Source organism: Bufo bufo, chromosome 2, assembly GCF_905171765.1.
Source record: "Bufo bufo chromosome 2, aBufBuf1.1, whole genome shotgun sequence".
Lineage (NCBI taxonomy): Eukaryota > Metazoa > Chordata > Amphibia > Anura > Bufonidae > Bufo > Bufo bufo.
This window is the reverse complement of record NC_053390.1, coordinates 788491484-788779841: the sequence shown is the minus strand read 5'-3', so window position 1 is coordinate 788779841 and position 288358 is coordinate 788491484. Positions and strand designations below refer to the sequence as shown.

The following is a 288358-nucleotide window of genomic DNA, read 5'->3' as shown; positions in this document are numbered from 1 at the left end:
TGTGATCCCTGGGACCCCTAGGCACCATTGCACGGGTGCAACTTTTACTTCTTTTCCCTTAGACCGGCCCATAAGACGCACCTAGGTTTTTGAGGAGGAAAATAAGAAAAAAAATATTTTTAACAAAAAGGTGTGGTTTTGGTGGGTTTGAACTAATGGCGGTCTGTGCATGACACTATTATTGGGGATCTGTGGATGATGCACTGTTATGGGGTGGGGGATTTGTGGATGGCACTGTTATGTGGGGGATCTGTGGATGGCACTGCTATGGGGGGGCTGTGGATGGCATTATGATGGGGGGGTCTGTGGATGGCATAATGATGGTGGGGGGATCTGTGGATGGCATTATGATGGTGGGGGGGATCTGTGGATGGCATTATGATGGTGGGGGGGATCTGTGGATGGCATTATGATGGTGGGGGATCTGTGGATGGCACTGTTATGGGGTAGTGGATCTGTGGATGACACTGCTATATGTGTAATCCACAGATCCCCCCATAACAGTCCCATCCACAGATCCCCCCATCATAATGCCATCCACAGATCCCCCCCACCATCATAATGCCATCCACAGATCATTATCCCATCCACAGATCCCTAAGGAGGGGCTGTAGTAGGCAGGGAGAGCGGCGGGGCAGTGCAGGCACTGTACTCTGGCCCCGCCGCTCAGTATTTACTGTATTATACGTAGTGTTAATCATCCTATCTAAACTGCGCTCCCCCTGCTTCCCATGTGTACCGTACTTACCGATACACATGTCACACTCTTGTAGTAAGCACTAGCAGCTAGCAGGCAGGCCGGGCGGCCATAACTCACTGAGGTCACGTGCCTGCTCCGCCTGCTTCATTCATAAAGTAGGCGGAGCAGGCACGTGACCTCCATGAGTTACGGCCTCCTGCAGCCCGGCCTGCCTGCTAGCTGCTAGTGCTTACTACAGGAGCGTGACATGTGTACCGGTAAGTACGGTACACATGGGGAGCAGGGGGAGCGCAGTTTAGATATGATGATTAACACTACGTATAATACAATACATACTGAGCGGCGGGGCCAGAGTACAGTGCCTGCACAGCCCCGCCGCTCTCCCCGCCGACTACAGTCCCTCCTCACTAATACATCGCAGACTGCGATGTAAATTGCCAGCATTCGCCCCATAAGACGCAGGGGCACTTTCCCCCCACTTTTGGCGGGGGGGAGTGCGTCTTATGGGGCGAAAAATACGTTATGTATCCAGCAACCCCCTGAGAAGCCAGTGTAGAGGATAGGAGTGGTATGTTATGGTGTACTCCTTCAGGCTATCGCTTTCTGGGGATTGGTGCATTGGAAATTTGGAACCGAGGAATGAGGCCAGGATCAAACGTAACAGTCTTTTTCACTAAATGCAAAGTATAACTTTAAATATATACAATAGCAGCAGGCTTAAAATGCAATTTATCTTGCACCAGTAAGGATATGGAGGCAGCTTAGTTGCTGGCATTCCAGCATTTAGGTGATACTGGCCTGGTAGTAGTCTGGTGCTGGGTGTCTTGGCTGTAATCCCTCACCTTGCAGCAGTGTCTTCGGTACTGGTGGTAGCAGTTCACTGTGCTGTCCAGAGTCTCTAGACTTTACTTGAGGAAAGTTGGAGTAGTTCTCTCTAGGGAAACTGTATCAGGAGCAGGAGCTCAGCAATGTCCTTCCTCTCCCTTCTGTCTCTGGAGGGGAACTCCCCCTTTCCTGGCAGGAAGCAGGACCAGCCCACTCTTGCTAAGAGGGGAGGAACAGCTCTGTTCCTTGCCAATCTTTGCCATCTATTCCTTGCTGGGAACCATGTCCAGGAGCAAACAAGAAAATAAATAACAATGCAAACTATAGTTTGATTCGGGTCTGGGGTACTACATGTACAGCACACAAAAACCCAACAAAAGCCATAATTCAGTCTGTTCAACCTCATATTGGTCCATGCAGCTATCATTATCATGTTTCCCTCTGCATATACAGGACCCCTGACTGTATCGTAGAGCAGCTGACAGTCACACTAGATTAGCCCTGGTCTCCTTCCAAATATAGGACTTCAGCACCTGCATAGTTATTAAAGTCCCTGAGCCAATAACTTATAAAAATAGTTAATTTATCTTTAAATGCACTCAGCCTTTATATTACTAGTGTAGCATGAAACTATTCACGATTATATTTTCCAGGATCCTTCCTTCTAGTCATAAGTGTTCAACTTGAGGAACATATGTAGTGCCCTGACACAAGGGGTACTTTGAAGTCTGGACATTTGCCCCTGTTTCTCCTATGCAAAGTCATCAACTCCCCACTTTATTTTACTTTAAAGCGTTAACTTTGCATCGACATACCATTTAATACTGTTAAACTGCATTTTATATTTTTGTTGTCTGCTGAGGCATGGCATCCCACTCCTCTTGAAGGGCGGCCCTCAGGTCATTGAGGTTCTGGGGTACAAAGTTATGAACCTCTACACGGCGACTCAGCTGATCCCATAGGTTTTCAATGGTATTTAGGTCTGGAGAAAGCGCAGGACACTCCGTTTGAGGCACCCCGGTCTCCAGCAGCCGTTCACTAATGTTGCGACCTCGATGAGATAGAGCATTGTCGTCCATGAAGATGAAATTAGGCCTGTGTTGTTCCTGCAGAGGCACAATGACTGGATTAATGATGTTATTCAAGTAGTATGGGCTTGTCACTGTACCATTCACAAAGTGTAGGGCAGTTCTGTATTGAACTAGACACACCTACCCACACTGTAACACCACCACAACCAAAGGCTCATCTGGTGACAACAGTGGCTGATGCATAGCACTTTCCTTGACATCCCCTACATCGTTGGCAGCCATCATTTCTGCTCAGCGTGAATCGACTTTAATCAGTGAAAAACACTAAGGCCCACTGGTCCCTCAACCAGCATAGATGCTACCTGGCCCATGCAAGACGATGATGCCTGTGCCTGGTGGAGTGGTCAGCTGCCCTTGCAGGTCATCTAGCACGCAGACCACACTGATATATACGGTTTTGAAAGGTCTGACCTGACAATTGGGTGCCTCTCACCTCCTTTAAATGTGCCTGGAGTTGTGTGGCATTCATCATCCGGTTCACCTGTAAAGGTTAGAGTTTATTTTAGGTTCATCCTAAAATTTCACCCACAAGCCAAATATCCCTATCTTTTTGTGATTAGCATATAGCCTGTTCTTTTGTTCTGATTTTGCACAGCACTGTGGAAAGGGTTAATAAATACTGAGAGACTTTTGGGACTTTCTAGCTAATTGTGAGAAGCTAGTAATTTTCCACAGCTACCATAAGGTTTAAAGAGCATGTTTTGGAGGGAAAAAGCCAGACATGTTTACCACTAAAACCAGACAGACTAAACTTTTGGATGTCTGGTTTAGCTATATAGCTATGTCTGGAAAAACTGCTGTGTCATTGCCATTGAGTATTATTGAATCTCTAATGCAAGTCTATAAGAGACCAGAATTGTAACATTGTATTTATTTGGGCTGAGATTCTCCACTCCACTCCTCCCACTAGAAGGTTCTAGTTCAGCAAGAAAGTGTATATAAGGAAAGCAGTGCTTAGACGAAGTGACCTTGCCAGACTGCATGAGTGATCAGAAGAAGACGCTGAGATGGGGATGCAGAGCCACAGACCATGGGTCATCAGCCTTTTGACCAAGGAGCCAGCCACACTACTGAGCCATAGACCATGGGCCTCAAGCCTTTGTCCAGGGTACCATCCTTGAGAAAGAGAGAGAGAGAGAGAGAGAGAGAGAGAGAGAGAGAGAGGGATAACTAGCTCAGGCCTTTTTCTCAGTATCAAGCCATTCTTCTGCCTGGGATGAGACTGAAGAAACCTGCCCAGTGCCTTGCCTGTATTGTTTTGCACCTAAATTACTCCAGTAGAAAAGCACACTGGTTTACTGCAGACCCTGACTCTCTGGACTTATTTACCATTGGGGTGCCCCACGCCTTACCATCCCTTCCAGAGAGCAGCAACACGTAGTGACTCCTAGATAGTGTCTGGGGGACCCATGGTAGCATTGAGGCCACCTCAAACCCAGCCACTGCACATATATCTATACACATACAACCGTGTTTGTATTTGGTGCCCGTTGACATGGGTAGGATAAGCTCTTCTGGCATCCAAGGTTGAACCCTCCTCCCTATGGTTAACCACAGTGCCTCAGAAGCTTGTAATAGGTCTCCCAGACATAGTCTGCCTGCCTTGTGCTGCCTTTTTTTAAGCCTTTTTTTTTTAGGTGTTTCTTAAAGGAAGTCTGTCACCTACATAACATGTTTTAAACTGATTATATAGCTCTGTGGGATGCAAATACATTACACTGATGGTACCTTTGTTTCGTTTTTCAGCGTTTGGCCAGCCCTGTATCCTTGTGGCATCATTCTCGTCTCCATTCATAAACCAGCGCCTGTGTGCTTCACTGCCGGGCCTGTGGGCAGAGGCATACTGATATGAAGTGTGCATGCACCGGTTAAGTAACCAGTAACCAGCACATGCGCACTGCATATCAGTATGCCTCTGCTCACAGTGGGCAATGTACCGCGCATGCCTGGGACCGGCGGTGAAGCGCTGGATTATGAATGGAGATAAGAATGACACCACAAAGATACAGGGCTGGCCGGACAACACAGGCGGGAGTAGTGAGGCGCAAGTAAGGCGGGAAAATGCCATACCCAGATCATGCTGCAATTTCATCAGAAATGCAATTGACCCAATAAAAAAACTAAAGTGCCAGAACCATGACAGTAAAAAAACACCCTAACAAAACCAAACACCTAAACAATGCATGAAAAAGACTGTGTGCAAGAAAGGTAGCTAAGCAGCAAGTGACAAAGCTGAAGTCTGTGTTCATTCACTTCAATGAGGCTGCAAAAAAAACAAACGGAAATGACTCTGTGTCCGTATGTCCGCAGGTCCGTTCCGCAAAAAGATATGTCTATTATTGTCCACGTTACAGATAAGGATAGGACTGTTCTATTATGGGCCGGACGTTCCGTTCTACAAGACAACAACGGTCGTGTGCATGAGCCCTTAATCTGTTGTTTTAACCCCCTCATTTCCAGAGCACAAAGCTTAACCCCTTCCCAACTGCCCACTGTAAATTTACTGCGAAAGTTGAGTATTTAAATATGGCGCCCGCTCGCGAGCACAGCTTGAGTCACAGCTGTCAGGTGCCTGCTGTTTTAAACAATGGATACCTGGTGCTAATGTATGCGATTGACGGTAACGTTATCGCCAATTGCACATGTTTAACCCCTCAGATAGCATGGTCAAATGTGACCACTGCATCTGGGAGCTCAAAAACCCCAGAGCACGTGCAACGGCTCCCCCTAGTTGAGATCGGGGGAGCCGAACAGTGTGTGTGGCAGCCTCTGTCCTCCTGAATGATCCAAGGCTGCTGCAGATAGGTTCCTATAGATACCCTGCCTGTGGCATGGCTCCATAGGAACATAGTGTAATGCATTAGCATTGGAGTCTATGAGAGATGCAATCTAATTATCGCATGTTCAAGTTCCCATGGGGTACTATATAAAAGTGTACAAGAAAGGAAAAAAGTTTTAAAAAAATATGAAAATACAAATCACCCCCACTTTCCCCCAAAATTGAAATAAAAATAATTTTTAAATTTTTAAAAAATAACATAATGGGCATCGCCACGTGCAAAAGTGCCCATACTATTAAAATACAAAAATATTTATCCCATATAATGAACAGTGATGGCCAGTTCGCATTGTTCGCCCGCAAACATATGTGGGCTGCCATCTTTTTTCACAAGTCCGGCGAGGCACAGGTAAGCCCTTACCTGTGCCTGTGCGCGAGCCGGTTTGAAAACAAGTGCGGTCAGCGGGAGCAGGCAGTTCCGAGAACAGCTACCGGGGGCCTTCATCGGGCTGTTCTCGGAACTGCCTGCTCCCGCTGACCGCACTTGTTTTCAGACCAGCTCGCACACAGGCACAGGTAAGGGCTTACCTGTGCCTCGCCGGACTTGTGAAAAAAGATGGCAGCCCGCATATGTTAACGGGCGAACAATGCGAACTGGCCATTACTGATAATGAATAGCATAATGGAAAAAACAAAATTGGATTATTGGAGATTTTTATGTCACTTCACCTCCCCAAATTTTTTTTATAAAAAGTGATTAAAAAGTCACACACCCTCCAAAAACTACAGTTCTTCTCAGAAAAAATAAGCTCTCATGCAGCTCTATAGACCTAAAAATAAAAAGTCATGGGGGTCACAATATGGCGAGGCGCGAGTGTGTGTCTCTTGTGGCACACAAGCCTCCCTTTTTAGCGCACCGGTCCGCTCTGAAAAGGGATATGCACATGCCAGAGGAGACACGCACACTCGTGCTTGACGTGCGCATGGCCAGTCAAGCGATAACGTCATGTGGAGGACTTGGAGATCCATAGCGCAGGCGCAACATAGAAATCAGAGTGCTCCTGCGCAAGAACAGGACGAGAGTCCAAGACGCAGCAGGATGACGTGGCCACAGGAGGTGGCATCTATAATGGCGCCGGAGATAGGAATAGGACGTGGCAGGAATGACTATAATGCAGCAAGCCGCAGCCCCCTTACAGAAAATCTACATCTGGCAAAAACAAAAGAAAAACATTATTAATTCTGAAACCAACGCTATGAAAAAAAAAAGAAACATACCATCGGGGACAACAAGCTTCTGGGCTTAAGGTAATTATGACCATTAAAAATCACAGAGTGACATGACAGGTTCCCTTTAAGAGGTAATTTTCTACAGAAAATCAAACTGATTTATGTTATGATTTACACCTGTTTTGTTACAGCGGTGGCTGCGAGCCGCCACCACACAGAAACTGCTCCAGTAGGTACCGGCCTGGTGGCTCCCCTGCAGTAAAGTCCAGATCCCTGTACTGGGGTTAAAGGGTGAATACCAGGGAACTGCCAGTATAAACACACTGAGGATTAGTCCAAAGTCAAATCTGTGGATTGACATAGTGGTTCCGCACCCACTGCCGTAACGTTTCTTGTAGAAATTATAATAAATCTGTCGGGTGGTGGGAGACCAGGCCCATCCCTCTAAACCTTGCCTACTTATTTTTCAAAAGGTGCAAAAAAAATTGACTTTTTACTCCAGGAAACTGGACAGCCTTCATGAATTCCACCATTGAGACCTTTTGGTACCTTACTATGGAGCCATAGGTTCTCTATCGATGTACTATTCCCTAACTGTAATATGTCATTTGATAGGACATGTAGGGCCTCATAGAGGTCTTTTGGTGACATTCTGTATAACGTAGGTTTATGGAACCATAATATGATACTACATGTGTGAACAAATTTTTGAGGAACACGTATGTATGGGAACATTATTATTACTGCTATATAGATAATGGCCCTCAAGTCTTGAAGGATCTTTGTGCTGTAGACTGTCTTAGAAGATACGGCAATAATACAGTAAAGATAAAACAACTGTCTCCTCAGATTTAATAAAATTGCTTTCAGGATCTTTGATCTTTCTTCCATCACTGAGCAGATTAATGCATTTGTAGAGTAATCTCATATGGTACGTTCTGTCGAGTGGTTTGGCCCAAGATAGCAGACACGTTAATGAGGATGTATTATCAAACAGACGCCCTTCTTCAGGTCCACACTCTTCTTTGACTGACGTCTTTGTCAGGCTTCCTGTCTTCCAATTTTCCGTATTGTAGACTCACAAGGAACCGTTAAATATTTTAAAGGTAACTCTGTCTTTGCGGGAGCCCCTTTTGGTGGCCCTCTCTACAGACAATGCATGAAGTCATCAGTGCACGAAGATGTTAATGGAATATTTTCAGCATCACAAGTTCCGTAGAATGAATAATCCATATTGTTATAATGAACCTTGACAGAATAAAGCATCTGACAATTTTCTCATTTTCTTCACCGGGTTTGAAAGTTCAATAGAAGTTTAGCAAGTTGGATGTCAGCCAGTGCGGCCTTTGTATCGTGGGGGAGGGGAGCATTTAATATTAAGGAGATAGATCTTACTTGGGTGCACAATCTTCTTTTTTTTTTATCTATCGCCTTTTTGGAAAGAGACAAAACAAAACTTTAATGGTTTATTGTAAGACTTCTATCTACAATCTCAGAATGGTGGCATTAATGAGGTAACGTATTATGGAGGGGATAAAGGGCTGGACGCTGGAATAAATAGTATTTTTCAATCTCCTAGAGGAGAGCCATAGTATAATGGAGCTGCTCTTTTAGGGGCAGAGGGGCCCTGAGGAAAATGGGGGGCCCCTCTAGCCACCAGAAGTGTTAAAGCAAGTACCCTTCTTTACCATTCCACTACTCCTGCTCTGACTTTCTTAGGTCTCTGATAGATTAAAAATGTAATCTCCATTGGTCAATCACAAAATTACTTCATTTCATTACCCTAAAAGGCATGGATGCTAGCATTAACTCATTCAATACCGTAGACCCCCAGAGATGTTAGTATTGACCACTTTACTACCCTTGTCTACCAGGGTTGTTAGCATTAACCCTTTAAGTACCCTAGATCACCAGGAATTTTAGCATGGAACCCCTTTGACCATCAATAACTCTCTTGATTTCCTCAGACCTCCAGGAATAGACTACTAACCTCTTCAGTGCCCTAGACCACCATGGATGATAGTACTAACCTCTTCAGTGTCCTAGAACCCGGTGATGATAATACTAACCTCTTCAGTGCCCCAGACCACCAGAGATGATAGCACCCTTATCTTCCTTAGACCACCAGGGATTTTAGCATGAACCACTTTAATACAAGGATGCTATATTTAACTCCTTTAATTATCTTAGCACTACCCTTTGCATTAACCCATTAAGTACCCTAGACCATCATGGACTTTAGCATGAACCCCTTTAATACAATAGATAACCATTGTTATTGTAGCTGTCTTGATTACCTTAGACCTCCAGGAATAGACTACTAACTCTTCAGTGCCCTAGACTACCATGGATAATACTACCAACCTCTTCAGTACCCTAGACCTCAGTGATGATAATAATAACCTCTTCATTGCCCTAGACGACAGTAATAATAATACTAACCTCTTCAGTGCCCTAGACCTCCACTGACGATAGTACTAACTTATTCAGTGCCATAGACCACTATGGATGATGGCATTGACCACTTATCTTCCCTAGACCACCAGGGATTTTTAATACAAGGTTGCTATCTTGAACTTCCTTGATTAACTTAGAACTCCAGGGATGATAGTATTAAAGGGGTTGTCCAAATGTTTCTGGAAAAGTCATAAGTATTGGATTCGTAGGGGTCTGATTCAGACATTCATTGGTCACATGGCCTAAGCGCAGCTCAGTCCCATTCAAGTGAATGAGGCTGATCTCCAATATCAAGCACAGTCACTATCCTATGGGCAGCGCTGTGCTTGGTAAGCTGTGAGCAGGCTGAGGTGGTCACCTGATCAGCAGGGGTTCCATGCGTCAGACACACATCGGTAAGATACTGTTGACCTATCCTGAGGATAGCTCATTAGTATTAAACACTCAGAAAACCTCTTTAACCTCTTCAGTGCCCTAAACCACCAGGAATGATAGCATTGACCTCTTCAGTGCCCTAGACCACCAGGGATGTTAGCATTTATCTTTTCACTTATTGAGACCACTGGAATATTAGCATTAATCCACAACAGACAACTTCATGGGCATTAGAAGATATTTCTACACAAAATGTATTTATACAAAGACATTAGGGAATAATGAGGTTTTGGACCTAGTTCTAGGCCATAAGTGAAAACTTCCTTATGAACACTGTGGTGAGTTTCTTTGCATTTTCCTGTTTCTATTTTGTATGTACTGACCTTGGATTGTCCCATTGACCCTGCCTTGTGATAGCAAATTTGGAGCTGATGTTGCCTGCCCACTGTTGAGCTAGTCTATGTTCCTAGCCCAGTTGGTTACCAGCTATCCTATTGGGAACTATCTAACTTGTAAAGTTAACATCTCTTTGGAGGGGTTGATGATGAAGAAAAGGAGAATATCTTAGGAGGTAAAGCTGTGCCAACCTAATAAGAGTCTCTTGGAATTACACTTGCTATCAATACCCTTAATTCCAACTTGGCTATACTTCATGCTGTGCAAACCAAAACTATGTTCATGTCTGAATACTGCTGTCTATATACATGCTGTCATTTGGTCACAAACTGGCATTCAGTTATACTCTTAGACTACAGTCTATAGAAATGATCATATTATGACCACCTGCAATTCTCTACTCAATCAGGAATTTGGGTTGGAAAAGAAGTGGACCATGGAATTGTGTTGTGTTCTCTTTTTTTTATTTTTTATTCTTATAAAATCTCCTGATATAATATAATTGATTTGATATACAAGCATAGACAGGGAGCTCCAAGGTGAATCCTAAGATGTGCATGTTGAATGGAACTATGGCCTGGCCTTCACCATACTCTATTGTTAAAGGGTTTGTGCCATAAACTACTTTTAGCTGTAAAGTTTATTTTCATCAATAATATTACAGTCTTTTTTTTTTACTCACCCCATTTGCAGTGTTCTCTTATCCCCCGTGCTTGAATCCTACTTCCTATTTTGTCATGTATCTGCTGTCCTATCAGTGTAATGTGTCCTAACATCAGTAGAACATGTGACAATTACTACACCCCTTGTTCTTACCAATGATGCTTCAGACATTACAAGGTTCTAATGCAGGACGTACCCTACCGCAACAGAATATCAGAACTGATTTGCCACAGGGCACAATGCTGGTCTAATATCTGTAGAATAAGTTGATATCTGTTGCGCGGGATACATTTATATTAACTTCCAGCAACATATAACCCTAAAATCTCATACACTTTATTAAATTCGATTAAAAATGGGGATCAGTATGCCAAGAACAAGGGCAGACATAGATCAATGAAGATCCAATCAATAAACACAGGAGGTAAGCACCTAAGTATGTATACCATAAGGGAGAAGGGAGATCTGTCCCTAATCTTTCCCTATTCTTCTCTTCAGCCCAGGGATGGCCCCTGATGGTTGGGACTCCCTGTCCTCGAACCTAGGCTGTAGTTACCCTCAAAAGACCCAAAGGGGTATATGACAAGAGGGTGAGTATATTAATAATACCCTTGAAGAAGAGAAAGTGGTTACCATTAGATACAAACAACAAAAAAATATACCCAAGTATACACAGTATACACAGGGGAGCTTCAAATGGGACATGGTCTCTAAAAACCAGACCAGCAAAATCTGCTTTCCAAAAACCATAAGGCGTTCCTTTTCTTCTGTGCCCTGCCGTGTGCCCTTACATCAGTTTACAATCACATATGGGGTGTTTCTGTAAACCGCAGAACTAGGGTACTAAATATTGAGTTTTGTTTGGCTGTTAACCCTCGATGTGTTAAAGAAAAAAATTCTTGTGGAACACCTAAAGGGTTAACAAAGTTTGTAAAATCAATTTTGAATAACTTGAGGGGTATAGTTTCTACAATGGGGTCATTTATGGAGGGTTTCTACTATGTAAGCCCCACAAAGTGACTTCAGAACTGAACTGGTCCTTAAAAACAGTGATGAGGGGCAATATTCTATTTCGCGATATTTCGCAAATATTTGGGCGACTATTCGTCATATATTCGCGAATTCGAGATCTCCAGTCATTATTTTCTTGATTGTAAAAATCGGCAGTCGGAAAATTCGCAATACAAAAATTTGCGATCAAAACTACTCCTAAAGTCAAAGATATTGCAGCCTTCTCATTGGCCCACAAGCAAGAAGCAGTGAGGGATCATGGGTACTGATGAAAAAAAAATCTTGAATATTCGCGATTATGAAGATATGGCACTATATTCTAGGTATTCGCGAATTCTCGAAGTGCCAATATTCGCGAAAAGAAATTTGCGATTCGAATATTCACGATCAACACTACTTAAAAAGTGGGTTTTTGAATTGCTTCTAAAATTCTAAGCCTTCTGACGTCCTAAAAAAATTAAATTACATTTACAAAATGATGCCAACATGAAGTAGACATATGGGGAATGTTAAGTATTAAATATTTTATGAGGTATCATTTTCTGTTTTAAAAGCAGATAAATTAAAATTTTGAATATTGCGAATTTTTCATTTTTTTTTGTAAATTTGGGATTTTTTCATAAATAAAGGGGAAATATATTGACTCAAATTTATGACTGTCATAAAGTACAATGAGTCACGAGAAAACAACCTCAGAATGGCTTGGATAAATAAAAGTGTTCCAAAGTTATTACCACATAAAGTGACACATGTCAGATTTGCAAAAAATGGCCTCGGCAGAAGGGCAAAAACTGGCCCGGGGTAGAAGGGGTTAAAGACATTACCAGCCCTTAGGAGATACGTAGAGTCTCCTGGCGCTACCGAATGGCCAAAAGGGCTTACTGAGCATAGATCAATAAACGGAGACCAGTTGGCATTTGGTGAGAACCTTAGCATCCACTAGTTAGGACATTTGAAATATTACCCTGATGTAAAAGAATCTGCCATGGTGATGTTTTTCCTACAAAAATTTGATATATGGTAAAACATGGTTTTCTTTGCCCCATCATAGAATCAGACACGTTCACGTTCTCCTTCCTGTAAGTTAAGCAGTAAAAGCTCAATAAAATCCATGTAAAAGGCAGATCAGGAAAACATCACAGGAAGCGGCTACGGACAGCTTGCTATAATGCGTTTCAAGTAGAAAAGATGTTGTAAAAGCCGCAGATTTCATCCAGAAATTACTAGTGATTTACGGTTGGCCATCCCTTCACCACACATCTGCAGGAGGCACATGGTGACAGACGTAAGGGGATAAATTCTCTCCTGTAACATGAAATTGGATAGCTAGAGTCGAGACTCCGAGCTAATTTTTCCAGCATTTTAGAAGAGTGTGAATCTTTTCTTCAGATTTATGCAAAAGAAATTCCATAGATCCGCAGAGTCATCCTGCAATTGTATAGTCACAGAATTAACCTGTGAGTAGATGTAATAACCTCAAACTTATGCTAGCCTTTTTTTAAATTTATTTATTTCTCACATTTTTTTCCTTTTTATTTGCTCATAATACATTGATATCTAATATATTGTCACGGATAGTGTTGCAGAAAGCTGGAACTTATAAATAAACATCCGACTGGCTTGATCCCAAACTAAGGAGCATATGGGTGAGCCCTATAAAACCCCTAGAGCTCTCCCTGACTGCTATGCCCATGCAAAGATCTTTATGGTAGACGATTGCATGCCCTCGTACCTTATGCTATGTGACACCTGAAAACCCTATAATAGTGAGGGGACACGACCACCGGCTCCCTGCACTTAATACGGACAGAGTCAGGGTCACCTACAATCAAGCCAGCAAGAAACACAAATAAAGGAAACAGACTTATCTGAGGAATCAGGAGAAGCAACCTCCAGCAGTGAACACAATCCAGGAAAAAGTATAAACCGCAAAGTGAGGCAGTATGGGAGGGAATATAAAGGGAGACAATCAGTGCAAATAGGTGACAGCTGGGAGATGGAAAAGAGATGAGAAAGTGAAACCAAAACAAAGAACATCATACAACAGGTAGAGAAGAACGTCTGCCAGATCTTCTCACAGAGCTGGCGGTGACATATATAAAGCTGTGTGTGTGTGTGTATGTATGTCCGCTAAAGGAATCCGAATCATCGCATTTACAATCACGAAATTTGGCACACAGGTACATCAGGTGTCCGGGAAGGTTTTAGTCTGGATCTCAGCTCTCTAGCACGTACCGTTCCTGAGATATTCCCAAAAAATGCATCAGCCAATATAAGCCTGGTCACATGACCCATATCAGCCAATAGAAGCTCGTTGGACCTTAGTCACCACATACACACAGTTTTACACCAGGTTTTAATAACAACCCAGCCAATTTTCTTCACTGCTGTAGGTCAGCTTTAAAGGGGCAGAGTGCTGTGGATGACACTGTTAAGGGAGCGGAATGCTGTGAAGGTCACAGTTAAGGGGGCAGGTAGGGTGGCCATTCAGACCACCATGAAAAGATGGACTTAAAAACCCCACCACCAGTTCCAGATAAGCCACGCCCACTTGATTTGGCCACACCCCCTCCCACTCTGCAGCCGACAGGGGTTGAAAAAATTAAGGTAAAAATCAACTTAGCGGCCACTGTTAAGGGGACAGAGTGTTGTGAAAATAACTGTTAAGGAGATGGGGTACTGTGGAAATCACTAATAAAGGGGCGGCCGCTGTGGAGGCCAATGTTAAATGGGCGGGCCGCTGTAAAGGTCACTGTTAAGGGGGTGGAATGCTGTGCAGTTAGCTAATAAAGGGGCGACCGCTGTGGAGGTCACTGTTAAAGGGGAGGGTGCTGTGGAGATCACTTTTAAAGGGGTGGGCACTGTGGAGGTCACTGTTAAGGGAGGAGGGGATTGTGAGGTCACTGTTAAGAGAACAGGGTACAGTGGAGGTCACTGTTAAGGGAGCGGGGTACTGTAGCAGTCACTGTTAAAGGGGCAGTCGCTGTGGAAGTCTGCTAAGGGGGACGGGAATGGTGGAGGTCAGTTAAAAGGAACCTGTCACCTGGATTTTGGGTATAGAGCTGAGGACATGGGCTGCTAGATGGCCGCTAGCACATCCGCAATATCCAGTCCCCATAGCTCTGTGTGCTTTTATTATGCAAAAAAAAAACGATTTGATACATATGCAAATTAACCAGAGATGAGTCAGAGCTTGAAAATATGACTCTTCTCTGGTCACACAAGTAAGATATGACTCTTTTATATTAATTTGCATAAAAGGCGGGAAGTACAAAAATGCATAATACTTATTGAATTCGTCTGCAAATGAAATTAAAAGTGTAATTTATATGTTTAGGGTAACACAATGAACATTTAGAAATGCTCAGTGAGGGTAGCATAGTAGAGGTGACAGGTTCCCTTTAAGGGAACTGTAACCTATGGTCAGTGTTAAGGGGCGGAAGCTGTAGAGCTCACTGTTTGGGCTCATGCACACCAACATATTTTCTTTCCGTGTCTGTTCCGTTTTTTAATCCGTGTGTATTCCGTTTCCGTATGTCCGTATTTCCATTCCGCAAAAAAAAAGAACATGTCCTATTATTGTCCACATTATGGAGAAGGATAGGACTGTTCTAGTGGGGGCCAGCTGTTCCGTTCCGCAAAATACGGAATGCACACGGACGTCATCCGTATTTTTTGCAAAATACATATGGTCGTGTGCATGAGCTCTTAAGGGGACGGGCCCCTGTGGAGGTCACAGTCAAGGAGGTGGGGTGCTGTGGAACTCACTGTTAAAGGGGCGGGCTGTTGTGAAAGTCAAAGTTAAGGGGGTGTGCTGCTGTTTAGGTCCCATTTTAAAGAGACGGGGCACTGTGGGGGGGGTCAGTGTTAAGGGGTGGGGGGCTTTGGAGGTCACTGTTAAGGGGGCGAGGTACTGTAGATGTCACTGTTATGGTGAATACTGTCGATATCTTTTAATGACACACACAAATATTAAATTAAAGGGCTTCTGTCACCCCACTAAACTCTTTTTTTTTTGTGTACTTATAACCCCTATCCTGCCATATTGCCATACATTATGTTATTAATAATTTTCGTTCAGTAGATTTAGCAAAAAAATTACTTTTATGATATGCTAATTACCTTTCTACCAGCAAGTAGGGCGTCTACTTGCTGGTAGCAGCCGCAGAAAACCGCCCCCTCCTTCTGTTGATTGACAGGGCCAGCCGCGATCTCCTCCTCCGGCCAGCCCTGTCAGCATTTCAAAAATCGCGCGCCTGTGTTGATTCGGCGCAGGCGCTCTGAGATAAGGAGGCTCGCCTCCTCAGCACTCCCTCAGTGCGCCTGCGCCGATGACGTCACCGAAAGAGAAGACGTCATTCGCCTGCGCCGAATCTATCTAAAATAGCAAAAAGGCAGCACTTCAAAATCAATAAAAATGAAAAAATATTTATTCACCCATGTGGATACGGGATGTTTCGGCTAAACCCTAGAGTTAGCGATTATCTGCCGAAAAATCGGCAGTGTAGTACAGGCTTAAGCATGGGTGTAACTACAGCCATAGCAGATACTATGGGGTCCAGGACAGAAGTGTAACTTGAAACTTCTAGGTCCCAATGCAAAAATCTGCAACAGGTCCCCACCTACCATGTGGCCATTATTATACTGGTGTCTTCTTATGTGGGAGAGGGACCTTTGGCTCCCCATAGGCACCCCCTATAGCCACATCCTTGACACACAAAAGTCTACGGGAGCCATAATGCAGTCCTTGCGCCTACTTACTGGTCTAATTGTCTACATCTACATGGACACAAATAACAAACTGCTATAAACTATTGACCACGAATCTACTCCATAATTAAGAGATAACGGAACATTTTAATACTTGATAGCATTGCCAATGCCACCGAATATCCCAGGTGGTCTTGCAGTTATTTATCAGTAAGGCTCAGCTGCCCAGCCTCAGTTTACTTGTAGCTTCTGACGGGAAACAGAATTTTAGGAAATCATTGAATTGTAGATTAAGGGTTTCTAAACTTTCATCCAAACAGTGAATCAATTGAAACGTTGCATTATTGGAAGCCAGAGAGGCCAGGTTTCACAAACATGGAAAACGCAAACAAGGTGGAAAGCTAAAGGCAAGTCAAACAAGCCTGTGATAAACACAGGATATCCTGAGTACAAGCGGGAGGGAGGCACAAAGTTTCCTATCAGGTCATAATGAGAGGCCTTTGCGGGTTCTCGTCTAATCTGGAAGTTTGTTTACAACGAGATTCCAGTAATCCAGTATACAGAATCTCATTGAGCAAGGTCCCCCAAGGACTAGCATGGACACCAGAGGTCCTCCAGGGCAAGAGGTGGCCCTGATTGCCAACGGGAACAACTACTAGACCATACTATATCTATTCAGCTAAAGTATCTCTGCCTCAAATTCTGTGTGAGACTTATGGTGTGAGAGGAGAAAAAGAGGGAGAAGTAGTTGCAGAAAAAGTCTCTCTTCCTCAGTTTGTGTGTCTGAAACTCATGCTGTGAGAGAGGAGGAGGGTGGAAGGGATGCAGCTAAAGTCACTATGCCTCAGTTTGTATATGAGACTCATGCTGTTAGAAAGGGGTAGGTAGAAGGGGTTGCTGCAAAAGTCTCTCTACCTCAGTTTGTGTGTGAGACTCATGCTGTGAGAGAGGGGGAGGGAGGAGGAGATTGTAGCTAAAGTCTGTCTGCCTCAGTTTGTGTATGAGAATCATGCTGTGAGAGAGAAGGAAGGGGTGAAGATAAAATATCTCTGCCTCAATTTCTGAGTGAGACTTATGCTTTAGGAGAAGAAGAGGGAGAAGAGGTTGCAGCTAAAATCTCTCTGCCTCAGTTTGTCTGTGAGACTCATGCTATAAGAGAGGGGGAGGGAGGAGTTGCAGTTATATTATCTCTGCCTCAATGTCTGTGTGAGACTCATGCTGTGAGAGAGACGGGAGGGGCGCAACTAAAGTGTCTCTGCCTGAGTTATTATTTTTTATGATAATTTTCCTTTAGGGATAATCCTGGAAGACAATTGTAACACCCCAGAGTTGTGTTACTACACTCCTCTACCCCGCTACTATCTTCTAAGAGCCTGTATATTGTCATCTGATGTATTTTGTATTATGTCTTCACAAATGTGCATATAAAACCATGTTAAATACAATTGTTCCTGTAATTTTCCAGGTTCACCAGCAGGTGGCAGCAACACTTTGGCAAGGTACTAGTCCTAGTTTAGTATATCTAGGCTGGAATGGATTATTCCAGCTTAGCTCCTCCTCTGTGAGCGAAGTGGGCTGTTCCCACATCCTGCAGCATGGGTGGAGAAGGAAGTTAGAGTTAGTGTGTAGCCTCCCCTCTGCTAGGGGAAGGCTGTGTGATAGCGTTCAGGAGATCCCCTGCATAGGGAACACAGCAAGGATCTTGTCTCGGCTGAGACTTGATCATATCCCCAATCTGAGCCCCTTCAGCCTCAGCTAGAAGAAGAAAGCAGAAACTACAACCTCCAGAGTTCCAGGAAGAAAGCATCCCCTGAGAAATCATCTGTAGTTAAGTCCAGAGACCTAGAAGAAGTCATTCCTCCTCAGCTAGTCTGTCCCCACAAAGCAGAAGTTATAGAAAAGTGCAGAAGATTAATTCCTGCCACAATTACAGAGCTACCAAGCAGACGACTTATCCTGCAAGCTCCAGATTTAAAGCAGAAGTATTTATTCCTGCCAATCATTGCTAAAACCTGCTGGGACCAGAGACCAAAGCTGTACACTGCTTGGATACAAGTTATCTTCAGTAAAGAAACGTTTGAACTTCATCTAAAGGTCCAGACATAATTTACTCTGCAAAATTCCTCTATTACTCTTACTATCACTACACTCAAATTTATTGCAAGTGAGCCAGGAGCGCAGCCATACCCAGGTAGGAGACCCCGTTGACACAATTATCACTACCAGAGACATTATAGGCCATTACACCACTCTGGCATGCCTAATCTGGGACGTGCATTATAACACCTTGGAAGGGCCCTCGGATAGTACCCTGCGCATGCTGCAATTGGCATCACGACAAATACAGAACTTTAAATACCTGTATCCTGGCCCATTGCACAATGATGGAGGTGGGAATCCACCATCAGTAGTTCTAATCAGGTATGTCCACAGAGAAAAAACCCACTTAGAATTGTGCAGCAAATCCATGGCAAATTTCACGATGAATTTATGACTTACAGACAGATTTGTCTTGATTTTGCTGCAGCTTTGCTGTGGATTTCGCCCTATGCATGCATTTTGCAGCGACCGGGACTGCAGGGGTGCAATGTGTGAGTGCGGTGGGCCGATGGGTGTAGTAGTTGTTACTCATGGTTAGCAGCTCCCTGGGCTGGCATGCAGTGATGGGAAGGATAGGACTGGGTTCCTTCGGGGCACACTCTGGTGTTGAGGGATCTCCTGCCAGATGGTGGCTGAGGGGCCCTGGGTGGTATGGTTTGAGGTGCAGGGAAGGCATGGTCCCTGGTGTTCGTGACACCAGCACCTTTGGGTGCAAAGGAGGTGTAGAAATGAAAAGGAGTCAGTTCTTATAAATAACTGGAACGTTTACTGGTAAATCAATTGCCTTGAGGTAGATGTACAGATCATTGGCATGGCAAAGGCAGTTATAATTAGGGATGAGCGAATCGACTTTGGATGAAACATAAAACTTAGTTTGAATACTGTACGGAGCAGGACCGCAGCACCCTGAACGCTTCCATCTGTATTGATGGAAGTGCTGATTGCTTCTGGCACCCCCCTGAGGGCCGACACCCAGGGCGGACCCCCTCTTAGTACGCCACTGCGTTTATCTTATAATGGGGCAATACAGTCCATAGCAAAGTCCTCTAAGGCATAGTCCATCCCTGATTTGGGGTAATATTGTAATCCAACACAGTTGGCTTTTTAAATCCAAGTCTTAATTCTTTATACTGTAAAACATGTGCTTTGCAAAAAGGTAAAACACAATAAATATCTTTCTAGACACATGACTTAAAAAACTTAGATAACCTGAGAAGGGGGAAAAAGGTATAAAAAAAACGCTAAACACTTGCAACTGGGACTTCGCAGAAATACTGGAGTCCATAAGGGAGTCCATCAGAAGGGCAGTAGGCTCTAAGGAGATCTGGGGAACTGCCACAAAAACAATAGGGAGTCTCTACTTGATTAATGGCTCCACAAAGTCATTCCCTTTTTATAAGGGACACAGTGTTGGCCAGCCGGCCTACTTACATGAGGGGTCATCTTCTGAGGGGACGTCCTCCTCCCAGGGTGCTCCCTGAATCGGATTCATCAGATGACGGCTCTGGATGGTACTGTGGCTTTGATGTTGACTTTGCAGACATGGGCTTCGGCCCACTGGGGAATCTTAAAGACTCAAGATGCTGTTGCACGGCTAACCTGCGCATCTGCTCCATGCAGGCAGCCTATTCATCAAAGGCCTGTGAGGTAGTTAGGCACTGTTTGCAGCTTCGGGTACTGGACCGCAGGAGTGGCAATGGCAGGTTGATAAAAGATATTAAGCCCGGAGAATTTGCCTGTTGGTTGACAGCCTACCCGTAGTGTAGATGATGGCTAATAATGGGCATCGGCCTTCACAGGTTGCTGTGGTGGAGCGGCAGCTCCTTTTTCCTCTGCGTCCTTAACTTTTTCCCAGACCTGAGTTGGCCTTGGATTCCTCCCACTTTTCCCGTGCGGGGGCCGCTCTCAAGACAGCGGTGGCATATCGGCCTCTGGCCCTCAGCTGGGGTAAACTCAACTATTTCGTCCACTTGGACGTTGAGGAGATGTTCTGGCAGATACGGACGTTTTACTGACCTTCGGTTAACAAAGTAGTCTTGCTTGATACTGTGATCTCTGATAAACCAGAACCCTTGTTCCTTGTCAAAGGAGAGGACGGTCCCCAGTCACCTCTCCAGTTGGGCCAGGCACTCCTCCGGGGTGTCCAATAATCTTTTACAGAGTTCCTTGAATTACACTTTGGTTCTATTAACTCGGGCAATGCAAGCCGCCCGCAGTTCAGTAAACAGGGCTTGCTGCAATGTGTCTTGTGGCCCTTGTGGCCCGAAGCCTGCCGGTCTTTCAGGTGGTTCTGGGTCTCTTCTGCGGGGTTGTCAATTATAATGGGCATCGTTAAAAGTTGGGTACTGGAGCCTGTTAATTCAGATGCGGTGGGGTTCAGACCAGCAAGGATTCCCACAGGTATAGAAGGGGAGGTCCGGGGCCAGTAGGAACCATGGTGGGAGACGCGATCTCTCCACATAGATGAGTACGGGTCATCTTGCTCCTCTAGCAGAGGGAAGGTAAGTTTCTGTGGTGGTTTAGCTTCTCACATATCATGGAGGTCACTGCTGCATTTCACCACCGCCTTTGGAGTGGTCCTGTCTCTCTCTTTACATCCGGGTCCATAGGCCTCAGGATGAGCTGGCATGTCGGCAGGTGATGGCTGTACTGTATCAGCAGCGGGTGGTAATACCGGTCCGGAGCTAGGCATAACCCGGTCCATAGCACTGTCTAGGGCAGCTACAACTCTCTATATCCACAGTTTACTCTGGTCTGTGCTAGGTAGCTTCTGATATTTTCACCAAACTCCCTCAGCTTGGCCAGAGCCAAGGGGCTAAATTGGCAGCTACATGGTGGACATCTCAGACTCTCCTCATCACACTTCACTAACCCTCTCCACTTCTGTCTCCTCCTAACTCACTTCCTGTGTCTGGCCTGTCCCTTATATATATGATGTACTAGCACCACCTAGTGGTGACTAAGGTGTAGTGTGGTTACCAGCCTGTGAATAGGAATTTGCAGCTTACATACACATAACGCATTATATGACATGCTTAAAGGGGTATTCCTATCACATACAATGGGGGCATATCGCTAGGATATGCCCCCATTGTCAGATAGGTGCAGGTCACACCTCTGGGACCCGCACCTACAACGAGAATGTAGCAGGGAGAGCTGTGGCTCTGTCCACCACCGGGGTCTGTTCACCACCAAGCGCTGCTCCCATATAAGTCAATGGGAGCGCACCGCGCACGTGCGGCCCCTGCTCCCATTCATTTCTATGGGGCAGATGGAAATAGCCGAGCTCGGCTATTTTAGGCAGCCCCATTAAAATGAATGGAGGGCGACTGCGCATGCGCAGTGCGCCCTCCACTCATTTCCTGGCTCCGTTCTCGTTGTAGGTGCGGGTCGCAGAAGTGGGACCCGTGCCTATCAGACAATGGGGGCATTTCCTAGCGATATGCCCCCATTGTATGTGATGGTAAAACCCCTTTACAGATACAGGGCCCCACTACTATCACGGAGTGGGACACTGCAATTCTCCGAAAAAGGTCTCCATATACACCATTGCGTCTCCATGAGAGAGATCCCAGTAAACGTATACAGTTGCAAAGGGTCAAATCAGGAGTTGAAATTTCCGTGCTGACTTTTGTTCCAGTGTGAGGATAAAATTTTGTAAACGCTCTTCCACTTTGCTGCATCACCTATAAACCCACAGCATACATGCTCTGTGTGAACATGCCCCCGTATGTTAGGTCTACCTGCTTGTAAATTGTACTTGAAAAGATATAAAAGTTTTTTAATATTTTTGAAAAATATACAGATCATTATACATATTGGGGGTTATTTATGTACACGTGGCCCAAGCCCCTAGCTGGCACAGTGTCACAGAAGAGAAGGGTGGCACCTACGAAATACAAAGACACCAGTAAGTAAGTGTAGGCAGAGCCAGCCTTAGATTGGATGGTGCACAGTGTGAGAGGTAATGTCAAAGGGTGAGCAAATAATTACACCAAACAGTCAACACAGGATGATGCCCAAATAATGGCTCAATATAGTTACTGTAGCTACAAAACACTTACGGTATACATAAAATAACAATGGTTATAGTGCCGCAACCACCATACACTGAAAAGTAACAGGCTGTACGGTGAGCAAATAGCAATGCCAGATAACGCCTTAGTAAATACCGCAATACAGTGACCAAATAACAGCCCCATACATAAAGTGATCTGATAACGGTGCTATACACTACACATGATTTGCTGTGGTTACAAGTCTCGGATCCCAGGCTGTATGTGGTTCTCCTTCATCTTGGGAGGCTGATGTGCTACACAGATCACATATCGCAAAGGCCAGCCCTGTAGGTGAGCCTATTGGGGTTCCCAAATAGAGGCGTAACACCGGGGCTCCAATGCAAAACCTGGAATAGGGCCCCCAGTGCCATGTATAATACTGACATAGGGACCCTTGGGACAACTCAGGCACCAGGACCATTGCTACCTTTATTGTAAGTTACCGTAATGCTGTGTTATTTTCAGGGCAGATTTTCCCGTGGTCTTCAGAGGTGGACCAGGACTGAGCCAACTAAAAATGCAACATTGCCCATACCAGCTGCTCTTTCCAATGATAACATATTGGTGCCAACAACTCCAAGACATTTGATACTTATATAACGGAAATCAACTTTCTTTAAAGGGGTTATCCCATGACTGATGCAAAAACTGAAAACCAGCCCTGTACCTCACATGGATCCAGAGATCTCCACATTCATTGTTCTGCTGGATTCTCTTCAGGGGCATGTCCCTTCTGCCACAGCTCAGACTGAGTGTCCTTTTGCTGCAGCACTCTCCCTATCACAGCTCAGGAGGTGTGTCCTTTCTGCAGCCCTCTCCCTATTATAGCGTGAGGCAGTGCCCTTTCTCAGGGAGGGTGCCCCTTCTACTGCAGTTCTCTTCCAATCACAGCTGAGGAGGTGTGTCCTTTCTGCAGCCCTCTCCCTATTACAGCATGAGGGAGTGTCCTTTCTCAGGGAGGGTGCCCCTTCTACTGCAGTTCTCTTCCAATCACAGCTCAGGAGGTGTGTCCTTTCTGCAGCCCTCTCCCTATTACAGCATGAGGGAGTGTCCTTTCTCAGGGAGGGTGCCCCTTCTACTGCAGTTCTCTTCCAATCACAGCTCAGGAGGTGTGTCCTTTCTGCTGCAACTCTCTCCTTGTAACTGTCACACAGTAGATATGACCGTCAGACCAAAGTCCCTTGGGTCCACCAGAGGAAATTATTCTGAGGGCCCACTCGCCATGCATATAGGACCTTAAGGGCTCTTTTTTTAATTAGGGGCCCATTATTGTCAGAGCTTGGGCCCACCGGAGGATCCCCTGGTACTCTGGTGGACCAATCCAACCCTGGATATGACTGGGGGCAGGTAAAGAATGAAACTGAGCATGTGCGACCTCTTCCGTAGGTGGACATGCACATTACAAATTACACACCAAAAGAAGTAAAGAAAATCTTTCACAACTGGAGCATTTCTGTAACAAAAAGAAAATTATGAAATGAACTCGTTTTTCATGCTGAATGATATTAAAATAACATTTAACGGCAGCGCCACCTCATTAAGTCGTCTGACTTTGACTTCTGTCCTTGTGTCTTGGAAGGTAATCTCCTCCCCCCTGAGTCGGCCTTTGAAGTGATGTATTAGGCCTTTGATGCGCTTCTGTTATGTTTTCATTTACTGCGGACGCCCTGGAATGTGCAGAGAAAATATCGGATACATTATAGAGGTGTTTTATATTATCGTACAGGGTCAGAAAGCTGCCACGAGCCCGACGTGAACAGTGGCCGTCTCTCACCTCGCTGTCACCGGCGCTTTATCTTTGGGTCTTGTCGCGTCTTGCCAGTTTGGTTGGATGACATTTTTTTACGTCTTCTTTTTTTTTTTCAGATTCATAGTTCTACAATGGGTCTGACGGGACGGGAAACGCTCGGTGTGAGTTTTATCAGCAAATCGGACCTGGGTGTAATTAACGCCTGCAGTATATTATACCGCTGGTATTTCTTCCTGGGAGAAGGGTGGCAGGGTTTGCGGATTAAGCCGTGGGGGATCAGTGTAATATGTCCCTAACAGACACCATTTTTTTTTTCTTAATTTGAAAAGGATTTTGGGAAACACATGTCTATACAAATGATATACTATACTTGTATATATTAGATAGAGATGTATTATATTTAAAGGGGTACTCCGGCCGAGGAGGTGACAACCCCAGTGATCAAAACCTTCACCCAATAAAAAAAATTAAAAAAACTATTCCCAGCCATTTTCGGTCCCCACCAGAACCAGAAGTGGTTGGTACCGTGACTGCTGCAGCCAATCGCTGGCCTCACAGGTCACATATGCTAGAACAGGAAGTCACTGCTAGTGATGCACCATTCTAACACCAGCGATTGGCTGCAGACGTCAAAGGATCACGCCACTGGCTAGGAATGGTGGGACTGTGGACAGGGGACTGGGTTTTTCTTTCAATTGTGCACAGGTTCCGACCATTGGGTTTGATGGCTCCCAGTCTGGACAACCTCTTTAAAGAAGATCATGAAAATCCTATCCCCCTCACTTTAACAGAACCTCATAGATTTACTACTGTAAGCTAAATGCGCCAATAGTCTGGCTCAATTTGCAGGAAAAAAGTAGTATGCATACTCAGCACCAAATTTATTAGGCATTTTTTGCATATCACTAGACAGTTTCAAAGGCGTCTAGGAAAGGGGAATGTGGCTTAGAAAAAAAAGAGACGATTGGAAAACATGGCTGTTTTATTCCTGAAACAGCACCACCTCTGTCCACAGGTTGTACGTGGTATTGCAGCTCAGCTCAATTCACTTCATTGGAGGTGAGCTGCAATACCAGACACCACCCATGGACTGGTGTGGCGCTATTTCTGAAGGAAGATGGCTATGTTCTATAACCCCTTTAAGCAATGTAACTCTAATAAAGATCGTATAAGGAACAACTGAAGTCAAAAGCCCAAGGTCACTCCAAGAAACGGCACGGCACTGACAAATAAAGACACACCACCAGGTATACACATAAGAATCTACACAATCTGACTCACATAACAAATAAGCTGACTGTACCGATACCTCCAGCAATCAGCAGTGAACGGCGGAGGAATCTGGAAACAAGTGTTTAATTCCCCTACAGCACCTCCGCAGGCAATCTGAAGTATTACACAATCCCCAATGAAATAAATAGGCTAACCATGTAATACACAGACATTCCGGGTCCTCCAGAGCAAGACACACTCTTCACAGATATTCTGGTTAATAAACTAAGGGATAAGGGTCCTGAACAGAAGTCACCCTCCTATTAACATACAATTCCCAAATACAGCCACAACTCCATTAATAACATTTTCCTGCCAAAAAGTGCTTGAAGACAACTCAACCCTTCCAAGTCTTACTTATTGAGTGTTTCCACTTTGACGGATCAGGTGGAGGTTTTGCCTGGTTTTGCACCCCAGCACACTTCCTGCAACGCCAAGAAGATTATCACTAGAGGGAGGGCTTGGTCCATATATTATGTTTGCATCTACTGTTTTAGTGCATTATTTTCTGTGATTTTATAAATGTAGCCATGCACGTCCGCATGTTTACTATCATATCATGCAGGATGTTTTGTATCTTATTTTTCCGTAATTTTTTTTTTGAAGGAGTGGCACCTTCAGGTGTGAATGCACTCCTACTCTGGGAGTAGCATTCATGTGCACTTTTGCCGCCACCTATCTAATAGGCGACCTTGATTAGGTGGTACATATAGCTGTGTGCGGGCTCCGCCTCTCATTGGTTGCTTGGTGCACACAGAGGTACCTAGGAGCAGCACACTATATGTGCAGGGTCTGCGCTCCTGAATAAAGATGCATAACGGCATAGGTAGGTTTAGAGTAGGACCTGCCTGACTGAGACCACCTTGGCGCTGGTAGACGGGCAAAGATGTGTTTGATCAAAATATATTGGCTGAGAGTCTCAGATTTATTTAGCATTAGAGTGAGGTCTTGGTCCATATATTATGTTTGCATCTACTGTTTTAGTGCATTATTTTCTCTGATTTTACATACTACTGACCTAATCCCAGAGAAGAACCCCAATTTGGGATGACTTGGAATATGGTCTCCCACCATGTTCGGCTTTCAGCTTGGATCAGATATTCTTTGCTGACAGAATAATGTTCCATTTGTTCCGCAGGTGAAATGCCTTGAATATCTTGGAGCCGGGAGAATCGGTGATTTCAGCACATACCAGAAAGTGCTTTGTACACTCTCCACACGTCCCGATGTGCTGCTCACAGCAGAAATAAGACCCCCACCATCTGCGATGAACATACATCACATATCTAATACATTGTTATCTTGTGCCTGGTCCAACTCCTGGGGCAGCCGTCCCGGCCATTCTGGGCTTCCCAGTAAATACACAAACTCTAATTGTACTGGTGTTATCATTGGCTGCAACGTGGCGCTTGTTACTAAATGCCCACATCCTGCGCCCACACCAAAAGCTTTATGTTCTCTGCCTTACTTCTTTTCTTCACCGCTTTCCTACCGATGGTCCAAGGAGCTGATAAGTTCAGCTTTCTTCTATTCTTCACACAAACCTCATTCAATAGGGTCTATTCATGGCCGGCCAATAAACTGCCAAGTGTTATGAGGACGATCTGTTTTCCATGATAAACATCAAACTATTTCCAAAAAGATTCTGGAAATTTCTAATCTCTCCACAAAATTTGGAAACTTATTTAAGGGCCATTTTTTAAAGGTGACAATTAACCTTAGGATTTTTTTGGATGTGGAAGAACATACATAAAGGGGTTTTCTGAGATTTTTATACTGATAACCTATCCTCAGGATAGGTCATCAGTATCTAATCGGAGGGGGTCCGACACCTGGGACCCCGCCAATCAGCTGTTTGAGAAGGTACCAGCACTTTGGTAAGTTCCATGGCCTCCTCGTGGCTTACCCTACCTTCATCAGTCATGTCACCTAGACCTGAGCTGCAATATCAAACCTAGCGACTATCCCAATGGACCAAGCTGCTGATCAGCGGGGGTCCAGGGTTTCGGGCCCCCACTTATCAGATACTGAGTGATGACCTATTCTAAGGATAGGTCATCAGTGTAAATCACTTGTAAAACCCCTTTAAAAAGTTTTTTTTTTTTTTTTAGGTAAAGTTTAATGTATAAATAAAAAGCTTCACAACACTTGATTTGTTTTGATTCTTCGCCATTTTCAAGATATGTGTTTGCTGTCAGTGAATGAGAACACTCAGAGGCAGTAAACTTGTACTTAGGGTACTTTCACACTAGCGTTATTCTTTTCCAGGATTTGAGTTCCGTCCTAGGGGCTCAATACCGGAAAAAAACGCTTCAGTTTTATCCCAATGCATTCTGAATGGAAAGCAATCCGTTCAGGATGCATCAGGATGTCTTCAGTTCAGTCACTCTTACGGTATTTGGCCGGAGAAAATACCGCATCATGCTGCAGTATTTTCTCCGTCAAAATTCCGAAACATTTGCCGGCATTATTTTCCATTGAAATGCATTAATGCCGGATCCGGCACCAAGTGTTCCGGCACAACGTATCCGGTTTTCCGGTCTGCACATGCGCAGACCTTTAAAAATGCAAAAAAAATAAAAAATACCGAATCCGTTTTTCCGGATGACACCGGAGAGACGGATCCAGTGTTTCAATGCATTTGTTAGACAGATCCGCATCCAGATCCGTCTACAAATGCTATCAGGTTGCACACGGAAGTGTGAAAGTACCCTTACCTAATCCTTCTCTCCATAACTGTATCCAGTCTAGACAGTGCTCTTCAAAAATAAACATCCTGGATTCCAAAGTGATACATTGTAGCAAAGCACCAGAGAGCTATTTGCAGCTGCTGCTGGTGCGTTGAGCTCACAGAACTAGGTCTAGACTGGATACAAATGGTTTTCACTAAAGTCTCTTGTTAAACGATGTGTGGCCCTCAAGACGGCTTCTTAGGGTGACAGCTGGGACTAAGGTACAGAACAACGCATCCAGGAGTGGGCTTCAAATTTTTAACAACAGGTTCCCTACTCAACGGCGGACACGCGGCATCACGACACATTTACATATACATACACCATATATACAGTATGCAACATACATACATAAATACACCATATATACACTACACACACACCACCCAACTTTTAAAAAGCCTAAGCAGCTATACTATGGAATGGAAGCGCTCATCTCCAGCTGCCACAGCCAGAGCAGCGGATCGGGATTCAGCCGGGAACAGCTGTATTCAGCTGTAATTTTAACAACCGGATCTGGAGAACCTGAGGGAACTGGCTGAATCCCATGCCTGAACATGTCCATCGTTTTCTGGTCAATCTCAAACTTGCATTTAGATTGTGTCAGGTAGATTAAGAAAAATTTGAAAAAAAGGCAGATTGGGTTAAAAAAATAAAATAAATAAGCAATATAAATACTCCCTGACTCCCCTCTCCTGCAGTTCTCATGCTTACTAGGTCCCTGCTGGTCTCTGTTCCTGGTGTCTCTCAACACACTGGGCATGCCTGCTCTGCCCGTCTCTGGTTCTATGATAGAAATGACATCCGTCTTTGTAGTGGGAAATTCTGCCACTCCCTGATTTTGGACAGCCTATTAAAGAGAATGTATAATCATAAAACTGTATATTATTTAAATCAGGTTTTTATTATAGACATTTTTTTCTGTGACTATCCATATAAACAAAAACAAAAAAAATCTTTAAAGGCTATGTACACCTTTAGTAGCAATTTTTTATTATTATTATTGCATTGTGCTCATTTTGAGCTAAAAATATATTTTTTTTCAATAGGTCTTTATTAGAAAAATATTGAGCCATTTTCCCTGCACTGCTTTGAGTTTATCTAATAGCTGGCTCTGAATTTTCTCTCTGATCCGTCAGACAGGGAGCTGACGGGAAACTTAACTGTGATCTCTGACCTTATAAATACTTATACAAGCTTAATCCTTATCTTACTGATAAGCTTGTTCCCTCCAATCAATCGCCTGCTAGCTGGAGGAGTAGACCGCTGCTAATTCATGTAGTGTATCTCATCCTTAGTATAGTAATGAGTGATAGCTAATTCATTGCTCGTCCCTATACTGTCTCTATTTCAAGGCGCGATCTGCCACTGGCAAACCAGGATTTTTTAACATTACTGGTAATCGGTGCCAGTATTACACTACAGGATGATTGCTAACGAGCGTTCATACGAATACTCGTTAGCGATCATCTTAACAATAATCTGCTTGTGTAATAGGGCCTTTAAATAAAGGTTTATGACATTTTAGTAATTTAGGGTTATTATATGACCGACACAAAATGAATCTGAATGTACCAGTCAAACAGCTAAGAAAAACAGTTAACCCTTGGTGACAGAATGGCTCAATATTTGTAAAAAAAAAAAGACCCCCAAAAAAAAAAATTAGCCCAAAATGAGTAAAGTGCAATCATTAAAAAATTTCCCCCGAAGGTGTACATAGCCTTTAATTATTGCAGTTTTCATACTGGCCATTAGAGAAGGCACAATTTGCTAACACTTCCTGTTGTTAGCTTTGTTGTGTAGACTGGGACAAGATGAGCAGAGTCCTTTCGTTATCATTAGAGGGAAGGGGGGGTGCAATATTGGCTGCTGTGACCAATGAACGTGCTGTCACATGTCCTAGGCAAAGCTGCTGGAAGGCAGAGGTGCTTACAGGAGCATCGGTGACTTCAAAAACAGCTGATAAGCAGGGGTCCTGCATGTTGGACCCCCACCTATCAAATACTGGTACATATGACCTATCCAGAGGATAGGGCATCAGATAAAACATCTCAGAAAACCTCTATACAATATATGCAGTGTCCCACTCACGTAACCGTGGGCCCCGCAAACATATCTTAATTATGTATTAACGTCATGTGATATGCCTGTATTTTGTATTTTATCTCCTGTCATATTCTCCATGTCACAATGTGATTTTACATGCAAATATCCTTTACACAGGCCTAGTTAGCGTGCACTACACTGGTTTCTCCACTAGATGGAGCAGTGTCAGTGTGTATATATAGCTTAGCTCAGACCTAAGTTAGGCTGTGCAGTTGTGTGCTGTTCTGTGCAGTTCAGTTCCTGGTTGAGGTGAATCCAGACCAGTGCAGATGAGCTCAGGTCAATCCAAGTGAGAGTTCAGCTGAATGCAGTTCTCTCATGAGCCTTCAGGAAAGCAACAGCCATGTAGCTGAATACCTGGAGGGAGGCATATTCACAGCCTCTCTGCTCTGTCCCTGTCGGTTCCACAGTCCAGGGTTAAGGCCTACAAGTATTCTACCTAGAGGTGAGCAATCCACTCCTATAGATCGCTCTTCCAGGGTGACCAATGTCTACACTGCATGCAGCCGAGTTTATAAGGAATTATCACGTTTATGCAAGACAAAGGATTAGCAAGATAGTCATTACCTGAGGACTTATAAGCACCTTTGTAGTAGGTGTAGGAGATAGCTTGAAGCATCTAAACCTCCAGTTCAAACTGAGGACAGTCAGGCCAACTGTCAGAACAACATTGGAGTAGAAGTTTCAGGATTCAGAGAAGCACCTTTCATCAAGGATTAGAATCAGGCCGGAGTTGTTACCAGTGTAAGACTTTCATATTATTACAAGCCTAGTCTGCGCAGTAGCTTCTTATGTATTACTAGAGCCTGCACTTCATTGAGGACTTGCATTTCCCTTTCCTCATATGTATGGGAGATTGTGCTTAATGCCGGACTGTATCAAGAGACTGTTTAAAGGGTTTCTACCACCAGAAGCGATGCGCCAATATCAGCACTACATAACACTATGTTTGTTACCTTTCTCCCTGCAGCCGTTTTTGTAAAATAGGCACTTTTCTAATACGCTAATGAGCCTCAAGGTGCTATGTGGGTGTAAAATCAGCACCTAGAGGCTCCGTCCACTCACCCTTTATCCCGCCCAGGTCCCCTGTTCTGCCCGCCCCGCACCTCTTGATTGATGCCACGGTCCACCGCATCATTGACGAAATCCCGCGCCTGCGCCGTTCACTTCTGTCTTCGGCGCAGGCGCAGTGAGTGAATGATGCGCTCCTGGTGCCGGATTCCTCGCTGCGCCTGCGCCGACTACGTCACAGTGAGGAAGCCGGCATCAGGAGAGCGGACTTCACTCACTGCGCCTGCGCCGAAGACAGAAGTGAACGGCGCAGGCGCGGGATTTTGTCAACGATGCGGTGGACCGTGGCATCAATCAAGAGGAGCGGGGCGGGCAGAACAGGGGACCTGGGCGGGATAAAGGGTGAGTGGATGGAGCCTCTAGGTGCTGATTTTACACCCACATAGCACCTAGAGGCTCATTAGCATATTGTAAAAGTGCTTATTTTACAAAAACGGCTGCAGGGAGAAATGTTAGAAACATACTGTTATGTAGTAGTGCTGACATTACCGCATCGCTTCTGGTGGTAGAAACCCTTTAATGCCTATGGATGTATTGTAATCTAGAGTCATCATCAGTAAAGTGCCATTTGGAGTTTCACCCTGTTTGCCTCAGACTCAGTTCCTCTATTAACACTCTAGTAAATGGTTGTACCTCCATACAAAAGGTACTGGCGTCACGACTACAAGGGACCTTGCCACTAGCACATTAATACGGACCACCAAGGGCACCTCGAACCACCACCTGGCCAATGTCCTTCCACCAGAGCGTGCCCCAGAGAATCCTTGTGCCGTTCTCTTCACTTATCCGAGCCTGCCCAGGGACGACATAACCGTGAGTAACCAGAACCGTATTTACCTCGGCCCACCTATAGCTCACGCCGTGACCTCACACATAATTCCCCTGCAAGGTCTGGCATACCGCACATACACATTGATAAGCCCCTTCGGTCTCGGGCAGGGTCTTTACGCAATAATTTCCTGTAGACCTCAATAATTATAAAAAAAAATTCTGTCACACCTTGCTGCCCTGTCCATACACACAATACAGGATGGAAGCGCGTGCCTCCAATATGGCCGCTCCGAGGGAAGTTTTTTTTAGATAAAAACTAGCTACAACTTTGTAATAAAAATATCTTATTTCTCTTCTACAGATGCACATTTCGTAAACTAAAATTACACAGAGGAGACATTCCCTTTAAGATGGCAGATGTAACAGAAAGCGAGAGAATATTAACAATTACACCCATTTTGTCATCAGATAAACATATGAAATTACTGAAACGTGAGAAAAATAACACTTCTGAACGTGTGCGAGTAGATCACCACATCACACATGTGGCGGACGCACGTGACGGCAAATGTTTAGAGCACTTGGGAAGTACCTCCAGTCAGCGGATGAAGGAAGAGACATTGGGGGAGATTTACCAAACTGGTGTAAAGTAGGACTGGCTTAGTTGCCTATAGCAACCAATCAGATTCCACCTTTCATTTTCCAAAGGAGCTGTGAAAAATGAAAGGTGGAATCTGATTGGTTGCTATGGGCAACGAAGCCAGTCCTACTTTTCACCAGTTTGATAAATCTCCCCCATTATACTTTCTGTGATTAGCAGTTCAGTCAGTGTACCGGACAGCAGATACATCTCTCAGGGACTCCTTTTGTACACACAGCAGCATGTAATGAAAGGTGGTCACCCAAACAGGAAGTCAAGTGATTGCTAAGTAACCTGTCCATGGGTTGTGTCTAATATTGGTAATTAGCTCCACTAAAGCGAATGGAACTGAGCTGTGGTACCATAGACAACGCGTGGACAGGTGTGGTGCTGTGTCTGGAAGAAAACAGCCATGTTTTTCCATCCCTTTAAGATGTTGAAAAACAAAAAGTGTTAGAAATGTTTAAAAAAAAAAAAAAAAGAATTTTGTGTAGATTTAAATTCCTGACCCCCGCATTGTTGTTTCAGCCTCCGTTTCTGGGCAAGTATTGATCCCCACATTAATGTGTCAGTAAAATACTACCTGTCAGCAAATGCTTCACCAATTATCACTGGGCACGATTACTTGTGAAGCTGGCAGCCGTGTCCATTCCTGTCCAGAACTACAGAGAAAAGTTTGTTTTTCAATGTTTTTCCCTCGTTCTGTTCTTTCACGTCAGTGTTTTAAAAGCCTGTCCTGTCTCCCTCCACCACGTCTGACAGTCCTCTCTTTACCCAGTAAGCCGATCCCAGGCACAAGTAGAAAGGAACATAAAACACGCTCTCTTGTTTCCTGCGGTGCTGATTTTCCTGGATCAGGTATCTCTTAAAGGGAACTTGTCAGGTTGAACGCGGTGCTTGAGCTGAACGCAGCGTGTTATAGAGCAGGAGGAGCTGAGCAGGGTCATATACATTAAAACGTAGAACTTATTTATATCCGTGCTCATTCTGGGCTTTGAAGTCAGGGGACGGTTTAGAAGAAAGCAGCCATGTTTTTCAGATCCTGGACAACCCCTTTAAAGGGCATCTGTCAGCAGTTTTGTACCTATGACACTGGCTGACCTGTTCCATGTGCGCTTGGCAGCTGAAGGCATCTGTGTTGGTCCCATGTTCATATGTGTCTGCATTACTGAGAAAAATGATGTTTTAATATATGCAAATGAGCCTCAAGGAGCAACGGGGGCGTTACTGTTGCACCTAAAGGTTCAGCTCTCTCTGCAACTGCCATTTCTTCTCTACTTTGACTGACAGGGCCAGGCGGTGTAAACATGATCACGCCTGGCCCTGTCAATCAAAGTGCAGAGGGTGCGGCAGTTGCAGAGAGAGTAGGTGTAACGGTAACGCCCCCGTTGCTCCTAGAGGCTCATTTGCATATATTAAAACATTATTTTTCTCAGCAATGCAGACACATATGAACATGGGACCAACACAGATGTCTTCAGCTGCCAAGCGCACATGTAACAGGTCAGCCAGTGTCATAGGTACAAAACTGCTGCCTTTAATTTGGTGAGATATGGAGAACTAAATAGATAGGAGATAGATAGATAATAGATAGATAGATAGATAGATAGATAGATAGATAGATAGATAGATAGATAGATAGATAATAGATAGATAGATAATAGATAGATAGATAGATAGATAGATAATAGATAGATAGATAATAGATAGATAGATAGATAGATAGATAGATAGATAGATAGATAATAGATAGATAGATAATAGATAGATAGATAGATAGATAGATAGATAATAGATAGATAGATAATAGATAGATAGATAGATAGATAGATAGATAATAGATAGATAGATAGATAGATAGATAATAGATAGATAGATAATAGATAGATAGATAGATAGATAGATAGATAATAGATAGATAGATAATAGATAGATAGATAGATAATAGATAGATAGATAATAGATAGATAGATAGATAGATAATAGATAGATAGATAGATAGATAGATAGATAGATAGATAGATAGATAGATAATAGATAGATAGATAGATAGATAGATAATAGATAGATAGATAGATAGATAGATAGATAGATAATAGATAGATAGATAGATAGATAGATAGATAGATAATAGATAGATAGATAGATAGATAGATAATAGATAGATAGATAGATAGATAGATAGATAGATAATAGATAGATAGATAGATAGATAGATAGATAGATAGATAGATAGATAGATAGATAATAGATAGATAATAGATAGATAGATAATAGATAGATAGATAGATAGATAATAGATAGATAGATAGATAGATAGATAGATAGATAGATAGATAGATAGATAATAGATAGATAGATAGATAGATAGATAATAGATAGATAGATAGATAGATAGATAGATAATAGATAGATAGATAGATAGATAGATAGATAGATAGATAGGGGACTGATGAATGAATCTGTCATTCATCCATTTCATGTTAGTCTATTTATCTATCTACCTATACACAAAAGTCCGTCAGCAGCACAGCAAACTAAATAGAATTTGGGTGCCAGCAGCTGTTGGAGCGATCCCAGCTCCAAAAACATATAAACCAAAAATATCCACGGCACTTCCGTCAGTACAAAGGTGTAGATTTATTCACCAATAGCAATGTTTCGGTTCTCAAGCAGTGAGAAAGGTTCCAGTGTGTGAACCGAAACGTTGCTATTGGTGAATAAATCTACACCTTTGTACTGACGGAAGTGCCGTGGATATTTTTGGTTTATCTATTCTATCTACAGTCAGGTCCATAAATATTAGGACACCGACACAATTCTAACATTTTTGGCTCTATACACCACCACAATGGATTTGAAATGAAACAAACACGATGGGCTTTAACTGCAGACTGTCATCTGTAATTTGAGGTTATCTACATCCAAATCAGGTGAACGTGTAGGAATTACAACAGTTTGCATATGTGCCTCCCACTTGTTAAGGGACCAAAAGTAATGGGACAGAATAATAATCATAAATCAAACTTTCACTTTTTAATACTTGGTTGCAAATCCTTTGCAGTCAATTACAGCCTGAAGTCTGGAACACATAGACATCACCAGACGCTGGGTTTCATCCCCTGGTGATGCTCTGCCAGGCCTCTACTGCAACTGTCTTCAGTTCCTGCTTGTTCTTGGCGCATTTTCCCTTCAGTTTTGTCTTCAGCAAGTGAAATGCTCAATCGGATTCAGGTCAGGTGATTGACTTGGCCATTGCATAACATTCCACTTCTTTCCCTTAAAAAACTCTTTGGTTGCTTTTGCAGTATGCTTTGGGTCATTGTCCATCTGCACTGTGAAGCGCTGTCCAGTGAGTTCTGAAGCATTTGGCTGAATATGAGCAGATAATATTGCCCGAAACACTTCAGAATTCATCCTGCTGCTTTTGTCAGCAGTCACATCATCAATAAATACAAGAGAACCAGTTTCATTGGCAGCCATACATGCCCACGTCATGACACTACCACCACCATGCTTCACTGATGAGGTGGTATGCTTAGGATCATGAGCAGTTCCTTTCCTTCTCCATACTCTTCTCTTCCCATCACTCTGGTACAAGTTGATCTTGGTCTCATCTGTCCATAGGATGTTGTTCCAGAACTGTGAAGGCTTTTTTAGATGTCGTTTGGCAAACTCTAATCTGGCCTTCCTGTTTTTGAGGCTCACCAATGGTTTACATCTTGTGGTGAACCCTCTGTATTCACTCTGGTGAAGTCTTCTCTTGATTCTTGACTTTGACACACATACACCTACCTCCTGGAGAGTGTTCTTGATCTGGACAACTGTTGTGAAGGGTGTTTTCTTCACCAGGGAAAGAATTCTTCGGTCATCCACCACAGTTGTTTTCCGTGGTCTTCCGGGTCTTTTGGTGTTGCTGAGCTCACCGCTGCGTTCCTTCTTTTAAAGAATGTTCCAAACAGTTGTTTTTGCGACGCCTAATGTTTTTGCTATCTCTCTGATGGGTTTGTTTAGTTTTTTCAGCCAAATGAAGGCTTGCTTCACTAATAGTGACAGCTCTTTGGATATCATCTTGAGAGTTGACAGCAACAGATTCCAAATGCAAATAGCAGACTGGAAATGACCTCTGGACCTTTTATCTGCTCATTGTAATTGGGATAATGAGGGAATAACACACACCTGGCCATGGAACAGCTGAGAAGCCAATTGTCCCATTACTTTTGGTCCCTTAACAAGTGGGAGGCACATATGCAAACTGCTGTAATTCCTGCACCGTTCACCTGATTTGGATGTAAATATCCTCAAATCAAAGCTGACAGTCTGCAGTTAAAGCACATCTTATTCATTTCATTTCAAATCCATTGTGGTGGTGTATAGAGCCAAAAATGTTAGAATTTGTGTCGATGTCCCAATATTTATGGACCTGACTGTATGTATCCAGGGGCATAGCTGTAGGGGAAGCAGCTGCTTTGGAGCCTGAACTCACAAGGGACCACCTTAGGAGGAGATTTTATTGTCAGGACCAGGGGCGTTGCTAGGGTCTGAAGCCATCGGGGGCACGAGCCCACGTAAAACCACACCCACATCCCATGAAGCCACGCCCTCATCGCCACAGGGGGGGCCTTCACAGTAGTTATTAACCGCTTTCAGCAGTCCCCCCTTCAGTGAATGGGGGACTGCTGAATGTGGTTAATAACTACAGTGAAGGGCCTGGCAGTCTGGGCAACCCCACAGATCATCCATAACAGTGCCATCCACAGATCCCCCTCCCCATAACAGTGTCATCCACAGATCCCCCTCCCCATAACAGTGCCATCCACAGATCCCCCTCCCCATAACAGTGTCATCCACAGATCCCCCTCCCCATAACAGTGCCATCCACAGATCCCCCTCCCCATAACAGTGCCATCCACAGATCCCCCTCCCCATAACAGTGCCATCCACAGATCCCCCTCCCCATAACAGTATCATCCACAGATCCCCCTCCCCATAACAGTGCCATCCACAGATCCCCCTCCCCATAACAGTGCCATCCACAGATCCCCCTCCCCATAACAGTGCCATCCACAGATCCCCCTCCCCATAACAGTGCCATCCACAGATCCCCCTTCCCATAACAGTGCCATCCACAGATGCCCCTCCCCATAACAGTGCCATCCACAGAACCCCTCCCCATAACAGTGCCATTCACAGATCCCCCTCCCCATAACAGTGCCATCCACAGATGCCCCTCCCCATAACAGTGCCATCCACAGAACCCCTCCCCATAACAGTGCCATCCACAGAACCCCTCCCCATAACAGTGCCATTCACAGATCCCCCTCCCCATAACAGTGCCATCCACCACAGATCCCCCTCCCCATAACAGTGCCATCCACAGATGCCCCTCCCCATAACAGTGCCATCCACAGAACCCCTCCCCATAACAGTGCCATTCACAGATCCCCCTTCCCATAACAGTGCCATCCACCACAGATCCCCCTCCCATAACAGTGCCATCCACAGACCCCCCCCCCCTCCCCATAACAGTGCCATCCACCACAGATCCCCCTCCCCATAACAGTGGCATCCACAGATCCCCCTCCCCTCCACTCACAGGAGTGTACAACTGTAATACTAGTAACTTTAACTTTTGCTCATAGTGACCTAGTCTTACTCAGAGTCTCTCTCTAGTCTCAGCTAGTCAATTCCAGGCAGTGCGGGCGGTGCTCACTCACTGACGTCACGCACCTGCGCCGCCTAGTGGGAGGAGCAGGCGCCTGACGTTAGTGAGCGAGCGCCGCCCGCTGTTTTTCAAGTTAAGTACCAAGTACTCTGCAGGAAGCGCAGGCTGATTACACATGAGCGGCGGGGCCGGTGTAGCGCAGCTGCGCAGGAGAGTCAGAGCGCTGACCGGCCCTGCCAGTGCCAGCAATACATTCGGGGCACTGGTCAAAACATCCGGGGTTCAAGCCCCGAATGTTTTGACCAAACGACGCCCCTGGTCAGGACCCCCTCAACAGTATTATACAATGACATTATGTACAGAGAGATTGTAGGAAACGGACGGAGCGGCTGCCGGGCCTGGTCTGAGAGAGCAATTTTGACTATCCACAGGAGTAGGCGTCCGTTCAAAAATTTGCTGTGGGGCCCAGTCAGATCTAGTTACGCCTCATCTATCTATCTATCTCTTATCATATCTACCTATCTCATATACCTGATTACCCTATGAACAATCAAAACATTAGATATCAACTGGAGATTGTTCCGCCATATGGGGCTGTTCAGTTCGGGTACATGCAGCCCCCTGTGTTATTGGCTTATTTAATGTAAGTATGATTTAGGAGGCAGCCCCTCTGCTGATGAGTGATATGGCGGTGTAATCTAAACAGGCCGACTATTAGCTAGTCAGGAGCCTCCACAGAACACAGGCTGGATTCATTCGCCCCGCCATACTGGGCCCCCTCTCATTCGCTGCTCAGCGCGGACGTCTATTGCAGTCATAACTTATAAATCACGTCTCTGTGTTACATTTGACCCCCAAGTGCTGAAATACCTCTCACTAGTAACAGGAGTCATAATTCAATGGCAGTCACGTGGCTTCGACAGGATATTTCACAAAAAAGACCATGTTAGTGTACGTCTCTGATGAAATGCCATCGCTTATGTAAAATATGTCAGGTGGCGAGTTTTGGGGGTTTCTTTTCTATAGAAATTGCAGCTAATGACCGTTTTATTAATCAGAAAAATGTTGGCAGCAGAAAATGAATGTTTTTAGGAGGAAATTATAAGCAGATTTTAGAAGTGATACAAAAAGAAAAAAAATTGTGATTTTGGATTTAAATAAATGATTTACAATTGTTTCTCCTTTTCATTTTATGTTTTTTTGCAATTGTTTATTTTTTTAAATATGTTTTATGTTTTTTAAAGGGTTTTTCCAGGATTTTACAAGTGATGGTCTATCCTCAGGACACTATCTGATTGGCGAGGGACAGCACAAAAACTAAACTGCACAGCCCCATCCTGTGGCCAGAGCTGGGTACTGCAGCACTGCTCCCATTCACTTCAATGGAAACAGCACTGCAGTAACTCACTCCATCCACCGGGCGGAGCTGTGTGATTCCGGCACAGACTTAGGCCCCTTTCACACCAGCGAGTTTTCCGCGCGGGTGCGATGTGTGAAGTAAATGCATAGCACCCGCACTGAATCCTGACCCATTCATTTCAATGGGTCTGTGTACATGAGCGTAGTTTTTTAACACGCATCAGTTCTGCGTTCTGTGAGAACCGCAGCATGTTCTATATTCTGCGTTTTTCACACATCGCTGACCCCATAGAAGTGAATGGGGCTTCCATGAAAAAGGCATTGTACTCCGGATGGAAAGCGTTTCTCACTGATGGTCGCTAGGAGATGTTTGTAATTCTTCAGGTTTTTTTTTCTCACACTCGTGAAAAGCTCATCAAAACGTATAGCATCTCTGTGAGAAAAAACGGAAACACTGAACGCAATTGGAGACAAAACTGACTGAACTTGGGCGCAAAACCACCAGTTTTTACCTGAACAGATCTAGAATCCGTGTCTCTCGTGTGAAATAGGCCTTAGGCCTCTTGCACATGACCATGTGCTGGCCGGGCCCGTGCTACGGACCGCAAATTGCGGTCCGCAATGCACGGGCACCGACTGCGGGGCAGCCGCATGCGGATCGCGGACCTATTCACTTGAATGGGGTTCGCGATCCGTCCATTCCGCAAAAAGATAGAACAAGTTCAATTTTTTTGAGGGAATGGAACCCCATGGAAGCACTCCTTAGTGCCTCTGTGGGGTCCCATTCCATGCTTCTGTTTCATTCCGCACCGCATCTCCGGATTTGCGGACCCATTCAAGTGAATGGGTCCACATCCGTGATGCGGAATGCACACGGCCGGTGCCCCGTGTATTGCGGACCCGCCGTATGCAGGCCGCAATACGGCCACGGGAGCACTACGGCCGTGTGAAATAGGCCTTACAGTGCTGCAGCTACTGAGGAACAGCTGATCAGCAGGGTGTTGGTCCCCGGCCGATCAGATAGTGACTGCCCATCACTTGTAGAATCCTGGACAACCCCTTTAACAATGGATGCAGGAGATGTATCCGTCATGATCGGGTGTTAGTCTCTGTCTCACGACATGGGCACTGCTCAATTTCCCCAAAAGATCGGGGCGGGCGTTCCGCTCTAATACACTGCTGGGTTCAAAGCTATCCCCTATCTCGGCAGTTTAACCCCTTCGATGCATGTAAGTGGTTGACAGAGGGGGTCAGAACACATCGGCACGGTCTTGGGGTACATATTCATTACCGTGGCAGCAGGTGCTTCTTCCAAAATAATATAAAAATGCCTAAATAAATTACATGTACCCCCAGTACAGTACCAATAAAACATGCAACCGCCCCCCGGAAAAAACCCTTATACAGTTACATCGATGGAAAATGTGTTTTTATTGAGCAAAATTAGTAAAAAAAAAAAAAAAATGTTATGGGTCTTGGAATGCGAGGATAGAAAAACAAAAACATTACTGGGGGCTGGTCATTAAATGGTTAAATATCTGAATTTTTTTGTAAACATATGATTTTTTTCCGTTTTGATATTTTTATACACTGCTCAAAAAAATAAAGGGAACACTTAAACAACACAATGTAACTCCAAGTCAATCACACTTCTGTGAAATCAAACTGTCCACTTAGGAAGCAACACTGAGTGACAATCAATTTCACATGCTGTTGTGCAAATGGGATAGACAACAGGTGGAAATTATAGGCAATTAGCAAGGAGTGGTTCTGCATGTGGTGACCACAGACCACTTCTCAGTTCCTATGCTTCCTGGCTGATGTTTTGGTCACTTTTGAATGCTGGCGGTGCTTTCACTCTAGTGGTAGCATGAGACGGAGTCTACAACCCACACAAGTGGCTCAGGTAGTGCAGCTTATCCAGGATGGCACATCAATGTGAGCTGTGGCAAGAAGGTTTGCTGTGTCTGTCAGCGTAGTGTCCAGAGCATGGAGGCGCTACCAGGAGACAGGCCAGTACATCAGGAAACGTGGAGGAGGCCGTAGGAGGGCAACAACCCAGCAGCAGGACCGCTATCTCCGCCTTTGTGCAAGGAGGAACAGGAGGAGCACTGCCAGAGCCCTGCAAAATGACCTCCAGCAGGCCACAAATGTGCATGTGTCTGCTCAAACGGTCAGAAACAGACTCCACGAGGGTGATATGAGGGCCCGACGTCCACAGGTGGGGGTTGTGCTTACAGCCCAACACCGTGCAGGACATTTGGCATTTTCCAGAGAACACCAAGATTGGCAAATTCGCCACTGGCGCCCTGTGCTCTTCACAGATGAAAGCAGGTTCACACTGAGCACGTGACAGACGTGACAGAGTCTGGAGACGCTGTGGAGAACGTTCTGCTGCCTGCAACATCCTCCAGCATGACCGGTTTGGCATTGGGTCAGTAATGGTGTGGGGTGGCATTTCTTTGGAGGGCCGCACAGCCCTCACTGTGCTCGCCAGAGGTAGCCTGACTGCCATTAGGTACCGAGATGAGATCCTCAGACCCCTTGTGAGACCATATGCTGGTGCGGTTGGCCCTGGGTTCCTCCTAATGCAAGACAATGCTAGACCTCATGTGGCTGGAGTGTGTCAGCAGTTCCTGCAAGACAAAGGCATTGATGCTATGGACTGGCCCGCCCGTTCCCCAGACCTGAATCCAATTGAGCACATCTAGGACATCATGTCTCGCTCTATCCACCAACGTCACGTTGCACCACAGACTGTCCAGGAGTTGGCAGATGCTTTAGTCCAGGTCTGGGAGGAGATCCCTCAGGAGACCGTCCGCCACCTCATCAGGAGCATGCACAGGCGTTGTAGGGAGGTCATAAAGGCACGTGGAGGCCACACACACTACTGAGCCTCATTTTGACTTGTTTTAAGGACATTACATCAAAGTTGGATCAGCCTGTAGTGTGTTTTTCCACTTTAATTTTGAGTGTGACTCCAAATCCAGACCTCCATGGGTTAAAAAATTTGATTTCCATTTTTAAATTTTTGTGTGATTTTGTTGTCAGCACATTCAACTATGTAAAGAACAAAGTATTTCAGAAGAATATTTAATTAATTCAGATCTAGGATGTGTTATTTTTGTGTTCCCTTTATTTTTTTGAGCAGTGTATATTTTTATGTTATTTTCTTCTATTTTGTATTTTGAAGACATTTTTTTCTACTGCATAGACAACCATAAGCCATTGCTGCAGGCCCTGAATGGAATACAAATACCCATGGTTATGTAGACTTGCATCCCTTTCCAAAATCCCCATCTTCTTTCCTACTTTTCTGCTTGTGTGTCAGTGTCTACTGCACTTCTGGTATTATATTCATACAAGAGGGAGTTGGTAACAAAGCTGTAGCGCTATATCGTAATGCATCTTATCTCCACATCTAGTTTCCTCTGTCTGCCCGTGTGTCAGTCTTCACTGTCATTCTTACTTTCTATTCATGCACCAGAAAGATCAGAATAGAACTACAAACGTTACTAAAATAACACAGATTAGAAGCAGCCCTGCAATACTCACTGTCTCCCCATCCAGCATTCCTCTCTCCTACTGCTCTTCCCTATGTGTCAGTCCTTACTGTAGTTTTTGCTTTCAATTCATGCACCAGACAGATCAGTATGGTACCATAGACATCACTAAGATAAAATAGATTGAAAGCAACGTTGCCATTTATTACTCATTGCCTCCCCATCCAGCTTCCCTTTTCTCTCTCCTACTAGTTTTCCCTACGTGTCTTTAGTTTTTAATTTTCTTTCTTGCACCAGGAAGAGCAGGATGCACAGCCCACAATGCATACAATTGAAAACTATACTGCACAGCAGGAGGAGAGATTCATAATTATCTTTGTGAGTCTTTTGCAGTCTATCTGACCAGTCTCCTCTCCCCTACTGTTCTTCCTGTGTCAGTCTTCACTGTATTTCTTGCTTTCTATTCATGTACCAGGAAGAACAGGATAGACAGCTATATAGCTTTTACAATTTTAAACCACCATGAAAAGCAAGGAATTCTAGGAGAGATTTATAAAAGAATATTTATGAGTCTTATACGGTCTATCCGTCCAGTCTCCTCTCCCCTACTGGTCTGCCTGTGTCAGTCTTCACTGTTTTTCTTGCTTTCCAGTCCAATCATCCCCATTTGTTACACAAGTCGTGCAGACAGAGAAAGCGGCTCATGAATCAACAAGTCGTGTGTCCGTCAGGAAAAATGACGACTTAAATGTAAACGTCATTATGTAAAATGGGCGGAAAGGCAGAATTTAAGGGGTTGTCCAGGATAGAAAATTACAGCATCTTTTTTCAAAATAATGTGCCAAAGGTTGGTGTCAGCCAAATGACCGGCCCTGACCTGTCTCACTGTTCAAGCTATTCAACAATACACAATATGGGTGAATCAGCAGCTACCTGACCCACGTAGTGCCGCTTATCTCCTGGCAAACAATAGCATTGATCAGGTAGAAATTTAACTGTACGGTTGCATTAGGTTATATGTGATATCCACAATTACTGAGCAGATAGCCTCCTAGTGCCGGAAAATCTCATATTCAGCCAAATGCTTCAGAACTCATTAGACGGCGCTTCACAGTGCAGATGGACAATGACCCAAAGCATACTGCAAAAGAAACCAAAGAGTTTTTTAAGGAAAAGAAGTGGAATGTTATGCAATGGCCAAGTCAATCACCTGACCTGAATCCGATTGAGCATGCATTTCACTCGCTGAAGACAAAACTGAAGGGAAAATGCCCCAAGAACAAGCAGGAACTGAAGACAGTTGCAGTAGAGGCCTGGCAGAGCATCACCAGGGATGAAACCCAGCGTCTAGTGATGTCTATGCGTTCCAGACTTCAGGCTGTAATTGACTGCAAAGGATTTGCAGCTAAGTATTAAAAAGTGAAAGTTTGATTTATGATTATTATTCTGTCCCATTACTTTTGGTCCCTTAACAAGTGGGAGGCACATATGCAAACTGTTGTAATTCCTGCACCGTTCACCTGATTTGGATGTAAATACCCTCAAATTAAAGCTGACAGTCTGCAGTTAAAGCAGATCTTGTTCATTTCAAATCCATTGTGGTGATGTATAGAGCCAAAAATGTTAGAATTGTGTCAATGTCCCAATATTTATGGACCTGACTGTAGATAGATAGATACAGTAAACGGTGAACACCATTAAAAAAAAAAAAAAAGAAAAACTATGATGGAATTGCAATTTTGCCCACTACACTTCCCAATTTTTTTTATAAAAAGTGATAAAAAAAAGTCATGTGTGTCTAAAATTAGCACCAATTAAATAGTTACCTCATCCCACAAAGAAAATTTGCCTCTACATAAGCCAATCGTCAAAAAAAATAAAAATAAAAATATGACTTTCAGAAAATGGACAAACATGCTTTTATTGAATAAAATACAGTTAAAAAAATGCACATATTAGATATTTTGATCACCTTACATGACAAAAAGTGTAATACCAAGCAATCAAAAAGTCATATGTGCCCCATGATGGTACCAATCAGTCACCTCATCCCGCAAAAAATGAGTTCCTACCTAAGACAATCACCCAAAAAATAAAAAAAAATATGGCTTTCAGAAAATGGAAACACAAAAACACGATTTTTTTTTCAAAAATGCTTTTATTGTGTAAAATAAAATAAAAAAATGCACATATTAGGCATCGCTGTGTCCGTAACAACCTTCTCTATAAAAATAATATGTGATCCAACCCGTTTGGTGAACGCCGTAAAAAAATAAAATAAAAAAATATGCCAAAAAAGCAATTTTTTTATCACCTTACATCACAAAAAGTATAATACCAAGCGATCAAAAATTCATATGTTCCCCAAAATGGTACCAATCAAACCATCATCTCTTTCAGCAAAAAATGAGACCCTACATAAGACAATCGCCCAAAAAATGAAAAAATATGGCTTTCAGCAAAAATATATATTTTATTGTGTAAATCCAAAATAAAATGAAAAAAATAGACATATTTGGTATCGCCGCATAGTTATGACCTGTTCTATAAAAATATCACATTATCTACTCTGTCAGGTGAACATTATAAAAAAACTAATAAAAACTGTGCCAGAACAGCATTTTTTTGGTTACCTTGCCTCATAAAAAGAGTAATATATATATATATATATATATATATATATATATATATATATACACTGCTCAAAAAAATAAAGGGAACACAAAAATAACACATCCTAGATCTGAATTAATTAAATATTCTTCTGAAATACTTTGTTCTTTACATAGTTGAATGTGCTGACAACAAAATCACACAAAAATAAAAAAATGGAAATCAAATTTTTCAACCCATGGAGGTCTGGATTTGAAGTCACCCTCAAAATTAAAGTGGAAAAACACACTACAGGCTGATCCAACTTTGATGTAATGTCCTTAAAACAAGTCAAAATGAGGCTCAGTAGTGTGTGTGGCCTCCACATGCCTGTATGACCTCCCTACCACGCCTGTGCATGCTCCTGATGAGGTGGCAGACGGTCTCCTGAGGGATCTCTTCCCGGACCTGGACTAAAGCATCTGCCAACTCCTGGACAGTCTGTGGTGCAACGTGACGTTGGTGGATAGAGCGAGACATGATGTCCCAGATGTGCTCAATTGGATTCAGGTCTGGGGAACGGGCGGGCCAGTCCATAGCATCAATGCCTTCGTCTTGCAGGAACTACTGACACACTCCAGCCACATGAGGTCTAGCATTGTCTTGCATTAGGAGGAATCCAGGGCCAACCGCACCAGCATATGGTCTCACAAGGGGTCTAAGGATCTCATCTCGGTACCTAATGGCAGTCAGGCTACCTCTGGCGAGCACATGGAGGGCTGTGCGGCCCTCCAAAGAAATGCCACCCCACACCATTACTGACCCAATGCCAAACCGGTCATGCTGGAGGATGTTTCAGGCAGCAGAACGTTCTCCACGGCGTCTCAAGACTCTGTCACGTCTGTCACATGTGCTCAGTGTGAACCTGCTTTCATCTGTGAAGAGCACAGGGCGCCAGTGGCGAGTTTGCCAATATTGGTGTTCTCTGGAAAATGCCAAACGTCGTGCACGGTGTTGGGCTGTAAGCACAACCCCCACTTGTGGACGTCGGGCCCTCATATCACCCTCATGGAGTCTGTTTCTGACCGTTTGAGCAGACACATGCACATTTGTGGCCTGCTGGAGGTCATTTTGCAGGGCTCTGGCAGTGCTCCTCCTGTTCCTCCTTGCACAAAGGCGGAGGTAGCGGTCCTGCTGCTGGGTTGTTGCCCTTCTACGGCCTCCTCCACATCTCCTGATGTACTGGCTTGTCTCCTGGTAGCGCCTCCATGCTCTGGACACTACGCTGACAGACACAGCAAACCTTCTTGCCACAGCTCGCATTGATGTGCCATCCTGGATAAGCTGCACTACCTAAGCCACTTGTGTGGGTTGTAGACTCCGTCTCATGCTACCACTAGAGTGAAAGCACCGCCAGCATTCAAAAGTGACCAAAACATCAGCCAGGAAGCATAGAAACTGAGAAGAGATCTGTGTTCACCACCTGCAGAACCACTCCTTTATTGGGGGTGTCTTGCTAATTGCCTATAATTTTCACCTGTTGTCTATCCCATTTGCACAGCAGCATGTGAAATTGATTGTCACTCAGTGTTGCTTCCTAAGTGGACAGTTTGATTTCACAGAAGTGTTATTGACTTGGAGTTACATTGTGTTGTTTAAGTGTTCCCTTTATTTTTTTGAGCAGTGTATATATATATATACACACACACAATGCACAACTACCTCTAGCAAAAGATTTCTATACTGCAGCAATAACCCTAATAATAACACGCCCCCTGCACCGCACACACCAGCGAGCCGACCAATCAGGACACGGCGCTCCACATGCCGCCTGCACCTCCCACACCTGCACGCCGGCAAGCAGTTTGGAGAACCACCATTTCTGTTTGTCAGTCACAGCACTATCAGCCATATGGAGAGGAGCCCCTGTCAGCAGTCTGACCCACCAGTCGCTACCAGCAGTCAGTGCCAGTCGTATAGCCACCAATCACAGTGCCAGCAGTGTCAGCAACCAGTCAGTGCCAGCAGTCTCAGCCACAGCCAGCAATTTCAGCCACAGCCACCAGTCAGTGCCAGCAGTCTCAGCCACCAGTCAGTGCCAGCATTCTCAGCCACAGCCAGCAGTCTCAGCCACAGCCACCAGTCAGTGTGGTCAAGTTCCCTTGCCATTTAATATACACTCACCTAAAGAATTATTAGGAACACCTGTTCTATTTCTCATTAATGCAATTATCTAGTCAACCAATCACATGGCAGTTGCTTCAATGCATTTAGGGGGGTGGTCCTGGTCAAGACAATCTCCTTAACTCCAAACTGAATGTCAGAATGGGAAAGAAAGGTGATTTAAGCAATTTTGAGCGTGACATGGTTGTTGGTGCCAGACGGGCCGGTCTGAGTATTTCACAATCTGCTCAGTTACTGGGATTTTCACGCACAACCATTTCTAGGGTTTACAAAGAATGGTGTGAAAAGGGAAAAACATCCAGTATGCGGCAGTCCTGTGGGCAAAAATGCCTTGTGGATGCTAGAGGTCAGAGGAGAATGGGCCGACTGATTCAAGCTGATAGAAGAGCAACGTTGACTGAAATAACCACTAGTTACAACCGAGGTATGCAGCAAAGCATTTGTGAAGCCACAACAAGCACAACCTTGAGGCGGATGGACTACAACAGCAGAAGACCCCATCGGGTACCACTCATCTCCTCTACAAATAGGAAAAAGAGGCTACAATTTGCACGAGCTCACCAAAATTGGACTGTTGAAGACTGGAAAAATGTTGCCTGGTCTGATGAGTCTCGATTTCTGTTGAGACATTCAAATGGTAGAGTCCGAATTTGGCGTAAACAGAATGAGAACATGTATCCATCCTCTGATGGCTACTTCCAGCAGGATAATGCACCATGTCACAAAGCTCGAATCATTTCACATTGGTTTCTTGAACATGACAATGAGTTCACTGTACTAAAATGGCCCCCACAGTCACCAGATCTCAACCCAATAGAGCATCTTTGGGATGTGGTGGAACGGGAGCTTCGTGCCCTGGATGTGCATCCCTCAAATCTCCATCAACTGCAAGATGCTATCCTGTCAATATGGGCCAACATTTCTAAAGAATGCTATCAGCACCTTGTTGAATCAATGCCATGTAGAATTAAGGCAGTTCTGAAGGCAAAAGGGGGTCCAACACCGTATTAGTATGGTGTTCCTAATAATTCTTTAGGTGAGTGTAGACTGTTCCTACTAATGTTTATGCACTACTGTTCTAGCGCCCGTTATTGTAACGGGCTTCATGTCTAGTAGTTATACAATGGACATGGACATAAAGTCCAGACTTTTAGCTTTCATTTGAGGGTATCCAGATAAAAATTAGATGAAGGGTTTAGGAGTTTCAGCTCCTTTACATGTGGCACCCAGTTTTTAAAGGACCAAAAGTAATTGGACAATTGACTCAAAGGCTGTTTCATGGGCAGGTTGGGGCAATTCCTTCATTATTTCATTCTCAATTAAGCACATAAAAGGCCTGGAGTTGAATTAAAGCTGAAAGTCTGAACTTCAACTGCATCTGAATTGTATTGTTCAAAATTCATTGTGGTAATGTACAGAACAAAAACATGTTGTCTGTCCAAATATATATGGACCTAACTGTAGATAGATAGATAGAAAATGTCCACATGCGATGGCCCTAGTTCATATACAGAGGCAGTGCTCTAGCTCAGGGACATATAAGAGATAAGATTTAAGGGGATTTCCTACCAGATGACAGTCATGACATATTGACTTGATATTAGCACCAGTTATACATAATATAACTGTGATAATTATAATTGTGTATAAAAAGGTGTCAGAACATACAGCAGTGCACGGATGCAATAAAGCACAACTATGTGCACAAGCTGCATATGGAGTTGTTTTAGTCTTAGAGCGCCATCTAGTGTTTGATATTAGCACTACAAGGAGTAAAAGAAAAAAAAATCACATGCACTAACAAGGATCATCAAGGCAACAAATGTGAGTGGTTGGCAGGGGAGGGCTGGCCATAGACCCTACAGAGAAATGTCCCGGTGGGCCGAAATCTAGGGGGCCACGCAAGCCCTCCTCATGGTTGCCGGCTGGGTACATAGCGATCTGATGCTCTGAGCATTAATCAATTTAGGAGATGCAGGTGCTTATGCACCTGACCGGCAGCACTGTGGTATTTGGTTCTGCTGGGGCAGGATTTTGAACTGTTCTATGGTCTTGCTGGCCCTACATACTTCTGATTGCCCGGCTTTCTGTCAATCTGGACCTGCCTACAACACTTAATTTTTTTTTTTTTCCAGAGCCGCTTTAAAGGGAGTCTGTCACCAACCTGACCGGTTTTAAACAGATCACATAGTTCAGTGGGACACAGAGACATGACACAGATGTTACCTTTGTTTCGTTTTTTAGATCATCCAAATCGCTCCCAAAAAGTAGTTTTTATGATATGCTAATGAGCCGTCGCAAGTGCTCAGGGGCGGAGAGTTTGCTGAAAGTGCCCAAGTTCCCCTGCCTCACTCGCGCCTAACTCCGCCCCTCAGTAAGCTAAGGCCAGCCCTGTGATGCCATATTTCAGCAAACTTTCCGCCCCTGAGCACTTGCGACAGCTCATTAGCATATCATAAAAACTACTTTGTGGGTGATTTGGATGTACAAGGGTGTAGGGTTAGATCAGTCTTCTCATACTGTCTGCTGTCTCACCAGGAGCAGGGCTATTTTAACACATTGGTGGGCCCAGTGCAAAAATTTAATGAGTAGGTCTCCTCACAGTAGTTATGTCTCCTTAGTGATGCCACACAGTACATATTTCCCTTTAATGCCCCCACACAGTAGATATGTCCCCTCACATCAGTTATGCCCCCTAAGTGCTTCCCTTAAAATATTGCTGCCCCAATAGTGCTGCCCCTGTAGTTTTAGTAAAATAAAAAAAAGCACTACTCACCTAGCCCCAATCCTCCGATGAATGATTGTATTCAACTGTATCTGCATCCTCAGGACAAAGATACAATCGAAAGCAGGACATGCTGCATCCTCCCAACCTGGGATAGTCGGGAAAGAGTCATTTCAGCTGGTGGGCCTGGTTCAGTTGCACTATTCACCCTATGGTTAATGTAACCCTGACAGAGAGGAACCTAAAACAGGCCTGTGAGAGGCATTTTATTATATAGCAAATCTGTGCATGTACATATGTCTTCTCCCAGATAGGAAGAACGATACGTGTAGGTGCCAGTACCATATCCTGTGACATGTTAAGCTGCATGTACGGCTGGGTTCACATCACATTTTTGCCCGATGTTTAAAATAAGCAGTGGGGATGGGAAGGGGGGGGGGGGGGGGGGGGGGCGAGAGATACAAAAGTACAGTGCACTATGCTTCTCCATCCTGCAGAGTCCAGCAAAATACGTTTTTTTTTTTACAATAGAACTCTAGGGTGATGGGTGCCACTGCATGACAGGAATTGGAGGCATTCATTTAATGCCTACATTTTTGTAAAACGTAAGACAAGGCAGCCTAATACTATGCACAGTATATACTATGGGCAGTACTGCAGTGGAGTTAAAGAGGACCTTTCACCAGAATAAAACATCTAAACTAACTACACAGACATGTAGAGCGGCGCCCAGGGATCCCCCTGCACTTACTGTTATCCCCGGGCGCCGCTCCGTTCTCCGGTTATAGCCTCCGGTATCTTCATAGTTAGGCTCCACCCAGAGGAACCTGCCGCGGTCTCTTTCTCCTATGCTGTAGCGCTGGCCAATCGCAGCGCTCAGCTCATAGCCTGAGAGTAATGAGCCGTCGCAAGTGCTCAGGGGCGTTGACACTAGATAAAGCTGTTAGCTCCTCCCCTGGCAGCTATACCCCCTCCAGCCTGGAGAGAGAGCTTCAGTTTGTGCACAAGCAGTAGGAGAAGCAAGCCAACCAAAGAAAAAACATGGAACACCAACCATGCCAAGGGACCCAACGGGGTTCAACCAGCAACCGCCACAACTGTGGTCGAACAACAATACTGGGTGGGTGCTGTCCCCCCCAATGAAGAGCGAGAAAGAGATTTTACTGGTAAGTTATACAAAAATCTCCTTTTCTCGCCCATATTCATTGGAGGGGGACACAGGAACCGTGGGACGTCCAAAAGCCGTCCACAGGGAGGGAAAAACCACAGACCCATGGAAGCAAGCGTCCCTGCAGGCATCTAAGAAACTGCCGTCTCAAGACCATGCAGCCTAAGGCAGTGTCCACCGATGCATAAGTATGCACGTGGCAAAATTATGTGAATGTGTGTAAGGAGGACCAAGTAGCCGCCTTACACAACTGTGCAGCCGAAGCGCGATTCCTAGAGCCCAAGATACGCCCACTGCTCTGGTGGAGTGAGCCGTGACACCTAAGGGTGGAACCCTGCCCTGGGCGCGGTATGCTTCGGCAATTGCAGACCGAATCCAACGTGCGATTGCCACCTTGGAAGCCGCCAATCCCTTGCGAGGACCCTCTAGAATGACAAAAAAGGGAGTCCGTATGGCGGAAGGGACTGGAGGCTGCTAAATACACTGCTCAAAAAAATAAAGGGAACACTTAAACAACACAATGTAACTCCAAGTCAATCACACTTCTGTGAAATCAAACTGTCCACTTAGGAAGCAACACTGAGTGACAATCAATTTCACATGCTGTTGTGCAAATGGGATAGACAACAGGTGGAAATTATAGGCAATTAGCAAGACACCCCCAATAAAGGAGTGGTTCTGCAGATGGTGACCACAGACCATTTCTCAGTTCCTATGCTTCCTGGCTGATGTTTTGGTCACTTTTGAATGCTGGCAGTGCTTTAACTCTAGTGGTAGCATGAGACGGAGTCTACAACCCACACAAGTGGCTCAGGTAGTGCAGCTTATCCAGGATGGCACATCAATGCGAGCTGTGCCAAGAAGGTTTGCTGTGTCTGTCAGCGTAGTGTCCAGAGCATGGAGGCGCTACCAGGAGACAGGCCAGTACATCAGGAGACGTGGAGGAGGCCAACAACCCAGCAGCAGGACAGCTACCTCCGTAATGGTGTGGGGTGGCATTTCTTTGGAGGGCCGCACAGCCCTCTATGTGCTCGCCAGAGGTAGCCTGACTGCCATTAGGTACCGAGATGAGATCCTCAGACCCCTTGTGAGACCATATGCTGGTGCGGTTGGCCCTGGGTTCCTCCTAATGCAAGACAATGCTAGACCTCATGTGGCTGGAGTGTGTCAGCAGTTCCTGCAAGACAAAGGCATTGATGCTATGGACTGGCCCGCCCGTTCCCCAGACCTGAATCCAATTGAGCACATCTGGGACATCATGTCTCGCTCTATCCACCAACGTCACGTCGCACCACAGACTGTCCAGGAGTTTGCAAATGCTTTAGTCCAGGTCTGGGAAGAGATCCCTCAGGAGACCGTCCGCCACCTCATCAGAAGCATGCACAGGCATTGTAGGGAGGTCATACAGGCACGTGGAGGCCACACACACTACTGAGCCTCATTTTGACTTGTTTTAAAGACATTACATCATAGTTGGATCAGCCTGTAGTGTGTTTTTCCACTTTAATTTTGAGGGTGACTCCAAATCCAGACCTCCATGGGTTTAAAAATTTGATTTCCATTTTTTAATTTTTGTGTGATTTTGTTGTCAGCACATTCAACTATGTAAAGAACAAAGTATTTCAGAAGAATATTTAATTAATTCAGATCTAGGATGTGTTATTTTTGTGTTCCCTTTATTTTTTTGAGCAGTGTAGATCTTCAGAGCTCTGACAACGTCCAAATGGTGTAACTCATTTTTCTTAGAGTGTGATGGAGAAGGACACATTGAGGGAAGGACAAATTCCTCGTTAATATGGAAGTCAGAGACCACCTTCGGAAGAAAAGAAGGGACAGGCCGGAGAACCACCTTGTCCCTATGAATAACCAGGAAGGGTTCACTGCAAGAGAGCGCCGCCAACTTGGACACCCGTCTTATGTAAGTGATAGCGACCATAAAAAACTTCCTTCCAGGACAGGAGTCTGAGCGAAATCTCCCACAAGGGCTCAAGGGGGAAGTCTGGAGCGCTGAGAGGACTAAATTCAGATCCCAAGGCGGTAAAGGAGGATGGTACGGAGGAACCGTATGTGCCGTTCCCTGAAGAAACGTCCTTACAGGTCCCAGGGGGGCCAGAGGGCTCTGGAAAAGGATAGAAAGCGCCGACACCTGACCCTTTAACGAACTAAGGGATAGACCAGGTCCAACCCTGACTGAAGAGAGGGCAAGATGGTAGGGAGAAAAAAAATAAACGAAGCGGCGGGGGGGGGGGATATAGCCACCTGCTGACCTGCATTCCCTGGACTTTGTGTGGCTGTCATGGCCCATAAACAGGTAGGAACTAGTGTTAGGGACCACTCAATAGGGGCGACCTTGACGTGGTGAGTGGCTTATTACGCTTTGGCCAAAATGTACACCAATGCCTCATCCAGCATGGAGGCAGGGCAGAATGCTGGATGCAGAGTGCTATCACATTTGTATTTTCCGTTTCTATAGTGCGGCTGACATCCGCCAAAAAACCTCTTTGCGTCAGAATGGCGGTTTTAAAGGTCACACCGTCAACGAAGAGACCTTAAATGCTGATGGAAGACCGATCCCTGTGAAAGAAGATCTTCTGAGAGGTAGTGACCAAGGGGTGTCTCCTAGAAGGAGAACGAGGTCGGCGTACCACGCACGACGGGCCAATCAGGATCGTAGGAATGCCCTCCATCCTGATTTTCCGTAGAACCCTGGGTAGGAGGGTGAAAAGATGAAAGGAGGGAGAACCCCTGCCAAGGGGAGATCAGGGCGTCCACGCTGCAAGCTTCTGGATTCCTGCTGGGGAGAGGAAGGGGGGAAGTTTACGATTGAGCCTTTTGGCCATCAAGTCCACGTCAAGGCGACCCCAACGCAGCCAGATTGCCTCGAACACCTCCGGGTGCAGGGACCACTCAGCCGGAACTATTGTCATCCTACTGAGGAAGTCCGCAGTCCAGTTCTCCACACCCGGGGTGTAGATTGCTGAAATTGCTGGTACACGGGTCTCCGCCCACCGTAAGATCTGGGCAGATTCTTGCATCACCGCAAGCTGCGCGTTCCTCCTTGGTGGTTGATGTCCAGAGTATGTAATGGCTACGCCAGGATCCTCGTACCGTAGGAGCTGGTATGCCCCGCCACGCAAAACTGAGGGGGAGGCTAGGGGACATCCAGTAGAAGCCATGATGCCATAATGCCCCAGGGAAGTAGAGGCTAATCTTGAACACTCCACCTGGTAAGGGCGTAGAACAGGAACAACCACCAAGCCAGCGTCAGGGTAGAACCCCTACTTGATGAGAGCTGCCCCACTGCAGCGACCGCAACGCTAGGACTAGCGTAATATCTGCACCTGCAGAGAACCCGCTGCTGTAGCTAAACCAGAGTGCCAGCATAACCACTTCCACATAAGGAATGGTGGACAGAGAATATATAGTCAGTGCAACACTCGACTCCTGGAACGTAATCACAATATTATGTGCCATGGGGTACGCACTACATATTATTGTGGACACATACTGGAACAGCAGATGACCATGGAGAGTCGGGACACTAGGACACATAAGTGTTGCTGGGTAACCCCCTGAGAGGAGAGAGGTTGTCATATTCATGACAGCAAACCAGCACCGAAGAAAAAGATACAACGTGGAAACAGCCAAAGTATCCACTGGTGGCACCCATATACCCAGGGCCGGCGCCACCCATAAGCAGAGTAGGCAACTGCGTAGAGCGCACTCTGCGCCCCGCCCCCTACTTGTCATCATCTCCTTCTGTTCCTGTACTTGCCGGCCGGATGCGCTCCGATGAGTGCGAGCATGAGTTTGTTCACTTCGGGCAGAGAGCGGCACGCAGCTGACACACAGCTGACACACAGCTACGAGACCCTGGTGTATTTAAATCTCATTTAGGCTTTCTTTCAGTAAAGTTTCTCCTGGGATTCGAACTCAGGACCTTTACACATCAAAGGCCAGGCATTTACCCTCACAGCTATGAAAGCTGCATTACCATTTGCTTAAAAAAAAAAACATAAGACTTCTACTGTAGGTAACTTTGATACCTAGTGTACATCCCTACACATGTCAGCTGCCCCAACACACCCAGCTCTGCTACATCCATACACAGTGTACTGGGGCAGCTGTATGTGTATGGATGTACACTAAGTATCAAAGTTATCTACAGGGGAAGTCATATATATATATATATATATATATATATTTTTTTTTTAAGTAACTGTCTATACAGCTGTCATAGCTGTGAGGGTAAATGCCTTGCCTTTGATGTGAAAGGTTGTGAGATCGAATGCCAGGAGAAACTTTTCTGAAAGCGTTTTTGTTTTTTTTAAAATACCAGACTGTTACTTTACTGCCGGGGGGGGGGGGGGGGGGGGGCTATTGGCGCCATGATACTGGCACATGGAGGGGGGAGGAGAGAGGCACTTAGTACTGGCAGATTAGGGGGCAGGGGGAGAGGATGGCACTATGATATTAGCACATGGGGGGGGGGGGGCAAGAAATGGACATGAATCATGAGGGGCAGAAATGTGAAATGATGGGGGGGGGCAAGAAATGGACATGAATCATGAGGGGCAGAAATGTGAAATGATTGGGGGGGGGGGGCAAAATGTAGATTTGCTTCTGTTGACAAAAATCCTTGCACCGGCCCTGACTTCGGGCAAGCAATCCCGTGAGACCAGTGACCTCCAGAGGTAGGTCTCGCGGGATCACGCGCCAAAGACACATGATCTTGGCAAGAGCCAAGGCAATGTGGACCTGGAGCACAGCGAGGATCAGAACCTGGTGAGCACCCCTGGCAACCGCACTCTGACAATCTGCACTAGGGTGTCAGAGGCTGCAGGACAGTGACTGGCAGCAGGGTGGCACACACTTGTGTACAGGGGTCAGGGCACACCTGCTGCTTAACTAGGGGCCATAGATTCTGTCTGGCACAGGGTGCCCAGCAGTGGCACATGGAGCCTAATAGGTGGCACAGACTGTCTAAAAGGCTATGAATGGTACAGGGTGCAGGACAGTGCCAGACTGGCAGAGGGCACAAGGCAGCATACTGTTTTATGTTGCCCTGGTGGCACAGGATTTCAGACAGTGGCTGAATGGCGCCTGGCAGTGAATAGGTGGCACTGCTCGTGTTTGGTGTGCCAACCTGCTGAACAGCGCAGAGTGATTGGCATCACTGGGATGGTACTAGGTGGCAGACAATGACTGGATATTATATATACATGACCATAGTCAGACTGGCACAGGGTACGCGACCATAGACTGGCACAGGGTACACGACCATAGTTAAATGTTGCATGCAATAGGTGGCTGAAAAAGGGGAGGGAAAAGGGGTGCGGTCAATGGGCGGAGTCAAGGGGGCGGCAAAATTCGCTTTTGCCTAGGGTGGCAAAAATCCTTGCACCAGCCCTGCATATACCACTAGATGAAGAGTATGGATACTCGCTACGCCCCACTTGAAGAAGAAGGTAAGGCATCTAGACCCGTGGCGTAGTTGAAGTGCAGCATCCAAGATGTGTACTCATTCCCCACGTTAGCGGATCACTAGTTGAATGGGGTAATGTAACCGGAAGCATAGTGATGGCCTTGCGACAGATGAAAAGGCACCCATTGGTAGGGCAATACTCCGCTGAAAGAAGGGGTAGCCCGACAGTCAGAACAGAGTCCAACGGTAGTGTAATTATCCCACCAATGGAAGGCAAGTACTGCACCCAGTGGTAGTGCAGTACTCCACCAAGAAGGATGGTAATGCATTAATGCCTACAACAGGAACTGAGTCCAATGGTAGAGAGAGTACGCCCCGTACGGAAGGGGTAGGGCAAATGGAGAGTCCTATACCTGGTGGGAGTGCCATTACTCCACCTACGTAAGGGGGTAATGCATACGGTAAACACTGAAACCGTAGATAATGCCATAACGGCACCTATGGAAGAGGCTAATGCATACGGTAAGTACTGTCCCCAGTGGAAAGCAATTCCGCTGGAGGGAGGTAATGTCAAATGGAAGTACTGCATCCAGTAGTAGTGCAAATACTCCACCTAAGGAAGGGGGGAATGCATACGACAAGCACTGCTGTCTACCTTGGACGCAACCTTGGAGGATCGCACCGGACGAGACCGAACCTCTCCCGGGAGGGAGGGTGCGTCTGAGCGTGATCCTAGGGAGGAAGGGTGGGGGTGCAGAGGTGACCGAGGAGGAAGTATCCTGCTCTGGCCCACTATGTGCAATTCTGCCTCTCAAGAACTCGCCCATTGCAGTTGGAGACCGCGCCGGTGGGATTTATCAACCAAACTACTTGGGGGTGGAATGGGAACTTCTAGAGATTCACTCACCGGATTGCGCAGGCGGTGCTACAACAACCAAACGACCCAGGAGGGTGGATTGGGAACTTTCAGAGGTCCTCCATTGGGTTGAACAGGCAGTGATTTATCAACCAAACGACCTCGGAGGGTGGATTGGGAAGGTCCGGAGATCCACCATTGGATTGCGCAGGCGGTGCTTATCAAACAAACGACCCAGGAGGGTGATTGGGAAGATCCACAGATCCACCATTAGATTGCGCAGGCAGCGGTTTATTAACCAAACCGACCCCGGAGGGTGATTGGGAAGGTCCAGATGTCCACCATTGGATTTTGACCAAACGACCCAGGAGGGTGGATTTGGAAAACTGAAGGGTCCTCCTCTGACCGTGATAGGACACGGGCCCAGTCTGACACAGACAGGGCGGTACTGCAGAGATGAGGACTGAGGGGGGAGGACCCGAATGGACTTTTTTTTAAAATTAAAAACTGGGATGCACACCTCAATTGGGCAAGAGGCAGAGGAGTTAAATTCCTCAACATTAAAGGCCCGCAGATAGAAACCCATATAATCCTGTGCCAGCCTCAAGAGATGGCTGACCAGGAAGGGTTAACTGCCTGAGGACCGAGGGCGGGGCTCTGTGAGCTACTGGGGGAGGGGAAGGCAAGGCGGGAAGAAATCGCGCCAGACCGCCCCCCTCCCCAGGGATGAAGTGCGGGCTAGTAGGCCGCAAGCCGGGGCCTAAAGTTATGGGACTCGGCTGACTGTACGGCCGGAGCACTGAGGGCTGCGGGGACAACGCTGCATGACCGCGGCCGACCGAGAGGGCAGCGCGCTCACCAGACACCAGCGCATCACTGTATGTGAATTCGCACCAGACCGCAGAGAAATGCACCCGCTTGCGCACACATGCCGGGGGAGAATGTCGCGCGGGCCGGAGTGAAGATGGCGCGCTCTTAGATGCCCGCTTCATGGGGTGGATTATCGCTGGGGAGCGGAAAGCAAGGGGAGATCAGGGCGTTAGTATCGCAAATACTCAATTGTGCAGGCACTCCTCCGCTCCCCTCCCTGCATCCGGACCAAAGCGGTGCGCACGGTCACCCGCTGTGTTCAATAGTGCCGGGGTAATTAAGCCCCTATGTGCCCGTGTACCATCGGCACAGGGGGGGGGGGGGAGGAAGGCTGTTAACTGCCTGAGGGAAGCTGGGCTAGTGATAAATGAAGCCAGTGTCTGGGCAAGGAGGGAGGGGGAAGAGGGAGCTGGTAATGAAGCCCATCTGCTTGGCCAAATAGGAAGGGAGAGGGTTAACATACTCACCTAGTCCCGTAATCACCTATCTTCCTCCTCTTCACCCTCCCTAAGTGGGCCTATAAGGTCACCTTCTCCAGCAGGGTTACCTCCTCAGCAGCTGGCACCAGAGTGGCAGGAGTCTGGCATGGCGGGAGGGTCTTTTCTATGTCGGACCTAGGTGACCCCTTGGCTGGGCTGCCCTGGTCCACCTTGTCTTCTGGTGGGGGACGAGGCAGCGTGGCAAACCAACGTTGGCGTGCTCCCCCAGGAGAACAGGGAGGCGAGGCGACCACTGTTTCCCACCTAAAAGAAGAGGGAAAAAAAATAAAACTAAAATTAAAAATCTTCAGGAGATCCCTGCAGAGCAGGGAGGTCTTGCCTCCTATTGACACTAGAAAAAACTGAAGCTCTCTCTCCAGGCTGGAGGGGGTATAGCTGCCGGGGGAGGAGCTAACAGCTTTTACTAGTTCCTGTGTCCCCCAATGAATATATGGACGAGAAACCGATACATATGGGGTATCGTTGTAATCGTACTGACCCAGAGAATGAAGGGCATGGGTCAGTTTTGCCGTAAACAAAACGCCGTGGGAACAAAACCTGTAAAATAGTGGTGGAATTGCTTTTTTTTTTCCAATTCCTCCCCGTTTGGAATTTTTTCCCCGCTTCCCACTATATTTTATGCCATAATTAATAGTGGCATTAGAAAGTGCAACTTGTCCCGCAAAAGATAAGCCCTCATACAGCTATGTGACTGGAAATATAAAAAAGTTATGGCTCACGGAAAATGGGGAAGAAAAACGAAAACACGAAAACGCAAAAACTAAAAAAAAGTAAAAAAAACTAAAAAAAACTATCCTAAGAGTTAGAGAACCAGAGATAGTAGACTACAGATTTATTTACCTGATTAAGGCTACTTTCACACTTGCGTTGTTGAAAGATCTCAATGCCAGATCTTAATATCGGAAAATAAACGTTTCTGTTTAAGCTAGGACTACACGACGACAATAAGTCGCTGGACACATAGTGCACAACTCAACTGCAACATGTGTCGCATAACAATTTTTATAATGATAGTCTATGGTGTCTAACTGCGACATGCTGCGATTGCGATGCGACAGTCGCAGAAAAATCTTTTTTTTTTGCTACTGTCGTGTCGCAGTGCGTCACCATAGACTATTATTATAAAAATTGTCGCGCGACACATGTCGTCATGTAGCCCTAGCCTTGACATGTATTCTGAATGGAAAGAGATCCATTCAGGATGTCTTCTGTTCCGGCAGCGTTCCGTTTCGTGAAAGGCAGGCTTCAGTTGTGTGTCCGGTCATAAAGACTGAAAAATACAATGCAAGTCAATGGTGACGGATCCGTTTTTATAGACCCTAAAACACCGGATTCGTCACCCATTAGTGACGGATCAGATTTTTTCAGTTTTGATTTCACACAATCGCATCCTAACGGAACGGATGCATCCTGATGTGCAAAATAAAAATGGATCAGTTTAATTCCGGTATGGAGATCCTCTGCCGGATATCAATACCGGAATTAACAACGCAAGTGTGAAAGTAGCCTGAGCTATACACTGATCAGGCCAGGTTCACACATCCATATTCCACGGATGTGTCACGGCCCGACTACAGGTTCAATTATGATGCTGTGAAAACCAGTCAGTGAAACCTGCAGTTGGGGAAAACCAATGTCAATAAAAATGACATAACTAAAAACGAACATAGAAGAAAATGTTTTTATTGAAAGTCAAGAATTTCGCAAAGATTAGTATTACATAGTAACACAGACTTATTTTACAGAACTTCCACTGTGACAGCATTCACTTTTTTATTACCTGGGAGATTACACTAGGGTTAAAGGGAGAGTCCGTTTTATTGCTGCAATGCATCTAAAATGAAAATGAAGCAACTTTGCAGTATGTTTTCATTAAAAGGGGGTTTTCCCATCTCAGACATCGGGGGCATATCACTAGGATATTGCCCCCATTGTCTGATAGCCGTGGGACCCGCATCTACAATGAGAACAGAGTCAGGAAATGAACGGAGGGCGCACTGCGCATGCGCAGCCGCCCTCCATTCATTTCTATGGGGCTGCCGAAAATAGCCGAGCACTGAATGGGAGCATGGGAAATGAATGGGAGCATAGGCCGCGCTTCACTTCTATGGAAGCAGCGCTTGGTGGTGGACGGACCCTGGGAAATCTGGGGTCCTCCAAGCCACAGCTCTGCCCGCTCCGTTCTAGTTGCGGGTCCCGGCGGTGGGACCCGCACCTATCAGACAATGGGGGCATATCCTAGCGATATGCCCCAATTGTCTGAGATGGGAATACCCCTTTAAAAGTATGCTGTTTTGCACTTACAGTTTCTATAGAGACCTGTGTGTATCCATGGTTACAGACTACAAAGTCTCTGTAGTCAGATCTTGCAGTCCTATTGCCTTCCATCTTATCGCCACTTTTTTTCTAACACGCCAAATGTAAATGAGTAAGACTTAGCGGACAGAAAGGGTGATGACTGCAGGGTCAGACTATACAGGGTTTGTTTTACTATGGAAACACAAGATACACATTTTCAACAGGCTCAGGTGAGGATGGTGGTCACCTTTAGGCTGCCATAATCTTGCAGAAACCATACTGTATTTGGCAAGGCTTCTTGTGTTGCTCCTCACAATTACATGTCTGTCGCTAAGGCAGCTGATGAGTAAAAGTGACTTTACTATAGAAAGGCCTTTGTAAAGACATTCACAAATTCTATATGTATCTGTAAACTCCACACCTTGACTAATATTAAAGGAACAGTAAGCCCAGTTTAAAAATATATATATATATATATATATTTCCGCCCATATAATGCCAACTCAATAAAAATATTCTAGTAGTGATATGGTCCAGTTATTAAACTATGTGGACTCACTGCCTGTCTACACTATATCTGTGAGTGCTGTGTGCAGAATCTACTATGTATTTCTAAGATTCAGCTTCACACTGCTCTCCAACACCTCCTACTTGATAGGGAGAAACCTATCACCAGCAGGAGACGGGGAAGACAGGCTGAAGCTCAAACAGACAAACTCTATGAATTATGAATTAGAGGACTGATCTTCTATGTTATGGATCTATCACTGGGTATCCTTAGTGTAATGAGACCACTATTTCTGTCTCTCCAAAGCCAAAGGCATAATGGGAAATGTAGCCCGTATTAGGGGAACCATACCTGAGACGAAGAACAAATCAAGATGGCAGATAAACCAAAAATGGCACATCAACTAAAACAAGTATACACAAGTCAATACATTATTCTTTTCTATATAGCCCCAAAAAAACAATTTTTTCTGGAGTGCTTCTTTAATAACAGTGCACTGAACTACGTCCCATAGTGTAACTCAATACCCTGGAAAATTGGGTGATTCATATGCCCCTAAGCAATTCAGCGCAGGCGTGAGGGGTCACAGCACTGATTCTTACAAGAGAGACCTAGGTTCATTTCATGGCCCATTTATTAGGTGCAGTTGTGCTCTCTGGATCTGCTATACATAGGGTCTTAACTTAAAAGGGTATCTTTACCCCAAAGGATAGGGGATAACTATTAGATCAGTGGTGGGGTCCTACTGCTGGGAGCCCCACTAATCACGGTAATGGGACCCTTCCAAAATGAACAGAGCAGCTGGTTGGGAATGCATGCAGCCGCTCTATTTATTTCTAGGCGAGTTCCGGAGAGAGAGCCAGAACTCCCATAGAAATGAATTGAAGTGCTGCACACATGCCCAACCGGCCACTCTATTAATTTCAGGGTGCTCCACAGATAACGGTATCCCTGATCATGTGATCAGTGGAGGTCCCAGCGGTAGGACCTCCATAATCTAATAGGTATTTTGGAGCTGGACCTCATTTATGATGCCATATACCATACCAGGGCAGGCCAAATGGGACAGTCACTTTAAACATGGCCCCAATGTCCAGACATAAGCCTATCACTAGGCAAGTGTCAGGAAATGTCTACCTAAGCACCCTTAGATTTAGTGGTCCGATGTAAATCACTCATTAAAAAAGGGGTGGTCCGGGTTCAGAGCTGATATGAGGATATGAGCATCGGAGCATTTCAAGGCATTTTTTGGAGATCCGGTGACGTACCGGGCTCTCCATAGGGACTGCTAGGTGGAGGCTTCCTCCTAGCAGTGAGCCCGGTGACATCACCAGCACTAATGGGAGGGCTCTAGCGCTGCCCTAGCCTGTAAAATGACTAGGGCAGCGCTAAAGCCCGCCCATCAGAGCCGGTGACCTCACCGGCATAAATGCTGGGCGGAAGCCTCCTCCTAGCGGTGTACCAAAGTAACTGCTCCAATGCTCATATCAGGTGGGCCGGAGGGGTGAAGATAGGGATATGTCCGGGTTCAGCTGTGAACCCGAACAACCCCGTTAATTCTGGGAAGTTCCATAAAATAAGAATATACACGGTGAACATTCTTATAGATATTTCTACAGACATTTGTTTTATTAGCAAAGCAGCAGTAAGAGAGGCAGGAAAAGCCGGAGAGCGGTCATCCACTTCTCCGACTCCACGCCTGCCGTATACATATCGCCATTTATTGTACTTACAGTCAGAACAGGAAGATTAAAGCAGATTCTCATCATTAGTATAAAAGTATTGGACACAATATCCACTATTGATTAAGTGAAGATCCGAGTGCTGCTGTATTAAAATGCATAGAAATGAAAAAAAAAAAAACACATTCCTGGCGTTGAACACAAAAAGCACCGCAGGACCGGGCCTGAAATAAATAGGAGGAATCTTCCTAGACTATGAATGAAGGCAATGAATAAAAAAACATCACAATAATACATTCTGTGCCTTGTGAACTTAAATTAAGATTCAAATATAAAAAAATAAAGGCCAATATACAACAAAACAGTCAAATCAGCAATACTTGGGGCATCTTCACTATGGCCGCCTGGTCACACAGCCAACACACACCCTTCCTTAGATGCTACCTATGCAGGTACCGAATAGGTATACCTCCCAACATCTGCGTCCACAATGGCGGGACGCTTTAAAAGCCCTGCCCACAAATGCCCATAAAACCTATAGGAAACGCCCATTTTGGGCATATTTGTACAAACCCCACCCACTCTGAGACCAGTGCAAAAACAAAAAAACGGGACTGTTGTGAGGTACGCCACATCACCTACAGCGGCCATAGTGAAGAGCACGGTTTTAGGATTTGGAGGGCGCACAGAGAAAGCAGCTTGTACTTAAAGGTTCTGCTGCACTCCCAAAAGCTAAACCAAAATGGAGGGATTAGTTAAAAAGAAATGCATCTTCCGAGCTGCTCTGTCCTTACGGCCGTAGTCAACAGCCTGGTGTCCGCTTGGATAGATCTTTCTACTTACATGGGACTGCCCTAGTGGTTTTGCTATAACCCCTATGAGTCCTGCACAAAAACCTCTACAGATACCCCGGGTCCACTGTATTCTTCTCAGCTCTCTATAGATACCTGTCTACTTATAGAAGACTGTACTGTCCTACTCTTCCCTATAGGAACTGCAAGTGTTAGGACCATACTGACAAAGAGGTCGTGCTATAATCCCTGCGGGCACAGGACCGTTTTACATAACCAATATAGGATTATAGGGGTGCAGATCTTTTGCTATATCCCCTATGGGTTCTGCACAGGTACCTCTGACTACACAGAACTATGCATAGGGTCTAATATACATTCCCTATGGTCATAGCACAGGTACCTATATAGAACTATAGGGATGCAGATGGTTTGCCCAGGTACCTCTAAGTCTAATATACATTCCCTATGGTCATAGCACAGGTACCTATATGGATCCATCATGAAGTAGATGGTCTTCTATATTCCTTATCGGTTCTGCACGGGTACCTCTAACTACACAGGACTATGCATAGGGTCTAATATGAATTCCTTATGGTCAAAGCACAGGTATCTATATGGCTCTATCATGATGCAGATATTTTGCTATATTCCCTATCTTTGCAATCTGCATAGGGACTATACTAAATCAAATATTTTACCATACACCTTATGGCTTCTATTATATAACTAAATATATATCATTCTATATTACTAATGGCTTTTACCTCCATAACCTCTATATGGGCTATAGAGACAGGTATACCTATATTCTCTATGAATTGTGCGCAGGTACCTCCCTACCTACATAGGGAATGCTCCATAAAATGGTCTATTTTTCTACAAAACTCTGCAAATTCCACCCCTTTAATTTTTTTTGGACCAGGGACAGTCGCATAAAACAACCGGAGTGTCGGGAGGCAGGGGGTAGGGATGTAGCAGTGCCGGGCACCTCCTAGAGAGACCGGCTGGTTTACTGTACCTCTGAGGGCAGAACGAGGCCGAAGGTCTAGAACAGAGAAGATGAATCTAATTGTGCAAAAAGAAAATAGTGAAAAAAAAATAATAATAATAATTGCACTGGATGTTAAGGTTAAAAAAAAAAAAAGTGGTAAAAATCCTGATGTTCCTGGAATGGCGGGAGATGTACATGAAGCCTTTATTTCACTCCATATAACAGTGCACGGGAATATGTCACCTGGCAATGAAATCACTTCAAAAGCAATAGAAACACGGTAGCAGCTGTATGAATAATGTGTACACGGGGTATGGATCGGGGCGGTCTAGTTCTGCACTTCGGCCACTTGCTCTTTCTCAGCTTTTTCTTTCGCTTTCTCCTTCTCGACCAGCTTTTCCTCCTTCTGCAGAAGTTCCATGATTTCGGCAACCTGGCTGGTGGAGATGTCAATGTCCTCCTTGTCAATCAGCTCCACGACCTGAGGATAAAAACCAAGGAATGTGGAATGGTCTTTGTATAAATGTGAATTTAATGGGGTTGTGCAGCACTGCCACCTCTCTATTCACCAGTATGGGACTGCCAGAAAAAGCTGAGCCAGTGCTCGGCTAGTCCTGGAACTCCCACAGCGGTGAATAGAGGGTAGCCGTCCGTACTCTGCTGATCTTCCTTCAGGAGATAGCAGAGGGTCCCAGAGATGGGACCCATACCTAACTGACATTAATACATATCCTAGTGATATGCCATTAATGTCCAAGATGGCAGCACCCCTTTAACCACCTAACAGTTCTGCCCAAGCGCAGCTCGTGCAGCAGGGGGAGGGCTGCTTTAGCTGCTCATATCTCTGGATTGGTAGCAGCTAGAGACATGGGTCTGGTCTTGTTTGAAAGCTTTCAGACAAGATCATAATTACAGCATAAGCACAACATCAGCAGGAGATATCACAGTTCGAAATAGAGTGGGGAATAAATGCGGTAAAAGCTGCATTTACTTTCACTTTCAGCTGCATTCACTGCATCACGATTTCTAACAGTGATATCTTCTGATACAGTGAAGATAATGATGCGATTCTAGTATTGTTTGAAAGCTTGGAATACCAGCTCTATATCTAGCTGTTACCAATCCAGAGATATGAGTAGCTAAAGCAGCCCTCCCCCTGCTGCCCAAGCACTAGGGCAGAACTGTTAGTGTAAGGTCATTTCACATGGGCCAATGGCTAGCCATAATGAGCTGACTGCCGATAAAACGTGGCGGTCTGTGCTTATTTAAAGGGCTAGTTACACCGCCCGAAGCAAACTATACGGAGACTGATGCGATTGTTCGATCCTTATACGGTCTGCATTTTCTGTAAACGGGAAGAAGTGCTGCCAACAATGATTTTTCGTCCCACATGAAAGATGAGACAAATGAGCCGATCACGAGCCTGTCGTGTCTACACAAGCCAATGATCAAGAACGCACCTTCGCCTGATTATCAGCCAATGTAAAGGTTTCTAATAAAAACCCGTACTACATCTTTCCAGTTTGGTCCAAATCAGGGAGCGGTTGGGACCACCTGAAAATAGTATGGATTTTTACTAAAACTTTTAAACTGTATTTTCTTGGTGGCAGTGACTGACAACTCCTGGTTTTCCAATTGCTCCCTGTGATTTTATCCTGGTTCCCTGCGGGAGTAGAGCAGCCACACGTTTGTCAATTCCCCTGTTGCACCTGTTCTTTTCACAACTATATCTGCCAAGTACACCAATTTAATCTTTAGTTGTGATACCCAATATTCTACACTATGGAGCACCTCTACTAAATTCTTTACCAAAAAGGGTCTGGTAGCCAAGGTTTTACAAGTTTCATCTGTGATCCATTGAAGGAATCAACTTTTTTATTTTTCGATTAAAGGGGTTGTCTGGGCTTTTAATATTGATGACCTATCCTCAGGATAGGTCATCAATATCAGATCGACGGGGGTCCGATACCCGCTAATCAGCTGTATGAAGGGAAGGCGCGCCCAGTGTGCACGTGCCATCTCCCTTCCTGCTCGATGCTGCAAGTAGGAAGAGAGACGGGAGGCGGCACATGTACACTGCGCGCCATCTCTCCATACAGCTGATCGACGGGGGTGCCGGACCCCCATTGATCTGATATTCCAGAGGATAGCTCATCAATATTAGAAGTCCCGAGAACACCTTTAACCTGCGGCCACTCAACCACCTGGTAATAGATGAGCATGTCCATGTCTTGTGGTTTATTTTCCATATATTCTCTCATTAGATTGGAGTCCTAGAGGTGTAACCAGACATTTATGATGTATATATACTATATGTTCTATGTCAGTTGGTATTATCCCTTTAAGTTTCATTGTTGGCCCTTGCGATTGATTCAGTCAGATAATGTGGTCCCCAACCAGAAAATTCCCCCCCCCCCCCTCCCCCCGGATGTAGATGTAGGTTCCATTTTTCAAAGTCACCATTGTATCTTATTGATTCATATATTAACTTTTTTGGGAAGGAGGGGGGGAATGAGACCATAATACTGCCACCTATCACTGTGCGGCATTAATAACATGTATATCTGGGTCAGTATGATTACAGCAATACCAAAAGTAAAGTTTTAAAAACTTTTATATTTTTTTACTTTTTTGGGGAAAATTTGCGATTATTTTTGTTATCAATTGACACAACCAAGATAAGGGTTTTGGTCAGACCGATGCTATTTAAGTAGGCTAAACCCTAAAGTCCAAAAGAATAATCACAAAATGGGTAGCTATATTAATACTTAACATTTATTTATTTAATAGTTAAAATAATAGGCCCTTGATGTATAGAAAAAATCTAAACTGAGTGCAATTGAGATATTGCATACAACTCTCTGTTGGCATGCCAACACAGAGAGAAAAGATGGACCAAAAAAGGAGGAAGGGACAGATATATTGATAGGTTGAGAAGAGAGGATGCGTAGTAAGAGGGACACACTGCTGAGTCTCAGCCCTAGATGTCCCTTATCCTAACTCCTCAACACACTAAAGATCTATCCCAACCCTAATTCGCCCTACCTAGACCTGGACTGCCCAGCTTTGTCCGAAAGATAGAATGTGGTCCCTATTTCTAGAGAATAGCATACCAGATCAGATAAAGGAGGGCAGTGTATAAAAGACTGACAAACAAAAATTATATATATATGTGTATATGAGAAAACCTATATACATTGCGATGAATGAGCTATATAGGTACAGTGCTCAGGGATCAATGGTCGGTCCTAAATTAATAAAGAGCGTCCCATAAATACATATATGACACAACCTATAAAATTTGTGATAAATAAACTCAATAGGTACAGTGCTCAGGGATCAATGGTAGGTCCCAAGTTAATAAAGAACGTCCCGACGCGTTTCCTTGAAGGTTAACAAATCTTCAGGGGACTACAACCTTTAAATGTATTGGTCACAAAATTTGACTGAATTGTATGTGTCACAAGTTCTGTCAAATATTTAAATTTCTGCAAGAGGTGGCTCTCAAGTATCCAGAGCAATAGCCACACTAATGATACACAGAAATATTGTCATTTGACCAGAAAGGACTCAAAAGACCCCCCCATGACCACCTGAATTCAGGGTCATAGACACAATGGTTACCAAGTAGCTGGGTCTAGAGTCATTTCGGTCAAAAGACATACAAACTAACACGTGACCACCTATTTGAGGGTCACTAGTTTGATTCATCAATCAGCAAAAAATAATAAAGTGACTATCAGTTCAAAAGTCAATCATAAGACATGGTATAACAGATAGACCACCAGTTTAAATAAAATCCAGGTCTATGACAATACAATATGACCTGAGTTGCACTCAGAGAAACTAAAGAGGCTGTCTCTCAAGCATTGAATCAGCTTTGCTGGTGTATTATCGCCCACCAGATGATGTTAAAAGACAGTTCAATGCTATGTGCCAGAAAGCGCTTGTACAGCGATAAGGTTTGAGCACATGCAGTCAGCAAGGTACTTATCTGTACAGTCGTGATACACCAACTGTTCACAGAGGGGTGCGGGTGTCACGCCTCGGCATTCCGCGTATGGCAGCTGCAGTGAGGGTGAGTTCGCGGCTCGTTTAAAAAGCCGTCCAGTTCCGCCCATTCTCCGCCCATTGACGTCATCTCGTCAGCTGATCGGGTCACGTGACAACAGCACATGATAGTTTCCCGATCAGGTGACCCGGCCGGGATGGGAGGCGCTCGGCGAGTCCTGCTGTCATAGCAACCGCAAACAGAACAGCCTTTATCACGGAGCAAAGACCTAGGCAGATCGGCTGTCAGTCCAGCGGCCGCAAAGGCCATAGCGCCGCCCCAAACCGCACAGGATTGACGTTACAACAGAGCGGATCTGTTTCAATGTGTCAGCGAAGTAGGTAGGCAAAACATCTCCACATGACACATTAAACAATATTTATATATTTAGAGATCAATGGTTCCTTGGTCTCCGAATAGTATGTTTATTTAGAGCTCATATATTTGGATTTCATAATGACTGTTGCGATTTAAACTAGAAAATATACTTCCACCACAGAAAGCAGCAGCAAATGCAAAAAACAAGAGGAAGAAAAGAGACAAGAAACAGGTAGGGATTGAAGAATGTACAGGTTTTAAGAGTACACGTAGATGAGTGGATCAATGGGCTTAAGGATCTATGTAACTGTTGAATGACAACTGTTCATTCAATCCCAAAGGAGCCACAGTCTGCCGGACCCCCATTGATCTGATATTCCAGAGGATAGCTCATCAATATTAGAAGTCCCGAGAACACCTTTAACCTGCGGCCACTCAACCACCTGGTAATAGATGAGCATGTCCATGTCTTGTGGTTTATTTTCCATATATTCTCTCATTAGATTGGAGTCCTAGAGGTGTAACCAGACATTTATGATGTATATATACTATATGTTCTATGTCAGTTGGTATTATCCCTTTAAGTTTCATTGTTGGCCCTTGCGATTGATTCAGTCAGATAATGTGGTCCCCAACCAGAAAATTCCCCCCCCCCCTCCCCCCGGATGTAGATGTAGGTTCCATTTTTCAAAGTCACCATTGTATCTTATTGATTCATATATTAACTTTTTTGGGAAGGAGGGGGGGAATGAGACCATAATACTGCCACCTATCACTGTGCGGCATTAATAACATGTATATCTGGGTCAGTATGATTACAGCAATACCAAAAGTAAAGTTTTAAAAACTTTTATATTTTTTTACTTTTTTGGGGAAAATTTGCGATTATTTTTGTTGCAGCGTTCCAATAGCTGTAACTATTTTATTTTTCCACCCGTGTAGCTGTATGTGCGTTTTTTTTTTGTTTTTTTTTATAGAACCATTTTATTGATATACTATTATTATTTTTACTTTAATTGGAAAAAAGCCAATAGGTCAGGGATACTGACAAATGAAACACATGGTAACACCCAGTTGTCAATTTATTCAACTATTTCCAGGTGGAATAACAGAGGACCAGCAAAACACAGTTCTCAAAAGAGAAAATGCTCCAAAACTGTTATTTCACGTGGAAAGTCAGAATTTACAGTCATGTCAGGAGAGGCGAAAGGTCCTCTTTAAGAGGTTCAAAATACATTAAACGTTCCCTTAAAGGGGTTGTTCAGGATTAGGAAAACAAGAGGCACAGACAGGCAATGGCATAAAATTAACAGAATAAGCACTACTTACCTGTTCTAACACCCACTACTCATAAGATGCTGCTTTGGTCCTCCCGCCAGTCTGCTTACAGGGCTGCAGCCAATCACTGCTCTCAAAGGTACCCTGCGGAAGCCAGCGATTGGCTGCAGCCCTGTAAACAAAGACAGGCGGGAAGGACAGAAATGGCTGCGCTGGAGCCGGGGGAGATTCAACATCCCTGCCTGTACCCCACTTTTTCCTAATCTTGGACCACCCCTATATTATAAACATAAGGGGCTCACAACGTACCTTAGCCACGTCATCCAGATCGATCTTTCCGTCCCTGTTCTCATCCAGAGCCTCGGCTATTCTCAGCAGCTTCTGCTCTGGGATCTTCTGGATGTGCCTCATGATGTTGATGAGCTCGTTAATGCTGACGAGATTCTCCCTAAAGGCGAAATACAATCTGTGTACAGCAAACAGTTAAAGGCATTAAAATAAGAGAAAAAGAGCAAGCAAAACAGTGGGGGGAGAGGGAAACGGGGCGGCAATTACGCCAGGGACCTCTGATGATTGCTGCTCACAAAAGATCTGAAAGTAACTGGATGATTGCAACAAGGCAAAACACACAAAATCAAGCAGTGGACATGAAGTGGGACACAAAGCACGAGGTGCAAACAGGAGGATAAAACAGGACAGACACATAAAAAAGGAAACAAGAATCATTCTCCTGCCAGGGTAAAACTGAATGCACTAAAGACGTATGGTCCAGCAGGGATGGGACATCATACAGAGGAGATTCCCACCTCAGCACATACATGCAGTTTCTATGTAAAATTTACAGATATTAAGTGCAGTACACACATGGGAGCAGCAGGGGGCAGCAGCAGTAGTAATAAAATCAAAGGTATTGACAAAGTTATGATACTAAATTAGGTTCAAAAGTGGCGTCGGCCTCCAAATACTTTGCCAGTAATGCCTCATGCACACGACCGTTCCGTTTTTTTTTGCGGTCCGCAAACCCGCAAAAAAACGGAAGCCATCCGCGTGCCTTCCGCAAATTTGCGGAATGGAACAGGCGGCCCATTGTAGACATGCCTATTCTTGTCCGCAAAACGGACAAGAATAGGACATGTTATATTTTTTTTCCGGGGCCACGGAACGGAGCAACGGATGCGGACAGCACACGGAGTGCTGTCCGCATCTTTTGCGGCCCCATTGAAGTGAATGGGTTCGCATCCGAGCCGCAAAAACTGCGGCCTAAATCTGTGAAATCAACAGAGTGTGAACATACTCTTAGGGCCCATTCATATGGCGGTTTACGGCGCCAGAATTTCAGGGACTACACTACGACTGGTCCAAAAAGGGACAAGTCCCTTCCTAGCATTGTGTCCAGACAGATGCCGCAGGTGTCTGCTTGCGGTTTAGCTCCATTCAATGGAGCCAAGTCGTAAGCAGGTCCGCTGCAAAGAGAACAACCGCGGCAGAAACCAGTAGAACCTGCCATGCGAGTTCTGTGAGTTCTCAAGAGGCCGCACAAAGACAAGGAAATGGCAGGGGAACTGCATACAGAGCCTTATCTGTATATTTACAGTGTTACTAGCTTGTCTTTTCTTTATTTTTTGTCACGGTGTGGTTATTTGACTGAAAAACCCTTAGGGTAAACGCACACGTTCAGAATTTATGTGCAATCCGCACTGAAATCCGCAGGTGTTTGCAGGGAAAGTGACTGGAGAAAATCCGGTCAGGAAAAATAAAATCAATTGACATCCTGCGGATTTTAAAATCTGCACGGAAAAAAAAAATCTGTATCGTGTGCATGAGAATTTCAAATTCTCATAGAATACAATGTACATGACCTACGGTGCAGATTTTCCGCAGGCAAATCCGCACGCAATCCTATTCATGTGCATTTACCCTTAGGGCTCTTTCACACGAGCGGATGCCGTGCGTGTCATCCGCTGCGTGAATGAGAGCCAAGCCGCGCTCTGGACAGCAGAGACACGGAGCACTAACATGATTGATAATGCTCCGTGCCTCTCTGTGATCTTCTTACTACAAAATCACAGAGAGATAAAGTTGTCACCGTGATTTTGTAGTAAAATGATCACAGAGAAGCAAAGAGCGTTATCAATCATGTTACTGCTCCGTGTCTCTGCTGTCCGGAGCGCGGCTTGGCTTTCATTCACGCAGCGGATGACACTTTCATTCTAGGCTATCGCAGCAAAAGAAGCAAGCTAAGCACAGGTCTAAAGAAAGAAACCCGCTGAGATCAGATCAGATGCTGTGGTCTACAAAAAAAAAAAAAATCTTAAAAAAAAGCATTTACCCAACAGGTGGAGATGTACCACTTCCTGCATCCAACACCTTGTCCTCGTTGTCCAGCTCCGATATGATTTTATCAATTGAACTGATCATATGGTTCACCCTCTTTGTCAGCCTCTTGCTCGCCTTTGACTCCTCCACCACCATCTCCTGTCCAGACTTTGAAAGTTCCTTCTTCATCTCCTCCAGATCCTGCAAAATGCATACAATTAACTATGTAGTCTGGCTCCAGGCGCTCTTTAAAGACACAGCCTTCTTCAGGGGTGGTGGAGGCGATCCCGTCTTCTCCACTCACTAAAGAAACTGATGGGACAGCACTACTGACCACCCCCAACACTCCTAATCTGTGACCTAAGGCTTATCAATTTTCCCCCATCCCAAACAAATGAAAATGTAACCGAGCTTCCAGTCGCAGTATGTCAAGGGCTGGGCTTTGTATAGGAATGGCAGGTTTTATTTATTTCATATGATGTTTTTTTTTTTCTCAGATAGACGTCAGCCTGCTGGTGGCAATTTTTTTGCGCACACAAAATTCAGAAATTTGTGACTTTAAACTTTTTTTTTTCTTTTACACTCCAGGCTCATCACAACTGTGCACGTTCTGCAGGGCTTAGCTGGAGGGGAATTCGCCTCCTGCAAACCCACTAAATTTAATGTAATTAATGCCAAAAACTGCTGTAAATTGTAACAAAAACATACACCAGCTCATAACTGCAGTGGTGACGTTGTGGTGCACGGCGTTGTGGTGCACGGAGGGCTGGCGAGGTGCGGAAAATTTATTAATACATTTCGTGCAACTCAATCCAGTGCAAAACTAGATCAATACTGGCATATGAAAGCCCGGCCTCGATACATTCCCCCTCCGCTTCTTACCTCACTGTATTCTTGCACGTCATCCTTCAGTTCAGACAACTCCCCCTTCTCCTTCGTCAGCAACTTCTTCTGCTCCTTCAGCTTCGTGCAAGCGTCACTTAGAATGTCAATTTCCTCCTTGGTTATTTCCTCGCCCTGAAGGTCAGAGACAGTTTCAGATCCGTCCCGTTCTCAGTCACAATTATATTTAGAATTGCAATGGCACAAACTGATCAAAGAGACCAAGGATCAGCGAGACATCTGCTCATATGCAGCATCGGCAAAGGAGCAGGAGCAGGGGACGCCATCCATCAGATTTACAGAGCGCCCCCTTTTAAATGCAGGATTGGATTGTCATCCTCCCCTTGATAGGATTGGGTCAGGTAGGAACATATGTAAACTGGCAGAAGCATCGAGGCATGATGCAAAAGGCACAATTATCACCCCCTACATCAACTAATGAATATTTTATACAAGGGATGCCCCACCTGCGACCCGCCAGCTGTTGCAAAACTACAACTCCCAGCATGCCCTGATATCAGTAGGCTGTCCAGGCATGCTGAGAGTTTTAGTTTTGCAATTACTGGGGTGGGGTCGCAGGTCCGGCATCCCTGGTTTACACTAATAATCTCTCATTTACAACTTCTACATAAAATACATTTTAAAGTGACATTTCCTCTAACTCATATCTGCATCTGTCGCTGAAATCTGCAACTGACGGCAGCAAACACAGTGTATGCAAGGTGGTCCACTGTCTGATGCTGGCATACGACACCCTTACCCGCTGATAACAAACAAGTAAGCAGAAAAACAGGAAAGTGGAATGGCCTGGGAGCACCACACATTCCTATTTTGCTACTTAATGGTTTGGATAGCGCACTGGGACCACTGCAGTTATCCCATCCAGGGATAAATGTAAGAGGACATAAAACACGGCACAAACCTTGATACCCTCCAGGACTGGCGCGGTGTCTATCAGAACCTCTGCTTGATCGGCTGCCTGTGCTGGAGCCACTTCTGGTCTCGCTGCCGAACTGCTCTTCACTTCAGCAGAAACGGGTTCTGGTTCCGGAGCTGCCTCCACCTAATGAAGTATAATGAGCGTCTCCATGAGCAATGCCTGTGTGGTGGACCCCTGACCTCCTCCTCTACACCTTAATGAAATCACTTAAAGCCACCCTCTGGGTTCAAGGAACAAAAAAAAAAAAAAAAAAGTTCACAATAACTGGGGAATGAACAGCACCCTGACCTTGTGTCCTCCTTCCCATCTTTTTAGTTGCAGATCCACATATTCCAAGGCTCCTCCAAGATGGCCGCACCGCTGTCTCAAAGTACCCTCATGCATACGATGCATTTGATAGTCCTAGACACTTGGCTAGCATTGCTCACGTCAACCATGGCAGCCAATCCAAGAGCAGGGCTGAATAAGCAGGAAGGGTCTGGGACTACCAATGTAGTGCGAACCAGATGGTCTGAGAAGTGGTGCTGCCATCATGGACGACAGAAGAGGAGCGTGGAATCTACAGATCTGCAGCTCAAAAAAGGAGGTCAACAAGTAAGTGTTCTGTTTCTGTGATTTTCTATTTTTTTTGTTGAACTGGAGAACCACATTAAAGGGATTGTGCTATGATTAAAAGCTTATACTTGTCCACAGGACACCCATTCTCATGACCCATGGGCTTCCTAGTGGTTGGTGGACCCCAACTGATCAGGAACTTATCCACTATCCTGTGGATAGATGGTAAAGTTTAAATCTTGGGACAATCCCTTTAAAGGGGTTTTCCTAGATTTTAATACTGATTACCTATTTCTACAGCCCTTTTTGAAGGTCCTTTCTCTGCAATCCTAGAAAGGGCTCCTGAAAATAAGCTGATGACAAGGTGGCCCATTTTTGTGTTCCCCAGCGATCAATTGTAATCTCTTGAAGAGGCCTGGTAGCAAGAATTAGATTCTCCTGCAGCGCCTCCACAGGGGATATGTAGCATTACACAGTTCTGATGAAGCTATGCGTTGTCTGTGCAAAGCACAGACGTGTCAAGTCCTCCAGAGTAAGAGCCTAATGGAGTCAGAGCAGCTGAATTTTCAAATACGCAAGCTCCAGTTCTAGCGAATCACATGCACCCATCGCGGGAAGGCACATAAATCACTGGCATTCTGGAGGGTTTGCGGACCTCACAAAGATTTTCTCAATCCAATAAAGAAGGAAACAGCTTTACCTTAGTCTGTAAGCTTTCCTTGGCAACCTCAGCCAACCTCGTCATCTCCTTCTCCTTCCTGATTGCCTCCTCCTCCTGAAGCGTGGCTTCAAGCTTGGTCTTGTTGTCCACCTTTTCACCCTCCACTGCGGCCACCTTAACCTGGGCTTCTTTACCCTGGAAAACAGAGGACAAGGTTAGATCTCCAACAATTCTCCAAGGTTTCTAGAGTTATAGAACCCACTCAGATTGCTGCTACTGTAAATCAAATGCAAGATGCCAAATAAAAGGCCAGTGAAATCAATGGTTCCTTCGTAAAGCAGTTGGTCCCTGCAAGCCCACCTTCTGAAAGTGGAGAACCAGAGGATGGAAACCTCTGCATTGCAACCAATGGTTGTCTATGTAATACTGCAACCGCCACTGATCCACTCGGGGATGCTTAGTGAGAGAGCGCCCCCTATGTATGACGTTCATAAGTTTAGGGGCTGTGTTGGGGTACTGCAAAGGAGCTCCTACTCAAGTGTATGGGACTGACTTGCAATACCAAGCACAGTCGCTCTAAAATGAACTGTGTCGCACTTGGCATACTGTGAAGGAGTCAGAGCCTACCGATCAGATACTGATAACCTATCTTGAGGATAGGTCTTCAATATCAACCCTTTTAAACCTTGAAAAGAGGTTTCATATTCATAACCTATTCTTAGGTTAGGTCATCAATACCTGAACAGTTGGGGGTCCAACACCTGGCAACCTCACCTCCTTACACCTTACCAAGGACAGCGCCGTCCATTGGCTAGTGCTGTGCTTGGTAATGCAGCTCAGCTTCATTTACTTGAATCAGACTGAGCTTCACAAAGGCCGTGTGACTGATGAACGTGACATCACTGACACGGACCGGCGGAGGGGGTGCCGGAGGTTAGACTCCCACCGATCATATACTGAGGATAGGTCATCGGTATTAAAAGGGTTTTACAGGATTTTTAGACTGATGACCTATCCTCTGAATAGGTCATCAGTATCTGATTGGTAGGGGTCCGACACCAGAGACCCCCACCCCCCACCAATCAGCTGTTCGAGAAGGCAGCGGCGCTCCTGTGTGAGCGGCGGCCTTCTCGCAGCTCATCAAGCACAGCGCTGTATATTGTATTTATTGTTTTTATATTGCTTGGTATCACAGCTCGGCCCCATTCACTTCTATGGGGCTGAGCTGCTCCTAGGCCACGTGACCAATAAACGCAATGTCACTCGGCCTAGGAAAAGCAGAGAGAAGCCCGCGGCGCTACTCCCTTATCACACAGCTGATTGGTGGTTGTCCTGGGTGTTGAACCCCCACCGATCAGATACTGACTACCTATCCTGAGGATAGGTCATTAGTAAAATAAAAAATTAATAAAAAATTAATAAATAGGAAAACCCCTTTAAACACTTGGATAACCCCTTTAAAAGGGACCTGTCATATTCACTCTGCCCTAACCACTGGCAGCATGAAATACTGACGGGCTTCCAGATTACAAAGCACTGTTTTAGTCCACACTGGCGTTTTGGTGTCCTTTTGCGAGATCCGTTCAGGGCGCTCACAAGCGTCCAAAACGGATCAGTTTGCATTCTGAATGGAAAAGGATCCGCTCAGTTTGCATCAGTTCAGTCTCCATACCGCTTTGGAGATGAAAACCAAAACGCTGCTTGGCGAGAGCCGTCTGATGAAACTGAGCCAAACGGATCCGTCCTGGCACACAATGTAAGTCAATGGGGACGGATCCGTTTTCACTGACACAATAGAAAATGGATCCGTCCTCCATTGACTTTCAATGTATGTATGCACACATTTTCCTTTTAAAGGTAGGACTTTTGGCACCAGGTAGACGTATCCTTTAAATGACGCTGCTGGACTTCATTCACGGCAGGAATGCACATCTGCTGAGCTGGGAGGCTGGTGTACATACCACGCTTTCGGGTAACGTCTGGAGGGTTGTTTTGAGCTGATCAGCTGGTGACAGTGTGTCAGGGAGATACAAAGCTCGGGACAATAGCAGCAGTGATGTGGGAATTTCCTGATTCAAGTGCAGCTCCAGCCACTGGAACAGAAAAGGCAGAGGGACACGTCCATTAGTTATGTAAAACCTTACATTCCCTCCATACCATAACAGATTAGAACAAATTAAAGAAGTTGTCTCCAAGGTCCAACAGGGTGACTACCAAACGTGGTCAGGGATTGTGGTCCAGGTTTCTTAACTTCCTGAATTGCAGATTGGCCTAGATGGATGGAGCTGCAAGACGTATCATCATATAGATTTACCATTCAGGAGTCTGGGAAAGCTGGATGGCAACCCACCTGGAACATTTATACTGGTGGTCTTATCTCACCTCAGACATTGGTGGCACATTGCCAAGATATGCCACCAGTGTCAGATAGGAGCAAGTCCCACGATTGAGACCTGCTCCTATGTCTAGAACGAGAACCCCCCCAAAGTGAACAGACGGCAGCCACGCATGCACGGCCACCCTCCATTTTGGAAAATAGCCAAGAGCTGGCTTAGCTATTTCCGGAAGTCTCTTAGAGGTGAAGGAGCAGTGGCCGCGCTGGCGTGGTGCGCTTTCCATTCAGTCCCATGGATAGATAATAAATGGAGAGCAGGCTATGCATGTGCATTATGCTCTCCTTCACAAGTCCTGGGTGGGATCTGCACCTTTCTGACATTGATGGCATATCCTAGCCATATGCCTCCAATGTCGGAGGTGATAAAACCCCTTTAAATATTAACAGAAGTTATGCTGAGTTTTCAGCTCCATTAGCAGATCAAAGGATGTCCAGGTCTAATGACAGAAGCAAAGTCTGGCAGGTTGCAGATCACGCATGTTGGCGAGATGTTTACCGGCGCTCTCTGACCTGTTTCAGCTGCTCTCGTAACCGTTCCTCGGTGACACCTAGCGCTCTCATTCCTCTGGCTCGGCACGCTGCCTGCAGTTCCTTTACATTCAGAATGTCCACACCTTCTTCGGCAATCAGCTGTCATCGGAAAGAACGCAAAGAAACGTTAACAGCGGCCATTTTATAGTGCAGGGACTGACAGACAACCGAGAGGAACCATCTGGTGGACACGGTTTACCTTGTCGTCCGCCTTAATAGACCTCAGCTTCATGGTCAGCTGGAAGCGCAGGAAGTTATTTGTCCCGATGGACTGCAGCTCCAGGAGCTTACACAGAGCCACCAGCTGAGGCCTGGTCAGGTTATCGAGGGTCAGCTCATCTTCAAACAGCTTGGAGAAGCGTACAATCTCTTCATTACTGGGCCTCTCGCCAGTGCTCCGGATCTGGAAGTAAAGCGAGACACTTCATTACACAACGTGGGCTCTCAGGGCTGCCAACCACTACAAGAAGGGGTTAAAGAAAAAAAAATATCTTTACACAGTGAATGGTTAATGGGATGCGGTTATGCAATGTGTTGCCTCAGGAGGCTGAACCTTCGGTCAGTTTCTGGTTCTCAAGAAATCATTTATAATCTTGAGGCCAAAAGGACGTTGTGGAGAGCGAAGGAGGCCGCAGTAAACAGCGCTTATCTCCCTCTGTGACCTCCGCTATACTCACCCTGCAACTGGGAGAGGACTGGAAAGTGTCATATTTTACCCAGGTTGTCATATGTTCTTACATCAAGGACTCCTAACCCCTTAAAAGTAATTTCACTCTTGAGGGACCCCTAATGAAGCTTGGTATATGGGCAGGTAATACAGCAACTCTTCTTCATGTTATCACCCCTCTTACTAATCGTTCAGTTGCTCTATACTAGGAATGCCCAACCTGCTTCCCTCCAGCTCTTGCAAAACTACAACTTCCATCATGCCCAGACAGCCTACAGTTATCAGGGCATGCTTGGAGTTGTAGTTTTGCAACAGCTGGAGGGGCACAGGTTGGGTATCCCTGCTCTATACAAACTCCAGAAATCCTGCTATGGGGGAAATAGAAGACTTTTCTTCACATCATCACCCCACTTGCCAATCACAGCCAGTTACAGTCATCTTCCCCCTGCCCTGCAAATCCTCAGTGATTCCCCAAGGAAGGAGGGGGAGATACAAGAACCTTTCTTCATATCATCACCCCACTTACCACTCACAGTCGGTTACCGTCATCTCCCCTCTCTTCTGCACATCCTCAGTGATTCCCCAGGGGATATAGGAGGCTTTCTTCATATCATCACCCCACTTACCAATCATAGACCGTTACGGTCATCTCCCCCGCACATCCTCAGTGATTCCCCAGGGATGGAGGGGATACAGGAACCTTTCTTCATATTATCCCCCCATTAACTGATCACAACCCATTACAGTCATCTCTGCCCCTGAACGGTGAGGTGACCCTGAGGTGGGGACATGGGACCTTTATCCTAAACATACTTTGTAATGTACTTTAGGGGTGCGGAGCAAGCGCCGGATGGAGATGGCTGCCTGAATCAGCCATAACGATCAACTATGGTCAAAATCGGAAATCCCAAGACAGAGGAACATACCGGCCACCCGAAGTCCGGGGCAAGTGGCGGAGACATGGAGAAATTCATAAAGAAAGCCGCTGCTACTTACGTCTCCAAGATGGCACCGGCAACTCCACGAGCGGCTAGCCAGAGACAGCCGGAAGATTTGGGAGCAGCTGGCGGAGGTGAGGTTGAATCAGATAACCTCCCGATATCCCACTCATCCTCTCTAACCTCTGCGTTGGAACCGCTGAGCACGGATCTGGCAGCCATAAAGCAGGATGTTCGCCAGATAGGAACAAGAGTTGAATCTTTAGAGGACTCCCAAACTCTAATCCTCCAACACCAGGCTGCAGTATCACAGCGCCTACAAGTGTTTCAGACCAACTTAAATACTATGTATAACGCAATTGAACACCAAGAATATCGGGGGGAGGGGGATACGCAATAATCTGCGATTCCGCGGAATTCCAGAGAAAGCAGGTGCAGGCGACATCCCTAACAAGATTGCTCAAATATGTTTGCAACTTCTGGGCCCAGACTCTGCCCATGAAATCATCCTAGAGAGGGCACATAGAGCCCTTCGCCCGAAAGCGCCTCCATCTGAGCCACCAAGGGACGTAAATTTGTACGTTTCTGAGTTTCCCAGTGAAAGAGGCTATTCTGTCAAGAGCAAGGGACACTAATACTATCGTGTGAGAGAGTCACAAAATGTAGGTCTTTCAAGACCTAGCACAATCCACGCTGAGGAAAAGAAGAGCACTCAAACCCTTGACTGACTGGCTAAGGTCACACAAAATCATCTACAGATGGTCCTTCCCTTTTGTCCTATCCTTCGCGCACGAGGGTCGCAGAATCCAGATATCCTCTTTCTGTGACAAACGCCGTTTATAAACTGTTACAGATTGATCCACTCGCCATTTCTAACTGGGACCCCGTCCAGGAACTAGGAACTTGCAGACCTTCCTGAACTACCAAGACAAGATCCAGGCAAAGACAACGTACTCCCAAATCCACAAGAGATAAAAGGGACAAAAGGAATACTACTCCCAGAAGACTTCCAATAGGAGACTGATCTATTTAAGCTTTATTTACCGGGTACAATCACCCCAATCTAAATGTTCTCTCAGATATTACACCTAGAGTAGGTTCAGGTCCCCCTCTTTACCGGCTCTGCCGACTATATCTATCCATCCCTCTCCTACTCCACCTGTCTAGCTTACCTGAGCTTTAGACCTGATCCTTACTTCTATCGAAGGGAGTTATAACACAATACAGTTTTAACTCCCCCCACCCTCTCTCTCTCTCTCTCTCTCTCTCTTTTCCCACTTCTACCATTTATTCTTCAATGATACAAGTCTTATTCAAAAGGCTATTTATGTTGAATTTAGCCTCATGGTTTATACCCTGTTTTTGGTTATTTTATTTTGATACTGTTTTTTGTTGCACGGAATGCTTCTTAACACGTGACTCTCCAGAAATGAAGCAGTGGGAATCTTGCGGAGGAACCCCTTCGCTTCACCTTGGGAGGCTGAGTATACAATTTCATGATCTACACGCCATATAGTAAGGGAGCACCATTCCTATGTACAACCAATTTAATATGGCTAATCTCAAAATAGCCTCTTACAATGTGAAGGGACTTCATCCCCCCTCCAAGAGGTGCCAGATCTTTTCACATTTGAAGAAAATGGGCTGCTCCGTCCTCCTCTTGCAGGAAACCCATTTTAGATTTAACCATTACCCAAACCTTTCTTACTCACGGTTCCCTATGTGGTTCCCATTGTGGATCAGACTCATCAGCCTCCAGGGGTGTAAGTGTGGGCTTCAGCAATATTGTAACCATATCCAAGATACCGAGGGCAGATAGATTCTAGTGAAGGGCAAATTAGCCAATCAGACATATACGTTTATTAAAAGGGGTTGTCCAAGTTATATTTATTGATGACCTAGCACCCCGCCGATCAGCTGTTTGAAGAGGAGGCGGGGTGCTAGGTCATCAATAAACATAACTTGGACAACCCCTTTAATATCTATGCCCCTAATGTAAATCAATTAGCCTGGTTCAAGTCTCTTTTCCCAATTATAGAATCCTTTAGTGAAGGTGCGGTCGTCCGGGGAGAGGAGAGTTAAATATTACTTTAGAACCTCAATTGGACTCATCCTCCCAAAGATCTGCCCTGTCACAGAGAGCCCTCAAAATCACACGCAGAAACCTCCATAACATTCACCTAGTTGATACCTGGAGATTGCTAAATCCCTCCAGCCGCCACTACACCTTCTTCTCCAATGTACATAGATCCTACCAAAGGCTAGGCCACGGGTGTCAAACACAAGGCCCGCGGGCCGAATCCGGCCCGCCAGACCTCGTCATGTGGCCCGCGCAGCCGCCGCCGATATGCGGCAGGCGAGCGAGCTGGCGGCGGCGGCTGGGCACAGGGAGATGAGCGCTTCCATTGTGGAAGCGCTCATCTCCAGTCATCTGTATCGCCGTCCTCAGGACAGCGATACAGATGCCTGCCTGTGCTGCGGTAGGGGAGGGAGAGGCGTGTCCCTTTCCCTTCCTCTGATAGGCTGCCGGCCTAGTGTCTGCAGCCTATCAGAGGCCGGCGCAGGCGGTGCGATGATGTCATCGCGCTGCCTGAGTTATACAGCGTGGGACACAGGCCAGAAGAGGCCTGCATCGCATCACTGACATGGAGGTAAGTATGTGTTTTTTTTTGTTATGTACAATACTTTTACTGGCGGGGGCTGTTTGTTATTACTGGCAAAGGGGGGGCTGTTTGTTATTACTGGCAAAGGGGGGGCTGTTATTACTGGCAAAGGGGGGGCTGTTTGTTATTACTGGCAAAGGGGGGGCTGTTTGTTATTACTGGCAAAGGGGGGGCTGTTTGTTATTACTGGCAAAGGGGGGGCTGTTTGTTATTACTGGCAAAGGGGGGGCTGTTTGTTATTACTGGCAAAGGGGGGGCTGTTTGTTATTACTGGCAAAGGGGGGGCTGTTTGTTATTACTGGCAAAGGGGGGGCTGTTTGTTATTACTGGCAAAGGGGGGGCTGTTTGTTATTACTGGCAAAGGGGGGGCTGTTTGTTATTACTGGCAAAGGGGGGGCTGTTTGTTATTACTGGCAAAGGGGGGGCTGTTATTACTGGCAAAGGGGGGGCTGTTATTACTGGCAAAGGGGGGCTGTTATTACTGGCAAAGGGGGGCTGTTATTACTGGCAAAGGGGGGCTGTTATTACTGGCAAAGGGGGGCTGTTATTACTGGCACAGAGGGGCTGTTATTACTGGGGGCTGTTATTACTGGCAAAGGGGGGGCTGTTATTACTGGCACAGAGGGGCTGTTATTACTGACACAGAGGGGCTGTTATTACTGACACAGAGGGGCTGTTATTACTGACACAGAGGGGCTGTTATTACTGGCACAGAGGGGCTGTTATTACTGGCACAGAGGGGCTGTTATTACTGGCACAGAGGGGCTGTTATTACTGGGGGCTGTTATTACTGACACAGAGGGGCTCTTATTACTGGGGGCTGTTATTACTGGCACAGAGGGGCTGTTATTACTGGCACAGAGGGGCTGTTATTACTGGGGGCTGTTATTACTGACACAGAGGGGCTCTTATTACTGGGGGCTGTTATTACTGGCACAGAGGGGCTCTTATTACTGGGGGCTGTTATTACTGACACAGAGGGGCTCTTATTACTGGGGGCTGTTATTACTGGCAAAGGGGGGGGCTGTTATTACTGGCAAAGGGGGGGCTGTTATTACTGGCAAAGGGGGGCTGTTATTACTGGCAAAGGGGGGGCTGTTATTACTGGCAAAGGGGGGGCTGTTATTACTGGCAAAGGGGGGGCTGTTATTACTGGCAAAGGGGGCTGTTATTACTGGCACAGAGGGGCTGTTATTACAGGGGGCTGTTATTACTGGGGGCTGCTATTACTGGGGGCTGCTATTATCTCCAAATACTTATTATGAAATCTTTCTCATTAGGATAAAACACCTCATCAGCTCCACCGAGCCCCCGGCCAAAGTGTGGAAGTGGCGTCCGAGATCCCCAAGGGCCAAGCCAAGTAACTGTAAGTTTTCCGGCCCTTTGAGGGTGACCAAACTGCTGATGCGGCCCCCGATGAATTTGAGTTTGACACCCCTGGGCTAGGCTATTTGTACATCTCAAAAGAACATTTACAATTGTGCCAGGATACTAAAATAGGATCTATTCATCTATCAGACCACTCACCTGTGTTCTTGAAGATCTCCACGCCAGAACGTGCCCCTAGAGCTTTTAAATGGCGGCTCAACGAACAACTGATATCCACCGATACCCAGAAGAGGCAGGTACAAAAATTGCTAGATGAAGATTTCCTATTGAACTCCCTCCCAGAAACCTCCCCCCCCATGTGCTGTGGGTTGCTCACATAGCCTTCAATTCATTAGCAGAGGAGCTAGACTCAAGAAAGAGAGCAGCGCGGGTAGATGCTCTATTAGTAAAGACACAGAAATTGGAACTTCTCCACAAACCATCCTTAATTGCCTCCCATCTAACCAAATTGACAGACCTTAGGTCAGAGCTTAAAGGGGTATTCCCATCTTCAGTTTTCATACTTACCTGTGTCCAGCGCGACGTTCACTTCCTGGATTCGGCTGGGCTTGATTTACGTCTTCTCCCGGGCCAGGCCGCGCTTGCGCAGAAGACTGAAGTTTTTCTCCCGGCCGGGCCTACGGAATGTCCTGAACGCGCACACCGTTGCGCATGCGTCATGGTGACTTATTCCTGGCCTGCATAGTACAGAGCCTGCGTGCGCATTCAGGACATTGAAGATTTTCTCCCTGCCGCGCAATGTCAGTATAGTACAGAGCCACGAACGCGCACGCCGGCTCTGTACTATGCAGGCCAGGAATAAGTCATCATGGCGCATGCGGGGCGGCGTGCGCGTTCAGGACATTGCGCGGCCCGGCAGGGAGAAAATCTTCAGTCTTCTGCACAAGCGCGGCCCGGCGAGATTCGACAGGAGAGGTGGCCGTAACCAGGGGAGACGAAAGACAACAATCAGGTAAGAGGGGACTTAATTTCTCAAAAAGGGTGGGAATTGGGTAATAAAATGTATTTACAAAAATGATCACTGTCAAATCATTAACAGATTTAACATTGTGATGGGAATACCCCTTTAAGAACCTTCTAAACACTGCCTCTGCCAAATAGGTTTTGCACTCCCAATACAAATACTTTGCCCGTGGGGATAAAGCGTCTAAGTTCATGATGAGGAAAGCCCACAATTACATTTGTAATGTACTTTAGGTTTTACTACATCACCAAGAAACTAAGAGCTCTGCCAACTGTGACTGAATGGGAACCTTTTTCTTGCAACCAGCAGCTGAAAACCTCTACGGATCTAATATAGCAAAGCACGTCCCTTTAAAGAGCAGCATCTTATTAGTGAAATATATTGCAGCACTGGATGGTTTAGGGGCAGATTGTCCAACCTTGGAAGAAAGCAGCAGAAGCCCGAGTCGTTACTCAAGTCATACCTTTTGGAAAAAGATGGAAAATTCGGCGGTGACGTTTCCTTTGGCTGCCTTATTCCTTAGTGCCATCTCCTCAATCGTGTCCTGCAAGAACTTGGCCAACTCCAGCTTCACCCTCAGCTCCTTCTTCAACCGCTCCTCCTGGAGTACAACGAAGAGCACAAATATTATAAAGGGTGCACAGCCTGTAATCTTTTGTATCCTACATCGGATTCTGGCTGCCTCATACAACACTGAACCATAAGGCTGGGACTACACGGCATCTTTAGCCTTGCAGCATCAAGCTGCCTACAAGTAGCATGACCAAAACAGTGTGTGCGAACCGTCCTGCTGTTCCGCTGGAGTCATGTGACTATTTTAGGGGACGATTTCACTGTGAGGCGCGCGCGATTTAGGATTTGCAACGCCCATTACACACACACAAAAAAAAACATGTTGAGTTGCCGCAAGCGAGTCACAGTCGCACCTGCTTTACACTGAGCTCTAGTAACATAAGTTTATAAGGCTGAAAAAAGACATCCAGTTCGGCCTGGATATACCAGGATATTTAAAGGGGTTGTGCCCCGAAAAATATTCTACGTTTTTCTAACCAGCACCTGGATCTGAATACTTTTGCAATGACATGTAATTAAAAGTCTAGTATAGTCGCCAAGGTATTCAATAAAATGCATCTGTCTAGCGCCACCTGCTGTTTGTTCTTACCCTTATTTCTCTATCCATCTCACTGAGGTGGTCATGCAGACTCAGATTAAGGGTCCATTCACACGTCCGTGTGTGTTTTGCAGATCCACAAAACAAAGGGCCCTGGCAATGTGTGTTCCGCATTTTGCAGACCACACATCGCCAGCACTTAATAGAAAATGCTTAATCTTGTCCGCGGACAAAAATAGGACATGTTCTATTTTTTTTTTTCGAGAATGGAATGGCGGACCCGGAAGTGCGGATCCGCAATTCCGGATCCGGGCAGCACATTGTGCAAACCCATAGAAATGAATGGGTCCGCAATTCCGTTCCTCAAAATGCGGAACAGAATTACGGACGTGCGAATTGACCCTAAATGGTGCAGAACTGCCAACTGACTCTCGGTAAGAAAAACCACCAGACTCCCCCCCCCCCCCCGTTAAAAGGATGCGATTGTGTACAGTGAATGCTCTGCAGCTTCCTGTAGCTTAGGGTTCCAATGGGAGACACAGCTGGTCAAGCCAACTGTGGTTTGGTGCACCCTCCGCCGCAGAAAGTCCTCCAGTTCTTGTTTTCACCTTCTTTGAAGTGGTCTCGAAGGTGGAAGGCAGCATATTTGGAAATAGCTTCAACACAACTGGGAGAAGGAACTCCATGAACGGGACAATGATGAAGACGAGGAAGGGGACCAGTCGGAAGAGGTCAGCGCATATCCTCAGGAACTGCAAGAGACAAGCATAGATAATGACTTGTATAATCGCTGACATGAAGCTGCAAACAATATACTTCCCTCTAGAATAGATGCTACAGTAATAGGGGTATTCCCATCACATACAATGGGGACATATCGCTAAGATATGCCCCCATTGTCTGATAAGTGCAGGTCCCACCTCTGTGACCCACACCTACAAGAAGAACGAAGCGGGAGAGCTGTAGCTGCACGCGCGGCCCCTGCTCCTATTCGTTTCTATGGGGCAGACGGAAATAGCCGAGCCAGTGCTCGGCTATTTTCGGCGGCCCCAGTGAAATGAATGGAGGGAGGCTGCGCATGTGCAGTGCGTCCTCCATTAATTTCCCCGCTCCGTTTTCGTTGTAGGTGCGAGTCCCAGAGGCGGGACCCGCACCTATCAGACAATGGGGGCATATCCTAGCGATATGCCCCCATTGTCTGTGATGGCAAAACCCCAATATGACTCCGATGCTGTAAATTCACAGGAAACTGTAACCCATATTAACTATTGAAGAGTTTCGCTTTCTTTAAGTAGGTATACCCACTTTAGATGTTTATGGTGTTCCCCATCTTCAGGACAAGGGTCCTCCTTCCATAGAAAGGACCAGAGAGAACTACGGACGGCCATGTGTTACACAGTGCAAGACCAAAGGCATGACCATGTCAGGCCCCCAGCCACGGCAGCCCACTGGCACCCTGCAATCATGTTGTGGGGTGCCAACTGGCTGACAGAAGGAGCCCCTTCCCTCTAGATGCTGCAGTAAAAGGCTATTGACCGAGGCATCTAAGGATTCCATCTGTAGTCCTGGCAGGAGCATGACTTTGTTACAGCTCTTCAGTACACCGAGCAGCACAAACAATCCCAGAGATGAATATATCAGATGCCAAGCGGAACTGAGTACCCGCCAGAGACTGATATATCTGTATAAGGTGTGACAGGGTCAGGATACTGATAGGTAGGGGTTTGACTCTTGGGACCTCCATTGATCAGCTGGTTGGAGGGTCCCCTGCGACAACAAGCAGCCTGCCCGTTTCTTCCACTTAGCAGTGGACTGCAGAATGGGACGAAGCTGCAATATCTCGCACCATAATCTCATACCCACAGACAATCAATGGAAAACCCCTCTAAGTTTCAATAAAGGTGGTCATGAAATTTTTGGTACTTTTACATCACTCACTAGCCTACCATTCGTTCTTCCTTAAAGGGAAAGTGTCTTCAGAAAATTACCCATGGCTTAAAAAAAATAATTAAGTTAAAAATACTTTATTTAGAATGTCCGGGTGCTTATTTTTATATGTCAGTATATATAAAAAAAAAATAATAATAATCTACATTTTGGCACTTTTCACACTGATTATTGAGCCTCACAATACTATTAATAAAAAAATGATAGCACTTCCTTTTCTGTGGAGATCACTTCTCAGCAGTCATCCCATAATCATCACAGGGAGGATTATAATGACAGGTAATTATAAATTACAATAGGCGATGGTCACAGTTCACCTCTTCTCCTTCCCTGCACAATGACATGTAAACATATCACAGAGCACGCCTACACAACGCTCTCCCATACAAGTCAATGAGTCCCCTCCGGTCCATTGTGTCTATGGTTCATGTTGCCGCTGTAAAGCATATGTCTAAAAGCTGGTAATGGCAGCTCACACAAGATGGCTGCCCCCATAATCACGTATAGGATATAGAATGTGCAGTACTAAAATGAAAAAAAAAAATGTAAAAGGAAATATGCATGGTGACATAATCCCTTTAAAGGCATCACTTTATATAAATTAATAGTACAGGCGCATATCAGAAAGTTTGTAATGTAACTTATCAGAGAAAAATGCCTCCTTCTCCAGTTATCAGCTGCCCCCTCTTTCCTAAACTAACTTTCTATCTATCTTCTGTAATAAATCCTTGTTAAAACCGAGACAAGCTACCTGTTTGCTGATAGAAGTCTATGGAGAGGGGAGGGAGGAGGAAGTAGAGAGAGATCAGATGCAACAGACATGATCCTGCAGATTCAGCAGCTTATAGCGAGTGTTATATCGCACCCCAAGTGCTTCATTCACATCTATACTGCTTATTTTTTTCCCGCTATAATGGACCTATATGATCTTCCAGGTGATTATGAATGAGTTAGAATAATCTAAACTAATAATAAACTAAGCAGGAGCTGCTATGGCAGCCAAACTAAAATTGTCACCCAGCTTTCCCACAAACAGATGGAATTAAAGAGGACCTGTTACTCTTCCTGACATCCTTGCTTTAATAGCTACATACATTCCCCATGTAACAACAACAATTCTGGAGCATCTATTCTTATGGCTCTATGTTGTGCCATTCCTTTATTATTCCTGCTAGAAGTTATGAATGAATTGCTAGCAGTCTGCAGTAAGGGCACAGAGGGGAGGTAACCACTAAGGGGTGTGTACCTGCCCAGACTCACTCTATCCAATCAGTGCTGTCATTGTCAGACTGTGCAAGGACCCCCCCTCCCCCCAAATAGTAACCACCCCTCTGTACCCTTACTGCAGACTGCTAGTAATTCATTCATAACTTCCAGCAGGAATAATAAAGGAACGGCACAACATAGAGCCATAAGAATAGATGCTCCAGAATTGTTATCACATGGGGAATGCATGAAGCTGTTGAAACAGACCTGTCAGGAGAGGGGACAGGTCCTCTTTAAGAAACAGCTGAACAACTTTAGTTTTTTTACACACACGGGGTACATTTTTAGCAGAAATGTCTGCAACTTAAAAAATCAGTTCTATACATCTGAACGGGGCTACTGATGCAGCATGCAAATAGAGTCCTGATGGTCTCATCCCTATAAGCGAGAGGCGCAGAAATATCGTCCCCCCAAAAAAAGAAAAAAATCTGCCGTGTATGAATATACCCTTACAGGACACTAAAGCTGCCACCTGCGCTTTATTTTTTTTTCTGTGAAACTTCTACCAACACATTCAGGTCCTGCTGACATCACTGCCATGCAGAAATCACATGTAGCCTGCCGCTCTGGAGGCCTCTCCATAGTGTAGGAGGCCCTGACGGGTGTGATCATGTACAGAGGTGGAGGGGGCTGTATACGTCCTCTGATATAGTCATAGTGGTCGCACATGGGGAAAATAGCAGGGGTCTGCAGTGCTGTCATGTGCACAAAGTTTATCAAATGTTACACAGCACTTGATGAATGTGCTGCATCTCTAAGTCTCCCTCTTCTGTCTCAAGAGGTTTTCCACTTTCTACACCAAATTTTGCGACTTTTGAAATCTCAAAGCGTTTTTCCCTATTTTGAGCCATTCTGAATCCAGAATTTTGGAGCACAGCTTGTGATAAATTCCGCTTTTTTTTTTGCATTTTTTTATGCAAAAACGCCAGCTCGATGGGGTTGTATAAATATGGGACAACCATGAGGGTTTTTTTTTTGTGACCTTTTCCTTTACTGTGTTTTCTGTGGGTCAACAGCAATTATTTTTTGTTTTTTTAAATCACAAGATGCGTTTTTTTTGCATTTATTCCCACAGGTATATAAGCTACCTGCACACGATGTGGATTACACGTGGATACTTGTGTGGAAAAACCGCAGGGCAAGGCCTCATGCACACGACCGTTCCATTTTTTGCGGTCCGCAAACCGCAGATCCGCGAAAAAAACGGAAGCCGCCCGTATGCCTTCCACACGGATCCGAAAAAAACGGAAGCCAGCCCATTGTAGAAATGCCTTTTCTTGTCCGCAAAACGGACGAGAATAGGACATGCTATATTTTTTTGCGGGGCCACGGAACGGAGCAACGGACGCGGACAGCACACTGAGTGCTGTCCGCATCTTTTGCGGCCCCATCGAAGTGAATGGGTCCGCACCCGAGCCGCAAAAACTGCGGCTCGGATGCGGACTTGAACTACGGTCGTGTGCATGAGGCCTAATACAGTACCAGCAAAGTGAACGAGACTTCACAAATCATATACGTTCTGCTTTTTTATTCCGTGCGGATATTGACCTGCTGTGCGGATTTCAAAATTCAGCGTGTCAATTCTTTCTGCAAAATTCACTCTTTTCAATGCAAGGCTGAGGTCTGCAGAAAAACCGCATCAAATCCGCAGCAAAAAGTAACAAATGTGGTTTTTAGGTGAGGAAACATACAGATATCCACACGGAAATTGGTGCAAAATTTCTGCAAGACATCCTGCACCAATGTGCAGGTAGCCGTACATAGGCTTTTTCAAGCAGGGCCAAAAAAGCCTGTGTGTCAGGACTCACGAACGTATTTTCTTTCTGTGTCCATTCCGTTTTTTTTTGGCGGACCGTATGCAGAACCATTCATTTCAATGGGTCCACAAATAAAAAGGAAGTTACTCGGGGGGCATTCCATTTCCGCAAGTCCGTATGTCCTATTATTATCCGCATTACGGACAAGAATAGGGCTGTTCTATCAGCAACTACCTGTTCCGTTCTGCAAACATTCCTATGGAAAAAAAAATGCCTTCAGGCAAGTCTTCAGTTTTTATGGCCGGAGATAAAACCGTAGCATGCTGCGGTTTTATCTTTTGCCGTATCAGTCAAAAAGACTGAACTGAAGACATCCTGATGCATCCTAGACGGAATGCTCTCCATTCAGAATGCATTAGGATAAAACTGATCAGTTCTTTTCTAGTATTGAGCCCCTAGGATGGAACTCAGCGCCAGAAAAGAATACTGCTAGTGTGAAAGTGCCCTAAAACCCACTATTAAAAAAAAAACAAACAAACACAAAGCAAGCGTTTTTAAATGCATTTTTTTTTTTCTTACATATAAAAAAAAAAAGGGCGACAGCAGCCTGTGTCCACCCTCCTTACCTGCTTTATCCATAGCATCCCTAACTATAATACAGTGCCTACTGAGCACAATCACTTAATACCAGGGCTGTGGAGTCGGTAGATAAATGTTCCGACTCCGACTCCTCAGTTTTATGTACTTCCGACTCCGACTCCTCTGTATTAATATGCAAATGAATTTTATACATTCCTTGAGGGAAAGAAACGCAACCTACCACAGGACTACTGGCTGGGAAGCCAACAAGTTTTTATAGCTAAATGACAGCAGTTTTTCCAATGGTTTACAGCTTCAGTCTTGAACTATTAGCCCTCCATTCCCTTCACTTATACAAGTGTCTCACTCTCTAGTCCTGCAAAAAACATATTTATTTAATCCCTTATCAGTGAGAGGCTAGGTTACACTTGGACGCTGCGTTCACTGTAAAAGCAGAACACAACACTATGGAAAGTATAAGTATTGCAGCTCCTAATTGTGCGTTGCGTGCCATATAGTGAAGCACATGAAAAGCGTGCTTCTTCACGGTCACTTAACGTGTTCGTTTTGCGGTTACGTGAGGCACTGCATGCATTGGTCTTTATTCTTACAGTAGAGAAGTCATTAATTATAACTTTTTGTGAATTGAGACATTTAAACTTGCTTTTTTTTTTTTTATTCCAATCTAAATTTAGTAGGAGTCGGAGTCGGTGCATTGTTTGCCGACTCCGACTCCAGGTACCCAAAATTTCCCCCGACTCCGACTCCACAGCCCTGCTTAATACACAGGACAGTAATGCACTACGCATTTTGGATCTAATATCGGGCTGCCTCACCTTGCCCCCAAACCACAGTATCAGGGAATTGCCATCCACATAGACATAGAGCATGGAAGGGTTAGGTCTGCCCGGGGCGGCTCTCCGCGCTGATAGGAGGGGTTCATGAGTAAGCTCCTTTACTGTAGAGACTAAACCAAGAATAATTCATTACTTAACAATGGCTCTTGAAAAGTTCTCCGAACCACTACGGCCGCTGGTAACACATCACCGCCTGGCACTACTTAATCAAGCATGGTGTGAGATAAGGAGCAGCCAACTATACGGATGAGCAGCTATTGGTATCCCAGGGAAGAGCCATTGTCAGCCCTATACCAGCAAGGCCTCCCTCCCCACAGCTTTGATCCAATCCAAGTATTAAAAGGGGTGGTCGTGTTGAATCTACACAAACCCAAGCCAATTTAGAGCGGACCAAACTTATTCCAGCGAGCTCCTTGCTCACTGGCCAGCCTGAAGGATCCTCTAATATTATAGTACTGCCTGAATCTGTGCCAAGGCTGCTGTAATCACAGGACTTCATTGGCTAGCAACCTCTCTACAGCTTGTAATCTCTCTAATAGAGGAAACTAATTTCCATGCAGAGCCCAGACTGAATTCTAAGTCAAATGCAAAGACCATCTGCATCCAATTCATGTGAATGGTTTTCCTGCAGCCTTGTTCACAGACATCAGATCCAGGTGGATTTTTATTGCCTCCATGGAATACATCTGCCATGCTGATTATTTCAAGCGGAAGCGCCTCAGATTAGCCCCAATGAATAACACGGGTGGTAATCCTCATGTGGATCTACTGCACACCAGCAGAGCAAATCTGTCTGTTAGCCTCCGATTTCTGCCACAGGATTTGTAGTATCTCTTCCACTCTAGCTATCCATCGGCAGGGAGAAAGTAAAGGGCTGCAGTAATTCAATTCTTTTCCTAATCTATGTGAATAAATTTACGTTAGTTTGTTTTTTCATTCTAGATTAGAAACTTGATTTTACACAAGGAGCTTGATATATTAGGCGGCTTTTAGATGCAAAACTGGATGTCTGCTTTAACACCAACTCCTTGTATTACTGCAATGCAAGCCCCGATTGGTAGTCTAGTAGCACCTATAGTACGATACTACATGATACTACAGGAGCTGCTGCTTGGGACACAAGGTGCGGGCGCCTGCATTACACATTACTAGTTGTAGCTCAATTTGCACCCAAAAAAATTGCCATATATGCCTTGCACCACACTTATGCGTTTTAGACATAGTTTGCACCAAACGAGACAAGAGGATGCTGCTCTGAAGAAAAGGGGGTGGCTTAAAGGGAATCAGTCAACAATTTTATGTCCTATCTGGGGGCAGCATAACGCTGTGACATAGACCCTAAGCAAAAAGTTGGGTTACTTACCTGGAGTGACCTAGATCAGTGTTCCTCAACTCCAGTCCTCAGGGCCCACCTACCAGTCATGATTCTAGAATATCCCACAGAATGCATACCTGTGGTATGTCCTGATGCACTGACACTAATTATTTCACCTGCTGAATGCTAAGGAAATCCTGAAAACATGACTGGCAGGTGGTCCCTGAGGACTGGAGCTGAGGAACGCTGACCTAGATGTTTTGCTTAAATAAGTACCGAGCCGATCTAGTGCATTCTGAGTGCCGGAGTCCAGCGCTCGAGCTCAGGAGTCCTCGTATTCATGAGCTCAGAGATCTGCCCTGCTGCTGACTGCTACAGGGAAAGAGCTGTCAATCAGGGCCAGAGGGACGATTAGAGCCAGAAGCTTGCGTTGACTCCAGCACTCGGCTTGCACTACAGCTGCTCAAAATAAGAAGGTGACCCAAGATTTGCACAGGGTCTCTGTAACCAGTTTATGAGACAGCGTGGGCCACAATTAGGCCAAACAATATATGGTGTAAAGTTAGACAAGAGCGTCTAGCAGCTCAGTGCACCAAATATATTTTCCGGCATGAGTCACGGTGATAAATTCGGTGCACTGTCCAGTCTAAATATAACCGGATTATCTGTCCCTGTGTGTACTGTACAGGACCCTGAAGACCCTCCAGTCCTCAACGCTGAAGGCCATTTACCGCTCCTTTATATGCAAGGACGTGCTTTATCATGTTAGTTAAAGGGGTTCTCCGAGTGTTTAATACTGATGAACTATCCTCAGAAAAGGTCACCAATATCTGATCGGTGGGGGTTCGACTCCCGGCAGCCTTGCTGATCGGCGATTTGAAGAGTCTGTGAGTGATGCGGTCTCTTCCTAAGACAGTGACGTCACGTTCATCGGTCACATGGCCTAGGCCAGCTCAGCCCTATTCAAGTAAATGGGGCTGAGCTGCGATACCAAGGAGAGGTCATCACTATTAAACACTTGGCCAGGGAATGTCCCATTACATGAACTTATCACCTATCCACGGGATAGGGGGTCTGACTGGCAGGGTGATGATCATTGGGGCCCCCACCAATCACGAAACATGCATATATACGGTATACATCTTTATAGGAGTGCCAGAGACAGCCGGGTACAAGCGCTCAGCTACTTCCAGCAGGTTCAATAGAAATGAATGGAGCAGCAGTCTGCAGGCTGGACCTGCCACTCCGCTCGTTTCAGGGGGTCCTGTAGAGCACAGGCCCCCGTTCTCATGATCAGCAGAGGACCCCTAAAGCTCTAATAATTATTCTCTATCCTGTAGATAGAGGATAACTTTATATTACCAGAATATCCTTTTAAAGGGGTTAGAAGAGTTATTTTTTTTTTATCTCATCTAGCCCCCCCGTGATGTGTAATGCAAGTATTGCCTTAGGGCTCATTCAGGCGGCCGTACGTTTTTTGGGGTCCGCAAAAATTGATTGCATTAAGACTTCAATAGGGTCACTGACAAGTATAGAACAGGTCTTATTTGTTTTGCGGGGCCGTAGAACGGCATAAAAGATGCAGACAGACATGCAGACATCTTTCGAGGCCCCATAGAAGTGAATGGATTCGCATCTTATCCACATAAGTGCGAATCAGATGCGGAAAGCAACATACGGCCGTCTGAATGAGCCCTTATAATGACTAATATTCATCTACCTGGACAGCGCTGCGGGCACTTCCATGCCCAATTTACGACAGGTGATCCACAGCCCGGTTTCCACCCACAAATTTTACGTGGATTGCGCCTGCGCAGTCAAGAAGCCTCAGGTGCTGTAAGCAGTCAGGCACAACCCGTGTACATTGTTCATCATCATAAGGCAGGGGTGCACAACTGAGGGCCGCATTGTCACATCGCTCTATTTCAAGGGGCCGCAAATTTAAAAAAAAATTTGATTGGCGCTCTTTGCATCGGCCTATTACACAGGCCAATGTAAAGTGATTGGGGAGGAATGATCACTACCACGGTCATTCCTCCTTCCTTTGGTTATATTGATTATCGGTAGCACATCCCTGATTACACAGAGATGTGCAGCACGATTATACCGGGCAGTTATCAGGAATGAGCGCTCTTATGAAGACTTGCTCCCAGTAATTGACCTGAATATCTCACAGTGTATTAGGGGCTTAAAGGGATTTCCCAGTGAAAATGAATGAATGTCTAACACGTTCATGCAGCATGGCCCCTGAAACCGAAGAGTTAAACTTACCTGCTCCCCGCCTATTCGGTTCTCCGCACTGCCCCCATCTTCCGGTCTCCGCGCTGTTTTCACCTAGCAGTGCATGACCATGGTCACATACACCTCTCCAGCCAATGACTGGCTTCAGCAGTGACATGCTGCTTGTGGCCACATCACTGCTGAAGCCAGTCATTGGCTGGAGAGGTGTATGTGACTATGGCCATGCACTGCCAGGTGAAAACAGCGCAGGAAATGGAAGATGGAGGCAGCGCAGAGGACCAGGGCGGCATGGAGCAGGTAAGTATGAATCTTCGGATTCAGGGGCCATGCTGCAGGAACTTGTTAAAAACGAGATTTTTGTATAACTTACCAGTAAAATCTCTTTCTCGCTCTTTCCTTGGGGGACACAGAAGACCTTGGGTATAGCTCATCTCCATAGGAGGCGTGACACTAAGTGAAGACTGTTAAGCCCCTCCTCCACAGCTATACCCTCAGCCTGGAGAGAGAGACTGCCAGTTGCGTGTCCAAGTAGTGAGAAAAGGCAAAGTCCAAAAAATTGGAACCAACAAGCCAACTACCCTAAGGGTAAAACAAACTCGGAAACAGTCAGAGAAGAACAAAGAATGGGTGGGTGCTGTGTCCCCCAAGGAAAGAGCGAAAAAAGAGATTTTACTGGTAAGTTATACAAAAATCTCGTTTTCTCGCCCAATTTCCTTGGGGGACACAGAAGACCTTGGGACGTTCAAAAGCAGTCCAAAGGGGGAGGGACCACAGCACCAAGGCGAAGCACCCGAAGGCATCAAAAAAAAAAACCGCCGCCTGCAGACCAGGCGGCCCAAGGCAGCATACGCCGAAGCCCGAGTATGCACCCTGTAGAACTCGGTAAGGTGTGCAAGGAAGACCAGTGACCGCCTTGCACAAATGGATGGCCGAAGCCTAAAGCCTCCGGCCCAGGAAAAAACCGACGGCCCTGGCCAAATGAATGGTGACACCAAAAGCAGGACCCTGCCCTTGGTGCGGCAACCACAACAAGAGCCCGGTAACTAGGCACACAGCTAGTACAGCCAGTGTGGAAAGCGGAAGAAAGCCACCCTGGAGGCCGTCAACCCTTTGCTCGGACCTCCTGGAAACATAAGAGACCGAACGTCGACAAGAGTCGGAGATCTCCAAGTAAAAACTGCAAGGCCCAAACAACGTCCAAATCGGTGAAGTGTCCGTTCCCGGGGGGGGGGGGGGGGGGGGGGGGGGGGACGACGACGACGACTGCCTCAATGAAATGAAGGACAAATACCACCTTCAGAAGGAAGGAAGAGACGGAATGGAGAACAGTCCTATCCTGGGGGAAGACAGAAGGCTCGGAACAAGAAGGGCCGCCACTCAGGCACCCGTCAGAGACACGATGGCTACAGAAACCCAACCGTACAGGACAGAAGGAGTAGAGAGAACTTCTGTAACGGCTCCAAGGAAAAATTGGAGCGCCAAGAGCCCAGTATGTAGTTCCCAGGACGGTACCGGAGGGCAGTACAAAGGAACCCAAGAGCCGCTCCATGGAAGAAGTTCCTGACAGGCCCAGAGGGACGGGAAACGCTGAAAGAGGAAGGACAGGAATGACACTTGATACTTCAAGCAACAGAGTCCCAGCCCCAGGTCCAGGCCGGACTGGAGAAAGACAGAACCATGGAGAAAGGCAGAGTGGGGGAACGCCCAGCTTCCCACAGAACCCCAGGTAAAGCCCTAAGTCCTACCACAGATCCTGGACGAAAACTCGGCTAGAAGCGAACACTAGCGAGCCCACTAGAGTCGCCTGGGCAAGCGGGTGAAAACCCAATGATCAGGCGCGGACCAGTAACACGGGTAGAACAGTCGGTAGAACTGGTCCCGTCGGCCCCCGAGCAAAGTTGTCCCGTATCCCCCCAGAGTGGGGAAGCAGAAGGACAAACGGACAGGAACCGAAGGGTCCGCCCAGCAACCGCCAGGACAAGACAGGCTAAAGCCGAAGCCAATGTAGCCACCACAGGAAGACAGACTACAGTTCCGATGTGGGAGATCAAAAGACAATCCTGACCAAATGGTAGTCCTCCCAAGTTACCGAGAAGGTGAATCCAAAGCCGAAACATTGCCTAGAATGGAAAAAACGCAATCTGCACCCAGCGGGAGGACAGAAAGCGGTAGACCCGGTAACTAGGCACACAGCTAGTACAGCCAGTGTGGACAAGGGAGACTGAAAAGGAACACCAAAACCATCCAAATGAACAAACATGCTCTCCCCAGAGGGAAGGGCAGTGAAGGAACAGCCTCTGAAGCGTGGCCGGAACAGACGCCACATCGGAATGATCTGTACCGAGTGGGAGTCAAACAGAGCCGGCGAGAAAAGGCAGGCGAGACAGAAGCCGGTATAACACCCTCCAACCAAAAAAGGGGGAGTGGGCAACAGAGAGGCCATAGGACAGCTCAAAAGCAGAACACCGCTACACAGAGACGCCCGGTTCACCGCCACGCAGAAGGCGAATACCCTGAAGAACCCAAGGTGGAGGTCCCCCGGACCTGTATAAGCGAGCACCCAAGAGAAGTTGGGTGACCTTCCCAAGAAGAGCGGCCCGAACCTGGTAGCAGATCAGACTGAAGCACCGAGGGCGCCAATCCGGAAAGAATCATACCACACTGCACCAGAATGATCTCCTTAGAGAATAGTGCAAGGCTTGCGGCAATCATCGTATCCCAAGAGAAAAAGAATGTCGCAGGAGGAAGGAGGCTACGTACGAGTAGCCCCATAAGCAGTGAGAAGGCCAACCCACCTACAGGACGAGAAGGCATACACGGCCCAAACAACGCACAAGAACGTCCGCTCACTGCAAAAATATAACACCGCGAAGAGGGCCAGCCACAGAATCTACGGGAGTGCAAACTGAAAGGAGTTATGCACAAGACTAATATGGAATGCGATGGAACGCAAAATGACCGCCCCGAAAGGGAGGAAATGTACCTGGCAAACTGCAGTGGGCAAGAATGCAAAGGCCTGCCCCAAAAAGGGGGAGATGCCCAAGGCCGTACCTACGTCAGAGAAGTAGGGCATACCATACTTCGCCCAGAAAGGCGCCATGCACATGGCCACACAGTATCCAGCGGAAACGCAGGAGGTCCACCTAGGGAAAAGGGGGACATGCATAGGGCTATCCTAGCATTAAGTGAGTGTGCAACAATTCACCCAACACCGAAATTTCGTGAGAGTGTAACTACTCCGCCAATGAAGGGGAACATGTGCAAGTCCAGTACAGCACATACAAGGACAGCCTTGAATCTTGTGAGCGTGCAAAATTCCACCCATGGAATGAGGGGTGGTCACGCACAAGGCCAGCACCGTATCCAAGGGGAGCGCAAGCGTTCCGCCCATGTTAGAGGCCATGCTCAAGGCCAGCAACGTATCTGATGAGCGTAGTATGCCGCCCAGAAAAGGAAGGGGGGGGGGGGAATCATGCACAAGGCCAGCATCGCATTCAGGGAGAATGCGAGCAGTCGGTGAGAATGTGTGTATGCCACCTGAAGGAGGCATGCCCATGGCCGGCAGCGAATCCAGTGAGAGTGCGTACACCGCCCACGGAAGGGGGGTCATGATGTGGCCGACGGTGGATCCAGAGAGAGTGCATGTATAGGGGTCATGCACATGGCCAACAATGTACAGGCGAGAGAACAACCACCGACCGAGGGAGTGTATGTATGCCGCCACCCGGGAAGGAGGCATGCCCAAGGCCGGTAGTGAATCCAATGAGAGTACATCATATCGCCTATGGAAGGTGGTCATGCACATGGCTGGCAGTGAATCCAGTGAGAGTGCCGAATTCCGTCCACAGAAGGGAGTCATGCCTATGGCAGGCAGCGAATCCAGAGAGAGTGCAGCGTTCCGCCTAAGGAAGGGGGTCGTGCACATGGCCAGCACCGTATCCGGTGAAAGTGCAGTATTCCGCCTAAAAAAGGGGGGTCACGCACATGATCGGCAACGAATCCAGTGAGAGTGCAGAGTTCCGCCTAAGGAAGGGGGTCGTGCACATGGCCAGCACCGTATCCGGTGAAAGTGCAGTATTCCGCCTAAAAAAGGGGGTCATGCACATGATCGGCAACGAATCCAGTGAGAGTGTAGCGTTCCGCCTATGGAAGGGGGGCACGCACATGGCCAGCAGCGAATCCAGTGAGAGTGCCGTGTTCCACCTATGTAAGGGGGTCGTGCACATGGCCAGCATTGTATCCGGAGAAACTGCAGTAGGCCGCCAAAGAAAGGGGGATCATGCACAAGGCCAACCCGCAGTTAGGGAGAGTGCAGTATCCCGCCCAGGAGGGGGGTCCTGCACATGGCAGGCACCATAACTGGAGAGGGTGACGAATGTTGCCTACAGAGAAGGCATGCACCTTGACCAGCGCCGTAGCGCGGAGAGGGCAAAAAAAACCCCAGAAGGGGAAAAAAGAACCTGGCAGCGCCGCAGCCGGGGAGCGCGACACCATGCCGCCTATGGAAGGGGGGCATGTATACAGGCAGCACTCTGAGATGAGGCTGCAGCGTCCTGCGCAGCCCACAAGTCATATATATAATAAATATATATATTTTTTTTTTTAACACACAGCCTCACTGAGGCAGATGCCACCTACAGGGCACAGATCCACCCATACAGGCCCATCCTCTGTGGGCGGGGGAACCTCCAGGCGGGAAAAATTCGCGCCTGGAGAAGTTCCAGCCCCCTCCAACAGAGGCCTGAATTTTTAGCGGCGCCCGGCGAACCGGGGCCGCACAGTATTTAAAGTAGCGGCCGGGCCTACGGAGCGGCACATACCGGCCGCGGGTGCCCACCCCGCGGGCCGGAAGAGCCGGGGCCTAAATTTTTAGCGGCGCCCGGCTGACCGGGGCCGCAAGTACTTAAAGTACCAGCCGGGCCTACGGAGCGGCACATACCGGCCGCGGGTGCCCACCCCGCGAGCCGGGGACCCGGATAGAGCGGGATCGTCTTGAAGTGGAACACAAGACTTCGGCGCCCGGCCGACCGGAAGGTTCCGACGGTCGGCCGGGGCTGTTGAAGCGCTCCTTTGCAGGCCGCGGTGCCCACCCAGGTGTCCGGAAGTCAGGACCCTGCACCCGGCAGCCATTTTACCCCTGGAGCGGGCCCCTGGCCTAGAACAGTGCTCCATATGATTTCACCCCTGCCGGCAGCTACAACCACCTTTCCCCTGGACCGGTGCCCGTGAGAGCAGGGAGGGTCAGTGGCAGCAAGGCGCGGGCCCTCTGGCCCTGAAGTAGTGGCCGGTAAGAGGGAGGGGGACCCTGAGACCGGGTCTGTGAGGGTGGGACGCCTGCATGACCCCTCCGTCAGGGGCAGCTAGGTGCGGACCTCCGCAGCTCCCTAGGCATTCCTCTTGTAGGAACAAGGGTGCCAATGTCCTGGAGGCCAGGAGAGAGGGAGCAGATGTCGCCCTGCGGCAGCCCAGGGCCAGCCTAGGTCTAGCAGGGACAGAAGGGTCCATAGGCCCAGTATAGGGTCAGGCACGCAGGAGACCGAGGGGGGGGGGGGGGGGGGCGTAGGGCTGGAGAAGCCAATCTCTCACCATAGCCGTCTTCACCCTCGGTCCGTTCCAGCAGGGTCGCCCCTTCAGCTACTGGCACCGTAGTGGCAGGACGCCGGGGGAGGGACTTGGCGTGCGGGCGACCCTTGCGCTGGCGGGATGCAGGGGAGCTGGGCTGCCCTGGTCCACCTTGCCTTCTGTGGGGGAGGCAGCAGTGCGGGTGACCGGCACTGGCGCAGCTCAACCCCGGGAGAACAGAGAGGACTAGTGCGTCTCTGTTATCCCTGATGATCTGGAACAAAAAGAAAATAAAAAAGTAAAAATCTAAAATTGAAACAAGGAGAAAGCAGCCCTGCAGAGCAGGGAGTGTCTTGCCTCCTTGGACACTGCCAGTTTTTTGCTTAGTCTCTCTCTCCAGGCTGAGGGTATAGCTGTGGAGGAGGGGCTTAACAGTCTTCACTTAGTGTCACGCCTCCTATGGAGATGAGCTATACCCAAGGTCTTCTGTGTCCCCAAGGAAACTGGGCGAGAAAAATATATTTTTACAGGAAAAACCCGGAAACGTGGCGACATTTCCTTCCATCCTGCCTCCTATTCATAAATCAGAGCTTTCCTTCACTGCAGAGGCTGGCGCTCATTGGTTATTACCTCCTCCTGCCCCCCAGTTACAGGCGCCATGTAATAACCAGTAAGCACTCAGTGGGGAAAGTGCTTATTGGTTAACACTTTAATAGCCAGGCCTGAAAAGACACTTTTTTTGTGATTTAGCGCACTTGGTGTTTCAAACGTTTGGAACTTTTTTATGTTTTATATGTTGGGACTAGAGTTGTTGCGATACCAAATTTTTGATTCGGTTTCGATACCATGAAAAAGTATTGCGATACTCGATACCATTCGATACCACGCGAAAAAAATAAACAAAAAAAGCCACGTGCATTCCTCATCTTTAAAAATGGCGAATCGCGCAGTTTTTATTTTTTCTGTTCCGGCATTCACCACCTAGATTTTTTTTTTATATTTTAATAGTTTGGACTTTTCTGACGTGGCGATGTAATATGTTTATTTATATATTTTATATGTGAAATTGGGAAAAGGGGGGTGATTTATACTTCATATTTTAGTGTTTTTTTTTTTCACTTTTTATTTAATAACTATTTCCCCCCTTAGGGGCTAGAACCTGGGATCTTTCATCCCTTTTCCTATTCACCCTGATAGATCTCTATCAGGGTGAATAGGACTCCACACTGTCCCTGCTGCTCTGTGCTTTGTGCACACAGCATCAGGGATGTTACCATGGCAACCAGGGCTTCTGTAGCGTCCTGGCTGCCATGGTAACCGATCGGAGCCCCAGGCTTACACAGCTGGGGCTCCGATCAGAAGCTGCCACTGCACCACCAATGAGGGGGAGTGGAGAGGTCCCTGTGGCCACTGCCACCAATGATTTTAATACTGGAGGGTTGAGAGGGGCCGGCGCACTGTGCCACCAATGATTTTAATGGGATGGGGGGATTGAGGGGGGGGGCACACTGCACCACCAATGATTTTACCCCTTTATACAGGAGGCGGGTACTAGCAGATCAGCGGCAGTTAACTGCCGCTGATCGCAGCTCCCTGTCAGGGGCAGGGTGCCGGCAATGCGATTCTGCTGCCGGCACCCGCCTCCTGTATGTGTTAAAGACTGACTACTGTATATGAGTCCAGACTTTCACTATTAGGCCACACAGAGCGGCGCCCAGCGATGTCTCAGCACTCACCATTTAGTCCTGGGCGCCGCTCCGTTCGCCCGCAGTGCCCCATTACTGTCTCCTCTCCTGCTCCACATGCTGCTGATTACTATCGGAGCGATGGGAGGAGACATCAGCTTCACTAGTGGGCGTTCCTTCTCCCTGGCTGTAGCGCTGTCCAATCGCAGCGCAGGGAAAAGGAACGCCCACTAGTGAAGCTGATGTCTCCTCCCATCGCTCCGATAGTAATCCTATCATTGGGGGCGCAGTGCGCCCGCCCCTCCTCCACCCCCTCTCTTCTCATTGCCGCCCCTCCTCCTAGGGTTGGACGATATCAAAAATATTCCCACGATAACGATATTAAGAAATTTATCGCGATAACGATATATATCGCGATAAATGCCCATTTAGAAGAAAAAACCACTTGGGGCCACAAGGAGACGTTATACTGTATGGGGGCAGCTACAAGGAGACGTTACACTGTATGGGGGCAGCCACAAGGAGACGTTATACTGTATGGGGGCAGCTACAAGGAGACGTTACACTGTATGGGGGCAGCTACAAGGAGACGTTATACTGTATGGGGGCAGCCACAAGGAAACGTTATACTGTATGGGGGCAGCTACAAGGAGACGTTACACTGTATGGGGGCAGCCACAAGGAGACGTTACACTGTATGGGGGCAGCTACAAGGAGACGTTACACTGTATGGGGGCAGCCACAAGGAAACGTTATACTGTATGGGGGCAGCTACAAGGAGACGTTACACTGTATGGGGGCAGCCACAAGGAGACGTTATACTGTATGGGGGCAGCCACAAGGAGACGTTATACTGTATGGGGGCAGCCACAAGGAGACGTTACACTGTATGGGGGCAGCTACAAGGAGACGTTATACTGTATGGGGGCAGCCACAAGGAAACGTTATACTGTATGGGGGGCAGCCACAAGGAGACGTTATACTGTATGGGGGCAGACGGGCAGTTCCCCAGCCTCTGATCAGCCCCCCCAGCCTCTCCCTCTTATCAGCCCCCTCTGGTAACCCCCCCCCCCCCCCCCCCCCTAGTATTAATCATTGGTGGCAGTGGCCACAGGGTCCCCCTCCCCATCATTGGTGGCAGTGGGCAGTGCACCCCCCCCAGTATTAATCATTGGTGGCAGTGGCCACAGGGTGCCCCTCCCATCATTGGTGGCAGTGGGCCCCCCCCCTCCCCAGTATTAATCATTGGAGGCCACAGGGTCTTCCCCCCGATCATCGGTGGCAGTCGGCCCCCCCTCCTCCCTCCCCAGAATTAATCATTGGAGGCCACAGGGTCGTCCCCCCATCATTGGTGGATGTGGGCAGTGCCCCCCTCCTCCCTCCCTCCCCAGTATTAATCATTGAGGCCACAGGGTCGTCCCCCCATCATTGGTGGCAGTGGGCCCCCCCTCCTCTCTCCCTCCCCAGTATTTATCATTGGAGGCCACAGGGTCGTCGTCCTCCTCCTCCCCCCATCATTGGTGGCAGTTTGCAGTTCCGATCGGAGTCCCAGCAGTGTAATGCTGGGGCTCCGATCGGTTACCATGGTAGCCAGGACACTACTGGAGCCCTGGCTGGCATGGTATGTTAGTGAGCAGCATTATACTCACGTGCGTCGTGGCCGCCGGGCGCTCCTTCTTCTCATAGGTCTGTGCGGCGCATTGCTAATGCTATAAGCCTTAGCAATGCGCCGCACAGACAGAAGAAGGAGCGACCGGCGGCCACGACGCACGTGAGTATAATGCTGCTCACTAACATACCATGGCAGCCAGGGCTTCAGTAGCGTCCTGGCTACCATGGTAACCGATCGGAGCCCCAGCATTACACTGCTGGGACTCCGATCGGAACTGCAAACTGCCACCAATGATGGGGGGAGGAGGAGGACGACGACCCTGTGGCCTCCAATGATTAATACTGGGGAGGGAGAGAGGAGGGGGGGCCCACTGCCACCAATGATGGGGGGACGACCCTGTGGCCTCAATGATTAATACTGGGGAGGGAGGGAGGAGGGGGGCACTGCCCACATTCCCGGCACCCGACCTCTGAGAGGACGCTGTGATCACCTGAGGGGTTAATTGCGCGGATCACAGCGTCCTCTCAGAGGTCGGGTGCCGGAAATGCGAGTGACAGAATTCCTTCCCTCCCCCACGCCGGCCGAACTGCTAAGAGCGCCGCAGCAAGCGGCCAGCAGGTATCGGGGACATTTGCACGAGTAGAAGTACTCTGCAAATGTCCCGTATCGGTTCATGCTAGGGCGGGCGGCCGCAGATTTAGAAGCGGTCAGCGTACATGACCGCTCCTATGACGTCACGAAATACCGCGGTATTTACAAAACGGCGATATCGCCATATCGCCGTTTTTTTAATACCGCGGTATATCGTGATACCGGTATATCGCTCAACCCTACCTCCTCCACCCCCTCTCTTCTCATTGCCGCCCCTCCTCCGCCCCTCTCTTCTCATTGCCGCCCCTCCTCCGCCCCTCTCTTCTCATTGGTGGCAGCGGCAGCAGCACAGGGGGAGGGAGGACAGCTTCCTTCTCCCCGTGCTGCTGAGAGAACATGAGCGCGCCGATAGCAGCGCGCTCATGTTCAGAGATACTAGACTGCGCAGAAGCGCAGCCCAGTATCGAAAAAACGGAAATCCCGGTATCGTATCGATACCGGGACAAAAGTATCGATTGGGTATCGAAATTTCGATACCCGCAACAACCCTAGTTGGGACTACCAAAATAAATTTTTACTTGAGACATAGGGCCTTATAATTTAGTTTTTAGTTTTATTTGGGCGAAAAACTGTACAAAACTTTTTTTCTAAGTATTTTTTTTTCAAACTACAGCTCCTTATTCTTTAAATATGCAAACTGACACCAAAATAAATTATTATAATTAGTTCCCCATTTTGTGTCAGTCATTTCGTTATATAATATGTATGGTTTTACGTGTATGGGGCGATAATGGTGACGGTTTTGGTTGGTGTTTTTTCTTTTATTTATTTTTTTAACTTAATTTTTTTGATATATTTCTGCTACAAAATACAGTAGAGACCAAACGTTTGGACACACCTCATTCAAAGAGTTTTCTTTATTTTCATAACTATGAAGGCATCAAAACTATGAATTAACACATGTGGAATTATATACATAACAAACAAGTGTGAAACAACTGAAAATATGTCATATTCTAGGTTCTTCAAAGTAGCCACCTTTTGCTTTGATTACTGCTTTGCACACTCTTGGCATTCTCTTGATGAGCTTCGAGAGGTAGTCCCCTGAAATGGTTTTCACTTCACAGGTGTGCCCTGTCAGGTTTAATAAGTGGGATTTCTTGCCTTATAAATGGGGTTGGGACCATCAGTGGCGTTGAGGAGAAGTCAGGTGGATACACAGCTGATAGTCCTACTGAATAGACTGTTAGAATTTGTATTATGGCAAGAAAAAAGCAGCTAAGTAAAGAAAAACGAGTGGCCATCATTACTTTAAGAAATGAAGGTCAGTCAGTCAGCCGAAAAATTGGGAAAACTTTGAAAGTAAGGGCTATTTGACCATGAAGGAGAGTGATGGGGTGCTGCGCCAGATGACCTGGCCTCCACAGTCACCGGACCTGAACCCAATCGAGATGGTTTGGGGTGAGCTGGACCGCAGAGTGAAGGCAAAAGGGCCAACAAGTGCTAAGCATCTCTGGGAACTCCTTCAAGACTGTTGGAAGACCATTTCAGGGGACTACCTCTTGAAGCTCATCAAGAGAATGCCAAGAGTGTGCAAAGCAGTAATCAAAGCAAAAGGTGGCTACTTTGAAGAACCTAGAATATGACATATTTTCAGTTGTTTCACACTTGTTTGTTATGTATATAATTCCACATGTGTTAATTCATAGTTTTGATGCCTTCATAGTCATGAAAATAAAGAAAACTCTTTGAATGAGAAGGTGTGTCCAAACTTTTGGTCTGTACTGTATATAATGAAAAAGAGGGCAGCACAGCCAAAAACTGTAATGGGTGCACGGCCCACTGGGAAAAGTCAATCCCACAACAATAGGTAGGAAAAAGGCAGCACTCCAAAAAATAAAATTAGAAAAATACTTTAGCCGATCGTTAGCTCCTCATACAGTTCTGCTTTCCAGTTACAATATTTTCAACTTACAACGGCCGTCCAGGTGCCGATTAACACTGTACCTGGAGGAAGCACTTGTATTAAGAGGAGTAAAGGCCTGACAGAGCAGTACGTGGGTGCACGGCCCATTAGGTAGCATTAATCTGATACGCCAGACAGCAGAACACTGTAGATTACTCTCAGACGTCAGAGTTGGCATGACGGTAGCCTGGCAGCCCGTCCTGCTAATTGCCGAGAACAATTAGTGAAATATGTCTGGGTGTGACTCGGCAGCCCATGTTCCGACATGTTAATGGAAAGAACAGCACATAGATACACCAACGGTACAGCAAACCTAGGAACTATACATCCTAAGGCCAGCCCAGACCTACACATCCCTTAAAGAGGTTATCCAAACTATAAAATATGCCCCCCAAATGTCCGGGCCCCTCATATAGATTATACTTACCCCGTTCCCCGGCACCTGCGTCACTCCTGACCCCCGCACAGCCGCCTCGGCATCTCCCTGTTGCTCGGATCTAAACATCCGGCGATGGTAGGAGCAGCCAATAGCAGGCCGCGACGGGGACGAGCCTCCCTAGAATTACCCGAGATCAAAGTGAGGTTAATTCTAGGGAGGCTCGTCCCCGTCGCGACCTGCTATTGGCTGATCCCCCTATCACTGCATGTTTTGATGCGAGCAACAGGGAGATGCAGCGGCGGCTGTGCGGGGATCAGGAGTGACGCAGGTGCCGGGGAACGGGTAAGTATAATCTATATGAGGGGCCCAGGCATTTGAGGACATGTTTTGTAGTTTGGAGAACCCCTTTAAAAGGGGTTTGCACTGACCGATTATCAGGGATGACAATCAATAATTGGCCTGTCTGAAGGTGCCACAGATCATGCGATGCATGCGTCAAAATTCTTTCATCAGGTGAAATGATTGTTGGTGCCGATATCTCAATCTGCTGCCCAGGAACAATGACTCTGTATGGGGACGGGCGACAGCAGTAGACATCTCTCATCCTCATACTGTGGAGGAGATCGCTGCAACCAAATTAGGGCTGCAGTAAACGATTATTTCAGTAATCGAGTATTCTATCGATTATTTTTTACGATAAATCGAGTAATCTAATAAGAAACAAATTAATTAATAGACTGTTCTCCTTTATAAAAACTCAGACCCCCTGCCATCAGTCCCCAACACCCTTCGTTCCCCCTTGTGCGATCAGCCCAAGTGCATCAGTTCCCCCAGTGCCATCAGCTGTCCCCCACCCCATTGCATTCAGCTGCACTGCCCCAGTGCCATCAGATCAGCCCCTCCATGCCATCCATTGCCATGTCCCCCACTCCCCCAGTGCCATCAGATCAGCCCCTCCATGTCCCCCAGTGCCATCAGATCAGCCCCTCCATGTCCCCCAGTGCCATCAGATCAGCCTCTCCATGTCCCCCAGTGCCATCAGCCCCTCCATGCCATCCATTGCCGACTGTCCCCCTTCAGTGCCATGTCCCCAGCGCCAGTGAAATAAAACACTTACCTTACCTGTAGCCGCGGCTCGACAGCGCTTTCCTCTTCTTCACCGCGTGCTGCACTGGATCCTGGATGGATGCTTACGTGCACTATGACCTGACCATGTGTCAGGATCCAGTGCAGCGCGGTACGGGCCAGCAGGTGACCACTGAGCGGTAAGTAATAGCAAGCGCTTCACTCCCGCTCCGTGGTCACATGACACAAACGAATCCGCCATGCAAAAAATTTGCATCGATGATTTTTTTTGTGTCAAATTACTCAATTCAATCAAGTAATCATTTCAGCCCTAATCCAAATGCAGATCTTCACCTCCACTGACAAGGGAACAGGTCCTTCCTGACAACTGTGTACTCGATTACTGCATGTAAATGAAGCAGTCCCCTAACGGCGGCCTCATACTGTGACAAATATCTCCCCCAAAAGTCTGCTGCCAGAGGAACAAGAAATAGGGATGGGGGATTTAAAGAGGACCCGTCACCTCTCCTTAAATCTGTTACTAAAGAACTGCATTCCCCATGAAATGACAATTCTGGAGCGTGGTTTCTTATATGGTGCATTGGGAAAGTCTTCGCACCCTCTCACCTTTTCAGTTTGTTATGTTGCGGCCTTATGCTAAAATATATATTTATTTATATCAATCTAAATCATGTTTCCCCATCAATTTTGCACTCCATCCCCCTTAAAAAAAAGAAAAAACACAATTTTAAAAATGTTTGCAAATTTATTAAAAAAGGTAAAACTAACATTTCCCATGGATTTAAAGGAGTATTCCGGTTGGTTAAAGTTGGGACCCCCACTGATCACAAGAACGGGGGCCCCGTACCCTCTGCAGCTCCCCTGAACAGTGAGCAGCTGCTCTATTCATTTCTATGGGAGTTCTGGAGCTAGCCGTGTACAGCGTTCACCTACCTCCGTTCCGACCAAGCACATGTGTGAATGACCGCCCAGTTCTTTTCAAGGGCGCTGCAGGGGGGGGGGGGGTGAGTTTCTTGTGATCGTCGACCCTTAGCACTGGGGACCTCCTACTTCTCTTCATCATCTTTGAGATGTTTCTACACCTTAAATGGAATTACCTGTGGGACATTCAGTTGATTGGACATGATTTGGAAAGATACAGCCCTGTCTATATAAGGTCTCCCAGCTGACAAGGCATATCAGAGGAGCAAAAACCAAGCTAAGAGGAGGAAATAACTGCCTGTAGAGCTCAGAGACAGGATTGTGTGGAGGCACAGATCTGGAGAAGGGGACAAGAAATTTCTGATGCACTGAAAGTTCCCAAGAGCACAGTGGCCTCCATCATTTTTAAATGGAAGAAGTTTGGAACAACCAGGACTCTTCCTAGAGCGGGTCACTCCAAACTAATCGGCAGAGAAGGGCTCTGGTAAGAGAGGTGACCAAGAACCCAATGGTCAGTCTAGCTGACCCTCAAAGATCCTGTGTGCAGATAAGGGAAACTTTCAGAAGGTCCACCATCTCTGTAGAACTCCACCAATCTGCCCTTTATGGCAGAGCGAACAAAAAAGAAGCCTCTCCTTATAAAAGTTTGCAAAAAATAAAATAAAATCACCTAAAGGATTCTCAGACTGTGAGAAACAAGATTCTCTGGTCTGAGGAAACCAAGATTTTACTTTTTGGCCTCGGTTCTAAGCAACATGTCTGAAGGAAACAAGAGACTGCTCATCACCTGCCCAGTACTATCCCTGCAGTGAAGCATGGTGGTGGCAGCATCGTACTGTGGGGTGTTTTTCAGCGGCTAGGACAGGCCGACTGGTGAGGGTTGAGGGAAAGCTGAATGGCACAAAAAGCAGACATATTTTTAATAAAAACCTGATCCAGAGCGCTCTGAACCTCAGACTGGGCCGAAGGTTCACCTTCCAACAAGACAATGACCCTAAGCACACAGCCAAGGCGGCTTAGGGACAACTCTGTGAATGTCCTTGAGGGGCCCAGACACAGCCCTGACTTGAATCCAATCAAACATCTCTGGAGAAACCTGAAAATGACTTTCCACCGAAGGTCCCCATATCCAACCTGACAGAGCTTGAGAGGATCTGCAGAGAACAACGGCAGAATGTCCCCAAATTTTTATTTTAGCACAAGAGGAAAAAAAAAAAAGGGAAAGGGTCTGAAGACTTCCGAAAGCACTGTAACTCTGTCATTCCTCCTGGCAATGTATAAGTAAATGGACACCAGTTGGGGTGTGTCCCTTTGCCATTGATCAGTCAGTGCTGACTGTGTACGGACAAGGCCCTGTACAATGGTAACACCCAGTGTCAATGTATTCATAAATAACCAGGAGGAATAACAGAGGGACGACATAATGCAGAGCACTAACAAAAGATGCTCCAGAACTGTTATTTCCTGGATGAAATTAAAGTATTTACTGAACCAGAGAGCGCGGACAAGTCCTCTTTAACTTGTCTAACGTATACGAGTGATCAGCGGCGCCTATTTCGGAGACGAACGATGGATAATGTGGAAACTGGGTGGAAATGCACTGGATGTAAAGAGCTTATAATCTGACCAGCGCAGGCTGGATAATTACGGTGTCATTGTAGCTGGACGCTTTGCAGCAACCTGCCACAAAGCAATGAAAAGAAAACATGGCGTAGAGCCACTATATAGTAATATAGAGAAGATACTGTATTTGCACCAGCGTCCCAGACTACTGAGCCTGTCCCACTTGTTGCAAATGCCCAGCACACAGAACTAAGGAGGGATGGAGCTGCACTGCAAATACGAACATTTACCAGATCCAATATGGCTGCCATTACCGCTCCCCGTTTTCTCATATCTGCCATTCAGAGCCTTGGGAAAGCAGGATGCAGAGTCCAGAACCTCCCGGCCCTTCCTTCTTACCTGTCTCCTCTCCCGTCTGGATAAAGGATTCCCATTGAGGATGGTCCACAACATTCTGGCTGCAATTTTGGTGTCGATCCAGAGAAGGCGGAAGCCATGATAATAGTGCTTTAGCTCATCTATAACCCACTGTCTTATGGACCTCTTGACGGTCGCCACCTCCGTGTTGGGACTGTACACGGGGCCGCCTTCTTCCAGCTTTTTATTTTTGTCCTTCAAAGACTTCAGTGATTTTTCGACCACAGAGTCGTCAAATAGGGGCCTTGAAGAGTGCAACCCGCGGACGGATGAGTAGTGGGGTCCCAGACTGCTGGCCGCTCCTCTCCATGCTGGCGCTGAATTGTGGACTCCAAAATAGGTTCTTTCAGGTCCATTAGTCCATGAGAACCCGCTATTCCCGTCTCTTAGTGAAATGTAAACTGGAGAGGCGGCAGTGCTGCTGCGAAAGTGCGAAGTCCTGGCGGCAAAAGAAAGATGGAGATGTAATGCAAGGTACAAATTTTATGGCATCACGTGGCATTCATAGTGTACAGGCAAAGAGCACGTCCACCTAATGAGCTGGCTGTTGGTGGACACGCATGCTCAGTCACTCCCCACAGCCATAGTGATCCTTTGCTCACTGCAGGGCAGCCGGACAGCTTTCTGCTAGTCAGAGAAGGACTGGAGCCTCTGCAGTAAAACAGAGGACTCCTGGAAGTAAGAAGGGTCTATACAGCTGCCAGAGGGAGAAGGAGACTAATACTGTCCAGAGCCCAGCTCCAGCATCTCCGAAGGGGAGCACACGCAAGTAAAACATTTATTATGCTGGCCACAGTGTAAAAATACTTTGATATCTTCTTACACATTTTTGCATGAAGATGATTCACAAGATAGCCCCTTTAATAGATGTATGGGCATGATGGGAGTACTACTCTGTGGAGGAAAGCAGGACATGAACTGCTGTTCACATTTCATTTTCAGTATATTAGAGTAGAAGACAGAGCTCAGAATCCCCTGTGCCCAAGTCATAGCTAAAGGTGTATTCCCGTCTGAGACAATGGGGACATATCGCTAGGTTATGCCCCCATTCTCTGATCGGTGTGGGTCCCACCTCAGTGACGCACACCTACACCGAAGCAGAGAAGACGGTGGCTGGAGGACCCTGGATTTTCAAGGGTCCGGTCACCACCAAGCGTTCTCCCCGTAGTAGTGAATGGGAGCGCACCTCGCTTGCGCAGCCACTGCTCCTATTCATTTCTATGGGGCCGATGGAAATAGCCGAGCCAGTGCTCTATTTTGGGGGCCCCATAGAAATTAATGTAGGGCGGCTGCGCATGCGCAGTATGTCCAACACAACTTTCGGGGTTGCGTACACAGTGTAGGTGCGGGTCCCAGAGGTGGGAGCATATCCTAAAGATAAACCCCCATCGTCTGAGATGGGAAAACCCCCTTTAAGGGAGTGTTTTAATCTCAGACATACACATCTGATCGGTAGAGGGTCCTTCCTTGGGGTCCCACATGTATGCGGAGAAGACGACCCCATTACGTTGGGTGATGCAGCCAGCAAGTTTTCATTCACAGACTTGAATGTAGACAATATTGCACCTCATTTAAGCATGCAGTGCTACTCACCCCCACCGGGATTTGCTGTCTGCATCCGTATGTCCGTTCCGCGGCCCCGCAAAAAAAAACAGAACCTGTCTTATTCTTGTGCGCTTTGCGGACTAGAATAGGCATTTCTAACGTAGGGCAGGACGCGCGGAAGGGGCAAACATGGGATGTACACGGCTGGTCGTGTGTATGAGGCCTAATAGGCGGCTTTGGCTGAGGTTTGTCAAATGTCTAATGACACATTTAGGGTACTTTCACACTAGCGTTTTTTGTTTTCCTGTATTCAGTTCCGTCACAGGGACTCAATACCGGAAAAAAACGGAGTTTTATCCTAATGCACTCTGAATGGAGAGCCATCCGTTCAGGATGCATCAGTTCAGTCCCTCTTACGTTTTTTGGACTGGGAAAATACCGCAGCATGCTTCAGTTTTCTCTCCGGCCAAAAATACTGAACACTTGCCAGAATGCCGGATCCGGCATTGATTTACATTGAAATGTATTAGTGCCAGATCCGGCATTAAGTGTTCCGGCAAAACGGATCCGAAAAAAATATATATATATATTAATACCGATGACACCGGAGAGACGGATCCGGTATTGCAATGCATTTGTCAGACAGATCCGCATCCGTCTGACAAATGCCATCAGTTTGCGTCCGGATTGCCGGATCCTCTGCCGCAAGTGTTAACGTACCCTAAAGTTCGTCACAAGACATTTAACCCTTTGTGACCAGGCCAGTTTTCATTTCTGCGCACTGCCTGTTAAGTCCTGCGTGCGTTTTTATCACGTTCACTTACTCGTGTTTTCTCAGATCTCAGTCACTGTGGTTGGGTGTCGGCTGTCCTACACAGTCGGCACCCGCCAAGTATGGAGCGAGCTCAGCTCCTGCACCTGGGACCCACAGTTACGTCCGGGGGCGCGAAGGAGTTTATATTTTTTTTACCTTGAGATAACCAGAACGGTAAATCTCTGGGAGAGTAGACAATATACTCTTACCTAACATTTATCAACCGTAACGAAGTGCAACCGAGACAACCCCGATCCGGGAAAAGACCTGTAAGAGAAAACAAGGCAATCAATGATCACTACAAATATGTCAGCAGCGGGGTTAAAAGGATTGTATGAGATTACAAAAAAATAAAAAATAAAAAAATATTATTTTCTTTTTTTAAATAGGAAAAGCGCCCCTCTTTTCCATGGGCTATGTCAGGTACTGCAGCTCAGCACAATTCTAGTGAATGCCACACTACCAAGCATACCACACATCAATGCATGCGACATAGTGAAGTAGGTCCCCAGCATCCCTGTAGAGGACGCGTCATAGGAAAACCGTGTATCGCTATAATCCATCTGGGCAGAAGCACCAAACACTAAAGTCACATGACAACCCGTAAGACCTAAACGAGGTGAAATGACTACTATATATATATATATAACGGCAGTAATGGGCAGACTGGAGCGACTTCAGGATAGGAGACGCCAGCCATCTCCAGTGCGTGCCAGAATCAATCAGATCTCCATCACTGCCAGCAATCTGTGCTGTAGTATCTGTTCTCTGGGGGGGGGGGGGGGGGGGGGGGGGGGAAATCACACCCAGCGGGCGAGCCTGCACTCTCCAGACGCATCAACGGGAGCCCATGACCCTTTCCCTCCGGTGACCACATCTGCGTGTTTGCCTGGGTTTCCTCCGGTTTCCTCCACATACTGATAGAGACCTTAGACCAGGGATGGCCAACCTGCGTCTCTCCAGCTGTTGTAAAACTACAACTCCCACCATGCCCTGCTGTTGGCTGATAGCAGTAGGCTGTCCAGGCATGCTGGGAGTTGTAGTTTTGCAACAGCTGGAGGGCCTCAGGTTGGCCATCCCTGCCTTTAGACTGTGAGCTCCACGGGGGACAGTCAGGGCTCCAAAATGGTCGCCAACGCGACTTAGAATTGCAAAATGGCGACAAGACTTTGTAGACCCTCCGCTGCTCAGACGCACGCTGCATGAAGATCTGCCCCTCACACTACCCGCCATAGCGGGTGGGCGTGGCTTGGGTTCCCGCGTGTTGTTTTTCTGTATGTTTTTATTTTCAAAGCCTCCGACCACCACATGCTTTTTCAGTCGCGGCCATCTTGCTACTCCAGGTCGAGTAAACATTGCGCTTCACACAACCATAGCAACAAAACCTCATCCTCCAATCAGGTGTCCGGTCACATGCAGGCGACAGACTTTGGATTCTGCTCACTGATTGGCTAATCTGGCACTCCTGCATTGCGATAGGCTGTCGCCGATGGGTGGGCGGGGTTTAGGGTGGCAGGCGTTTTGATGGACAGCGCTGATAGGCTGCAGTATCCAGGGGCTCTTGTGTGAAGATGAGGGAGCCCGGGGGGCCACAGTTTAGTGGCACATGTTCTGCCGCCGGGCGACTAGCGGGGGGTTTAGTCATGTGATTAGCTAGGCTTGTGCCAGGCTCTCTGGTACTTGTAGTACCACGGGTGCTGGGGGTATTTACTTCTTACAATGTTAGCGTTTTACTCTTAAAGGGACAAATCTTCACTTCATTCTCTTTTAAAGGTCATTTCAGAGAGAGGCAGAATCTAATAGGTCACTGCCAGCAAGTCAAAAAAATAAAAAATAAAAAAATAAAAAATAAAAAGACAACCACCAGCAAACAGAAAGGGGGCACGATTCAAAAGAAAATTGTAATTGCACTTTTTGCTGAAAATAGAAAAAGATAACATAAAAAAAAGTTAAAAAAAATAAAATAAAATACTAAAATAAAAATGGCGAAGCCCCATGTATCCCCAAAATCACAAGACACTAAAATTATTTAAATAACCGATCGAAGTAAAATAGTTATTGCTTTCAAAAAGGGTTTTCCAGGGGAAATATTTTTATTTAAAAAAATATATATATATAAAAAAAATTGGGGCAGAATGGGTTAAAATCTCATCTAGAGGTATATATACCCAAACAAACAACACTTCATTGTGAACACATGCTATCGGGATGTCTCGGGTCTCAGTGGTGCAGACTCAGGCTTCTGGCCTGTAACTTCCCATCAGCCTACAACTGGTTTTCCCGCTGGACTCTCTCATGGTTCTGGTATCTGACCTTACACCAGTCATCGCCATCTTCATCCAGTTACCAGAAGCATTACACAGATCATATAGAAGCCAACACTAACCAGTTCACAACCAGTTTCCACCAGCAAATAAAAGTAATTCCAGTATGCACTGGGACTGTGATGAGGTTATGCAAGCACAGGCCTCGTACATCCAATTCCATCCTGCAAAGGAGGACCATTGGTCTGTGCGGGAAAACTGCTCATGTGACCGGTCCCCACTGACTATAAAGGTGCACTCACACTGCGGACTGTGCTGGAGAGCACAGGGCCCGCGCGCAAAGACCGAGAGCACAGGGCCCGCGCGCAAAGACCGAGAGCACAGGGCCCGCGCGCAAAGACCGAGAGCACAGGGCCCGCGCGCAAAAACTGACAACTGGTCCAGACACAGAAGTCACAGCAAATCCTATATAGAGGACAATGTGCTCCTGTACGTGTCCTGCAGGCAACCGGAAGACTTCTGTGTATGTCTAGTGCAGACATACATCTACACGTGTGTATCTCATACAGGTAGATGTGTCATGTATGTCTGTGTATATTACATACATATACTTGTATGTATCATGTATGACAGTTTATATCACAGGTATATACAGCAGGCGTACAGTCTACGACGGTATATACAGCAGGCGTACAGTCTACGACGGTATATATACAGCAGGTGTACAGTGTACGACGGTATATACAGCAGGTGTACAGTGTATGACAGTATATACAGCAGTAGTGTATGACGGTATATACAGGAGGTGTACAGTGTATGACGGTATATACAGGTGTACAGTGTATGACAGAATATACAGGAGGTGTACAGTGTAATACAGTATATACAGGAGGTGTACAGTGTATGACGGTATATACAGGAGGTGTACAGTGTATGACAGTATATACAGCAGTAGTGTATGACAGTATATACAGGAGGTGTACAGTGTATGACAGTATATACAGCAGTAGTGTATGACAGTATATACAGGAGGTGTACAGTGCATGACAGTATATACAGGAGGTGTACAGTGTATGACAGTATATACAGGAGGTGTACAGTGTATGACAGTATATACAGGTGGTGTACAGTGTATGACAGTATATACAGGAGGTGTACAGTGTATGACAGTATATACAGGTGTACAGTGTATGACAGTATACAGCAGGTGTACAGTGTATGACAGTATATACAGGAGGTGTACAGTGTATGACAGTATATACAGGTGTACAGTGTATGACAGTATATACAGGTGTACAGTGTATGACAGTATATACAGGTGGTGTACAGTGTATGACAGTATATACAGGTGGTGTACAGTGTATGACAGTATATACAGGTGGTGTACAGTGTATGACAGTATATACAGGTGGTGTACAGTGTATGACAGTATATACAGGTGTACAGTGTATGACAGTATATACAGGTGTACAGTGTATGACAGTATATACAGGTGTACAGTGTATGACGGTATATACAGGTGTACAGTGTATGACGGTATATACAGGAGGTGTACAGTGTATGACAGTATATACAGGTGTACAGTGTATGACAGTATATACAGGTGTACAGTGTATGACGGTATATACAGGTGTACAGTGTATGACGGTATATACAGGAGGTGTACAGTATATACAGCAGGTGTACAGTACGTGTGACATATGACTGTATATTACGTACATATGGCTTCAGATGTGACATGACAGTATATACAGTACGTGTATGGAGGACAGTGTGTCCAGGTACAGCCAGGCCTGTGTGCGCTGACACTGAGGGCTCCCCGGCCTCCTCCTCACCTCTGGTGGCGGCTCCCCAGGAGGACCTCGGCCGGCAGCCTCTCACCAGCAGGGCAGCCATGTTGTCAGGACGGGCGGAGCGGCGGAGGATGGTGATAATTAGAGATCAGCCCTGGGTGAGTGTTGCCCCATGTCTCGCTGCCAGAACAATCCACGCCTCTAGCGCCTGCGCACAACCAACTGCCGGCAAAGAGGCGGAGCTGCGCCGCCTTGACGTCATAACACGTGACCGCCTCGCCGGAGCCTCCATTTTGGATTAATGGTCAAGAACACTGAAGGCAAGAGCACGTGATCACTCCCATTATCGGCAAAGGGTCGAATGAAGCGAACGCGCGCAATGAATGTGAGCGGCCATTTTGCTTAAGGGCAGAGCCAAAAGCGGTGACATTGCAGAGGATTTCTTCAGGTCATACGGCGCTGTTTTTACTCGTCTTTCCCCCCCCCTTTTATTTGAAATTTGATTTATTTTTTGGAATATAATTAAATGAATACGGAGTATGTTATAATTGGAAGTCAATGAATGAGATTCTCTGTCTATATTTTATGTGGGTGAGTTAGTGAATGTGTGAATCTGTGAAAATGGCGCAAATTGTGTCAGCGTGGCAGAAGCGTGTCAGGCTGTGTTCACATTTGTCGCAGATTCTGTCAAAAATGTAAAAAAAAAAAAAAAAGTAGTACAGCAGGCTACGCTATTTTTTCCAGTAAAATGCTGAGTTGATGGAAACCTGATGGACTCCATTATAGTAAATTGGTGGTTGTTCATGTCCGTCATGTGAGCCACTGGTTACATTAGTTGTGATCGCCGCCTATAACGGAAGAGAGCAACACAAATTAGAACGCCAATGTGAACGCAGCCGTACATACATTTCTTCTACGTACGGCTGCGCGTCCTTCTTTCCTCACTCCCGGTGTGAGAATAAGGTAAGTGAGCCCAAAAAAACCCAGCAACAAGCAAAAAATATCACGATCGTGTGTTCGCCTACCTCCAGCGCGCTCATAGGAAGTGAATGGCGCGCAGAGAGCATTCCCCCCTTCAGTGGGGGTCCCAATGGTCTGATACATTTGTATTGTGTGAAAAGTGCATTAAATGTGCTTACTGTGCCTTTAAGAGACTGCAACCATTAAGAGGATATGCCTTATACCTGTGTTAAAGGGGTTATCCAACCTTTAAAATGCCTCCCATATGGCCGGGCCCCTGACAGAGATTATACTTACCTGGCTCCCCAGCGCCCGCGTTGCTTCTAACGCTCCCATGGCCGCTGCACGGATGAAAACATTCGGGGGGGCAGCCAGAAAAGGGACTAGCCTCCCTTGTGTCACCTGCGATGCAGTGGCGGCCGTGCCGGTGTCAGAAGCGACGCGGGTGCCGGAGAGCCAGGTAAGTATAAACTCTGTCATTTGCCCGGCCGTATGGGGAGGCATTTTAGAGGTTGGATAACCCCTTTAACACAGGTATAAGGCATATCCTCATAATGGTTGCAGTCTCTTAAAGGCACAGTAAGCACATAGCTGTTTAAAGGGGTTGGCTCATCTCATATCACAAGTATAAGCCCCAAATATCTCATAGATGCGAGTCCCACCTCTGGCGGCCACCGCTGCATTCACTTATATGGGGCTGACGGAAATAGCCGAGTCGGCGCCGTCTCGGCTATTTTCGGCAGACCCATAGAATTGAAAAGAGGGTGGCCAACATGCGTGCTCCTCTCTGCTCTAGAGATAAGTGGGGGTCCCACCTCTGGGACATCCTAGCGATATGCGTTACATCCGAAACACGTTTTTCTGTGCACAATGTGTCTGGCATACCTGGATTTTATGACTGTTTTTCAATAAAGGATTACATTGTTTTATCCGGAGGCTGGAATAAACGTTTTCTTCTGTTTGCATCCTGGCGGTATGCCACCAATGTCTGAGATGGGCCTATACTATAAATCCATGTACACTGTTACTGGTCTCAGAGGGAACCTCCCAACTCCAGGGGCGATGTTCAAGCCCACAAGTGCCATAGCTCAGGGTCTCGTCACCTTTGTCCACGGTAGGTGATCCGGTGCTACCATGGACCAGGGCATTGGCTCTTCTTCAAGCGTGCCTACAAAAACGTTTGCATGATGGCCGTGCGTCTTTGTACAATCATAACTGTGAAGAAACAGGTGTTTATTGTGCTTCCCTACTGTCTATTTCAGCCATAGTATTTACTGTGTGAACTGCACAGCTAGATGTATTTCTCTCACAAGCAGAGAGAAATACCTGCCAGTAGTTTGCGGCTGAGATCTCACTTCCCTATATGTTTGTTTTCATGCTCAGGCGCTCACAGAACAGATAAGCAGTGATAAATCACACTTACAGAACGACAGTATGCTCTTTTGAAGTCAGACACAGTGTAGAAGCCTTTCTTTTATCAGACTCACAGTCTCAGCTAGCTCTGACCCCCCTCCCCCACTTCTTCTGAGTCTCCGATAACAGGCAGCGGACTGAAACTTAAAGGGGTCGTCTCACTTCAGCAAGTGGCATTTATCATGTAGAGAAAATGAATACAAGGCACTTACTAATGTATTGTGATTGTCCATATTGCTTCCTTTGCTGGCTGGATTCATTTTTCCATCACATTATAAACTGCTTGTTTCCATGGTTACACCTCTCCTGACATCTTTGGTTTAGTCACAACTTCCCCTTTTAGTAATTCAAGAACATATTTTCTTCTAACTGAATGCTGTGCCATTCCTCTATTATTATTACTACAGGTTTCTGAGTAAATTGACAACCGGGCGTTACCAGGGGGTGTCTACCACAGCCGCCACTGATTGGGCGGTGTCAGACTGCGGGGACGCGCCTTCAAATGGTAACAGGGGTTTTCCGAGATATTTTTTACTGATGACTTTTTTGGGAAAGTTTTTATTTATTTTTTCCCCAAGGAAAGGTCATTATACTTCTCCTTCCTGTTGCAGTAAATGAGGTTTTCCTTAGGATAGGCCACCTACATTCAATTCCTGAGGTTTGTCCCCTGGGACACCTTCCGATCGGCATTTCCGCAAGTGCATTGTATACGGCGCCATATATACCGCCATGGCCGTGCCTGGTACTGCAGATCAGTCCCACTGAAGTGAATGTCTCCTTAAAGGTTTTTTTTCAGAGTTGCACGGCGATCCTTTGCAGTGGCCACCGTACATTGGGCATGTGATCTTTGCCTGGCGTTAGAACCTGCGGCGCATGAGCGAGCTAGAGCCGTGATGAGAGATTCGGACTCACGCATGCACTGCAGTTTCTAACCACCGTCTAGGATCACGTACCAAATGTACAGCATGTGATCCCGGAAGTGGCCGCCAACCGGGGTCGCGTCACAACCCAGATAACCCCTCTAATTCTGCTGCTCCAGTGCTCTCTATAACTAAGCCAACCACAACGCCCCCTTAAAACTGGCTGCCACAGTACCCCCATAAGCATTCGAAGCTCGCTTCGCTCACCACTAGTTGGGGCTTTACGTTAACTGCATAGAACGGCAGATTTTTCCAAATTCAATGCAAACATATCGAAAAGCTTCACCAAGTACCTGTGTGGAGGGAGACCAGAAGGAACTTGTGCCTAAGGCCTCCTGCACACGACCGTATGGATTTTTCAGTATTTTGCAATCCGCAAAAAATACGGATGGCGCCCGTGTGCTTTCCGTTTTTTGCGGAACGGAACAGCTGGCCCCTGATAGAACAGTACTATCCTTGTCCATAATGCGGACAATAATAGGACATGTTCTATCCTTGAACAGAAATGGAAGGCATACGGAGTACCTTCCTTTTTTTGCAAATGAATGGTTCGGTATATGGAACGTAAACGGGAAAAAAAAACATTCGTTAGCAAGAGGCCTAAGCGAATTCTTCTCTGCAATGCATGGATGCTCCACTAGAGGGAGCACATTACCCATGTGGATAAATAGTTACATAGACGTCTGTATCATCACTGATATGAAAATATCTCTTTATTACAGGTGAAAATCTGGATTTGGTTCTTGGAAAATATGCTCCAAGATTGTTATTTCAATTCTTAATGGAGAATCCAAGTAGGAACTAAAGCAGACGTGTCTGGAAAGGCAACAGGTTCTCTTTAAAGGCTGTTGAGACCTTTGGGCAGAGATTTTTTTCTTAAAGGGGTTTTCCGTGTGTTCGATATTGATGACCTATGCTCAGGATAGGTCATCACTATCCCAGCACCCCCACGATCAGCTGTTTAAAAAGACCCCCGCATACTAGTGAGCATTGCGGCCTCCTCACGGCTTACCAATCACAGCGCCCTACATTGTATAGTGGCCGTACTTGGTATTGCAATCCAGGCCCATTCACTTGAACGAGACTGAGCTGCAAATAGGTCATGTGACCGATGAACATGAAGTTACTAGCCTACGAAGAGGCTGCAGAACAGCTGATCGGCGGGGGTCCTGGGAGTCAGACCCCCACCTATCTGATATTGATGACCTATCCTGGAATGCCCTTTGATATCCATGTGTTGTGGCTGAAAGGCATTTTTGCAAATTAAAAATGTTGCACCATTTGGCTTCTATGTATCACAGTATATACCAGGGATGCTCAACCTGCGGCCCTCCAGCTGTTGCGAAACTACAACTCCCAGCATACCCTAATAGTTGTAGGCTGTCGAAGGATGCTGGGAGTTGTAGTTTTGCAACAGCTGGAGGGACGCAGGTTGAGCATCCCTGTTCTATAGCGAGCTGTCCAGTCCCTCTCTCTCCTCTCCTGAGCTCATCTATAGCCGAATCATAGCTAAACACTAAGTTAGGCCTATTGCACACGACCGTATGGCTTTTTCAGTGTTTTGCGATCCGTTTTTCACAGATCCGTTGTACTGTTTTTTGTTTCCGTTGTGTTTCCGTTTCTGTTCCGTTTTTCCGTATGGCATATACAGTATACAGTAATTACATAGATAAAATTGGGCTGGACATAACATTTTCAATAGATGGTTCAGCAAAAAACGGAACGGAAACAGAAGACATACGGATGCATTTCCGTATGTGTTCCATTTTTTTTGCGGACCTATTGACTTGAATGGAGCCACGGAACGTGATTTGCGGGCAAAAATAGGACATGTTCTATGTTAGAACGGAACGGAAACGGAATGCATACGGAGTACATTCTGTTTTTATTGCGGAACCATTGAAATGAATGGTTCCGTATACGGAACGCAAAAAACGGCCAGTAAACGGGGAAAAAAACGGCCGTGTGCAGGGGGCCTTAGGCCGCATTCACACACATGGATTTTCACGGACCACGGTCCGTGAAAACCCGTCCTGCTGAGTGCACAAGCGCACGGTGTCTTACTGTACAGCGGCGGCACGAAGCGCACGGCGTCATAGCAACCAATGACGCCGTGCACTCAACAGGACGGGTTTTCACGTATGTGTGAATGCAGCCTTATAAGTTAAAAAAATGTTTCTATTTGGGGAGGGTGTCAAATTTTAGCACCATCTGGTCCCACTGGTGTTTCTTGGCTTATACATAGGCTGTGGCCAATTCCATGTGTGAATGGCCCTATATAAATGGCAGGGTAATCTGTTGTGTAGTCCCTTCCCCCACCTGACCATTCAGCCGGCCTTCTGATCCTGGTTCTTCAGTTCAATTCTTCTTAACTATAAAGCACGGTGGGAGGCCGTGGAGTCCAGACATAAGAGGTCACGAAGAAAGGCTTTCCTCCCCCTCACAAAGACATGGAAGGAGATGGCATGGGAGGCGTCAGATATTTGTCATGGATGGTTATCCCAGGAGGCCTGCAACTGCCCCAGGTGCCCATTCACTGAGGAAACCTCTTTGCGCCTGTTTTGGACGTGCCCTTCTGCGCTGCGTCTGGTGGATGCCCAGGAATGTGAAATCATAGGGGGAGATTTATAAAAAAATTCCCTGGCAACCAATCAGATTCCTCCTTTCATTTACCAAAGGAGCTCTGAAAAATGAAAGATGGAATCTGATTGGTTGCTATGGGCAACTCAGCCAGTTTTATTTTGCACCAGTTTTGATAAATCTCCCCCAAATCTCTTTTGCCCAGGAACAGCCTGGCACATACTTTGGTGCTATTTCCTGGTATTCACACTATTGGGACAATCCAGGAGGCCTGGTGCCTATGGCTTAGAGACTACTCCATCTTGGACAGACTGGACATCGGTGAAGAAGAAGCCTAACCTCCCTCTCCCCTTTTTGTATCTTTCGCCTTCTCACCCACTCCTCCCCCGCTCCCTCATTCCTCATCACTTGTTCTGTATTGCTTTGTTGCTGGATTATGTGTATTTAGTATTTATTTCTTGGCCTGCGCTGTGTCGCAGTACTGCGCATGTTTATATAAGTAACCCCAGGGTTCCTGCCAAGTCATTCAGTTGTGGCTCTGGTGTGTGGAGCCAGTGGGACACATCTTTTTATGCTGGTCTTAGTTTTCCCGTCTGCGCTGCCGTAAGAGCCCTCTAATTTATGATGAAGCAGGCGCCTTGTCATAAATTAGGCGCATCTGTGGCAGTTCTTGCGCCCCTGGCTGGTGTAGTTTTTATCTAACATCAGGGCCGATTCTAGCTCCTCCGCTGCCTGAGGCAAAAATATAAAGGACGCCCCCTCCCATAGAAAAAATTGTATGAAAGGCAAGTAGCCACCGAACTTCGAGACTATCCTGCCAGATCTGGGGCGGTACAAGTACAGATAATTGAAATGTCTGGATTGGGGGTCACTCAAATATTAGGCAAACACACGATATAAGTATCCACATAGATTTTATAGGTATGAAAATGACCACATACAATATTACACATAAAACATTTCCTAAAAAACAATTGATAAAACACAATATAGCACCGCACTTGAAGGTTAAACCTAAATTTCAACAGCACTAGAGGTCTCTGAAGACTGTGCAGAGATACTGGTGTATTTTCAAAATTTGTCACTATCAACTGTTAGTTGCGCATTCTATAATTCAGAGACAGTTATAGTTGGTAAATCGCAGGTTCTATAGTCCAGAGACAATTCTAATAGGTAACTCACAAAATGTCAATGAATCCACATTATGCTCGGTACTTTACCGCTCCTGTAGTTAGTCCGCTTGTGCGCCAAATCAGTGGGGAGCACCGCTTTGAGCTGTCAGGACCTGTGAGTCGGCTCTGTAATGAAGTTTCCCGGATGTTCGTTGTAGCGGTTCTGTTTGTATTACCGCTTTGACCTTCCAGGACCTGTGTGGCGTCCCACGTGGTTTGCTGGGCGGTCAGGTGTTCTGTGTTTCCAGGCGGGATTTTCAAACTTCTTAAGCATAAAAGGCTTATTCCGTACTCATGTGGATATGCGATTATGGATTCTTCTTAATGGTCCCTCACTGTTATTCACCAAACGCGTTTCGGGGTAAAGAGACCCCTTCCTCAGCCACTGTAATGCCCATTGTGCCCCCTTCACAGTAGCAATGCCCTCTGTGGCCCCTTTATAGTAGCAATGCCCTCTGTGACCCCTTTATAGTAGCAATGCCGTCTGTGGCCCCTTTATAGTAGCAATGCCGTCTGTGGCCCCTTTATAGTAGCAATGCCGTCTGTGGCCCCTTTATAGTAGCAATGCCGTCTGTGGCCCCTTTATAGTAGCAATGCCGTCTGTGGCCCCTTTATAGTAGCAATGCCCTCTATGGCCCCTTTATAGTAGCAATGCCCTCTATGGCCCCTTTATAGTAGCAATGCCCTCTTTGCCCCCTTTCTGTAGTAGTAATGCCCACTGTGACCCCTTTGTAGTATTAATGCCCTCTGCTCTGTGCCCCCTTTGTAGTATCAATGCCCGCTGTGTTAAAAAAAAAACAAAAAACAGTAACTACTCACCTTGTCCCGTTCCTGAAGCTCACAGTTCTCTCTCCCTTGCAGACACAGATTTGCGCTGCAGCACTGTGTGGGCGAAGTGTATGCAGATTTCTGGGCTGCAGGCTCCGCCCACACAGGCCAGCAGCGCGATCTGTGCCTGCAGGCTTAATGGTGGAGCGGGGAGAAGTCTTCCTGCTTCACAATTCAGAGCGCCGCCGGCCTGAAGGAGGGGAGGAGCGCGGGGAGCTGAGCGGTGAGTGACAAGACCGCAGCAAACTGCGCTCCACTTGGGGGAGGGGCGCTGCAATGCGCAGCCTAAACTGAACACTGGTGGCATCCACCAGCAGTGTTTAACTGCTGTATGGATGCCGCCCCCTCAAAAATATAGAACACTGCCGCCTGAGGCGAGATTCTCATCGCCTCATCGCAGAAATGACCCTGGCTAACATTAGTGCCTTTTTACAGGTAAATTTGCCGTCCCAGCACGCCCCCGCCCCTATAACGCCCAACTGGTGTACACAGTGCAAAACCGGCTGTGCGAAAATGGGCTTGCGAGACTTTTGATGTCTAAAAGTGTCGCAAGTCCCTTAGTGCAACGTGCCCCTGTACGTGTAGCAGCATGCTCTTTTATTCACCTGGAGGAGAGCTGTTGAGGGTACATGAAAAAGGCAATGGGGGAGATCTATCAAAATGTGTAAAGTAGAACTGGCTTAGTTGCCTATAGCAACCAATCAGATTCCACCTTTCATTTTCAAAAGAATCTTTGAAAAATGTAAGGTGGAATCTGATTGGTTGCTATGGGCAACTAATACATCATGTTGATAAATCTCCCCCATGGCCCCAATTTACTAATCTGTCTGCGCCAAAAATCTGGCAAAAAAGTGGCGCACTTTTTTCCAACAGGCTTCATGATGGACGGGGCTCAGCCTGAGCTGGCGTCTGAAAAGTTTAAGCGTAGTACCTCTCTCCGCCAGAGAAGCATTGTTCTATGCATGGCTGGACAGGGAGTGCGCAGAGTTTTCTCTGGTTACTACAGCCATCCGAGTTCCTGTGGCTTTACTTTGTTTTTCACCCAAGTAGTTCCGCTGAGCTGGACTAAGATCACCATAGGTTTCTCCTGGAAAAGCATGGCGAAAATGTGTGACCCAAAAATGTGGTTGTTAAAAAAAGCACGTAGTTTGTGGCATTATGTTTATAAGCCAAAGAAAGCCTAAGTGAGGTCTCATGCACACAAACGTTTCTGTGTCCGTTAATGTTTTTTTGGAACCGGGTGCATTCCGTTACGCATGTTCGCTCCGCAAAAAAAAAAAAAAGTCCTATTATTGTCTGCATTACAGACAAGTATAGGATAGGACTATTGGGGACCAGCCGTTCCGCAAAATCCAGAATGCACACAGACGTCATCCGTATTTTTGGCGGACCGCATGAGGCCTAAAATGTAGTCCTATTAGGCTAGGGCTCCAGTTACATGGAGTAGACCAGGGGTCAGGAACCCCCAGGCTCTCCAGCTGCTGTGTAACTACAACTCCTGGCATGCTTTATTCACTTCTATGGGAGTTGCATGCTGGGAGTTGTAGTTTCACAAAAGCTGGCGTGGCGGAGGTTGCCGTCCCCTGGAGTAGATTGTAATTCCTGATAAAATCTTTAATCCTCTGCAGTTTCAGTGTTTCCCTATAGGAATTTTTTATTTTTTTTTGCAAGGGTGCGCAGGTTGCAGTAATACTGCGGTTATAAAGGGAGTCCGTCAGCAAGGAATTCACTGTCAAGCCAGGCACAATGGCCCAGAGTTACTAATCTCTTTAAAAATTTGGGGCATCTAGGATTTCTACACTTTTTTCTGGAATGCTTGATGAAGGGCGGTGCTTAACAGAAAGGGGTGTGGCTTCATAAAGGGGTGGGGCCTTGGATGCCCAAAGTTGCGCCACAATTCAGGTGTACAAATCTGTCTCAAAGTAAGCCAACCAGGAGTTGGTACGGAGTCGGAGAAAAGGGTCTGTTCCTGCAGCACATGTGATAAATCTGGTGCAGGTCTACACGGCCCGTCTAAGGCTACTTTCACACTAGCGTTAGTATTTTCCGGTATTGAGATCCGTCATAGGGTCTCAATAACGGAAAAAAAAAGCGCTTCCGTTTTGTCCCCATTCATTGTCAATGGGGACAAAACGTAACGCATTCCGTTCCGTTCTCATACCGGAGAGCAAACCGCAGCATGCTTCAGTTTGCTTTCCGTCCTGGGATGCGGAGCAAGACGGCATGACCCACAATGCGAGTCAATGGGGACAGAACCGTTTTCTCTGCCACAATCGAAAACTGATCCGTCCCCCATTGATTTTCAATAGAGTTCATGGCGGATCTGTCTTGGCTATGTTTACAGATAATACAAATGGATCCGTTCATAACACGAACGTGTGCTGCCCGTTTCCGTATTCTGTTCCGTGCTTCCGCACCGCAAAAAGTTCTATCTTTTTGCGGTGCGGAACAGAAGGATCGCGGACCCATTCAAGTGAATGGGTCTGCGATCCCCAATGCGCCTGCCCCACGGACAGTGCCCGTGCATTGCGGACCTGCAATTTGCCGTCCACGGCACGGGCACGGCCTTCACACGTTTGTGTGAACGAGCCCTTAGCTGTCCATTGCGTCATTATGGGGAAAAAGTACTTTGAATCCATGTGCAAATGAGCAGTGAAGTGCACCGAGGGCGGGCCCAAGTCACTCTGTGCACCCTAGCTCCTCCTCCTTCCTCACCCAGCCCCTCTCTCTGCTTCCTGATGGACAGGCCCATTTGCTATAATTTACTCCAGAAAACTGGTTTCAGGCATTCAGGTTCTGGCGCATGGTCGTCACAAATGCGAGGCATACGCCTCCTAATAAATTTGGTTCCAGCTTACTCCCACGGGCTTCCTACTAATATTGGCATCTGAAATGCCTGTCTAGTAAATGAGCCCCATTGGGGGGAGATTTATCAAAACTGGTGTAAAGGAAAACTGGCTTAGTTGCCCATAGCAACCAATCAGATTCCGCCTTTCATTTTCCAAAGGAGCTGTGAAAAATGAAAGGATCAATCTGATTGGTTGCTAGGAGCAACTAAGCCAGTCCTCTTTTTACACCAGTTTGAGAAATCTCCCCCACTGTGTCTGTGCATAGTGAGTGGGTGGCGGGTTTTAAAAGGGGTGTGGTTCATGAAAGGGCGTGGCTAAGCCAGAGGTGGCACCATGCTGCGCAAGCTGCTCCCGAGCAAGTATTAAGAAAAGTATGTACATAATACCTAATAATATATGACATAATAATCCCTCCTGTAAGATAGTAAAAAGCTGTGACAACCCCTGTCAGAGCAGTAATAGCAGCACTACTGGTTGTCGAACAGCTTTCCTACAGACCAACGTCAAAAGAATTGACTCAATGACTTCTCAGCAACCTGACTCCATGATGAGATCCATGGCAAGATGGTCAGTGGTTCAACCGCGAACATGTCCGTTAAGGATCTGTGTCCGTTTTCTTGCCCTCCGTGTGTCTTCCATATTCCACGGACTCTGCTAGGCTGCAAATTAATTTCCAAAGCATCTCCTACCAATGGTCCATGAAAACCACAGAACAAACATGGATGCCATCCACATTGTGTCTGCGGTTTTCACGGACCCGCAGACTATAACGCACTTGAGGGATCCGTAATTGCAAACAAAATTAAGGCGTGCTTCCGAAAAAAACACTGATGTGCAACTATACATTAAAGTTAATGAGCGATTCATGGATACCACGGATGTACACGGCTGCAGTTCACCGACGTGTGAAAGAGGCCTTCAAAAGGTTACCCAGCAGCCTTCAAGGGGCATCTGTCAGAAGTTTTGTACCTATGAGACTGGCTAACCCGAGACATGTGCGCTTGGCAGCTGAAGACATCTGTGTTGGTCCCATGTTTATATGTGCCTGCATTGCTGAGAAAAAGGAAGTTTTATTATGTGTAAATGAGCCTCTAGGAGCAACGGGGGCGTTACCGTTACACCTAGATTCTCCACTTTCTGGTGGCCCTGGAAAAAAAACTAAAAGTGGCAGCATGTTGTAGGTGGATACAAATTGACAGAAGACGGGACAAAACAATACCCTAGTGCAGCACAGAATACCGCCCCAGCAGAACAAAATACTGCCGCCCCAACAACAGTATTCAACTGTATCACAGTTGAGTTCAGGAGGGCATCTGTGGCCGTTGAGCATCAGATCATTATGTACCTGGTCTGCGGCCATCAAGAGGAGTTGAGTGGCCCCCTGGGCATCGGCTAACCGGGAAAATTTCCCTGTAGGGTCTATGGCCAATAAGCCCCTGGGGATGCTCAACCTGCGGCCCTCCAGCTGTTTTAAAACTACAACTCCCACCATGCCCTGCTTGTAGGCTGTCCAGGCATGCTGGGAGTTGTAGTTTTGTACCAGCTGGAGGGCCGCAGGTTGGGCATCCCTGCTCTACTGTTTCATTTAGGCGCTAGTGTGAAAGTAGCCTAATAAAAAGAAAAAACACGATGCTCACCTGTTCACAGTAAAGTGTGTTCACTGACGTGGCTTGGTCCCGTGAACCGCTGCTGCCAATCAGTGGCCTCTGCGATTACATGTCCCTGCTGGTGCGGATATCCCCTTTGGGCCTCTTGCGCACGAACGTTGTGCATCCGTTCCGTGCATTGGGGACCACAATTTGCGGTCCCCAATGCACGGGCAACGTCCGTGCGGCGGCCGGGGGCGGATCGAGACCCATTCAACTTGAATGGGTCCGTGATCCGTCCGCACCACGCAAAAAAATACAAAAACGAGTTCTATTTTTTTGCAGTGCGGAGGCACGGACAGAAACACCATGGAAGCACTCCGTGGTACTTCCGATCCGTGCTTCCGTTCCGCATCCATTCAAGCGAATGGGTCCGCCTCCGTGATGCGGAGTGCACACGGGCCGGTGCCCGTGTATTGCGGACCTGCCGTATGCGGGCCGAAATATGGCCACGGGCACACAACGTTCGTGTGCAAGAGGCCTTAACCTGTAGAATACAATACTCAATAATAATGATCACTATGAGGACGCTCGGCCTCGTTGATACTATTATTACTACGAGGAGGAAGTGGTTTCACCACAAAACAATCTAAACTGATCATCTTAATCTAGGTATGGTAAGTGCTCAGGAAAAATCACCTACGCAGTCTGAAAGTACATGCAAATCTCCGCTGGTATGGTGCACAACCGGTGGAGCGTAGTTCGTCACAGCATCAAGTGACTCCATGAATGACGAGGACATCCTGGTCTGTGAGTAGTGAGGAAACCGTCCTAGACCCTCAGAAACTCAGCTTCTGAATGGTTCTCCAACGCTGGGATTTCCACTGTTCTGGGGGAATTCAGGTAACACCTAAATGGTAGATGTTCCCCTGGTGCCTGATCATGGAGCACAACGTTTTGAACAGGGAAGGACGGGGACACTAATGGCTACCTGCCCTTCAGAGGTCCCACTCATGTAAACATAGGTGCTAGAGCAGATGTTAGCCTTGGAAGGAGCATCATATATGGCCTTGCATCCAAAGCTTGTGCCCACTACAGATCAGTACTATACAGTATAGATAGTATACGGCACTGTCATTAGATTATTGTCACCGTATGTCGCTATGAGCACTGTATAGCGGCATTATATAGCATTCTTATTTCGACAATTGTATGGAAGTCTTATTTGGCCTACATGTGCTCCATGTAGTTAGACCATATAACTGTTATGGAGCCCAGGGGGAGGGGGGCTCCATGTAGTTAGACCATATAACTGTTATGGAGCCCAGGGGGAGGGGGGTCAGCGCTGAACTCTTTCTCTTCCTGACATGAAAACCCTGCATTTTCATGCAACAGCCACTAGAGGGAGCTCAGTGCAAAGATATGTTTACAGCATCTATTGCATTCAGTGGTAACTGTATAAATTCCGAGGCACTGAGCTCCCCCTAGTGGTGGCTACGGGCAGACAGTTTTGTGATATATTATGTGAAATGAAGCATGGATTTATCACTATTTATGCCGGTTGAGTAAAATGGTGTCCACGATAAGCGCCATATATATGAAGCACCTGTTCCACTTATTACCACACAGAAGTTGGATAAAGTGGGTGAGGCAGAAGGACGAAATTTTTTCATTGCATTCTTTTTTTTTATTATTAAAACTTGGGAGTATGAGAAGCACGCAAAACGGGAAACTGGGTAGGGTGGGGGCCCAATGAGATCTGTGAACGCCCCTGCATACTTTACAGCTATTTGGCCACCACACTGTATAGTTCTATACATTATTACACCATATGGGGACGGACTCCAACAAAAGGCACACTGCAGGGCATCATCCAAGACCAGGGCGAGGGTCTACACTGCTGCCGTACCCCTCCATTCATTCTGTCCCATAGAGAATGAATGGGGCCGCACAGCATATGCTTGACCAGCCGCTCCATTCACTTCAGGGTAAGGGCCCTCGTTCTTGTGATGTGTGGGGGTCCCAATGGTCAGACCACCACTGATTTAAACTTTAACTTGTTATAATTATATATTGTTTTTGTATCACTGGATTGAGAAAGCTATCATTTTTTTTAACTTATCCCATTTAGCTTTTTTTTTTTTGGGGGGGGGGAGCTATGCTTTTTCTTGGGGTACAAGGGATTATCTAGGATTTTGATAGGTCATCAGTATCTAATCGGTGGTGGTTCGACACCTGGGACTGCCACCAATCAGCTGTTGGAGAAGACACCAGAGCTCCTGTGAGCGCCGCAGCCTTAGCGCCGTACATTGTATAGCGGCTGTGCTTGGTATCGCGCTCAGCCTCATTCACCTCGATGGGGTTGAGCTGTGCCTAGGTCATGTGACCGATGAACGTGACATCACACGGCCTGAGAGAACCCAGCGCTGCTACTGCGAGCACCGGTGCCTTCCCAAACAGCTGATCAGCGGGGTCCCGGGTGTTGGACCCCCACCGATCACATACTGATGGCCTATCCATAGAATAGATCAGGTGTACTCAACTGGTGGACTGTGGTCTGAATCCGGACCGCGGTTGCCAGCTGTCTTGACCCCTGCATGCACCCGGGTGTCGGCTCTCAGGGGGCACCAGAGGCCAGAAGCCATGAGGGCTTCCATCAATACGGATGGAAGCGCTCATTGCTGGAGCGCAGGGATCTGCGGTCTTGTCACTCACCGCTCAGCTCCCTGCGCTCCTCCCCTCCTTCAGGCCGGCGGCGCTCTGAATGGTGAAGCAGGAAGACTTCTCCCAGCTCCACCATTCAGCCTGCAGGCACAGAGCGCGCTGCTGGCCTGTGTGGGCGGAGCCTGCAGTCCGGAAATCTGCATACACTCCACCCACACAGTGCTGCAGAGCGGTCTGTGTCTGCATGGGAGAGAGAACTGTGAGCTTCAGGAACGGGACAAGGTGAGTAGTTACTGTGTTTTTGTTTGTTTTTTAACACAGAGGGGGCACAATAGGCATTTCTACTCTGGAGGGGGCACAATGGCATTTCTACTCTTGGGCATTGCTAATGTGAAGGGGGACACAATGGGCATTTCTACTATGGAGGGGGCACAATGGTCATTACTACCATAAAGGGGGCACAGTGCACAGAGGGCATTATTACTGTGAAGGGGGCACAATGGGCATTACTAGCACAGAGGGCATTACTACTATAAGGGGGCACAATGGGGATTTCTACTATGGAGGGGGCACAGAGGGCATTATTACTGTGAAGGGGCACAATGGGCATTACTACTAAGGGGCACAATGGGCATTAATACTATTAAGGAGGGCATAATTACTTTAAAGTGGGTACAATGGGCATTACTACTATTAGGGCATTATTACTGTGAAGGAGGCACAATGGGGATATTACTATGAAGGGGGCACAATGGGGATTATTACTGTGAAGGGGCACAAAGAGGGCATTAGAACTGTGAAGGGGCGGCAGAGAGGACATAACTACTGTGAGGGGGCACTTACGGTACTCTACATACTCTGTGGGGAGGAACTAAGAAGGCATCACAATGTGTCAGGGGCACTAAGGAGCATTATAATGTGTGGGGGCACCAAGTGATCACCCTGCTGTGAGGGTGCACTTAGGGGTATCATACTCTGTGGAGCACTAAAGGGATATCATACTGTCTGAGGGGGCATTAAGGGGCATCATTATTGTTAGGGGGCACTGAAAGGACATTCTTACTATTTGGTCGGCAGAAAGGAGATTAGGTGGGCTTGGAGGTGTGGATTATTGTAAAAAAAATAATAATAATGCAGCGCTACACCCCAATGGTGTTGTATATTTTTTAGTTTTGCAGCTCGGACCTTCATCCTACAGCAGACTCAGGTTATGTGGACCTTTACAAAAAGTACTTGAGTACCCCTGGAATAGATCATCAATAATACAATTTTGGAAAAGCCCTTTAAAGAGGACCTTTCATGGGTCCGGACATTGTAAGATAACTATCTGGACATGTAGAGCGGCGCCCACGGATAATAGTAAATGCAGTGAGATCCCCGGGCGCCGCTCTCCATGTCCAGCTCTTACAATGTCCGGACCTCTTTAAAGGGCCGCGGCTGCAATACCAAGTACAGCCACTATGCAATGTACGGCGCTGTGCTTGGTTTGCTGTAAGGCGGCCCCCTCACTGATCGGCGGGGGCTCCCTCCCAGGTGTCGGACCCCCCTTCATTCAGATAATGCTGACCTCTCCGAGGACAGGACATCAATATCAAAATGTCAGACAACCCATTCACCTTAGTGGGAGGGGGTGGAGCTAATGGCAAAAAATGCCATTTTTTCCCCATTTTACATTCACATCATTCCTAGTGCAGCATCAACTACAGCAATACCAAATATGTAGTTTTTAATCTTTTTTTTTTTAATTTAAGAGCCATAATTTCTCAGTTGATGTCGCCCGATGTGGGATTGTTTCTTTTGCAGAACCAGTCATATTTTTTAATGGAGTCCTTTTGGGATTCATATAAATTCTTGATTAACCTTAAAGGGGTTCTCCTCCGGAGGAGGCCGGACGGACATGACCAATTGAATGCACTTTATTTAACACGTAACGCTGTGAAACAGCAAACGCGCTGCCGCCGTGGCTTGCTGATCCCTATTTGTGTCGGTGGCAGCTTAGAAATCCACATAATTCTCTATCCCTTTAATTTTAATAATTACAAATGGGTCAAATAAAGGGGTTCCCTTATATTTCATCATGCTGGAGAGGAGGAGGACTGAGGACAGGGTGAACTGGTAAGGGGGGGGGGGGGGGCGGAAGTCTCACCGACCAGCCCTGTCACCACAGAACGGCACTTGTTTTTATTCGCCGCCCTCGTCAGCGACAACTTATAAACACAGAGGCCACGCCCCCTAACGTTCCCGCCAAAATGCTCGCGGTTGAAGGTGAGCGTCCCTTCTCACGTGATATCGGCGTGACCACCGCGCTTTTATATCGGCGGGGTCTGCAGGTGCACCTGAGCCGGTAAGGCGCAGGAAGCTTGAACGGTGTGTTGTGTGTGTGCGCGCCGCGCCCCCCCCCCCGGCTCCGGTTACACGCTGCAGCCAATCACAAGCGGAGTTGAGCGCCGATGGGCGGGACTTCACCCAGTTGCGTTATGCGGTGACGTCAGGTGGGTCTGGCTCCCCCTAGCTGTCAGCGGGTGACATTGGCAATGACTGGTGAGGGCGGGTCACCTCTGCTCCAGCTGCTGGGTGTACTGGAGGGATACGGTCTATACAAGGGGGGTATATACATGTCCAGCTAGGGGGCAGTAACACAGCTGTCACACTGCATGTTGCAGAGGCCATACAAGCTATACTGTGGCTGACTGCTCCTTTTCCCTGCAGGGAAGCTGTCAGCAGTTTGCACCCTGGTAAACTGCTGACACCACTGCATAGCTCCTGAGGAATCAAGTGATGCTGACGATTATTCATCAAGGAAAACTGAGAAAAAGATTTAAAAAGTAGTAACTCGTGAACCATATGCAAATGAGCGGCCAAGTGTCCCTCTGCCTTCAGTCGCGCCGCCGTCATAGGAACGTCTCCTGCACGGGCGCCGTTTGTGCACTGGGCACAGGCTTCAATGATGTAACGCGCATGCGCCAGTCTCTGCTGCGCTGCGTGCCATAATACAAATCACATCATTCTGGGCATGCATAGGCCGTGCGTAGACGCCGGTTCCCCTCTGACCGGCGCATGCACAGGAGTTGGACAATGTCCCAGGACGCTGGAAACCAAAAGTGACGACTCTCAGACATTGATGGCCTAACAATAGGTGTGGGACCTGCTCCTATCTCCAGAACATTCCCCCCCCCCCAAGTATAGAATAGCGCACTGTGCAAGCGCGGCCAACCCTCCGTTCACCACTATGGGAACATGCTATTTTCGTTACTCCCATAGCATTGAATGGAGAGGACGCCGCTCATGCGCAGCTGATCTCTTCGGGGGGGCCCATTCTGAACATAGGGTGGGCCCCGCACCTGTCTGTCATTGACAGCCTATCTCCTTTAAGTGGGGAGATATTTGGCATAGGGCAGTGATGTCGAACCTTTTAGAGGCCGAGTGCCCAAACTGCAACCCAAAACCCCACTTATTTATCGTAAAATGCCAACACAGCGATTTAACCTGAATACTATAGTTCAATATAGTATATATTCCATGTACTTCATCATTTAGCTATTAAAGTCTGCCTACATTCAGTGCCCTGTCTGTGCTGTTCATAGTGCGCCCTGCGCTAATGAATTGGCAGGAAAAGTCTAAGGCATATTGGTACACCATAGACTTTTTTCACAGTGCGGGTGCCCACAGAGAGGGCTCTGAGTGCCGCCTCTGGCACCCGTGCCATAGGTTCGCCATCACTGGCATAGGGTATTCTTCATATATGATCTCGCTTCCTCAGGACATCTCCAGCTATGTCAGCAGTTCAGTGGGGTGAAAACTGCTGACAGATTCCCTGTAAGATCTCCTGCACACGACCATTGTGTGCGTCCATGGTTCCATTTTTTTTCGCGGACCATTGACTTTCAATGGGTCTGTGGAAAAATCGGAAAATGCACCGTTTGGCAGCCGCATCCGTGATCCGTGTTTCCTGGCCGTGAAAATAATATGACCTGTCCTATTTTTTTCACGGTCAACGGTTCGCGGACCCATTCAAGTCAATGGGTCATTGAAAAATCACGGATGCACACAAGATTGTCATCCGCGTCCGTGATCCGTTTTTGCAAACTTGACTTCGATTTTTTTTTTCATTTTTCATGTCCGTGAATCCTCCAAAAATCAAGGAAGTCCCACGGACGAAAAAAACGGTCACGGACCAACGGAACCCCGTTTTGCGGACCGTGAAAAAATACTGTCGTGTGCAGGAGGCCTAAATGCCAGCGCCCGAGCAAGGTGCTGCTTGTTAGAGGCTCTTCTTTGACTTTTAGGGAGAGGTCCTTAGTGGAGAAAGTTAATACAAGCCACTTACTAATGTATTCCGATTGTCCATATTGCTTCCTTTGCTGGCTGGATTCATTTTTCATGGTCACGACCACCCTGCAGTCCAGCAGTGGTGGTCGTGCTTGCACACTATAAGATAAAGTGCTGGCCCTCTCCGATGGACGGGACTGCACATAGGCTCGTGCATTTTCCTATAGTGTGCAAGCACGACCACCATCGCTGGATTGCAGGGTCGTCGTAACCATGGAAACGAATAGTGATGGAAAAATGAACACTCCTCTAGGTCTCTGGGAAACCTATTCAAGTTAGCTAAGGCTAGTTTTAGGCCTCTTTCACACTTGCGTTGTCCGAATCCGGCGTGTACTCCATTTGCCGGAGGTGCCCGCCGGATCCGTAACAACGCAAGTGAACTGAAAGCATTTGAAGACGGATCCGTCTTCAAATGCGTTCAGTGTTGCTATGGCACCCAGGACGCTATTAAAGTCCTAGTTGCCATAGTAGGAGCGGGGGAGCAGTATACTTACAGTCCGTGCGGCTCACGGGGCGCTCCAGAATGACGTCAGAGCGCCCCATGCGCATGGATCACATGATCCATGCGATCACGTCATCCATGCGCGTGGGGCGCCCTGACGTCACTCTGGAGCGCCTGGGGAGCCGCACGGACGGTAAGTATTCTGCTCCCCCACTACACTTACCATGGCTGCCAGGACTTTAGCGTCCTGGCAGCCATGGTAACCATTCAGAAAAGCTAAAACGCGGGTCCGGCAATGCGCCGAAACCGACGTTTAGCTTAAGGCCGGATCCGGATTAATGCCTTTCAATGGGCATAATTCCGGATCCGGCCTTGCGGCAAGTGTTCAGGATTTTTGGCCGGAGCAAAAAGCGCAGCATGCTGCGGTATTTTCTCCGGCCAAAAAACGTTCGTTCCGGAACTGAAGACATCCATATGCATCCTGAACGGATTTCTCTCCATTCAGAATGCATTAGGATAATCCTGATCCAGGATTCATCCGGCATAGAGCCCGACGACGGAACTCTATGCCGGAAGAAAAGAACGCAAGTGTGAAAGAGCCCTTACACTAGCGCTCAAGATCCGGCAGGCTATTCTGGGGGACGCTGCCTGAATGCCCCGTCCCCCCCCGCCGGCCCCTAATTAAATATAATAGGGACTGACGGAGATCTGGCCTGCAACCCGGCAAAATATGACGAGAATCAGCTGGACAAATACCGAGCATAGCCGTCCAATCACTGCTCAGCCTTTTTAAACAGGCTTCCTAGCAAAACTAGAATAGCAGCTACCAGCCTCATATCTGCAAAGATCAGAGCAAATCGGCTGAGAGGCCTTGGGGGGAGACCTCTAGGTGGGTACAATTTTTTATACGGAGACCAGCCCAATGTGACGACTACTATAGGCTAGGCAACATTTCTCCCAGTTTTGGGGAAAAATATATGCAAATTAGCATAGCTGAAATCAGAATGGATTATTTTTTTTTTTTTATACCTTTTGTCAGGAAGGCTAATTTAAAGGGGTTTTCCACAATTTTAAAAATTGACCTGTTATCAATAGCAGATCGGCGGGGATAGGGACTCCCGGGCCGATGGACTGGTGAGCACAGCAGCTTCTTCTTATACCAGTGATGGCTTATGTGAAGCTCAATCCTGTTCAAGTGATGGACCTCAGCTGCAATACCAAGCACAGCCACTATACAATGTAGGGCGCTGTGCCCCTTTGTGTGTGTGTGTGAGTGTAATATATATATATATACACACATACATACATACACACACAGAGACTTATAGAAAAGCACAAGTGAGCTGGTGGCAGTATCGGATTAGACAAGCCCCCCCCCCCCTTTCCAATAGGTGGGCCCATTGGCTACTCAGGTCTAAGGCTCTTAAGTGGGATAACCCATTGAACAGGTGGAAGTTGGGGGGGGGGGGCGGCTAATGGAACAAACCTTACAAAATATTCCGTAAAACGAAAACTACGTCATAAAAACCGTGAGGAAAAAAAAAAAAAAAAACTCCCTCCATTTTTATAGGACTATTGTCACTAAGAGGCTCCCGAAGGGGTTAAAGCCGCCTGCTTCTCTCACACACACGAGCTATTCAGTGTCGTAGTAAATGACGTGAGGAGGACGCAGGGCCCCCGCCATCCTCTCTCTCTCGCTCTCCCCGGCGGCGGACGCGCCAGCTCACTCTCTACGTCACCCACCAAACGTTACATTTGAAATCTCCGGTCGTGCCGCCGCTGCCTCACCGCCCCTTCAGCCAATCAGAGGACGGAGATTTTCCCGCGAGGCATGCAGCGAAGAGAGGGGCGTTGCCCTAAGATCTCTAGTGGGCGTCTCCCCGTGGACGAGGGGGAGGGGCTTATCGCCGCCGTGTGGCCTGTCTCTCTCCATTGATTGCCAGCCAGGAGCAGCGCTTACCTCAGCGAGCACATAAGGATGCCACAAACAGGTCACTTCTCCGTTTCTTCTCCCTCCCCCCCTCCTCCGTGTGTCCTCCCTGTACGTGTGTCTGTGTGCCCGGGGCCTCTCACCAGCCGCTCCGTGTGAGGCGGGGGGGTGGGGGGGTTGATGTGGGTGGCTGGGCCTGAAACTTGGCGGGATCGCCTTTCTGCGTCTGTTCCCTTCTGTGTGATGAGGGCCCTGCAGGAGATTCCCTTCTGTGTGGTCCAGGGCCCCCATTATATGGCTGTGTGTCCCCCCCACGAGCCTGTGGGTCCCAGGGGCCCCCATTATATGGCTGTGCCCCCCCCCCCCGCAGGGTTATATTGGGTTGGTTTTATACATGTATATAATATTTTACCTCACAATGCCCGGTTTATAGTTATTTTCCCCCCAAACGAATAAACATGTCGCCCGTTAAGTTGTGCTGCCATTTATTAGGGCGTCTTTCCGCGTACGTTGCCACTGAGCCGCCTGTGTTTTATGTAACCTACCGTGCAAAGATTGCGCGTCACAGTGATGTCATCCGCACTCGCGATGATGTCAGCGGAGGTACTGTTAGGACGCATTCACACTTGACAGTCACGTTTTTTTTGTATCGATGAGATCTGCCTAGGATTGGCCGTGACGTGTGTATACGTCCTGTCGTGGGCGTGCTCCAGGGGCGGCGGGCAGGAGACGGTGCCATTCGGCAGGTGTAGGCATCCTGTACCAGTGAAGGAAACATGGAGCGAGCAATCGCGTTCCACCGTATGTTTTTCAGAGGATGACAAAGCAGCAACCTGATTGGTTGCCATGAGGAACTACTCCATCTTTCCTTTGCAGCAGGTGGAGCGTCTATGGGAACTGTGTCTGGTACCTCTGTCTAGTGAAGGATTGTCCTTGCTGGTCAGAAGTCATTAGGGACCACGTCTGGACCAGTCTAGTGAAGGATTTTTCTTGTTGGTTAGAAGACCTATGGGCCACCACGTCTGGGCCAGTCAGGTGAGGTATTGTCCTTGCTGGTCAGTAGACCTGAGGGCCACCACGTATGGCTGTCTAGTAAGGGTTTGTCCTTGCTGGTCAGAAGGCCAGAGGGATGCCACATATGGACAAGTCTAATGAAGGATTTTTCTTGTTGGTTAGAAGACCTATGGGCCACCACATCTGAGACAGTCTACTGAGAGATTGTCCTCGCTGGTCAGGAGGTCTGAGGGCCACCACATCTGAGCCAGTCTACTGAGGGATTGTCCTTGCTGGTCAGTAGACCTGAGAGCCACCACGTATGGCCTAGTCTAGTAAGAGATTGTCCTTGCTGGTCAGAAGGCCTGAGGGACGTAACATCTGGACCAGTCGGTGAAGAATTGTTTTTGCTAGTCAATACTTCCACATTTGGGCTAGTCTAGTGAAGGATTGTCCTTGCTGTTCATAAGACCTGAGGGTCACCACATCTGGGCCAGTCTAGTGATGGATTGTTTTTGCAGATCAGAATGCCTGAGGGCCACCACGTCTGGGCTAGTCCTAGTGAAGGAAGGATTGTCCTTGCTGTTGGGCTTTAACCTGAGGGTCACCACGTCTGGGCCAATCCTAGGTTACTACTGCCCCTAGGTCATTGCAGGCAGTCAACTTCTTCGGTTGGTTTTCCATTAATATCCTATGGCTCCTACATAGGTCTAAGTGACTACTGTGTTGTCCATCTTTGGGCCTGACCAGCAGTAGTTGTCAGGGAGGCCTGTAGCTATAAGGCCTCTTGCACACACAAATGTTTTTTTTTTTCTGTCTACGTGCCGTTTTTTTGCGTACCGTATATGGAACCGTTCATTTCAATGGATCCGCAAAAAAAAAAACGGAAGGTACTCCGTATGTCTTCCATTTCCGTTCCGTTCAAAAATAGAACATGTCCTATTATTGTCCTCATAACGGACATGGATAGGACTGTTCTATTAGGGGCCAGATCTTCCGTTACGCAAAAGACGGAATGCACACGGATGTCATCCGTATTTTTTGCGGACCGCAAAATCCAGAAAGACATACGGTTGTGTGCAAGAGGCCTAAGTGGCCATCTCCATTGGATCATTTCTGACCAGTCTACTCTTTTTGGGGAGGTCGTTCTCCATGTGCAGTGACTTTTATCTTTGCATAGTCTTAAAGGGGTTGTCTGACCCCGCAACGTTTTATAAAAACCTTACGCGGTCTCTGTTGTCCGTGCTCTAGCCATGACTGGTTGACATGACGTGTGACTTGCGGAGCTGGCCACGGTGTCCACCTATGGCCCCATTCACACGCGCAATACGGATTGTCAGGATCAAAAACTAATGGTTTTGCACGAAAATTCAGTCCCGTTTTTATTTCTACGATTGTGTTCAGTGTTTATTTTTATTTTTTTCCTGGGCGGATGCAATTATTTTCGGTGTTTTTTTTTTTTTTTTTTTATATTTATATATATATATATACACTTGAGTGCATCTCTTAGTAACTATCAGTGACAAACGCATTGGATACGGACGTCTTCCGTTTTTCACACAAGCCTCATTCACTTCTATGGAGCCCAGGGCACAATATAGGACACGCTGCCTGTCTTGCGGTCTGCAAATTGCAGATTTGCAAAGCATGGATACCGACCGCGTACCTTCGAGTTTTGCGGAACGGAACATCCTGCCCTCTATAGAACAGTCCTATTCTTGTCCGCAAAACCGCAAGAGTAGGACAATTTTTATTAATTTTTTGGGCTGTGGAACGCACATACGGCCTTGTGAATGGGTCTGCATCTGAGCCACAAAAAACGTGGACCAAAAGTACTAAGGGGTCGGCTGAAGCAGGAAGAACAGACTTTGGGGGTCCTAGGGGAGCGTCAGCGGGGGTTGGCAAGGTATTCATTTTACACCATAGTGTGGTCTTTATTTTAAAAAAATATATATAAAAAATCATGGAGTTGTTCAATTATTATTATTTTTTTTTTCAATAACTTTTGCCCTCCAGCCGAGAAACTAGCCTTGGTATGGAGTTATTCGCAGTTATCTCATGCTGGGGGGACAAATTAAGGGGGGGGGGGGGGGAACCTGGACAACCCCTTTAAGAATTAAAAAGAATGACACTTCTTAATTAAAGTGGGCATTGATGTCGGTCAAACGCCTGGTCCTGGGGACAAGCAAAATGCTGCGTTAATCATAATGCGGGAGCTGAGGGGGCGGGGCATGACACAAAGCATCATATAGATAGAACCTTTGTCATGCTCCACCCCTCAGGCCCCACACTAGGTGTAATGCAGAGGGTCAGTTTTGCCTTTTCATGGCGGTCGCAGTGTTAGGGCCCGTGCCCACGGCCGTGAGCAAAACGCGAATACTGTCTGGCCCCGAATAGAACCGTCCTATCCTTGGTCCGTAACGTGGACGATAATAGGACATGTTCTATTCTTTTGCGGAACAGACACCAGTCATTGAAGTGAATGGTTCCACGTACAGGCCACAAAAAAACTGAACGGGGGGGAATAAATTGCTTGTGTGCACGAGCCCTTAAAGCGCTAGAAATGTGTCCGTATCTACCTAATCCTACTGTGTTGATCCAGAAGTAGGTAAAACCCCCATGAGATGGTCTTCGTCGCCAGCTCTGCTACATGGCTGTTCTTTGTGCATGAGCTCCAGTATCTGTCACCAGTGCCGGGGCCCTTTTTTGACTCTGTTATGGGGCCCTATGAAATGTAATTTCACCCCTGCTCTGGATCGTAGTTTTCCAGAAGTTTGCACTGCCGCTTTTACACCTCTGAAACGATGCATCACACGTACCTACCGCCGCTCATCGCCATCAGAGTTGAAGCCCCCTAGAACTGCGGCGGTCCGGGCGTTACACCCATAATACGAGCACTGTGAAACTATTACTTCCAGCAGTTGCTGGGCTGTACTCTGAGCTCCCATAGAAGTGAATGGAGCATGCTGGGAGTTGTAGTTTTCCTAACAGCTAAACCTGGTTAGAACTCTATAACAATCGCTAATCTAACAGTTCCCTAATCCCTTACATAGGCCTTACTCTATTTAGGCTGGGGTCTACTGGGCGATCTGGCCACGTCCACCCGGCATGTGTCCAAAGATTGCCACGTAACCGTGCAGCCGACGAACTTAATGGGGATGTCTGTGTGGACTTGTAAATATATATATTTTTTTTTTTTCTGTTGTGATTCTGGAGTTGCAATCGCAGCTCAGTTCAGTTGCTGCGAGGCGATCTTTGCCTGTGCGTCGGTTCCCCAGCAGGAGCGGAACGATTATTCCTCATAGTCTCCCGCCGAGCGAGCATGCAGCTCCATAATACCCAGCATTAGCTCGGGCTTGCATTGCACGTGCGTGTCCTAATAGACAGGCGGCTGCGATCCGTGATCTCGTCTGTGTCATGTAAGGGGGGGGTGCATTGTGCATACGTCCGTCCTGAGCCTGGTGCCCCCACCGGCTGCACCCATTGTGTGTCCTCTGGCATGTAGGTGTCTGTGAAGGCGGCCATATTTCAGCACTGCAGCCTGTGTGTGTGAAGGATCTGGGAATAATAACTTGTAGCTGTGGAGGAATGCTAATATAAAGAGCTGCTCATGACGCCGGCCGAACAATACAGCGTAGAGGTCTGCAGAGCTGCGCCTCCTCATTCTGGCTTACGTTGCAAGCGTTGGGCTTCTGTAGTGTTCGGAGGCCTTATCTAGCCATATGTCACAGGGGACGCTGGAAGTCTCGGCTTGGGTGAAAGTTGAGCAGCTATTAGTCATGCTTGTTCCAGGGCAGGCTTGTCCCCCCTTCCTTCCCCCCCCCCTTGCATACTTCACGGCTGGGGGAAGGAAACTGCATACCCAACGCGTTTTACCCTCTGCTTTTAGTTTAGAGAATTGGGTTTGCAGGCTGCAGATTACACACTGCCTAATCCCTATTTCCTGTGACTCAGTGGTAGTCATTGGTTTATGGTCAGAACGTAGTTTGTCCCCCCTTATTATACTCAAATTCATTTTTAAAGAGGATCACCGGCCCAGCTTACTGGGGGAGGAGATGTCCGTACTGCCACCCGGTCAGCAGCGGTGCACGAGGCCCCGGATACAGGGGATGTTTCTGTCGGGTGGTCATTTTCAGCCTGCTAGGGTTACGCGGTGGATAAAGACGGCAGCGTCGCGATGCTACGTTGCAGCATATGAAAGTGTAGGCTCGAGTTGCAAGTCGCTGGTTTTGTGGTCGTAACGTAGCCATATTCACTTTAATTTCTGTCGCCATATAGCAACGCCAAGCTGTTTAGTGAGTTCAGATGTTCAGACTGTTAGTGTGCTGCGTCCACCAATTCTAAATTCACGCCAGAGCTGAATGCGCTCGCTGTCCGTAAGGCCTCGTGCACACCGCCGTTTTTTTTTTGGTCTCCTGGTCTACAAAACGGACATGTATAGGACATGTTCTGCCTTTTTTGTGGGCCAGCGAAACAGACACATGGTGTCCGCGTTTTTTTACCCCCCCATTGAAAATGAATGGGTCCACGTCTGATATGCAAAAAATGTAGAAAAAGTATATGGTTTTCATGCATGGAGCCTAAAGGATGGAATCGGAGGATCCGCTGCAGAGGGCTTACGTGCACAAATTTGCAAATGGGTTGACGATAATTAAAGGGAATGTGTCACCAGGAAATTCACTGATAAACAAGTCACAATATTTGAATCCATATGCAAATGAGCAGTTAAAGTGCACCGAGGGCAGGGCCAAGCCTCTCTGTGCACCCGTGCGCCTCCTGCTTCCTCTCCTTGATTGACAGGACCATCTTCCAGTATTCATTACGTTTTGAGGCTTCACAGCAAGCTTTTGTCGCTCGATGGTTGTTGCGGCCAAAGTCGCCCTTTATGATCGGATCCTTTCCAAACTGCTGATTGGTGGCCATGTTGGAGCTCCAGCAATTAGATATTGATGACCATCCATATTCTACTCCGGAAAACCCCTTTAAAGTCCGATCTTTACCCCCAAAAGTAAGCCGAAGTATAAAAAAAAAAAAACATTTATCTTTAAAATGCAGCATTGTAAAAGGTGGATCTTAGGTTTGGAAAAGTCCAGTTTGTTCCCCTAATGTTCACAAGGTGCAGATGACCATGGACAAATTCTGCCATGTTGGTTCCGGGTTCCAAGGTAACACGGCAGTGCGCACACGTACACGTCATGTGTTCAACCGTAACTTTTTTGCAGTGTGTTTTTATTATGAAATTGTGTCCAAATTTTTGGTGTTCTCCATAGTGATGTGTCCATCAAAATTAGCGCGGTGCGCTGTGGTCGGTGTATTTCTAATTCCATGGATAACCTGTGTTACGGTAGAGACTCACAACATGATTAATAATAGAACACATCAGTCTGAATTATTTAATGGGGTTCTCCGGGAATTAAGAAAATGTAAATTCTTAAATATTATTTTATTATAAATATATTCACAAATACCTTTCATTAGTTATAATGGCTCGTTTTGTCTGGGGAGCAGTTATTAGGAGAAATAAAATGGCCGCCGTCCTATTAGAATAGACAGAACCTGTCCTAATCACACAGGAGGACAAGTTACTTCACAACACTGAGCTATAGAGCTGCCTCATCCTCCTTCTGCTTGTCAGGGGTTATGATGAGGAGACATGGGAGGAGGTGAGGATGTGGCGGATGAGCAGCAGCACTTGTACCACAGCCTGTCCGTCCTCTCTGTACTTCATGTCTCCTCATGAATTTAATTCTCCAGAGATTCAGCTAAAGTTCTTCTCATTCAGGATGATAATCCCTGACAAGTAGAGAGGAGGATGAGGCAGCTCTTTAGCTCAGTGTTGTGAAGTAACTTGTCCTCCTGTGTGATTAGGACAGGTTTTGTGTGAACTAATGGGAGGGCGGCCATTTTGTTTCTCCTGATGATCGCTCCCCAGACAAAAGGAGCCATTATAAATGAAAGGTATTTGAGAATATGTTTATTATAAAGTTATATTTAAGTATTTTCATTTTCTTAATTCCTGGAAAACCCCTTTAGGAAATGGGTCCTGTGTCCATAGCGTGCCGTCACTTGCCTGTTATAGCGCCCCCTGCTGTTCTTTTAGATTCCCTCAGCAGCTCAGTCCCACCGGCCGGATCCTCTTGTACACAGTCGGCGAAGTGCTATTGTACATACAGCCAGCCAATAGGAGTCAGCGCTCAGCACTAGAAGGAAATCAAAGGCACAGCAGGGGGCGCCATAAAGTTTTCTTGCAGTATCCACGCACAGGAGCATTTTTTAAAAAGAGGTTTCCAATATTAAAAAAAATGGTTCCTTTTGGTGCTGTGACAGAGGGAAGGCCGTCTTATGCTCTTGTGGCCTAATTAGCGCGTATGGACGTCAGGAACGTCCCTCTTTGGGGGGTGTCTCCTATGGTGACAGGAGATGGGTAAGGGTACGGCCACGCGGCACAGGTCAGGATTTTTATTTTAGAAGCCAAAATCAGGAGTGGGTCATGCAAGGACAAAGTATGGAGAACAGATACGACTTCTCTTTTTTTGAATTTACTCTGGTCTTGCTTTGAGGGTGCGGTTGCAGCGATTTTACCGCAAAATCATTGGCTGCTGCAGGTGGACGTGGCTTGGCCGTACGCTACTTCTAGTTTTCTGTACATGTCTGTTTTGTTTCACCTCCTCACGGTTTCAATATCTCTGCTTGTTGGGACTGACTGGTGTAAAACCTGTACAGACATTTAAGACTTCTGGGCTTATAGACAAACAGTTTTTAGTGTTGTTGGTTTTTTTTTTTTGTTTTTTTTTTTTAAATAAATGATGGGGCACTTTTGGCATAAGCTATTGGGGGCTTTCCTGGTGCATACCCCTATGTACGCCATAAAATAAAGAGGTTGTTAAGGGAATCTGTACCCCGATTTTGGAGCGTTCTCTACAGTAAGCCTCCTGCACACGAACGTGTGCTGCCCGTTGCGTAATTACACGGGCACCGTTCCGTGGGCATTCCGCATCACGGATGCGGACCCATTCACTTTAATGGGTCCGGAGATGCGGAAATGGTGCTTCCGTGGGGTTTCGTCCCGACTTCCGTTCCGCAAAAACATAGGACATGTTCTATTTTTTTTGCGGATCGCGGACCATTAAAGTGAATGGGTCTGCGATCCGCTGCGGCTGCCCCACGGTCGGTGTTCGTGCATTGAGGTCCGCAATTTGTGTGCAGGAGGCCTAATACATGAGTTCTACTACAGCTATGGAGTCCAGATCATTATTTTTCCTTCTGCTCTCCCCCCCCCCCCCCCCCTGCTGTCAGCACTCAGAGCTGCATGAAATACATTGTCAGGACTGCTGCGGTGCTCAAGTCTCTCTATTATGTTAGAACAGCTCAGCAGTCCTGACAATGTATTTCAATGCAGCTCTGAGTGCTGACAGCGGGGGGGGGGGGGGGGGGGGGATGGTGATCTGGACTCCATAGCTGTAGTAGAACATATCTGCAAGTCCTGATGCCTGGACACTAATTATATCTCCTGCTCAATACTAAGGAATCCTGAAAACGTGACCGGTAGGTTGGTCCGAGGACCGGAGCTGATAAACCCTGGTTTAGAAGCTGTTGTGCGCCTATTTCATCACTGGTGGACAGTTTAGCCTTAGCTCTTTACATTCAGTGTCCTGTGGCCCCCTTGTTTGCAAGGTAGAGGGGCCACACATACGTTGGTACTCAGAATTATATTGGGCGAGAGATGTGGAGAGACAGCTGGGTGCACCCGCCCTTTCTAGAATAGGGACAGTAGATAACTCTTAGAGTGTCCTGGCCTCAGTGTACTGTATAGAGAGCCAGGGGCCCCAGGCAGCGCACAGCCAAGGGCCACTTATACGTCAGCTGTGGAATTTCCTTTCTTCATCATGTACTTGTACGTGAGGTATACTAGACATGTGGAAATTGTAAGCTCATGTGGTGAGGCCTCTGTTCGGTGCTTGGTATCTTATTCCTATAGGTAATGGCGGTATTAGGATTCTATTCCTGGGTATGTGTTTTTTTATTGGCTGAAAGCTTTACATCTGCCGTTGCTTTGTTCTCCTGACAACACTTCTTTGGCTGCCCACCTGCCTTGTCACGTGAAGAGGACAACATGGATCTAGCTTTAACCAGACTGTTCATGCGCCGCAACACTTCAGCTGAAGGTATTAATACCTTTCACTTATCGATCCCATTGCGTCATTCTGGAGAAAAGTTGCTTTTACACTATATGCAAATGAGCAGTTAAGTGCACTGAGGGTGGGTCCAAGCACTCTGTGCGCCCTTGTTCCTGCGTCCTATGCCAGCCCCTCCCTCTCCTTTGGTGAGTTGACTGCAGGCGCTAACAAAGAATGTGAGTGCACTGGATGGATTAGGCCCGCCCTCAGTGCACTTAACTGCTCATTCATTTGCATATGGATTAAAAGTACTTTCTTGGAATGAAGCAGCGGATCGCTAAGTGAGAGATATCCTTACCGTCAGCCGAGCTAGCCCTACAGTGCATTCGTGTGTGGTTTACCAGTGAATTTTCCTGGGGACATAATCCCTTACCTTAGCCGAGCTCAGACACCAGGATGTTATAGTGTTACTCACTGTGGGACTCAATGTACATAGTATTTCCATAGGAACTAGGTCTCGGGGGGGAGATGCTTCCATATAATATACCTTAATTGCTCCAACATATGACAACATTTTTGTCGCTGTTGTAATCCATACATCTGGAGTAATCCTAGCACACAGAGGCCATCACAACTACTGCCCTCATCCTCCATCACTGTGGCCGCTTTTCTAAGAGTGTTTTTGAAAGGGGAAGCAGAACGCAGTGACCAGAAATCCAGGATGCTTTGTGGGAATGAGCTCAATGAAATATGAGGGCAGCCTTAGAATTAAAGGGGTCATGTCACCTCTGACCTTGGGGTCCTGTCGCTAGGATAGGCCCCCGAAGTCTGATAGGTGCGGGTCCCACATGGAACATGAGGGCACACTGAGCGGCCCGCCCTCCATCATTGCTATGGAGTGTCAACTGCTCCATGGCTCTGCTATTTCCATAAGCCCCATAGAAATAAATGGAGGACTGCAGCGCATGCGCGGCGCGCCCTCTGGCACTTTGTCCCGGGTCCCAGAGGTGGGACCTGCAACTATCAGACATTGGGGCTATCGCTAGGATAGGTCCCCAATGTCTGTTGTGAGACAACACCTTTTAAGGGTTTGACCAAGATTTTACAAGTGATGGCTTTGCCTCAGAATAGGCCATCGATGTCTGATTGACGGGGGTCCGACACCTCGCCGTTCTGCCTCGCCGTTCTGCCCATTGTGCAGTGGATGGAGCTGGTTACTGCCCCACTGAAGTGAATGGAGGCAGATCCATCCACTGCACACAGTTTCGACACCAAATTAAAATCCTGAACAACCCCTTAAGGATGCACATTTTCCTGTCAGATTGCAGCGAATTGTGAATGTGTTACACGTGGGATTTCCGTGGATCTCATCATATGCATCGCAAAGGGGTGGAAATCTGCATCATAAATTGATTCGCTGCAATTAAAAATCCACACCGTCCGTCAGTTTCGCCAAATCCCCCATTATCTACCACAGACGCGATGCGAGTGCGCCCTAGCAGAGGGATAGACGAGGCGCCGGACGGTAAATGCCTGTGCTTGGTGACTCTCGGCCGGCGGTGCTCTTCTGCTGTGGAGACGCTTGTAAACTATCTCTCCAGTCTATATTAATAGCTCGCAAAATATCCTGCACCTAATAATTCACAGCCAAAAACCGACCCAGTATCGGGTGCACGGCCCTGGGATGGCGGCTTTATATGCAGGACGTACATCCACGCTTTGCTTGGTTCTTCTGCAGATTTACATTTTTTATTTATTATTTTTTTTCGTTTGAGGCTTTAATTAGCATTCAGTAGACTCGTTAGTTTGCATTGCATGATCTCGGTGCTATAAATCCTAATTGTGCATTTGCTTCTGCTCTGGTTCATTTTCTCTGTAGTCGGCTTTCAGACAAAAAGGGAAATGGGTCCCTTATATAATGTTGTAATGGGATTTGTTTCTTTTTAGCTGGATTACAACCCCTGGTTGTTGGGAATGATCATTTTCATCCTGCACCTGCCGTGCTGTCCTTTAAATAGACAGCAGACACCATGTACAGTGTCTGTCAGTAGTTAGCAGATTGTGTCCCCCCCCCCCCCTTCCCCCCCCCTTCCCCCATATCCGTCCATCTGTCTGGCTGCCCATTTATATATTTGTATATTTGTATAGGTTAAACATGTCACCCTTTTAGACGTCTACTCAAGACTAAATATATGTAATTCTTTTGATCTTTCTTCATAACCAAGACCCTCCATGCCCCTTATCAGTTAAGTCGCTCTCCTTTGTACTTTTTCCAGCTGCAGTGCGTCCTTTCTATTGACTGGTGCCCAGAACTGGATTGCGTATTCCAGATGAGGCCGCACCAACGCTTTGTAAAGTGGTAGTATTACATCCCTGCCTCGTTTAAAGGGAACCTGTCACCGGGATTTTGTGTATAGAGCTGAGGACACGGGTGCTAGATGGCCGCTAGCACATCCGCAATACCCAGTCCCCATAGCTCTGTGTGCTTTTATTGTGTAAAAAAAACGATTTGATACATATGCAAATAACATAAAAGAGTCATATCTTACTTGTGTGACCAGAGAAGAGTCATATTTTCAAGCTCTGACTCATCTCAGGTTAATTTGCATATGTATCAAATCGTTTTTTTTTCCCCCCACAATAAAAGCACACAGAGCTATGGGGACTGGGTATTGCGGATGTGCTAGCGGCCATCTAGCAGCCCATGTCCTCAGCTCTATACACAAAATCCCGGTGACAGGTTCCCTTTAAACGAGGCATGGACTCGCGGGGCAGGGATGTAATACTACCACTTTACAAAGCGTTGGTGCGGCCTCATCTGGAATACGCAGTCCAGTTCTGGGGGCTACGGAACAGACATACGGATGCGGACAGTACAACGGTGTGCTGTCTGCATTTTTTGCAGACCCATTGAAATGAAGGGGTCCTCACCCAATACGCAAAAAATTAATAAATAAACAAACACACGGAACATCGATCAGCTGTTCGAGAAGGCACCAGTGCTCCTGTGAGTGCCGCTGGGTTCTCTAAGCTTTCCCAAAGCCAGTGATGTCACATTCATCGGTCACATGGCCTAGCGCTATACCAAGCACAGCCGCTATACAATGTACAGCTTCAATAATGCAGCGGCACTCACGGGAGCACTGGTGCCTTCTCAGCGGAGGTGCCGGGTGTTGGACCCCCACCAATCACATACTGATATCCTGAGGATAGGTCATCAGTATAAGGCTACATTCACACAAACGTATTTTGTTTTAGTGTCCGTTCCGTGTGTTTATTTGTTTTTTTGTTTTTTGCGTATTGGGTGAGGACCCATTCATTTCAATGGGTCCGCAAAAAATACAGCACACCCTGTACTGTCCGCATCCATATGTCTGTTCCGTAGCCCCGCAAAAAATAAGAGCATGTACTATTCTTGTCCGTTTTGCAGACAAGGATAGACATGGTTACAATGGATCCGCAAAAAAAATAAACTGATGCCAAAAGCACGCCATCCGTATTTTTTGCGGATCCGCATTTTGCCTAAAAATCTTGGAAAATCCTTTTAATAAATTAAAATAATAGAGGACCCAGCACTGAACCTTGGGGTACACCACTTATCACCCTGGACCGTTCTGAATAGGAATCATTGGCCAAAACTCCCTGGACACGGGCCTTCTGCTAGTTTTTAATCCAATTACAGACTATATTTTCTTAAGGTGGATTTACACAAGCCAATGATCAGGAACGACCGTTTCTGCGAATGCTCATTTTTAACAATCTACCCATGTAAATGTGCCGCCGATCACCAAATGAACGGGCAGCAGATTGTGCCACCTAAAAAGTCATCTCCTGGCAAGAAACAATCATTCTGTATGGGGATGAGGGATTACAATAGCCATCCCTCGTCCTCATACTGTGAAGGAACAGCCAACAATCGGCTGTAACATCGTGCGGTATAAACCCACCTTAAGACCGTATTTTACCTGTTAAAGGGGTTATCCCATGACTAATGTAAAAAATAAAAAAACTGACATCATATAGCACATGGCAATCTCTTTCTAAGAAAGCTAGAACCAGCCCCTGTACCTCACATGGATCCAGAGATCTCCTCGTTCATAGCTCAAGGGGAGTGTCTTTTCTGCCCCAGCTCAGGGGGCGTGTCCATGCTCTCCCTATCACAGCTCAGGGGGCGTGTCCATGCTCTCCCTATCACAGCTCAGGGGGCGTGTCCATGCTCTCCCTATCACAGCTCAGGGGGGGTGTACATGCTCTCCCTATCACAGCTCAGGGGGCGTGTCCATGCTCTCCCTATCACAGCTCAGGGGGCGTGTCCATGCTCTCCCTATCACAGCTCAGGGGGCGTGTCCATGCTCTCCCTATCACAGCTCAGGGGGCGTGTCCATGCTCTCCCTATCACAGCTCAGGGGGTAGTTGAAGGATGAAACTGAGCATGTGCGGCCATCTCAGTGAGCAGGACAAAGAAATAAAAGAAAAACAGCAGGTGGCGCTATACAGATATTTTACTGAATAACTCAGTGGCTCTGATAAATTTTTAATTACATTCAATTACAAAAGTATTCAGATCAAGGGGCTGGTTTGAAAGCTGCAGAATATTTTTCATGGGACAACCCCTTTAAACGTCTATAAGGGACAGCACCAAAAGCCTTTGCAAAATCCAGAAACGCTACATCCACAGCCGCCCCTCTGTCCAGGCTACTACTCATCTTCTCATAAGAACGAATCGGGTTAGTCTGACAACTTCTGTCCTTGGTAAACCCACGCTGGTTATCACTTATATTATTTAGTCACATACTCCTGTATATAGTCCCTTCAAACATTTTTCTCACAACAGAAGTTAAGCTTACTGGTCTGTAATTACCAGGGGAAGACGTAGAGCCCTTTTTTGGGCAACACATCTGTTTTGCGCCAGTTACTTGGCACTGAACCAGTCCCTTGTGAATCTCTAAAAAATTGTGAACAGGGGCACAGCAGTGACTGAACTGAGTTCATTAAGAACTATCCGGAGCCTTGTTCACATTTCCCTTATTTGACTTATCTACAGTCAGCCAATTGAGTATATTACTGGATGTACTAACTGCCCTGGCACCACCAATATGCCAACAGCCCCCTTATTCTTGCACAACCCTTTTAATTTTAGCTGTTTACACTTGTTGCTTACAGAAATAAATTTTGTAGTGTAATTACCCAGAGTAGCTTCGGAGACGTCTTATCTTTTGCGGAGCGGCTGCACAGACCCGGAAGGGCACGGACCGGGCGTAGTTGCATGAAAGGGGCCTTGTCCTCCTTGTATTATTATGTTACAATAGCTGTTCTCAGTCTATGCCCTGAAATGCTGCCCTCAAACCAGTTTTTCTTCTTCCAGCCAAACTTTGCTTTTTATAGTTCAATGGCTATATAATTATATTGTGGTCACTATTACCAAGCGTTTCCAACAAGCTCTGCGTTGTTAGAAACGACCCGATTTAACAGAGCATCGCCCATAGTGGGAGCTTCTATAGACTGTCCTGTGGTTGACGAATTTTCAGCTTACAATTGAGGCAAAACCATGACCCCAGTTATTATCTGGGAAGTTAAAATCTCCCATTATGACCACTGTACCAGCCTGTGCAGCCCGCTCTTTCACACTCTCCTTCATATGACTCCTCACAGACGGGCACTCGCCACCTCTTTTCTATTTGCCCTGTCTTTTCTAAAGAGCGTAAAACTCTGAAGATTAACAGCCCATTTATGTGGAGAGTCCAACCATGTCTCAGCACCCCAACTACATCCCTTGTGTTCCTCCAGTACGACAGATTCCAGCTCCCCCGTTTTGATTGCCACACTTGTCTGCATTACAGGAGAAAATTGTATAAGGCTACTTTCCCACTAGCATTTTTGCTGGATCCGCCATGGATTATCAAAATACGAATCTGTTTGTATTATTTTTAACATAGCAAGGACGGATCCGTCATGAACTCCATTGACAGTCAATAGGGGACAGATGTGTTTTGCGCCGCATCCCATGACTGAAAGAAAGCCGCAGCATGCTCTCCAGTAGGGGAACGGAAGACTTTTTGGAGCACTCCGTTCTGTTCAGTTACGTTTTTGTCTCCATTTTTTTTGTGTGTTGCTTTTTTGCCACGTTTTTTATGCCAGCACCAGATGTTAGCTGAATGTCTATGGAAAGTATGAATCCCAGGACACACAAGTGCTTTTCTGCACTTGCCTTTTTTATCACAAGTGCTTTTCTGCACTTGGCATTTTTTGCCTTTTGTCTTCTTTCCAGCAGTGCCGTATGCTGAAGGTCTTGGTGTTTTTTCAGGCATTTTCACATCTTCTGTATAGGGAAGAACACGATGAGGAAAATGCCAGTGGTAACTGGTAAGACAAACGGCACTTTGTACTGTCTAAGAATATGAACAGTCTGATTAGACAAATTTACTATTCTGGCGCATGAACCTTTCTAAATTTGGAGCATTGTAAATGTTGCGCCAGCTAGAATTTTTTTTCTGTGTACTAAGAAAATAGTTTAGTCTTAGTTTACGCTGCCTATAAGTTGGTTTAGATTATCGCCAAAAATGTGGCACAGAAAAAGTGTACCCCAATCTATGTTTTGTTTTTTGTTTTTAACTGGTAAATGCCATAGCCAGATTAGTGTGGGGGGAGGGGGGGGGGGAGCCTAACTCCTTAAGGACACAGCCTTATTTCACCTTAAGGACCAGGACATTTTTTGCAAATCTGACCAGTGTCACTTTAAGTGCTGATAACTTTTAGGCTACTTTCACACTTGCGTTCAGAGCAGATCCGTCTGGTGTCTGCACAGACGGATCCGCTCCTATAATGCAGACGTTTGGATCCGTTCAGAACGGATCCGTCTGCATTATAGTTTAGAAAAAATTCTAAGTGTGAAAGTAGTTCAGACGGATCCGTCCAGACTTTACATTGAAAGTCAATGGGGACGGATCCGTTTGAAAATTGGGCCATATTGTGTCAACGTCAAAATTCTAAGTGTGAAAGTAGTTCAGACGGATCCGTCCAGACTTTACATTGAAAGTCAATGGGGACGGATCCGTTTGAAAATTGGGCCATATTGTGTCAACGTCAAACGGATCCGTTTGCCTCCGCACGGCCAGGCGGACACCCGAACGCTGCCAGACTGATGCATTCTGAGCGGATCCGTCTCTTTGGTCTGAAGTCACTTTGTGAGGCTTATATAATAGAAACAACCCGAAAATGACCCCATCTAAAATACTACACCCTTCAAGCTATTCAAAACTGATTTTACAAACTTTGTTAACCCTTTAGGTGTTGCACAAGAGTTATTGGCAAATGGGGATGAAATTAGAAAATTTCATTTTTTTTGCCACATTTTCCATTTTAACCCATTTTTTCACTAACAAAGCAAGGGTTAACAGCCAAACAAGACTGTATCTTTATTGCCCTGACTCTGCCGTTTACAGAAACACCCCATATGTGGCCGTAAACTACTGTACGGCCACACAGCGGGGCGTAGAGTGAAAGGTGCGCCGTTTGGTTTTTGGTAGGCACATTTTGCCTGACTGGTTTATTTACACCATGTCCCATTTGAAGCCCCCCTGATGCACCCCTAGAGTAGAAACTCCATAAAAGTGACCCCATTTTGGAAACTACGGGATAAGGTGGCAGTTTTATTGGGACTATTTTTAGGGTACATATGATTCTTGGTTGCTCTATATTACATTTTTTGTGAGTTAAGTTTACCAAAAATTTAAATTCTGAAATTTCATCTCCATTTGCCATTAACTGTTGAGGAACACCTAAAGGGTTAATAAAGTTTGTAAAATCAGTTTTGAATACCTTGAGGGGTGTAGTTTCTTAGATGGGGTCACTTTTTAGGGAGTTTCTACTCTAGGGGTGCATCAGGGGGGCTTCAAAAGGGACATGGTGTCAATAAAAAAGGCCATCAAAATCGGCCTTCCAGAAACCATGTTGGTCCTTTCCTTTTGCGCCCTGCCTTTTACTGATACAGCAGTTTACGACCACAAATGTGACGTTTCTGTAAACTGCAGCATCAGGGTAATAATATTAAGTTTTGTTTGGTTGTTAACCCTTGCTTTGTTACCGGAAAAACGGATTGAAATGGAAAAGTGCCAAAAATAGCTGTTTTGGCACAGTTTTTTTTTTTTTGACCGTGTTAATCTGGGGGTAAGGTCATGGGGTATTTTTATAGAGGAGATTCTTACGGACGCGGCTATACCTAATAAGTCTACTTTTTTACAATTATTTAGGTTTTGGACTATATGGTATCTCTAAAGTCTGTCTTTTTTTTTTTTTTTGCCGATTATCTTATGTAGGGGCTCATTTTTTGCGGGATAAGAGGACGGTTTTATTGGCACTATTTTTTATCGCTTGCTATTAAACTTTTTGTTATGTAAGGTGACAAAAAAAGTTCTCTTTTTGCACCGTTGTGTGTTTTTTTTTTTTTTTTTGGACCATGTTAATCTGGGGGGTTAGGTCATGGGGTATTTTTATAGAGGAGATTATTACCGACTCAGCGATACCTAAGGCTACTTTCACACTAACGTTCAGAGAGGGTCCGTCTGGTGTCTGCACAGACTGATCCGCTCCTATAATGCAGACGTTTGGATCCGTTCAGAACGGATCTGTCTGCATTATAGTTTAGAAAAAATTCTGTGTGAAAGTAGTTCAGACGGATCCGTCCAGACTTTACATTGAAAGTCAATGGGGACGGATCCGTTTGAAAATTGAGCTATATTGTGTCATCTTCAAACGGATCCGTCCCCATTGACTTACATTGTAAGTCTGGACGGATCCGTTTGCCTCCGCACGGCCAGGCGGACACCCGAACGCTGCAAGCAGCGTTCAGGTGTCCGCCTGCGGAGCGGAGGCTGAATGCTGCCAGACTGAGGCATTCTCAGCGGATCCGCCTCCACTCAGAATGCATTGGGCAGTACGGATGCGTTCGGGGCCGCTTGTGAGCCCCTTCAAACGGAGCTCACAAGCGGAGCCCCGAACGCAGGTGTGAAAGTAGCCTAATTTGTATACTTCTTTTTTTTTTTTTTAGTTTTTAGTTTTTTTACAATTTTTTTTTTTTGGTGTCTCAAGTCTGAGAACCAGTTTTTTATCCAATTGTCAGTGGCTAAATTGGGATATAAATTTAGTACTCCATGGAAGTGTGATACTCCCTGAAGCAACCGTAGAGGCCCGCATGATCGGGGCACGTTTCACATTGAGTAGTGGTGTCCTTCCGTATCCCCCTCCTGCGACATACTCTGCACTTATTTTGGGTTCGTCCCTTCTTTCCAGTATGGGGGACCACACCTGGAAAGTGTTGGCCAGGGACGATCCGGGCGCCTCCAATTCCCGAGGTACTCCGGCCTGCTCTTTGCCGGTCCGAAAAGATCAGGGCCTTGAGCACTGCCTTATAGAACTGGAGGAATGTCCCTGTGTTGCCAGCGCTCCGGGATAGTACAAAAGAGTTGTACATGGCAACCTGTACCAAGTAGACCGCAACTTTTTTGTACCATGCCCGGGTTTTGCGCATGGCTTTATATGGCTTGAGGACTTGACCAGAGAGATTAACTCCTCCCATATACCGATTGTAGGCGACGATACAATCGGGCTTGAGGACCGTTGCCGCGGTACCTCGCACAGGGACAGGGGTGATGCCGTTACCATGAATTGTGGACAGTACAAGGACATCCCTCTTGTCCTTATATCTGACCAGCAACAGGTTTCCAGTGGTAAGGGCACGGGTCTCACCCCTGGGGATAGGTACCTGGAGGGGGTAGGCAGGGAGGCCGCGTTGATTTTTCCGCACTGTCCCACAAGCGGATGTGGATCTGGTGGCGAGGGACTGGAACAAGGGGATGCTAGTATAAAAGTTATCCACGTACAGGTGGTAACCCTTATCCAGCAGTGGGTGCATAAGGTCCCACACAAGTTTCCCGCTAACACCCAGAGTGGGGGGACATTCTGGGGGTTGAATACGGGAATCTCGCCCCTCATACACACGAAATTTGTAAGTGTACCCTGAGGTACTCTCACAAAGTTTGTACAGCTTCACGCCATACCTCGCCCGCTTTGAGGGAACATACGGTCGGAAAATGAGTCTCCCCTTGAAAGCAATGAGAGACTCATCAACCGCGACCTTCCTTCCAGGTACATAGGCCTGTACAAATTTGGCCCCAAAGTGATCGATGACCGGCCGTCAGGCAGGATCACCTTGGGGGGGGGGACATGCTGCATTATCTGAATAATGCAGACATTTCCGGATGGCCTCAAACCGGGTACGTGTCATGGCCGTACTATAAAGTGGGGTCTGGTAGAGGATGTCTCCACTCCAGTAATGCCTGACACTAGGTTTCTTGACTAGGCCCATATGCAGCACGAGGCCCCAAAATGTCCTCATCTCGGCTGCACTGACCGGGGTCCAGCCACCGGGCCTAGCCAAAAAGGAGCCTGGGTGTTGAGCAACGAACTGTTGGGCATACAGGTTCGTCTGGTCCACCATTAGATTTACCAGTTGGTCACTGAAAAAATGACCAAAAAAGTCATATTCAGTGAAGCCCACTGTGGCAATCTGGATTCCTGATTGGCCTACAAACTCAGGAATCACGGGCTCAAATCGCTCTGGGGTACACCAGACAAGTTCACCGGTAGGGGGCTCCGGTGGATTTAACTGGTGGGCCGGAAAACTAGTACGAGCCCCGGAGCTGCTTGTACTAGGGTGGGCCACAGGGTCCCTAGCATGGCGGTCCCCTTGCTCCGCTTGGCGGCATCTCCACCGCCTTGGGGGCTCATCATCGCTAGATGATGAGGAGGACGCGGATGACAACAGGAAAGTGGGGTCATCCTCGTCCTCACTGGGTCTCTTGGACTCGAAGGCAAGCTGGGGGTGTCACAGGACCGCCCGGCGCATTTGCCCCAGGTGCCTGCTCAATGATTTGAGCAGGCACCGGGTTCCGATCGCCGCGCGGCGGTGATCGAAAATACACAGGGCATACAGGTACGCCCTGTGTCCTTAAGTACCAGGACATAAGTGTGTACCTATACGTCCTGTGTCCGGAAGAGGTTAAAGGGGTTGTCCCTCGAAAAATATTCTACTATTTTCAAACCAGCACCTGGATCTGAATACTTTTCTAATTGTATGTAATTAAAAATTTTGCATAGCCACTGAGTTATTCAACAAAATGTATCTGTATAGCGCCTCCAGCTGTTTGTTCTTTTTCTTATTTCTTTGCCCTGCTCACTGAGAAGGCCGCACATGCTCAGTTTCATCCTTCAACTGCCTCCTGAGCTGTGATGGGGAGAGCTGAGACACGCCTCCTGAGCTGTGATAGGGAGAGCTGAGACACGCCTCCTGAGCTGTGATGGGGAGAGCTGAGACACGCCTCCTGAGCTGTGATAGGGAGAGCTGAGACACGCCTCCTGAGCTGCGATGGGGAGAGCTGAGACACGCCTCCTGAGCTGCAATGGGGAGAGCTGAGACACGCCTCCTGAGCTGCAATGGGGAGAGCTGAGACACGCCTCCTGAGCTGCGATGGGGAGAGCTGAGACACGCCTCCTGAGCTGCGATGGGGAGAGCTGAGACACGCCTCCTGAGCTGCGATGGGGAGAGCTGAGACACGCCTCCTGAGCTGCGATGGGGAGAGCTGAGACACGCCTCCTGAGCTGCGATGGGGAGAGCTGAGACACGCCTCCTGAGCTGCGATGGGGAGAGCTGAGACACGCCTCCTGAGCTGCGATGGGGAGAGCTGAGACACGCCTCCTGAGCTGCGATGGGGAGAGCTGAGACACGCCTCCTGAGCTGCGATGGGGAGAGCTGAGACACGCCTCCTGAGCTGCGATGGGGAGAGCTGAGACACGCCTCCTGAGCTGCGATGGGGAGAGCTGAGACACGCCTCCTGAGCTGCGATGGGGAGAGCTGAGACACGCCTCCTGAGCTGCGATGGGGAGAGCTGAGACACGCCTCCTGAGCTGCGATGGGGAGAGCTGAGACACGCCTCCTGAGCTGCGATGGGGAGAGCTGAGACACGCCTCCTGAGCTGCGATGGGGAGAGCTGAGACACGCCTCCTGAGCTGCGATGGGGAGAGCTGAGACACGCCTCCTGAGCTGCGATGGGGAGAGCTGAGACACGCCTCCTGAGCTGCGATGGGGAGAGCTGAGACACGCCTCCTGAGCTGCGATGGGGAGAGCTGAGACACGCCTCCTGAGCTGCGATGGGGAGAGCTGAGACACGCCTCCTGAGCTGCGATGGGGAGAGCTGAGACACGCCTCCTGAGCTGCGATGGGGAGAGCTGAGACACGCCTCCTGAGCTGCGATGGGGAGAGCTGAGACACGCCTCCTGAGCTGCGATGGGGAGAGCTGAGACACGCCTCCTGAGCTGCGATGGGGAGAGCTGAGACACGCCTCCTGAGCTGCGATGGGGAGAGCTGAGACACGCCTCCTGAGCTGCGATGGGGAGAGCTGAGACACGCCTCCTGAGCTGCGATGGGGAGAGCTGAGACACGCCTCCTGAGCTGCGATGGGGAGAGCTGAGACACGCCTCCTGAGCTGCGATGGGGAGAGCTGAGACACGCCTCCTGAGCTGCGATGGGGAGAGCTGAGACACGCCTCCTGAGCTGCGATGGGGAGAGCTGAGACACGCCTCCTGAGCTGCGATGGGGAGAGCTGAGACACGCCTCCTGAGCTGCGATGGGGAGAGCTGAGACACGCCTCCTGAGCTGCGATGGGGAGAGCTGAGACACGCCTCCTGAGCTGCGATGGGGAGAGCTGAGACACGCCTCCTGAGCTGCGATGGGGAGAGCTGAGACACGCCTCCTGAGCTGCGATGGGGAGAGCTGAGACACGCCTCCTGAGCTGCGATGGGGAGAGCTGAGACACGCCTCCTGAGCTGCGATGGGGAGAGCTGAGACACGCCTCCTGAGCTGCGATGGGGAGAGCTGAGACACGCCTCCTGAGCTGCGATGGGGAGAGCTGAGACACGCCTCCTGAGCTGCGATGGGGAGAGCTGAGACACGCCCCCTTAGCTCTAGCAGAAAAGACACTCCCATTAAGCTTCCAGCTTGATATAAATCTAGCAGAGCAATGAATGTGGAGATCTCTGGATCCATGTGAGGTACAGGGCTGGTTCTAGCTTTGTTAGAAAGAGATTGTCATGTACTATATGAGGTCTGGTTTACATTTTTTACATTAGTCATGGGATAACCCCATTAACTTAGGTACCAGGCCCATTTTCTGTTTTGCATTTTCGTGTTTTCCTCCCCACGTTCCAATAGCCATAACTTATTTACTTTTCCGTTCATATAGCCATATGAGGGCTTATATTTTGCGGCATAAGTAGTGTGTTTAATTTACCATGTCTGTTATTGTAAAACAGGGAAAAAATTCTTTGTGGGGTTAAATTGAGGGGAAAAAAAAACAAAACACAATTCCGACAAGGTTTTTGGGGTTTCAACATCATGGTGTTCGCTAAGGCTACTTTCACACTGGCGTTTCTGGGTCCGCTCGTGAGATCCGTTTCAGGGCCCTCACAAGCGGCCCAAAACGGATCAGTTCAGCCCCAATGCATTCTGAATGGATAAGGATCTGTTCAGAATGCATCAATTTGGCTGCGTTTGGTCTCCGTTGCGTTTTTTAAACGGTCACTAAAACGCAGCTTGCAGCGTTTTGGTGGCCGCCTGACTATGCGGAGCCAAATGGATCCGTCCTGACTTACAATGTAAGTCAATGGGGACGGATCCGTTTTCACTGACTCAATTGAAAACGGATCCGTCCCCCATTGACTTTGAATGTACGTCAAGACGGATCCGTTTTGACTTGGACTTCTTTTTGTATGAATAATGCAAACGGATCCGTTATGAACGGATACAAGCGTGCATATTCAAGACGGATCCGCACCAAACGTGAGTGTGAAAGTAGACTAAAATTGTCATGACGTCCTTATTCTGCAAATACAGCGACACCAGGTTTTTTTGTTTTTTATTTTTACTACTTTTAAAAAAAACATAAAAACCTTAAAAATATAAAAAAATATTGCATCGCCATATTCTGGCAGCCATAACTTTTTTTATATATTTCCACCCACAGAGCTGTATGAGGGCTTGTTTTTGGCAGAATGAACTGTAGTTTTTCAGTACAATTTTTGTGGTACGTACGGTTTTTTGATCACCGTTATTCAATTTTTTTTCTGGAGGAGGGGAAGGTGACTAACAAATGGTGAATGGTGTGTGTGTTGTTTTTTTTTTTTTTGTTTTTTTTTTTCTGTTACGGTGTTCACTGCACAGGATTTTAAAAAAAAAATAATTCCCCCACATATTTTAATAGTTTTTCGGATGTGGCGATATCTATTTTTGGAGGTGTATAGTCTTCACATTACCATGGCAGGCCTGGAAGGCTTCACAAGCGTCCAGGTCGCCATGGTAACCGATCGAATGCTGCGATTTCACTGCAGTGACTCCAGTTGGGAGGCATCCCTCTGCCTTTCCTCACAGGTCCCGCAATTAATGATGATCACTGCACTTGAGGGGTTAAATGACGTGGTTCGGCGGGATCGCCATTTCCTATCATTGCAGCCGTGTGCCAACTATATTATACTGCCGACGCTTATGAAGCAGGCTCACTGCAGAAGCCTGCTCCATACATTACTTCGACCACCGTGTACGGTAATTAAAGGGGTTGTCTCACTTCAACAAGTGGCATTTATCATGTAGAGAAAGTTAATACAAGGCCCTTACTAATGTGTTGTGATTGTCCATATTGCTTCCTTTGCTGGCTGGATTCATTTTTCCATCACATTATACACAACTCGTTTCCCTGGTTATGACCACCCTGTAATCCAGCACCGTTGCAGAAGCTGTTCCAGCCCGATCAGCTGCAGGGGTCCGGCAGTCACTGATAGCCAAACCCCTGCTGTATGCAGCGGCATCGGTAAAAACACTGATGCAGTGCATTAACCCTTGCACTGCCACGGTCAGCGCTGACCGCAGCACGTGCGGTATCCTGCGGGGTTGCCATCGGGTCCCCGCGCTGCTGTGATGGGGACCCGATGGCAGGAATCTCTCAGGCAGGAAGGCTGAAATGTATTACACTGTGTAATACACTTACAGCCAATGCATTACAATTCAGAAGTATTGTGATGCATTGTACAGGACATCAGACCCCCAAAAGTTGAAGTCCCAAAGTGAAATAAGAAGTAATAAAAATAAAGTTTTACAAAAAAAATTAAAAGTTTCAAGTAAAAAGAAAAAAGCATATTTTCCCCAAAATTAAAGTAGTAAAGAAAAAAGTAGACCTATTGGGTATCGCCACGTCCGTATCGACCGGCTGTATGAAAATATCACATCAGGTGAATGCCATAAAAAATAAAAACTGTGCCAAAACAGCCATTTTCTGGTCACCTTACCTCACAAAACGTGTAATACCAAGTGATCAAAAAGGCCTATTTAGCCCAAAATGGTACCAATCAAACCGTCATCTCATACCACAAAAAATTAGATCCTACCTAAGAGAATCTGCCAAAAAATAAATATGGCTCTCAGAGAATGGCAACACAAAAACAAGATTTTATTCTGTTCAAAAAGGCTTTAACTGTGTAAAACTAATAAAAATAGACATATTGGGTATCGTCACTTCCGTAACAAACTGCTCTATAAAAATATCACATTATATGCCCCTTCAGGTGAATACTGTAAAAAAATATATATATAATTATGCCAAAACAGCAATTTTTTTTTCACCTTGCTTCGCAAAAAGTGTAATACCAAGCGATCAAAAAGTCTTATGTACCCCAAAATGGTACCAATGGAAACATCACCTCATCCCACAAAAAATGAGCCCCCACATAAGACAATCACTTATAAAATAAAAACCAACGGCACCCGTAAACCAATCCATCAAAATCTGCGCTGCAAAAACCCATATGGCGCTCCTTCCGTTCTGAGTCCTGCCATGTGCCCCCACAGCAGTTTAACACCACATATGGGGTGTTGCAATATTCAGGAGAAAATGGGTAACACGTTATGGGGTGTTTTTTCTCCTGTTACCCCTTGTGAAAATGAAATATTTTGTGCTAAAGCAACATTTTTTTGGAAGAAATTAAACTTTTCATTTTCACAGGCAAGTTAGGGGGTCAAAGTGCTCAGTACCCCCCTTAATATATTAAGGGGTGTAGTTTCCAAAATGGGGTCACTTTTTGAGGGTTTTCACTATAGGGGTACGCCAGGGTCTCTTCAAATACAAAATGGTGCCTAAAAACCATTCTAGCAAAATCTGCCTCCAAAATCCATATGGCGCTCCTTTCCTTCTGACCACTGCCATGTGCCCATAGAGCAGTTTAGCACCACGTAGGGGGTATTTCTGTAAATTGCAGAATCAGAGTAATGTATATTGAGGTTTATTTTGCTGTTAACCCTTGCTGTGTTGCATGAAAAAAATTAACGTAAAAAATCTACTAAAAAAGCTAAATTTTTAAATTTCTCCTCCATTTTCCTTTTAATTCTTGCGGAACACCTAAAGGGTTAACAAAGTTTTTAACATCAGTTTTGAATAATTTGATGGGTGTCGTTTCTAAAATGGGGTCATGTATGGGTGGTTTCCATTACGTAAGCCCCTCAAAATCACTTTATAACTGAATTGGTGCTTAAAAAAATGGTTTTGGAAATTTTGTTGAAAATTTGAAAAATGACTTCAAAGGCTACTTTCAAAAGGATCCGCTCAGAATGCATCAGTTTGCCTCCGATCAGTCGCCATTCCGCTCTGGAGGCGGACAACAAAACGCTGCCTGTAGTCTTTTGGTGTCCGTCTGACGAAACTGAGCCTAACTGATCCGTCCTGACACACAATGTAAGTCAATGGGGATGGATCCGTTTTCACTGACACAACAGAAAACGAATCCGTCCTCCATTGACTTTCAATGGAGTTCATGACGGATCCGTCTTGGCTATGTTACAGATAATACAAACTGATCCGTTCATGACGGATGCATGCGGTTGTATTATTGTAACGGATCCGCCCAAAACGCGAGTGTGAAAGTAGCCTAAGCCTTCTACGTCCTAAAAAAATAAAATGACATTTACAAAATAATGCAGACATATGGGGGAACGATGACTGATAACTATTTTATAAGGAATTTACAATCTGTTTTAAAAGTAGAAAAATTCTAATTTGGAAATTTGTGAATTTTTCCAAATTTTTGGTAAATTTTGTATTTTATAAATAAAGGTGAAATATATTGACTCAAACTTACCGCTGTCATAAAGTCCAATGTGTCACGAGAAAACAGTCTCAGAATGGCTTAGATAAGTAAAAGCGTTCCAAAGTTATTACCACATAAAGTGACACATGTCAGATTTGCAAAAATCGGCCTGGGATTTAAGATGAAAAGTGGCTCGGTACAGAAGGGGTTAAAGTTTTTTTGTTTAGTTTTTTGAGATGATAAATCCCCTGCGTCTTTTTCTGCCGTTTTAGCCCATCTCGATTTATTTTTTGGGTTTTCCTTGGTACCTGCACTTTGTCCCTGTGACTCTGCTGTTTCTAATTGGCAGGAGACTGCATAAGACCTCATTCAGACTCGTAACGTGGGAGCGTTTTGACGTCTTTATTACTGCATTGCTGCAAATCCTGCCCGGCCGTCTAATGATCAGAACTTGGTATCCTAGTTCCCTATGAGGCTGTTCGTTTCGGTCATTAGACCTGCTGTCAGGCCGGGATTGTCATCTGTAATATGGGCCCTAACATGCCCCCACAATAAGGCTGGATGAAGCCTAAAGGCCTCACGCACCCGACCGTATGTATTGTGCGGTCCTCAAAAAATACGGATGACGTCCGCGTGCATTCCGCATTTTGCAGAACGGAACAGCTGGCTCCTAAGAGAACAGTACTATACTTGTCCGTAATGCGGACAATAATAGAACATGTTCAAATTGTTTCCGGAACGGACATACGGAAACGGAATGCACGTGGAGTAACTTCCGTTGTTGTTTTTGCAGACCCATGAATGGTTCCGTATACGGTCTGCAAAAAAAACTAAACGGACACTGAAAGAAAATACGTTAGTGTGCAAGAGGCCTAAGGGTTATCACCTACTTGTTTTCAGTCTGAGACCACATGGACGGGGCTTTGGGATAGGGATCGACCGATATTGATTTTTTAGGGCCGATACCGATAATTTGTCAACTTTCAGGCCGATAGCCGATAATTTATACCGATATTCTGGGTATTTTTATTTTTGAGAAAAAAAATGTTTTCCTACACAAATCTGCTGAAAATTAATATGTTTATCGTTAACGTGTATTATTATTTTATTTTTTTGTAAATCTTTTTCATTTATACTTAATATTTTTGTGTGTTGTGTTTTTTTTTTTTTTTTTTACTAACTTTTAGCCCCCTTAGGGAATATAACCCTTGTCCTATTCACCCTGATAGAGCTCTATCAGGGTGAATAGGAGCTCACACTGTCCTTGCTGCTCTGGGCTTTGTGCACACAGCAGCAAGGTTACTGACTATGGCAGCCAGGGCTTTAATAGCGTCCTGGCTGCCATGGTAACCGATCGGAGCCCCGCAATTACACTGCTGGGGCTCCGATCGGAGGAGCAGGGGAGAGGGGATCCTGTGGCCACTGCCACCAATGATTAATACTGGGGGGGGGGGGGGCGCACTGTGCCACCAATGATTAATACTCGGGGGCTTGGGGGGGGGGGGGGGCGCACTGCGCCACCAATGAAGATACCTCTCTCATTCACATACAGGAGGCGGGAGCTGGCTGCAGAATCACATAGCCGGCTCCCGACCTCTATGAGCGGTAGCTGAGATCCGCGGCACCTAAGGGGTTAACTACCGCGGACCGCAGCTACCGCTCATAGAGGTCGGGAGCTGGCTATGTGATTCTGCAGCCAGCTCCCGCCTCCTGTATATTAATTAATGAAAGACTCATCTTCATTGGTGGAGCGGTGGCCACAGCCCCTCCTCTTGTCTTGTCTTCTCTCCTGTCATTAGCAGCAGCAGCACAGGGGGAGGGAGACACTGCTTCCTTCTCCCCTGTGCTGCGGAGGGAACACAGAGAGCGCTGAGAGCAGCGCGATCTGTGTTCCCATTATGTTATCGATATATCGGCAAAATAGATGCCGATACCGATAATCGGTCGATCCCTACTTTGGGATCTGTTCACATGATGCTGTGCTGCATAGCATTACTGTGCGAGAAGCAAAAGGCTTAAAAGGGTTTTCCATTTTATTTTTTTACTGATGACGGGTTAAACTTTTTTTTTCTGTTTTCCTATTCTCTGGATAGGTCATTTGTATCTGATCGGTGGGGGTCCGACACGCCGATCAGCTGTTTTGGGAAGGCTGCGGCGCTACTGCAAGGGCCAATGCCTTCTCAAACAGCTGACCAATCTCGGGTGTCTGACCCCCACCGATCAGATTCTGATGACCTATCCAGAGAATAGGTCATCAGAAAGAAAGTCTCGGAAAACCCCTGTAACCTGGCATCAGATGCTGTTGGGTGTAGGACCTGCCAGTCAGTCACATCAGGCTGGCCATACACATGACCTGGGGATGAGCGACTCGATTCTAACAAATCCATTAGTCTCATTAGCACGAGTTCTTCGCCTGTGAGGGCCTGTCCCCATGGTGAAGAAGCGCTCACCTGCCTCTTGATTGACAGGGCCCACATCTCTCCCAGTTCTGACCATCTGGGACCTGCGTCGCTGCTCAAATTCGACCTCTGGAGCAGCAACTGTTTATACCAGTAGTGGAAGCAGAGCCTTGGCGCAGCGATGCAGGTGTCAGATTCTCGGGGCGGACAAGTCAAGATGTGGGCAATTGTTTTTTTACCTGCGCGGCGGCCCCTGAACTCATGCTGATGAGACAAATCGATTCGCTCATCCCTATGTAGTGTGAAGAGCCACAACTGGGTGCTGGGAGTCGGACCACCACCATTCTGAAATTAATGATCTGTCCTGAGGGTCCTGTGAGAACCAATGTGCTATTTGTTGTGAATATGGGGTTATTTTCTAAGTAATTGGTATGGAAATTGTTGGAATTTCTAAAGTTCTTGCCCCTTTGTGTTACAGTGGTGTGAGACTGGACGACTACTTGAAGTTTTGTACAGAAGCTGAAACAATTGAGCACAATGAAGCAAGTTCCTCATATCATTCCTAATCCCGCTGTGAAGCCCACCCCCCCAGAGGTGAGTCGGGAGTGCTCCGTTTTCCTGGGCAGAGCTCAGATTTCCGCCGAGGGCGTAATACAGAAGCTGAACGGCCACGATGCCTTGCCTTTCCTACCGACTGACAAACTAAAGGATCTCACGTCTCGGGTATTCAACGGGGAATCGGGAGCTCAAGAAGCCAAAGTGCGTATTGACTCCCAAGAAATTCAAGGCCTTGGGACCCCACCCAACACAACTCCAACCAAGAACGGATCCCCGGAGATAAAACTGAAAATCACCAAAACCTACATGAATGGGAAACCCTTGTTCGAATCTTCTATATGCGGCGAACAGGGGGGAGAAGCTCCGAAACCTGAGGAGACCAAAGGCAAAAGAGGAAGGAAGCGGAAAAGTATAAAGTTTGAGCCTAAAGAGGATAATAAACAAAGTGATGAAAGCCCAGAAAAGTCGAGTCCTGCCGAACCCCCTCAAGATAAGGTAATGGTCTTTCTATTGCTGTGCTAGACCTAAACTTTGGTACACGTTATAAAATTGTATATGCGTGGTCTGTAGGCATCAGCGGAAAATGGTGAGGCAGTGCAGCACGGGTTGCAAATTGACTGTTATAGGGGTTATTCTATGATTGACCCCAAAAATCCTGAGAACAGGGGTCCCGTTCCTGGTGGAGTGGCCAGTTGAGCTTGTGTCCTGCTGCCCTGTTACCTCACTATGGAGCCAAACACAGCGCTCAGCTATGTTTGTAGCAGAGAGAACGGGACCCCTATTCCTGGGAACGATGGGGATAGGGGATGACTTTTAATACATGACACAACCCCCTCCATGCCAACTTTAAAGTGGTATTCTGGTTTCACAATATTGATCATCAATATCAAAACGGTGGGGGTCCAACACCACTGCTGTGATACCGATGACCTATCCTGCAGATAAGTCATCAGTATCGTGAAACCAGAATACCCCTCTTACAAAACGCTTGAAGACTCTTGTGATTTGCAGTGAATCGGTTGCCCAGAGGAGTAAGCATTTTCATATAAGCCACGGATTTCAATCTTTGCATTGCAATGAATTAAATTCTTTGTGAAAATCCGCGGCAGGGCTTTGATATTCCACAGCATGGCTGGAATCCACTTCTGCTTTTTTCCCATGGTAACCTATACACTAGTATTCTGGCCCTAGTACGGACATACAGCGGAGACCATCAGGTTTCTGTTCTGCTATTTTTGATGGCAAGATTAGTGCCGCAGACTGCTTGGTTCTAGTAAAAAAAAAAAACCTGAGTGCCTGGCAATGACACACGAAATGTGAACGTAGCTTTACAATGCACTCCCCTCTTAAAGGGAGTCTGTCACCAACCTGACCCAACCGATCACATAGTTCAGTGGGACACAAAGACATGACACAGATGTTACCTTTGTTTCGTTTTTCGGATCATCCAAATCGCCCAAAAAGTCGTTTTTATGATATGCTAATGAGCCGTCGCAAGTGCCCATGGGCGGAGAGTTTGCTGAAAGTGCCCAAGTTTCCCCCGCCTCTCTCGCGCCTAACTCCGCCCCTCAGTAAACTCCGGCCAGCCCTGTGGCCCTGTGACTTCATATATCCCTATAGGCCGTTCGTGCATCGCTGCCGGGCCCGGGCATGCGCAGTGTTCTGCCCACAGTGGGAAGAGGCACAGAGATATGCAGTGCGCATGCGCCAGTTACTGGCGTAAACTCTGCGCATGCGCACTGCGTATCTCTGTGCCTCTGCGATGCACGAACGGCCTATAGGGATATATGAAGTCACAGAGTCACAGGGCTGGCCCGAGCTTACTGAGGGGCGCGAGTGAGGCAGGGGAACTTGGGCACTTTAAGCAAACTCTCCGCCCCTGGGCACTTGCGACGGCTCATTAGCATATCATAAAAACTACTTTTTGGGCGATTTGGATGATCTGAAAAACGAAACAAAGGTAACATCTGTGTCATGTCTTTGTGTCCCACTGAACTATGTGATCTGTTTAAAACCGGTCAGGTTGGTGACAGACTCCCTTTAACCAATTGCAGCAGTGCTAAAGGGAAAAATAAGTCTTAAAAGGGTTTTCCAAGATTTTAATACTGATGACCTATCCTCAGGATAGGTCATCAGTATCTGATTAGTGGGGGGGTCCAACACCCGGGACCCCCGCCCATCAGCTGTTTGAGAAGGCACCAGCCATTGTATAGTGGCTGTGCTTGGTATTGCACTCAGCCCCATTTACTTCAATAGACCCGAGCTGCTTCCAGGCCAGACTAGTGTTGAGCGAACTTGTTTTTTAATTTCGGCGTCTAAAGTTCGGGTTATCGAAGAATCCCATTATGGATTCTAAATTCCATTATGGTCCGTGGTAGCGGAATCCATAACTGGATTCTTCGATAACCCGAACTTTGGACGCAGAATTTAAAACACAAGTTCGCTCAACACTACACGTGACCAATGGCCTAGGAAAAGCTGCGAGAAGGGCGCTGTGCTACTGCGAGCCCTAGTGCCTCCTCAAACAGCTGATCGGCGGGGGTCCCATACACATTTGGGTTATTTATCCTCCAGTATTTTACGGTGTGATCATTCTGTATTTAGAGCTCATGTTGTATGCGAGTATCGGTCGTAATGGCGTTGTCCCGGAAGTTTAAGAAGTATAAAATAGCCATAACTCGCCTGTGTAACCTTCCGCCGCTTATTTTTTGGACTCGTGACATCTGCATGGTCTCAGCATGTATGGCACGGCATTGGAGCGGCAGAAGATTTAAAGGGGAACTGTCACCAGTCATCTCTCATAGACACATATCTGTGGTTCACCTGATTAAAACGTGTTTTTCTTTTTTTGATCTGAGACTCTCTTCCCGAGTTTTCATACTTTTTGTTAGGCCTCATTCACACTTCTTCAGTGAATCACGGACAGTGCTCGTACCCGTTGACCATTGATGTGTTTGTTCACATACGAGTGGTTTTGTGGAAAACCCACAGAGACATGCACTGCTTTGGTTCGCGATCCGAACCAATCACGCCCATTGAAGTCTATGGGTTAGTTGAAAAACTACTGACAGAACACCGTTAACATCCATTGTTCTGTCAGTGATTTTCAAGGACCACTGGTAGGAGACGCTCATTTTCAGCCTGGCAATGTACGTGGAATACGAAAGATAGAAAAACAGAGACATGGATCCTTCATGGACATCTTGTTATGGACGTCATCACGGACGTGCAAAAGGTGCTTAAATCTGTAAAGTGGGTGTTTAGCGCCGTTGCACCCCAGCTCCGTTCTGTGGCGAGTTCCTCCCTTGCTGTTTTGATTGACAGGGCTAGACGGTGGCAATGTAATCTTATCCGGCCATGTTATCTCATACGTGCACCATTGGTTTGCATATTGGCGCACGCACAGTACACCCTTCATTCTCTGCAGGGCCAGAAACAAGTGTATGCGGTGATGTCATGAGCTTCAGTCCGGAAAGGGAAGGGAAAGGACAGAGTGGAGGCTCAAGCCCTCAGCGCATGCACAGTGCACTTGTGTTCAGCCCTGCCAGGAATTAGGGCTGTTGTCGGCACCCTCCGATGTGCGAAAAGCACAGGGCCAGGAGAGATTACATTACCACTGCCCGGTGAAGGAAGGGCTGGACACGGAGTGGAGCTTCCATCTAACGAGAGTAGCTGTGAAGCCATTATTGCTCCAAACACCTAATCTGCATATTACCGAATAGTTTCAGAACATGGGAAGGGAGCCTCAGATCAAATTGGGTGAGCTACATCTAGGTGTCTATGCCCATAGCTGGATAGGGCGGTCGCTGGTGTCCGACTCCCTTTATCAGGTTAGTAAGTGTTAATTAAAGGGAGTTTGTGATCTTCCCCAGGCACAATTAAGTGCATGCACATTAACTGGATTGCTAATTGATCTAAGTGCTCAACCCCATTCCCCTGCTGTGTGCCCACAGACAGGCACTGGAAATTATTGGGAGGACTGATGAGCGCGCTCTCAGAAGTCTTCTTCGTTATGAGCACACGCACAGGAGTCCTGTCAATACCAGCACTTGATTAATTAAAGGGGCTGTGTCATCCCGAGCTTTGGTGGCCAGGAGAGCGGACTGCGCATGCGTGGCTGCCCTCCATTCCTTTCTATGGGACTTTGGAAAATAGCTGAGCGCACCGCTCGGCTGTTTTCAGCACTTCCTTAGAAATAAATAAAGGACAGCCTAGGGTTGGGCGATATACTGCGGTATTAAAAAACGGCGATATCACTGTTTCCTAATTACCGCGGTATTTTGTGATGTCATAGAAGCGTTCATGTGCACTGACCGCTTCAAAATCTGCGGCCGCCCGCAGTACGTTTGTACTTTTACTCGTGCAAATGTCCCCGATACCTGCTGGCCGCTTGCGGCGGCGCTCTTAGCAGTTCGGCGTGGGGGAAGGAATTCTGTGACTCGCATTCCCGGCACCTGACCTCTGAAAGAATGCTGTGATCCGCGCAATTAACAGCCCTCAGGTGTGGCACCTGAGGGGTTAATTGCGCGGATCACAGCGTCCTGTCAGAGGTCGGGTGCCGGTAATGTTCTTCAGTCTCTGCATTGGTGGCAGTGGGCAGTGGCCACAGGGTCCCCCTCCCCCTTCCATCATTGGTGGCAGTGGGCAGTTCCGATCGGAGTCCCAGCAGTGTAATGCTGGGGCTCCGATCGGTTACCATGGCAGCCAGGACGCTACTGAAGTCCTGGCTGCCATGGTATGTTAGTGAGCAGCATCATACTCGCGTGCGCCGTGGCCGCCGGGCGCTCCTTCTTCTCATAGGTCTGTGCGGCGCATTGCTAATGCTATAAGCATTAGCAATGCGCCGCACAGACAAAAGAAGGAGCGGCCACGGCGCACGTGAATATAATGCTGCTCACCAACATACCATGGCAGCCAGGACTTCAGTAGCGTCCTGGCTGCCTTGGTAACCGATTGGAGCCCCAGCATTAGGCCTCATGCACACGACCGTTGTGTGCATCCGTGTCCGTTGTTCCGTTTTCCGTGATTTTCTGCGGACCCATTGACTTTCAATGGGTCCGTGGAAAACTCGGAAAATGCACCGTTTGTCATCCGCGTCTGTGATCCGTGTTTCCAGTCTGTCAAAAAAATATAACCTGTCCTATTTTTTTGACTGACAACTGTTCACGGACCCATTCAAGTCAATGGGTCAGTGAAAAAACACGGAGGCATCCGCATCCGTGTCCGTTTTTTTCCTATCATTTTCAAGGCAAACTTGACTTAGTTTTTTTTTTTTTTTTTCACTTTTCTTGTCTGGTGATCCTCCAAAAATCAAGGAAGACACACGAAAAAAAAAAAAAAAAAAACGGACACGGAACAACGGAACCCCGTTTTGCGGACCTTGAAAAAATACCGTCGTGTGCATGAGGCCTTACACTGCTGGGACTCCGATCGGAACTGCCCACTGCTACCAATGGGGGATGGGGGACCCTGTGGCCACTGCCACCAATGATTAATACTAGGGGGGGGGGGGGGGGTTGAGTTACCAGAGGGGGCTGATGAGAGGGAGAGGCTGGGGGGCACATGAGAGGCTGGGGGGCTGATCAGAGGCTGGGGCTGTTTTTTGGACTTTTGGTTAGTCAGTGGTCACAAAATAAATGTGTTATTTATTTAATTGTTATAATTGGTAATTTGGTATCGGTAATTGGTATTGTGAGTACTTAAATAAGAGTATCGGTACTAGTACTCGGTCTAAAAAAAAATGGTATCGGGGCATCCCTACTATACCACTCGTTCTGGTACAGAATTAAGGCCTCTTTCACACTTGCGTTGTCCGGATCCGTCGTGCACTCCATTTGCCGGAGGTGCCCGCCGGATCCGTAACAACGGAAGTGAACTGAAAGCATTTGAAGACGGATCCGTCTTCAAAATGCGTTCAGTGTTACTATGGCAGCCAGGACGCTATTAAAGTCCTGGCTGCCATAGTAGTAGTGGGGAGCGGGGGAGCAATATACTTACAGTCCGTGCGGCTCCCGGGGCGCTCCAGAATGACGTCAGAGCGCCCCATGCGCATGGATGACGTAATCCATGCGATCACGCCATCATGCGCGTGGGGCGCCCTGACGTCACTCTGAAGCGCCCTGGGAGCCGCACGGACGGTAAGTATACTGCTCCCCACTACACTTTTTAACATGGCAAACAGGACTATTCAGAAAAAGGTAAACGTCGGATGCGCCGAAACGACGTTTAGCTTAAGGCCGGATCCGGATTAATGCCTTATAATTGGCATTAATTCCGGATCCGGCCTTGCGGCAAGTGTTCAGGATTTTTGGCCGGAGCAAAAAGCGCAGCATGCTGCGGTATTTTCTCCGGCCAAAAAACGTTTCGGTCCTGAACTGATTTCTCTCCTTTAAGAATGCATGGGGATAATCCTGATCAGGATTCTTCCGGCATAGAGCCCCGACGACGGAACTCTATGCCGGAACAGAACAACGCAAGTGTGAAAGAGCCCTAAGACTGTAATGTTTTTGTTGTTACTAGAAGTCAATTGACTAGTTACAGATACCCGAAATGGTGAAAAATGACATAAAAGTATAAAAATTAATGTCTCCTTGTGGCTGCCAGGCTTACCCCATACAGTATAACGTCTCCTTGTGGCTGCCAGGCTTACCCCATACAGTATAATGTCTCCTTGTGGCTGCCAGGCTTACCCCATACAGTATAATGTCTCCTTGTGGCTGCCAGGCTTACCCCATACAGTATAATGTCTCCTTGTGGCTGCCAGGCTTACCCCATACAGCTAATGTCTCCTTGTGGCTGCCAGGCTTACCCCATACAGTATAACGTCTCCTTGTGGCTGCCAGGCTTACCCCATACAGTATAATGTCTCCTTGTGGCTGCCAGGCTTACCCCATACAGTATAACGTCTCCTTGTGGCTGCCAGGCTTACCCCATACAGTATAATGTCTCCTTGTGGCTGCCAGGCTTACCCCATACAGTATAATGTCTCCTTGTGGCTGCCAGGCTTACCCCATACAGTATAACGTCTCCTTGTGGCTGCCAGGCTTACCCCATACAGTATAATGTCTCCTTGTGGCTGCCAGGCTTACCCCATACAGTATAACGTCTCCTTGTGGCTGCCAGGCTTACCCCATACAGTATAATGTCTCCTTGTGGCTGCCAGGCTTACCCCATACAGTATAAAGTCTCCTTGTGGCTGCCAGGCTTACCCCATACAGTATAATGTCTCCTTGTGGCTGCCAGGCTTACCCCATACAGTATAAAGTCTCCTTGTGGCTGCCAGGCTTACCCCATACAGTATAATGTCTCCTTGTGGCTGCCAGGCTTACCCCATACAGTATAACGTCTCCTTGTGGCTGCCAGGCTTACCCCATACAGTATAACGTCTCCTTGTGGCTGCCAGGCTTACCCCATACAGTATAACGTCTCCTTGTGGCTGCCAGGCTTACCCCATACAGTATAATGTCTCCTTGTGGCTGCCAGGCTTACCCCATACAGTATAACGTCTCCTTGTGGCTGCCAGGCTTACCCCATATAGTATAATGTCTCCTTGTGGCTGCCAGGCTTACCCCATACAGTATAATGTCTCCTTGTGGCTGCCAGGCTTACCCCATACAGTATAACGTCTCCTTGTGGCTGCCAGGCTTACCCCATACAGTATAATGTCTCCTTGTGGCTGCCAGGCTTACCCCATACAGTATAATGTCTCCTTGTGGCTGCCAGGCTTACCCCATACAGTATAATGTCTCCTTGTGGCTGCCAGGCTTACCCCATACAGTATAACGTCTCCTTGTGGCTGCCAGGCTTACCCCATACAGTATAACGTCTCCTTGTGGCTGCCAGGCTTACCCCATACAGTATAAAGTCTCCTTGTGGCTGCCAGGCTTACCCCATACAGTATAATGTCTCCTTGTGGCTGCCAGGCTTACCCCATACAGTATAACGTCTCCTTGTGGCTGCCAGGCTTACCCCATACAGTATAATGTCTCCTTGTGGCTGCCAGGCTTACCCCATACAGTATAACGTCTCCTTGTGGCTGCCAGGCTTACCCCATACAGTATAACGTCTCCTTGTGGCTGCCAGGCTTACCCCATACAGTATAAAGTCTCCTTGTGGCTGCCAGGCTTACCCCATACAGTATAATGTCTCCTTGTGGCTGCCAGGCTTACCCCATACAGTATAAAGTCTCCTTGTGGCTGCCAGGCTTACCCCATACAGTATAAAGTCTCCTTGTGGCTGCCAGGCTTACCCCATACAGTATAATGTCTCCTTGTGGCTGCCAGGCTGCCCCCATACAGTATAATGTCTCCTTGTGGCTGCCAGGCTGCCCCCATACAGTATAACGTCTCCTTGTGGCTGCCAGGCTGCCCCCATACAGTATAATGTCTCCTTGTGGCTGCCAGGCTTACCCCATACAGTATAATGTCTCCTTGTGGCTGCCAGGCTGCCCCCATACAGTATAATGTCTCCTTGTGGCTGCCAGGCTTACCCCATACAGTATAATGTCTCCTTGTGGCTGCCAGGCTTACCCCATACAGTATAACGTCTCCTTGTGGCCCAAAGTGTTTTTTTCTTCTAAATGGGCATTTATCGCGATATATATCGTTATCGCGGTAAATTTCTTAATATAGTTATCGTGGGAATATTTTTGATATCGTCCAACCCTAGGACAGCCGCACATGCGCAGTCCGCTCTCCTAGCGCAGGGCTTGACAAATTTCCTTGGAATCTAGGAGCCAGCTAAAAAAGTTAAAAGCCAGGTGGAGCCGCGTCATAAAGCCCCTAGTAGGTGCCCCCATAGTGCTCCCCCCCCCCCACTTCTCCATAGAGCCCCCCCAATAATGCTGTATACCATGTTACATATACCACCGCTCCGTCCCCGGACCCAATTGACTATAATGGGGATGGGGGTGGAGCTCCGGCGCAGCACAGCAGTTCGCGGTGAGAGGCCGCTGGACTAAAAAGTTGGACATGCAGTACTTTTAGTCCGGCGGCCTTTCACCATGCACTGCCGTGCTGCGCCGGAGCTCCACCCCCATTATAGTCAATGGGGACAGATCTGCGGTCCGGCGAAACAGCGGAAGGACGGATCCGACAGGGTGAACAGCCTGCCGGATCCATCCTGCCGCAAGTGTGAAAGTAGCCTAAGGCCTCTTTCACACTTGCGTTGTTGGGATCCGGCATGCACTTCCGTTGCCGGAGGTGCCTGCCGGATCCGTAACAACGCAAGTGTACTGAAAGCATTTGAAGACGGAACCGTCTTCCAAATGCTTTCAGTGTTACTATGGCACCCAGGACGCTATTAAAGTCCTGGTTGCCATAGTAGTAGCGGGGAGCGGTATACTTACAGTCCGTGCGGCTCCCGGGGCGCTCCAGAATGACGTCAGAGCGCCCCATGCGCATGGATGACGTGATCCATGTGATCACGTGATCCATGCGCTTGGGGCGCCCTGACGTCACTCTGGAGCGCCCGGGGAGCCGCACGGACGGTAAGTATGCTGCTCCCCGCTACACTTACCATGGCTGTCAGGACTTTAGCGTCCCGGTAGCCATGGTAACTATTCAGAAAAAGCTAAACGTCGGGTCCGGCAATGCGCCGAAACGACGTTTAGCTTAAGGCCGGATCCGGATCAATGCCTTTCAATGGGCATTGATCCCGGATCCGGCCTTGCGGCAAGTCTTCAGGATTTTTGGCCGGAGCAAAAAGCGCAGCATGCTGCGGTATTTTCTCCGGCCAAAAAACGTTCCGTACCGGAACTGAAGACATCCTGATGCATCCTGAACGGATTACTCTCCATTCAGAATGCATTAGGATAATCCTGATCAGTATTCTTCCGGCATAGAGTCCCGACGACGGAACTCTATGCCGGAAGACAACAACGCAGGTGTGAAAGTAGCCTTAGTTCAATAGCTACTGAATGAGACAGAAGAAGGGATGCCTTTAACATATAGATCTCCTTGAGAAGCCAATTTGATCCTAAAGGGTTAATTCAACCTGTAATCTAAACTCTGTGTCATCTGTCACTTCTCTTATCTCTCTGCTGACTGCCCCTTAATCTTATCACTGCTGCAAAAGCATCAGCCTCAGTGTAACCTGTTCTAGACTTTAACTCAAAGAATGGAATGAGTCTCTAACTAAGGGCTCATTCAGACGGCCGTATGCTGTCCGCAAAAATACTGAATGCTATCCGTTTTTTTGCGGATCCGCAAAAAAACGGATCTGCAAAAAAACGGATAGCATTCAGTATTTTTGCGGAGCCATAGACTTCAATGGGGCCATGTCCTGATTTTCACGGACAAGTATAGGACATGTTTCATTTTTTTTGCGGATCCGCAAAAAAACGGATAGCATTCAGTATTTTTGCGGACAGCATACGGCCGTCTGAATGAGCCCTAAGTCGGATCTTTAGATTCTTTTACCTGAGACTCATTCGATTCTTTCTAGACTCCCCCCTGTACTTGTGTCAGTGACCCAGCTCTGATTGGTTGGTGGGCGGGGAGGGGAGGGGCTGGCAGAAGCAGCTTCCACTCTAGGATCAGATTACACTCCTCCCGAGCCCCTCCCCTCCCTGCTGCCAGCGTCTCTGCTATTGTGTGCTGTGACGGAGCTGTTTCAAACGGTGCTGCTTCCGGACAGAACGGGAGCTCCGCACCCATCGCCCGGGCACCTTTGAAAATGGGCTGACAAATACCCAAGCGCCAGGACTAAATTCCTGGTCGCCATGGCGACCTGGCGCCTGGGATTTGTCGAGCCCTGTCCTAGCGATATGCCACCAAAGCTCGGGATGCCACAGGCCCTTTTAAGTAGCAATCTGCAGCCCATTCCGGCAGTACTGGTCATGACTAGTGACCGCTTCAATTTGTTAACATTTCTGAAATTCACAGATGCAGTATAAATGGTTTATAAAGGGGTTTACCGGGACGTGCGTATTGATGAGATGCTCCTTGGGATAGGCCCTCACTATTAGATCGGTGGGGGTCGGCCAGTCATCTGTTGGAAGGGGCCCCAATGCTCAGACTATTTAGTTTTGTTTCCATCACTTCCAGTACATCCGCACATTCACTACTGAGCCTGCGCCTAATTATTTTTTGAATGCATGATGGCTGACAGTGTGAACCCAGCAATATGGTTTCTGTGTATAATGGACCCACAAGGGGGGAGCCAGATCCGAAATCAAATAGTCTAGTGCAGGGATCAGCAACCTCCGGCACTCCAGCTGTTCTGAAACTACAACTCCCAGAATCCTCCTTTTTACTTCTATTGGAGTTACAAGAACAGCCGAATAAGTGTGTATGCTGGGAGTTGTAGTTTCACAGCAGCTGGAGTGCCAAAGGTTGCCGATCCCTGGTCTAGTGGGTATGGATAATAAATATACCAAAAAGTCGGCCATACACTTTAGATCTTTAGATAGCTGCCATTTGGCCAACAGCTGTTCCTCCCGACTGACCACCATACACAGGGGAGCGAGCCACTACCAAACGAGGATCGGGCACGTTGCAGTCCTACCCCCCCATGCACATTAGATATTCATCTGGTCCCGGTGAAATCTTAATGCAAGCTTGGAAGTTACAGTATTTTTGATGGTAAGAATAAGGCCAGCTCTCTGGATCTGACATTGCTGGATATGCCAGAAATTGGCCAGGCAAAAACCGCTGCATGGACTGTTTTTTGTTCTCTGATTCCTGGCATTCTGTGCCGCCACAGCCTTCCAGGGAGATGAACGCCGCAGGTGTGAAACTAGCCGAACGCTGCAGACTGCGCTGTCTCAAAAATACTGGAAAATCCAACCCTGATCCTGCCAGTTTTAACCCCTTAGGTTACTTTCACACTAGCGTTAATATTTTCCGGTATTGAGATCCGTCATCGGGTCTCAATACCGGAAAAAAAATCTCTTCCGTTTTGTCCCCATTCATTGTCAAAGGGGACAAAGCGTAACTGAACAGAACGGAATCCTCCAAAATGCATTCCGTTCCGTTCTCATACCGGAGAGCAAACCGCAGATAGTGTGAAAGTAGCCTTAGATGCAGTGGTCAGTAGCTAGCTATTTGACAGCATAAGGAAACTGTCTGTCTGGCCATCGGCATGCTGCAATGCAGTACCATGGCGGCCAGGGGCCTGAAAAAGGCCCCCGTGCATGCCAACAGTATCTGCCTGATAGGCCATGCCAGAGACTTGTCCTAATGGGCGGCCTGTTGTTAGATCAGTGACTGGCTATAATGCTGTGCATGCCGGTTTTCTAGTGTAAAAAAATAAGTCACTAGTCACCGGGGGCAGGGCAGGGGTAGTGCTGTTTTGCTAAAAAATTTACCACTTTTTGCCGTTTTACTCCACCCTCATCATTTTTTAAAAAGCTATGTTAATTAGTTTTCACTTCAGATTTATTATAACTCTGACTCCACAGAAGAAGATGTATACAATATATCGATCGGCACTGCGGGAAATAGAGTGCCGGTGCGCGCGTCCCAGGGCAGGCGTCCCATGTAGATAAAAGGAAGAACGGAGCGGCACTCGCTGTTAGTATATAATCTTGTGAATTATTGGCACATTCCAGTGATGGCGTTTCGGCATACAATCTGCCTTTATCAAACTGTCAGATTGTATGCCGAAACGCCATCACTGGAATGTGCCAATAATTCACAAGATTATATACGAACAGCGAGTGCCGGTCCGTTCTTCCTTTTATCGACAGAAGAAAAGTCATGAAATCACTCCAGTAGGGAGGTGGTGTACAAAAAGTAGAATATAATTTCTAGACAAAAGTGTAAGGTTTGAAAGATGTGCAAAATTTATCAAACCACACTAGGGCTGCAGTAAAAGATTATTTCAGTAATAGAGTATTCTTCCGATTTATTTTTTTACGATTAATCGAGTAATCTAATTAGAAAATATTAATTAATAGACTCATCAGTCCCCCAACACCCTTCGTTCCCTCCTGTGCGATCAGTTCCCCCAGTGCCATCAGCTCCACTATCCCCCAGTGCCATCAGCTCCACTATCCCCCAGTGCCATCAGCTCCACTATCCCCCAGTGCCATCAGCTCTCCCCCCACCCCAGTGCCATCAGCTCCACTATCCCCCAGTGCCATCAGCTCCACTATCCTCCAGTGCCTTCAGCTCTCCCCCCACCCCAGTGCCATCAGCTCCACTATCCCCCAGTGCCTTCAGCTCTCCCCCCACCCCAGTGCCTTCAGCTCTCCCCCCACCCCAGTGCCATCAGCTCCACTATCCCCCAGTGCCATCAGCTCCACTATCCCCCAGTGCCATCAGCTCCACTATCCCCCAGTGCCATCAGCTCCACTATCCCCCAGTGCCATCAGCTCCACTATCCCCCAGTGCCATCAGCTCCACTATCCCCCAGTGCCATCAGCTCCACTATCCCCCAGTGCCATCAGCTCCACTATCCCCCAGTGCCATCAGCTCCACTATCCCCCAGTGCCATCAGCTCCACTATCCCCCAGTGCCATCAGCTCCACTATCCCCCAGTGCCATCAGCTCCACTATCCCCCAGTGCCATCAGCTCCACTATCCCCCAGTGCCATCAGCTCCACTATCCCCCAGTGCCATCAGCTCCACTATCCCCCAGTGCCATCAGCTCCACTATCCTCCAGTGCCATCAGCTCCACTATCCTCCAGTGCCATCAGCTCTCCCCCCACCCCAGTGCCATCAGCTCCACTATCCCCCAGTGCCTTCAGCTCTCCCCCTACCCCAGTGCCTTCAGCTCTCCCCCTACCCCAGTGCCTTCAGCTCTCCCCCTAAGTAGTGCCATCAACTTGCCCCCTTTAGTGCCACCAGCTTGCCCCCCAGTGCCAGTACCTACCTTTCCTGTAGGGGCACTGCTCCACAGCTCCTCCGTCTTCTTCTCCGCGCGCTGCACTGACGTCACACAGCGTCGGGTCATAGGGCACACGTACGTGCACTATGTCCTGGCGATGTGTCGGAGCTGAAAGCGCAGTACGGGCCGACGGGTGACCACGGGGCGGTAAGTAATAGCAAGAGCTTCACTCCCACTTCATGGTCACATGACGCAAACGAATCCTCTGCAAAAAATTTGCATCAAGGATTTTTTTGTGTCGAATTACTCAATTCAATGAAGTAATTGTTTCAGCCCTAAACAACATGCAACATTTGATTAATTTGGTGCAAACTGTGCCAACGCAGAGTCAATTCCCTCTGTGTATTACAAACCATTGTATAAGTGATCAAATGGTCACTGCTTCAAGTCCGCTAATGGGACAAAAAAAAAAGTACCCCCACCCCCAAAAAAACTTTTGTTAAAAATTTGTGTATATTTTCTTTAGTTTTTTTGTTTTCTTTTGTTCTTTACATGTTTTCTCCTGTACAGTAACGTTAAAGGGGTTCTGCACTTTGTTTTAACTGATGATCTATCCTCTGGATAGATCATCAGCTTCTGATCGGTGGGGGTCAGACATCCGGGACCCTCGCCGATCAGCTGTTTGAGAAGGCAGCAGCGCTCCAGTAGCGCCGCGGCGTTCTGACTGTTTGCCACCGGCCCATTCAAGGGAACGGAGCTTAGCCGCGACCACGCTAGTTGATACTAGTCGTGACGTCAGTGGGCCGGCGGTAAACAGTGAGAATGCCGCGGCGCTACTGGAGCGCCGCTGCCTTCTCAAACAGCTGATCGGCTGGGGTCCCGGGTGTCGGACCCCCGCTGATCAGAAACTGATGATCTATCCAGAGGATAGATCATCAGTTAAAACAAAGTGCAGAACCCCTTTTAACTTTTCACAGTGAATGGGGGCATACCAAATAAATATAGGATTTTTACATTTTAGTAATTTTATGTTGCTATATTCCAAGACCAAAAAGTTTTTAGTTTTCAATGAGATGAGGGCTTGAAAGGACATGCCCCCTGAGCTCTGATAGGGAGAGCATGGACACGCCCCCCTGAGCTCTGATAGGGAGAGCATGGACACGCCCCCCTGAGCTCTGATAGGGAGAGCATGGACACGCCCCCCCCTGAGCTGTGATGGGAGAGCATGGACACGCCCCCCTGATCTGTGATAGGGAGAGCTGAGACACGCCTCCTGAGCTGCAGGAGAAAAGACACTCCCCTGAGCTGCCAGCTTGATATAAATCTAGCAGAGCAATGAATGTGGAGATCTCTGGATCCATGTGAGGTCCAGGGCCGGTTCTAGCTTTGTTAGAAAGAGACTGTTTAAGTTTGTTTCCTGGGGACCCAGTGGCAATCAGACGGTGACCTCCTGTTCTGCAGGGGGCCTAATCTGACTTATGGACCATAGTTGTTCTTGTGGCAAGGTCCCACAGTAAATGTCATCGTGTAGGTCAGTAAAGTCTTTGCAAGTGTTAATGCACATATTTAAAGGGTTTCTATCACTTCGTTTCACCTATTTAGCTTTCAGACACTAGCGATCCGCTAGTGTCTGCTTTATCTAACCATCCTAATATAAGAGCTTATTGTCCTGCCGTTTAGCTAAAAAAATAACTTATATAGATATGCAAATGAGCCTCTAGGTGCTATGGGGGCGTGATTAGCACCTAGAGGCTCCGTTTACCTTAACAAACTGCCGCCGCCCAGCGCGTCCCTCCAGCCCGCCCATCTCCTCCGGAATGCGATGCTCCTCGTATTCGGCGCATGCGCAGTGAATGTCTGATCGCTTCCCTGCTCAGACATCTCCACTGCGCCTGTTCCTCGGAGCACTATGATGTCATCGGCGCAGGCGCAGTGGAGATGTCTGAGCAGGGAAGCGATCAGACATTCACTGCGCATGCGCCGAATACGAGGAGCATCGCATTCCGGAGGAGATGGGCGGGCTGGAGGGACGCGCTGGGCGGCGGCAGTTTGTTAAGGTAGACGGAGCCTCTAGGTGCTAATCACGCCCCCATAGCACCTAGAGGCTCATTTGCATATCTATATAAGTTATTTTTTTAGCTAAACGGCAGGACAATAAGCTCTTATATTAGGATGGTTAGGTAGAGCAGACACTAGCGGATCGCTAGTGTCTGAAAGCTAAATAGGTGAAACGAAGTGATAGAAACCCTTTAACGCTGAAGTCTTGACCGGTCTGTGTGAGTTTTGTGTATTTTATGCCTCTGGTCAGGAGAAAGCAGGGAAGTCTCTCCCAGGACGTCCTTGGTTTCCGCTGACGTGGTCCTATCTTAGTATAGGCATAAGATAATATGGGCTTGTGAATGAAGACTTTGGACCAACGCTGCTTGAGATGTGGATTTACTAAAATGTTGTTCCGGTCGCCAAGATGTGACCCATGTCTGTACATAACTCGAGCTCTTTCCACTCTTCACTGTATTTTTCTCTTCCCGTAGTCTGCTTCAAATCTGGACGCCTCCGACCTCAAGGAAGATAAAGAATCCACAAAATTTTCAGTTGGAGACCTGGTATGGTCCAAGGTGTCTGGCTATCCGTGGTGGCCATGTATGGTGACCTCCGATCCTGTCCTGCACAGCCACACCAAGATAAAAGGTACATGGCGCCCTTGCCTGTGGAGGTGGTTTTTGGCTGATCAGTAAGAGCCCCATGAATCCTATGAGAAGGAGACTGTTATAGCGGATCTGTCCGGCCTCCTGTCTTGTGGGAGGACCAGACATCTTCATTTTTGGAATCAGTGGTTGGATCCACCAATTGTCAGTTTTTAGCCATCGGACACTTTTAACTGACGGTCGGTATTATGTGAGAATACCATTCGTACAATGAATGAGGCTAGTCACTGTGGCAGACCTAGTGGAGCTATACTGTAGGGGTCAAGTCAGGATGAAACGTCCTCTTTAGCCATCAGGTTTTGCTTTTACTAGGGCTGTTTAGTGCATGTCGTGCCCCCTGGTCTAACGATTAGAATAACATACTGATGTCCTTTTTTTAAAAAGCACTTGACAGCAGGATCAACCTCATTAAACTATGCATAATGTCTGGTAGGGTTGACCCTGCCGATTTACAATTATACATGTCGTCTTCAATCGGTTTTGGTTTTTCCAAGGAAAAAAAAACCTCCTTTATTTATGGAAATAAGGGCTTCAGTGCACCGAGGGAGGGGGCTCAGCACTGGAAAGCAGGGAAATTCAGGTGCACAGAGGGGCTCGGCACTGACTCTCGGTGCACTGAAGCCCTCTTTTGCATAAAAAACAGAGGCCCCTGTGGATAGGGGATAACTTTTATCTCCCTTTTTAAAGCTGCAGGATCAAGCCTATCGGGCTATGGGGTTGATCCTGCTGACGGGTGCTCTTTAATGTTATATGAACATACTGGAATGGCTGTGTGTGAAATTTATATACCTTTTTGTTTACTTAGGGCAAAAAAAGAGTATCCGCCAGTACCACGTGCAGTTTTTTGGCAATGCACCTGAAAGAGCTTGGATATTTGAGAAGAGTTTAGTGCCCTTCAAGGGGGAAAACGAGTATGACCATCTGTGCCAGGAGAGCGCAAAACAAGCGCCCAAAGCTGAGAAACTTAAGGTGCGTCCCTGTCTGCAATGATTTATCACTGCGCCTCCCCCCCCCCCCCCCCTTCATTCTCAGTATCGTCGGGGTCCCAGAGATCGTAAAGTGATGGGATTTCCTCAGCACCTGTCGTTCATGCTTTTATTTTTCTTACAGCTTTTAAAACCAATATCCGGTAAACTGAAAACCCAGTGGGACGTAGGTATGGAACAAGCGAAAGAAGCCATATCGATGTCCAGAGAAGAGAAGAAGGATAAATTCACTTTCGTATACATCAAGGACCGTCCTCACCTTAATCCTAAAGTAGCGGGGGAAGCCGGTATCCCTGTGGAGACGTACGATGAGGATGAAGAGGATGAGCCACCTGAGAGCCCCAAGAAAGAAGATGAAGTGCCCAACAAGAGGAGGAGGGTGTCCAGGAATTCGTCTTCTAACTGTCAAGACACTGACCCTGATTGGAAAACCACTACTGCAAGCTCCGAGCCGAAAAGTGGCATGACGTCCCCTCCGCCGAAAAGGAAATCTGGAGGAAGAGGCAGAAAGGGGGATGCGGTGAACCAGTTCCTAGTTTTTTGCCAGAAGCACAAAGATGAGGTTTGTTATCCACATTTTGCTTCTGTTGCCACATTAGTTTTATGTTATACATGGTCCCGGTATCCAGCCTGCGTACATCGTAGAAGTGCTAGGTATAGAATAATACAGGGCGCTGGCACTGAAACTCGATGTGGCTGGAAAGTCCTCATAATACAGCTCACGCTTGTCTGCTGCCCTGTTTACAGTGGTTTTCTGGAGTTCGGTTTTATTTCCTGCCCTCAGGTTAAGCCGTCGCCAAGGCTGAAAAGTCAGATCCCCACCGACTGGATAGGTCATCAATATCCCGAACCCAGAAAACCTTTTAATGTGCTTTGTGGTCTGAAAACGGAACACAGTGGAGCAGATTTACTAATAGTGTCTTACTTTGGACTGTATAAGAATACGAATCAGTCTTAGGCCTCATGCACACGGCCGTTGTTTTGGTCCGCATCCGAGCCGAAGTATTTGTGGCTTGGAATGCGGACCCATTCACTTCTATTGGGCAGCAAAAGATGCGGACAGCACTCCGTGTGCTGTCCGCATCCGTTGCTCCGTTCCGTGGTCTGCAAAAAAAATATAACCTGACCTATTCTTGTCCGTTTTGCGGACAAGAATAGGCAGTTATAGCAATGGCTGTCCGTGTTTAGCAAATTGCAGAACGCACACGGACGCCATCCGTGTTTTGCGGACTGCAAAACACAGACCGGTCGTGTGCATGAGGCCTTAATGGGGTTTTCCAAGACTTTTTTTTTTTTTTGACAAAAATGTTTATTAGTATTGTGTCATGATCCCGATACACATTACAGTATAATCCAGAGTACATTAAAGTTCACATTTCCACGCCATGGTGCATTTTCAGTAGTAAATCTGCCCAACAGCATTCTGACTCCTGCTGCTCAAAGTAGGGGAACACGAATCGGGGGAGATATATATTTGCCCATTGTCCCCACGCTGACAGCAGGAAGAGCTGAGGACATGTACCTCTCTCCCCCCCCCCCCCCTTTCTTGGGACGCTAATGATGCCCTCTGCCTGTGATATCACCTGTCTACGCTGTGTCCGTATCTGCCTGCTCACTGCAGCAAGGAGAGGTGACGTCGCAGGGGGAGGGCATCGGAGAGTGCAAGGGGGGTGTGCGGATGTTTGAGAGCACAACTTGTAGACGAAAGGTTCTCCTGTAGCCACCAGGAAGGGGAGATGGGGTTAGCAGGAGGGTGCAAGAGTGGCCGCCTTCGGTGCACTTAACTACTCAATTGCACATGAATGAAAGGACTTTTTCTCCAGATATCACTACATTCAGCTGAGCTAGCCCTTTAAGGCGCTGTTAGTTTAGCACAAAATTTTTATGGTGACGTGAGCGCTCATGACATTTACTTACGTAGTACGGCGCCACCTGGTGTTCAAAGTGTATAGTAATGTGCATGTCTACTGAGCTGTGTGCTGCTGGTCACGGCGAGGTCTCTGCTTAGTGATCCTCTGTTCTCTGGAGGGCAGCCAGGCTAATGAAAATGGCTCTCCTTCCTGCACAAAGCCCCCATCACATGCATATACCCCGGTGCCTGTATAATATACTGAAGCTTTGCTACTCGTTTGAGATATTTCACCCTCTTCTCCTCCTGTAGGTAATAAGTGAACATCCCGACGCTTCCAGCGAAGAGATCGAAGAGTTACTCGAGTCGCAATGGAACATGCTCAGCGACAAACAAAAAGCCCGCTATAATACAAAGTTTGCCATAATCACCTCGCCCAAATCTGAAGAAGACTCTGGTAAACCTGATACTGCACTGTACTCTAAGGCATTTAAATAGCTTTCATGCTGCTTTTAGATGGGAGCCAACCTTTCTACTAATCCCTTTTCCTATATATCTAGCCCATTGTTTTGTATGTTCCACGTAGGTGCAGTCACATATCCCCCCCCCCCCCTCTTTTATTGGTTTACGTATAACGCACAAGTAGAGTCTATTTTATAGCAATAGAAAGAAAAAAGCCGATGTATATTGGAAGCGTCTCCCCGCTTAGCAGCTTATCTGACGCAGAGTCTTGTCGTTCAATTCCTCATACAGTTTTATTCTCACTATGGGTTTTATTCACACATTGCGGCCATGTTTTTTTTTTTTCCTGTAATTTTCCAAAACGGTGACATGACCGCAACCTGTGAGTAGACCCGAATACGTTCCGAGTGGATGCAATAATAGTGTCAGTGTAATATGTGCACCCAGTATCTGCAGCCCTCCCCCCATCGTTTATAATGCTGTCCACTGCAAGTGCTGCTTAGTTAAAGAATCACAAGCTCTTTATTTAAAGGTAAAGTGCAATCAATGCCTGAATACAATTTTTTTAAAGGGGTGTTTTAAGGTTTTGATAGAAATGTATAATTTGTCTGTGGGTGAAAAAAAAAAGAAACTGTCTACTCTCCGGACACATCTGTTTTAGTAAATGCTTACATTCTATATAAAACGACAAAGTTGGATTTTTTTTTTATATATATATTACAGTTCTGCATTGCTCTGTGCCTCTGTTATTCCACTTGGAAGTGTTTGGATAAGGTTAGAATTGGATGCTGCCGTTCCCTGCGTGCCCACTGTCTCCAGGAGGGGTAACCGAGGCAGTGATGGCTAACCTCGGGCACTCCAGCTGTGGTGAAACTACGACTCCCAGCATGCTCCATTCATTTCTATGGCGTTCAGAGAACAGCCAAGCAAGTTGTGCATCTTGGGAGTCGTAGTGTTACCACAGCTGGAGTGCCGGAGGTTAGCCATGACAGAATTAAGGAATGGTACAATATAGGACAGACAAGTCCTTTCTTTATTGAAGCAGGTCCTAGTAGTCTCCAAAGTAACTTGGAAAATCTGAGAAGTCTTGGCAGAGTCTTCAGTTGTGGCACTTGGACCCCCTCCCCCTAGCAACCTTAAAGGGAACCTGTCACCGGGATTTTGTGTATAGAGCTGAGGACACGGGTTGCTAGATGGCCGCTAGAACATCCGCAATACCCAGTTCTCATAGCTCTGTGTGCTTTTATTGTGTAAAAAAAACGATTTGATACATATGCAAATTAACATAAAAGAGTCATATCTTACGTGTGTGACCAGAGAAGAGTCATATTTTCAAGCTCTGACTCATCTCAGGTTAATTTGCATATGTATCAAATCGTTTTTTACACAATAAAAGCACACAGAGCTATGGGGACTGGGTATTGCGGATGTGCTAGCGGCCATCTAGCAACCCATGTCCTCAGCTCTATACACAAAATCCCGGTGACAGGTTCCCTTTAAAAGGGGTTGTCTGCTTTAGAAAATACCCTCCTCTATGAGCTTGAGCAGAGACTGGCTTCAAAGATTGTCTCTGGAGGACCCATCGATGTAATTGAGATATGTGTAATACCTAATTTCCCCCTAAGGTGGCGCTGTAGTGGAATTGAACACTTGCTGCTAGGTTAAAGGGGTGTTCTCCTTTCACATATTCATAGCACATCTTCCTGATTTTTAGGGGCCTCCCAGTAATTTTTCATTAAGGCATTATTCGAAACCACTTTAATTTAATTATATATATTTTTTTTTTTCATCCAAAGACAAATTTACGTTTCTAATAAAATGGCAGAAAAACCCTCAAACTTGTAACTACGATATAATAATGAAATAGAGGCTGCTGAACACGAATCTCTGCTGTAAATGAATACTCGCGGGGGTTTACCTACTTAGAAGACCCCTGTATGTGCCATAAAAGCCTGATCCGAGGCCTGGTAGGGAGGTGACTCCTAGAGTAATGCAGAGGGTATCGCACATGTGCGGCCCGCCTCCTGCCGATCAGTCATTTGTGGAGTATTCAGTCGATAAATGCTAACTGGAAAACCCCTTTAAGTATGTTTAACTATAGCTTCCTATATCAGGGCTTGTGTTCCACAGTCGGAGGTCAAGCAGCAAATCTGTGCCCCATACATATATTACAATATGACATGCGACTATATATAAGGTATTGGTTCTCCTTGAGGAGATCCAGCTGGTGTAGGCAGTGCTCCCGGAAGGAAGCGGCCTTTTCAATGCCACCTATAGATGGCTGTCCTGTAGATCAGTGTCCGCCTTGAAACATGACTAGGCCAAACCGGAGACGCCCCTACTCCAGCTTTGCTGATTGGATGCCGGTTAGATGGGGAACAATCAAAAAAACAAAACCCTTCTGTATCATTCAAGGTACAACACCGAAGACCGCGGGGGAAGTCAAGCGCCACGCATTTCAGGAGCAACCAAGGAGGAGATCAAGATCAAGAAGTAATTGAAATTCATGTTGTCCGCTCATTTCTGATGATTGCTCCAGGATAACTTCATGAAATGATTTGTGTAGAGATGGGATTTTCCTTTTAAAAAAAAAAAAAAAAAAAAAAAGAAAAAAAAACACAACTGCATGTAATTTTTTGTTCCTCGTCCTGCAGCATTTATACCTCCTATATATCGCTCCCTTGTCTCCTGTCCAGCTAGATATTAAGCAGCGTCCTGTGCCGAGGAGCTTGTCCTCTCCAAGGTGCAGGCGTCCGACATACTCTTTGCTGTCATATGGCTTCCTTAAGAAGAGACTGCTTGTAAATATCTTTTTATTGTGGTCCCACCCACCCCCCTCCTCATTGTGCAGTCTGACATTGTATGGGCACAGTGGTCCTGCTAATACGTAATGGTAAAACCTCTTCATCCTAATAAACGAGCCATCTCATCCGTTCTCTACATGGAGTAAACTATAGTGGTGTTGCAACTTACTAGCTGTGTCCGAGATACAAAGCTCCTTCTCCTTTTCTTGTGTGCGGGGCGCCCCCTCCTGGTGTATTATTGAAGTCGCATGTTACCGAATCCATGCTAACACAGTGATGACGGAAGGAAAACTGTGATTATTTATATGCTGTGCCTCCTTGTGCTTTTGATTTCTTAAAGGTAAATTGGGTGACCTTAGCCAGCAATAAATAAAACAATTGACCTTTTACTTGGCGTTTGGTTAAGTCCTGTCTTTGTGCACACTACACCTACATACGCGTAAGTGTTAAAAAATAAATAAATCCTAGCAATAAGGAGGAAAAACCACAGCATTAGGCTACTTTCACACTAGCGGCACGGACCTCCGGCAGGCTGTTCCATCGGGTGAACAGCCTGTCTGATCCGTCCTGCCACTAGTGACCGCGTGGCCCCGGACTGCCGCTCCGTCCCCATTGAGAGGCTGCCGGAATAAATGTCGGACATGTCGTAGTTTTATTCCGGCAGCCTCTCGCCGTGCGCTGCCGGAACTCCGCCCCAGCCCCCATTATAGTCAGTGGGAACAGAGCGGCAGTCCGGGGCACACGGTCACTAGTGGCAGGACGGATCCGACAGGCTGCTCTCACCTGCCGGAGGTCCGTGCCGCTAGTGTGAAAGTAGCCTTAGATGAATTCCAGAAAACACTCCTCACAACAGCAAAGTTTTTGGTGAATAGGCCTCAGACCTCACGCACATTTTACAGATGGCACCTATGGGGACAGTGCTGTACCTCCACAGCCTCTGATTTCATACACAGATACATGGTGGCATGCTGCTTCATTACAAAGCTTTGCATTTTAGAGATAATAACCCTGTAAATGTGACATTGGCATGAAATGGCCATAGGGACTCGCCAAAGAAAGGACGGTGCTTTTTGGAAATTCAACAACTGGTGTGGTTTTTACTCTGTCGGTGTGTTAAAAGGGAGCAGTTTGCCACCACTTATTGGTAGAATATGCCATTTTAATATATGATCCAGTAGCATGGACTTGTGTGGCTTTGTGCCCCTTCAGCTCCTGCCCGTGGGCTTTGGAGACAGGTTGGCCAATTTATCGTCCATCGGCTGCACTGCCTGGTAAGAAAGATGCGCCACCAACCCTAGTTAAAGGGGCACAACGCCGGCAATAAGTGGGCTCCCAAGAATTGCATCCTGCTATTGGATCATACATTTTATAGCGTATTTGATCAGTCTGGAAAACCACTTGATCACACATGCAATTTTATTGAGCAGAAACCAGAAGTAGGTTAAAGGGCTTTTAAACCTTTGGTGAAAACATGATCATGCAGCGGGGCTTCTGTTGTCGGGGTTCATCTGCTTTGTTCTCCAGCCTGCGGAGTATGGATCCCATATACGTTCTGTTGATCTGTACTCCGCATGCTGGAAACGCTGCACAGAGCCATTGAAACCCGACAGTGCAGGGCTCTCATGTTTGTGCTTTCTTACCCTCTGAGCCCATTACCTAGTGTGGCTCCTAAAACTACATGTGCGATTCCAGCTTTCGCCTGACCTGACCGCTGGGACTGCTTTGCCGCTATGCCCACATGTGCTGCTGTCTCTTTTATCACTATGTGCAAATATGGCCTACTGCATTAGACTTGGCATAGAGATTTGACCATATGTTATATACGGGCTTAGAGGGGTGAGCCTATCATATATACCTGGGTTTTTTTTCATACACGTTTCACAACCTCCCCCTAAAGGTAGATTGCATGGAAATGCGCGAAACCACATAGAGGCGGACGACAAAGCACCCGATGAGGAAGCTGCTTCTAGGAGGAGGCTCAGGACCCCAAATCAGAAGGTAACGTCGTCTTTCCATGTCTCGTGTACTTTTATACTAACCAAGTAGCAGAGGCCTAGATCTAACCCTGCAGTCAGGTCATCTATAAAGAATGAGTACGAAGCCCGGACGTTATATAAGTGTGAACGTGACTGTCTTGCACAATCTGCGGTCAAGAGGAACGACTTTTCAGTTGCTTTGGTATACAGGGGCGTTCTGGGAAACAACATTCATTGCGCTCCTTTTCAAAACCTAAGACGACCTTTGATATTTGCTTAATGCAAACAGTGTATTAGTGCAAGCCCTGTCCTGATGAAAGACGCCTCCGTGCAGGCTGACGGACGGCAACTCGCACAAGTCATCGAGAATCATAGATGCAGCAGGCCAAACAAGCTTCCCCCCTCCCCCACTGCAGTCTTTGACCTGTCCAACTTTGCAGGACAACACAACCTACTGCACCTGTTCACACACAAATGTTAAAATGACCTTGTCGACTTGACACCTATAACTGCTATTCCCAGCCAGTATGGCTGCAAGCCATTAGCTACAGATGTGTCTCCACAGTTTAAAGAGAACCTGGCAACAAATATTATTTTTTTTAGTCTATCCCACCCTATGCATCTAAAATAATGCGCCTACTTTGAAAATAGTCTTAAGGTCCTGTGTATACAGCTACAATGCCTATCTGTGTGATTGCAAGTAGTCTGACCTTGAAGTCATGCGGTACTTCCACTTGGTAGCAAAGGAGAACGCAGGATGACATGGATAGGTTGGAGGCTGTAGCAATGGAGCCATGTTTTAATTGCATTGGAGCTGTATACCCAAGAAGGTAAAATTAATTTTTAATTTAAATTTGCATAGTTGCAGATGTGGATATCCCCTTTAATAAGAATTGACCCCCCCAGCAATATTTATAAATGAGCATCCTCATATTAAATACAGTTATGCTGGGCAGTGTCAGTAGAAGCGCCCCCCACACATGCAGTCCAGGTGGTGCAGCCAGGAAGGTAGTGGAGGTATCCATTGAAAGCCTTTAGCGGATGTTGTAGGAGGGGACAAGGGCATAGATAAAGTGTCAGTCCTTCACCCTCAGTATTAAAACCGAAGGCTCTGTCACACTGGACACAGCGAGGATCCTAGGAGGTCCATAATAAGCAGAGTTTTGAAATCTGGTACAAAGAGAAGTGGACAGTCGCCCATAGTAACTAATAATACTGTTAACATGCGTATAAAGGAGACCCCTTAAAGGAATTAATTGTGCCCCGCCCCCCCCCCCCCCCCCCCCCCCCCCCTTATCCATGGGCTTGAACTTGAATTGCAGCTCATCTCCATTCACATCAGTGGGAATGAGGCTGTAATACCATAACCGTGAGAACTGTATGTAGGCAGCACTATAGTAATGCTCTTTTTTTCCATTTAATGACCTGATCATTCTTCTCCCAGAGGTCTGATGTAGCTTTCTTTTGTCTGTGCATCATGCTGCAGACGTCGAGCGTCCCTATCACTTCCTGTGTTTACATGACATGCGTAGCTTTTGGTTGAAGCCTGCCCTTCTGCAGGCATTCCACTAGATGGCAGCCAAGGACAAGTATTCTATATAATGGACAACTATATGGATATGTAGCCCCCCCCTCTTCCTGTAATTTGCATCTAATAAACCTCCAGCGTGTACTCATTTTCATGCACATTATGATTATACGGTATTACGTACTGCGGTGGAATAGCCTTTCCTATAAGATGTTCATGAAGCAGCGTGAATGCACCTTTTTTTTTTTTTCCACCTTTGTTGTTGACTTTTTTTTTTTTTTCTCACCCGTAGCACGTGGAAGCCAGTAATGAAAAGTCCACCAGGCAATTAAGAGGCAGAGAAAGCGCCCCCGTTAAGTCCCAGACAGGTAACACAAAACCTAGAATGAATATAAATTAGAATCCTAAATGTTTACACCATTACACAGTTAAAGGGGTTGTTTCATCACAGATAATCCCTTTAATTTGCTTAAAACAGAATAGCTGTCTTTTGCCGCAGGAGAATGCCGTCAGCGGCTTATTTCTCCTGCAGAGGCCCCTACAGGGGGGGATGTAGTATTACATGCAGCCCTTTGTAAGTGACCTTGTACTTGTAGCACATTATAAAATCGCTATTACTTGATCGTAACCCGAGCATTGCTAGTGTCTGCCTAGTCTCAGGAGAGAGCAGTAAGTGAAGACCTTGTTTTTACAGCAGTGCACCACCTCTCCGATGCCTGTAAGCCACTGAAGAAGAGGAGCCGCAATTCTGACTTGGCCTCGGTCACGTTGGGTGCGAGCAAGAGTTCATCTCCTGTGTCGATGATCGAGAACGAGGTACAGGCCCTCCTGTGAATTGTATGAAGACTACTGTGTAATATCGATTTTAGGCTGGGGCTATATGGCAGTAACTGGTGGCAACCTCACTATTTCCCATTGGCAACCATTGCATCAGGGAAAGATGGAAGCTGCCTGCCGTTTATTGTAATCCCTCTGCTTAGAGGTTTACGAGTTTTAAAAGAAAGCTCACCCAGTGCCCCCAAATGTGATCAAATAATAACATATACTCCACACACAGTCCTGCGCCATTTCCAGTGCTGCAGCTCCAGTCCTCGCCGCCGGTTTCTGCTTCTGATGACCAGGCCTCAGCGCCTTCGTACTGTATGCCGTATCCATTTTTCAAAATGCTATTTCGTTTCAAGTAAATCTGATGATCCCGTTCATTTTGGAAATAAATTGTGGTAATGTTGCGGGGCCTGGTTTATTCCAATAAGCTGTAATTATGTTCCTAGCTCGCCCGTAGTATTTTCTGAATGCCCAAGACACTAGAGCTATCAAGCTGTGAATCTTCCAGAATATCTAATAACCATTTCTTTGGATCAGCTGGAATGTCAACTGCCTAGACCTTTTTTGAGAACTTCCAGAAGACAATCACAGAAGAATCTGCGCCGTATGAAGTACAGCATAGATTGTTTTTAATGGCTCATTCTGACATACGTTTTGTCCATATGAGCATATAAGGATGACCTCTTGAAGACTTGGTTTCTTTGCTTTTTAATTTTTGGCTTTAACACTGTTTTTAATATGCATGTTCCTTTTTTTTTTTGTATTCCTATGCATACTTTGTAATTCCTTGCAATAACACCAATAAATACTTTTAAAACATAAAAACAATCTGAGGCTCATGTTAAGACGTTTTTGACATGGACTTTAAGGGTACATGCACACGTTCAGGATTCATGGGGCGGAGAATCCACAGGTGTTCGCAGGCAAATCCGTGTGGTCAATCTGCATCAATTGATGCGGCTTTTAATAAGTTAGTGGAGAAAATCCGGGCAGGAACAATAAAATAAATTGACATGCTGTGGATTTTAAAATCCGCACCGCAGGTCAAAATCCACATGGAAAAAAATCAGCATCGTGTGCATTGAGAATTTTCAAATTCTCATAGAATGCAGTGTACATGACCTACGGTGCGGATTTTCAACATGCAAATCCATGCTGAAAATCCGCACGCAGTCCTGATCGGGTGCATTTAGCCTAATACGGAAGATGTCCTTGTCAAAGATCTGCCATGCGAACCTGCTTTAACGGGGTTGACCCAATACAACAACTCAGACTATGTAAACCTTTGGGGACAAATTTTTTTTATTGCATTGTACTCATTTTGAGCCAAATCTTCAATTGCTCTTTTAAAAATTTTGAACCACTGTCCTTCTGCAGATCTAGTAGCAGGATCTGAATTTTCACTCTGTTCTGTCCGGCATCTCAGCTGACAGGCTCCTGATCTCTGACTGTATAAACACTCATTATAGCTCAGTTCTTATCTTACTGATAAGGATGTGGCTTAAATACGTGTTTATTACGTTTATACAATAAAAATGATCCGGTTAAAAAAAAAAAACGTGTTTATGACCTTTTATAGTAATTTAGGGATAAAGGGGCACATTTTATTAAGACCGGTGTTTTAGACTGGCGGTGGTTCTGCCGGAGTTATGTAGAGGTGCTGGCCTCTCCATAACTTCAGCGGATCCACTGCCGCTTCTAAATGTAAGACAGCTTCCTCGATGGCTTACATTTAGACTTTTTTTCTACGCTTAAAACGGGAGTAGAAAATGATGAATGAGACGGGCCTGCCAGCCCGCCACGCCCACTTTTTTAGCGCTGGTGTGAGTGGACAAAAGTGGCAGCAATCTGCGCGAGAAATACGCCTAATAGGTGTATTTCTACTTAATAAATGACCCCAAAGATTATTAGATGATGGCACAAAGTGAAAGTAAAAAGTACAATTCACAGAGCTCGAAAAACTGTTTACCATTTGTGACAAAATGGCTCAATATTTTTAATAAAGACTAATTGAAAAAAAATTTTTTAGTCCCAAATGAGTAAAATGCAATCATTAAAAAAAAAATACCCCAGAAGGTGTACATAGCCTTTAAATACTGTTCCATTCAGTTCTGTAGGGCTGCTGGAGAGGACCAAGCACTTGTGCTCCATTATCTCTGACAGCCTCATAGAGTTGAATGCATGTCTGCCCCTTCATTCAGATGGGGAGCTCAGGCCTCCCGTTCTCATGATTGGTTGGGGTTCCACGGTCTGACACCTTACCTAATGCTTCAGGACCAGTGCTTCAAATGCTTTGGTGGGGCATGTAATTATTATTATTATTATTGTTGTTTTCTTTTTTTATTATCTCATTGAGCACTGTTTGTATAGAGACTGAGAACGCCATAATGGTAAATGAAAAACATTCTTGCCTTCCTCTTCTTGGTGCACCCGACCTGTGGCTGCATGAACCTCCGCGCAGCGCCATAAAAAAAAAGGGCGCTAAAAGATGAACACCTTTTATCATCCACGTAAAACTACATGTGGGTGTTTGCTAAGGGGATGAGCCCGGATCACGAATATAGAAAGTGTTCCCATAAAGCTGACGGCCTCGATCCAATGCTTTTCTAAAGTGGAACCTGCTTCTATCATAGGTGTCTGATGAGAGGTCAGAGTCGCCTTCAGAGAGCGCGGATGAATCGTTGCTGTGCAAAAAGTCCGAAAGAGCAAAGAAGGAACTCGTGTGTCTGGTAATACATGACAGCTATACGTTTCACTGCCCTCAGTTAACATTGGGTGTCCTTGTCTCTTCTGAGGGGCAGTTCAGTGGATGCAACGACAAGATCTCACTTTGGGTCAAGTCATGAGGATAAAAATCTATTTTTCTGGTGACACGTACAGTCAGTTTCCTCATCTTCAGTCTTCACCTGCCCCAGGGTCAGGCTAACTTATGTACTGGGGGTTTATTGTTTTCCCGGTATAAAAGTGGCCTTAGTTTTCACAAAATCAGTTATCTCCTATCTGTTGCACTCCAGACTACAACCCCCAGCATGCTGGAGGACCACAATTTGAAGACTACTATACATCTGTGATTTTTGGCCCAAATCTTTGTATTTGAGGCTATATACACCTTTGGTGCCATTTTTCGATATTATTGCACTGTGCAAAATTTTTTAAATTGGTCTTCATAAAAAATGATGAGCTGTTTTCCCTGCACAGCTTTGAGTTTATCTAGTAGCTGGTTCTGAATTCTTTCTTTTCCGTCAGGCAGCTCACCTGACGGGCTCCTGATCTCTGACACTCATTATAGCTAAACACTCATTATAGCTCAATTTGTATCTTACTGATTAGAATGTGGCTTAAACAAGTGTTTAAGACCTTATAGTAATTTAGAGAGAAGGTTTAGGCTACAATTTTTACGTCTGCGCTTTTCCTTTCCAGTTTTGAGTTCCGTCATACGATCTCGATACCGGAGGAAAACGCTTCAGTTTTGTCTCCATTCATTGTCAATAGGGACAGAGCGGGCGCAACGGAGTGCACCAGAATGCTTTCTATTTGGTTGCCTTCCCATGACTGACAGAAAAACGCTGCAAGCAGTCATGGGATGCGGACCAAGACTGATCCGGCATGAAACACAATGTAAGTCAATGGTGCCGGATCCGTTTTCTCGGTCACAAAAGAAAACTGATCCGTCCCCCATTGACTTACAATGGTTTTAGTGCCGGATCCGTCATTGCTATTTTAGACATCATACAACCGGATCCGTTCATAACGGATGCAACCAGTTGTTTTATCCTAATGGAACCGTTTTTGCTGATCCATGATGGATCCAGCAAAAACACAGATGTGAAAGTAGCCTTATTAGATGACTGGCACAAAGTGAACACAGTTCACCCTAGGCATCCTCAAACTGCGGCCCTCCAGCTGTTGTAAAACTACAACTCCCACAATGCCCTGCTGTAGGCTGCTGATAACTGTAGGCTGTTCGGGCATGCTGGGAGTTGTAGTTTTGCAACAGCTGGAGGGCCGCAGGTTGTGCATGCCAACTTTAACCTGAATATCCTACTTTCCTGTAGTCATCTAATTTGAGCAGATTGTGTTTTTTGTTTTTTTACATGATTCTACCTTGTGTGTTTTCCAGCTCTGTGAAAAAGCAGGGGATCTGCTGTTGTGTGAAGGCCTGTGCTGCTCTGCTTTCCATTTATCGTGTCTTGGACTCTCAGAAAGGCCGAATGGCCCTTTTCAATGTGAAGAATGCACATCAGGTAGGAGGCCAGAGATAAATCGTCCACAGCAAACGCATTCAGCGCCGACATCCGAATTAAAAGTAGAAAAATTGTGTTTTTTATGATTTCATAGTGGTTCATTGCAAAACCTTGGATGGTTGCATAGATTTAAAGGGACCCCTTCCACTAAACCAAGATAACTTATACTTGTCTAATTTTCATCTCCTCATGCGATCTGTTCACTTCTGGGTTTCCCTTCAGAATCATGGGCAGGCTGTGTGACTGTTGGTCATACATATATACCTCTGAGTCATTTTAGTGGCGTGAAATAAAGGACAATTGAAGGCTGCAGTTGGTCTGATTAGCTCTACTTCACCTGCACAGCAGACATACCGTGCTAGCAGTGCTTATGCATCCACACAGGTGCCGAAACAACATTGACAGTTCTGGGACTGATGCAGGTGATGAAAACGGCATATGGGTGACCACCTAAGTGGTGTGCAGAAGGTGGATGCAACCAAGGGCAACAGAATTTCAAAGCAAAAGAACTTATCTTCTATCCACAGGATAGGGTGATAAGTATCTGGTTGGTGGGGTCTGACCTCTCCTTTCAGGTCTGTGGCTCTGCCGATGCTCTGTACTGTTTTCATTGGTAGACCCGTATTGAGTTGAATAAACGGTAGTTCACATGCATGGCTGCCACGTCATTCCCTTCCAGTTACTCCGGCACCTCATTCTTGTGATTGGTGGGAGTCCCAAACTGTTGAGGCTCCATCGATCAGACACTTATCTTGGGGATAAGTAGTTGAGGTGGGGGAACCTCTTTAAAGTTATGCATCATATTAGACCAATTGAACAAAATTGCTAAACCTTTTTATAATCGAAAAGATGCTGGCTGCCACTAGAGGGAGCTGACTGCATACAGTCTATTTACATTGGACTATTCAGTAACACAGTGAAAGGGTACCTGTCATTGGAAGGAAAAAAAAAAAGCGCCATAGTGAAAGAAGTCAGACGTTTTGATCTTTGGGGATCCCCGTGCTGAGACCCGCCAACCTCTAAAGCCTAAGAGACAGAAGCGCTCTGCTAAGCACTTGTGCTTCTTTGTTTTTGATCGGCCCTCCAAGCGAGCAGTGTAAAGTTTCAAAGAAAGTCCGTAGACATAGGCTGCTGTGATGGACCCTGGAGGGGCCTTCGTGGTTATAGCCAAAAACTGGCCATGTGCTATTAATACACAGGCTAATTTACTACCATATAGTAGATATTTTATAAGTATGTTTTGTAGATCAAAAAAAATCTATAATGAAATAAAAATTTCCATTTGGGATTGAGATATGTATAATTTTTATTATTTTCTTAAATTTTTTTGCAATGAAGTAAACTATTAAATTTAAAAGCCTCATGGCATAAATTATGTTCATATTTGGTATCTTCACAACAAATAAATTTATAGCATCATTTTTGCCAAAATAAATACATACACTTGTCCAACAAAAAACAAAGCCTCGAATTCGATTTGAATTCCTAATGACTGCAGTGCAAAGAGAGAAAAAGATAAACGTTCTGGTCTTCAATGTCAGAATTAGGGCTCATGCACACGACTGTATGTATTTTGCGGTCCGCAAAAAATACAGATGCCGTCCGTGTTCATTCCATATTTCGCGGAACGGAACAGCTGGCCCCCGATAGAACAGTACTATGCTTGTCCTTAATGCAGACAATAATAGGACATGTTCTATTTTTTTGCGGAACAGAAATACGGACGTACGGAAACGGAATGCACACGGAGTAACTTCCGTTTCTATTTTATTTTTTTGCGGACCCATTGAAATGAAAAGTTTCACATACGGCCGCAGAAGGAACGGACACTGAAAGAAAATGCGTTCTTGTGAATGAGCCCTTCGCCCAGTCCTCAAGGAGTCTTTTTTTGTCAACTTTCCCTTGCAGGCATCCATTCATGTTTTGTATGCAAAGAAAAGGATGCAGATGTGAAGCGCTGCAGTGCCTCTAACTGTGGCAAATTTTACCATGAGTCCTGTTTACGCCAGTATCCGAATGCAACATTTGATGGGAAGGGATTCCGCTGCCCGCTCCATCACTGTGCCAGCTGCCTTATTCCTAGCCATTCAAATGCCAGGACAGTCAAGGGTAGGTATATACCCTTCCTCTTCACGAAGCTACAAGCAGTCTGTGCCGTATACAGGCTCGTAGTGTTGTATCTGATAGTGAAGCTGTTTTTGATGTTTTGTAGGTAAATTGATAAGATGTGTGCGCTGTCCAGTTGCTTACCATGGAGGAGACACTTGTGTATCTGCAGGATGCACATTGCTCAGTCCTTCCAGCATCATCTGTTCTGCTCACTTTGTTGCGGTGAAGGGCAAGAGCAACCATGCCCATGTCAACGTGTGCTGGTGTTTTGTGTGCTCCAAAGGTAGGTAATAGGTTTTCTTCTTCCCTTTTTTTTTTTTTTTTTTTTTTTCTATTCATTTTTTTTAAAATAATTTTATGAAACTCTTTAGATTTAGGTCTCCTTGAAAATGCAAACCGATATCCACAATTGTGACATGCTACGAGCTGCTACACGCCATGGATGAAATGGTTTTGCATGTTTTAGGCTAAGGCTACTTTCACACTGCAGTTTCTGGGTCCGCTTGTGAGATCCGTTTCAGGGCTCTCACAAGAGGCCCAAAACGGATCAGTTTAGCCCCAATGTATTCTGAATGGATAATGATCCGTTCAGAATGCATCAGTTTGCCTCCGTTCAGCCTCCATTCCGCTCTGGAGGCGGACACCAAAACGCTGCTTGCAGCGTTTTGATGTCCACCTGACGGTGCGGAGCCAAACGGATCCGTCCTGACTTACAATGTAAGTCAATGGGGGCGGATCCGTTTTCACTGACACAATATGGTGCAATTGAAAACTGTTCCGCCTCCCATTGACTTTCAATGTAAGTCAAAACGGATCCGTTTGCATTTTGTTTTGTTCATGGTAATGCAAACGGATCCGTTCTGAACGGATACAATTGTTTGCATTATAGGTGCGGATCCGTCTGTGCAGATACCAGACGGATCCGCACCTAACGCAGGTGTGAAAGTAGCCTAAGGCTACTCAGCAGTCCTGGTCGGACACCTGTCAAACGTCCAAAGATCGCTGTGTAGAAGTGGAGCCATTGAACGGTGTGGGGTCCCTGCGGGGATTGCAGCAGCTTGCGAGTCTTCATGGGACCACATTCAGTTCAGTGGCTGCACTGCCATACAGCGCAATGAGTGTCACTGACGAGATCGCCATGTAGCCCCAGACTTATACTGCTCTGCCACAGTAATGACCTGGATATTGAAGTCTGTACTGCATGCTGCGTGGGAGTCTGAACATAGTGCTATCCCATGCTCCTATTTTGTAATGACTATTAGAATTAACATATGAATTTTGACTATGTTGCCTGTAGCTTATAAGAACATGATTATTTATTAATTTCAGCACAGCATGCAGCGCCCCCTGTTTACAAGGAGAAAACAATTTCTCTAGGTGAGGGGGGCCGACAGTAGGGTTAATCTCAGTAAAACAGGATTAGTTGACTTTCTTATAATTGCAGTGTGTATTTTCAAATTTATCATCTTATTTTCTACGTATTTGGCTCTATGCCACCACTGATGGTTGTGGACGGTTAGACCAGACCTTCCATCACAGAAAAACACTTCATACCTCCTGCTAAGACTCGTTTTTAAAGCTAACAGGTTTATACAAGCCGTTTAAGGCTGCTTTCACATTTGCGTTTTTGCCTGATCTGGAAGGGATCAGCAAAAAACGTTTCCGTTACTGATAATACAACCATCTGCATCCGTTATGAACGGATCCGTTTGTATTACGGTATGTTTAACATAGCCAAGACAGATCCGTCATGAACTCCATTGAAAGTCAGTGGGGGACGGGTCCTTTTTTCTTTCAAAATGATTTTTATTGAGGTTTTTCAGGATAGTTTACAAACAAACATCTTTCCAGGTGAAAACATCGCTACAAGGATCCCTTTTCTATTGTTGCAGATTGTGTCAGAGAAAACGGATCCGTCCCCATTTACTTGCATTGCGGGTCATGCCTGATCTGTTTTGCTCCGCATTCCATGACGGAAATAAAACCGCAGCATGCTGTGGTTTGCTTTCCAGTATGAGAACGGAACGGAATGCATTTTGGAGCGTTCTGTTTAGTTTTGTCCCCATTAACAATGAATGGGGACAAAACTGAAGCGTTTTTCTCTGGTATTGAGATCCTTTGCCGCATCTCAATACCGGAAAATGTAAACGCTAGTGGGAAAGTAGCCTAAGGCCCCTTTCACACGGGCGAGTATTCCGCGCGGGTGCAATGCGTGATGTGAACGCATTGCACCCGCACTGAATCCGGACCCATTCATTTCTATGGGGCTGCGCACATGAGCGGTGATTTTCACGCATCACTTGTGTGAGTGAAAATCGCAGCATGGTCCTCTTTGTGCATTTTTCACGTAACGCGGGCCCCATAGAAATGAATGGGGTTGCGTGAGAATCGCAAGCAAGTGCGGATGCAGTGCGATTTTTCACGCACGGTTGCTAGGAGACTATCGGGATGGGGACCCGATCATTATTCTTTCCCCTTATAACATGGTTGTAAGGGAAGATAATAGCAGTCTGAATACAGAATGCAAAGTAAAATAGCGCTGGAGGGGTTAAAAAATAAATACATTTTAACTGTCCTTAATCCACTTGTTCGCGCAGCCGGCATCTGTTCTGTCTTCATCTGTGAGCAATAGGACCTTTGATGACGTCACTGCGTTCATCACATGATCCATCACCATGGTGATGGATCATGTGATAGACCATATGATGAACGCAGTGATGTCATCAAAGGTCCTATTGCTCACAGATGAAGACAGAAGAGATGCCGGCTGCGCAAACAAGTGAATAAGGTGAGTTAAATTATTATTATTATTTTTTTTAACCCCTCCAGCCCTATTTTACTATGCATTCTGTATTCAGAATGCTATTTTCCCTTGTTATAAGGGGAACCATGTTATAAGGGGAAATAATACAATCTACACAACACCTAACCCAAACCTGAACTTCTGTGAAGAAGTTCGGGTCTGGGTACCACAGTCGGTCTTTTATCACGCGCGTGCAAAACACATTGCACCCGCGCGATAAAAACTGAACATCGGAACGCAATCACAGTCAAAACTGACTGCAATTGGGTACCTACTCGCGCGGGTTTGCCACAATGCACCGGGACGCATCCGGACCTAATCCGGACACGCTCGTCTGCAAGGGGCCTAAAGTTTTTTGTTTTTTTTCAAGATTTCAATATCAATAAGGCATCCTCAGTGTAGGTCATCAGTATCCTGGTTCCCCGATCAGTCAGCTGTTGGAAGGGGCTGTGGCATGAGTGCTGTGGCCTCTTCCTCGGGCTATAACCTCATGTCCATCAGGTCACATGGGTTTTGTGCAGCAAAGTTGAGTTGCAATACAAAGAATAGCCACTGTAATACGTACGGCACTGTGCTTGGAATGAGACTTCAGTTACCTTGGCCCCTTCCAACAGCAGGGATGTCAGAAGTCAGGCCCTCAATCAGTCAATATTTGACTCCCAAAAGTCCCTTTTCAGGGGATGTTTAGATGTTAAAATACGCAGTGGAAAAACCCAATGTATATTGTCCGTATAATCTGGCAGAAATCTGTGGCTGACCCTGCCACAGTTTTGCAGTTTGCATGCTATGGATTTGGTCCCAAACAATGGGCTAATGCACATTTCATTAGGATGCTGTTGTGTTGCATCGAAATGGAGCAAACTGGATCCGACACCAAAATCATTGTAAGTCAATGGGTAATGGATCCGTTTTTTTCAGATCTGGAAAAAAAAAAAACTGATCCGGTATCGTTGCCTTACATTGATTTTGCTGCCAGATCCCGTTTGTCCCTTTTCGTAGACCGGACACAAAACCACAGCTTGCAGTGGTTTTATGTCCAGTCCAAAAAAAACGCAGCAAAATGGTATGGAATGCATCCTGATCAGTTTTGTCCCCATTGACAATGAAAAGGGCCAGACTGAATTGTTTTGGCCAGGTTTTAGGATCCTCTGCCGGATCTCAAAACCGGAATGCCACAACGCAAGTGTGAAACAGCCCTAAGCGTTTTGTGCTTGCCCACAGTAGGGACACAGCAGGCACTGGCAACACTACATACAAACAGCTTTTTCTGTGTCTGCCGCTGGGCCGAGGAGTAGTGCAGAGGCGCAGTTTAGGCCACAGAAACATTACAAGTAATGGAATGGTAATTTTAGAAAATTGTGAAACTTCTGTAATGTAGCTGCCTCCTTTTTTGTTTTTTCCTTCAGGTGGAAGTCTGCTGTGCTGCGAATCCTGCCCTGCTGCTTTTCATCCTGACTGCTTGAATATTGAAATGCCAGACGGCAGCTGGTTTTGCAATGACTGTAGAGCAGGGAAGAAGCCGCGATATCAGGACATTATTTGGGTGAAACTAGGCAACTACAGGTGTGAATGTGCAGTCCTCCAGTGTCCAGTAAAAAAGGGGCGTCAAAGGGGTTTTCCCCAAGATATTTTTATGGATAACCTATCCTCTAGGATAGGTCATCAATATCAGATCTGTGGGGGTCGGACACCCGGAGCCCCCGACGATCAGCTGGTTGAAGAGAAGACCACACTCGACATCGCAGCGGTGAGCCGGTGTAATTACAAGAAGCCGTCCCATTCACTTCAATGGGACGGCTCCTTCCTATACACTCTTCATCCAGCTGAACGGGCGGGCGTGCCGAGCGTCAGACCGCGCCCCCCCCCCCCCCGTCCCCCCCCCCCCCCCCCCGTCGACCTGATATCGATGTCCAATCCTGATGATGGGTCATCAATAAAAATGTTGAGAGAACCCCTTTATTGTTAATATGCAACAGCCACCAAGGTAAATGGCTTCTCCAGGCTTTTTTAGAAGAAGTACAGATGTGTTCCCAAGTCTTCCTCTTCAGCTGCATTTATGCATATGTATATACGTATATGAAGCTGAAAAAGGTAGACTCCGGAGCGGTTCTGGTCCGTACACACCTGAGGAACTTAGTACTGAGGAAACTAACTTTCTTCCACAGGTGAGAAGATTCCATGATTTTCTTAAAAAGCTTAGAGAACCCCTTAAAACACTGAATGGAAGTGATAAGAACAGCAAAATTGATCAAAATCAATACCCATTTACTTTACTGTTATTTGGACAACCATTCATTTGGATGTGATCCCTCTCATAGCTTGTCTCCCCTACAGAGTTACCTGAGCAATTCTCTAATGTAGGTCAGGTTCCCTTACTGTATAGAAGTTTCCATAGCTCCTTTAAGTGGAGTGTTTGTGTGTTAATTGCCTTTTCTTTCACGTAGATGGTGGCCTGCAGAAGTACGTCACCCGAAAAACATCCCTCCAAATATCCAAAAAATGAAACATGAAATTGGAGAGTTCCCAGTTTACTTTTTTGGCTCCAAAGACTATTACTGGACGCACCATGCGCGGATATTTCCGTACATGGAGGGGGATCGTGGCAGCAAACATCATGGAGTTAAATCCATAGGCAAAGTCTTCAAAAATGGTGAGTTTTAAAAAGGGGCTAAATCCAGTGCGCAAATCTGGTAATGCACTGTACATGGTTGCCATCTCCCCCTTTTGGCATCTGCAACAAAAATCTGCAACAAATCTGCCATATATAAACATAGCCTAAGTGTATGAGAGCTCTCAGTTATTTCTCGCTAGCCATCGGGGGACTGTCATATATCTTCTATATGAAAAAGAATCTTCATATAAAAGAGAGGATAAAAAAATATAAAATTATATTATCCTTCAGGCGGACATAAAAAACGCCTCTAAGTTCTTTTTATCAAGTATCTTAATTTGATTTGTGCAAGCAGTGAAACAAAGGGACAATTGTATATGCAAAATATATAATCGTTTATTATAAAAACAAAGAATATAAAAACAATACAACTGCAAAACAAATGATGAAGTTACAACGTAATACCCAAAATGTACCACACGGTGGTGTTCACACACCCCTATCTGATCAGCACAGTATGATTTATTGATTTATGACAACCAGTGTCAAACAGACTCGTATACCAAGAGAAACTTAGGATCTTCTGTTATCAAACAGGCTATAACAATAAAACATGGATTTACAGGAAAATTAACTGTTATCCCTTGACTCTGTTTTCCTATGACTAATCAAAAATATATGATATTAATATGATTAAATATTCAGCTCGACAATCAGACTAGGGAAAATAACTTTCCAAGGGTTTAGTCCTCTTTTCAAATAATGTCAGATCTTCCATTAACAATATGCATCTTTGCTAAGAGAATAATCAGCATTATGGAGGCACCTAACACTATATATTCCCACAGTATGGGAACTCTTGGCTATATACCGAGAGAAATATCTTATTAATATCACGAGTAGTACCGTATATACCGGCGTATAAGACGACTTTTGAGCCCTAGAAAATATTTTCTAGAGTGGGGGGTCGTCTTATACGCCGGGTATGGCGAGCGCTGCAGTGCCAGGACGCCCGAATTATCAACAGAGACAGCCCGGGCCAGGGGCGGACTGACCGGTCGGGCACTTCGGACATGGTCCGAGGGCCCGGCCGGGATGGGGGCCCGCCCCAGAATAACATAACACCGGGCCCCGCTCACTGTAATAGTAATATTCCTATGCGATCCTCTCCCTCTCTGTACTCACAACCTCAGTAACAGGCCGGGCGGCAGCAGGCAGTGTAATAGGAGCCGACAGTGGAAGCTAGCCCCGCCCTTCCCTGCCGTCCAACCAATCAGAGGCAGCCAGGAGTCCAGCACTGACTCACAGCACAGGGGGAGGAGTCGCAGGGACTCAGAGAATCGTCTGAGTTTATTAGTTAAAAGAATCGAATGAGTCACAGACTGTCACCGAGTCCCTGCCAGGCTTCCTGCTCTGCGGCTCCCTGTCTCCTGACAAGTCCGTCCGGGGGGGTGGTATAGTATTGCATGTAGCAGAGCTGTGTGTGTACAGTGTGCTTGCAGCAATGTAGCAAAGCTGTGTGTGTACAGGGTGCTTGCAGCAATGTAGCAGAGCTGTGTGTGTACAGGGTGCTTGCAGCAATGTAGCAGAGCTGTGTGTGTACAGGGTACTTGCAGCAATGTAGCAGAGCTGTGTGTGTACAGGGTGCTTGCAGCAATGTAGCAGAGCTGTGTGTGTGTACAGGGTGCTTGCAGCAATGTAGCAGAGCTGTGTGTGTGTGTGCAGGGTGCTTGCAGCAATGTAGCAGAGCTGTGTGTGTACAGGGTGCTTGCAGCAATGTAGCAGAGCTGTGTGTGTACAGGGTGCTTGCAGCAATGTAGCAGAGCTGTGTGTGTACAGGGTGCTTGCTGCAATGTAGCAGAGCTGTGTGTGTACAGGGTGCTTGCTGCAATGTAGCAGAGCTGTGTGTGTACAGGGTGCTTGCAGCAATGTAGCAGAGCTGTGTGTGTACAGGGTGCTTGCAGCAATGTAGCAGAGCTGTGTGTGTGTACAGGGTGCTTGCATCAATGTAGCAGAGCTGTGTGTGTACAGGATGCTTGCAGCAATGTAGCAGAGCTGTGTGTGTACAGGGTGCTTGCAGCAATGTAGCAGAGCAGGAAGCCTGGCAGGGAGTAGTCTTATACGGCGAGTATATCCCAAACTCTATATTTTCACTGTAAAAGTTGGGGGTCGTCTTATACGCCGGCATATACGGTAAGCAAAATATACGTTACCGGGTCAAAGGTAGACAGAGTTCAGATGGGACCAGTTTTGAAGAACTTTCCTAGTAATCCAAAAAGAATAATCCAAGTTTCTTCTGGTACCAAGTTTTTCTTTTTGATTGAATGAATGGATGGATCAATGGATATATGGATCTTTTCCTCTAGCTCTCTTTTTTTCTCTTGCTAACTTTTTTCATGCTACTCCGCACACGAGTAATTATTCCCCCCCTTATCTAAGAATCATCCCCTTTAGATTAGGGATTCCCAATCAGGTAGGGTGGGTGTATTCGCATGCTAATAACATCATGACGTTATCTCAACTCCTAATATGGTATAGAACAAATAATGAAATAATATAATGTTGTTCATCTGCCTCCAGATGGCACTGCGGTACTGTAGATGAACATCCCAACTTTTAAGCATAAAATTAAATATCTAATAATACGTTCTCATGACTTCGTTGACCTTTCTTACCATAAATCATTGAGGAAGGTCTTTTCCTGACACTTTTAATTACCTATATCCTGGACTTGTTGGAGTTGACTGTCTTCTCCTATCTTTTTGAAATATAGGTTCACTTCATGAAAATTTTATATAGCGGCTTTGATGCTAGGCATCGGAACTTGTACATTTCACTTATCTACGTCCATGAATAACTATTATTTTGAAATCCAATTATTATAAACTTATTTGTTTCTGTACCTTCTACAATACCTTCTAAATGGTAAATACATAGTATAACATATATATAAATCGAAACATTGTTACACATAGATAACACATTATATGAATTATTGATTAACATATGTTGTAAACTAAATATACCATACAAAGATATATATATATATATATATATATAATATAATATAATTATGAATATATAAATTGAACCTCATACAGCAGGTGTGCGATAAGGACATGAGTCCTTATCAAGTAACCTTGTTCCCTCCAGACAGACATGTTTTAGGGAGTTGGCATACTCCTTAACAGATGGTCTCATATCTTTAGCACTAACTTTTAATACAATGTCCATTTATGTTCACAATTATTTTTTTTTTTATATAGACTGAACTTGCCATGAACTCATCTTGGCTTCCTCAGCCATATAATATAACTTTGGTTCAGGCTGATCTTATTCTTAAAGGCAATGTGATGAGCATTCATTTTGATTATAATGTCATTAGATAATATTGTATACGTATGAAAATGCACAACAGGACACAGGACCATGGGATATAGCTGTCGCCTGTAGGAGGTGGACACTAAGCCAAAGTGTTCGCTCCTCCTATCAGCTTTATCCTGCCCTGCATATGGGGACTTAGGTAAGTATTATCCCTCCCTCTGCTTCCCAAGGAATCAAATAGGAAGGCATGCTGACTATTGTCATCACACTAGATTGACCTCATTGGGTTTGGTAAGCCAACATCCTCTATCTCTTGAAAGATTCTCCATGACGTCTTCCTCTTAGAGACAACGTTCTCTCTCAGGGACCAGTCTTCCGCCAGTATTTAGAGACACTACGTTTAATGGCGTGGTTGTTGTGTCCCCGATCTTAAAACATTTTTTCTGATTGAGTGGTGAGGACCATGATGAAGACCAGAAAACCTGCTTCAGCCGAAATCTGGCATAGGACTTGGAAATCTTTTTGCCTTTGGTGTGAAAAACTCACTGAAATAACAATTTTATCACAACTGGGTAGGTATATGGAGGAGTGTCACTGAACAAACTATTTACCCTTAATACGTCACTTTTATTAATAATGACTAAAAATATTCCCACATCAAAAACAATAAATGCATTTATAATACAAATGTTGCAAAGGAGACTATTATCACAATATAGGGGTATGCCGATCGCGGCATTGGACAGTGAAGGATATTTGTACCTGCGGTGGACAATAATTTCCTTGCTGCAGGTCAGTACATCCAATGGCTTCTTCCATCTAAGTGCCACCGTGCACCCTACTGTTGTGCCTTTTCATAAGCGTAAACATTTATATATGAGTATTCTAATTATAATGGATATTCATTACCTTTAAAGGGTTTCTATCACTTCGTATGACATAATTAGTTGTCAGACACTAGCGATCTGCTAGTGTCTGCTCTGCCCAACCATCCTACTATAATCACTTGTGGGGCAGCGGTTTTGCTAAAAAACTAACTTTTATAAATATGCTAATGAGCCTCTAGGTGCTATGTGGGCGTCATTAGCACCTAGAGGCTCCGTCTACCTTCATACACAGCGGCCGCCCAGCGCGTCCCTCCAGCCCGCCCATGTCCTCCTCCGTGTGACGCAGCGGACGAGTTCTCGCGCATGCGCCGTGCGCGGCTGTATTCGGCGCATTTGAGATGTCTGAGCTCGGAGTGGTCAGACATTCAATGCGCATGCGCGGCTGTATTCGGCGCATGCGCATTGAATGTCTGACCGCTCCGAGCTCAGACATCTCAAATGCGCCGAATACAGCCGCGCACGGCGCATGCGCGAGAATTCGTCCGCTGCGTCACACGGAGGAGGACATGGGCGGGCTGGAGGGACGCGCTGGGCGGCCGCTGTGTATGAAGGTAGACGGAGCCTCTAGGTGCTAATGACGCCCACATAGCACCTAGAGGCTCATTAGCATATTTATAAAAGTTAGTTTTTTAGCAAAACGGCTGCCCCACAAGCTCTTATAGTAGGATGGTTGGCCAGAGCAGACACTAGCAGATCGCTAGTGTCTGACAACTAATTATGTCATACGAAGTGATAGAAACCCTTTAAGAGCAATGTTGATTGTCCATGGGAAGATTACTGCGCCGTTCAAAGAGCTAGTGTTATTGTAACAATCTATTATACATTTAGATGGTTAGAAGATACACGACACCTGCAGATGTAGAGGTTTCATTGTATTTTTTTTATCTGAACATGAATTCCACAGTGTGAGAATTGTCTAGATGTTCCTCAAAGTATACATACATGTATCAAAATTTGTCACTCGGCTCTGAGACAAGGCCTCCAGATGTCAGAGGTGTGTAGTATTGAAAATATCGGGCATATATAAGTTAACCCTTAATGGTATGATGCTTATAGCTTATACAATAGTGCCACCTAGGTATGAGCAGGTAACACTACACCAGTAGAAAAAGTGCATTCTGGGTAGTGTTATGACGTCACGCCCCTTATCAATGCACACGCCTATCCAACAATGATTGGAAAGTCCCAAACTAGGAAGATGTGCTCATCTGATAAGTTTTGGGTTAAGAAACCAGATTTTAAAAAAAAGGGAAGAGAAAAAGAGGGAAAAACCAAGAAAGAAAGAGAGATCTCTGGAGAAAGATTTGGATTATCAGAAAAACTTTTGAGAGTTGACTGCCCCAAGACTCTGCAAATCACTTGACCGTTGGGTAACGTATATTTTTGTTTTATGTAGTATTGATCTAAATTAATTGGCTTGATACTTACGCATAGTGTTAGTATTACATCAGGATCAACGGCATTCAGTGAAAATGCATATCACTGAATACAAGATCTGATATTGATAACGAGACCTTCTTGTTCCCTAGTTTGATATCAAGCCGATAATTTATACGTTTTGTTGCAATACTACCATCATCTGAGATTAGTCATCATTTTGGGCAGAGCAAGGGCTCGTATCTGTCATTTTCTTGATTGAGTTTTTGCGCATAATTCATTGATTTTATATCTCCCAATTTTAAAGCCGAATTGCATAATATTCTTGTGTTGGTTGAGTAGTGTTTTGTTGGCACCATATAGTGGCGAATTCTTGGTACTCCATATCATTGTATATTATTGAAATTTACGTTGACTAATCTTTGATTGTATTCTAAACTATTGTATATAATAAACTATTTATATTTTTGCATAAACACTTGTACCCGGTTTTACTGATTGCACAAAATAATTAGGTTCTCGATCAAACTGTTGGAGGTGTATATATGTCCACCTCGCGGATCAATTTCATTTGCATAATTTTTCTTTTGATCCGTATTTTTTTTGTTATATATATATATATAAGCGTTGGGACGCACTGTAATTTGGAGACATCATGCTATATGGGGAAATTGTCTTATTATACATAGGCAGCATCATGTATGGGAGTTGTTTTTGCATAGGTAGGGATTTTTAGGAGAGGGAACAGCCACCGATGAGTGGGGCCGGCTGTGGTAATAACTGATGCCTACAAGAGTATACCCCTATATTGTGATAATTGTCTCCTTTGCAACATTTGTATTATATATGTATTTATTGTTTTTGATGTGGGAATATTTTTAGTCATCATTAATAAAAGTGACGTATTAAGGGTAAATAGTTTGTTCAGTGACACTCCTCCTTTGGTGTGAGGAGCATCTCCTACCACCACTTTTGTTCTCCCCCTCTAGGATTCTGTCCTGTTTGCAACACGGTCTGAATGTAGACCCAGACCTTGGACAGGAGTTTGTCCTTTCTATTGTCTTTCAACGTCCATTGGTTTTAAAAGCGCCAATTAAAACCTGTCCTCAAATGTCAGCCCATCCTGCTCCTCGTGTTGTCCTCCCACTCCGTCATGGGAACTTAGTCCACGACTCTCTTCAAGCGGCCCCAAGGAGTTTTGCCTTCGTCTTGTTTGCCATCATCAGACAAGTGTTAGAATTGCAGACTCTTCCTGGTCCTTCACCAGGATAAGGCAGAACGGCCCAGTACCTTATTTTCTTCCAAAGGTTGTTTCCCCCTTTGATCTGAACAAGGACAATGTTCTTCCTTCCTTTTTGCTCCTATCCGTCTCATCCTAGGGAACGATCTGTCCATCATCTGGATTCTGTCCTTGCATCTTGGGTCTGTTTGTCTTCCACCTCCCAGATCCTTGTTTATTATTCCTGACAGTCCGTGAAAGGGTTTGGCGGCCTCAAAGATCACTATTGCCCTCTGGATTTAAAAAAAAAAAAAAGTTACATGTGAAACTTCCCTCCGGGTAGGGGTTTCCTGATTTCATAAAGTGATGGTTTATAACTAGGATATGCTATTTATGATTGGCAAGTTCCAGCATCTGGAACCCCTGCAATTCCTGAACATGAATGGGTGACTGCGCTAGTGTAGCAAGGTGTTTCCTCATAAGTTTTCCCTGCAAATTGGGGCTTGAATAAAGCAGAGTTGCTTTCTCTGTGCAACAGGTGGTTGAGCACCACTATGCAGGAGAAAATCGGTGACAGGGACATGCAAAATTAGCACTGCAGCCTCTTCATCCTCAGGATCATTGGGGTTTGCTGCTACTTGGTCTGTGGTTGTCAACATTTTACCTATGACAGAAAAATGTATTTATTATACTCATTGCTCAATAAATTCTCCTTTTCTTTCCCCCCTAAAGCTTTGCAAGAAGCCGAAGAACGGTTTATTGAGCTTCAGTCACTGCGAAAAGCAAAGGAAACTCAGGAAAATGAAAAAAAGCCTCCACCTTATAAACACATAAAGGTATTTTGTATGAGATTTCCACTCTTCTCGCGACTGCGAAGGTTTTTATTCATCCTAATCTAAGTTTTGTTTTCACTTAGGTGAACAAACCCTACGGGAGAGTTCAAGTTTACACTGCTGATATATCCGAAATACCCAAGTGCAATTGTAAGCCGACCAGCAACAAACCGTGCGGACTGGACTCTGAATGTCTGAATCGAATGCTAATGTACGAATGCCACCCACAAGTGTGCCCCGCTGGAGATAGGTGTCGGAATCAGAGCTTCACCAAGCGTCTGTATCCAGAGACCAAGATCATTAAAACAGAGGGAAAAGGATGGGGTCTCATTGCTACGAGAGACATAAAAAAGGTAAACTGCAGCTTCATCCGACTTCATGCAAAGGCTCAGTGGCAGCTTTAAGTTGGGCAACTCTATCGGGGGGGGGGGGGGGGGGGGGGGGGGGGAGTTTTGGAACAGTTTCAAGTCACAGACAACCATTTCCCCCATACTGAGGTCACACGACGAGACCAACGTTATATTAAAAGTTGCACCTTATGTCGCTTTCACATAGTCAGCATTTGGTCAATCATTTCCATCAGTGACTGTGAGCCAAAAGCAGGAATGGATCCTACACAGAGATACGGTATAATTAAAAGATTTGCACTTGTGTTGTGTTTCTGACCTGCACCTGGTATTGGTTCTCAATGACTGGTGAAAAAAACTGACCGTGTGAAAGCGGCCTTAGTATCAGTTCCGCATGAAATACATCCTGCTTATTGATTTGATGTGTCTCATCTGTTTTGTTTGTTTTTTGCAGGGAGAGTTTGTGAATGAATATGTAGGGGAACTTATAGATGAAGAAGAGTGTATGGCAAGAATTCGCCACGCACAAGAGAACGACCTCATGCACTTTTACATGCTAACCATTGACAAGGTACATGAAAGTGGTCCGTTTTACTGCAAGATTAACTCAAAAGGTTTATGTTTTAAAAACTGGATACTACATCTAATGAAAATCAGTTTCCTAATGTAATAGGGCGAAAATGGATTTATACAGACTCCATTGAGTTCAGTCATAAATCCGTATTAGCTATACCCCCCCCCCCCCCCTCTAAGATTGACTACTACTATGGGATTTGAACATTTAAGGCTTGGTCCACTTTGGCTTTTTATCTCCAATGCATGAACAAATTTGCAAATCTTGATCTGTCGTTTTGTGTCTACATCTCATGTGAGGATGACCTGAGCTCTGTTGTAATAGACTGCAAACACTCTGTGTACCCAGATCCTTGTGTGTGTGTGTGTGTGTGTGTGTGGGAGCTGACTACACTGGGTTTATTTCTAGTCTGTAACCATGCAGACACATAGCGCTGCATGGGTGCTGTAAACGTAGCACTAGATATTTTTTGCAGTCCCATAGTGGTGCACAAAGGCAGCCTAGCTTGTACGGCTTACTCTACTTGCACTGCTATGGGACCACCTAAAATAGTATTCGGTTTTGGGGCTCTGCGCCCTCAGTCCTGTGCATTTTATTATACCAGTTGCTGGGGCTTTTGAGCAACATTATGTCTGAACTGTTTTGGGAGTGTCCACTGCAGGTCTGTGTGACACTACAGTGATCAGTGCGACATATAAGGAAAAACAGGATCATAGCACACATAGAGAAGCACTGCAGCAATCGATAGAATCCACATGCTTTAGGGGTTGTCTGCTTTTCTCGCCCATTTTCCTTGGGGGACTCCTGCTGGAGGAGGGGCTTAACAGTTTTCACTTAGTGTCATGCCTCCTAGGGAAGAGCGAGAAAGAGATTTTACTGGTAAGTTATACAAAAATCTCTTATTTTATTTTTTTACATTGATGACCTATCCTCGGGATAGGTCATCCATATCGGATAGGTGGGGGTCCAACACCTGGCACCCCCACCAATCAGCTGTTTGAAGAGAAGGCCACGTTCCGTGCAAGCGCGGCCTTCCCTTCATTGTTTACCTGCTCACCATGGTATAGCCCCTCTGCCTTTTTTTCCTGCGGCAGGGCCGGGAGGCCCGCGCCATGCTGCCCCAGACCCCCCTCTGCCCGCCCCTGCTATGGGGATTCACGGGCTCCCGGTCGCCTGACTCTTCCGGCCGCGGGGTGAGCTCCCGCGACCGGCATGTACATGCGGGCGCCTTCGCGCCGCTCCGGGTCCCTCCTGACCCCGGTCAGCCAGGCGCCAGAAATTTCGGCCCCGGCTTTGCGGCCTACTAGGCCGCAATTTTGGCCTTTCTTCTCCGGGCCCCCCGCAAATGCAGCGGAAAGCAGTGTAATAACAACTATGCATCCCCATTCACTTCTAAGGAGACAGATAAAGCAATTTGTAATAGTTGTGTTCGGGGTTATATCTCACTGCATGGATGTTTCATTGCAGGACCGAATCATTGATGCAGGACCTAAGGGCAACTTCTCCCGCTTTATGAATCACAGCTGTCAGCCAAACTGTGAGACCCAGAAATGGACGGTAAACGGAGACACTCGTGTCGGCCTCTTCGCTGTGCGGGACATACCTGCAGGTAATGATTCAAATCCACTTACTCTGTCAGCGAATGGTTCCTTGCTATAGGACTGGAATGTCTTTGTTATATTCCCTGTGAAATAATTTTTTTTAAATTCTGGTCCCCTATTATTCCTCTTTGAATTGTATGAATATATTGTCAATTGGGTGTTACCATTCCCTTTGTCCACAGGCTGTGTATGAGCGTGTGCAGTGAAAGGTGAACGTTTCCGGCTGTGTAGTGACACACTCCATTGTTAGAGTATCAAAACTTTTATTCAACTTTTTTTAAATTGTCCCAAATGCCCTAAAAAATTGATTCTATTATACTTTAATTGATTTTGACTTTTTACTAAAGAAATTTCCACCTAAAGTCCTGATTTCAACTGCGCTTTATATTCACTATTCTGGCGCATCGCTGATTGTACACTTTACGGGTTGTACACTTTATGAATTGGGCCGCAGCGAACAATGCAAGGGCAGAAGTAGGGATCGACCGATTTTCGGTTTTACCGATATTATCGGCCGATATTCAGGATTTTGAACGTTATCGGCATCTATTTTGCCGATATACCGATAACGTAATGGGAACACAGAACGCGCTGCTGACAGCGCTCTCTGTGTTCCCTCAGCAGCACAGGGGAGAAGGAAGCATTGGTGCGCCCCCCCACCCAGTATTAATCATTGGTGGCAGTGGCCACAGGATCCCCTCTCCCCTGCTCCTCCGATCGGAGCCCCAGCAGTGTAATCCTGGGGCTCCGATCGGTTACCATGGCAGCCAGGACGCTAATGAAGCCCTGGCTGCCATGTTCAGCTCCATGCTGCTGTGAGCACAAAGCACAGAGCAGCAGGGACAGTGTGAGCTCCTATTCACCCTGATAGAGATCTATCAGGGTGAATAGGACAAGGGTTCTAGTCCCTAAGGGGGCTAAAAGTTAGTAAAAAAAAAAACCACAAAAATATTAAGTATAAATGAAAAAGATTTACAAAAAAAAAAAATACACGTTAACAATAAACTAATTAATTTTCAGCAGATTTGTGTAGGAAATTATTTTTTTTCTCAAAAATGAAAATTCCCAGAATATCGGTATAAATTATCGGCCTGAAAATTCACAAATTATCGCTATCGGCCCTAAAAAATCAATATCGGTTGATCCCTAGGCAGAAGCACATATTGCTGCTCCTGCCTGTGCCCCCTGAGGTTGGCTAAATGCTGGCATAGCACATGGGTACCCTATAACCATGTGCTATGCTAGGATTAGCTGAGCGGAGCGTGCTCCTGCCTCTACCTGCTTTATTAAAGGGGTTGTCCAGGATTGGTGACATTTGCTTAAGTGCACTGTAGTCACCTTAATTGTACATACATGCCTGCATTACCTTAATTGTACATACATGCCTGCATTACCTTTACTGATGCCACGTTTTCTAATCTCCAAATTCTGAGCCGGAAGTGTGGTTTCTCTACAAGTTAGTGACGTACCGGGCCCCTTTGTGGAGAGGAAAGCCTCTTCTTCCGCTTCGCAAGGAGCCCGGTGATGTCACCAGCACCCACAGACATTATTCAGTGCGCAGGGAGGGCGGGTAGTAGGCAGCAACAGGCTGTGCTAAGTAATGCCCCTCTGGTCCGGTGACGTCACCGCCACACAAGAATATTATGCAGAGCGCAGGGAGGGAGGTTTGTAGGAGGTAACATCAGGGATATGTAACGCCCCTCTGGTCCAGTGACGTCACCTGGCATTGTGCAGCCTTATCTATGAAGATAGAGAGAAGGGATATGCGGGCAGGAGGCGGAATATCAATGAAGGGGCAGGATGCACTGTGGAGTGGAGACTGATGTGACTGACAGCCCGGGCGCCGCAATGCTGCGCTGCCTTGTGGGACCCACAAGGCAGTGCGACAGGAAGTTACCGCAGATATACACAAACATGTCAATATTCAGTGGGGGACCGTAGGAGCTTTGGAGAAGTGCTAAAAATTAGGGCTGCAACGATTAATCGATGTAATCGATAATAATCGATAACTGGATTCGTTGTCGACGAATCCAGTTATCGAATAATCGCCGATTCGTTGCTATGCGGGCGAGCGGTTTACTTTAAGTCACTGCATCTTTATTTTACCTTACAATCTTGACGCTCCAGTAACAACTCTGCAGGCAGAATGGAGGGCGGCGTAACGTCACTTACTCACGTGACGCGCCTGCTCCGCCTCCTTTATTCATAAAGTGGGCGGAGCAGGTGCGTCACGTAAGTGACGTTACGCCGCCCTCCGCTCTGCCTGCAGAGTTGTTACTGGAGCGTCACGATTGTAAGGTAAAATAAAGATGCAGTGAGTGATGCTGTGAGCAGCAGGGCCGGGGCTGTTATGGGTAGGGGGATCGGTCTATGGCACTTCTATGGGGAGGGGGGATCTGTGCACTGTTATGGGGAAAGGGATCTGTGCACTGTTATGGGGAAAGGGATCTGTGCACTGTTATGGGGAAAGGGATCTGTGCACTGTTATGGGGAAAGGGATCTGTGCACTGTTATGGGGAAAGGGATCTGTGCACTGTTATGGGGAAAGGGATCTGTGCACTGTTATGGGGAAAGGGATCTGTGCACTGTTATGGGGAAAGGGATCTGTGCACTGTTATGGGGAAAGGGATCTGTGCACTGTTATGGGGAAAGGGATCTGTGCACTGTTATGGGGAAAGGGATCTGTGCACTGTTATGGGGAAAGGGATCTGTGCACTGTTATGGGGAAAGGGATCTGTGCACTGTTATGCCCATAACAGTGCACATATCCCCTTTCCATAACAGTGCACATATCCCCCTCTCCATAACAGCGCCACCCACAGATCCCCCTCTCCATAACAGCGCCACCCACAATTTGTTTTAATAAGGCCTTTGAACATAATTTTTCAAGTAAAATCATATAAACCGCTTTGTTTTGTAATTTTGTCATTTTTCCCGATTAATCGATTAATCGTAGAAATTAATCGGCAACTAATCGATTATTCAAATAATCGTTAGCTGCAGCCCTACTAAAAATACAGGAACACAACAGGGGGACCTTGAATCAGCTAGACATTGTAAGATATCAGGTTTTTTTTTTAAATCCATTTGATCCCGGACAACCCCTTTAAAGTGTAACTGCCATTCTATTTTTATTTGTGTAATGTACAGGGGCAGTGATACTGACCATTTTTGTAATATACTTTAATTACTGAAATCATACATTTCTATTAGAAAAAATGGCTCTAAAGTGGTCCATTTTGAGCCTTAGCAACGCTCCTCTGTCTTCTGTTTACATAACTGTGGACACCTGTTCAACACTGACCGTTTTATGTAAACAGAAGACAGGAGCGTTGCTAAGGGGTGCATCAGGGGGGTTCAAATGTGACATGGCAAGTAAAAATTATCCCAGTGAAATCTGCCTTTCATAAACCATATGGCGTTCCTTTCCTTCTGCGCCCTGCTGTGTGCCTGTACAGCAGTTTACGACCACATGTGGGATGTTTCTGTAAACTAAAGAATCAGGGTAATAAATATTGAGTTTTGTTTGGCTGTAACTAGTGCTGCACGATATGGGAATTTTGTGCGATTGCGATTTGGGCCCTAAAAATTGCGATAACGATATGCGATGCAATATTTTAAGGGAATTGTGCTAGACGTCTATTTGCTTGGATTTTCCCATATGAGCCGCTGACGCGGCTGGGTATGACATAATTATAGGGGATCTGTGGATGGCACTGTTATGGGGGATCTGTGGATGGCACTGTTATGGGGGATCTGTGGATGGCACTGTTATGGGGGATCTGTGGATGGCACTGTTATGGGGGATCTGTGGATGGCACTGTTGTGGTGGATCTGTGGATGGCACTGTTGTGGTGGATCTGTGGATGGCACTGTTATGGGGGATCTGTGGATGACACTGTTGTGGGGGATATCTGTGGAGGACGCTGTCATGGGGTGTATCTGTGGAGGACGCTGTTATAGGGTGGATCTGTGGAGGACGCTGTTATGGGGTGGATCTGTGGAGGACGCTGTTATGGGGTGGATCTGTGGAGGACGCTGTTATGGGGTGGATCTGTGGAGGACGCTGTTATGGGGTGGATCTGTGGAGGACGCTGTTATGGGGTGGATCTGTGGAGGACGCTGTTATGGGGTGGATCTGTGGAGGACGCTGTTATGGGGTGGATCTGTGGAGGACGCTGTTATGGGGTGGATCTGTGGAGGACGCTGTTATGGGGTGGATCTGTGGAGGACGCTGTTATGGGGTGGATCTGTGGAGGACGCTGTTATGGGGTGGATCTGTGGAGGACGCTGTTATGGGGTGGATCTGTGGAGGACGCTGTTATGGGGTGGATCTGTGGAGGACGCTGTTATGGGGTGGATCTGTGGAGGACGCTGTTATGGGATATCTGTGGAGGACGCTGTTATGGGGGATCTGTGGAGGATGCTGTTATAGGGGATGTGTGCTATGACACACAAAGCCATGAGGGGGGGCAGCATAAGACATATAGCATCTTATGCTGGTCCCCCTCATGGCCCTATGTGTCCCCTCATGTGTCCTAAACTGCGCACATAACTGGCTTTGTGTGTAAAGTATTTTACTAGTGTGTAAAACAAGCTCTCTCCTATTGATAACAGGTCCAGCCTCTGTACTCACTGTCACTATGAATGCACTACAGCGAGCGGTAGCGAGGTGTCCGGCCGGCACGTGACTGACATCACTTAGTAACGCTCCTCCCACTTCAGGAAGCAGGAGCGTGACTAAGTGATGTCAGTCACGCGCCGGCCGGCCTGCTCGCTGCCGTTAGCTGCAGTGCATTCATAGTGACAGTGAGTACAGAGGCTGGACCTGTTATCAATAGGAGAGAGATTGTTTCACACACCAGTAAAATACTTTACACACAAAGCCAGTTATGTGCGCGGGGCCCCTTCATATATAATCGCGGCGTTTTTGGGTCGGCCATATCGCATTTGCCGATTATCGCTATTCGATTATTTTTTCGATTTATCGTGCAGCCCTAGCTGTAACCCTTGCTTTGTTACTGAAAAAAAATGATTAAAATGGAAAATCTGCCAAACAAAAAGTGAAATTCTTAAATTTCATCTACAATTTCCTTTAGTTCTTGTGGAACACCTAAAGGGTTAACTAGGTTTGTAAAATCATTTTTGTATACATTGAGGGGTGTAGTTTCTAAAATGGTGTCATTTTTGGGTGGTTTCTATTATGTATGCCTCACAAAGTGACTTCAGACCTGAACTGGTCCTTTAAAAAGTGGGTTTTGGAAATTCTCGGAAAATGTTTAAGATTTGCTTCTAAACTTCTAAGCCTTTGAACGTCCCCAAAAAAAAAAAAAAAAAAATTTACAAAATGATCCAAACATGAAGTAGACATATGGGTAATGTAAAGTAATCGTTAATTTCTAACGATAATTTGTTTTCCCTTAGTCCTAACAGCAGCACAGATGGGGTTAACTGCCCCTGTGGACTGGTAGGACCGGCGGAATTTTAATGAGCCCAAGAACCAATAAACGATCTTCAGCTCCCTGAAAGGGAGGAGATCACCCCCCAGCCCACCGTGTTTTTAACAAGCATAATGTATTTAGGGTGGGATATTTGTGTGCTGCTGTTAGGACTAAGGGAAAACAAATTATCGTTAGAAATTAACGATTCCCTTACGTCCTACCAGCAGCACAGATGGGGAGATAGCAAGAAGAATCCCCTAGGGAGGGTCCTCATGCCTGGCAGAACTAATAACAGTCTGCCCAAAAGCCGAAAACTCTGCCATCCTAGCATCTATCCTATAATGGGAGATGAAGGTTGACTCAGAGCTCCAGGAGGCCGCCTTACAGATCAACTCTAAGGGGAGGAGTCTTCTCTCCGCAACCGAGGTGGAGACTGCCCTAGTAGAATGGGCTCTCACAAACTCAGGAGGATCTAAGGATTGGGAGACGAAAGCTTCCATAATGGCCTCCTTGATCCAGCGACTAATGGTAGCTTTAGACGCTTTACGGCCTTTAGACATACCGGCAAACAGGATAAGAAGATTCTCATCTATCCGGAACTCTCTAGATCTATCCACATAGATCTGGAGGCATCTTGAAATATCCAGCGGGTCTCTAGCTGGAGTATCAGAGGAGGAGGCTGTAAACAAAACTGGTAAAGAGATTACCTGATTGATATTCTGGAAAGTAGGCACTGAAGTAGGGTAAAAACTTCAGGAGTACTCTATCCTGTAGGAAAATAATGTACGGGTGATTTGCAGAGAAAGCCTGCAATTCAGAAATTCTTTTGGCTGAAGCTATAGCCAGAAGAAAAACCATCTTTAAAGTCAAAAATTTGAAATTTACCTCCTCGAAGGGGGGAGATGCTAGCCCCCTGAGCACTACTGAAAGATCCCACTTGGGGATAGGTTTCAGTATAGTAGGCTTTAGTCTTTCAGCTCCCTTCAGGAAGCGTTTAATGAGTGGGTCCCGAGAATGTGGCCTGTTGAGACAGGCCGAGATGGCATAAACCTGTACCTTCAAGGTAGCTGGAGATAGGCCTCTATCTAATCCATCTTGACGAAATTGAAGTATCGCAGGAAGGGGCGGATCTGCGGACGCCACCTGTCTGGAATCACACCATGCCACGAAGATTCTCATGATCCTGGAGTAGGCCTTCTTTGTAGACTCTGCTCGGGAATGCGACAAAGTTCTCAGGACCGACTCGGAAAGCCCTTCTATGTTGGGAAGGGACTGATCAACCTCCAGGCTGTCAGGTTGAACCTGTGCAGATCTGGGCAGAGGTGAGTGTCCCACGACACCAGGGTCTGCTCCGGGGGGAGTCTCCAGTATTGTCCCCGACTCATCTGAATGAGCTGGGTAAACCAGGATCTTCTGGGCCAAAACGGTATGATGGCTATTACCGAGGCCTGATCCTGACGGATTTTCATCAATACCCTCGGTATCATGGAAAACGGAGGGAAGATGTAAGCCAGCCTGAACCTCCACGGTATTGACAGAGCATCTATCGCCAGGGGGTTGTCTTCCCTGTAGAGGGAACAGAACCTCAGCACCTTGGCGTTGAACCTGGTTGCCATGAGATCCACTTCTGGCATACCCCATCTGTGAACTAGCTGCCTGAAGATCTCCGGATGCAGAGACCACTCCATGGTCGGTAATCCTCGACTTAAGCGGTCCGCTATCATATTGAGGGAGCCTCGAATATGAACGGCAGATAGATGGGAAAGGTTCGTCTCTGCCCACCGAAGAATCACCCCGATCTCTGACAGAAGGGGCAGTGATCTTGTGCCTCCCTGTTTGTTTATATAGAGAACTGCAGTCATATTGTCTGACTGGACTTTCACTGCTTTGCCCCGGATCTGAGGGGCAAAGTGAAGGAGGGCTAGCCGGATAGCTCGCATCTCGCGAAGATTGGAAGAAAGACGCCGCTCCAGAGGAGACCAAGATCCCTGCATTGGGGATCCGTCCAGGTGAGCGCCCCAGCCTACAAGGGACGCGTCTGTAGTCAATATGACCCAAGCTGGTTGGGTCATAGACTTCCCTGGTGGTAGCTGAAACCACCATCTGAGGGAATTCCGGGTTTGACCGGACAGGGAGCACAGGGAATCTAGCCCCGCAGGGCTGCCGTTCCATAGGTGTAAGACCTCCGACTGAAGAGGACGGAGGTGCCATAGCGCCCAAGGGACTGCAGCCGCTGACATGAGCCCCAGCATCTTCATGAGAGTCCGGATAGAGACTCGACGAGGGACATAAAGGACCTTTGCCAGGTCCTGAATCCGCGCTCTCCTTTCTGGAGTCAACCGGAGGGACATCTCCACAGAGTCGACCACGAATCCTAAGTAATGGATTGAAGTCGATGGGCTCACATTCGACTTCTGCCAGTTGATAATCCAGCCTAGGCGGAAGAGAAAAGAGATTGCGACCTGAAGATGGTGGGTAAGGATCGGAACTGAAGAGGCTATGAAAAGCCAATCGTCCAGATAAGGAATAATAGTCAGTCCTTGAAGTCTCAAAGCTGCCACCACCGACACCACCACCTTGGTGAAGATAAGGGGGGCAGAAGAGATTCCGAAGGGAAGCGCGGCGAACTGAAAGTGCCTGCGAACCCCTGAAATCTGGACCGCGATCCTGAGGAGTTTCCGGGACGCGGAATGGATCGGAATGTGAAGATACGCATCCTTGAGGTCCAGAGTAGCCATGACGTCCCCAGGGTTGAGGATATGGCTGACTGACCTTATGGTTTCCATGCGAAACCTTGTTTTCCTTATAAATCGATTGAGAAATCTCAAGTCGATGATCATCCGGAGATCTCCCGTCTTTTTGGGAACCAGGAACACTGGTGAATAAATCCCTAGGCCCCTCTCCCCTGCCGGCACCTCCTCTAGGGCTCCCTTGGAAATATAGTCCTGAATGTAAGATTCTAGGACCACTTGTTTGGCAGACCCGAAGTTTCGTGTGGCGATGAATCTCTCTGGGGGGAGAGAGATAAAATCTACCCGGTACCCGAGGGAAACTATGTCCTGGACCCAGGGGTCTGCAATCAACCGGCTCCAAGAGTCTTTGAAATGGATAAGACGACCCCCCACGGGAATCTGGGGGAGGGGTACGGGAAAATCTAGGGGAGATACTGCAGGGGCAGCAGGGCTTATCCAAGAGCCTCGAAGAGGCCCATAGTCAGGAGGGTTTTGCCTCCCTGGTGGGTTTGCGGGAGCGTCTCGAATATTTACGAGATGGTCCCCCCCAATCTCTGCGCCTAGACTGCTGCCCTGGACGACCTCCGCCTTTCTTCTCCTGCCTGGGGCGTCCCAGAAAGGGCTGCTGGGGGAGGCTCTTCCCCTTTTTATCGGAGAGCCCCTCCATTATCTTGTCCAATTCGGACCCGAATAGCCTATCCGGTTCGAAGGGGAGCCCACAAAGATTGAACTTTGACGCGTTATCAGCGATCCAAGGTTTTAGCCAGAGTGGTCTGCGGGCAGCTGAAACTAGGGCCATAGTGTTGGTGGCCAGCTTCAGCTGCATCTGGGTAGAATCGACCAGAAAGTCCATGGCCAGATTGGCCGACTTGAAGGCTGCCAGGATATCATCTCTTGATACGCTCTGATCAACGTCCGTCTGGATTCGGTTAAGCTTAGAGCGTAAATAGGCGGCTACCTCCGTGGCCGCAATAGAAGTTGATGCGGAGGCAGCAGCCGCCATGTAACTCCTCCTAAGGGTGCACTCTGCCCTCCGGTCTAGAGGGTCCTGCAGACTAGACCCATCATTTGCAGGAACTAGAGTGCGCCGGGACAACTTGGCTATAGCCATGTCCACCTTGGAATCGTGGGGTTCCGTTCCCAAGGGTTTAGCCATCGGGTACATCAGTTTGAATTTTCTAGTGAGAACTGGACCTTTCTCAGGCTTTCTCCATTCCGTGCGCATCACGGAGAGAAGGGTCTCATCCGCTCTAAAGACACGCTGTGTCCGTCCGGCGGGATCGGAGGACTCCCCCATGTCAACATCATGGTCCCCCGACCTGATGGACTTGAGTAACTTCTGCGTCTTTTCTGGAGGGAAAAAGCAAGAAGTAGATTCTTCTTCCTCAGAAGAAGACGACCCCGGAGAACAGGGGGTAGGTCTTTCGACCGGTGGGACCACCTCCATGGGAGTCTGAGAGGGACCTGGTAGCCTCTCATTCAGCAGCCGCACCACTCCCTTAATGGAGTCATCCACGTATGTCTTCGTCCACTGAAACATTTCTTGCATCGTGGGTTCCGTGGATGCCGTGCGACAACTCTCACATCTAGAGTACGGACAGCTGTCGTCTAAGGGGGTGTTACATTCGTAACACGCCAGATGCTTCCTCTTGGCCCCAGCTTCTGATCCGGATCCTTAGGGGAAGCCATAGTCTGTAATTAGAAAGAACACAGGTCATAACACCTACAATTTTACCTGGAGGTGGTGAAACAAAACCTTATGGGGGCCCACCAGCACTAGCAGAAAATAGAGCTGTAAAAGAGGAAACCACAATCCCAAGCCAAGCAATACTAAATATCTCAAGGCACAGGGAACTCTGGAGCTAGCTTGTGAAAGCTTAAGAGGAGGAAGCCCCTCACCTGGGCGGGGCCTCAATCGTAACTAGCCCAGAGAAATAACAGAGCCTAAACAGGCTCAGCAAGCCCTAATTGTCTCCCCCACCTAATCCTGGATACCAGGATGACATGGGGAGACAGTTTTAATAGAAGTAGTGAGGTTTAAACCCTCACGGCATCACTATGGAAAAACCGGAAGTGACGTAGCGCACCTAGTGCGCGTCACTTCCGGAGATGGCGGCGCCCATAGCGCCGCACACATGCGGCGAAAGAAGGACAGGATACCGCAGCACTTGAGTGGAAGAAGAGGGGAGGGGACACCCCCCTCCCCGACAGTACCCCAGCGGCACCCGACGGCCATAGCGCCGCTCACATGCGGCGAGGGAGGACGGATACCACAGCTGGGTTCAAAGAAGGGGGGAGGGGACACCCCTCACCCCGAAGGTACCCCAGATAGAAACGCCGACCAGCCTATAATAAAGGCAATGAGAGGCCATGGAGGGCAAACTTTAGATTCAAAGAAAAATAGAGCCCCTAGCACTCTTCAGCTCCCTGAGAGGGAGCGACACCGCCAGTCCACCTGTCCAGAGTACAGAAAAAAACACGGTGGGCTGGGGGGTGATCTCCTCCCTTTCAGGGAGCTGAAGATCGTTTATTGGTTCTTGGGCTCATTAAAATTCCGCCGGTCCTACCAGTCCACAGGGGCAATTAACCCCATCTGTGCTGCTGGTAGGACGTAAGGGAATAACTATTTTAGGAGGTATCACTATCTGTTTTAAAAGCAGAGAAAGTGAAATTTTGAAAATTGCTAATTTTTTCCAAATCTTTGCTAAGGCTACTTTCACACTTGCGTTAGGAGCGGATCCGTCTGGTATCTGCACAGACGGATCCGCTCCTATAATGCAAACGCTTGCATCCGTTCAGAACGGATCCGTTTGCATAACCATGAACAAAAAAAAAATATATCTATTTTTTTTTTTTTTTGTTCATGATAATGCAAACGGATCCGTTTTGACTTTACATTGAAAGTCAATGGGGGACGGATCCGTTTGAAAGTTGAGCCATATTGTGTCATCTTCAAGCGGATCCGTCCCCATTGACTTCCATTATAAGTCTGGACAGATCCGTTCGCCTCAGCACGGCCAGGCGGACACCCGAACGCTGCAAGCAGCGTTCAGGTGTCCGCTCACTGAGCGGAGGCTGAGCGCTGGCAGGCGGATGCATTCTCAGTGGATCCGCCTCCATTGAGAATGCATCAGGGCTGGACGGCTGCGTTCGGGACCGCTCGTGAGCCCCTTCAAACGGAGCTCACGAGCGGACACCTGAACGCAGGTGTGAAAGTAGCCTAAATTTGGTATTTTTTTAATAAATAAAAATGAAATATTTTGACTCAAATTTACCAGTGTCATGAAGTACAATATGTGTCGAGATAACGATCTCAGAATGGCCTGGATAAGTAAAAGCGTTTTAAAGATATCACCACATAAAGTGACAGATTTGCAAAATATGGCCTGGTCCTTAAAGAGGACCTTTCACCTTGAAAAACATTGTGAACTAAGTATACAGACATGGAGAGCGGCACCCAGGGATCTCACTGCACTTACTATTATCCCTGGGTGCCGCTCCGTTCTCCCGTTATCCCCTCCGTCTTCCCTTGTCCTGTGGGCGTCTCCTTCTCCTAGGCTGCAGCGCTGGCCAATCGCAGCGCACAGCTCACAGCCTGGGAGAAAAAAACCTTTTGGGGGTATTACTATGTATTACAGAAGTAGAGAAACTGAAACTTTGAAATTTGCAAATTTTTCAAAAATTTTGGTAAATATGGTATTTTTTTATGCAAAAAAAATAAACTTTTTTGACCCAATTTTAGCAGTGTCATGAAGTACAATATGTGACGAAAAAACAAACTCAGAATGGCCTGGATAAGTCAAAGCGTTTTAAAGTTATCAGCACTTAAAGTGACACTGGTCAGATTTGCAAAAAATGGCCAAGTCCTTAAGGTGAAATAGGGCTGAGTCCTTAAGGGGTTAAGGTGAAAAATGGCTTGGTCCGGAAGGGGTTAAGTTATGTCATGCATGTAAGCTTTTAGCTTAGCGAAGCAGGCACAATTTAAAGCGCGGTTGAAATAAAGACTTTAGGTGAAAATTAATTTAGTAAAAAGTCAAAATCGATTAATAAAATATATTAGAAAAATTATTTTTAGGGCATTTGGGACATTTTTCAAAACAGTTGAATTAAACGTTTAGTTACTCTTTAAGGGTACTTTCACACCGGCATTATTCTTTTCCAGTATTGAAATCTAGTAAACGGTCTCAATACTGGAAAATAAAACGCTTCCGTTTTTTGTCCCAATGCATTCTGAATGGAAAGCAATCCGTTCAGTATGCATCAGGATGTCTTCAGTTCAGTCCCTTGTACGGTATTTGACCGGACAAAATTACGGAACACTACCGCACTTCCCGGATCCGGCATTAATTTCCATTGAAATTTATTAATGCTGGATCCGGTACCAAGTGTTCAGGAAATTGCCGGATCTGGTTTTCCAGATTGCGCATGCGCAGTTCTTTCTAGCTTTGAAAAATTTTAATACCGGATCCGTTATTCCGGATGATACCAGAAAGACGGATACGGTATTTCAATGAATAAGTATAACGGATCCGGGGAAAAAAAAAAAGATATCAGTTTGCATACGGATTTACGGATTCGGCAGGCAGTTCCGGAAATGGAACTTCCTGCTGGATTCTTCTAACGCTAGTGTGAAAGTACCCTGACAAGAATAGTAAAGCAAATTTTGAAGAGAAATAATAGAGGAACGACAGTCAGAGTTCTAAGAAAAAGATGTTCCAGGCGTGTTGATTTATGGAGAATGCAAGTATTGACAAAAAGGTTTAAAAATAAATAAATACATTCTGTCTCTTGAAAACAGAGGATGAAGAAATGTTTTGGCCATTTAAGGGCTCTTTTACACTTGCGTTCTTGTCTTCCGGCATAGAGTTCCGTCGTCGGGGCTCTATGCCGGAAGAATCCTGATCAGTTTTATCCTAATGCATTCTGAATGGAGAGAAATCCGTTCAGGATGCATCAGGATGTCTTCAGTTCCGGACCGGAACGTTTTTTGGCCGGAGAAAATACCGCAGCATGCTGCGCTTTTTGCTCCGGCCAAAAATCCTGAACACTTGCCGCAAGGCCGGATCCGGAATTAATGCCCATTGAAAGGCATTGATCCGGATCCGGCCTTAAGCTAAACGTCGTTTCGGCGCATTGCCGGAGCCGACATTTAGCTTTTTCTGAATAGTTACCATGGCTGCCGGGACGCTAAAGTCCTGGCAGCCATGGTAAAGTGTAGTGGGGAGCAGCATACTTACCGTCCGTGCGGCTCCCGGGGCGCTTCAGAGTGACGTCAGGGCGCCCCAAGCGCATGGATCACGTTATCGCATGGATCTTGTCATCCAAGCGCATTGGGGCGCTCTGACGTCATTCTGGAGCTCCCCGGGAGCGGCACGGACGGTAAGTATACCGCTCCCCCGCTCCTACTATGGCAACCAGGACTTTAATAGCGTCCTGGCTGCCATAGTAACACTGAGCGCATTTGGAAGACGGTTCCGTCTTCAAATGCTTTCAGTACACTTGCGTTTTTCCGCATCCGAAGTGTAATTCCGGCAAGTGGAGTACACGCCGGATCCGGACAACGCAAGTGTGAAAGAGGCCAAAGTGACACAGGCCTGATCGTTGAATGGTTAATTTGGGGGTTATTATCAAGGAATTTGTGTACGTTGTTGAGGGCGTAATGAAGGTCGTGATGATTTAATATATTTCTTCATTTTAAAGGCGAGGAGCTAACATTCAACTATAATTTGGATTGCCTCGGGAATGAGAAGACGGTCTGCAGATGCGGAGCTCCTAATTGTAGTGGATTCCTTGGTGACCGACCAAAGGTTTGTCTTTATAGCTTCACATTTCCTGTGTATATATATATAGAGTATATCTGAGTGTGTGTTGTAAGGAAGGACATGTATAGGACACAGCATGACAACCCCCAGCAGGTATAACTACATACATTGATTTAAAAAAAAAAATAATAATCCTGCACCACAGAGGAGGAGTTAGAGTGGAAAGAAATGTTCTCTGTGTGACAGTAATGATGATATATGGAAGGGATTACAGTATGAGAGGAAAGGACAAGTTTACAGGCGAAAACTGTACAACTGAGAGGTGGACCCTGTAGAGCGCTACAAGATGAGATACGGCCTCTAGCCTTGGCTACAAGATGAGATGCGGCCTCTAGCCTTGGCTACAAGATGAGCTACGGCCTCTAGCCTTGGCTACAAGATGAGCTACGGCCTCTAGCCTTGGCTACAAGATGAGATGCGGCCTCTAGCCTTGGCTACAAGATGAGATACGGCCTCTAGCCTTGGCTACAAGATGAGCTACGGCCTCTAGCCTTGGCTACAAGATGAGCTACGGCCTCTAGCCTTGGCTACAAGATGAGCTACGGCCTCTAGCCTTGGCTACAAGATGAGATGCGGCCTCTAGCCTTGGCTACAAGATGAGATGCGGCCTCTAGCCTTGGCTACAAGATGAGATGCGGCCTCTAGCCTTGGCTACAAGATGAGATACGGCCTCTAGCCTTGGCTACAAGATGAGCTACGGCCTCTAGCCTTGGCTACAAGATGAGCTGCGGCCTCTAGCCTTGGCTACAAGATGAGCTACGGCCTCTAGCCTTGGCTACAAGATGAGCTACGGCCTCTAGCCTTGGCTACAAGATGAGATACGGCCTCTAGCCTTGGCTACAAGATGAGATACGGCCTCTAGCCTTGGCTACAAGATGAGATACGGCCTCTAGCCTTGGCTACGAGATGAGATATGGCATACAGGTTCTGTATGGAATCCTGCTACACATTTGCACACAGATGTTAGAGCTAGGCCTGTAGGTCCTGCACACTCGTAGGTTGGTGAAGCTGACGTCCTAGCTGGTCCCACAAATGCTGAATTGGTGATGAATCTGGTAACCGGGCAGTCAGGGAAGTGTCTTGATCTGGAGGAGACATTCCTGGGAAACCCTTGCTGTGTGCGGGCGAGCGTTATCCTGCTGATCAATGCCAGTTGGAAGCCCGGCCATGAGAGGCGACACGTGGCCGCAGGATGTCCTGTACATATCACTGAGCTGTTAGGGATGACCGACTGTCATATGCCATGGCTCCGCAGATCATCACACCAGCAGTTGGGCCAGTCTAAGGCTACTTTCACACTAGCGTTCGGGGCTCCGCTTGTGAGTTCCGTTTGAAGGCTCTCGCAAGCGGCCCTGAACGGATCCGTCCAGCCCTAATGCATTCTGAGTGGATGCGGATCCGCTCAGAATGCATCAGTTTGGCACCGTTTGTCCTCCGCTCAGCAGGCGGACACCTGAACGCAGCTTGCAGCGTTCGGGTGTCCGCCTGGCCGTGCGGAGGCAAACGGATCCGTCCAGACTTACAATGTAAGTCAATGGGGACGGATCCGTTTGAAGTTGACACAGTATGGCTCAATTTTCAAACGGATCCGTCCCCCATTGACTTTCAATGTAAAGTCAAGACCGATCAGTTTGCATTATCATGAACAAAACGGATCTAAGCGTTTGCATTATAGGTGCGGATCCGTCTGTGCAGATACCAGACGGATCCGCACCTAACGCAGGTGTGAAAGTAGCCTTAACTGTTTTGCAACCAAATTTATTTTTTACACTTTTGACAAACACAATTCATGTTATCACTCCTCTTACCAGTCACTACATCTCACTGTCATCCCTCCCCATTTACAACCTTCAGTGACCCAGGGAGGGGAGTACACAAACATTTCTTCCTGTTATCATCCCTCTTACTGATCACATCTTGATACGGTCATGCCTCCCCTGTACAACCTCCAGTGACCCGAGGGAGGGGGATTTATAGAGACCTTTCCTCATGTTATCACCCCTGTTGCCGATCACATACTGTCATCTCTTTTTATTGATCATTTTATGCCACTTTAGTGATGAAAATAGTTTGCACGTTTTGTCGCACGCCATTTGTGCGGTAAAATGGGCAACTTTTCCCCGCTCACGCCACTTTTCTAAAGTGACAAAACAAATAGTTGTGGGTAGGCCAGAATGCCTAGTTCATTTATAATTTTTCACGCATATTTTGACGTGTAAAAAGGCTTAAATCTACGCCAACTAGAGGGCTGGCATAGAGTGAAGTTTGTCGCACGGCCTGCCGGACAAAGTGCCAAACAGGCCTCTACATAGCTTTGGGGCTTCCTCTGGCAGTGCGGTCTTAATGTCCCCCACAGTTACACTTTGATACAAACTTGTATGAAGGCGCAGATGCCAGGTGTCGGCAAATGGCAGCCTGTATTCTGCTGATTTATTTAAAAAAAGAACCTCCATGTTATATTGTTTCCTTGATATTTCAGAATTCAACAGCATCATCGCATGAAGAAAAATCCAAGAAGGCCAAGAAAAAAGTGAAAAGACGCCGGACTAGAGGTGAAGGGAAGAAAGAATCTGAAGATTATTGCTTCCGCTGTAATGATGGTGGCGAGCTAATTCTGTGTGACAAGAAGTTATGCACAAAGACTTATCACCTCGATTGTCTCGATCTTGACAAAAGGCCATTTGGTGAGTTGCTTAGGGTGAAATTTAACCCTTGTAAGTTCTGAGCTGATTAATCTTTTGAGGTATTTCTGTATGGACAAGCAGCCCATTAGGTCCTGCCATTCCCACGGTCTATTAGGCTGACATTTAAATAGATTTGGAGGCCTTTGTTAGGCCCCTGTCTGCCATGGTTACACATTGATATCGGGGAATCCAATGTGTTCACAGATGAAGCCTCCTCAGTCAGTGAACTACATAGGCGCCGCAGTTACTATTTCCTGCAGCATCTAAGTGATTAAACAGCCAGGATCGACTGCTGGTTTAGGGGCTTGGCTGTCATTAAGCTTATTCTAGAGTGCTGTAAAAAACATGGTACTGTAGAATAAGGCCCCTGAATAGCCTCAATAGAAGGCAAAATTTACTGCTTTTATGGAATTAAATTCTAAGCTGCTACCACTAGAGGGAGCTTACTGAATATTGTTTCTACACTGACTTGTATAGTAAGCTCCTGTCTATCGGTGCTCTGTATCCTCCCGGTAGCCCTGTCTGTGGGAGCTGAGGGCTACTGTGATTGATTCTGCATAATTGCAGTTTTGGGGGTTTTCTTTTACCCACTTTGATACAAACTTTATTCCCAGGGAAGTGGGAGTGCCCGTGGCATCACTGTGATGTCTGTGGAAAGGCTTCCGTGAGCTTTTGCTGCCTGTGTCCAAACTCCTTTTGCAAAAGCCACCATGAGGATGGACTGTACACACGGACGGCGGAGGGCAAGCTTTGCTGTCTGGACCACGACCCGGCCGAGTTCAATGAAGTACAAGCTGCTGAATGTATACCGAAAGAGCACTCAAAAGCCAAGTATAAGAAGAGTCAGAAGAGCAGATAACCAGCGGACTGCAACACTACTGTAAATATGACTGTGAATAAGGAGGAAAACGAAAGCCTTTTCCATTGTACAGCTTTGTAATAGACCTTGATTCAGGACAGCACATACACACTGAGCCATCCTCTGCAGCCTCGGCTGCGTCTGCACTGATACCGAGCTCTGCCAGCCATAGCTCACCACCCATTTTACCAGTGACCCACATTTACACAGCATTACCGTGACATCCTCATTAGCAGCTTACAAATGGAAAGGCTTGTGTGGTAGTTTATGACTGGAGCCGCTTGCAGGATTTTTAAGTGCACCGTTTCAGCAGTTATTTTACCTTTTTGTAAAACAAGACACTATTGGCTCCACCATGGAAATCTATACATATATTTTTTTTTTTTGTATTTTACTAGTCCAGAAGATTCTTTGTGTAACGCTTTCTTAACAAGATATAGGTACATTTAACACAATATTTTAATAGTTATTTTTTTTTTAATGTTTTTTAATCGGGGCTTTGGCTGCAAGTGCTTAGAATGCAGGCTCTGTAATGACTGTGCTGTATTCATCCGGCTCAGTCATGGCAGCGCATCATGTTCATTGATGACTGTGCTGTATACATCTGGCTCTGTAATGACTGCGCTGTGTGCATCCGGCTCAGTCATGGCAGCGCATCATGCATTAGGGGCAGACCTACAAAGAGAACCATGCTTACTTGCTTCCTAGCCTCAGCTGCTGCACTGGGCTCTCTCGGTGCAAACTTTTGTATGACGCCGCTGCAGCCAATCACTGTCCACAGTGGCGACCTGCTCCCCTTGTGTCATGACAAATGATCATGTGATGCAAGGGGAGCAGGTCACCTCTGCAGCCAGCGATTTGCTGCAGCACCGTCAAACAGGAAGTTTACATCCAGGGAGCCAAGCGGAGCAGCTGAGGCCATGGAGCGAATGAGTGGGGAGCCAGCACTGAGAAACAATGCTTCCCTTTGCAGGTCTGCCCAGGAGGGGAGTTTGCCAACCCCCCCGCCCAAAGGTGCGCGCTGCATGCACCATGACCATGTTCACACAGCCAAATGATTGTGTTACGGCTAACTTTTTTTTTTTTTTTTTAGCACATTTTTACCATTTTAAGAGTGACTCCTTTTTGATGACTGTGGGAACAAATTGCTATGCTTTTAATTTTTTATATTTTCTTGCATTCAGTCCAAGTAGTGTGCTCGTTTTACAAATGCACAGTTGCTACCTCACCTGGTTACAAGTGTGGCTCCCACCTTGACGTTTTTTTTTTTTTTTTTTTTTTTTTTTTTCTCTTATTGAGATGGGTCTGCAAAATGCTCCACAACACCGCAGCGGAGCGTTTCCTATCTGCTTATAAAGATTCATGGAAAATCCACTGCCGGCCTCATGGCTACGTCATCTCAAGTTTTCTTTAGAATTTTTTTTTAAATAATATATAGAGGCAGGTTTGCCAGTTTTTTTTATTTTTTTTATTGTAAATTACATGGTGTCATATACCTCTGTATGTTCAGGCTGGGATTCCACACAGTTCCATTTAGCGCCAGGCAATACGTCATTTTATGTGGATAATCAGTGTATGTGTGCACGGCCGGGGAGGATATCCCATGTACACACATCTTGGGTTTTTGTTCTTGAAACATAGCTGTTAGGTTGCGAAAAGATTTTGCTCTGCTTTCCCCCCCAATCTGAACACCAGACTTGACGAACTTCGCCATTGCCTAAAACTAGCGAGCCTCCAAGAGACTTAGTAGAGCCAAACCAGAAGATTAGGACTAAACAGTGTGGGCATTTTACTCCTAGCATTGCCCATGAGAGGTATTTTCTTACAGGCAGGATCATAGTTAATCTCGAAGACCATCGTGCCTTTTCTAGTTTGCCGTTGCCGATAAATTTTATGATATATCTTTATTATCTATGGGGATGTAGCCCCATTTCTCTAATGCAGAGGCCAAAGTTTCCCGATTCCTTGCACACAGCTAGTTAAGTAATAAGAGCACATTCCAAAGTGGACGGCGTACATTTTTATTATGGATCCCAATGTATAGGTCGTAACTAGGGATGAGCGAACTTCTGTTTTAGAAGTTCAGGTTACCGCAGAATTACATCATGGATCCCGTGACCACTCAGACCATACCTTATGGTCCCTGTCACGGGATACATAACGCAATTCTGCAGTGACCAGAAGTTCGCTTATCTTTAGTCGTAACCTCTTAAAGGGGTTGTCCAGGAATAAATAGTTTTTACCTAATGCCTGCTTCAGTAAGCAAAACTTTCTTACTTAGGCTACTTTCACACTTGCGTTCGGGGTTCCGCTTGTGAGTTCCATTTGAAGGCTCTCACAAGCGGCCCCGAACGGATCCGTAGAGCCCCAATGCATTCTGAGTGGATGCTGATCCGCTCAGAATGCATCAGTCTGGCATCGGGTGTCCGCCTGCTGAGCGGAATGGAGGCCAAACGAACGCATTTTGCAGCGTTCAGGTGTCCGCCTGGCCGTGCGGAGCCAAACGGATCCGTCCAGACTTACAATGTAAGTCAATGGGGACGGATCCGTTTGAAGTTGACACAATATGGTGCAATTTCAAACTGATCCGCCCCCCATTGACTTTCAATGCAAAGTCAGGACGGATCGTCTAACTTTTAGACTTAGATTTTTTTCTCAAATATAATGCAGACGGATCTGTTCTGAACGGATACCATCGTTTGCATTATAGGAGCAGATCCGTCTGTGCAGACACCAGACGGATCCGCTCCGAACGCAAGTGTGAAAGTAGCCTAACCTGCCCTCTTCCGCGATTAGTCTGGTGAGTCCATCTTCCTCTGCAGCATGGGAACAATGACTGGCCTCAATGGTGATGTGCCACATATGGATTCGTCACCACTAAAGCCAGTTATTTGGCTGCAGCAGAGCATATGACCAAGCTGGAGACTGGAAGATGGACATACCAGGGAAGCAGGTAAGTACGCCTCTTTCGTTTACCGAGACAGGCTGCAGGCATTAGCTCTATTAAGCTCCACCTAGTGGTGGTTGCAGGTAGCAACATTTTGATGTTGAGTCCCAGTGCTTGGTACAGTGCTTAGAAATGTGCATGTATCTTTATGGTCAGTAATCGCTTTAATCCAGTATGCAAATTATTTGACAAGTGCCCCATGGGCAGTCCGAAATGATCCAGGTCTTGGTTGTGACCCCTCTTTAGCTCCTACCTCTTTGCTTTGAATGATGGGCCTGGCCTAGTATCCACATAGAAAGCTTGTCCTTGGTCGGTAGATCTGTGAGGCCGTTGCCCACAGCTAAAGGTGTACCACACGTGTTCCTGGCACGTCTCTTGCATGAGATTTCGTTGTGGCTATCAATCAGGGTGAAGGGACAGGAGCTGGGCATGGCTTGCCAGGGCATTTGCATACCAGATTCATTCCCCAGAAGTATGATACTGAAGGCTGGGAGTCTGCCTTTAAATCTTCAAACAGGATTTTGTGCTCTGTATCTGTAAAACTAAGCTCTGACCTCCTAGCAAACTGTATTATGAAATCAGTCGGCACAGAATTTTGGAAAAAAAAAAAAGACTGTAACTTAACCATTCTCGACGTTGTGTATGGCCAGGGGGGGCTTTAGCATAGCTCGGCCTTTTAAATCCTTTTGCTTTGTGTTCCGCCTGTCTTGAACTGTAGGATCCCCTGTTCTATTTGGCCAGATAAACAGGTGAGTCTGATGTGATAGGGACATGAACGAATCTGTACGTTAATGGAGACCAATCCTTATACTAGAGAACTGAAGAATCTCCACTTTGATTCCCATTTGTTTTAAGTTGCAAAAAAAGAAAGAAAAGTTCATCAGCAATCAAAGACGCACTTTATTACGTGAAATGCTTTTATTTTATCATAACTTCAACTTGAACTCATCAAGACAATATATCTTTTTTTTGTTTTTATCCACAAGCTGTCAGAATAGAGAGTTTTCATTACTAATTCTGAATCCGGTGAGTTTTATTTTCCTAATGTTGGTGACCGCCCTATGGGCTCATGTTGGCATCCAGACCGCTGCAGTTCAACTGAACCCACTCTACTGTAGATCTTCGGAGGGCTCCATGTTGAATGCTCCGTTCAGTAGAACCACCCAGGGGTCGTATCTGAAACTGGCCTGAAGACAACCATACACATATGCACGCAGAAATGTTTTGGCCAAGGTCAAATGTCTTCTCGATAGGGCGAGGGGAATAACCTGCTGCCAGACATCTAGAGCGAATTATTTCACTTAAATGATCAGACATGTTGAAGTCCATTACAACTGATACTTCTCTTTCCCAGTCATCTGCTGTTGGAGGATAGTTGGGATACACTCAGATGCTTGGCCAAAAACTGCATGTGTGTATAGTCACCTTTAAAAGCTATGTACACCTTTGGGGACACTTGTTTTATGACTGCATTTTACTTATTTTGGGCTAAAGATTATTTTTTTCAATTGAGTTTTATTAAAAATGTTCAGCCATTTCTGAAATACAAGGTTTAAAAAATAAAGTCGTTTTGCAAGATGTCTGTTTTCTTTGACCTGGAAACTTATTTTAAGCCATATTCTTATCAGTTTCATAAAAATTGAGTCATGAGTGTTTGAAGGCAGGCGATCAGAAATAAGAGCTGTCAGCTCAAAGAGACTTTTTTTTTTTTAACCCTGTATCACAGAAACAGCTGAACATTTTTAATAAAGACCAATTGAACAAAAATTTTTTTTTTTAGCCCGAAATGATTAACATGCAGCCATAAAAAAAAAATTCCCCTGAAGGTGTCCATATCCTTTAAGTCTTAACACTAGGCTCAAACTAGCGTTAGGAGTTCCGGCCCAACAAAAAACACTGCATGCAGTGATATTTGTCCGCCCAGATCTCATTAAAGTCAGGGTGGATCTGGCAGAGGAACCGCCTGCTGCATTTCTAATGGTGATGTGAACGTTGCCTTAACAATTTGTATTGGAAGGAAAGAGCAAGAAATTGTCTTTGTATTCATATAGGTGAATTGGTGAGAGTTACTCCAAAATTAAATCTTGATGGTGGCTCAAAAGTCACTTTGATCAGAATTTACCTTGAATGCACTTTTTTTTTTTTTTTTTACACTCTAGAGAACATGTCTGATGAATTTCACTAAGGGCTCATGCAGACGAACGTACTTTCTTTCCGCTGTTTTTTTTTTGTTGACCGTATGCGCAAGTCATGGTCCGAGGCCCCATTTAAGTCAATAGGTTCACAAAAAATACAGAACACATCCATATTTTGCAGATCCATACTGTAGAAATGCTAGGCCCAGCCCATATAGCTGTGTTTGGTGATTAATAAGTTACTGTTTATGATCCACAAAGATCGCATGTGGATATGTTTTACGGAAGAGGACTTAAAATCGGAGAAAAAAAACTCAGATACGGAAAAACGGACCGCAAAACAACAACAGTCGTGTGCATGAGCCCTTAGAACTGATGACATTTGTTTTATTAAAACCTTTTATTTTTTTTGCTCAAAAGACTTACAATGTCCACAAAGGTGTTTATCGCCTATAAAGGGTTGACAACACAAACATACTTTTTGTTGAGCTTTTCTCATCAGGAGTAGTGTGAACATGAAGTTTTATTCTTCTCCCAAGTGCCCAGTGAAGCTCGCTGTCTCCTGGGCACTTGACAGCAGAATTTGTCATAGTCTCACTATTCCTTCATGGGAGAAGCTCCCCAAAATGTTTGTCCTGCTCTTCCCGGTCACTACCTAGAGTTTAGCGTGGTCAAAACTGCTGACAGACTCCACTTTAAGGCAAAGTTAAAAACAGTCTCATGAGGACAGTACATAGATTATTACAAGAGGAGTAAAATCATGCAATAGTCTAATAGGAACATATTTGATGTCTCTATAACAACATACTTATGTAGTACAGTTGTGTGGAGTGAAGGCTGACACCTGGATGTCCTCATTCTCCTGCTCATAGACATGAGTCTTTAAATACACTAATCAGTGCTGACTGCATCAGACTACAAATTTTATTGAAAGGTGAGTTGTCCATTTATTCATATTTCCAGGAGGAACACAGAAAAGATGCCCCTGAATTGTATTATGGTCATATGCTGAGATCCTCTATTAGCAGTACTGTTGCATTGTACAACAGCACCATTAGTCAGTGCACCCAGCCCACAGATCGTGCTGACAGTGTACCCATGTCAGACAGGGCAACCTATTATTTCGTATTTATGGACAGCTTTAGAAAATATGAGGAGGCATTGAGTGAGGTACATCTTCATTGCACTGTGAAGACTTACTAAAAACCAGAGCCTGAACAGTTATCTAAAGTGCAAAATCAAAAGTATATTGGGGGAAAAAAAGGTTTTCCGTTATCACTTGCCATAGACATTTAACTAAACAAATAAATAAATGGTATATTACTGCAGCAGAAAACTTCCTTCAATATTAGGTGGAGACCAAACAGGCCTCACCACCTTTATATTACTTTAATAATTTTCTGGGGCTAGAAGTTGATTTGTTTTATTTTAGGTCCAGCTCCAATAGACTGGCTAATGCCCTCTGGCAGCTCATACGACGTCAGTGTTCCTAATGGTTTACCATCAGTAAGACGCCCATAAATCCAGTCCCTATCTGAACGGAACTTAAAGTAGTATTGACTCCTTCAGGATAAAACACACATCTCAATTTTACTACAAGGTTTTTGTATATTTCACTCAAAAACACAATTCTCCAATTTTAATAAACCCAAAAGGCATTTCAAGAATATTCAGCAACAAAAAGCACCTATTTATACAGCCATATCTATGATATGTGTACCTGTATAGGTACTCAATTAGCTAGATATCACCATTTGTGTGGAGAGGGTTAATGGGCAGGAAAATAAATATTGCTATAAAACAAGCCCTTATAGATGTGGTGTTCCAGAATTCAATTGGTTTTACTTGGGCTTAAGCATGTTTGGCCTAATACAAGAATCATACTCACCTGTTCCCTGCTGCTCTAGTCCTTTTCCAGTCCCAGGCTACAGGTTGTTTTTTTGGGGGGGGGGGTGTCATGTATGCCACTGTAGCTAATGACTGGCCTCAGCAGTGGTTTGCCTCTTGGGAATACGTCACCACTGAGGGCAGGTATTGACTACAGCAGCACACGAGACCCTGGGTGTAGCCCAGCCTGAAGCCAACAAGACTGAGACTGGAATGTGGGGAAAACCCCCTTAAGTCAAATGTGTCGAATATAATTTGTTTTGTCTAACAAACAACAGCACAGGTACACTACACATAGGGGGGACCTTAAATAAAGACTATTCACATGCTGTACAAATAGGGTCTCCTAAATGAGACTACACTGATGTTCTCCTGTGTTTAAGTCAACAGAAACACCATCCAGTGTACATGGTGGTATATAGCTCAACACCAACATGCCTCCATCCAGTGATCACAACTCGCATCTTATGGGATGGACATCCAACTGTTACCATCCAGCATACACAGGTTCTGCATCATAAGTGATCCCATATAAAGAACTGGAAGATCTCTTTGTGTGTAGAAGAGGAGACCTGGGGCCGAAACCTAAGATCCTTCTTCTTTCCGACGTCAGTCTTTGCTTTCGAATGACATAGAGCACACCAAGAAATATTACTGCAAAGATATTAGAAGTTTACTGTAACACAAGTTCACATTTCAGTTATTTCCATCAGTTATAATGAGCCAAAACCAGGTGCAGAGCTTTCCATTTTACCTCATCTCTGAATAGGCCTCACTACAGGTTTTGGCTCACAATTACTTCTGTATGTCGTCTATTTGATGGCCTCAATGTCATGCATGTGTAAATGCTACTAGATAAGAAGAGCTTGAAGCTATGCAATGGGCTGGTCTAGTCCTGAAAAGGAAGAGAGTCTTCCATTCTTAGATTCTAATAAGACACAAAAAATAAAAAAACTTTCAAACTCAACTTACCCACTGCACAAACTACAAGTATCGTGATGGTGAAAGGCGTCGGGCTACAGGATTCTCCATCCTTGCTCAAGAACGTCTCCATGCAATAACTTGGCTCCATGCTCCCAGCAGGGCAAAAAGCATCATCAGGACAAAGAATGGGACCAATGTCTGGACTCTGAAGGAGAGAAGACCATCTTAAGAAGTTCTAGATCTGTTATGGCTAACCTCCGGCACTCCAGCTGTGGTAAAACTACGACTCCCAAGATGCACCCTAGCTTGGCTGTTCTCAGAACTCCATAGAAATGAATGGAGCATGCTGGGAGTGGTAGTTTCACCACAGCTGGAGTGCCGAAGGTTAACCATCACTGTTAGACTAAGTATATGGCTTCACTTTTTCCACTTCACTCTCCCATCCCCCAATTTCTGGATATAGCAGAATAGATTGTTTCCTGTTCGTACACATTTTAGGCTGCACTGACCACGATTTTCAAAATGCATCAAGGTAAAAACCAAGATTTGTTTACCCCAAAATCAGTACAGACAGTAGATGGGCTTCAGCCATCTCTAGCCAAAAAATTACTTTTGTGGGGTTGTGATTAGGCTTGAGCAAATTGAGCTTCAGATCGTAGATCTTAAGTCTATTTGTTAAAAAAAACTTTTTTGTTAATGCAGTTTCCATTCATCATTAAAATGTTATGCCAAAGTTGCGCGAGACTTCGGTGAATGAGTACAGAATTTTAAAATTGGAATCCGAAGTGGGCTTTGGTACTGCGGTACCAGCCAGTACCAAAGCCCACTTCGGACTCCTATTTTAAAATGTTTTTAAATACGCAGATAGGAATTTCACCAAAGTTTTGTGCAACTTCAGCAGAGACCAAGTTTGGCTACACGGAGCCCATACTTTTAATGCTGTACCAAAACAGCATTAACAACGTGTTTTTTTTTTAACGAATTGACTTCAGATCTATGATCCGAAGCTCGATTCGCTCAAGCCTAGTTGGGATAAAGCTAGATTCTTCTTTACTTAAAACTAGGGGCTAAGTCCCTGAATTTAAGGCCACCAAAAGATGCATGCAAATATCGCAGCTTATAGTTTATGGGAGTTACTCTACCAGCTGAGGGTTTCACAACATCCATAAATCAAATTGTGGTCCCCAATGCAAGGGCATCGTTCATGTGGCTAGCACTGACGGATGCCGACCCATTCAACGTGAACGGGTCCGCGATCTGTCCGCACTGAAAACAAAACCATATTACTTACCGTTAATTTCCCCTTCATGAATCCTCCATGACGGCATTACCATGAGAGATGACCCACCTCCAACCAGGTAGGGACAGGAATAATAAATTTGACCCTCCTCCTCAGTGTCTTTCTTTTTATCCAAACACATTCACACTAACTACTTCCTATACATATTTACAAAAATGTATTTTTTTTTGTTTTTGGGGGAAAATCTCATGGAGGATTCATGAAGAGAAAATTACCGGTAAGCAATATGGTTTTTCCCTTTCATCCTCCATGATGGCATTACCATGAGATATACCAGATTATAACATTTTAGAGAGAGACTATAGCCTGCAAAACTCCTACCAAAGGCCAGGTCTTGATTGGCTTTAGTATCAACTCTGTAATGTTTGATAAAGGTGTGTGGACTTGTCCACATAGTCGCTTTGCAGATCTGCTCTATAGATGCATTTGCTTTTACAGCCCAAGATGTTGACACTGACCTCGTAGAGTGGGCTCTCAGTTTTTGGTGGAACCACTCCTGACAATTTGTAGGCTTCGGAGATTGCAATTTTTATCCACCTAGCTTTATGACCTTTATTTTCCCCTAGAAACTTCACAAACAAGTAGTTTGATTTTCTAAAGGATTTAGTAGCTTATAGATAGATCAGAATGGCCCTTGCATCCAATTTATGAAATCTGATTTTGGATCTGTACAAAACGAGGGAACGATAATCTCTTCCTGCCTGTGAAAATTGGATACAACCTTGGGTAAGAATGTTTCATCCAGTCTGAACACTTCTGTTTGGAAAAACCATGAAGAAAGAGCCTGAATCTCACCTACTCTGCATACAGAAGTAATGGCCACTAAAAATAAAGTCTTGACAGAGAGATATCTTAGAGAGGCCTTAGACAGTGGTTCAAAGGGAGAAACTGTCAATCCTGACAAGAATAGGTTAAGATCCCAAGGAGATACAACTGGTCTTGGGGGAGGCCTCAACCTATCCCGCTCCTTTGAGAAAACTGATCCAAGAAAATATATTTTCCACCACTTGATTTAGGGCTTACACTCCTTGTTCCTCCATGCCGCTTTAGATAGGCCACTACTTTCGTGTTATCTGATCTCTCGTGAAATCTGTCTTTTCCTTCTATGTTTTGAGATAGAGCATTTACTGCCTCCCAGACCGCGGTTATTTCACTCCGATTGGAGAATGGAACTATTTGTTCCTTGGACCATTGACCTTGGAAAAAGAGTGTTGAGAGCAATGAGCCCCCCAACCCCACAGGCTTGCATTAGTCGTAATTATTTCCAGGTGCCTGAGACTCCGGGGAACCCCTCTCTGTAGGTGAACTGGGTTTAGCCACCACCGTAGAAACTGAATTACGGATGGAGAAATGGAGATTTTTCCTTCTAGCGAATTTAGATTCCTGTTCGAATCCTCTAGTAGCCATTGCTGAAATACTTGAGAATGGAACAGACTTTTTGAGGGGGAAGAAAGGTTTTGACGCGTTGGGTCTAGTAATAGCCCTAAAAAAAAAAATGAAATTTTGAGATGGGCAGGGGTTTGATTTTCCCCAATTTATAACCCAACCTATTTGATAGAGGATCTGACAAGTTTGAAAAAGGCTGTTTTCTAGGGATTCTTTTGGAGTTTCCTACTACTAGAAGATAGTCTAGGTAGGGAACAATGATGAGGTTTAGTCTTCTCAGATGAGCAACTACCTCTATCATACCCTTAGGCCTCTTTCACACGGGCGTTGCGGGAAAATGTGCGGGTGCGTTGCGGGAACACCCGCAATTTTTCCGCGCGAGTGCAAAACATTGTAATGCAGTTTTGTAGTTTTGCACTCGCGTGAGAAAAATCACGCATGTTTGGTACCCAAACCCGAACTTCTTCACAGAAGTTCGGGCTTGGGTTAGGTGTTCTGTAGATTTTATTATTTTCCCTTATAACATGGTTATAAGGGGAAATAATAGCATTCTTAATACAGAATGCTTAGTAGGTGATCAATTGAGGGTTAAAAAAAAATATAAAAATTAACTCACCTTCTCCTCTTGTTCGCGTAGTTCCCGGTCTCTTTACTTCTTTAATGATGAGCTGTGGGCTAAAGGACCTTTGGTGACGTCAGATCACATGCTCCAATCACATGGTACATCACCGTCCTAACAGATAGTTCATCTTTTGAGAAGTAAAGAAGAGATCGGGAACTACGCGAACAAGAGTAGAAGGATAGTTAATTTTTTAACCCTCAATTGATCACCTACTAAGCATTCTGTATTCAGAATGCTATTATTTTCCCTTATAACCATGTTAGAAGGGAAAATAATACAGTGAATAGACTGTCACCTAGCAACCATGCGTGAAAAATCGCACCGCATCCGCACTTGCTTGCGGATGCTTGCGATTTTCACGCAACCCCATTCACTTCTATGGGGCCTGCGTTGCGTGAAAAACGCAGAATATAGAGCATGCTGCGATTTTCACGCAACGCATAAGTGATGTGTGAAAATCACCGCTCATCTGAACAGCCCCATTGAAATGAATGGGTCGGTATTCAGTGCGGGTGCAATGCGTTCACCTCACGCATCGCATCCGCGCGGAATACTCGCCCGTGTGAAAGGGGCCTTAGAGTGGAAGTGATTCCGAAGGGGAGAACCTGGAAATGTTGAAGAGCCCCTCCCAAGAAAACTGCTATCCGAAGGAAACTCAGTTTTCTCATACCGAAATATGATAATATGCGTCCTTTAAATCTAGGGAAGCCAGAAAGCCTCCTTTTAGTAGATTTTATAGACTCCATTTTGAATTTTTCGTATCTGATGAATTTATTCAGGCTCTTCAAGTTCATCAGACGGAATTTCCCGTTTGTTTTTTGTGAAATGGGACCGGGACAATTGCTTTTAGGAGTTAACAGTTCCAAAATGCCCTCTTCCAATGTCTCTTGTAGAAAGGCTGATTTCTGGATCAAGGTGACCTTAAACACATCTATAGGTGGAGGAAGACAAAGAAATGTCGTAGCCTACTGATATATTTAGAACCCATGGATTCAAGGTCATTTCTTCCTATTCCTTTGAAAAGGATTTTAATCTTCCGCCCACCTGATGTCTGGCGTCATTGTTTAGAGGTTTTAGAGCTCCTGGGGTTAAACAAGAAACCTCTCCCCCTTCTGTCATCTTTTAGCTTGGTAAAAACCTCCCTCTTTACTTTCCGAAAGGGAAATTTCCCTGGAAAGGATTTTTTATTTATTTTTTTTTTGGTCGGAAGCCTTATCCAAAATCCTCTCCAGGTCCTGACCAAACATCAAATTTCTGTGAAAAGGGAGACTACATAGCTTCATTTTTGAGCTGACGTCTCCCGTCCAAGATTTTAACTACAGAGCCCTTCAAGATACGACAGATAAAGCTGTAGTTCTTGCCGTCATCCTAATGGACTCTGCGGTAGCGTCTGACAAAAAAATAAATCTACTGCTTTCAATAAAAGAGAGGAGTCCAGTCCTTTAAGGAATCATAGGGAGTGTTTTCTTTCATAAGAGACTAATTGCTGCAACCACCTTTTAAGAGATCTGGCGACCAATGAGGCAGCCAAATTAGGCTTTTTTTTTTTAGACACAAATCTACTTTTTTATTCATGGGGTCTTTTAGGGACTCCATGTCCTCAAAAAGGGCATTAGCATTAGCTCCTTTAACTAATTTAAAAAGGGAGATGTACCTTAGGACAGGATGTTAAAAGTGTTTAGTCTTCCTCTTTGAAAGGGAGTCTACGCTTAATTGTCCTGAATAACTTCCCATCCGGAGCCTTCCATTCCCGTTTAATCAATTAACGCATGTTCTTATAAACTGGAAAAAATAGCTTTTTCCATTGTTCAAGGCCACTAAACATTTCGTCCTGTACAGACCTTTGTACCCTCTCATCCGAGAGGTTCATGGTCACCAACTGCTTTAATTATCTTCAGAAGAAAAAAAGAAAAACTTTTAAAGTCAGTACCAGACCCAGAGGAATCGTCCGAATCCCGAGACTCAGGGCTCATGCACACGACCGTATGTAACTTGCGGTCCACAAAAAACGGATCCGCAAAAAATATGGATGACATCCATGTGCATGCTGTATTTTGCAGAACGGAACAGCTGGCCCTTCATAGAACAGTACTATCCTTGTCCGTAATGTGGACAATAATAGGACTTGTTCTATCTTTTTGCCGAACGGAAATGGAATGCACACGGAGTAACTTCTGTTTTTTTTTGCAGACCCATTGAAGTGAATGGTTCTGCAAAAAAAAAAAAAAAAGACGGAACGGTCAAGGTAAGAAAATACGTTTGTGTGCATGAGCCCTAAATCTGAGTCCTGTTCTGAGTCTGAGGAAGACAAATCTGAGCTGACCATTTTAGGATCCCTGCGTCTAGATGTAGAGGGACCAGGTACGGATACATGATTTTCAGTTAAGACTAAACGCATTTTTTGTCTGATTAGGTCTCCTAGTTAATAGAGGGAACTAAATCTTTTGCCATGTTAGAAGTACATTTTTTGCAAAGTTTTTTTTGTGCAGGATTCAGGCAATTTTAAAGAACAAATCACACTTTTCCTAGGTTTAGGATTTGTTTTTGCTTTCTGAGCACCATCTTTATCGCTCTACATGCATACAGGGAGAAAGCAGAGGTAACAAGGGGGTGGGTTAGCTTAGGTAATTCTATAACCAGCATCTCCCCATGTGTACAGGCACTTACAACAGTCGGCCCCAGAGTGGTCTCCATTGAGTCAGTCCCCAGTTCAGACATGCTGATAGGCCATCTACCACATAGACCCCTTATATATCTCCCTTACCTGCAGACCTCAGATCAGAGGGCGATTTCTGCCTCGATCAGCATGCCAAATAAGCTCCGTCCACTCTACGCATCATCGCTTGGCTGTACGCCAGAAGTCACCGCTGGAACGCAGGGCAGCTTCCTGTGAGGTCCGGCTCTAGCGGTGACATCGGATTGCGGCAGAGGGCGTGCACGTGACCAGAGGAACTCACCAAGTGTCTGGTCTCCACATGGAATCCCCTGCCCGACACACAGAGAGGGAGATAAGGAGCAGATGCCTGGCATGTAGCGGACCCTCCAGCACCACAGGTACCGCCCGCCTCCCTCCCTCATGTGGCCAAGGCAAAAAAAAATTAAAACCTGGTCCCACAGCATTTGCCATGAGAAAAAAAATAAAAAACATCTCCCACCTGGAACGGACAGGTAGACACTAAGGAGGAGGGTCAAATTTATTCTTCCTGTCCCTACCTGGTTGGAGGCGGGTCATCTCTCATGGTAATGCCGTCATGGAGGATGAAAGGGAAAATAAAGCATGTTCTATTTCCTGTGGTACGGAGGCATGGACTAAAATGCCAAAGAAGCGCTCGGTAGTGCTTCCGTGGCCTTCGGGTGTGTAAGGCCTCTTTCAGACGGGCGTTGCAGGAAAATGTGCGGGTTACAGGAACACCCGCGATTTTTCCGCACGAGTGCAAAAAATTGTAATGCGTTTTGCACGCGCGTGAGAAAAATCGCCCATGTTTGGTACCCGAACTTCTTCACAGAAGTTCGGGCTTGGGATCAGTGTTCTGTAGATTGCTATTATTTTCCCTTATAACCATGTTATAAGGGAAAATAATACATTCTGAATACAGAATGCATAGTAAAATAGCGCTGGAGGGGTTAAAAATAAATAAAAATAATTTAACTCACCTTAATCCACTTGATCGCGGAGGCCGGCATCTCCTTCTGTCGCCTTTGCTGAACAGGACCTGTGGTGAGCATTCATTACAGGAAAATGACCTGTGGTGACATCACTCCGGTCATCACATGATCCATCACCATGGTAAAAGATCACGTGATGGATCATGTGATGACCGGAGTGACGTCACCACAGGTCATTTTCCTGTAATGAATGCTCACCACAGGTCCTGTTCAGCAAAGGAGACAGAAGGAGATGCCGGCCTCCGCGATCAAGTGGACTAAGGTGAGTTAAATTATGTCCTGGGTGGCAATACTCAGCACCTTAGGTATGAATTTATTACAACCATCAGATATCTGTTCACACTATTAATAGTAGGAACAACCTTTGATGATTGTAGTGAGATTATTGGTCATCATTGCCACTAAATACTTACAGGACAGTAGTGATTTACAGGACACTCTTCGCAGCGCTCTCCTCCCCAGTTCACCTGGTAGTCTCCATCCTTACAATATTTGCACCGGTCGTCTCCGTGTCCCTTGTACATGCCTAAGTGAGGAATCCAGACATAGTACAGGAGAACATATCTTCTTGGATACAAACTAGTCATCTTTAAGGTGCCCACACTCACTACACCTAACGAGGATGACCCCAGTAGTTTTAGCTGGATCAGCCAACGATCTAATGTGTATGAGGGTCTCTTGACTCTCAACTGACTTCAGATTTCAGCTGGACAGAAGGATTGGACATATCAGATTCTTTGTTTTTGTAGAAAATATGCTACTGCCAAAAATATATACTCTGCCATCACAAGAGTGCATGTTTATGTGGGAGTGGGAATAACTAACTGCCGGCCTAAGGAGCGTTCAATCAATAGTTATAGAATATGTATGGCCATCTTCAGTGAGATGTCATATCAAAGGGGTTATCCCACGATTAACCTAAAATATGAAAATAATTCACATGGATCCAGAGATCTCCCCATTTATTGCTCTGCTAGGTTTATTTCAAGCTGACAGCTGCACCTGGTGGAACTAAACATGTGCGGCCATCTCAGAGAGCAGGACAGAGAAATTAGAAAAAGAGCAAACAGCAGGTGGCGCTATACAGAGATTTCACTGAATAACTCAGTAGCTATAAAAACATTTTAATTACATGCAAATACAAAAGCATTCAGGTGCTGGTTTGAAAAATATTGAATATTTTTTGGGGTACAACCCCATTAAGGCTAAACAAAAAAAAGGTACAGTAATAATTCTAGAAGGACCAGCTTTCAGAGAAATAGCAGGAGAGGGATGTCAATGAGCCTCTTGGTCCCTCTTAATGCCCAAAGATAATCCTAGTATGCTCATCAGTTTACATAATAATCCATGGCCATCCATATAACCCTTTAGATTCTCCCCTCCTTGACAATCACTTCAGGGTAGAGTTTTGTGCAATACACCCATCTGTAAGATGCCCTAACCTACTACCTATGATGACATCTTCTGTACAAGAAAGGTTCCACATCCAGACAAAGTCTCTATATGCAGGCTCGTAGAGGACAGTCCTAAATAGAGATCTCCCAGAGGAACCCCAAATGTCCAAACACTGTATGTGGAATGGGGCTGGCGAAAGCGCATATAGCCCAAAACAGACTAACGCCGGCCACTTTCATCCAAACACTTGTTCAGCCAACAGCCCTGCTTTCTCCCGACTCCACCATATACATGCATGCTGTGCTTCTGTGGTGTATGGGTATTTCAGTTGGGGAGAGGTGAACAAGCAGCTGCTAGACTCCTCTGTCAGAGGGCGGAAAGAAGCATTGGCCATGGTGAACTCCAACATGCCAAGTCCTTCAGTTTTTGTCCTCGTGGAGGGGTCCTTAGGCCTACTGTACACATAAGGACATCAGACTAATCCAGATCACAATTTGTACATTTATTGCACGGCCGGGTTCTCATTTATCGGTTATATACTGCCTTTTGTTTGCACCGGTCCGGCATCAATAGCTGCATGTGCCAGATCCCAGTGACCAGTTTCCCTCCAGCATGGTATAGAACTGGGATCAGCAACCTTCGGCTGTTGTGAAACTACAACTCCTAGCATGCCTCCTTTCACTTCTGTGGGAGTTCAGAGAACAGCCGAGCAATTGTGTATAAAGGGAGATATACGGTAGTTTTACGACACCTGGACTGCCCGAGGTTGCTGACCCATGGTATAGAAACTAATGGGTGGCTGGATGTATAGGAACCCCACCTAAACAGTTATTTTACCCCAAAATGTTGTTATTGATACATTAATATAAAGCCAGTTGTGTATTTTACCAGGACGACACAAGGAGCACTCTATGGAGCCGACCGCCAGAGATTCCTGTCCATCAGGGCACATTGTGCATTGGGTACATGAGGTTGTGCTGCAGAATTAAAAGAAAGATGTTAAAAATAAATAAATACTGTGTTGTCACAGCGGATTCAATTATGTCACCAAAGGCCAAAAATGACATTGACAATGCAACACAACTGCCTTGACGTGAAGGGTGGCAGGCAGCACTGCTGCGCAGGGTGAATCCACACAGGAGCTACACGACTTAAAGCGGATGTGCAACTTTAAACTTTTTTTTAATAGTCCTAAAAGAGTGGCCGGACCTGTGGTTGTCAGACTTACCTGGCCCCCGCCTCCATCGCTGCAGGGCCATCACCACAGATCCCGGGTCTCTCTGGAATCAACATCACGTGATGGCTGCACCAAACCTGTTGCCCGTGCAGCACCCGGCATACTGCATGGGTGACAGGTCAACAGGAGGTTGATTCCAGACCTGCGAAGGCGGCCGTGGCGAGATTAAGCCAGAACCCAGCGGCGGGAACTAGATCTAAGCACCGCTGTGGGTCTGGCCACTCTTTGAGGTCTGTTAAAAAAAATAAAAAGGGTGGGTTCGCACTTGCGTTACGGCATTCCATTATAGGTTCTGTTTATAACGGAATTTCCGGACGGAATAGAAAAAAACAGAAACCTTTAAGAGGCATTTCATTTTCAGCAGTCATAATAGAAGTCTATGGGCAAGCATAACGGATCCGTCTTGTTTCCGTTATGCAGGACAGAAAACGTCCAGGAAGTCCGTTATAAAGTTGTACATCCCCTTTAAAGGGGTTTTCTAGGACTTAAATATTGATGTGCTCTATCCATCAATAGGAGATCAGCAGGGTTCTGAGCTTGGAGAACATTTGGAGACAGCTCTGGTGTGCTGCTGCCGCCATCAGCCCAGGGTATAGCAGCCATATCCAGGTCTTCAACCAACATTGCAAGCATTGTCGGGTCCATGCAAATCAGATCCCAGCGATCAGGAAGTGATCACGTGTCCTAGGGAGAAGCCATCACTTCTGTTGGTAGGAAAAACCCCATTAATTGATCCCTTTGCTATTCGGCCAATTATTGTTTTCCAAATCTTTAATTTCCAAGGTTACTCCAACTTTAATGTAATTTAAATGGCTCGTCCCATCTCATCAGACTAAGCACTGACCCTAGGATAGTAGAGAGTGGGCCCACTTAGCCGTTTCTGTAAACATGGCCACCTAGAGCAGGCGAAACGGGACATTTCTCCATGTATTGGCTTCCTGGCACTGAACAAACAGCAGTGTAAAGCATGGTGAGAGCAGCAGTTGGAGCTTTTACAGGCTATGTACACCTTTGTAGGCAATTTTTGTTTACGATTGCATTTTACTCATTTTTGGCTAAAAATCATATTTTCAATTATACTTTATTAAAAATATTGAGCCGTTTTGTCAAAGGGTTAACTGTTTTTCTAACTGTGCGACTGGTACTTTTACTTTGTGCTGTCATCTAATAACCCTTATCTCTAAACTACTGAGAGGTCACTTATTTAACCCACATTCTTATCTGTAAGGTAAGAACTGAGCTATAATAAGTGTTTATAAAGTTAGAGAGCAGAGATAAGGAGCCTGTCAACTCCCCAACTGACTGAAAAGACAGAAAATCCTCAGGCAGCTATTACAGCATCTCAGCTCTGTACAGGAAAAAAAAAGACTCCATATTGTTAATAAAGACCAATTGAAAAAATTATTTTAGCTAAAAAAAAAAAAAGAAAGTGTACATAGGCTTTAAGGAGACAGGAAGTGAATTGTAGCTCACCCTGGTGTCTGACTATTGGGATTCTCATGAAAGCTGTATTAAATTTCTAAACAGCTGCACAAGTTGATAAAGGGTAATCTAAAGGCACCCAGCATGGCCGCCGGATCCACATGCATATTACCGCACCTATACATGGCCTCGTGTCACACAGCAAGTCCTGGTGCTGCCCTGCAATTAAGTAATCCAGCAGCTTGGCTGCAATGTATGCGGGCGCCCTAACAAATCTGAAAATGACAAATAAGTTTATTACTTGCAAAATGCGCCATTCGGACACGGCTCACACTGCAGGGCGTTCTGTTGAGATGCAAAGTGACCTAAAAAAAAAGAAAAAAAACGACAATGACAAGTTTTTTTGAGTCACAAAAAAAATTATCAAATAATAATAACGCAGAAAATTATTTCAGTGCCCAATGTCAGGATGCTGCAGTAAGGCACCTGGATTTTTATCATGCTTATTTTATAGAGCATTTCCAGCTAAAACAAAGACAAGTTAATATAAATTCTTGGGTCGGTCTCTTCCGTCAAGTTATAAGCAGTTTCTGGGATTGCTGGGTGACAACGAATGTACCATCACTGGTTTTATGGACGTCTCTAGTCTGAGCCGCAGAAAATATTCTAACAATAAATAAAATAAAAAAGCCCCTTTCATAGATAACTCTGTATAAAACAACCACTGCATTATGCTTTTCAAGTATAACATCATGTGATTTTTTTTCCCAAAAACATTTTTTTTAGCCAGCATCCCCCGGCAACACATTCCGGTTCTCACTTTGCCTAGCCTCCAAGACAGACTGAAATAGATTTGTGATCATCTCAAAGACATCTGACTCCTTGTAGACAAACACAAAAATAATCAAATAAAATAAAAACACAAGCGTGATGGGATCTTTTCATCTCTTCTTTCCTTGCACCATGTTTAATGAGGTGGACATCCAAATTTAACTATAAAATTCTTACACGATGGTACAGAACTCCGGTTAAGTTACATCCATTTTATCCTTCTGTCCCCGACACATGTTGGCGATGCCGCTCCGGGTCTGGGACAATGCTACATATCTGGTGGGATTGCTCGGGAGTTCATCCTTTATGGCTAGCGATATTCGCTCTCTATAATGTTCTTTACCGGTCGACTGTATCACCGTCTCCTCTACTCGGGCTCCTATCTATATATCCAAGCCGTATCCGGCAGGTCAAAAGAGGTGCCCTTCGGACCTTTATCCAATCCATGAGACAAATAATTCCTCGTAACTGGAAATCCACTGATAGTTTGAGGAGAATCACTTGGGTTGACGGCATTAGACACCCTGGTACGCATGGAAGAATTGGGAGCAGAGTCCCATAACCAGATGTCCATTCATGGTCAGACTTGGGAGCCATGGCTGCAATTCAGAGGCTCTCCTCAGTTCTTAACCTGGTTGGCAGACGATGCTTCTCCCCGTCTAGCGGATTAGGCTTTGGTACGCCTCTTGCATTCTGTGCTCCCCTCTCCCCCTCACCCTTGCCCTCTGGCCTTTGTCTTCTGTCTCCCCTACTTGTCTGTCTTGTCTTGATAACCCCACAAGTTATGTTATTATCTGCTATGCCTGTAATTTGAAAATATTATGGGTCATGTTATGTAGTCATTTTGCCTTTATAATCTGCCCAATAAACAGATTGAACCATAATGAGGTGGACATCCATAAACTGGACAAGTGAGCTTTTACTGCTTTCTGTACAGCTGACAGACATTGAGATGTATGTAGTTAAAGCACAATTAAAATATTAACATTAAAATACACATTTAGGAAATGAGATCTGCAAATTTATGGCAATCCTAGCATGGGATAATTTGCAATGACCAAGAAATGACTTGGAAATAGCCATACTAGGATACAGGAATGGCACAGTAGACAGGGGGTGAAGTAGCCATTTATGCCAAGAATAGTCGGTCTGTTTGTTGGCCGGAGCTCACGGACCCGAACTGATTGCATCATAGTGATCTGTGGTACAGTCAGTCCCTATCTAATCGTGAGTCTATTGTACTGTTGTCACACACACAGGGGGTAGGGAAGTGACCACTGAGCCCAACCCGCACTCCTGTCCCTGCCTACTTGCCTCACAAGTCCTAGTGACAAGGGACAACTGGTCGACAAACCCTCAACTAGGATAAGTGCAGGGAAGACGGACAAAACACACAACAGGGGGGCTTGAAAGACAGACCCCTGCCCGCACCGCAATTAACTGGCCTGCAGCGCTCCAACACCGGCCCACATGGGGAAGAAAACTGGACCCAAGAGAACCCCTCTCCCTCCTCGGTCCCCCTCACCTGCCAGGACCATCCATCAGTGCTGGAAGTGAGCGCCCGGATCGGCGCTCCCGCCACGCCACACCAGGACACAGAGGGCCTCCCGCCATTCCTCCTCCTGTCTCCCGCGCTTCAGACAGTGAGCGCAGATCGGTACAGCAGTGGTCCTCTGCTAGTTTTACAAAGGAGTCTGAAGCCTTACCCGCGGCTTCCCCGTGTGGAATATCGGCTCTGCAGCTCCCCCCTGTTGCCCTGGAGTCGCTCCCTCCCGCCGATAACAACGTGGACACTGTCATGGCGGCCCCTGGATCCGTTCCGCGTAAAGAGGCAGAGCGCACAGGTACCGGGTCTCCCGTTAGGGTTTGGGATCCTACCCCTGTGGCCCACACACCTAGCCATATTGGGGCTCCCCTGCAAAAACCCCAGCCTGACAAGCCTCCTCCGTCCCCCCCTGTGCTGGATCTAGGGGAGAGCAGCTCCCCTCTGCCCTCTGACATGTGGGCCAGATCACCAAGCCCTCCACCACTCACTGTTACAGGCCCATTACCCTGATTAACTCAGACCTTAAGATCTATACCAAAGTCCTAGCCTCCCGACTAAATGTTTTCCTCCCCGCCCTGATCCATAAAGGGAGTAAACAAGAAAGACTTAACAAGTCCAGGAGATTACACCCCTATGAGAAGCGCCAAAACCCAAATTGCATATCAAAGAAATAATTTGTATGCGATAGGGTGATCAAAGGCTAATAAGTTGTATAAACGGTAGACGTTCACCCTAATTAGGGTGACTAAAAAGAAGAGAAGGAGTGAGTGGATGATAGACACACCACTATAGCGTACCTATAATCATAATAGGTGGAAATAATCACATAAAAAAAGATTTATTGAGAGAGAAAGGGATCTTCAATCTATCCAGACATCGGTTAGAACCATATGAGATTGAATTACTCAGTAAAGGACTATCCTTCTGCCCCTCAACAGAGCCAGACGTCTTTGAACTCTTCATCGATTTAAATAAATTTGTCCGTAAACTTACTCTCCAACGCCACTTTTCCATAAGAAATTCATGTACCCCCAATTTAACGACACCGACAGAAAACCAATCACCACATCTTTTTCCATTAGTCTATCCAGTACCTCAACCAGAAGGTCTAGATACTACTAGTATTTCCCCCCTTAAACCACCACTAAAAAGGAAATCGTCTTTTTACCCTCTGGATAGTAGGAGCCCTCACATCGAGAGTTTCTATAATATAGTCATGGAGGAATTCAAAGACACTTTCTCCCAATTAGGTCCATCCAATCAGTTAACTACTACTAGTAGGACCAAAAAGAAGGGGGTCCACTTCATTAGTTCCGGGACCCAATAATCTAAACCGAAATCTTCAACTAGCTCTCAAGAATCTAAAACGGAATTGGGACATAGTTATAAAAAGTGCAGATAAGGGGGGATCAAGTCATTATGGATACCACATACTATGAAGCTGAGTCGGCCAGAATTCTGTCAGATACGGAGTACTATCAGGAACTCAGCCATGACCCCACCAAGGAATATATCCTTATACTTAATGGATTGATCGATAAAGGACATCAAAATGGCGTGATTGATAAAAAAGAAAAAGTATACCTTAAAGCTCTACACCCTTCAATAGCACGCTTCTATTTTTTGCCTAAGGTACATAAGTCCCTACAGAACCCCCCTGGACGGCCGATTATTTCAGGGATTAGCTCACTCACGTCCAATCTGTCTGAGTATGTTGATGGCCTACTTCAAAAATATGTAATTTTCCTGCCCTCTTATCTTAGAGATTCTGCCCAATTAATTTGCACTTTAGAATCTTTTGAGTGGAGAGATGAGTACATGTGGGCAACCCTTGATGTTGCAGCACTTTACAGCAATATTGTACATTCATTAGGCATAAGATCAGTTAAGGATTTTATTGATGCAGATATCCTTATGCCACAGACACAAAGATTTTGTTTTACAATGTATCGATTTTATTTTACATCATAACTATTTTATTCATAATAACACCTTCTACTTGCAACAAAAAGGTACAGCAATGGGGACCAAATTTGCCCCATCATACGCCAATCTCCTAATGGGGGCTTTTTAGAAACAAATTGGCTCTCTTTGTCACCCCAACATAGTTTTCTATAAACGCTATATAGACGATATCATTCTAATTTGGAATGGCGATGTTGAGGATTTGAAGTCTTTCATAAATAAGGTCAATACCAACGATTGGAATCTTAACCTCACATTAGAACACCACCCGAAGGAAGCTGTTTTCCTCGACTTGCATTTGAACAGTGTTAATAACAGAATTCTGACAAAACTTTTTTTTAAATGTAGACACAAACAGTTACCTAGATTTTAATAGTTGTCACCATCACAAATGGAAGAGCAATATACCCTTTAGCCAAATGAGACGTATTAGGCGAAACTGCACTGATGATAGGGTGATGAGGGAACAAATAGACCTGCTGGGTGAGAGATTCAAGACCAAGGGTTACCCACTACAACTTATTGAAGAATCCAAAAATAGAGTCCTCAAGGAGACACAAATGACTAGTCTTAAACCAAAAACCAAGAATCTGACTAATCCCTATGTATATAAACCAAGCCTTATTACAAGATATAACTCTAAACATAAAACCATAAGACAGATTCTCACTAAATATTGGCCAATCTTACAAAAAGACCCCATTTTAGGTAAACACATCCCCCCACAACCGAATCTAATCTACCGCAGAGCCAAAAACACTCAAGAACATAGTAGCCCCCTCTTGTCCTATACTGACTGGTGAGAAGACCATCCCGATATGCCACGACCAGAGATTAGGAACTACTAAAGGCGTATTCAAATGTGGAGTACGAAGATGTAAGTGTTGCGCTATGTTACAATGTGCTACAGGTGAATTCCAACTACCAGCATCTAACAATAAAATCACCTTCAAACACCACATGAACTGTGGCACAACGAACGTCATATCTACTGATGTGCCCCTGTGGTCTCCATTATGTAAGTCGTACCACCCAAACCCTAAGGGAGCGCATGAATGAGCACCGCTCCAACATTAATAGAAAAATCGCAACCCATAGTGTATCACACCATTTTGCTCTAAGGCACGAGGGCAATTCGAGTATGTTAAAAATGATTCCTCTAGAACGCGTATCTTCTTCCTTCCAGCAACTTAGCCTCAAAGAGATGTTTTGGCTATATCACCTTAATACACTAACGCCTTTTGGCCTTAATGAGGCACTCGAATATGTCAACTATTTATGGGAGTCTCCTCTGTTTTTTATTATTATATGTTTTTAGGCATCCAGTAATTATAGCAATATAACATTTTTATAATCTTATCCCATTTTTTTATATATAATCTTATTTCATTCTATATAGGATGATTAAAATACCTTCTTACAATAGTGCTTATATTCCTGACCATAATATTGTGGCCAACCTTTTTTTCCCCCATATATATTATCTCCCCCCATTTAATACATTATTTATATTTTTTATATACCGTATATACTCGAGTATAAGACGAGTTTTTTGGCACATATTTTTGTGCTCAAAAAGCCTCCTCGTCTTATACTCGAGTCTAGGTCTTAGCTCCGGTAATACAGGCAGTGCGGGGGCGGCGCTTACTCACAGACGTCACGCGCCTGCGCCGCCTAGTGGGAGAAGGCGCGTGACGTCTGAGTGAGCGCCGCTCCACGCACTGCCTGTATTACCGGAGCAAAGACAAAGTAAGATAACCACAGTTAAAGGTTACTAATTAGTTTAAATATACTGCTGTGAGCGCCGGGGAGGGGGATCTGTGGATGGCACTGTTTAGGGGGGAGATCTGTGGATGGCACTGTTTAGGGGGGAGATCTGTGGATGGCACTGTTTAGGGGGGAGATCTGTGGATGGCACTGTTTAGGGGGGAGATCTGTGGATGGCACTGTTTAGGGGGGAGATCTGTGGATGGCACTGTTTAGGGGGGAGATCTGTGGATGGCACTGTTTAGGGGGGAGATCTGTGGATGGCACTGTTTAGGGGGGAGATCTGTGGATGGCACTGTTTAGGGGGGAGATCTGTGGATGGCACTGTTTAGGGGGGAGATCTGTGGATGGCACTGTTTAGGGGGGAGATCTGTGGATGGCACTGTTTAGGGGGGAGATCTGTGGATGGCACTGTTTAGGGGGGAGATCTGTGGATGGCACTGTTTAGGGGGGAGATCTGTGGATGGCACTGTTTAGGGGGGAGATCTGTGGATGGCACTGTTTAGGGGGGAGATCTGTGGATGGCACTGTTTAGGGGGGAGATCTGTGGATGGCACTGTTTAGGGGGGAGATCTGTGGATGGCACTGTTTAGGGGGGAGATCTGTGGATGGCACTGTTTAGGGGGGAGATCTGTGGATGGCACTGTTTAGGGGGGAGATCTGTGGATGGCACTGTTTAGGGGGGAGATCTGTGGATGGCACTGTTTAGGGGGGAGATCTGTGGATGGCTCCCTGTATTTAATGCAGAGTGTGTGTGTATATAATGCACACTCTCTGCATTAAATACAGGTAGTCACCCTCTTGCAGATGTGTGTATATATAATGTAGAGTGTGTGCATTATATACACATACACTCTGCATTTCCCACCCTAGTCTTATACTCGAGTCAATAATTTTTCCCATTTTTTTGGGGTAAAATTAGGGGCTCGGCTTATACTCGAGTATATACAGTATCTATATATTTTTTATCCATGTATATTCATATGTATTTATTGGTTGGGATAACATATGCAGATGTGTGTGTGTGTATAATATGTATAATATATATATATATATATATATATATATATATATATATATATATATACACACACACACACAATCGTCATGGACAAATATATGTGTGCACACTTGAGCACATATATGTCTTCCACAATATGATATGTATGCCTTTGCATTTCCAGTGTACATCCACATCCGGCCTTCTTTTATGTGATTCTTAAGCATTTATATTGGTTCCCTTCTCCACTGTATTGTGCTAAAAAATTCTATATCACCCAGCGGTTTCACCGCCAGACCGTAAGTTTTTTCACATATGCGGTCCAGCGTGAGGCGCACAACAGGAACCGGAAGTCCATGATCGAACATCTTGAGGGAGGAATCGGAAGTTTCTAATGCGTTCCAGGTTGGAGCGCTTGCCAGACAGGAAGTCCTAGATGCGTTCCGGGGTGGAACGCATGGCGAGCCGGAAGTTCAGTTTCCGTCCCTTCTTCTAACTGGTTAAAGCCGCGAGCGGGCTTTTGAAGGAGGCGGTCCTTTATTTTTGGCGTACCATGCGTTCTTTTTTGGCGTGCTCACAGCCCTATATAGGGCTACCAGGTAAATACCACTATTGTTATTATAGGCATTTTATTATCTATACCCGTTCCTGATGAAGGGGTTTGCACACCCCGAAACGCGTTGAGCCTTTTATGTAACAGTTTTCTACAATAAAGAAGCCAAAGCCTCCAACAACACCACTGAGGTGAAGCTCCCTTTTTCACACCCAGACGATTCCTCACATCCTAGACTTTCTTCAGAAAGGGTTCGATTTAGATTTGAGATAGAGTACCTTAAAAGTACAGGCTATTTCGGCTTTCCAAGATTTCCCATTACCTGAACATAGATGGGTAAAGAGGTTTTTTAAAGCCATTTCCAGATTAAAACCCACAATAAGACAAAATTTCCCAATTTGGGACTTAACCTTAGTCCTAAACTCCCTTTGTGGTCCTCCGTTTGAGCCATTAGATGATATCTCATCCAAATATTTGACCATGAAAGCTGCCTTCCTGGTAGCCATTACAACCACCCGTAGGATAGGGGAAATTCAAGCTCTCTCTATGAAATAACCTTATCTAAAAGATTCTTGATGACAGAGTAATCTTAAAGTTAGACCCAGCCTTTTTACCAAAAGTAGTCTCCTCCTTCCATAAAGGACAGGAAATAACACTTCCGTCCTTTTGTGCTTCTCCTAGAAATGCCAAAGAGGAGCGTTTCCATTGCTTGGATGTGTGGGAGGACTATAGTTAAATATCTCCAGTCAACAGAAGCTTGGAGACAGGATTCAAATTTATTCAGCATGGAGGAAAAAATAAAGGCCAGAAAGTTACTAAACAAACCTTGGCAAGATGGATCAAAGATCCAATTTGAGAGGCACTCTTTACAAAAAAAAAAGAAGAACTGTCCAATCTCCATTAAAGCCCATTCGACCAGGGCTATGGCAACATCGTGGGCAGAGAAAGCTAATGCCACGATAGATCGTCTACAGGGATAAATTATAATACCTTTTGCAAACATTGTTTGGACCTCCTCACCAATCAGAATTTAGTGTTTGGACGAAAGGTCCTTCAAGCAGTGCCCCCCCCACCTAAAAAAGTTAAAATGATTGGGTATTTCTCCCAAGCTGTCATGGGGAATGTCCTGGAAATCGGTAATTATTCTTACCGGTAATTGTTTTTCCAACATGACAGCACCAGAATATCTACCCATCCCCCCCTCCCAAAAAAATTATAATTTTCCTCACATATATTTCTATAATAACAATGTGCTGTTAACATTGTGAATCTAGAATCGCTAGGTATATAACCTGGGGGGAAATTCAGTTGTAGCGATTTATAAGACACTGGATAGGGGGGTGGGGAGGGGCCTTTTAAAATAACTTGCTTCCTGTCCCTACAGAGGCCTGTAAGGACAACCTCCTATGTGTTGTCATGTTGGACTCCTGGAAAAACAATTACCTGTAAGACTAATTACCGATTTTTCCCTCCATAACATGCTCTTCTTTAAACCCTATGGCAGCTGTGGAAAATTACCAGCTTCTCATTCAAAGTCCCAAAAGTCTCTCAGTATTCATTAACCCTTTCCACAGAGCCTTGCAAATACAGTGACAATGAACAGGATATATATCACAACATACATGTAAAACACAGTTAAACAGTATTAAACAGTGCAAGTTACCCTTTGAAGAGAAATAAAGTGAGAAGTTTTTACTTTGTATAGGGGAAACGGGAAAATGTTCACAAATGTCCAGACTTCAAAGTAGCCCTTGCTCCAGGGCACAACAGTTATACTATATACTGTGTGGGGCTGGGGGTATTACACTATATACTGTATGTTTAATGTAATTAAAACTACATTTTACATTATTATATTTGTTTTAATTTACTAAATTGACTAAATGTTACTGTTTGTACAATACATCAGAATTTGGGGCACCACTTTTAATTTTGCCCAGGGCCACATTTTATCTAAAACCATCCAAACAACTTTAGTTTTCACTGCATGAGATTACACACAGGAATGCTGGGAGATTTTAGCTTTTTATGTACATTATATTGTTATGTAGGCTTTATGGTGTATACATTGGGGTACTGGGCATCACTGTAGTAAACTGACATCTATGACCTTACCTTTTTCACATGGTATACAAGACACAGATGCGTTTTCATCTGTAAAATACCCCGGCTGGCATGACTGGCACATCACACTTCCTGTTGTGCTGTATGATGAGAAATAATAGTGCAGTTCTCAGCAATATTCACATGGTGACTGGATGGAGATGAGATATAGATTTATATATGGACACATGGACATCATAGAGGGTGGTTGATTACTCGGACCATCCTCACGAGTCAGATCAGAGAGGTGCTAGTGGATCCTGATCATGGTGGACCCAAAGCATTCATTTGAAAGGCTGCCATGTAATACTACATTTCTCCCCTAGTGGCCACTGCAGGGAGAGTGAATAGCTGGCTGCAACTATCTCGGGTGATCACAACTGATTACCGGGCCAATTTAATTCTTCAGGGTTCGGCTACACGGCAATTTTGACCGAGGCAACTGGCGTGCGACCGTAGATCGCAGTGGGACTGCCATAGGATTGAATGGGGACGCAGTGCGACTCACACATTTGCTACATCTGTGACACACAAATTGCAAAAATCCAGCTGTGACCCCATTCATTCCTATGGCAGCCCCGCTACACTACGATCCATGGTCACACAATGTAGCCATACCCTAAAAAGGGTATGTCAAGATGAGACGGCCCATTTAAAGAGGACATGTCGGCTCTCTTTACGTTTCCGTTGAAAATATTTGCAGTCACCATAAAACAAAATCTCTGGAGCATCTACTCTGCAGAATATTGTTCCTCTGTTATTCCTCCTGGAAGTATATGACTAAATTAACAACTGGACATTACCATTCCCTTTGTTAAAGGGGTGTGCCTCAACGCAGTCTGACATTGTCAGCACTGATAGGACAGTATCTATATAGGGGCACCTCCCCAACTGCGGCACCCAGTTATTAATTTATTCATACACATTCAGGAAGAACAGAGGAACTTCACAAGGCAGAGTTCTAAGAAAAGATTACATGGTAAACACAAGTCATGTCAGGAGAGAGGACGGGGTCCTTTTAAGAAAGAGATTACAATATTATAGGAGGCATAATGGACATAAATCTACAGTATGTTCAGAAGGGACACAAGGTAATGATACAGTCCAAATCAGAATTTCAGGAGATAATTATTTCCTAGATTTTATATATGTTGCAGATATGAAAAGCGTCTTACTTGGTATAAAGTCCAGGAGGACATGGCAGGCATGTGACCTGACCACCCTGTGGCTGGTAAAAGCCGGATGCACAAGGCACGCAATCTGACGAATTCACACAGAAGCCACTGGAACAGCAGAAGCAAGATTCTGTATCTGGAAGAAAAGACACGTTTTATGTAAGTAAATACACAACAGGGCAATGCAGGCTTCAAGGGGTGGAAACCGTAAAGTTCAACAATAGATTGCCAGCAGTTCATAAAAAAAAAAAAAAAATCTAAATATTAACTTTTTGTCAACGTGTATGGGGGAGTCGGAAGAGATAGCCATCGGCCGAACGATTCAGCTATTGAATGTGTACGGGTGTCCTTAAAACCGCCATCAGCACCATGTGCAACAATAGGGAGGCTTTCTTAAACCACAGACCCTCTTCTTGATACGGATTTATAGGCAAGGCACAGTTCCAGCTGGAGGAGACCTATTGTGTTACCCTGTCCCAATATCATTCACTTTAGCAATACTGCCAAAAGGTCAGTTAAAGGGGGTGTGCCACGAAAAATATTCTACATTTTTCAAACCAGCACCTGGATCTGAATACTTTTGTAATTGAATGTAACTAAAAATGTAGTTCTTTTCCTTATTTCTTGTCCACCTCATTGAGGTGGTCGCACGCGCTCAGTTTAAATCTTCAACTGCCACCAGCCATTTCTACGGTTACAAGCTGTGGGTGGTTACAGGGATAGAGCTACAGCGAAAAGGACACACTCCCTGAGCTGTCAGACTGAAATCTAGCAGAGCAATGAATGGGGATATCTCTGGATCCATGTGAGGTACAGGGCTGGTTCTAGCTTTGTTAGAAAGAGATTGTCATGCGCTATATGATGTCCGATTTTCATGGAATAACTCCTTTAAAAGGGTTTCGTGAGTGTTTGATCAGTATCTGATCGTTGGGGGTCAGACATCCAGGACCCCCACCGACCAGGAGTCTAGTATCTCCTCTTCTGAGAGAACATGGCACTCGGCACGCGCTATGTTCTCTGGCCAGACAGTGGAGAAGGAGAGAGGGACGGAGGGAGGGATTCCCTCCCTCCTATGATGCAGGCGCCGCTGATCTCGATGAAGTGAGCGGGCTCTGAAGCTGCCCAAACCACTGCCACGAATGAATGTGTGGCTAATTAAAGCAGGAGGAGGTAAACTGCTGCATCGTCTGAACGCCAGCCTCCTCCTCCTTCTCCTGAGTGTTTTGTGTCCTCCCCAGCATCAGCCCGAGCCCCAGAGTCAAGCAGCCAGCATAGCAGGTACCTGGCCTGGCCACTGCGCCACCAATGATAATTAACCTTTAATTCGCTGATCGCAGAGCCCCGTCAGAGGCCAGCACCCGACTCCTGTATCTGTATTAAAGGTTAATTATCATTGGTGGAGCAGTGCCCCCCCCTTCCTCTCAGTAATAAAGTCATTGGTAGAGCAGTGCCTCTCCCCCCCCCCCTTCCTCTCAATAATAAAGTCATTGGTGGCAGTGGCCACAGGGTCCCCTCTTCATTGGTGGCAGTGGCAGCTTCTGATCGGAGCCCCAGCAATGTAATCCTGGGGCTCCGATCGGTTACCATGGCAGCCAGGACGCTACTGAAGCCCTGGCTGCCATAGTAATCTCCCTGCTGCTAATCACACCCTTTCCCTATTTTACATATAAAATATATAAACAATAACAAACATATTACATATCGCCACATCCGAAAAGTCCAAACTATTAAAATATTGAAAAAAAATCTCCTATGCGGTTCATGCCATAGCAGAAAAATAAATACGGTAAAAAAAAAATTTGTGTGGTATGGAGTATCGCAATACTTTTTTAGGATATCAAAACCAAATAAAAATTTTGGTATCGCAACAACCCTACTATTCCAAACACAGCGCTGGGGCTGAGCGCGATACCAAGCACAGCCGCTATACAATGTACGGCGCTGCACTTGGTGAGCAGGAAGAAGACCATAGCGTTACATTTTAGACATTATGTAAGCCAATCCGGTGGGAAAGGGGGGGGGGGAATATGGCACAGATTCTGGAAAATTAAAACCATACGTTTCCCTATGTATCAAATTACAATTTATTTCCACCACCTTCTCCCATCCATCCAATATTCTCTCAAAAGTGGAACGTGGCTTAACCCTTTAGTATCTGTTCCCAACATTTAAAAAAAAAAAAATATAATAATTTGGGGGTTGAATAGCGATTAAATAGTTTCCTAGAGATAACAGATGGTATGATTATGCTCCCTTACACCCACTAAATCATCAGATCTACCACTTCGGCAGGGAAATCAATGAGTGTCCCCTCCAGCCACAGGGACACATGAAACTACCAGGGTAGCGGGCATATCAGCTGCTAGGGGGACCCAACAACAATAAGGCGCAGTTTGTGGTGACTGAATTGTTCCATGGAGTAATGTTACGGACTGTTCCCATGGAGTGGACACTATGGGCAACCCCTTAATTATGTAATGACCGTAACGATTACTTTGTCACATATATACATTCTATATGGGGTTGTGGATTAGGTCTCTTTCACACGAGTGAGTTTTCCGTCCTGGTGCAATGCGTGTAGTGAACGCACAGCATCCAGACTGAATCCTGATCCGTTCATCTCAATGGGTCTGTGCACATTTTTCATGCATCATCTCTGCGTTAAGGGAAAATTGCAGCATCTTCTATATTGTGGGTTTGATTGCCTTTTGACTGTTCATCCTTAATGGCGGGCAACGCCGAAAAACAGTGAAAGAACGAGGACTTTGTCAGTTGAACTCGTCAGCTTGCACGGCAGAGCGGTTCAAACCGCACAGTGGGAACATCTCAGCTGCTGCCCGGCCGCGCCATTTGGTCATACCCTAAGTGCTCCTACATCAGCCACTAAGGACTCTTTTTCGCAGTTCCCCTTCCCGCCCTCGATTTCTGAATCACTTACGGTACACAATTCTGAGTCACACGAGTAAAAAGGGAATTAACCCAATTACAGGGAGCGTTTCCTACACCGACGACACACAAAAAAAACACCACATTAACAACTTACCAAACGTCGGGACACAGGAACATATTACCACAAAAATCATCTGAAGATAGAAACTTATACCACCCAGTGTGCATACAATACTAATAGTGAAAGGGCATACGCTGGAGTATAATATGCAAAGGGCTATGTGAAACCAACCTCGCCACTGGGTTTTGGAGGGGACTGGGTACTAGCCTCTTGCCCCAGGATTATGGGCCCTCTCATCAGCCCATGCAAAACTTAAACCCCATGGCGATTTGACTATGTTTGTGGCATCTGAGCGCTCAGATCCAAGCCATATGGGGACATGTGGGGTTTTGAGATGTGCGACAGAACCATCTGTCTGTGTAATTGTATTGTATGTTATGTGAGGGCACCCAGTTAGCTCATGTTAATGTATTCATGTTGTCTGAGTGCCATTCACCTAATAATATGCACTCAGACTTGAGCTGTCTGGGAATGTGTTAAATGTCTATGTGTAATGTAAAGGGTGGGACATTGTATGTTTGAGTAAGTGATGTCTGTTCCATTGTCCCTCTGTGTGTATTGGCGATGTCCTTTGTCCTGAGAGATAATTGAATTACTTCTCGGTTGTCTCCAGGACAGAGGATATTGTGTATTCGTCTGTCTGTGATGATTGCATCAACCCAGTGTGAGGTAATTCTATCACGGACAGAGGGGAGGATTTTGTGTGGGAGTGTCTGAGTGTATTGTATGTGGTTATTGGCTGTTTTTACAAAACCCTGGGGTGGTAACTTTGTTGAAAGATGTGTATAAAATGCTTGTGTGTTAAAATAAAGAGAGTTCCTGTTTTATACCTTCATGAAGTCTTGGCTCATGTTTGGCTCATGGGATAACTACACTCTTGGGGATTGCTATATCATAATACTCCCCTGAGTATAAGCTCTTGTAAGAGCTTGCTCCTGGTTCCTGTCTCTGGATTTAGGAGAGGTTCACCCACTGGAGCCTGGAGCTTGTCGTAGGTCCAGGGTGGGTAGGAGACGGCGAGACCTCCACCAAGCTTCGGCGGTTCGTGGGGTCTGCAGTGCTGACGGTGTCGAGTGGAGTGCTTGGAGTCCTCTGGAAGCACTAGGAGAATCTATCGACGGAGGTACCTGGTCGGGATGCTAGGCGTTCCGTTACAGGCTAGTTTCATAGAAAATGGGCACCAGGTCAGCATGCAAAGTATGGTTGCCGCCACCATCAATAGAGCGTGCCAGTTGCATACAGATTAAAAGGGGGTTTTCTGGGAGTTCAATATCTTATCAGTAAGAGTCGGACTCCCAGCATCCCCGACATTCTGAGCTCCTGTGAACGCTGTGGCCTCTTTCGTCGGTTATGTGCAGCCCCATTCATGTGAATGAACCTGGGCTGCAATACCAAGGACAGCCACTATACAATGGATGGCGCTGTGCCCCGCAGCTCTGCTGCCTCTTTAAATAGCTGATCGGCAGGGGCGTCAGGAGTTGGACCCCCACCAATCTGGTATTGATGACCTATCCTGAGGAGAGGCCCTCTGCCCTTTGACAGGGACAGGCGGTATAAACGTCATCACACCTGGCCCCGACTTCTCCTAAAGGCCATTAAAATGGAGAGGGCGAAGCAGTTGGAGAGAGCTGAGCCTCTAGGTGTAATGACAACGCCCCCTTTGCATCATGTTTCTCAGCAATGCGGGCACAGATGAACATGGGACCAGCACGGATGTCTTCAGCGGCCAAGCGCACATGGAACAGGTCAGCCGGTGTCATAGGTACAAATCTGCTGACAGATCTTCAAAACACTTAAGAATTTTTTATAAATACAGAGTATATATTTTTTTTTTTAAAACTAAAAAAAAAAAAAACATTCGTTCCAAGGTACCACTTACAACCGAACCAGAGTTCGGGAAATGTTTTTTTACAGTACAAATTAATTTATGAAGTTATAACCAGAAGTCTCACAAGCAACAACTTCAGCTCATCGGAGCCAATACATTCTAAGGCCGAATGCACAAGACCGTGGATTCCTGCTGAGAGCAGGAGCGCACGGCGTCATTTGTTGCTATGACGCCGTGCGCTTTATGCCGCCGCTGCACTACAGTAATACACTCGTATAGATCATACGAGTGTATTACTGTAGTGCAGCGGCGGCATAAAGCGCACGGCGTCATAGCAACCAATGACACCGTGCGCTCCTGCTCTTAGCAGGAATCCAGGCAGTGTTACCACGGACCGCTCACGGCCGTGTGCATTCGGCCTAATACTGTACAGAGCTCCTGCTCCATACAGTATTGGAACAAAGTATTATGCAAATCGACTTCGGATGTTTCATCTGAAGTCGATTCGCTCATCCCTAATAGGGATCACTGCACCTCACATTGAACTGAAATTCCTCTTCCATATGCTTCCCTTAGGCTACAGTCACCTAAACTTAAAAAAAAAACAAAAAAAAAACGGCTTTCTGAAAGACAGCTGTTATATATGGCCCCTTCAATTGTACGGGGTCTGTTTGGCCGTGAAAACAGCCAAAATAGGACATGTCCTTTTATTTGACAGCAGTGTTTCAAGGGCCGTTAAAAAAAAGGTTTATGTGAATAGTCTCATTAACTTTAATAGGTTCTAAAATTTGCATTTTTCACATTCATGTGACTGTAGCATTAGTGCTTGCAGTATTATATCATTTAAAGGGGTATTCCTGCTGGCAGCAATGATGTTCCTTCCCGAGTCTCTTTTTTTAAAGTACTAGAAAACTTCTCAAACTGACCAAAGTGTGCATAACTACTGTGAGCGTGCAAACTCCCAATAATTTTCTGCTGTTCCCAGTTGCAGGGTACAGTCCTAGATCAGATGGCCAGTCCTAAAAGTGAGGCGGGCACCCTGAAGCAATTAACCCCAACCATATGCAGTAAAGTCTAAAGCCATGTTGGTGTGTTACCTTTACTGTCTCAGTCCAGCACAGGCTATAAAGGGCATCTGTCAGCAGTTTTGTACCTATGACACTGGCTGACCTGTTGCATGTGCTCTTGGCAGCTGGAGACATCTGTGTTGGTCCCATGTTAATATATGCAAATGAGCCTCTAGGAGCATCGGGGGTCATTGCCGTTACACCTAGAGGCTCTGCTCTCTCTGGAACTGCCAGGTGTGATGTTGTCACTGCTTTGCCCTGTCTAAGTGGAGAGAGCACAGCAGTTGCAGTGAGAGCGTAGAGCCTCTAGGTGTAATGACAACGCCCCTGTTGAAAAAAAAAGACATAAGTCCATCAAGTTCAACCAAGGGATGAGTGGGGATCTGTATTTTAGAAAATGCGAGTGAGACCCAGATGTCTACACATTTACATTACCATTAATGTTATTTAAGAATTCATCTAAGCCTTTTTAGAATTGTTGACTGTTCCTGTTGTGATTAAAATATATTAAACCTAATTTGTCTCAGCAATGCGGCCACATATGAACATGGGACCAACACAGGTGTCTTCAGCTGCCAAGCGCACATGTAACAGGTCAGCCAGTGTCATAGGTACAAAACTGCTGACAGATGCCCTGTAACCTTTAAGGCCCTCCACCTTCTGTAATAATTCAATACTTCCTTCTCTCAGAAATTAACCATTAGTAAAGTTTCTTTTCTGGCAGTTTCCACTCTCAGGACTGGTGTTTTCCTGGAGAAAGCTCCTGTCTTGGCAGCAGCACATGCAAACAGGTCTTCACTCTAGCTTGTACAGCAGCAGCACAATCTCAACTAACTAACCAGTGGGGAAATGGGACCAGTCCATTACCTGGCAACTAAAACTAAAGCATGGCCAGTTCACCGTTTCCTACCCATACATATCATACTTAGTGCATAGTTAGTATCACAGTAAAGATTTTAGAAGATTTGGTAATCAACCATAACATTATAGCATTAACCCTTTAGCAGTTAACTGACAGGTTACTGCATTCCAGCTATGAAGAGTTCCAAGTCATTTTCAATGTACACCCTGGATAGGTGATAATTGCTAGACTGGCGGATCCTTACCGATTGCCTGAACATGGGTCCTATGTACCCCTTTGAATGGAGTGGTGGTCAAACATGCATTCTGCCACGCCAAGCAAAGTCAATGGCTTCTCTTGTGTGGCTTGTAAGCTGGGGGGGGGGGGGGGGTTTTGGATGCCCCTTTAGGTGCACACCTGCTTCCTTGCCCCAGCAGGGGGCAGTAGCACAAGTAAAAGTAAAGGCTACTTTCACACTTGCGTTTTTCTTTTCCGGCATAGAGTTCCGTCACAGGGGCTCTATGCCGGAAGAATCCTGATCAGTTTTATCCCCATGCATTCTGAATGGAGAGTAATCCGTTCAGGATGCATCAGGATGTCTTCAGTTCAGTCGTTTTGACTAATCAGGCAAAAGAGAAAACCGCAGCATGCTACGGTGTTATCTCCGGCGAAAAAAACGGAAGACTTGCCTGAACGCCGGATCCGGCATTTTTTCCCATAGGAAAGAATTAGCTCCGGATCCGGCATTCAGAATACCGGATCAGTCGTTCCGGAATGCGCATGCGCATATCGGTAAAAATGTGAAAAAAATGTACAAGATGGATCCGTCGGTCCGCATGTCAAGCGGAGAGACGGATCCGTCCTTGCAATGCATTTCTGAGACAGTTCCGCACCCGGATCAGTCTCACAAATGCTTTCAGTCAGCGGCAGATCGGCTGATCCGGCGGGCAGTTCCGACGACAGAACTGCCCGCCGGATCACACTGCCGCAAGTGTGAAAGTACCCTAACCAGACCTCCAAGAATACAAGTGTGATGTCTGTACTCACCATTGTTGGAGTGTGTCCCGGGGGAACAGGCTTCGCAGTCGGTGGCGTTTACCGATGTGCAGTTGGTGCCAGGCGTGGACGTCATAGGGTCGACGGTGGTGGAGAGCTGGCATACAACTGCACACGCTGTGGAAGATTACCAGAACAAGGCAATTAAAGCAGGAAGGAGACGATGTGCTCAGTAATTAATCTGAATCAAGTGATTTACATCTAGTGGTTTACATGGGGACGCTGAAAAGCAGCCTTTAGTGATGTAGCAGAGCGGGGGTTTGCCAGTGGGTACCATTCCTAGTATCACAACGTAAACGTGTAGTGTGATCAACTGTACGTCTTAGGGCTCATGGTCATAGTTTTGGTCCGCATCAGATCCGCGTTTTTTGCGGATCGGACGCGGCCCCAGTCATCTCAATGACTGTCCGCATCTGTCAAGTCCGTTCAGAACCCTGCAAAAAAAAAAAAAAAAAATAGAACATGTCCCATTCCTTTCTCCGTTTTGCGAACAAAGATATTAAATTTCTGCAGGAGAAAAAACAAAACAAAAAAAACTAAAAACATGGCAGCATGCACTCGGCCAGTATCCGTGTTTTGCGGATCTGTGATTTGCGGACAGCCGTGTGCATGAGCCCTGAAAGGCAATGTCTCCTCACAGACAACCGTTTTATCCTGACACCTCCGGTAAATAGCTAATTTGCTGGAAGATGATGCAGAAGCAAACATAATACTAAATGTCGGCCATTAAGTTGAATGATGGTTTATGTCAGGCATGCTCAACCTGCGGCCCTCCAGCTGTTGCAAAACTACAATCCCCAGCATGCCCAAAACAACCTACAGCAGGGCATTATGGGAGTTGTAGTTTTACAACAGCCAGAGGGCCGCAGGTTGAGCATGCCTCCTTTATGTAAAACAGTCCAAGTGCGCCAGACCAGGAGACGCTGCTTGAAAGCGGTAAGAACCTGTGGCGGTGTAGCCAGCAGTGACCACTCTAGGTGTAACATCAAAATAAATGGGTGACCATGTCATACACAGACGGGCACCAGTCTGCCAAAGACAGAATTGCCCATTCTTAGTGGCTCTCTGCGCTTTTGAGATCAGACAGATGGTTCAATGCCCCCTCTACTTTAACAAGGTACACGTACAGGGGTTGGCATTGGGAGATAACTCCTTCAAGCTGGTTCAGATATGGTCTTGACTCTAGAGTATCCATTCAGTGTAGAACAGACAGCACCCGGGCCGAACACGGACACGTTAATAGTCAATGGGCAATGCGATTTTCTGCATGGACCCTCTGCTCGGACCACGCTTTGTTCTGGTACCATTTTATTAGACTCGCTGTAAAAATCATTGGGGGTCATTTTAAAAAGACAAGTGTGATATAACTGAGCCGCCGGAGTATGCACTTCATTTACGACGAGGCATAGTGTGAATAATGGCTCATTTATAGCGGATGAGTTTTCCATTGCTTGAGGGTGGAGGTCCAGACTGAAAAGTGCGCGCGCACAGAAGACAAAACTCAAATCTACACACAAACACGGCAATCCAGTGCAGCAGAGCCGAGATTGTTACCGGCTATGATGATATCACAATGTTCCATAGGACAACAAAGCAAAAACTACCACTGAAGAATGATCACAATGCAATGCAAACTCAGCTCTGCTACATCCATATCTTTATACACAATAAAGCTACTGTACACAACATGTTTTAAGCAATAGTAAAAAGGATAATAATAGGGCGGGCGCTCACCTAGAAGGAGGCACAGAGCAGGAACCCTCCAGCAGAGTCTTGGCAGCGAGGGCCTCATGTCTACAAGGGCATGTCCTCAGCCTGGACACCAGACCTTCATGTATCACCAAGGCTTTCCCACTGACCAGCTACTCTGATAAAACTTCCTCCTTCTCTCCCTGCGACTTCTCCTGTTGTGAGTCATCACCTGATTGAGATCATGTGCTGGGCTCAGGACTGGAACCTCCCCAAAACCACCATTTACTCCTCTGCAGATTGTGCTACCATCTCACCTCCCATGATCGGCATCAGCAACGCTGTTCTACATTTGTATCAATGTTCATCTCATCCCCTTAAGGCCATGTTCACACCTCATGAGGGCAGGGGGGAGAAAGCATTATATAAGGGGGCACAGAGAATAGGGCCACAGAGCCTTAGGAAACAGAGAATGGGGGCATAATAATAATAAAATGATAGTGCAGAGGATGGGGACACAGAGCATGAGGGCAGAAAGAAAGGGGACACAGAGCATGTAGCACAATAAAAGGGGGCACAGACAATGGAGGCACAGAGACAAATTCTGCAGAAATGAATCGTGGAGAAGCCAACTGTTGTGGTCTGAACCCGGTGGAAAGAAAAAGGGAGGAACTCTGGAGGAGATGTCATATGTAGGTCGGTAAATGTAAATGTATTCTGCCACTGAATGCGTCTGATGAGAGCTGTAGTCACTCATATGGTCTACAGCTATTGATGGATGGTAGCATTCAATTGTGAAACAACTCCCAGCACACATACAGCCAGGTCCATAAATATTGGGACACCGACACAATTCTAGCATTTTTGGCTCTATACACCACCACAATGGATTTGAAATGAAACAAACAAGATGTGCTTTACCTGCAGACTGTCAGCTTTAATTTGAGGTATTTACATCCAAATCAGGTGAACGGTGCAGGAATTACAACAGTTTCCATATATGCCTCCCACTTGTTAAGGGACCAAAAGTAATGGGACAGAATAATAATCATAAATCAAACTTTACCTTTTTAATACTTGGTTGCAAATCCTTTGCAGTCAGTTACAGCCTGAAGTCTGGAACGCATAGACATCACCAGACGCTGGGTTTCATCCCTGGTGATGCTCTGCCAGGCCTCTACTGCAACTGTCTTCAGTTCCTGCTTGTTCTTGGGGCATTTTCCCTTCAGTTTTGTCTCCAGCAAGTGAAATGCATGCTCAATCGGATTCAGGTCAGGTGATTGACTTGGCCATTGCATAACATTCCACTTCTTTTCCTTAAAAAACTCTTTGGTTGCTTTTGCAGTATGCTTTGGGTCATTGTCCATCTGCACTGTGAAGCGCTGTCCAGTGAGTTCTGAAGCATTTGGCTGAATATGAGCAGATAATATTGCCAGAAACACTTCAGAATTCATCCTGCTGCTTTTGTCAGCAGTCACATCATCAATAAATACAAGAGAACCAGTTCCATTGGCAGCCATACATGCCCACGCCATGACACTACCACCACCATGCTTCACTGATGAGGTGGTATGCTTAGGATCATGAGCAGTTCCTTTCCTTCTCCATACTCTTCTCTTCCCATCACTCTGGTACAAATTGATCTTGGTCTCATCTGTCCATAGGATGTTGTTCCAGAACTGTGAAGGCTTTTTTAGATGTAGTTTGGCAAACTCTAATCTGGCCTTCCTGTTTTTGAGGCTCACCAATGGTTTACATCTTGTGGTGAACCCTCTGTATTCACTCTGGTGAAGTCTTCTCTTGATTGTTGACTTTGACACACATACACCTACCTCCTGGAGAGTGTTCTTGGTCTGGCCAACTGTTGTGAAGGGTGTTTTTTTTTTTTTTCACCAGGGAAAGAATTCTTCGGTCATCCACCACAGTTGTCTTCCGTGGTCTTCCGGGTCTTTTGGTGTTGCTGAGCTCACCGGTGCGTTCCTTCTTTTTAACAATGTTCCAAACAGTTGTTTTGGCCGCGCCTAATGTTTTTGCTATCTCTCTGATGGGTTTGTTGTGTTTTTTCAGCCTAATGATGGCTTGCTTCACTGATAGTGACAGCTCTTTGGATCTCAACTTGAGAGTTGACAGCAACGGATTCAAAATGCAAATGGCACACTTGAAATTAACTCTGGACCTTTTATCTGCTCATTGTAATTGGGATAATGAGGGAATAACACACACCTGGCCATGGAACAGCTGAGAAGCCAATTGTCCCATTACTTTTGGTCCCTTAACAAGTGGGAGGCACATATGCAAACTGTTGTAATTTCTGCACCGTTCACCTGATTTGGATGTAAATACCCTCAAATTAAAGCTGACAGTCTGCAGTTAAAGCACATCTTGTTCGGTGTCCCAATATTTATGGACCTGACTGTATACACCTGTTCAGGACCTACTCGGATCTGTAGTTTCACACTATACCATGCTTGGTTCTGGTGCTGTATTTATGTAATGGGCTTGGTTCTGGTGCTATATTTATGTAATGAGCTTGGTTCTGGTGCTGTATTTATGTAATAGGCTTGGTTCTGGTGCTGTATTTATGTAATGAGCTTGGTTCTGGTGCTGTATTCATGTAATGGGCTTGGTTCTGGTGCTGTATTTATGTACCATGCTTGGTTCTGGTGCTGTATTTTTGTACTGAGCTTGGTTCTGGTGCTGTATTCATGTACTGAGCTTGGTTCTGGTGCTGTATTTATGTATTTGGCTTGGTTCTGATGCTGTATTTATGTACTGAGCTTGGTTCTGGTGCTGTATTTATGTAATGAGCTTGGTTCTAGGGCTGTATTTATGTACTGAGCTTGGTTCTGATGCTGTATTTATGTAATGAGCTTGGTTCTGGTGCTGTAATCATGTAATGAGCTTGGTTCTGGTGCTGTAATCATGTACTGGGCTTGGTTCTGGTGCTGTACAGAGAGTGCAGAATTATTAGGCAAATGAGTATTTTGACCACATCATCCTCTTTATGCATGTTGTCTTACTCCAAGCTGTATAGGCTCGAAAGCCTACTACCAATTAAGCATATTAGGTGATGTGCATCTCTGTAATGAGAAGGGGTGTGGTCTAATGACATCAACACCCTATATTAGGTGTGCATAATTATTAGGCAACTTCCTTTCCTTTGGCAAAATGGGTCAAAAGAAGGACTTGACAGGCTCAGAAAAGTCAAAAATAGTGAGATATCTTGCAGAGGGATGCAGCACTCTTAAAATTGCAAAGCTTCTGAAGCGTGATCATCGAACAATCAAGCGTTTCATTCAAAATAGTCAACAGTGTCGCAAGAAGCGTGTGGAAAAACCAAGGCGCAAAATAACTGCCCATGAACTGAGAAAAGTCAAGCGTGCAGCTGCCAAGATGCCACTTGCCACCAGTTTGGCCATATTTCAGAGCTGCTACATCACTGGAGTGCCCAAAAGCACAAGGTGTGCAATACTCAGAGACATGGCCAAGGTAAGAAAGGCTGAAAGACGACCACCACTGAACAAGACACACAAGCTGAAACGTCAAGACTGGGCCAAGAAATATCTCAAGACTGATTTTTCTAAGGTTTTATGCAGGGCTGGGACAAGGCCATTTGGTGCCCAGGGCGAAGATGGCAAACTGCGCCCCCCCCCCCCCCCCCCCGTTTTTAAGAAAGAATCAATGTTGTTTCAAAACAAGAATATACTTAAAGCAATAGAACAAAGGACTGTGGGACTTTGAAAGTCACAGACACTATAAAGTTCCCCCCCATCATCATGTGCCAGTATAAAGTCCCCCCCATACTCATGTGCCAGTTTTGGTAATAAGCCCCCCCAATGTGCCAGTAACACTATTGTAAAAAAAAAAAAAAAAAAAACACTTATACTTACCTAAGTGTCAGCGATGCGATGCAGCCTCTTCCTGTGTCCCACGCTGTAATGTAAGGCTCAGGCGGCACGATGACGTCATTGCGCCGGCCTCTGATAGGCTGCCGGCCTAGTGCCTGCAGCCAGGGGCGTACATAAAAATCACTGGGCCCCATAGCAGGAATCTAAATTGGGCCCCCATTCCCCTTTTATAGCCCCTCCCTTTGTTCCATGAACTATTCTTGCTGCTGCGTTTTATAATTTATGCCATCAGGGCCGGAATGGGATTACAAAACAGCCCTGGCACACAAAAGAGGTATAATACATGCAGATGTATATTATATACAGCAGTGTACAGTTATGTGAGGTACGCGGTATAATAGATGCAGTGTGTACAGGTATATAGTATATTCCCTAGTGTTCTGATATGTGAGGTACAGGGTATAATAGATGCAGTGTGTACAGGTATATAGTATATACAGCAGTGTACTGATATGTGAGGTACGGGGTATAATATATGCAGTGTATACAGTATATACAGTAGTGTAATATGTGAGGTACGAGGTATAATAGATGCAGTGTGTACAGGTATATAGTAAATACAGCAGTGTATTGACACCTCGTACCTCACATATCAGTACACTGCTGTATATACTATATATCTGTACACACTGCATCTATTATACCTCGTACCTCACATATATAGTATATACAGAAGTGTACTGATATCTGTACACACAGCATCTATTATACCTCATACCTCACATATCAGTGCACTGCGGTATATACTATATATCTGTACATATTGCATGTATAATACTGTGTAATATATGCAGTGTGTGTGCATGTATGTGTGTGTGTATATATATATATATATATATATATATATTACACACAGAGCAGTGTATTGATGTGACACATAGAAGGTATAATACTGTAGATGCAGTGTTTATAGAAATATGTGGTCAGTTATGCATTATAGTCACTGTGAGGTACATGAGGTAGTGGTAACTGTCTGAAGTAGTATACATGAGTGAGCAATGAGTAAAAACAGGGCATGGAGGGGGGGGGGGGTAAATGATGAAAAGTGGAGGACCTCCTCTTACCTCTCCATTCCAGTCTGTATGGATCAATACAGAGCTGCTTGTGAACTTTTAATACTTGCTGTTAGGGGTTGAAGGACCTGTGATGATGTCATCACAGGTCCTGGCAGATGTACCTTTGAAACCTAGGAACTACACCATTTTTGGTGCAGTTCCTTTGCTAGATTCTGCAGGACCTGTGATGTTGAAGATGATGTCATCACAGGTCCTGGCAGATGCACTGTTCTAACCTGGGAACTACACTTTACACTGTGCAGTTCCCTTACAGGACCTGTGATGACATCATCAAAGGTCCTTTAGCTTTAGAAAGGTAAACAGGAGTAATTAGGGGGCGGGGCCTCTCCTCCACTTCGGTGCCTGCCTGCAGCCTATCAGAGGAAAAGGAAGGGACACGCCTCTCCCTCCCCTGCACCTCCGCTGGCACAGACAGTTTACAATGGAGATGAGCGCAATGGAAGCGCTCATCTCCCTGTGCCCGGCGGCGGCTGCTCACTTGGGGGGGGGGGGTCATTTTAGTTGGGGGGGCACATGGGGGGGCACAGCATGATGTAGGGGGGGCCGTGGCCCCCTCTGGCCCCCCCCTGGCGACGCCACTGCTGCTGGCACTTCACCTGCGCCCCCCTCCTGTCCGCAAATGGTAGCGCCCAGGGCACCCGCTCCTTCGGCCCCTGCCTTGTACCGGCCCTGGTTTTATGGACTGATGAAATGAGAGTGAGTCTTGATGGGCCAGATGGATGGGCCCGTGGCTGGATTGGTAAAGGGCAGAGAGCTCCAGTCCGACTCAGACGCCAGCAAGGTGGAGGTGGAGTACTGGTTTGGGCTGGTATCATCAAAGATGAGCTTGTGGGGCCTTTTCGGGTTGAGGATGGAGTCAAGCTCAACTCCCAGTCCTACTGCCAGTTTCTGGAAGACACCTTCTTCAAGCAGTGGTACAGGAAGAAGTCTGCATCCTTCAAGAAAAACATGATTTTCATGCAGGACAATGCTCCATCACACGCATCCAAGTACTCCACAGCGTGGCTGGCAAGAAAGGGTATAAAAGAAGAAAATCTAATGACATGGCCTCCTTGTTCACCTGATCTGAACCCCATTAAGAACCTGTGGTCCATCATCAAATGCGAGATTTACAAGGAGGGAAAACAGTACACCTCTCTGAACAGTGTCTGGGAGGCTGTGGTTGCTGCTGCACGCAATGTTGATGGTGAACAGTTCAAAACACTGACAGAATCCATGGATGGCAGGCTTTTGAGTGTCCTTGCAAAGAAAGGTGGCTATATTGGTCACTGATTTGTTTTTGTTTTGTTTTTGAATGTCAGAAATGTATATTTGTGAATGTTGAGATGTTATATTGGTTTCACTGGTAAAAATAAATAATTGAAATGGGTATATATTTGTTTTTTGTTAAGTTGCCTAATAATTATGCACAGTAATAGTCACCTGCACACACAGATATCCCCCTAAAATAGCTAAAACTAAAAACAAACTAAAAACTACTTCCAAAAATATTCAGCTTTGATATTAATGAGTTTTTTGGGTTCATTGAGAACATGGTTGTTGTTCAATAATAAAATTAATCCTCAAAAATACAACTTGCCTAATAATTCTGCACTCCCTGTATTTATGTAATAAGCTTGGTTCTGGTGCTGTATTTATGTAATGAGCTTGGTTCTGGTGCTGTATTTATGTAATGAGCTTGGTTCTGGTGCTGTATTTATGTAATGAGCTTGGTTCTGGTGCAGTATTTATGTACTGAGCTTGGTTCTGGTGCTGTATTTATGTAATGAGTTTGGTTCTGGTGCTGTATTTATGTAATGAGCTTGGTTCTGGTGCTGTATTTATGTAATGAGCTTGGTTCTGGTGCTGTATTTATGTAATGAGCTTGGTTCTGGTGCTGTATTTATGTAATGAGCTTGGTTCTGGTGCTGTATTTATGTACTAAACTTGGTTCTGGTGCTGTATTTATGTACCATGCTTGGTTCTGGTGCTGTATTTATGTACTGAGCTTGGTTCTGGTGCTGTATTTATATCCTGAGCTTGGTTCTGGTGCTGTATTTATGTAATGAGCTTGGTTCTGGTGCTGTATTTATGTAATGAGCTTGGTTCTGGTGCTGTATTTATGTACTGAGCTTGGTTCTGGTGCTGTATTTATGTACTGAGCTTGGTTCTGGTGCTGTATTTATGTACTGAGCTTGGTTCTGGTGCTGTATTTATGTACTGAGCTTGGTTCTGGTGCTGTATTTATGTACTGAGCTTGGTTCTGGTGCTGTATTTATGTAATGGGCTTGGTTCTGGTGCTGTATTTATGTACTGAGCTTGGTTCTGGTGCTGTATTTATGTACTGAGCTTGGTTCTGATGCTGTATTTATGTAATGAGCTTGGTTCTGGTGCTGTATTTATGTACTGGGCTTGGTTCTGGTGCTGTATTTATGTAATGAGCTTGGTTCTGGTGCTGTATTTATGTAATGAGCTCGGTTCTGGTGCAGTATTTATGTACTGAGCTTGGTTCTGGTGCTGTATTTATGTAATGAGTTTGGTTCTGGTGCTGTATTTATGTACTGAGCTTGGTTCTGGTGCTGTATTTATGTAATGGGCTTGGTTCTGATGCTGTATTTATGTAATGAGCTTGGTTCTGGTGCTGTATTTATGTAATGAGTTTGGTTCTGGTGCTGTATTTATGTAATAAGCTTGGTTCTGGTGCTGTATTTATATACTGAGCTTGGTCCTGGTGCTGTATTGATGTACTGAGCTTGGTTCTGGTGCTGTATTTATGTACTGAGCTTGGTTCTGATGCTGTATTTATGTAATGAGCTTGGTTCTGGTGCTGTATTTATGTAATGAGCTTGGTTCTGGTGCTGTATTTATGTAATGAGCTTGGTTCTGGTGCTGTATTTATGTAATGAGCTCGGTTCTGGTGCAGTATTTATGTACTGAGCTTGGTTCTGGTGCTGTATTTATGTAATGAGTTTGGTTCTGGTGCTGTATTTATGTAATGGGCTTGGTTCTGATGCTGTATTTATGTAATGAGCTTGGTTCTGGTGCTGTATTTATGTAATGAGTTTGGTTCTGGTGCTGTATTTATGTAATAAGCTTGGTTCTGGTGCTGTATTTATATACTGAGCTTGGTCCTGGTGCTGTATTGATGTACTGAGCTTGGTTCTGGTGCTGTATTGATGTACTGAGCTTGGTTCTGGTGCTGTATATATGTAATGAGTTTGGTTCTGGTGCTGTATTTATGTAATGAGCTTGGTTCTGGTGCTGTATTTATGTAATGAGCTTGGTTCTGGTGCTGTATTTATGTAATGGGCTTGGTTCTGGTGCTGTATTTATGTACTGAGCTTGGTTCTGGTGCTGTATTTATATACTGAGCTTGGTTCTGGTGCTGTATTTATGTAATGGGCTTGGTTCTGTTGCTGTATTTATGTAATGGGCTTGGTTCTGGTGCTGTATTTATGTACTGAGCTTGGTTCTGGTGCTGTATTTATGTAATGAGCTTGGTTCTGGTGCTGTATTTATGTAATGGGCTTGGTTCTGGTGCTGTATTTATGTACTGAGCTTGGTTCTGGTGCTGTATTTATGTACGGAGCTTGGTTCTGGTGCTGTATTTATGTAATGAGCTTGGTTCTGGTGCTGTATTTATGTACTGAGCTTGGTTCTGGTGCTGTATATATGTAATGAGCTTGGTTCTGGTGCTGTATTTATGTAATGAGCTTGGTTCTGGTGCTGTATTTATGTAATGGGCTTGGTTCTGGTGCTGTATTTATGTACTGAGCTTGGTTCTGGTGCTGTATTTATATACTGAGCTTGGTTCTGGTGCTGTATTTATGTAATGAGCTTGGTTCTGGTGCTGTATATATGTACTGAGCTTGGTTCTGGTGCTGTATATATGTAATGAGCTTGGTTCTGGTGCTGTATTTATGTAATGAGCTTGGTTCTGGTGCTGTATTTATGTAATGGGCTTGGTTCTGGTGCTGTATTTATGTACTGAGCTTGGTTCTGGTGCTGTATTTATATACTGAGCTTGGTTCTGGTGCTGTATTTATGTAATGAGCTTGGTTCTGGTGCTGTATTTATGTAATGAGCTTGGTTCTGGTGCTGTATTTATATAATAAGCTTGGTTCTGGTGCTGTATTTATGTAATGAGCTTGGTTCTGGTGCTGTATTTATGTACTGAGCTTGGTTCTGGTGCTGTATTTATGTAATGAGCTTGGTTCTGGTGCTGTATTTATGTACTGAGCTTGGTTCTGATGCTGTATTTATGTACTGGGCTTGGTTCTGATGCTGTATTTATGTAATGAGCTTGGTTCTGGTGCTGTATTTATGTAATGAGCTTGGTTCTGGTGCTGTATTTATGTACTGAGCTTGGTTCTGGTGCTGTATTTATGTAATGAGCTTGGTTCTGATGCTGTATTTATGTAATGAGCTTGGTTCTGGTGCTGTATTTATGTAATGAGCTTGGTTCTGGTGCTGTATTTATGTAATGAGCTTGGTTCTGGTGCTGTATTTATGTACTGAGCTTGGTTCTGGTGCTGTATTTATGTACTGAGCTTTGTTCTGGTGCAGTATTTATGTAATAAGCTTGGTTCTGGTGCTGTATTTATGTAATAAGTTTGGTTCTGGTGCTGTATTTATGTAATAAGTTTGGTTTTGGTGCTGTATTTATGTAATGAGCTTGGTTCTGGTGCTGTATTTATGTAATGGGCTTGGTTCTGGTGTTGTATTTATGTACTGAGCTTTGTTCTGGTGCAGTATTTATGTAATAAGCTTGGTTCTGGTGCTGTATTTATGTAATAAGTTTGGTTCTGGTGCTGTATTTATGTAATGAGCTTGGTTCTGGTGTTGTATTTATGTAATGAGCTTTGTTCTGGTGCAGTATTTATGTAATAAGCTTGGTTCTGGTGCTGTATTTATGTAATAAGTTTGGTTCTGGTGCTGTATTTATGTTATGAGCTTGGTTCTGGTGCTGTATTTATGTAATAAGTTTGGTTTTGGTGCTGTATTTATGTAATGAGCTTGGTTCTGGTGCTGTATTTATGTAATGGGCTTGGTTCTGGTGTTGTATTTATGTAATGGGCTTGGTTCTGGTGCTGTATTTATGTAATGAGCTTGGTTCTGGTGCTGTATTTATGTACTGAGCTTGGTTCTGGTGCTGTATTTATGTACTGAGCTTGGTTCTGGTGCTGTATTCATGTACTGAGCTTGGTTCTGATGCTGTATTTATGTACTGAGCTTGGTTCTGGTGCTGTATTTATGTAATGGGCTTGGTTCTGGTGCTGTATTTATGTACTGAGCTTGGTTCTGGTGCTGTATTTATGTAATGAGCTTGGTTCTGGTGCTGTATTTATGTAATGAGTTTGGTTCTGGTGCTGTATTTATGTACTGAGCTTGGTTCTGGTGCTGTATATATGTACTGAGCTTGGTTCTGGTGCTGTATTTATGTAATGAGCTTGGTTCTGGTGCTGTATTTATGTAATGTGCTTGGTTCTGGTGCTGTATTTATGTAATGAGCTTGGTTCTGGTGCTGTATTTATGTAATGGGCTTGGTTCTGGTGCTGTATTTATGTAATGGGCTTGGTTCTGGTGCTGTATTGATGTAATATGTTTGGTTCTGGTGCTGTATTTATGTACTGAGCTTGGTTCTGGTGCTGTATTTATGTAATCAGCTTGGTTCTGGTGCTGTATTTATGTAATGTGCTTGGTTCTGGTGCTGTATTTATGTAATGGGCTTGGTTCTGGTGCTGTATTTATGTAATGGGCTTGGTTCTGGTGCTGTATTGATGTAATATGTTTGGTTCTGGTGCTGTATTTATGTACTGAGCTTGGTTCTGGTGCTGTATTTATGTAATCAGCTTGGTTCTGGTGCTGTATTTATGTAATCAGCTTGGTTCTGGTGCTGTATTTATGTACTGAGCTTGGTTCTGGTGCTGTATTTATGTAATGAGCTTGGTTCTGGTGCTGTATTTATGTAATGAGCTTGGTTCTGGTGCTGTATTTATGTACTGAGCTTGGTTCTGGTGCTGTATTTATGTAATCAGCTTGGTTCTGGTGCTGTATTTATGTAATCAGCTTGGTTCTGGTGCTGTATTTATGTACTGAGCTTGGTTCTGGTGCTGTATTTATGTAATGAGCTTGGTTCTGGTGCTGTATTTATGTAATGAGCTTGGTTCTGGTGCTGTATTTATGTACTGAGCTTGGTTCTGGTGCTGTATTTATGTAATGGGCTTGGTTCTGGTGCTGTATTTATGTAATGGGCTTGGTTCTGGTGCTGTATTGATGTAATATGTTTGGTTCTGGTGCTGTATTTATGTACTGAGCTTGGTTCTGGTGCTGTATTTATGTAATCAGCTTGGTTCTGGTGCTGTATTTATGTAATCAGCTTGGTTCTGGTGCTGTATTTATGTACTGAGCTTGGTTCTGGTGCTGTATTTATGTACTGAGCTTGGTTCTGGTGCTGTAATCATGTACTCGGCTTGGTTCTGGTGCGGTATTGATGTAATGAGCTTTGTTCTGGTGCTGTATTTATGTAATGGGCTTGGTTCTGGTGCTGTATTGATGTAATATGTTTGGTTCTGGTGCTGTATTTATGTACTGAGCTTGGTTCTGGTGCTGTATTTATGTAATCAGCTTGGTTCTGGTGCTGTATTTATGTAATCAGCTTGGTTCTGGTGCTGTATTTATGTACTGAGCTTGGTTCTGGTGCTGTATTTATGTACTGAGCTTGGTTCTGGTGCTGTAATCATGTACTCGGCTTGGTTCTGGTGCGGTATTGATGTAATGAGCTTTGTTCTGGTGCTGTATTTATGTAATGAGCTTGGTTCTGGTGCTGTATTTATGTACTGAGCTTGGTTCTGGTGCTGTATTTATGTAATGAGCTCGGTTCTGGTGCAGTATTTATGTACTGAGCTTGGTTCTGGTGCTGTATTTATGTAATGAGCTTGGTTCTGGTGCTGTATTTATGTAATTAGCTTGGTTCTGGTGCTGTATTTATGTAATCAGCTTGGTTCTGGTGCTGTATTTATGTAATCAGCTTGGTTCTGGTGCTGTATTTATGTACTGAGCTTGGTTCTGGT

At 46.1% G+C, this 288358-nt stretch overlaps 3 protein-coding genes and 1 long non-coding RNA gene across 9 annotated transcripts; 2 read left to right on the top strand and 2 right to left on the bottom strand.

Moving 5' to 3' along the window:
* Positions 1–64036: 64036 nt before the first annotated feature.
* LETM1 (leucine zipper and EF-hand containing transmembrane protein 1) lies at positions 64037–119884 on the bottom strand. 4 transcript variants are annotated; one of them, XR_005776412.1, is made up of 15 exons: positions 119719–119884; positions 115829–115886; positions 113243–113699; positions 88125–88268; positions 86869–87006; positions 79984–80187; positions 79764–79883; positions 78820–78951; positions 76898–77053; positions 75625–75765; positions 74703–74837; positions 73834–74021; positions 71814–71970; positions 65351–66338; positions 64037–65266 (listed from the first exon to the last, which is right to left on the bottom strand). XR_005776412.1 is itself a non-coding variant. In XM_040419223.1 (14 exons), the coding sequence occupies exons 1-14, from the start codon at positions 119777–119779 to the stop codon at positions 66186–66188; spliced, it is 2244 nt and encodes a 747-aa protein (XP_040275157.1). In that variant the 5' UTR covers positions 119780–119884; the 3' UTR covers positions 64037–66185. The 4 variants fall into 4 exon arrangements, 2 of the variants coding, with proteins under 2 accessions (XP_040275157.1, XP_040275158.1); XR_005776413.1 differs by having other exon boundaries at positions 64037–65307; positions 65413–66338; XM_040419223.1 differs by having other exon boundaries at positions 64037–66338.
* A 21275-nt stretch (positions 119885–141159) lies between these two features.
* Positions 141160–239224, top strand: NSD2 (nuclear receptor binding SET domain protein 2). Of its 2 annotated transcripts, none has more exons than XM_040419220.1 (23): positions 141160–141410; positions 170518–171092; positions 186900–187056; positions 187879–188042; positions 188184–188621; positions 190221–190365; positions 192786–192863; positions 195072–195172; positions 196971–197046; positions 197376–197494; positions 200137–200232; positions 201624–201747; positions 203656–203856; positions 203960–204139; positions 208066–208222; positions 209104–209309; positions 216810–216913; positions 216994–217263; positions 217712–217828; positions 219299–219440; positions 233306–233412; positions 235907–236111; positions 236726–239224. In XM_040419220.1, the coding sequence occupies exons 2-23, from the start codon at positions 170577–170579 to the stop codon at positions 236968–236970; spliced, it is 3948 nt and encodes a 1315-aa protein (XP_040275154.1). In that variant the 5' UTR covers positions 141160–141410; positions 170518–170576; the 3' UTR covers positions 236971–239224. The 2 variants fall into 2 exon arrangements, with proteins under 2 accessions (XP_040275154.1, XP_040275153.1); XM_040419219.1 differs by having other exon boundaries at positions 141161–141410; positions 197373–197494.
* Positions 239225–243795: 4571 nt separating this feature from the next.
* Positions 243796–271886, top strand: LOC120990412. Its single transcript, XR_005776411.1, has 3 exons — positions 243796–243911; positions 266284–266288; positions 271848–271886. It is a non-coding gene; the product is annotated as an uncharacterized LOC120990412 (long non-coding RNA).
* Positions 243904–276539, bottom strand: LOC120990411 (signal peptide, CUB and EGF-like domain-containing protein 1). 2 transcript variants are annotated; one of them, XM_040419221.1, is made up of 9 exons: positions 276368–276539; positions 274625–274750; positions 266832–266967; positions 265669–265757; positions 256193–256256; positions 254121–254209; positions 252251–252363; positions 244912–245068; positions 243904–244593 (listed from the first exon to the last, which is right to left on the bottom strand). In XM_040419221.1, exons 1-9 carry the CDS (start codon positions 276423–276425, stop codon positions 244427–244429), a joined length of 999 nt encoding a protein of 332 aa, XP_040275155.1. In that variant the 5' UTR covers positions 276426–276539; the 3' UTR covers positions 243904–244426. The 2 variants fall into 2 exon arrangements, with proteins under 2 accessions (XP_040275155.1, XP_040275156.1); XM_040419222.1 differs by lacking the exons at positions 274625–274750; positions 276368–276539 and adding an exon at positions 269875–269994.
* Positions 276540–288358: the final 11819 nt, after the last annotated feature.

Bases quoted from the DNA above. Each gene is read 5' to 3' on its own strand.
- LETM1 (XM_040419223.1), bottom strand. From the start codon at position 119,779: ATGGCTGCCCTGCTGGTGAGAGGCTGCCGGCCGAGGTCCTCCTGGGGA. The intron at 79,884-79,983 runs GTAAACCGTGTC...TTCCGATGACAG, and splicing joins CTATTAAGGCGGACGACAAG to CTGATTGCCGAAGAAGGTGT. The intron at 71,971-73,833 runs GTAAATGCTTTT...TGCTGTACACAG, and splicing joins GGTACATCTCCACCTGTTGG to ATTGTATTTCGCCTTTAGGG.
- NSD2 (XM_040419219.1), top strand. From the start codon at position 170,577: ATGAAGCAAGTTCCTCATATCATTCCTAATCCCGCTGTGAAGCCCACC. The intron at 188,622-190,220 runs GTTTGTTATCCA...CTCCTCCTGTAG, and splicing joins GCCAGAAGCACAAAGATGAG to GTAATAAGTGAACATCCCGA. The intron at 208,223-209,103 runs GTGTGAATGTGC...TCTTTCACGTAG, and splicing joins GTGAAACTAGGCAACTACAG to ATGGTGGCCTGCAGAAGTAC.
- LOC120990411 (XM_040419221.1), bottom strand. From the start codon at position 276,425: ATGAGGCCCTCGCTGCCAAGACTCTGCTGGAGGGTTCCTGCTCTGTGC. The intron at 265,758-266,831 runs GTAAGACGCTTT...CTCATCATACAG, and splicing joins CCTCCTGGACTTTATACCAA to CACAACAGGAAGTGTGATGT. The intron at 244,594-244,911 runs GTAAGTTGAGTT...ATATCTTTGCAG, and splicing joins ACTTGTAGTTTGTGCAGTGG to TAATATTTCTTGGTGTGCTC.